Here is a 287,648-nt window from a genome sequence, read left to right on the forward strand (position 1 = left end):
CCATTTGGTAACATGACTAAGAGCACGCGGAGGTGTGGCCTCCACGGTTATTTCCGGGATGAAACTGGCCGGGGGCGGGGCGGGGGGTGGGGAGTGGAGGAAGCCCAGCTAGAATGGGGGGGAGGGGCCAGGGTCCCGAGGGCAGGAAAGCGGAGAAAGTAAGCAACTTTGAGAATTATTCTTGAAATATCCTCTGGGTGTGACTAGTGGCATATGGAAGTGACCAGAAGCACGTAGGTCAGAAACCTACTAAGTTTTTAACAGCCTTACTGAGATATACTTCCCGGACGACAAGAGGCACCCATGCAGTGTATACAATTCAGTGGCTTTCAGTGCAGTACCAGAGTGGCGCAGTCCTCACCACAGTTGATTTTGGCACTTTACTCACCGCAGAAAGAAACCCCGTGCCCGCTGGGGGTTACGCCCACTTCCTCCCCTGCCCCCAGCCCTCTCCCAGGCCACCCCTGATCTATTTAACGTCTCTGTAGATCTGCCCGTTCTGGAAGCTTCACACGTGAGGAATCATATACAATATGGGGTCTTCTGCGTTTGGCTGCAATCACGTGGCACAACGTTCCCAAGTCTCATCCATGTTGCAACCTTCCTTTCTACGTAGTCTTCCTCTTTAAGGCTGAATAACTTTTCGTTGTACTGCTACACCACATCTTGTTAATCCGTTTATCAGGTCATAGTCATTTGGGTTTTTCCCACTTGTCTTTTGTGTATAATGCTGCTATGAAGATCCATGTACACAAGTTTTTGTGTACACATGGGTTTTCAGTTTGGGGGGTATATACCCAGGAGTGGAATTGCGGGGTCACGTGGTAACTCAGCTTAGCTTTGAGCAGCTGCCAGACTGTTTTCTAAAGTGGCCGCACTGCCTTGCCCTCCCACCAGCACTGTATCAGGTTCCAACATCTCCCGCCCTCTGCAACACCAGCTATTGTTCACCTTTTCATCGTGGCCGTCCAAGTGGCTGTGAAGTGATACCTCATTGTGCTTTTGACTTGCATTTGATGAGTATGTTATCTTTTCCTGTAAACCACCTTTGCATCCCTTCTTTGAAAAAATGTCTATTCAAATCCTTTGCCCATTTTTAAAGTGGGTTGCCTTTTTATTGTTGAATTGTAAGAGTTCTTTATATATTATGGACATTAAACCCTTATCATATTGTGATTTACAAATATTTCTTCCATTCTGTGGTTTGTCTCTACACTCTCATGATAATGTCCTTTGAAACACAAAAGTTTTTAACTTTGGTCAAGTCCAATCTATCTGTTTACTTCTTTTGTTGCTAGTGCTTTTGGTGTCATATCTGAGAAAACAATGCCAGCCTATGAGAATATCCCACTCTAAACACCTCTAGCAACTTTTAATAGCCATGAAGGGCTAGGTCTAGCCACATAAGAATTGTTGAGTTGTGTTTTAAAAAATCAGAGATACAACACAAAAATCATTCTGAAATGAGTGAAGTACTGAATCTGCAGATGAAAACAGCATATCTTTGTTCAGAAAAAAAAAAAAATAGAGGTCAGTCACTGAGACACATCCTGGTGAGGTTACTGAATTTCTATCAAATTGCAAGGATCATGAACATTTTTTCCCAACATACAAGCAGAAAAAGGAAGTCATCTACCAGGGGGAAAATTCCTTTTAGGCTCAGTTTTCCAACAAGCAATGCCAAAGACCAAGGGAAAAAAGGCCACAAAACTCAGTAGGAAAGGAAGTGTGACTGTGGACTAATGCATGCAGTCAGCTTGTGATTGGAGTTTAAAAACTAGCCTCTGAATGTCACCCACGTCACCAGAAAACCATCCAAGTCTGCGATTATTTCCATGTTAGTCTGTCCTGTTACTGATGTCCAATTGCTCTGCATGTTTCCCAGTCGGACTGCAAATCCCTGGAGGGCAAGCATGTTTCTCTTTTGCTCTTCGTAGACCTGGCTCATAGGAGGCACTCCACCCTGTGTGTAAGTATATGTGCCCCGTGACAGCTCTGCACCAGCCTCTCCCCGTCTGACTCTTGGAGTTGACGTTAGTGCAGGTCAGAACCCCCAGACGGCTCGGTGACACCGATTCCACAGGTCTGGGTGGGACGGCACCTCTGCAGTCCCAGGGGCTACTGCTGCTGGACCAAGGCCACACTTGGAGGGACACTGCTCTACGCGGCAGTCCCAGCTCTGGCTGCACCTGGACATCACCTGGGGAGACTACTGCTGGTGCCTGGGGCTCCCCGAGACGTAATGATTCAATCCACTGGGGAGAGGGTTGAGCACGCACGTGACTCCCTCGGGCACCCCGTGCCTGAGCTGGCCCTCCTGCCACACATCCTATGTATGGGCACGGGGTACAGGTATCTGTATGGGAATAATGACAGGTGAAGGCAGAGATCTTGGAAGGTTTGTGGGCTACTTTCCTCCCCAGCATCTCTCTCTCATAGTGACAACAATGAGTGACCAAAAGGTTGTTTGAATAAAGGAAGGAGTGAAAGGAAGAGTTGGGACAAGTCACAAAGAGGAATTAAAGTGCAGTCCTTGGTGGGAGCCCCCCTCCCTCGCATCCTCCCATAAAGCCCAGCTTTGCGTGGGCGACAGCATCTCCGTCCCCGAGAAGGACCCACCTGCCCCATATTACTTTCATCTGTGTCACCTCATCTCCTAGACATCTTAGAGTTTGGACCCGGGGTTTGGGATGCTCTGTAATGGCCACGGCCCCCCTGGGCCGGAGGGCGGGAATTCGGACCAGAGATCCTGTCCTGGGGGTGGGGGGGGCTTGGAGGTCACATCGGATTTTTTTCCTAAATTTGTCATCATTGCAAGCAACGCACATGCCTATTTCTTGAATAACTGAATGGAATTGACAGAAGTCACTCCTGTCCAGCTCCGCAAGGGCCTCCTTCTTGCAGCCTGCTGGCTTCGCCTGAGCCCGCTTCTCAGCAGCCTGGGCCCAGCGCCTCTAGCATGCTCTGTCTCCAGGTGGGGCCCACCTCCGCGCCGCCTTCCGCCTTCCGGTTGCTGCCTTAGGCACCTGTGCCGGTTCAGCTCCACCTCCGAGGGCCGGAAGGTCCCGGGTTCTTTCCTTAAGCTGCTCCTCGCCTGTGATCTTACCCAGAGCTCTCGGGCGGACCTGGGGGAGGGCAGGGGAGGGAGAGAGGATGGGCAGTTCTCCCCATTACATGGTGTGTGTAACACACAGCAGAGAATTCACAGCTAACAATCCTCGCTGTTGTAAGGACAACTTCTGAATCACCAACAACTTTATTTATTCAAAATACATGGAAACAAGGAAGACTTCTCTTTCAGAGTCTCCCAGAATTTCCTGACAGATTCGGCTGGAAACGGGACAAGTGCGTCACTCCTCGGAACTTCCACTTCGCTCGGGGGAGCCTGCTCTGGGGGTGCTCTCTTTTTGGTCTCAACATCTACAGCTAATCAAAAGCCCGACTGGGTTAGGATGAAAGAACCCTGTCCCACTGCATTCCCACATTCTTCCTTCTTCTTTCAGTGTCTTCCAAGATCTACTTTGAACTGGAGTGTTGTATACTGTTCAGGGGCCCTTTGACCTCTTCCCATTAAATCAAAAGGAAACTGGGTCTCAGCCTTCACCCAACAGCCAGCCCACTAATGTCCGTGTCCAGCACCCCTGCCAAGGAGGTGGTCATTTCTAGGAGCTTCCCTGCCAGTCTGTCTACACAGCTGACTGCTAATCCAGTCCAGATTAGTGGGTAATTCTGGAATTAGCCTCTTTGAGGGAAAGTGTTTAAAGGATGGAAGTTTACAGGGAATTTTACCGACCTTGGAAGGCAACACAGAAGTTCCCAGCGGGCGGCAGAGGAAAGGAGAGGAACTAGCACGGCCCCCGGCCCCTGCACGCCCCACCCTGTGTGTGGGCAGCCCACGTGGCACCTTTTGACTTCTCCAAATATTGGGAGAAAAAGCAGCCACGGTTTTATGTGAGAACAAAAGCCCTGAAGCTCCAATTTCCGGTGGTTAAACAAAAGAGGACACACACCAAGAAAAGCCAGTCCAAATGCGTGTGAAAAGCTGGACAAAAGAGAATCTGCATTTAAACAGAGAAAAAAAAGGAAAAAGAGAAATGATCCATTTTTGGATGTAGCATAACTGCCTGGTAGGTGTTTTCATAAATTCCTTGGGCGTCCAGGGACGGGATAGTGTTATAAGGTCCACATCCCTCGGAAAGAGAACCGATCTGGCCCTGCATCTTCTCCGAGGGATATTCATCACGGGGCACAGTTAGCACACAGATAAAGCTGCTCTCACCACAAGCACGGGTGTTGTGGGCCTGAGTTCAGCATTGCTGGGCCTGGAGCCCAGAGACACCCAGATTTCTCGGCGGGCGCACAGCCCCCCGGGAGCAGGGCCTGCGGCAGAGCAGGGCAAGTATTCCGTAAAACTGCCCATCAAAGAAGTCAGTCAGAGTGGAGTCAGGGAAAAGCTGCAAATTGATTCCAGACCCTGCTTCTCTCAGGCCGTCCTGGAGAGAGTGGCTGAATTTATTGGAACCTTCCCGCCAGGGTGACTCCTCCAATCACTGCACCCTGGTCTCCTGGGAACGGGGTGGGGGGCCCGGGACCTCACCTGAGCCCCAGGGGCACCGGCGGGGCAGGTGAGATGCAGGGTGCAACCCGAGGGCCGCAATGGCCAGCCACCTCCTTCGTGTCCTGGAAATCCCTCCCCGGGCACGTTTTATCGCGCATCTGGATATAATCCTCTTCCGGAAATCTTAAGTTGACCACGTTTAGTCACATCTGAGGAATCACGCTGAACAAAGAGAGGTGCGTGAATACTGGAGAACGACAAAAGCGCCAACTCTGTGTAAGAGAGAACTGGACGCCTCTCAGGTTCCCAGCTGGTACATGGGACTCGGATACGGGAGAGCTCTAATGGAATAGTCGGCTTATGGATAGCTTGACTGCACTTGGAGAGGGATAAACAATGCGCCCGACCACGTGAAGCGACTGAAGATTGGTTATCACACGTGTCTGTAATTGAGGGGCTCCCGTGACCCACGGGTGTGGACCCTCAGGTGACAGTGGCCTGGAGGAGAGCCTTGTAAGGCCGGCTTGTGCAGATGGCTGGCTTGCCAGGTGACGGAATCTACACCAGAACGATCTCCAGGCCTTGAGCGAGGAGTGAAAAACAAACAGATCAATTTATTAGAGATAAAAGTTGAAAAAATATAGAATTCTGATTTCAGAGGCTCACAAATAATTACACAGTTCCAGTGCAGATAGCAGCCAGCTTGGGAGGAAGGCTTGAGGATGAGGTACAACTGCTTCAAAGAGATAAACAGAGGCAGCCGTGGCTAGAAGCACAGAGTCCCCGTCACGGTCCCTAGAAGCCCTGGCACGTGTCAGACAGGCCGTCCCGGGCCCCGCCTGCCGCTTCCCCTCGTCCTTCCCCGCTGCCCAGACGCTGGCCACACCGACAAGCGCTGCTTCCCCGTAACAAGGTCTCGCCTGCATTCCAGCTTTAAGAACATGACAACCTACTCATTTCAAGGCCAAGTTCAAATCCCGCCTTCCCTGCCTGGCTCTCCTCTTCTCGCAAGGAGATGATCCTGCTGCCTCAGGCCATGGATCCCGCGGCTCGGGGTCCTGGGGACTCTCAGCTGCGTCGTCAGAGAGGGTCTTGTCTGAGACACTTCATTACACTTTATGGCTTCTGAACAGCTCTGTAGGCAGCTGAGGCTGTAACTGTATTTTTACGTAGAGTTTGCATTTGTCATATAAGCCTATTCCTATTATGGGGAAGGAGGGAGGGAAGGAGGACCCAGTGGCCAGAATGGGGCCCCCAACTCCGCAACTCCCAGGAGGAGGGGTTTCAGACAGTCGGTCACATGTCACACAGTCCATGATGCTGGCATCAGTTATGAGATTATAACGCTCTGCACCAACGTGACAGTTAATCCCACCCGCCTTGAGAGAGTCAGGCTTGGGCTTGTCGACTGACAGGTCTCAGTCTACACGGATGTGCCCCTTAAAATACCAAGCACCACTGTGGTCGTGGCCCCTCCACCCAGGTGTGAGGTGGGTGTCGGACACGCTGGCAAAGAAAATCTCTGCACCTACTTTTCCTGGAAACTTTTCACAGGAAAATCTCAATCCACAGGGCAGGAAAACGAGGTGCAGAGAAAAACGTGTCTCTAAGCCCAGCAGTAATTTATTAAAAGGTCGGGGGGATATATAAGCATTTTCCCCCTGAGGCATATGTAGACAAAACTAGAGGAGAATGCAAGTATAAAATATATTACATTTCAAGCCAGTAAGCGCTGGTTCAAAAAGATTTAAAGAGGTGCGGCCGCACAAGTGAGCTTGGGAGCGAGTCTGCCCAGCGCTGCCCCCGAAGCCGGGGAGGACTCGGGAAGGGTCAAGTCCGCGAGCAGGGTTTAGATTAACAAACCCAGTTTGTTTTGGAAGCAAATTTCTTCCAGAATGTCTTAATGGGTTATTACTATTCTACTGATTTTCTCTAACCCCTACTTTTTGCTGGGACTTCAAATTTGCCAACCGTGGCAGTTTTCGGGTCTGTGGTTGATGACCATGAACCCAGCGGGGGGAGCCCCGCTCGGTCTGGCTCCCTGGGACGGGTTTACACACAAAGACAAACTTTTATCCGAAGGGGCTCCTGGACACAGGTCTAGCCCGAGCCACCGTCGCTGTGCAGAGAGCGCGGCAGAGCTTCTCCCAGAATCCTTGAACTTGGACATAAATACATCAAAGGTTGGATGAGATCCTGATAAGCTGTGGGAACAAAACTGGGATTTGTTTACGACACCACCCAACCCAGGGATCTGAGGGGTCTCCTGACCCACGCTGACGGTGCAATGTGCCCCAATCTGCAAACAAGATGGTTTCACTCAGTGAAGGGCATTGGCCTGTGAACACTGCATCAGTTTAAAACAATCTCATCTCAGCCCCCTGCAGGCCCCAGGCATGAAGTCCTCGTAAAGGTTTACAGAGCATGTGGAGCTCTATCGCAAAGACAGGTCGTTGATGGAGACTGTCAGGCGCTTCTCCCTATTTCCTACTTCGAATTTATTATTTTCTCCTTTTAAAATATTTTTTGCAGAGTGTAAAGTTTGGGTCAAGCCAAAACCTCAATCTTTATATTTTATTTCTGAACTTATTATGAGTAGACAGTTGAAAATAAATGTCGGAGCACTTGGTCTCTTTTAACCAAACCAATAACAAAGAATTTAAAATAAACTTTCCGAGACGCTTATCAATTACACGATGTACAAGAATTCCATAAACACATGAAAATCTTACTTTTAAACATGTTATTTACATTATAAAAAAAAATCTTCAATATGTTTTTTCTCAACCTCCAGACAGCTTTTCAGATGAAGTACCTCTAAATTTAAAATTAAAAATGATCCTATTGTTAATCTGAAACAAAATCGCAATAAGTACACTCCAAATATTCTGGAAACATGGGGAAAATAGTATATTTATTGTATTTTTTCAGGCTAACGATCAGACTTCTTGTTTTAAATTGAGTTACTTTACCTAAAAAGGTGTCTGGAGGTTGAGGGGAAACGTATTAAGTATATCCTTTGAAAATGTAACTAATAAACTATTGAAATAAGTTTATCCTCTGTTGCCAGACTTTTCAGACAGGCTGCATATTATTTCGGCTCAAATAGCAGAGCATTTTACATACTAATGAAGTACATATGGGTCGCAAAATTACCGCCCAATAAAAGTTAAAGACATGAATGTACGTATTGATCTATAGAAAGAGGCTGATTAGGCAAGGGACAGGTCACAGAGTCTCTCTGAGCCCTCAACAGAGAAAAGAAGCTTGAACAAAAGCTGGGATGCACACCCCCCGCCCACCCAAGGAACAGAGGTTCTAGCAAGCACACATTTCCTGAAGGCCTGGGTTGCTCAGCCACCCCTCACACAGGCCCCGGCGGCCCACCCAGCCTGTGGCCCACCCATGGGCTGACTTGCCCCACACACCTCCTGGGCCTCTACCCTGTACCAGCGACGCGACCCCTGGGAAGCTCTTTGTGGGGTTTAGGCACAAAGTTCCCAAAGGCACAAGACTCGACACAAGGCAGCTCAACTCACAGCACTGAGGCCCCTGCTCTGAATGCTCCAGGGACGTGTGCCCACGTGGGGCACCCGAAGGAGGAGACTCGGCTCCCAGGTCTTCAGAGGGTGCCTTCCGGGCACTGCTCACTGCCTGGGACCGTCCCTAGGATGCAGGCAGAGGATGCTGTTTTGATGCCTCTGGCCAAGAGGTGGGACCTAAGCACAGCCGCCCGCTCTTCAATTCTAATCCCACATTAGCGTCAGCATCACAAAGCCACTGAGAGTAAAGGCACGTGCGATCTTCATCTCTGATGTGCTGTGTTACACAAATCTGGGCTATTTTATTCGATTAGATTATAAATGGGCAATATTACAATTTGTTAATTGCCAAATGTCAGCTTAATTCGTTTAAGATGATTGCTACTGCAGAGCCTCCCAAGGCACCCCGACCCCATCCATTTTCTCAGCCAGATGCCCCTCCTTCACAGACGTTCTCACGCACGCACAGACATACGTGGGCCCAGCGGGCTGAGGGTCCCGCCCCACTGGCTCTTCGCCTTCAGCATTTCCCAGGACGTGGTCTTCAGCGTCTTCTCTCCCTCAGGCCATCTCCCGAGACCCTCCGTGAACCTCCTGGACTCTCCTCTACATCAGTCTCTCAGTCCTGACCCCCCTTCCAATATTTTAGGGACTCTTGTCACCATAATGTCAGTTTGCAAATATGCAAATTGAGGTCTAAAAGGAGTAACAATCCAAGATTTAAGCATCAGAACCATATGCAAAAGCTCAGCGTAACAGATACACCAGCCGCAGAATCAGGACTGCTGAGAAGCACGCGTGGCCCTCCTGCCTCCCTCCCTCCCAGGCTTGCTCTGAGTATTCCTGCTGGGCTCACCACCCTAACTTTTGAACACAGGTGTAGCCTGGCTGACGGGTGCTTGTGCTCCATAAGGTTTCCAGGCGCTCAGGGTCCCCCTGCCCTGATTCTCTGCTCTACCCAAAGTGCCACCTTCATCCGCCTGATGCTCCCCCACCAAGCGCACACTCCAGCCACGAGGGAGGAGGGGAGAGGAAGGGGGGAGCTGTCCAGCAGGGGCACGGGGCTTCCACGCCTTCCATTCACCCCCCCCCCCGACACACCTCCCCCAGAACTTAGGCATCTGGCCACACCTGGCTGCCAGAGAGGCTGGGATGACGTCTGCACGCGTCTGGCCAGCTATGGACCCAGCTGAAAACCCTACTGCTCTGGGCGGTGAGAAGGTGGATACTGGGAGACAAGCAGGAGGGTCTCCACACCCAAGCTCTTCTTCACGTGCCTCTGCTCAAATTCCACGCTGAATATCTGCGGTCCTGCAACACGGTCCATGATCGGCCAGCCGGGTGCCCCGCAGGGCACCCCTGAGCAGATGCACCTCAGTCAAACTTCCGCCATCAGCTCAGGCTTTCGGGAGCCCCTGAGAACCCCCCACCTCCCTGACTCTCTGTGCCCTCCGTCCCCACCCTGTCCGTAAAGGTCCCCCTTGCCACATCCCATGACGCGCACCCTCCTCTGAACTCCTGCACCTGTCGGGCACCCTTCACCCCATGCTCGGCCCTCAGCACCTGCCGAGCAGCCCCCGGCTCCCGCCCCGCCTGCTCGGGAAAGCTGGACCTCCAGGCCGGTGGTGCTCCCGAAGCAGCCATGGCGGGTGCGCTGCCCCGTCTCCCTCGCTCTGGGTGGACCAGCCTCAGGCTGCATCCCGTTGGAATCCCGGTGGAACTAGCAGGCGCCCACCATGCAGCTGGTCTCATGTGTTCCACGTTTCTGCCCGTGCTTCCTGAGATCACGCTAAATACACCCGTGGTCCTCGAATCCTCATGTCAGCATCTGCTTCTGCGGCCCAAACTGAGACAAGCAGGCCCCGCCTTCCCGCTCTCCCTGGGGTCCCGGTGGCTCACCTGCTTCCTGCACACAGTAGGCACTTAACAGAGGCTGGGCTTTGTCAGAACTGACTGTATCTACCTTTTCCTTCTCTGTCCTAAAGCCAGTGTAGTAACTTGTTAGTTCAAGACCCAGGTTGCTAAGGAGCAGCTGCTGCACACTCAGAAGCCTGTGGTCCCGCCAGGTACCCACCTGTCACTGCCCACGGGGATTCAGCCCAGAAGTACGTTCCCCAGGCTTACAGGGCACAAAGCTATTTGTTTGGGCTTCATCAGCACCACTTCACTGAGCAGCACAAAGGGAGGCTCTACAATGAACCAGCTCTGCACTAAGCCTTGCTTACTTTCTGCCGAATGAACATGCTAATTCGCTGTCGCAAAATCCACGGCTGACACGAAGATCTGTTGTCCACTATCTTCCAAACGTGAGCAAATAAAATGTGTAGCAGATGGCCCCGCAGGACTGAGATCAGCCAGGTCGGCGGTGCACGGGGCTGCTTCTCCCCCTCCGCCCCGGCTCTCTTGGTGCCCCTCACCCTCCGAGGAGGGGGTCCCAGGAGAGATAACCATTTCCATCCGGCACGGCCACCCACAAGCTGCTTGGATTTGCACCCATCACTTTTGCTACCTCCCCAGGTCGTTGATAAAGTCTTTGCGGTTGTGTTTGGGCGTATGTGTAGAAATTTTTCAAGCATTTTGAATTCTGTAAAATCCAGAAGAAGCTGCCCAATCTATTCCCTTCTTGTGTTTTAAACCCATGTACATTTAAAGGGATATTCAATACTTTTGTTTTTGAACTGGTTACCCATATCCCATTAAAGCGTTGTCTTTTAAAAGCTATTTGCTATTCAAGAAGCCTTGGGAGCCCATTAAAAATCCTTTTTAAATCCTTTTTCTCTGAAACAGGAAGTTGCATTTTGCCGAGTAAACACTCTGGCCTGAGTGTGGGGTGCCGGCCCCGCAAGCGGCTGCCCACACTTCACGTGTGTGAATCCCCAGAGGAAATCTCGGTCAAGGCAATTAGCATTAGAAAGCAACAAAATGAAAATCAGAAGCTAAAATACCAGCAAAGAACTCGTTCTTCTTCTGGGGCCAAAACCAGTGATGACCGAAGAAGACGTGTTTCTCGGAACCTCGGGAGCTCCTGGGAGGAGGGTGCCGCGTTTCCTCCCCGGGCTGCTTTGGCTGCACAAATCAGCGCGTGAGTCGGGCGGCGTGTGGCCACGATGGCCATCTGGACGGTCGCACCCTCAACACTCCACTTCACCTTTAACTGGCCCTGCTGGGGAACACGCGCCCCGGGCTAGAGAAAGCAAGGTGAGCCCCCCTTCCTCCTACTGCTTCCTGTTGTGGACGTAAGGAAATGCATGACCACTCTGGGTCAGCTCCCTACAGCTGCCAGAACAAACCGTCACGCACTGGGTAACTTCAAACAGCAGCGGTGTGTTCACTCTCTCCCCCGTGACTCTGGAAGCTGGACTCTCCACCTCTGCGGTCACCCGGGGTCCTCTCTGACACCAGACGTTTAGGACTTAGGGTCCACCCTACTCAAGTGTGACCACACCTTACCTTAACCACTGACACCTGCAAAGACCCTACTTCCAAATAGGATCACGTTCTGAGATCCCAGGTGGACATGACTTTTGGAGGGATGCCTTCGACCCTGAAGAGGCCCCCTGCTGGCCCCGAAATGTACGTTCATCCCACGTGTAAATTACATTCACCCCATCCCAACTTCCCCAAAAGTCTTATCTCAGCATCACCTCTAAGTCCAAAATTTCAAATAAATACCATCTGCTCAAAAAGTCCCAGTCTCACTGTCTAAACCAGATATGGATGAGGCCCCGGGTATGAGCCTTCCTGGGACAAAATACCTCTCCCTCTGGGGACCCGTGAAACTAGAAAACAAGTTAACTGCTTCCAACATGCGAAGGTGGGACAGGCAGGGGATAGGCTTCCTAGTCCTAGATGGGGGACAAAGGGGCCACTTGTCTCAAGCAAGTTCAGAACACAGCAGGGCAAATTCTGCCAGGTTTCAAGGCCCGGGGATAATCCCATGGGTCTCCACGCTTTGACCTCCAGGCCCACGGAGGCCCCAGGAAAAGTCCGATCCGCCCTGCTCTCTGGGCAATGCGTTCCCACCCGTGGAGCCCAGAAGCCTGACACGCTTCCCTCATCTCATCCTGTGTCTGTCCACTCCAGTCCAAGCTGGCAGTGTTCCTGCTGGAATGACGTTCTCATAAATCCAGTTGGTCTTCCATGGATATCACAGGTTCCAATGTCGCCAGATGCAAGGGTCCTCCGTGGGTTTTTCCTGGACCAGCCGATCCCTGTCCCTTACTCCTGCTGCAATGGTTCAGGGACCCACAAGGGTTAAACCTAATCTCTCCACCAAAGCTTATCCAGCCTCACCCTCAGCCCTTTCTCCAGAGCACACCTTGGCATCTTCGGCCATATGGATAGGTTGAGAATTTTCCAAATCATCAAATGCTTGTTCTTTTTGTTTTCCAGTCCCCTCTGCAGTTTATCTCCTTCCTCACGCATTTTACTGTAAACAGCAAGGAGTAACCGGGCCACTCCCTCCGTCACACCTTGCTTGGAAATCTCCCCAGCTAAATAGCCAGGTTCATCACTTTCCACCCAACATAGAACTTAATTCAGCCAAATTCCCTACCATCACATAACAAGGCTCACCTCCAGTGTCCAATAACATTTTTCTCACTTCCTTCTCAAGTCTCACCGGAGGTACCTTTAAGGTTCACATCTCTAGCAACGTTCTGATCATGACAATCTATATTCCCTAAGACAGCAGGAACTTCCACAGTTTTAGATGTTTGTTACAGTAGAACCCCTCTTCCCAGTACCAAAATCTGTATCAGTGAGGGTTCTCTAGAGAAATGGAATCATTCAATAGGAGAGATAGATGGATGACAGATAGATGGGTAGATAGATACATAGATGATAGATAAGATACATAGATTAGATAGATAGGTAGATAGATGATAGATACATAGATTAGTTATAGATAGGTAGGTAGATAGGTAGATAGTAGGTAGATGATAGATAGACAGATAGAACAGTAGGAGAGAAAGAGATTGACTGCGTTGAAGGAACTCGGCTGGTCCAACATGTGTGCGGCTGGCAGGCAGGAGTCAGCGCCATAGTCTTGTGCATAAATTCTCCGGGACACCTCAGTTTTGCTCTTAACAGCCTTTGCCGGATAGGGTGACGCCTACCTACGTTTTCCATTTTACTTTTTAAAGTAAACTGATGGTAGATGTTAACCACATCTACAAAATCTCTTCATGGCATTTAATTAGGTAACTGGGTATGAGCCAAACTGACACATGAAATTAAACATTGCACATTCCCAATGTAATGAGACCCCAAGATTTAAAATCGTTTGTCCATAGTTGAGTGGTCGCTATTTCACTTACTTTAAGGTTCAGTTGGCCTAAGATGAAATTATTATGTGACTTTTAGGGGCAACAGCATCATTTTTTCCAATCAAAGTTCAGAGATAAGGGAAAACTGGCTGACTTGTCTCAGTTCTTACAGCTTAAAGATGTAAATGGATTGAAAATGTGGGAGACAAAGGTATTCCTACCCAACGTGCAAATGTATAACGTTTGTACCGCATCAGAAAAAAGCATGTACATATATCATATGAAAGCACACTTGAATTTTTTTTTTTACTTTTAAAAAGAATCTTTATTTCTCCTGGTTACAAAAATAATACATGTTCACTCTAGATAATTTGTAAAATGCAAAGAAGTAAAGAAAAATCATATAAAATTCCACTTCAGAGGTATCCTCTCAACATTTTAGCGTATTTCCTCAAACATGCTTTGCCATATACACCTACATACATTAACATACACATGTATAATCCAGAAATGTGTGTATACACACACACATGCACACGCACACGGAGATACATATACACACATATATATACATATAAAATTCAAAACATCATGACACTTTATATTTTCACATTTCTGGTTTATAAGTCCCCTTTTCCTCCCCAGTAATTATCTCTATTAATTTGTGGTCAAATTAGATCCTTCAAAAACGTCCAGTGTGTATCAAAACTTACAGCCTAGAACAGATGTTTAGAGACTATGCAATGATAACCTACTTTCCACCCAAAGTGGCAGGATGTCACCGTCTGACCAGCAGATCTAGACACAACTGCAGCAGGTAGTAACCTGAGTATAATGTGGGCACACTTCCTGCACTTCTGACAGCACAAGTTTGATACCAGGATTAAAACACATGCAGGGGGGCTTCCCTAGTAGCGCAGTGGTTGAGAGTCCGCCTGCCGATGCAGGGGACGCGGGTTCGTGCCCCGGTCCGGGAGGATCCCACATGCCGCGGAGCGGCTGGGCCCGTGCATGGCCGCTGAGCCTGCGCGTCCGGAGCAACGGGAGAGGCCACAACAGTGAGAAGCCCGCGTACCGCAAAAACAAAAACAAAAACAAAAACAACAAAAAAAGAAAGCATCTCTTGAGCATCCAAACCAAACGAAGGAGAGACACACATTAGGTGGATCATCTCTAAGAAGAAACTGTCAGGCCGGCCTCAGCTTCTCTCACAGCCACGTGTGACATCAGGAGACAGGTGCCAGTGCCTGTGGTGGCCTCAGTGGCGTGAGAGGAGGTCTGAGAATGTAACTGAAGGAGGCCAACTGAGCTCTCACTCACACAAAAAGGCAACAGCAGAAGTTCACAATAGGCAAGAACTCAGCTCCCATGACCCTTTACTAAAGAAATCAGTAAAGGACGGACTCTGGCCAAAAACTAGCAGTGAACACTGAATCCATCAAACTGCAGGATTAGGATTAAAGGAAATACGGGCTGAATACAGTAAATTTTATAAATCTTCTCAATGTAGAAATAATACCACAAAAGGTGTGAGAAGAAAAAAAGATGAAGGTGCAAAAAAGAATAAATATGCTGATTTCATCCTTGTCTTTTACGCTGGATAGACAGTTATGCCACCTGAAGCTGATGAGTCAAGTAATAAAGGTATATTTAAAGATATAAAATAACACTAAGAAGAATAAAATAAATAAGACTGCATGATGGAGGGGAACGAAAAAAGATGAGAAAGGAAAGTATATTAATTATAATAATGTTCACAGAAGCAAGTCAAAGGATATTGTCTAAAGAAATGTAAAGTAAATTTATAAAGTTAACCATCAGAACAAAATTCAAACCATCCAAGTTATCAGAAGAAATAGTGAAAAAGGAATAAAGAAAATACAAACCATATTATGAAAAAAATTAAAATTTAAATCGAAGGTATAATGTTAAATATTGTGGCACATAGGAATTGGTATAAGGGTCAGGTCAGAAAATGCAAATGGGCAAAACATTCTTAATAACAGAAGCAGATTTAAAGGTTGTACCACATTATGCCATTTGTAATCTAAACATTAAAATAAATGATGGTAAAAGTATATTAGGCAAATACAAACCCCCCCAAAAGTTGTTGATTTAATATGATTTAAGACTGATTTAAGAGCAAAAGTTTTTTTGGTTTTATTTTTTGGCTGTGTTGGGTCTTTGTTTCTGTGTGCGGGCTTTCTCTAGTTGCCGCGAGCGGGGGCTACTCTTCGTTGCGGTGCGTGGGCTTCTCATTGCGGTGGCTTCTCTTGTTGTGGAGCACAGGCTCTAGGTGCGCAGGTTTCAGTAGTTGCAGCACGCAGGCTCAGTAGTTGTGGCACGTGGGCCCTAGAGCACGCGGGCTTCAGTACTTGCAGTGCGCGGGCCCTAGGGCGCACGCGCTTCAGTAGTTGTGGCTCACAGGCTCTAGAGCGCAGTCTCAGTAGTTGTGGCGCACAGGCTTAGTTGCTCCACGGCATGTGGGATCTCCCTGGACCAGGGATCAAACCGTGTCCCCTGCATTGGCAAGCAGATTCTTAACCACTGTGCCACTACGGAAGTCCCAGAGCAAAAGTATTAAGTCAAGTAAAGAAGGTAAATTTATTAAATTCTATAAACCAAATAATACAGTACCTACATTCATAAATCAAATTATATAATTAATATAAGAAGAAATATACAGAGGTACATTACTTTCAGGAAACTTTATTTCACATTGCGTCAACCCAGGACAGATCAAGTGATCAAAAAAGATCTAATTAATATAATGAGATACATATATATGGATGTACATTGAACTCTGTGCCCTAAAGAAAAAAATATATCTTATTTTCACATAAACATGGAACATTCATAAAATTGACCATATAGTAGGTCATAAAAATCGCTCAATAAATTTTAAAAAGTATAACACAGGCTCCATTCTCAGAACAAAAGGAAATAAAACTATACATTAATAATAATACAGGAAACAAAAAATCCGTCACTTGAAAATTTTAGAACTCTCATTTAAACAAAGAATAGCTATAAACTTTTCATGAAACTATAGAAATTACTGTAAGTTTTCATGGAAACACTAAATATCAGACCTTATAAGATACAAGAAAGTACTGCTCAGAGGAAAATATATAGCCCTAAATATATATACCAGAATAAGAAGGATGAAAATCTATAAATTAAGCATCCAATTCAAATATTTAGAAAAAGAACATTATAAGAAACTTAAGGAAAGCAAAGAAAAATTAAAATAAAGGCATTAATGAATAAATTATAAAATTTTCAAACGTTTTTATTTCTTGAAAAATAGATAAGTAAACTGACAGTGGTAAACACTTGTCATGGCTCGTTTAACCCTCTTTGACCCCCTTTCTGTTTGGACAGGATACAAAATAAAGAACAACATTTCCCGTACTCCCCTGAACATGGGAATCTGGTGTATGTAGCAGAGTCCACCAATGAGACACATTTGCATGCGATTTAGAAAGTCTCAGAGGGAACCATAGGTGGAGCCTGTAGGGGGAAAATATCAGGAGTTCAATTTTAGACTGGTTGAGTTTCAATTGTCTTTTAAATGTCAACTGGATGCACTGAATAGGCAACTGGATTTACAAATGTGAATTTGGAAGGGTGCTCAGAGACAGAGGTATACGTTTGGGAGCTGTCAGCACGTAGCTGGTCTTCAAAGTCGAGAGACTAGATGAGATCCCAAGGGAATACATGTGGCTAAACAGAGGAAAGAACGGAAGTCTGAGCCCTGTGGTCTCCAACATTCATTCACTCAGTGATAATAGGTGGAACCAGCAAGGGAGATAGAAAAAGAGTGACCAGTGTGATAGAAGAAAAACTGAGTAAGCGCGACTTCTTGGAAGCCAAGTGTAAATGCACATCGTAGAGGAAGGAGGGATCACCAGCTGATGGATCAAAAAGACGAGGACTGGATTTAGCAAGTGCGGAGGCCATAGCTGACCTTGGAAGGAGTAGTTTCAGTTGAACAGAGACTAGTTAACTTTGCTGTCTGCTCATTACCCATAAAATAAGAATAATAATAGCATCTACTTCAAAGGCAATGTTGTGAAGATTGCATGAATGAGTATGTGTGGAATGGTGCCTAGTACATAATGGCCAGACAACAGATGTTCTTGCCACATAGCATGATTCCATACATGAGAAGGAAAACCAAGCAATAACTCCAAACTGCCGAGCAGATACAAATGTGTGTGCACAGAAGATTATGTGGAGTAATATACATAAACCTACTAACATCACCTCTGAGAATACAAGTATGACTGGGAATGGAGACCAGGGATGACGAAAGAGTAAAATAAATGTTTTATCATATATGGTTCTTTACTAAGTTCTTTGCACTGAGAATGCGTTCATGTATATTATTTGTATGATATTTTCTAATTAAAAATTTATAGAGGGGAGTAGGCTCAACTTGATAAAGATCATCTATAAAAAAATCCACAGCTAGCATCATACATAATGATGAGAAACTAGATGCTTTGCTCCTAAGATTAGGAACAAGCAAGGATTTGCCCTTTTACCACTCTTGTTGAACATTGTATTAGAAGTCCTAGCTAATGCAATAAAATAAGAAAAGGAAATAAAAAGTTTACAAGTTTAGAAGGAAGAAATAAACTATCTTTTTTTGCAGATAATATCATTGTCTATGTAGACAATCCCAAACTAATAAGCATGTATATTAAGGTTGCAGGATACAAGGTTAATACACAAAATTCAATTGCTTTCTCAGATATCAGCAGTAAATAACTGAAATTTGATATTAAAAACACATCATTTAACACCAAAGAATTAAAACTTAGGTATAAACCTAACAAAATATGTACAAAATCTATATAAGGAAAACAACAAAACTGATTAAAGAAATCCAAGATCTAAATAAATGGAGAGATAGTATCTTCATGGACAGGAAGACATACAATTAAGATGTCAGTTCTTCCTAACTTGACCCATAGGTTCAACGCAATCCCAATGTAAATCTCGGCAAGTTATTTTATGGATATTGACAATCTGATTCTAAAGTTTATATGGAGAGACAAAAGGCCCAGAACAGTCAACAAAAGACTGAAGAAGAACAAAGTTGGAGAAGTGGCATTACCCGACTTCAAGACTTTCTACAAAGCTACAGTGATCAGGACAGTGTGGCACTAGTGGAAAAGTAAGACGCATAGATCCGTGGAGCAGCATGGCGAGCCCAGAGACAGACCAGCACAGACGCAGTGAACTGACCTTTGGCGAAGGGGTGAAGGCGACTCAATAAAGGAAGGGCAGTCTTTCTAAAACGTGGTGCTGGAGAAACTGGGACCCACAGGCAAAACACTGAATCCAGACACAGACCTCACACCCTTCATAATAATTAACTCAAAATGGGTCACAGACCTGATGAAAATGCAAAACTATAAAGCTCCCAGTAGATAACATAGGCGAAAATCTAGGAGACTTTGAGTTTGGGTTTGGTGATAACTTTTTAGGTACAACACCAAAAGCAGGATCATGAAAGAAAAAGTTGGTAAGTGGAACTTCATTAAAACTAATAACTTCTGCTTAAGACACTCAGGAGATTGAGAAGACAAAGCATAGACTGGGAGAAAATATTTGTAAAACTCATATCTGATAAAGGACTGGTATACAAAATATACAAATTTCTCTTAAAACTCAATAATAAGAAAACAGGGACTTCCTTGGTGGTCCAGTGGTAGAGAATCCACCTTCCAATACAGGGGACACAGGTTCAATCCCTGGCTGGGGAACTAAGATCCCACTAGCCGCAGGGCAGCTAAGCCCGTGCACCATAACTCCTGAGCCCGTGCGCCTCAACTAGAGAGCCCAAGCACCACAAACTACAGAGCCCACGCATCCTGGAGCCTGTGCACCGCAACAAAAGATCCCGCATGCCTCTATGAAGATCCCGCGTGCCACAACTAAAACCTGACACAGCCAAACAAACAAACAAACAAACAAATAAATAAATAAAAGGCTGTGGATGGCAAGAAAAGAGCTCACATTTTGTCTTGTCGGGGTGAGGTTTCAAAAGGTTGCTTTCTAAATAAACCTCAAAGTAGAAATAGAGATAGAAAATAAAAGATGCACTATTTAAAAAAAAAAATAAGAAGAAAACAAACATCAAACTCATAGAAGCAGAGAGTAGAAGGTGGTTACCATGGGCTGGCTCGCAGGGTGGGCAGGGGGCAGACACTGGTCAAAGGGCACGAAGTTACGGTATGTAGAACAAGTCTAGAGACCAAGTGAACGGCATGACGGCTAAATAATACTGCAGAGAATGCTGGAAATATGCTAAGAGAGTAGATGTTAGGTACGCTCATCACACCAAAGCCATGGGCCATGTGAGGAGGTAATATGTTAGTAGCTGGGCTATAAGAATCATTTCACTCTGTGTACATGTATCAGTCGTGTTGTGCACCTTAGATATATACAATTTTGTCAAAAACTATGTAAATAAATGACAAAAGTAATAGGAAAAAAGGAAACAAACACCCCAATTACAAAATGGGGTCTGAACAGACACCTCACCAAACAAGATGTACAGATGGCAAATAAGCACATGAAAAGATACTCAGCATCACAGGGATTAGGGAATCACACGTTAAAATAACAGTGAGATTCCTCCACACAACTATGAGAGTGTCACACAATTAGAATAGTAACACAGAGATTTCTATCATTTACCTGTGGAATAAACACAGATTTGCACTTTGATTACGTTGTTGCCAGCCAGGGGAGTGAATCTTTTGTCTCCTATGATAGAATCTGAACCAAACTAGAAAACAGACAAACCAACCAGACCACTGACAAGAAGCCAAAGACCCGCGTGAGTACTGATCAGAGGAATAAAATACTTAACACCCCAAACTAACTTTAACTGTCATATTTCCCGTAAATATTATCAATGCCCCATCCCTCAACCAGCACTATCATAGTGAAAACATTGTACAAGTAGAGCTGTTTCCATCTCTTAGAGATTTTTTCTCTCTTCCCCTCTCTCACTGAAAGAATTCAGCTATGGGTCTATTGAAGGCAAGGTTCTCAACTTTGCGCATTCTCTCACCTGGGAGCTCTAAAAATGTCCAGGCCAATGAAATCAGAATCCTTGGACAATTCTGAGTTTAGTTTAAGAGGTAATTCTCTCTAACTGGAAGATGTGTTTCTCCTATTTCATATTTTTGACAAGTAGTCTTTGGCACAATAATAATAAAGGCTAACAACTGCACTGCTCTTACTGTGTAACAGAAGTTACAGTAAAACGTCAACCCCTTCGTCTGTAACTGTGTCCTCAGCTCCTTCGTGCAGAGCCACTTTCTCTTCTGTTTAAGAAAAGTCCACGCACTCGGTTAGACTTAAACTGGAGACAAAATCAAAGCATCACATTTGTCCGCGCTCTACAAGAGGACGAATCTGCATGACTGTTTCTTTTGGTCCCTGTTCACGAAGCCTAAATTATGAAGAACTTAAATGCATGATGCAAATATTTTAAAAATCACCTTTCCTTCTGCCGCAGTGATGGGACACATTTTGCAGCTAATCTGCAGGTTTCTGGTCAGATGTTCCTTCCTCCCTGACAAATTTGCCTCCTGGGTGTAAGCAAGCCCCCGGGGGCAACCTCCCCGGAAACCCCGCGAGCCAGCCCCTCTCCTCAGCTTCATGGCAGTCCGGCCAGACCCATGTGGCTGACACCGGGTTGTCCACTCAGGACCCGGGCACGTGGATGAAGCCTCAAGCTGCACACACCCCAAAGGAGGTAAATAAAGTTCCCGTGCAGCAGCTTTGCTCTTTCCCTCAGCTCCCTTCCCTGAGGACGACCTCAGTTCCCGCCGCCTCTTTCCCTAGAAGACCTGTGACAATTGCTTCCCCCAAATCCACACATGGTGCGCCTACCCTCACTTTGCAGAACCCGCTCAGAGCCTCGTGGTGACAACCCACCCTTCCCCGAGGGGTCTCGCCTCCCAGGACAGGCAGCTGCCGCAGTGCACCTCCGGAAAGACAAGACCCGGGTTTGCTCTCTTAGAAGACATTTTCCCATACAGTGTCTAACTTGTACTTTTTTCAAAAGGGTTTTTATAGAAATCATGTAGCTAGCTACCCATTGCCACTCTGAATCTATAGTTCTGAAGATACAAAAATGAACTGAACTTACCTCCGCTCAGAGATGGAGAAGGCAGGGCAGTGGAAGAACAGGTGGCCTGTCCAATTTCTCAAAGCTTATGGCAAACTGTGGAAGGTCACACTAACCCCTTTGACTTATAGCCCAACTTTCTTACCGCTAAAGAGCGCCTCCCAGTAAGGACAAACTTTCTGCTTGAAGTGGGTCCTTCATCTTTATTTTCTCATCCATAAACTGAAGCTACGCCTTATCCTTGAAAATTCAAGTGGCTTCTGTGAGGACGCATATTATGAACGTGAACATACTGTGTGTTTCTTAGAAGAAAGAGACCTAATCAATACAAGGTGTTGCTCTAACCAAGATCAAGTTTTGGCCTCGGTTACATGTCAGTGGCTGATGTCATGCATTTCGAAGCAAAATGTAGCCCGATACTGTCTGGGTAAACCAGGCATGTAAATTAACTCAGCCGTAAAACTTCCTAAAAATTTTAAAAGAGACGGGCTTTGTCAAGTCATTAAACTTCAGAACAATATAAGTATTTCAGGATGTTGGTGCTACCCACTGCCATCCTGTCCGTTACTGTTGCGGCATTGACAGCGTGGCACAGACCACTGGCTCTTGTGAGAGGTAGATTTGTCCTAATCTGTTCATGAGATCGTTCACACTAACCCCTCTCACAGGGAAAAGAGGGCATGGGAGGTACCAGCTGAGGTGAGGCAGGTGATCCGGCGCCACTTCTGCCCACCCCGCTCCTGGGCGTGGCCTGTCTGGAGGATGCAGCAAACTGAAGCGATCGCCATTCACCCTTTTTCTCTACGACACGCCTGATTTTACTACCAAAGCCATGAAGGCATCGTAACCCATGGAGGGCACTTAGTAAACTGAATGGCATTGAATCATACCCAGAAATCTGCAATTGCTTTCTGTTTTGTTTTGGTTTTTAATACAGAAACACATTTGAAATGTATTTGTCTGGTAGGGATGAGATTGGCATAAAGGTAAACAGCTGGCAGGCTGTTCATAGCAATTAATTTGTGCCGTGGCTTTTCATTCCCAAACTTCAGAAATTAGAGACTGACTGTTCACCAGATGTTGTTAAAAAAAAGATTTTTTTTTTTTTACTAATTAACTACTAAATTACTAAAAGGTACACTCTTGTAAGTCCCCTTTTAGCTGAAAATGTCTGTGTCTTGTTAACTGTTTATTGAATTGAGTAATTATATTGCTTTTGCTGTTAAATGATATTGACATTTTTGAATGAAGGTTTTCGGTCAGGAGAAATGAACATGCCTTCTGGCAGTAACCTAACGTGTGCAGTTGAAACAAACAAACAAAAAGCTTGACTATTTGTGTTATCTCTCCCTTTTCCTTTTCCCCATGTTCTCTGGGTGTGACTCATATCAGAATATACTTAAAGATGAGGACTTTGTCACTTACCATTGAAACGTTCAAAGTAAATCCCTAGGGAGCTGCTGGAGTTGGGGTTGATTTAGCCCTGAAACAGCTGCTTCTCAAACCGTGGGGCAGCTGCTTGATTCATTTCCAATTATTGTGATAGAAAAAGGAAAAAAGGATTTTTAAAATAGACATAATATAATCATCGTTCATTATAACATTGCCAGAAGCTTAATGTTTTGTAAAACATGTTTATTAGGACTCAAGACACCACAGCAAATGACAAAACTAATTTCCAGATGGAATTGTCAGTTTGCTGCAGACTTTTTTCTCTACGCAGAATGTTCTAGTGTAAAAATCTCTCAATTTTGTCTGTTATATGATTGGCCCTCCACAAAGCAGCTGTAATTAGGCCACAGGAAGAGGATCAGTGGCAAGGTCGGGCCCGCTGTGTTCCGACACATTCCTTTCTTCTCTGTCCCGCTTCCCACTGTGTAACAGAGGGTGACCTTAGAACTCCTTATTCATTTAAAGGCACCATTCTGATTTGTGTGGAAGAAAGAAGTTGAATATAGCCCTGAATGTTTCACAAAGAATCTCCAAGGCAGATTTTTTTTCTTTTAGGTCTCCCTGTCAAAAAATAGATTTAGACATCAGAGTAAGTCAAACATAATCAAATGCGAATGTCTAGCACCAGCTGTGTCCACACAGTAAGGCAGCAGTCGACAAACCGACTCCCTTAATCCAAGCCCAAGTCTGAAGGCATTTATTCATCTTAAATATCCAGAATGACTATCAGGAAAGTCTCCAGTTGGCCAGTTTCTCAGCATCCTGTTTGCTTTACTTTACTTTAAAGCACATTCCTGCAGAGCCAAGGCATAACAATGTGACCAAAGATCTGGTCCCCACTCTTCTGCTCATCGGCAGGGCTGCTTATATCAGGTGCTAGGATGGCCCGAACCAAACGGGCGATCCCGATCCTTCAGTCCCAGAACAGGTTCTTGAGCGTCTTGAATATGGTAGGCCTGGAAATGTGAGGAGAACTGCTAAAGGCATTTGAGTCCATCACAAGCAGAGGTGCTGAAAACCATAGGGCCTATCTGGTGAAAAGTGAGTGGGCTGAACTATTCAGAGTAGGAGGTTACTTTCAGTCTTGAAAGATGTGTAGGTGGATGGTGGTGGGTGGATGGTGAGAACATTAAAGAGAACAGGCAGGACAGTTAAATTAGCCCAGCAGGTGAAGTAATTTCCAGAGGTCTGGCCAGCCGGAGCGTAAGTTCTGGGTGTGGGTGGGGACCGGTTCACACCAGCAGGAGTCAGGTAATCGAGTCCCCAGCCATGCTGAGGGCTTTGAATTTAATCCAAGAGGCATCGGTATTTTTGGTGAGTTTGTGTTTCAGAATGATCACCCCCATGACTTAGAGGGTGGGCTGGAGGGACAGTAATATAGGAAAGAAGACATGAAGTGGGAGGAGAAATTCTAAAAAGGTGGAGCAGGCAGGCCTCCTTGTTAGGTGGCACGAGAAAGGTGAGGAAGATGGTTTGGGTCACTGTCTCCATGAAGGTGCTCCTCTTAGATACAAGGGAGAAGTAGGAGTTTGGTTTGAGACAGGGTAGTCTAGAGAGGTGCTTGTTAAACATTGAAGCTGAGGGAATTCCCTGGCAGTCCTGTGGTTAGGACTCTGCACTTTCACTGTGGAGGACCCGGGTTCAATCCCTGGTTGGGAACTAAGATCCTGGAAGCGGCTCACCGCTGCCAAAAACAAAAAACAAACACATTGTATAGGGCTTCCCTGGAGGCACAGTGGTTAAGAATCCACCTGCCAGTGCAGGGGACACGGGTTCGAGCCCTGGTCCGGGAAGATCCCACATGCCGCGGAGCAACTAAGCCTGTGTGCCACAACTACTGAGCCTGTGCTCTAGAGCCCGTGAGCCACAGCTACTGAAGCCCGCACGCCTAGAGTCCGTGCTCCGCAACAAGAGAAGCCACCGCAATGAGAAGCCCACGCACCGCAACTAGAGAAAGCCGGAGTGCAGCAATGAAGACCCAATGCAGACAAAAATAAATAAATAAATTTATAAAACAAACAAAAAAACATTGTGGCTGAAGCCCCAGTAGATGGGTATGGAATTCGGGAAGGATCACTGGAGCAAATATGTATATATGTGTGTATATGTGTGTGTGTATATATATATATATATATATATATATATATATATATATATACACACACACACATATACACACAATAACTAAAATATATAAATATGTATTATGTATAGAATTATTCTTCTGAGTTAAAAGTAACAGAAGCTTATTTCAGAAAATTTAGGAAAATCAGCAAAGTGTAAAACATAAGATCTGAAATGGGGCTGGATGTATAGACTCAATAGTCAAACGTCCTGAATGACAATTGCCGTCTAGTTCACACGTGAAGCATACATTTTCAAAGGTTTATCATATAATAAAATGCACTTAAAAGTAAAACTAAACTCTTTACAGGATGTAGTTTGACTGTCATGAACAGAAAATGACCTTTAGAAACTGAGCTACCACGAGAAGGAAAAGCTCAGTGTTCACGGCACTAGAATCGAAATAACATTCATATCAACCAAATCCAGTCTTCAGGTCCACGGGAATATCTCTGCAGCTCGCCTGTCTCAGCAGGCCCATTAGAAAACAGTACCCGGAGCCTCATAGCCTTGGGCTCATCCACTGTTAACACAACTACCTGTAAACACCTGCCCCTTTAATTTTCTGTTGCCTATGTATGGAATTCTACGATCTCAAGTAATAATCGCCCCATACATGAGCAAATCCAAACTTCCTTTGAGAAGAAGTTGGCTCTGTCTTTGGTCAACTCTACAGCTAACTTCCGCAACAAGGTGGAACCTCTCTGAGGCAAGAATGAAAGTCAGCGTCTACCATTTCCACAGGCACCTCTCACCTACGTAGAACGTACGCACTCCAGGCTCTTTCCAAACCAGCCCGAATTTTTCTTTTGTGTAGAGGTGTGCCTCACATGAAGTGCACAACTAGATGACTTCTCACATGTACCGTAATAGACCTATGTAATCACCACCAAGATCTTGATAGAGAACCTGTGCACTCAAATGCCCTTCGTTCCCTATTACTGAGGGCTGGGGAGGTAGGATAGGCCAGGAGGTGCTGGAGGGGGGCCAGGGGAACATGGTCTAAGAGACTGTGAGGCCGTGTCTGTGGGGCGACGTGCAGGTGACGTCTGGGGCTTAGAAGGATGAGAAATGGGGCTGAGTCTCAGCAGCAGGGAGTGAACCGGAGCAGGACCCTCAGGACCCTCTGGGGTGTAAGAGCCCCACCCTCATGTCTCTGTCTCATGAACTCAAAGGACTTGCATCAGGTCTCCCCTGAGTCTCAAAATTCTGGCTCAGAAGTTAATGATGAGGAAAATGTGAATGTGTAGAAACAAAGAAGAGCTGCTGGGCTGGAAACTGGTGACAATTTTAATGACAGATCAGCAGAGTCCTATGACCCTTAGCTCCTCCCTGAAGCGCACAGGTAACAATGTCTGATGCTCACCCCTAACTTGTTGTACAGAAACCAGACTCCCACCAGATGGGAACTGCTGACCATAAGCCCGTAGACCCCAGATGGGTTGGGACGAGAAGGTTGACGATGCTGACTTCTGAAATACCACCCTGTCATCTCAGCACCAGCCAAGCAGAATAAGGTCCATGAGCTGGTCCCACTCCCCGAAACCCGCTCCCTCACCCTGTCTTTAAAATCCTTTCTCTGAGAGCCCTCAGGAAGTTCTGGTCTTTTGAGCACGAGCTGCCCATTCTCCTTGCTGGCAACCCTGCAATTAATGCTGGGCTTGCCTTCTCCACAACCCCGTGTCTGTAGAGAAGCTTTGCCAGGTGAGAAGACCCAAGTTCAGTTCAGTAACAAGAGGTCAGGGAGGAAGACAAGTTGCCTAGCTGTCGGGAGGGTGCCCAGGGCGTCAGTTCTGACAGCGTGAAAGTTGGAGAAGTGAACAACGCACCTATGGAAGGAGAGATGCCAGGACAGTCCCCTGCAATGAAAACAGGAGAGATGTAGATAAAGAAAGAGCCTGGGAAAAGAGAAGGGCCAGCCCCCTTTTGGGAGGGTTTGCGGGGGAAGCACGGAGGGAAAGCCAGGCTTCAGATGAAGAAGTAGGAAAAACGTTGAAAAAATGTTCAGGATATAGAGGAGTTCACTAAAAATTAAATGAGGAATTCACAAGAATAGTCCAACTTATATTTAGATAAGGAATTAATTAGTGAAAGCAAAAGCCCCATGAGCCGTGTTCCAGAAACCAAGCATTTCCCTGCTTCCCCATACTCATGGCGGTTCCTACGCTTTTCTCCTCACCTGGTTTGTACATGCTGATATGGGGTAAATACTTTGTTAGGTCATTTCTTTGCAAATTACAATTTTAAATCAAGAACTTAGCTTGACTGCCCTACATCTTGTCAAACGAATTCTAATTGAAGGCAGCATTAAATGCCCTTCTGCCAGAACTTGGAACACAGTGATAGAATTATGTGAATTGACTCACTTTCCCAGGTTTAAGTCTCCTCCCGTGTAAGAAGCATGTTCTCCAACAGCGAAGCTTTGTAAGCTGGTGACACATTTGAAAACTGCTAGAGTTCTAACATGAAGTGAGTACAGGACTTTCCACTAGAGACTTTCCTAGACTCTCTAATTCGATGCATCAGGAAAACCAAATGATTAGGTATCTTGCTTTGATGCTGTCACTACATCAGTCCTAGAAAGAAACGTATTACTTTTGAAATTATTTGACCTTAGTGGCACTGAAATTCTATTTGCTCTTATTCCCCTTGCCACATTCTAGGATTTTTCTTTACAAACCACTGTTTTCCCTTGCTACAGAATGTTCAGCTGATGTCAGTGCCCTGAAGCTTGCTTTTCCTCCATCGTGAAATTATTGGAGTCACGTAATCCAAAAAGTGTACATCGAATAAAAAGAAGCCAAAGTTATTGCAAGATCATCTTTTAGAACTAGTTATTATTCTTAAAGTGTAAGTCTAATATAAGACCCGGTCGACTGGATGTCTGCAGAAACCAGTCCTAAGGGAGCAGGCGGTATCATGGAAGTGGGAGGGTCTCGGGGGGTGCACGCCTGCCTGCTTGGCAGAGGGCAGGGCCCCTTATCCGCGGACAGAAGCAGGTTCTGAAGCCCGGGGGGCCTTTGGGTCTGCACTCAGTCCTGGTGCCTCGATTCTGGGTCTCAGTGGACTGTACCCTGGGGGAGAGAGAGAAAGCCAGGACCTGCACAGCTGGAAGTTTCGCTGAGAGACTAGAAGAGCGCTGGAGGAGGGGGGTTGCTCTGGTCAGGAGGTTGGGGAGGGGAGAAACACAGGAACAGAGGAGACCCCACTGCATGTGGACACTTGACTCTTACCTTAGTGGTGGGTACCCAGGGACTCACTTTCTTTTTATTCCCCAAATTATACATGCATTCTTTCCATCAGGTTGTTTTAGTTTGATGTGAAAAAACTTTGCTAAAGTCAAATCCATGTCAAAATATCAAGGGCAATTTCAATTTAGAAAATGACCTTTGTTGCCCACAAAAAGCACAGCTAATATGTTAAAATACCTGGGAATATACAGTCACCCCAGAGGACATGCTTTTATAACAGTTTTGCAATAACCCACCTCCTCTGCTTTATCCTGCATTTGGCGAATCAGAGGAATACCAAACCTTGGTTTGTCCAATTAGCTGAAGCTCAACTCTGTCACCAAATCCACTATACTCCTCATTTTGCTGTCAGATTGTAACAGATGACCCTCTGTAATCACCAGCGTTGCTGAGAATGACTTGCAAGTTTTCAAAAATCAAATTCATACACCTCAAACAAAGAATGACCAAAAATAAGGTTTTATTTTAATTTTCCAGTATTTGAAAACAGTCCTAAATAGGAAATGCAAAGCATTTTGAGGACTGGCCACTCACCAGAATATGTGTCCAGCTTCCCAAACGACAACCCTGAAGAGGCCAACATTCACTCAAAAGTCAAAAACTTTGTGTTATGTTTTTAAAGAATCAATTTCCTTAATTCATATTATACCCAAATAATGCTTTATTAATGGAGAGATGTTTCTGACAGCCCACAAACCACTTATAGAAAATACCAGCTGTTGAAATATTAAAGTTAATATTTTCTCCGTTAAGTACTTGAAGAAATCAAGAGATGTTGCGATTTGCAATTTTAATTAGATTGACTTGAAATGTGGCCCTAGGCTTCAGACCTGGCATCCTGAGGACAGCTGTAGGCCAAGAGTAAATGCCCCTCTCTCCCAGCACTGCCTTTAGAGGCAGGACTCCAGGCCGGTCACGTCAGCTGCCTGGTTACACCCCACACGCACAGGGCATTCCTGCCTCAGCACCTCTGCACCTGCTGTTCCTTCCGCAGAAGCATCTCCAGCCAGAAGCCCACGTGGCTTCTGTTCAGGTCTCTGGGTCTTTCCTCAAATGTCATCTTTTTCTGTGAGCCCCCTCCCCCAGCATTCCCTGCCCCTATTCCTTCTTTCTCTTCCTTTTCTTCTTCTTAATTTCAGCTTTATGGACTCAGCTGACAAATAAAATTGTAAGACCTTTAAAGCACTCATCATAGTGATTTAATATATATACGTTGTGAACGGATTTGCCCCGTTGAGTTAATTAACATGTCCGTCACCTCACATACTTACACTCATCTTTTTTTCTTTTCTTCTCCTTCTCCTTCTTCTCCTCCTCCTTCTCCTTCTCCTTCTTCTTTTTCTTGGTGAGACTATTTAGGTGCTACTCTCTCAGCAAATTTCAACTATACATTACGGTTTTGTCACCACGTTTTAACATGAGATCCTCAGACCTTCTCATCTTATGGCTGAAGGGCTGTGCCCTTGTACCCACCCCTCCCTAGCAGTCTCTCCTCAGGGCTGTTAACACTTGCTTTACCTATCTAGGTGCTGCTATGTTGGGTGCATGAATATTTACAAATGTTACATCCTCTTGTTGGATTGACCCTTTATTGTCATATAATAACTTTTTTGTCTCTTCTTACAGTCTTTGGCTTAAAGTCCTCACCCCTTTATTCCTCCACAGTCTTTGTCACATCTATCGTCTTACACACTTTTTAAGTGTTTTTATTGTCTGCGTTCCCCGCTAGAGTGTAAGCCCTGTGGGTGCAGGGATTTTTGTCCTTTTGTTCCTGCTGTGTCCCCAGCACCAGGGGGAGGGCTGAGTACTTAGCAGACGGGCAGGAAATATTCCTGAGTGAATGAATGGAAGGCAGCCACCCACATTCACTTGTTTCAAATAACGACGAGAGGAAGACTCCCACCTACAGACCTTCGGGAGAGGCCGGGTCTTCAGTCACCGAGGTCGGCAGAGTCTCCCGGGGCAGAAATCCTCTGGACTCTGAGCCTCACGGCCAAATCAGGATTGCAGAGCAGGGCACACGCACCAGAGATTTTTCTCTCTTTGCCCACTTTTCGAACCCAATGAACATTATAGAAACATCCTTTATTTCCAGTAGGTTTTGCCATAACTCTCCAAACAATGTTCCAACGCCAGCTCCCCCGGCAGGAGCGCCGTGTGGGGAATGAGCCTGCGGTCAGTCAGCCGCTGCCTTTCTCGGGGACTTTCCACGCCGTGTTTTTCTCCTCATTCTTAAACCTTCCGGATCTGCTCATTTCTCCTGGTGAGAGATTTAATTACTGGTATTTTCAGTGGTGCATGTTCACTACAGGAACGATGAAAGCGGCTAGGATCGGGGCTGAGAGGGCTGAGTCCTGTCACGGTGACCACGAGCCCTGAGTGACGGCGACAGACCCACCAGGGCCGGAGTCCCCACCCCGGGCAGCTCATGCTTGCAAAGCAGCTCAAAGCCCGACAGAGTCAGTCCTTTCCTCACACGCTCAATTGTAAAATCCTAGAGCAATGTCAGCGTGAGAACTAAATGGTAATTTGCATGCGTCTCCTCCATGTACTCCTTCTGGAGAAATAGAGCCGTGTGGGGTGTTTCAGGCTGAAAAGCCTTTCCCTGCGCTCTGGCTTCAGTCCACTTTCCATGGCTGGCTCAACAGGAAAATGAGTAGGAATAGGATAATCAGCACACTGGTTTCTAACTGGTTCCATCTATCTATTAATTCAGCACAATTGACCTAATTTGTAGAGTGAAGTCAGGTGGCATTTGTCCACAGTGGAAACAGAAATATGTCACCAAGTAGCCACTGCTCCATCTTTAAGGCAGACGGAAATTTATTTATTCATCTGCCAGTCTTTTATCGTCACCTGTCCTGGGGAATTCTGAAAGGAGTATAACACGATTTCTCCACCGATTTAATAACGCTGGTCAGTCACTCGAAGTCCAGATGCAAACCTGGCCTTCTACAGAAATCTAGTCATCTACATAGGCAGGTGCAGGTCTTTAACTGGTGGGGATAATTTTATATATGAATCTTATTCATTACTTAGAGTTTACAGAAAATGGAAGAACCTCGTTTTTAGCTAATAATGTGGAATACAGCATACCCAGTGTTGTCCAAACTTTAGGCATTCTCATTCTGCTTTCAGAACTTTTGTCATCTCCAATGTACTTCATTTCTATGACACTCTTTAAATTTCCTGAATAATTTTCTTTACAAACCCACCTTTACCTTCATTCCAAGTAACAGTAGCTACTAGATCATTGGTTTGGTTCATGCTTTCATCTAACAAATATTTATTGAGTGTGTACCTTGTGACACATTTTTGGGAGCTGGAAATATAGCTGTGATGACGGGGGACCAAGACCCCCTCTCGGGGAGGTTACATTCTGAAGGAGGAGAGAGTCAGTAAACAAGTACTTACAGGGTGTTCCAGAAACACCATGTCAGCTGCGTGAGAAAAAGAAAACTAAAGGAAGGTGAGGGGAAAAGAGAAGTGGGGTGAGTGAGCCTCTGACGGGGGGACATCTCAGCGGAGACCTGAGTGCGAGCCCAGGCGGCCTCCGAGTGGGAGACGAGGGAAGATGCTCCCAGGGGACAGCGGAGGTGGGGTCTGGGACAGAGTCGGGGGCAGAGCCTGGGGACCGCGATCAGGGGCCAGGCGGGGGCCTCACAGGCCCCGGGGAGGAGCTCGGGTTTCCTTTGTGGGTAACTGGGGGGGTTCTGTCATCGTCATCACTGGGGCTCCTGCGGGAAGAACAGACCTTGGGGAGCAGTTCTGGGCACCACTCAGGGTTCCCACGGTGATGGGGGCGGGGAAGCGGGTGGATGAGCCAGCTAGCTTTATTCTTCTCTCTGAGACACACCAAAATGAACACACGACTACTAGGGGAGGTTTGCGGTCCCTCCACGTTCTGTGTGGATGCATGTCGCAGGGTTCCTGGGTCCGGCCGTCGGGAGGCCGCACCACAGGCTGGGAAGGCGGGCTGCCTGGGGTCCGGCCCGCTGCCCGAGTTCCTGCCTGACACATCTTTTGCAGGTTTCTCCTTCTTTGTCTGGATACCAAGGATGCCGAGAGCTGTCTTACGGGGTCCCCGGCGGTATCAGCGAGATGGGTATGGCCCTGCTCAGCGCATTCCTGCCGGATAATAAGCAAGGGCTGCCCCAGTGTCCATGAGCAACACGGGACCCAGCCCTGCCCTTCCCACAGCAACGATAACCAGCCCCACGCGGACTGCACGCTCAGTTTTACTTGCTGCTCTTATTACCCTTAAGAAGAGCCACGTTTTGTTTTTAATTGGACATTTAATAAACAGCAGTAATACTTTCCAAATATAGGGGGTGTTTTCCAAATAATTTCAGGGCTTCAAAGTCCCAGGAGGCTTTTGCTCCTGTGCTCCCGCAGGTGAAATCACAGCTGGGAGGACCAGAATTCTCTCCGCCTCCAAGAGTCTGAGTGCGGTGGGTAAAGCTGACCCAAGTGCCCCAGCCGCCCCCGAAGAATGAACAGAAGCACGTGTTCTGAAAGGGACGTAACCCTCGGTTCTCAGAACACACATCGGCTGACACCTGCCGGGCCACCTGGCTTCCCTTATCGCGTTTATTATTATTAACTATTTCAAAAGCACCTTGGAGATTTTCAAGAAAGGGATAGATCGTGATCTCTGCTTTGAGTGTGGTCCTGCCAAGAGACCCAATGACTCTTTAAAGGTCCCTTTACTGACACGGTATGTCTTAACTGATACTTTCCTTTTAAAAACAACAGTCCTTTTGGGGAGTGTGCAGAAAGGATATTGGGGATTATGTTTGAATAAAAACACTGGAACTTGCTTTCCTGTGCCCCCTTTTTTTCAGGGAAGAAATCCTCTTGGAATGTGGAAAAGAAATGAGTTTGAGCAACTAAATCCAAACATCCCCACGCTGATCTGCTCCTCCCAGGTCAGCACCAGAGCAGAAGCCCCACGATGTTCCCCTCCCTCCTGGAAGATGGGACCACAACGTGCTTGCCTGCTTGAGACGGGCGGGTGGTCTCCAAGATGATTCTCCTGTGAGAACAAAGGCCTGCACACACACCCACACACACATGCTTAAAAGACCCCTTGAGGAGGCCTTCTGTGAATCTCTGTGCTGTCCCCAATTCTTCCAACTCAAATTGAAGAGCCCTCTGACTTTTCAAACTTTCCCTAAGTAACACCAAGTGCTGGGCTTCGCTGTGCTTTCCTAACTGGATATTTACTTGACCGGCCTAATCAACCCCCATCTGAGAATAACCTCCCAGCTTCATACTTGATTTTCTTCTAACCGTAAACTGTGGCGGCCTCTCCTCACCAGCCTCCAAAATGAGCGTGATTGGGTGAATCTCAGGACAGCCAAGCCCAGACTCACTGAAACACGGGAACGTGTGACCAAGGTGACCAACAACACTTTTCGGTTCAGCCCAAACTTACCTGAGTGCTCTTGCAAAGTGCTCACGTAGTTTGACAACCTGTCGATCTGCGGAGCCGGGCCACAGGCAACCTCAACTGTGGTAGAAAGATACAGTAGGGAGTTACGAGGGGCAGCACCTTCCAACACTGCCTTCCCCCGAGTCTGTTAGCAATTCTCTTGGGAGTTGGTGGAAAGCCCATTTCTCTACCTGGGGTAAGTGTTTCTTCTTCTGGATTCCGTACTAACTGAATCATCCCACATATTAAAAAATGTAATTCGTGCCCCCACTTATGGAGAATTTTACAGCTAAAATGTAGAAATACAGTAGTCAGAATATTTTATGAAAGACCCAAAACACGTGGTTGTTGATTTGCATGAAATTTCACAGATACCCAGATGATAATATAAAAAGGAAACAAACTCTGTTTGAACCGTGTAGCTGTTCTATTAGATTATCCCCTGTCGGTCCCAATTCCTGCTTCTGATCTAACACCTATAAATGGCCATGGAAATTGTGTATAAAACATGCATTTCATATTGCAAAGGTAGAGAGTTCAAGTTGTACGAGAGTCAGAATTTTATTAGAATTTCTTTGACTCATGCCTTTTCCTAGCCTTGAAAATGTGGGCAATTCATTTCGATCACTCTTTGTAACTCGGAGAGTTTGGTGGCAGCCGACAAACTGGTCAGCGAGCTGGGAGACATTGCTGGGCTGTGAAACATGGCGAAGAGGTGAACCAGATGAGTTTGAACTTAATAGTCTTCTAATCCACTTTTACATTAATTTCTTGAACAAACGGGCAAACTGGAGGAGCCCCCGGTGGCTCCACTGACCCTGACCCTGGACGAGGGCAGGAAGGCGGTCTGGCTCCTAAGCCCCCAGCTTGCATCACTCCATCACTTGCTTTCCTCTTTCCACAGGTGGGACCAGATCCACTGCTGCAAGCCTCCCAAAGCGAAGGCATCAAGCAGAGAAACTCCTTCCGAGGCGCACTTCTGTGCTAGTCCTTCCAGAACGTGGCCTCTGCTGGAGATTTCTAGCCAGAAAGCTGCGTTGCGCTTGTCCTTGCCAATGCTCCTATGTCTCTTCTAGCTTCTTGCCTGGCACCCCTCTCTCTCCATCTCTCTCTGTCTCTCTGTCTTCGTGTCTCTCTGTCTCTGACTCTCCATCTCTCTTGATAGCTGAGGGCCAAAAGATTGGCGTCCAGTTCCCACGATGTACAGACTGTGTCCGGGAGGAATGTAAGGCAGCGCAAAGACCTCGCCGGGAGCCGCAGGCGGGAAGGGGTTTCTGTCTGCCTGCTCCTTGGTCCTCATGCCTCGGGCTCAATCACGCACGGAGCACCGCCTGAGAACCTCCCCGGCTAGACTCCTGGACACGCTGCTCTTGTTTTTATAAATGCAAGAAATTCCCCGTGATTTTAAATCAGGACCACAGTGAGAGAGCTTCTCCCAAACACGTGTGCCCAGTAGACAGCAGACCCAGGACTCCCACCTCAGCTCCAAACCCTGGCTCCCGCCCCGGTCAGTGTCCCTGGGCTGCATTAGCTCACAGCCGGTTACTTCACAGTAATGTCAAGGGCCATTGGAACTATTATTAGCAAAGTCCCTGTAGCAAAATTTTCAGTATCTGTTTTCCAGATAGACTGTGAATCTACCGCTGAACTAGAGCTAGACTCTAGACTTCCTGAAAAACTCCATTTGCCCACTTGCAGCGTCTTCATAAGCTCCCTTTGGTGTGAGAGCACTTAAACCTTCTGTTCTCCTGGGGCCCCTGGGCAGTGGGCAGGTGCACCCTAACCGCGACAGGCAGGTGGGAGTCAAAGACTAGGGACAGGGTGACACCAGATGGTTAAAGCTGTATAACTCTTCCTCCCCCATAAATGTGAACTTCCCATTCTTTCTTTCTTAATTAAAAAAATTATTCTTTATCTAAACAGCAAAACTTAAAGTTTAACCATTATTTATAGATGACGTTTTAAAATCCCTCAAAGAAATGAAAGAGGAAATTCTAACCAATTGCTACCTTTCCCCCATTTTCTACCATATGAATCTACACCTTCAGTTTCAAAGCTCTTTCATCCTGGCAGTCTTTGGCAACTGTTTGGGCTGCCCAGTTCCACCGCTCAGGGCACTGGGCAAACGTTACTGTGGCTTCAGCTCTTGGCTGGGACTTTCTCAGGTGCCTGGGCAGTGACTTACATCCTCAGGAGATCCTGATGAAGGACCCTCCATCCCCAGGTAGAAAGTGGCCATTTTCACTCCCTTTGTTTTGAGTTTCCACCACCCGTTAGTTACTTAGCTTCACTAATAGCCCTTATTTGCATATTATACTGTTTATTGTGCTTTATTTTTGGCAACAACCGGACTCACAAACTGCTTAACTAAGAAAAGTCTGAACAAAATGTGAACGACTCTTAGGACAGGTCCTCACACGAACTGGATCATTTCACATCCACTCACTGGAGCTGCCCCTGCGACCGTCACCGGAACCTGCAGGCTGGGCTCCGGTTAGTAGCACAGCAGAGCCGAGCGTAACTGCAGGACGAAAAATCCCAGTAGATCACAGAGATCCACTTATAAATTATAATTTTCCTCTGTGTGGAAGAAACTATTCCAGACCTGTATCATTCACATACTTAGAAATGAAAACAACTTATTTTTGCCCTACTTTCTCGAATTGCTTGGGGGTGAAAAATGTTAAACGGATAATATCTTTCAACGCTGAATTGATTTCTCAGCTTAATTTAAGCATGGAAATTATGTGCCAGATGGCATAATCAACATGTTCTGTTGAAAGACTGCAATTTTATTCCTACCAGAAAAAATAAAAGAAGCGTTTTTCCACGTGGTCTACTCAGCGGGAAGGAAAGTTTATACATGCTCCCTCCAACAATGCCACCTTTGATGAGGAAAATGACAACAGCTTTGACTGTATTGACTGAGCCCTTTGGAAAGCAGGGATAGTGCTTTGTTTCATTCTGCCATGCGGTTCACATGGGAAGAGAAAGAGTGAAAGGAATAATCATGAATACAGTAAAACTCATCTCAGCGCCACTGGACGTTTAAAGTCTTTCTGAAATGCATTTCATTTTCAATCATGTCATAACTATTTCATTAGATATCCTGAGCCTCATGCTATAAAATCGGAATATGCCCTTGGTTCTCTCCTCCCGGGAGGTTGTTCAGAGATTTGCGTGTCTTGGGAGAGATGGGAACTGCCTGTTTTCACAACCCAATCTGTTTTATGTGACATTCCCACTTCCTGCCTGACGCCCATAAAGCTCTTGGCGGAGGAACTCAGTTATGAGCTAAAGAGAAAAGCGTGATGTTTATGAAGAGGGACGAGCACAGTTCACCGGCGCAAACATCTGAGCGTGAAGAAGAGGTGGGGGCGGAGGAGAGGAGAGCAGACGCAGGCAGGGTGACTGATGCGTGACCTTGTTTCTGTGCGATGAAGATGCCCTTCCTACGACAGATGAGTTATTGCTGGAGAAGACAGGGTGTTTCTACTAACTTTGAACAAAAATTTTAAATGATTATTAAAACAGATCCTTGGAATAAGATATGTTCCAATGAAGCAATACCCCTCAGTCTGCACTTTTTGGGTCTCGTCAGCACTTTTATGGTCATGGGCGCAAGTTCTTTTTTTCATCTCTGGGTTGAGACTCTTCCCTCTTATCTTTAAAACACCCATATTTTGATGCCTCGTCAACTCTAGGCATCCCTGGCCCGAAAATGACAGCCTGCTTGGCAGTATTATGCTAAAACACATTTTTCAATCTTCTCACATAAAAATAACTCTATTGAAGATGCATTCGCTTATCATAGCAGATACATTTCAGAAGAACCACATTATGTTTATTCAGACATCTAAATCTTATTTCTTGAGTGTCAATTTTTTTCCATCATTATTCTCATGATTAAATACACGTCACCACAGTCTCTTACACAGGATGACATGATACAATCAGCTTCTATGAAGTTTACTATGTGTCTAACAGATCACTATTTACACACAGTTCAAAGATGACAAATCACACCAGTTGACACGTTAATCACTCTGCACCTGGGCTGTTGCAAGTTCCGCATGTCTGGGGTCAAGTATGAATTTTCACGTTGTTCCAATCCTATTTCTATCCCGATACCAATGAAAACAATATGAATCAAGGAAAGTTGTTTTTAAATGGTTTGCTTTTTAGTTTACATTCTAGAATAAACAGCCCAAATAAGTGGAACATGGGGTGGGGGGAGAGCAGCTTTTATTTACCAGACAAAGTGACAGAAAAGCCATACTTGAGAAACGTGAGCAACACAAGGAAGAACGAGGTGCAGAGGCCACAGAGTCTGTGTCCAGAACAGGGGGAGCGAGTTTCCAGAAGGAGACGGCGGCATCGCTGTCAAAGGCAGCGGCTCATCAGAAGTCACTGATTAGGAGCTTCGGCCACGAGGTGGGTCTGAGGCAAAGTGCAGGGTTTGAGGTGTGAATGTGCAGCAGGAAAAGGGACAGCAGAGAATCTTATGCAGAATTTAGAGCAACCGTTCTCCATTTTTTTTCCCTGTGAAAGGAAAAGTGAATGCCTGCTACATCGTTACGGCGCCTCCCTCAATCTTTAAGTGCTATTGTGGACCCCAAGTTGTTGCGTCAATTTTGCACTCTACTTATTTTGCAGTTGAGTGATGCTGAGTAGTCTGTGTTCTAGTTTTGAATCTTCCGCAGTGCAGAGACCGAGAAAAGATTTGGGTGCAGCGAGAGAGCAGAGGGAGAGACAGGGAAGGAGGGAAGGTGGGCAGGGGTAGCTGAGCGGGCTGCCCCTCTGGGGACGGAGCCAGTTCCAGTGGGATCTGCCGAGGAACCACCGCAGACCCTCCTCTCCAAGACCTGGGGCCGGGGGAGTGTGCACTAGTGCCCCCAGCACACACACCGGGCGTTGCCCCCCGGGGCCTTACCCCTCCTGCACTTCCTGGGGTCCGACTGTGTTGGAGGGACCCGGGCAGAGGAGCCAGAGGAGAAGGGGCTCGGTGGGGAGGGAGTTTGGGGCGCCTGCCCCCCCCAGGGGAGTCAGACAGCCTCCTGGCTCCGCCAAGGGTCCTGCTCGGTCGGGGCGGCGCCATGCTTTCTCATCGCCCGGCCTGGGAGGGACCACTTACACCTGCTGGAGGAGCGTGGCCTTGGATGCTGTGAATCTAGGTGCCTTGAAACGAACAGATAAGCAGGTTGAAAGGACCCCAGGCCGTTAGTGGAGTCTGATATGGGGATGAGGGCCGAGCGGCCTCCACGCAGAGCCCAGGAGCCCGGGCTGCGGCCCAGGCAGATGCGGGTGATGCGGCCATCCTCCTGTCTCCTGTGCCGGCGGCTCCAATGCCAAACCCGCCCCTCACAGAGACGGATTGGGAGGTCGAGCAAACACTTCTGTGTCAAACAGCACAAGTAGCTAATAGCGCATGCAGTGTTAATAGCACAAGGGACCACCCAACTCCAGACTGACCGTCTGACGGCTCCGTGCCCCCTCCCCACGCCTGACACGGGCCCTGACACACAGGTGGCTCTTGTCCTATCAGTGCGGGGCTCCACCCCAAGGTGTCACAGCGATGCCAGCGCTTTCAGGGGGAATGGAGGAACCCACAACGTGTGCATTTCTGCCTCCCCAAGGAGCTCACAATGTCTCAGACCCGCGAGGCTCCTACTGGGTTCCCGAGCCCAGAGCATCCGCATCACCTAGAACAAGTTCTCCCCCGTGACCGTGACGGAGACCGAGACTCTCTCCTGGACCAGCTTTGGCCTCCAAGCCCTCTTCTCAGCTGGGCCCTCATTTCGGCTCCTGTGTTCTCCGCGCTGTCCAGTTCTAGCAAGAAGCCTGTCAGGTGGGCTTAGCCAAAGCCCTACCACCCACATCTGCTCACAGCCGCCATCTGATTGGTCTCCTCACCCCTGGAGCCCCCAGGCTGTCCGACTGCCCTCAGTGGCGATCCCGTGGGGTCAGTTCAGCCAGTGCGCCCCGCCGCCCCGCCGCCCCGCCGCGAGGTTTCCTCCGAGTAACCCTCCTTTCCCAGCCCCCTGCTCCTTGGCTGTGAACCCGCACTCTCCTTGTGGCGCTCTGAGTGAGGCCCACCTCTCCTCCCAGCTACAGGGCCTATGGAAGTGCCCCTTTGAGTGACGTCTTCCTTACCGTCCTTAAGAAGCAGCAGAATCGCTATTTTCTCTAACAACCTCCCTAGACCTAGTGAAGCGGAAACTCTGAGAGTGGGGTGCGGCACCCGGGTTTTATCCAGCCCTCGGTGGGTTCTGGGGTGATGACACACGTTTGAGACCCACTGCTCAGATGGAGACGCTACACAGGGCACTTTCCTGCTGCAAAGACGAGGCCCTGGGTGACCAGGTAGGTGCCGGAGTGCTCGGAGGAGGTGGAATCTTCATTCCCGTGGGTCTCCTGTCTGAGAGAGCTCCAGCTGGAGAGGGGCACCCACCAATGTGCAACAAAGTTGAGAAAGGCTGACCCAGGCCCCCTGGAGGAATCGTGATTATTTCAGGCATCAGATGGTAGTCATTTAAGATCTGGATTTAAGTATGGAGACAGTTGTGGCTCTAAAAACCCCACAGCACAGTGGCTAAAATTCTAATTGCCAGGATCAGTTCTGTGGTTCTGGACTGACCTGTGGTTTCACATGGGAAAGACCCACAGCTGTAGAGGAAACCACAAAGGTCTGGAAACGGCGGGCAGAGGTAAACAGAACCACAGTACATTCTGCAAAGGATAATAAGGAACCACAGAAAAGCAGCAAAAGGGGGAAAAGTGCATTCCTTGGCTGAGACCCTATTGAATGTTTAAAGTCAGGGAACAGACGGCTAAGAAGGGAAGGGGACCTCCTAGGCTTGAATTCCACAAAGAAACAGCAGTTCAAGCCTATATTTTTACTTCTTATTAAGGCTGGTTAAGAACACAATACAACAGAGGAGTTATTTCAGAATATGTCATTGTTTCACTTCGTATTTTGGTTGCATTTTAAAATCTCTACAGACGTTAGGAATGTATATGTCTCTGCAAATGTTGAAAAATACAGAAACTTCTATAACAGACATGCTTTTACAAGAGGAATATTTAAATAAGGAGAAAACTTCACTTCTCCAACTTCAGCATTTGACCATTACTATCAAATCAGCCACCTAGGAGACAGGTGAGCGAGTGGTAACTGTTAGGGGGCAGATTTCTTCAGATTTCGCTCCACGTTTGTCCTGGAGGAGCCCTTAGACTCCCTCTGGTGGCAGCTCCTTTGGAGCTGGAGAGAACAGGCATCTCAGAACTCTGCACAGTAGAATTTCATGTGAAATTTCAAATCCAAAGCTGCCCCATTGCTAATGCCCACCTGCCTCCCAAACAAAAGTACCTTTTCCTTAATTCACTAGAAATACCGGGAGAGGGTTTTACTTTGTGGCAAACTCTAGTGCAATATTTGAATAGTCATTAAATTCTTTAAATTATTCCTTAAAATTATAACGTTGATGTTAATACTTATAAGTCATTTATATACGTCCCTATCAGAGACAGTGTTTAACATTCACGATGCAGAAAGACAAAAGCTATTTCTTTAATTATGAATTGTCTCTTCCACAAAAATTAATAAGACAGAAACTTTATATCTCTGCAAAGGTTTAAAACATTTAATATTGGGAGAAAACTTCAATTCTCCGACGTCAGCTTCTTGGGCGCAAGTACTTATGCTCCAAGTCCCTCGAGGTCCAACCCACTTGGGGCGAGCAGGCCCATCCTGCTCATCGCAAACGTCCTCTCCTGCGCCCCGTCCCCGCCGCTGCCCTGCCCGCGTTCCCCTCTTCCTCCATCCTCACCCTCCCCTGCTGTCTTTAACGCATGCTAGTTTAGGGCAGCTTCCATCCCATGATCGGCCGGACCGGCACTGGTCAAACGCACCCACCGTTTTCCTCTGCCCACATCCAGTGGTCCCTCGGGTTTCCTTCCTACTTCCTGAGGGGAACTGGACTCCTCTGGCCTCCCAGCTCATGACCCTCCAGCGGCTGCCCGCTCCAATCAGAAGGAAATACAGCTCCCCCCCATGGCCAACAAGGTACTGCACCATCCAGTCTCACCAGACCTCCACACCTGTGTCCCCACGCCCACCCTTGTGCCCCTGCACCGTCTGCTCCCCCTGCATGCACGTGGTCCGCTGCATGCCTCTCCTCCTCTGACCACCCCGTCAAAGCAGCCCCCACCTCATCCATCACCTTTCTCAGCGTGCACGGCACCTTCCCCGTCTTGAATCGTCTCGTCGGTTCCTGTGTGTGGTGTCTCCACCACGAGAACGTAAGCACGGCCGAGTCAGGGATCTCCTCTTGTTCAGCCACCACTGGGTTTGCGCGCCAAGTACTCAGGACGCGGCCTACTTAGTGAACAAATCAACGAACGCGTCAGTGGTGCTGTGAGTTGCCCCTTCCTGGGCATGTTCCGGGCTGTGCTGGTTTCCTCCCCGCTAGACCACTTGTGTTCAGGACCTGGGCCTGGTGAGCATCCCACTCCCACGTCCTCCATGCCCCAACACCAGGAGAGCCTCGAAGGGAGACTCCTCAAAGGGAGACCTCAAAGGGAGACCATTCCTGGCTCTGGTCCCCGAGACAGATGAAGGATGAGTGGATCACGGCAGACACGAGACCAACACGGAGGCGATTTCAATGGTCCAGGAAAGAGATTAAGTGCCTGAACCGAGGCCCCCGCAGGGGCAGGCGAAGAGTGAATAAGCTCCAGAGATGCTGTAGCAGTAGAATCGAGTCTCTAGGTAAGTGGGTTGGGCGTGTTCTCGTCTGCTGGGGCTGCAACAAAATTCCACAGATGGGGCACAGCTTAAACAACCGACGTTTATTTCTCCCAGTTCTGCAGGCTGGAAGCCTGAGACCAGGGTGTCAGCAGGGCTGCTTCCTTCTGAGGCCTCCCTCTCTCCTTGACTTGCTGGTGGCTATGTCCTTACAGTGCGTGTGTCTCTCTTCCTACAAGGACACCAGTCCTAGGGGATTAGGGCCCCACCCTATGACCTCATTTAACCTTAATTACCTCCTTAAAGGCCCGTCTCCAAATACAGTCACATTGGGAATTAAGCTCCAACATGTTAATTTGTGGGGAACAAGATTCAGTCCATAAGGAGGCCTGTGGAGGTTAGGGAGCATCTAGAATGACTTCCAGAATTATGTGAATTGCTTGGCTGTTCTTCGTTGCTATTACTTATGTCTTATTTATTTTCTATATTAAGCATATTATGATCATTTTAAAGGGCAGGAAAACCTTCTGTTGCTTGCAGAGCACAATCTATAGATTGGTTTTAGGACACAGGATCCCTCAACTTCCAAATTCCACCCCAAAATCCCTGAGTCAATTTCTGCATCATTTTGATGAGTGTGTCAGGGGGCTTCATTCGTTTTCAGCACCTGAACCATCACTGCTGCTTCTCAATTCTCCTTGAAAAGATTGGGAAGGAGCTGAGGACACTGTGGTCCCTACAGAAGTGCCCACTGAAGGCTGAGGGTTTGAAGAGTGAAGCTTGCATACCCCAGGTGGGAGGGCATGCAGGACGGAGCCGGGGTGCTGTCCCAGCTGGGCCACCTGCAACTCGTCACCTCCTGCTCTGCACACACGCCACATGGGCTTCCGACCTTGCAGGAGCCTCTCTTGTCCCAGTGCCAGGACTGCCACGCACCACACTCCACGGTCAAGCCTCGAGCCCACTTCACCGACTGCTGAAGGAGAAGCAACACAGCTGAACATGCCTCTGGCTCAAAGCACCATTTCCCTCAGAAAATGTGCGATCTCCTCCAGCACACGGGGCCCTCCTTCTGGCTCCTTCTCCCTTCCCCAGCCTCTCGATGCCCATGATCTCCTTTAGGACCCCTCCTTTAAAGATCACATCCATGTCTCTAGCTCTGCCCTTGCCCAACTCGACCGTCTTCCACGCAACACCTCCGAAGCGGAATTCCCGATGTTTCCCTCCACCTTCTCATCGCAGCCATGGGCACCGAAGCCACCGAGCTGCTGAACTCACTAATAATAATGAGAATAATACTTGCTAACACATGTGTGTCTACTGGAGGCCAAATTCTGTTCTCAGCAGGAAACCTGCTCATTTTTAAGGCTTCCCATTTTCTACACTGAGCATCCTTGGAAAGTTTCTTGGAAGGTTTCTTCTGTACACGGTAGGAGCACAGCCACAGGGCAAGATCAGAGCTCCCCTCCCGCCGCAGCCCTCACCCACCCATGCTGGACCACGGATGCTGCAAGTCTGCACCTGAGCAACCCCGCCCCGCCCCCGGAATGTCGTGCTCCCCTTCCTAGGGAGGGTTAGCTGATGGTAACAACTACCACGCTCTTTTACACCCAGGGGACAGAGAGTGCACAGAAGACACTGCCTCTCGAAACTGCAGCAGGAAACACTATTAGAAACACAACCGCAAGGAAGAGCTTTAGCTGCAGGTCGAGGCCCGCAGGCAAGTCCAGGGCAGCCGGGCTTTGCGGCCAGGCCACCCTCCCGGCTGTTCCTCCCCCTCGAGCCATGGAAAGGGACCACATCCGTGAGCCAGTGGGTACCAGGTGGTGGCTGGGGACACATGTGTCCCTGTGTCCCGGCCGCAGTGGCGTCTCCATTGAAGGGCTCGGGCGAGCGGCTCAGCTTCACAGCCGTCAGGACTCCGGGTAAACACGCTTGACTGATTAATGATAACAGCTCTAAAACCCCACAGACGTTTCCAGCACCCAGAAATGTTTATTTTTTATACTAAATTAAATTCATTTTCCCCCTCATTCCCTCTAAGGGAAACGGTGACAAATTTAAATTCAGAGTGGCCTTCTCTCTTGGAGGTGGCCCTGTGCCATGACCTCTAGACAGGCTCTGGTTTGGGTTTGTCTTTCAGTGGGGGCGGGGAGGGGGAGATTGAAGGGCAGGAAAAGAAAAAGCACTGGCTACAGTGCCCTGCGCCAAGCGCCTCGCGCAAGAAGGAACTTGCTAAGGATTTCGTATTTACCAGGCTCACGGTGGGTGCTTACGTATGATGGAAAAAGAGGAGACAAATCCTTAGGAGCATCTGCTTTGTGCCAGACACCACGATGCTGGGAAACAGAAGACGTGGTCTCTGTGCGGCTCCTCAGAAAACTGAAGCTTGGAGGGGTTCCGTTGCCCAGAGCAACACCGGGCAGAACCAGGGCTTCAGCTCAAGTCTCTTGCATTCCAAAGCCCATTTTCCATCTCTGTGTTTATCCACACAGCCGTCAATGAGGAGAGCAGCAATGGACCCTGATTTCTGCAGTGCCTATTTGGTTTACGTAAATCATTCTGGCCATTTTTATGCTAGTAAATTTGTGACCTCTTGAAAATCTGTATTAGACTACATAGTCTTTGTGCTTCTTTCCATGTTACCCTGGCAATTCCCACCAGCTGCGCACTGGCCAGCAGACAGATGTTCTCAGATGAGCAATCCCTCCAAGGACTAGCTTTCCCTGGATGCTAAGGCTCTACCTCTGGACTCAGGGACGTACACAGATCCTCTAGGAGCTGAGACAGGATGAGAAATTCAGATTGTTGAGAATATCGTTTTAAAACACTGAGCTGAAATAAAGCCATGGTTTGTCAGTCAGTTCCAAAGGACAATCAGACATTGCTTTTTCCAGTTTTGTTTTCTTTTTTAAATTTTAGTCACCAATGAATTTGTAAAGGCGCATGCAGTTACGTGTAAAATAAGAAGATGTGTGGCTTAGCTGTGACCTTCAAGGAAAGAAGACACTTGACTTGCTGTTCAGGAAAAGTCATCATAAGTGTTGGGAGAACGCTTGACGATGATTCTGATGTTTCTTCTACATGCTAAAGATGGGCCTGGATTTCCCTCACTTCATAAAGTGTACTGTAGAAGTGAGGGAGGCCAACAGCGTGGATTGGGTTGCGCTTCACTAAGGGCCTGTATCAAGAGCTGTACTCAGTTTCAGGGTCGCAGCTCGGCCAGACGCTGCCCTGTACTGATGCCCAGTGGTGGGTGGGACGCAGGAGTGAGAGCAAACAGCCAAGTGCAGGACTTGAGCCAAACTATCAGCGAAAAAAACGCTGGGAGAGATCACGTTTCAGAACCTCCTCTCCCATCAAAACAAAAACGAAACAAGCAAACGCTTGCCCCAATGTAGTAACTACTAACTCCTCTCTGAGTCAAAGATTCGTTCCGGAAGGTGCAACACACTTTATGAAGCTCTCCAGGCCTTCCTCCGTGGCTCCGCATCACAGAGGACTCATGGGGCCAGTGGCCATTTCCTGCTCTCTGAATGCTGAGCTCCTGCGCATTCCTCAAAGCCCAGCAGAAAAGCCGCCTCCTCCAAAAGGACCTTCTGGATATCCTGAGTACACTCTGTGGCTGGCTCTACTGCTGTCTTAGAAACAGATAATTCTCTAGCCTGCCATGGCGACTGTTTCTGCCTTTTGCCTGTGGGAACACGTGGCCCAGGCAGAGGCCACCTGAAGTTATCAAAGAGAGAAAGCTCTCCTGCGAGACCGTCCTGTCATGGCAGCCCAGCTGATGCTTCGACATTTGGTCAAAGGAGAGCACCCCATGGTGCAGGGGACCCCTGCTGCTGCTGGGCCCCTGTGGGCCCATCCACGGAGCCCTGGAGCCGAGCACATGGGTGTCTGCCTTCCACGAGCCCACTTTTTGAGCTTAGTGCAAACAATCAGGATGGTGATGTACAGAAGGGCCCCCGACCACGGTGAAGCTGTGCTGAAGGCGGGGAACCACGCTGCCTTCGTAGCAGCACCACGTCGGCTGAGCTGTGCTTTGCTGTCAAAACAAACAACCCTGAACCCTCAGGAGTGACGACAACAGCACTTCTCTCTCACTCCCGTGACCCCGTCCTGGCTGCGGCTCTGCCCCACCCAGTCTTTCTCCCAGGACCTTGGCTGAAGAAGCAGACATGATGCAGACATTCTCCAGGAGGGAAAGAAGGTGACAGGTCCCATGACTGCTTTTCAGGCTTCCTCTGTTGCTGCTCCACCATGGAAAGAAGCCCGGGGCCGAGATGGACCCCAGGGGGACGGGAAGCCTGTAGGAGGGGCAGGGACTGTCCTAAACAGTAATGTCACCCGCCACAACCTGTGAGAAAGATGTGCTATTGACGCAATCCAGAAAGAACGCTAGACGAGCAGGTTCCTACTGAGTTTTACTGGAAATACAGTCCCTCCAATTGTCTGGTTCTAGGCTTTAACATTTTCACCTATAAAATCAGAGGTTTGGGCCACGTGGTGTCAAGGTCTCTTCCAACTCTGCGTTGAGCCCGAAGCCTTGCCTCACGGTTCTCTGTTTTGCTCTCTTATCCAAAGGACAAGCGCCAGTGTCATTTCTCTCTCTCACCAAGTGTGGTGCGTGAGAACACGGGCTGAATAAATAAGTTAAACCTAATGAATAGCTCACGCGTTAGTGGGAATTCAATAGATGATTTCCTGGAAGCAGGTTCATGGCCCCCGCCTCGGTGGAGAAGCAGGAAAAGAAGGAGAAGAAACAAAAACGCAGCACAAGAGGGCCTGGGGGTGGGGGGCAGGCCCGACAACGCAGCCTGGGGATTCCCGGCTCCTGGGACGTCCCCTTGAGGGCAGCTCCGTCACCGCGGGACTCAGCCCTGGATCTCCCCATGGCTGAAAACTGCTTAACTTACTAAATCTAAAGGCACATGTATTTTGAAACTATTGCAAATGGAAAGAGGTTTCTTTCTTTTTTTCCCTGTTCCGTGTTTTGTGTAGGGAAAGTAGGTAAAGAGCACACTCCCAAATCATTAGAATTCAATTATAGGAAACGCTGCAGTATTATGCAAAAATGAAATTCCTGATTTTACTGTGAAAAGGAAATGATAGCCTTTCGAACCTAACAAAATAGCTGATTTGCCAAGAAAATGCTCTCAGCTAGAAGGAATCCGCCAGGAAGAAAAATAGTCAGTGCTTGGGTCCCATTTACTCTGTTTTTGTAAGGTGATGAATAATCATTTTTTAAAGCTCTCCTAAATTTATGACAAATACACAGCATTCTTATTTCAATAATTACAAGGCATGATTTGGGTTTCACATTTTATCTTCAGCTGGAGTGAGTGATGGGCACTGTCTTCCGCTCAGCCCTGCCGGTCCCGCCCCGAGGTGCAGCTTGGCAAGGTCACCTGCGAGTCTAACTCCTTGTTCTAAGGATTGTAGCCCACAGTAACTCCTCAGTCATTGCACTCCTTGGTTGTAAGCGTAAATCGGATGTGTAGATTCACTTTGCGTCAAGCCTTTGCGTGGTTTGAAATTAAATACAAGTAGACCCACAACACAGATAAAATCCATCCGAATGATAGGGGCTGTTTTGTAAGCTCAACCAACATCATGCAGCTGGAAAACCAACCCTTTTTCCTTTTTCCTTTTTCCTTAACTAACTCCAACATGATGAGCTGTAAAACTCCACATGCTGTAGTGAAATCTGAGAAGTGAAACAGAAAGCAAGTGAAGGAACAACGCAGGAGTCGGGGTACGAACGCACAAACCTTGAAGGGTCCTTTGTTTTCCAGCTTTCCTTTTGTGGCTTTCAAGTATTACCTTCAAATCAGTGATTTGAGCTTTCAGAGAAACACATTTAAGGAAAGGCACTTCTACAGCATAACTTTTTTCCTCCCTCAGAAATCTGTACTCAGGAGACACTGGCCCTTGCTTTGGGGAGGGAAGGCGCCCCATCTCCGTACCTCATGACACACCCACTGGCTACAAGCCGTACCACCAAGTGGGAGACAACCCACCCTTAAGCCTGACACTTCTAACTCATGAGCATTTTATACTTTTCACCAACTGTCTGGAGTATTTCTGCTTCCAGCGGCTAAAACTCTGTATGTGGGCGATACTGAGAACGTTCGGGAAGCTTAGGCTTTAAATATATAACGTTCGAAGAACTTTCAAGTGCTACTTTACCACTAAACCCCCGAATCACAGAGCCTGGCAGCTCCGCGGGCGGGCCGTGATGCCCGCCGCCTGCCTCTGGCGTCACATCCCCCGTTGGTCTGCAGTTTTCCTTGGAGACGGGCCATCTTCACACTGTGTCTGCATCCCCTTCCAGCCCTCCTGCCACTGCTCTGTGTGCACGACCCTGCCTGGGGCGCCTGGGACGGATCTCCTGCCATTTCCTGCACTCTGCACAAGCACTAATTGAAAATTTGGGTGGCCTTGCTTATTTATTTTCCTGGAATGCAGTGGGTTATATTTTCATGGCATTTTCTCAGCAGTGCAGCATTTCAATTTCAAACTAGGACAATGAGAAGAAAAGCCAGTTCCCATCAGCAAAAGACGACTGCACCCAGTTTGGATTTGCAGGATGGCGTGTATAAATTGTGACTAAATGTAAACCATCAGAAATGCCTGTTTTTTTCAGGAAACTAAAGGGACAAGTTGACTTTCTCCCTAAAAAGAAAAAAAACAACAACATGGTGATGGGCTCAGTTACCACAAAAAATGAAAGATAAATAGAAGGTAACATTCAAAACTATTTGGTAAAATTCAGCAATTCACTGTCCATGTCTAAATCTTCATAAGATGCACTGGCTCGAATTTTCTGTTGGATTCATGCATGTCAGAAAGCTTCACAGCAGCACTGGAGTCTTGTACAAATCACATCCTGGTTTGCATGGGCATTTCTCTTTAGCAATATGAAGGCTAACAGTGGAACTTTTAATTTTATCAAGATGTTATCCCATGTTATTCTAATAATCTACCACTGCTGTAAGTTTTGTATTGCTTAATATTTAAAGAGGAATCTATTTCAATGAAGTTGTGTAAAAACACAATTTTGGCAAAAATTGAATTTATACACATGGCTTAGAGAGTTTACACCTTAAAACTGCCTTTCGATTTCATCCTGAATGTGTGCATCTTTCATTTCTGAAATAACAGTATGTATAGAGTGAATTTTTAATATCTGATACATTTTGCATGAAATATTTTAAAAGAAAACTGTAGAATGGTTGAAAATATATGCACATGTTAAATAAACTTATTTACCAAAGACAATTACTTTAATAAAACTCCCTGAAAAAGTGCCAGTTGAGGGGCAAATACATTTCCAATTTCGTGTCTTAAATAGGGCTGAGTCTAGGTCATTTTCTTAATCTCGAGAGCTACTTTCCCTTGGTCTGTATGCATTTCTGCCATTGGTGTAATTGACGGGCACACTAACTGTACATCAGTTCACCTCAGAATGGGACATTGATGAGAACTTTTCATGGAGCAAAGTTGCCACGCTATGATCTGAAAGTAAAATGTTCAAAAACGTCTGAACTAGTTTGGGCAGATGATTTGGGAAATAAAGAAATTTCATCTGTTCATTTTAATCAAACAATTAATAATATTAAGTTGCTATTCTGAGTTACTTTTTAAAAATTGGAAATAGTGCTAAATTGCCAAAGAATAAATGACAATGGCACATATCTTCCCATAAAAATAAGTACTAAAGGTATCTGGCTTCTCAGGTGAACAAACTTATTAAAGCTTCACTGTAACTCATGAATAGGATTTCTCTTCCACACACGTTTTGTCTTAAAATTAAGGGTGTTAAAGAGGAGAACAAAATCTGTTGGACTATGTAAATATTGCTGAAGTACTGATTTTGAATATACAGATGTGAGCTGAATAACATAATTATAGTTTTTCATGTGCTACTGATTATGTATTTGAAACTCACTCTATAAGAAATGCTGTGCATGTAATAATGGTAACACTTCATGTTTACATAGGTCTTCATAAACTTCAAAAGTATTTTTCAACATATGTAATTGAGGTTCATAATAATTCTTTGAGGCTCACTTGCTTAAAAAGCACATTAAATTTTGTGTTTTAAGAAAAGGTATTAAAGGAAAGTAAGTGTATGTTTATTAAAAACAGAGACATAGTAATAGAACCAAGCATGAAAAACACAAAAATTTTACAGTTTAAATAAAGAAGATACTTGGCCTTGGATGGCCGTGTCAAATGTTTGCTCCAGTGCAGCTCTTCTGACCTTCTGAACAGCTTAGAAAACAAGCTAGCAGAACTTCACTAGCTTGGTAAATTCAAATATATATTATGTAGTATTTTTCCTTTCATTTCACTGACTTTAATAAAACGATAAAAGGAAATATTGCATTATTCACACTCACATCATTTTTTCCAGCAGTGGGCCTCTTCTTATGTCTGTCTTGTTATGTTAAATTACACCTTAGGAAAATATATGCCACCTGAGATGCAGTCCATTAGGAGACTCGCCGTTTGTAGTTGAGTCAGAACAGATATGGGGAAAGATATACTTGCACAAAGTGTCAAAAATAAAAATTACATATTTCTAATATTTCCCAGTATCATTTCCACTTTGCTGGAATTAACAGTACATTTTAGTATGGCTGATGATTTCTTCCCTAGATGTGAAATAGCAAAATATTTTTTAAAAGAAACGTACGTCACAAAACAAACAAGAACCAAACCACTTCTGGTGACCAGCCCTTCCCTGCGTCTGGCGGAGCTTCCGCTTGCTTAGGTAGGGATGTAGGATGACTCCAGAGTATATTTTACAACTTGTGCGTAGACATAATTCACAGCCGAATTTAGGAACTGCCCAACAGAAATTAATTCCTAAAATGTCGAAACTACTCCTAATAAAACCGCCAAGTCTGGGCTGGAGGATTATTTCCATGACAGGGGTGGGCCGTTACCTGCAGGGGAACAGGCTGCTGCGGGGACTGCACAGAACAGAAAACCGAAAGCCTGAGTACGAACATCTTCTCATCTGTGCTTTCTCTGGAAACTTAACGACTTGGACAGCAAATGAGGTACATGGACAGTGTTGGAGAACAGACTCGTTGGATCTATGTATCGGTTTTCTGCATCTGACATCCAACTGTATACAACTGACAACTTACCTGATTTGGATTAGTTTATCCAAAGCACAGGCAAAATAAACCAGGTCCTGATTTCTTTTTCTTGAGAAAATAAGCTGGTTCTTCTGCACACTTTCTTGTAATAGAGGCAAAAAGCGGTGCATAACTAAGAGAACAAGGCACCTAACAGACTTCCAGGCCAAGGATCTGCCAGTGTAGACCGTCCACTCCCTTCAAGTCGGGGAGTGGAGCCCAGACCCTCCCAAACACGATTCTCCAGTTACACGGCCTCAGACAATCTCAAGAGCCATTGAAAGCAAAGCACAGTTTACAACCTTCCTGTGATGAGGAGGCCAGCCGCAAAAGAGAAGTGTGTCAATCGGAGAATGTTTTAAACATTAGAATGCTGCTGTCAGCATTCCTTTCACAGAGAATTCTGCCGAAGGCCTCAATTTACAGAAAAGATGAAAGAGCTGCGAGGAAAACAAGTATTTGAACTGTGACTGAGGGACAGGATGAGGCAGGTGGGCTGAAGCGGGTTAGGACAAGCGGAGTCTGAACATCAGAAGCCTGCAGCCCCCGTGGTGGCCCCCCGGTCCTCACACCCGCCGTCCGTGGGACTGCGACCCCCAGGGGCCACCCTCACCCCTGCAGCCCTTCCCGGCGGCTGATACCTCCAAGCTCGGTTTAAGTTTTCATTCGTTTCTTAGAGGGTGTGGGTGCGTGTGCATGTGTGCGTGCACGTATGCGTGGGTGTGTGCGGCGGGCAGTGACCCACGGTGCACACCGCCGGCCTAAGCTCAGCAAGCCCCTGGCCTACCTGCCAGGTGAGTCTTTGCCCGCAGACGAGGTGGGGCCCCTGCGCAGGGCACAGCCCTGCCCTTTGGGTTGGCTGCCTCCACCCGCCACCTCCCGTGGCTTTTATAAGGTGAAAGCCGAAGCATCAGTAAGTCCGTGCAGTCACTTGCTATACTCTTCCTTCCACTTCTCTCAGAGGCATTTGTTCTGTTGGGAAGTGGAAATGGAAGGAGGGAAGGGAGGGGGATGGCAGGAGAGAAGGGGCCCTGGTCTGTGCGCTCGCGTCCCTGTCCCCTCCTACTCAGTTCTCCCCCAGGCACCATGACTTGTCAGCTGAGGGGCCTCGCCTGCCTGCGGCTGCCTCTTCTGGTTTTCTAACCATTTTTCTCTTCACTATGAAAGTGTGATTTTCAGTAATAAAAAGCCACAGGATATAATCAACCCCTGTGAATCTAAGACAAATTATTTATGCAAAAGGGATAAGAAGTTGACACCTGCTGCTACCGTCTCTGGCAGGTCCAAGTGCTTGCTTCAGTCTTCTGGACCAGTGGCCACCACCTCCTGCCCCCCAGGGTGCGGTGCCCCCTGGACTGGCCGTGAGGCTCTCCATATGATTATGTTCACGATGGCCTGAAAAGAACTCCAAAACTGGATGGAGATGTTTACACCTCAGACTCCCACAGATTTTGTACATGAAAGGTTTTTGTCTCTAAGTGTTTCTCAGCGACTGCAGACTACTATTAATTGTAAATATTGTTAGCAATATTAATTTTATTATAACTATTACAGATATGCTGAAAAGATAAGTCAGCCTAAATTCATATACCAGTTGCTAACATTTTTAACTTTTTCACCTTTAAATAAGCTGCTTGCTTAGTCTTCTTAGAAGTGCAGTTCATTAAGTGCTTCTACAATGAGAACTATTCTGATTCCCTCTTTAAAAAATGTAAGGTCTCTCAAGTTTGTAAAAGTTAATTTGTGGTTCCTGTTGATATGCTAAGACAACATGAAATCTCATTGGATGAAGGAGAAAGCTTTGATTCCATAGAAGAGCTACCTGCATCCTCTAATTATATTTTATAAGCAAGGTCAGTATTCTAAATTAGTTATTTAGGTTCATTAAACGTCATGAAATATATAACATTTATGGTAATTTAAAAATGTCTAACATGCAGTTATTAGATTCCTAATAAGGATGGGCATATACTTTCAAAGTACATTTGATTTGTTATTGTCCTTTTACAAAGAAAAAGGTGGTGATAATGTGTATTTAATTGTATTCTCGTATGAAGCTTACAAATGGCCTATATTTCTGTATCTCCGAGATCACAATAATGTGAATGTGTGTGCATATAATGTGAATTATAACATATAGACTTCTTCCTACACGAATAAGTTCACATTAAAAAATTCAAAGATTAATAGTGTACAGGTCGCTCACTTTTAAAGCAGTGGTTATCTGGGCTACCATTTTAACAAGATTAGTTGTGTCAATAGCCTTGTACCTGGGATTATTTCCACCCCTAACTCTGCTTACATAATTGTGTTAACTCAAACCTAACCAATACCCCAGTCCTTTACATGGTTCTGCTCAAAACTTGCTGGTTTAAATATGTTAGAGTGGGGCTTCCCTGGTGGTGCAGTGGTTGAGAGTCCGCCTGCCGATGCAGGGGACACGGGTTCGTGCCCCGGTCCGGGAAGATCTCACATGCCGCGGAGCGGCTGGGCCCGTGAGCCACGGCCGCTGAGCCTGTGCGTCCGGAGCCTGTGCTCCGCAACGGGAGAAGCCACGACAATGAGAGGCCCGCGTACCGCAAAAATAAATAAATAAATAAATATGTTAGAGTATGCTTGAAAAACAAGCAGGAAAGACAGATTCTTCAGAATTCTAGCTCTTATTTTCTTATTTGTTAAAATCTTCCCCCCAAAGATTCTCTCAGACAATGAATTTGCTTCAGCCCTAATTGTAAATATTTATGAAACAAGACCTGCATGCAAAAAATAAAAAGACAAAACAGGATGTTTTATTTATCATCATCACCTTCCACAGTCCAAAATATGTTGTTCTTATTTTACTTTTGGAAAATAAATATTGCGAACAAATAATTAGAATGTCTTTAATGGCAGATAAGCTTAATTTATAGAAACAAAGAGAGGACATGTAGGGAAAGAGCAATGCCCAGACTATGAGGCACTGTGTCTATACTTGTTGATCTGCAAAGCAAGCTCGGATTGCTGCAAAATGCATGTACAGAGGACCTCTCTGAATTAGTGGCTAGATGATTAGTTTTGTGCAGAAAACAAACCTTTTTTTGAAAGTGCCTGTTAGAATTCAACTGCCTCTAGCACCAGTTAAACAGATATCTTAGATTAAAAAATTACTACCAGCTCTATTGAGGTAGACTTGAATACAAAAATTGCACACATTTAATGTATACAATTTGGTGAGTCTGGAAGTTACACATCTTGAAAGGAAAGAATTACGGTGTGTAAACCAAGAAAGGAAAGCAATGTGAAAATTCTGTAAGTGTAGGAAATCAACTAAAAATGCAAAAAGCTTGCCTCTCTGTTTGATGTGGGAAGCTGCCTGGTCTTGTTCAGGAAGAACATTCTCAATTCTCTGAGAATTAATTTAACTCTTATTTCTCTTAAAGCATGCCAAAACCCATGGGTCGGAGGCGGCCAGGGCTGTACAGCAATGCATTGCTTCTCCTTTATTTGGACGATGCTCTACTTTACACTACAGTTTCTGGTCTGAAATTATATTTACTAGAAAAATTGCTGCCACATTTAGAGTCAGTGGTTAGCAGCATGTTTATGCAAAAACTATTAAACTGGATGGTGTTTAATTTTTTTCCTGGCTATTAACCCATGTTGTGTCTTGTCACACCATGGCTGGTCGCTCTTCCATTAGACAGTGGAAGAGAACTGGCGCTTCAGAGCAAGCCAGCACTGTAACCAAGGAAAATATGGTCTGTAAATTCTGGTTCAAAACTGATTTTCATAAAGAATGAAAACCTCCTTCTAAATGTGTTCTGACAAATACAAGCTTACAAAGAGAAGGCCAGTTCACAGCAGTGACAATGACATTTAAACACATCCGAAACACAAATGGCACAAAAGGGCTAACAGCAGTCACTGAAGTTTTCTTCCACAATTTGAAATCAGCAAGCAGAGCATATAAATTTCTGGGATAAAATTATAATTACAGCATTAGAGAGATAGTCTCCACTAGTTCTCAAACAAAGCTTTGTTAGGGAGCCTCAAAAGTCTACAGTTCGAAAAGCTGTTGTTTATTGGAAAGAAAGCATGCGCACAGGCGAAAATCCGTCATTCATATCTGTGCATTCGAGTGTCTCTGTTAGCGGGATGGATATGCCGCGTGATAAATGTATGTAAAGCATAATGATGCAAATCAACACAGCCTCACACATCTGGGCTCTGAAAAAACGTGGCCAAGCTTGGAAGGAATTACTTTATGGAAAAGTAGGAATTCAATAAAAACACAACGTTGAAAATCAACCCACATGTTTACATTGTATTGTTTTCCTCTCATTGCTTTACTTCACAGCTAACCTCCTACAGTTTGACTTTCCACTCCAGCTCCACTCCAGTGCCACCGCCAGGGACAAAGAGGCAAAGATACTAGTTCACGGGGGCTGGGGGCTGTGGAGGTGTGGACGCGATTCAGGACAGGGGGCAAAAGTTACAGAAACAGAAAAGGATCAACAATCTGCTTCAAGTTCAGAGAAGGCAACCAAGAAGTTCTGTTTTAAAATGGATTGCATTATAGGTGACAAATTCAAAGAACAAAAAGATCCCTTTAATTGAATACCAAGAAAAATTAGTGTGACCTGCTACAACTGGCATATAGTTATTCCGAAAATCCCCACTAACAGCCCCACCTGTCTTGCCCTATGCATAGAGGAAGGCCCAAATTCACTGCAGAACAGTCGCTTGCTGGAAAACAGAGCCATGAGTTCAGGGCTTACAGGGGCTTTACGGTGGCTCCTACCCACCACCTTATTTCAAAAATGAGATCACCGGACCTCTCAAGGGGTCAAAGAATGCACCTGATCAGGGTCCATATAAGGTTGGCCAAGAATGTGGGTTTCTGGACTCTCAGTGTAATCTCTCTCTATATCTATCTATCTATCTACCTACCTACCTATCCATCCATCCATCCATCTATCCATCTATCAATCTATTTACCTATCACCTATCTATCTATCTATGTGTATTTAAACCAACAGCAGTATAGTCAACTCTTGATTTTTCAGGGACCATTGATATTTGTTTATTTTTAGTATGTCACTGCTCAAACTCCACCAGGAGCACAAAAATAAGTTCTTACTCAAATCAATTGGCTATACTTCGTTATCACTTCTTTTTTTTTCAAATTCAGGTACTTATTTAATTCAGGTACTTATTCAGGACCTGCATAGGTTTAAAAAAAAAACCACATACAGTAAACAAATCATAAATGAAAAACTGGATGAACTGTCACAAAGTGAACACACCTGTATTATCACACAGGTTAAAAAGTAAATTCAATTATTGCCAGCACCCCAAAGTCTCCTTTTTGTCCAGTCCCAGTCTCATCTCCACCCCTACATTACTGTTTGCCCATATAATTGAAATCATACAGTATTTATTCTTTTGTGTCTGTCTTCTTTTGTGCAGTATTATCTGTGAGTAGATTTTCATTGCTCTGCTGTACTTCATGACATAAATATGCCACTATTTATGTGTTTATTTTCACTGTGGACAGGCATTTCACACACACCGATGTGAATGTCCTCTTACACATCTTTTGTGCCAATATAGACACAGTTCTCTTTGGTAGATGGCTGGGGACAGAACTGTATGTTATCACTTTTGTTATAAGGGTCCAGTCAGAAAGGAAAAAGGTTCAGACTGTTGTCTAAAGTGTGGGCTGGATATTTTCTTTGGCTTTTAATTTTCTGTGTACTCCTCGTCCCTCTGTACCACGGAAAGTGTATAGGGAGCTCTGCCTTCCTGGGGGATGGCCCAGGATACTGGGCGGTGGGAGAGTACCAGCAGCTGCTGGCAGCGGAGCTCACAGGGGGCGGGGGGCAGGACCAACCTCCGGGATGCACAGGCCTGAGAGCCGGGACACGGGTGTGGTGAGCAGGTCCTGCACACTGATGCTTGCTATTGCTGTCGGGAACACATTCACTACCCCAAGCTGGGTATAGCTTAGTTCACAATGTAGGCGAAATCTACTGAAAACAGAGGGTGAGAAAACTGCCTTCAGGGAGTTTAAAATCTTTTATCAGCTTGGTGGGAAACCAAGGAGTTAGCCGAGCAATGAAAGGACTCATAAATATCGTGTCACATTAGAATAAAAAAGAATGAGATTTGAGGCCAGGCAGATTACAGGTATTCAAGGCATTCCTAAAACTCCTGGGAAGCGGGAAGCCTTCATAAAGAAGTGTCCAGAGGACTGAAATCCTACGCAACAGCCGAGAGGCCAACAACATGTCTCCCTGCCTAAGTAGAGCCGGAGCTGGCGACATCTGCCTTTACAGCAGGGCACAAAGAGCAGCAGGCCAAGGCAGCCGGCTGCGCCGAGCCCCCGTTCGTTAGGACAAGCATCGCGTCAGTGGAGTAAACTGGGAACATGGTACCATTTTCTACGGCTACTGATAAATGCAAAGCACATAGGACCTTAAAGTGGAAAGTCGGAAAAGACAAAACACACACACTCAAAAACCCAAGACAAACAAAAAAGCTCCCAACCCCCTAATGCTGCCTAGCAATTTAAAACAAATTAATGCTACCTTTCATTCAGTGATAAGTCCTTCATTTAGAACATAAAGAGGTCTAAATTCCTAGTCACAGAACCTCAGCAGCAGCAGCAGGGCCTAGCAGGGCAGGGAGGCCTCACTCCAACCCTGTTCCCTCTCTCCAGGTGCCACACCTCTCATGTCTCTGGCAGCCAGTGACTGTCCTCAATCTGTCCTCTTCCAGACCACCTACAGACAGCCGGGAGAGACCCCGGAATAAACACAGCTGCGTCTTTGTGCTGGTGGCAGCAACGGGGTAACGCTGTGGAAACACGGCATCCTTGCGCAGACCCAGCTTTATTTACAGGGTGCTTAACAAAATATGCAAAGAGAAGGTAAGCAGAAAAACACAAGGGCTCTGCTTTGCTGTAGAATTGGAGACATCTATTCTGAGGCCTTTGCAGATACAGCGCTTTGAAGCTGACAAGAAACACAGACGCTGAAGTCCACACAAAGGCATCTGCTAGGAGTACAGGGCAGCCAGATTCCTTAACCAACAGGCCCAATCTGAGAATTGCTAAAACAACGTCATAACTGTTACAGCCTTGGAGGATTTCAAATTGTCCTTGTGATCTTGAATCATAAAAGACTCCAGCAAAGAATGACAAAGCTGGGTGGTATTCGATGAAACCTCTCAGCAATTCATACATTGTCAAGATGGACACAGTAAACTGGGCTCACGTTCGCCTCTAAGTGACCATAAAGCACGTTCTGAAATTGACTGCTAGAAACAGCCATCTCCCCCAACTCTGCCACTATCATGATGTATCGTTATGATTGTTAACTTTTCGTTTTCCACTCAACACTGACTTAGGTTGTGGTTAGTGCTATTACTGAGTGGCTGGCCTGATGTATTGAATACCTGCTGTGTAAGGCCCTGTGGTAACTACAATGGAGACAGGAATTTGCCATCAAGGGGCTTTTGTTAAGCTGTGCGTTAACACATCAAACCATCGTCAGTCTTTGGTAAAAAGGATCACTAGATATGGCAAAATATAGTTGTTTCGAGGATTAGAATCTGTACTAACTATGGTCCATTACAGACTGATATACCATGTAGCATGAAACACTTCAGGTGTTCACTTAATGTAAAAAACATCTACAGAATGGGGAGCTGTGCCATCACAGTGTTTGCTAAGACTGAAACCAAAGGAATTCCATGTTTCAAAGTGATTTTTTCCTCTCTAGGACAAACGAAATCTGATGCAGAATTGCAAACACAAGCTCTACAGTGATATTTCATTGCCTCAGCAGCAATTTTGGGTTTAATGATTTAATTTCCGGCCAGCTTCTGCACGTATTGCACTAACATTTGCCAGCTGGCTTCAGAATGTGGACCGGAAGTTTAAGAAAAAAGAAACACTACCAGTAATTTTTATATTAGCAAAAGACTCTCTTTCTTCTTCTAGTGTTTCTGTCTCAGGGATACAGTATTATTTATCATTTTTTTGATCCAGGAAAGACCTGTGAGTCCTCAAGAGTCATTCATACCAGCTTAATGGCAGGATCGCCTGACTTGGGAAACGATGCATCGCCGAGAGCAAAGGAGAGACGAGAAACAGGTTCAGTTTCACTGTGAGGCAGGGTACCACTGCCGACCTGTGCTTCAGGCCGCTGACTCGTGCTTCCTGTGTTTAAAGTGAATGATCCTGGGAAAGCTGAGTTACTGCACACGGAAGCACTCCTTCCGAGGTAAAGGGGAGAAAAACGAAGTCACGTCAAGTCCCACAACTGCGAACGTTTGTCCAAAATGTTACCTTCTTTTTCTCAGGATGTATTTCTCTAATATAGGTGTGCAATTCAACACGTAAAGGTATTCAAATTATAATAAAAATAGGCTGCTTATTTTTCTGTGATAACGCCTGTCTTGGCTGGACTCCCCCGGAAGCTGACCCTGCGATATGGTTTCCAGGCTCGAATTTAACTTGGGAGGTGATACCAGGAAACATCAGGAGGGGATGGGGAAGCCAGGTGGGAAAGGGGAGGAAGCAAGTGGAGGTGTGGGTGAAGGTGGTCCTGAGGGCACTGGGGCCCAGCCTCGAGGGCAGCTCTGGGCACGCTGCATACCGTGCCTCCCAGCCGCCCCGGGAGCTCCACACCAACTCCTCGCCCGTCTTTGGCTGAAGCCTGCTTCCGGGCCAGGAAACGCTCCAGTGCTTCCAGCCTACCACGTGTCCAGGAAGAAAGACCCAAGGCACAGCGGCAGGTGCCAGAGAGCAGAGGGGCAGCAGAGGGGGTACGGGTGGGCTCTGGTGGGCACTGCTACACCCTGTTGTGTTCACCTGGTCCTGTCACTGGTGCCTCACGGAGTTACACCCGCACCAGGAGTGCTGATAGGCTGAGCTGTGGGCTCCTGCTGCAGTTAGTCCTGGGGCCACAGAGGTTCTCAGCATCTTCCTCCTTTATCACTCGTTCCGGATGTCCCTCACTCTCCAGCAGCACTTCTGCTGGCCTAGGTTGCCTGCTTGATGATGTTGCTTGTTTCGTCCCTGTGGGGTCTGAGCCCCTGGTTGCCATACCCGTCAGGCCAGGGGTGCTGCGTTATCCATTTGCTGCTATCACCAGGCACGGAAAAGACGCTCAGCGAGTGCCCTGAGTCCAGAAGTAATCCTCCCTGCCCCTATTTCCTACTGATCATAAAGGTCATTTTTTTTTTGTCGCCTGTATGAGGAGCCCAGGGGAGGAGAGGTCTTTAGATTGAGTGGAACCTTGTGTCCCTGCCGCAGGAGCCAGGGCTCTACTGGGGACGCAGCACCGTACGCTGGTATGAGGTTCACAATACACCTTGCATCCCATAGCACAGCATCCCACCCCCGCAAAACGTTATCCCCGGCCAGAGCTACAGTTGTGCCCCTGAGGCCGTTCTAATGTTCTACGAGGGTGGCACCTTCTGGGTGTGTGAAGTAGGGCAGACCCAGTGCATCTTGCGGTACTGGCCCCTCTGTCATACCTCTTTCACTCTCAAACGGGTCCCTGTCCCAGGTGATATCACGGGAAGCCCCCTGATGATAAATCAGACACAGTGAGCAACTGCACAGTGATGACTGCCAGAGCCCTGCAGGCAGGGAAGACTAACCCGAACCCGGATCTGCATCTAGGTCTGAGAAAATCCGCTTGCCACCCAGTGGCTGCCTGGCCTCTGGGAGGGAAGGTCCCGTTCCCCGGCTGGACCTCGGCCTCCGCGTCCGGAAGGGCGGACGCAGCGCGCAGTTCCATAGCCGCCACCACGGATACACACTCCCAGGCCCCGGAGCAAACAGGCCGGCCCTTCGGCTGGAGTAACCCGCACAGGCGAGCGGAGAGGAGGGGCGGGGAAGCAGAAGCGCAGCCAGCCCTCACCCCTGGTACACACAACGCGCGACTCCTTCCGCACTAAACCGAGTGGCCGGAAGAGCGCGTTCTCTTCCGTCCCGCAGCGCTCGGGGCTGCGCGTCACTTCCGGCCGGCCCGCGGCGGCCGCTCCCTGTCAGGCAGCCGGTTCCTCCTGGCCGGGCCCGGGTGGGCCGCCTTTCTACGTCGGAGGCCGGCTCCCGGCAGCGCCCGCCCACCGAACCCGAGCACTGTCCACGCTCAGGGGTCCCGGCCGCGAGCACCATGGCATTCCGGCCTGCGCGTCGCCTGCCGCCCAGACGCGGAGGTTCAGCCTGAGGCTCCTGAGGAACCGGGCTCGCGGACGGGTACTCCGCTCCCATCCGTCTCCCAACTCCCGCCCCCACCCCGCCCCTGGGGCTCGGCCGTCGGGCGCTCGACGCTCGACTGCGCGGCGGATCGACGCCCTCGGCGCTCCGGTGGCGGAAGTGAGGACGTTGGCGGCGGGGCGGCAGCGGCCAGGGAGCCCTTGGTCGAGCGCGGGGCCCTGTCCGTGCGGGCCTGCAGGTAGGTGTGTGTGGGGGGGGGTGAGGCCTTGGCTGAGGCCGGCCGGGGCCGCCGTCAGCCCCGCGCCGCCCTGCAGCCGCGACCGTGCGGAGGGGCCCTGCGCGGGTCCCGGAGCCCCGCCCCCTCCCCGCCGTCCGGGGCCCCTGCTGGGGACTCGGAGCCCCGCCCCGGCTCCCGGCGTGCGCCTTCGGAGCGCCGAGCCGCGGGGCGGGTGGCCGCTGGCCTCAACTGCTCCCTGGAGCGCCTGCTTACCTGTCCCAGCGTAGGGTTGCGGGGTTCACTGGCGGGAAGCGAAGTCAAGAGGCCGGTGTTGCTTGTTCTCCTCGGTCGCGTCACTGGAGAGCTGCGCCGAGCGTTTACTAGCGCCCGTCGCCTTGCCTCCGGATCGATTGCGTTATCCCCACTTGACGGCCGGCTAGACGGAGCTCATCGTGGCGGCGCGCCTAGCCGTCGGTCTCAGCGCGGGCTGCCTGGCGGCCGCGCCCGGACGCCGGCGCTCCCCCAGTGAAGCCGGGGCGTGCTCAGGCGGGCGGGAAACCGCGCGCAGGCGCTTCCCCTCCGAGAGCGAGTCTGAGAAACGTGTGCCTTTCTTTTCATTTTTTTCTTTCTTTTAATGAATCTGAGTAAACTTGCAAGGAAAGCTTTAACAAAGTGTTTTAGAACGCTTAAGTAAGTCACCTGGATGCGCTGTATTGAAAAGCTCCTTCTCGCTGAGGGTGTGTGCACCGCTCCTCGAGTGCCTGACGATGCTCTGCTTACGTTCTGGGCAGGCTTGGTGTAACGACAGGAACTGACAGCCGGAAGCTTCCCGGGGAGCCTGTGTGTCCAACGTGGTGGATCCACAGGGGTGATGGAAAGAGGGCGATGCGTGCTTGGTACTTAGATGCTCTCTTCTGTCTGGTTCAGTAGAAGTCTAGTAGTTTTAAACAGAGGGCCCCCAGCGCAACTTGGAACAATTCTTGGAAGTTTCAGAAAATGATTTTTTCTTCTTGTCAGGCATTTAATTTCCCGAGCTGAATATCGTGTTGAAAGTTACCTCTCTAAAAGACGGTTTACCAGCATGCTAAGTCGAATTTTCATTCATCCCACAAATACTGGAGAGCCCGTGCTGTGTGACTGTAATGGGAAGGGGGACTAGTACTTAAAATTTTTGCACAAGCAGCCTTTTAATAAAGCACTTCGGCCAGTTTCCAGTGCTGGGCCCGGCAACCTGAGGCCATGTAGGAAATGCTGGTTGTTCACCCGTTCTCCACCTTACTCCTGTCGTCTCGCCAGGGTTCCTAGTTCAGCGCCTGCCACAGAGGAGAGCTTACATGTTTTCCGAGTGCGTTGGTTTTAGGCCCGTGTTGGGTAGAGAGGATTATAAATTGACTGGGGTGGGAAGTAACGTCCGTCACTCTGCTGAGCAGAATGCTAGGGCCTTGATTGTTCTCAGACGCTGGGGAAGGTGTTCCTGAATCCCCGGGAGTGCCTGGTGAGACCGCAAGGTGGAAGTGTTAGTTACACTCTCATGATTCTGTGCGTGTTTATGCCGATTGGAAAGAATTGTTGATACAGACACAAGCTTACAGTAATTGTAGAGAAATGATGCATCTCTGTGGACACACCTGTAGGTATCCTTAGACCTCAGTTTGAAAATTATGGAGTCGAAGCACCATTTACTGGTCCGTGTGCTACCACCACCTGCTCTGTAGCATGGGCTGAGCTACTTAGCAGCCTTTTTGGGCTTCCGTTTCCTTGTACCTGAGGATATATAAAACTAGATTATCTCAGAGTTCTTCCTGCTTTGAAATTTTCCAACTCAGTGAATCCTATAACCACTTAGCGCTTGTCCTGTCCTGTGATATCTTAGGGGTTGTAGCTATTGTTGGTATTTACACGTCTGTCAACAGACTAAGCTCTTGCCAGACAGGGATTAGCCTTAGTCATTTTTGTATCCCAATTTTAGCATATGCCTGACACATGTTAGAAATAAAATTAGTCTGTATTCAGAAAGGGGATATTTTTGCCCTCTCCATTAAATAGCCAAGAACTAAGCTGCAGTATTCAGTGTAAGTACAGCAGGAATTCAGAGGGGGGAAGGATCTTTTGGGGTTGGAGCAATTGGGAAGGCTTCATGGAGATCAGAACTTGATGGGGGAGGATTTGGCCCTTCGGAGAGAAGGCATGTGAACGTCTGGGTGGCTTATGAGAGACAGGCCCATAGGCTGGGAAGTGAGTGCATTTTGGATTATGGAGTTCCTTGAACTTCAGGCAGAGGAGTTTGGAACTGGCTTACGAGGCTTTTTTTTCCTGGAAAATTGTATTAGGTTTGCTCAAAAGCTTCATTAACATCCTTTAATACTGTTGGTAGCAGTTAAGACTGGGGTGGACTATACAGTTTGCTTAATTTTCGGTTTGGGTTTGAGTAATTCCTTCTACTTACTAGTTGCCACTTACAGTCAGTCTTGGTGCCAGGATGGAAAGAGCAGTGGACACTGGGACTTAGGAAACCTGGATCTTAGTTAGGATGTGAGCTGCGCAAGGCGGGTCCTCGCCACGACCTGTGGTGCTGTCTGGCACCAGTTCGCTTTCAGAAGTCCTTGTGCAGCGCTGACTGAGCTCTGCCTCTCCTACTTGCTAGCTGTGCCACTTTCGACAGGCTCGACCTTTAGTTTCATCTGTAAGCTTTGGTGCATTTTTTACGGCCATATCCGCTTGTAAAGTGCGGGGTGTATGATTTTAACTTTTGTTGTATTATAATTTTACTGAAAGACAAAACAAGGTAAAAAGTAAGGAATATTTGGTTTTAGTTTAATTTTAATGAAAGCCCCATGCGATTGACATATCTGGGTGTCAGGAATCAGAATTCATGCCAGATGGTTCAAATAATGAGATTTAAATAAAGAAACTACTTGCAGAGGTGTGGGCAGAGTGAGGGAACAAACGGGATAGTGAGGCCCAAAGGGCTACTAAACAGCTGGAGGGGGCAAAGGAGAAAGCAGAGCTGCCCCAGCTGGAGCCTCGGCGGAGGGGTGGCTGCTGCCAGAGGTGTGGTGCTGGGGGCTGGGGGAGCAGGACAGAGGTGCCCCAACCTGAGACTGGTTCACCTCTGAAATCCGGAGCTCAGACCACCCACGCTTTGCTGGCAGTCTCTTGTCTTTTTGACCCTCACTCAGTTACCTCCCTCTGCTCCTTTACCCGATATTCCGTCACCCTTCTACCAGGATGCTCAGTTGTGTCCTCCCTCATCTTTCTGTGGCATCTGGCCGACAGATTATCAGTCCTGGACCATCTCAACTCTTTGCCTTTTTTAAATGCTTGAACTGAGGTTCTGAGACCAGAAGGGGAAAATCATAGCGTCTAGATTTGTACCCCTATAAATCTGTGGTCACCACTTGCAAGTGGCCATCAAAGAGTTTTTTAGAGTTTTGTTTGTTAGCCACTTGCTGCTTCTCTGCAGAATCTATTTTAAGCATTTTCTACTCTTGTCAAACCTCTCATCCTTACACATAATCAGTCTCTACTAAGCAGATAATCTTGCCACCTGAGAACTATGAGAGCTCTCAGAGGAGAACCCTGGGCTCTCTTCCAGAACTTTTCCTCCTCCCAGTTACATTGAAAGTGGTTGCCTTTACCCCAGGACGGATCCCTGTACCCCTGCATTCCTGCCTTTGGGAGCACTTCACTCAGTGTTCGTCTCTTGCTAAAGGCTCCTTCCAGTCAGCCTTTAAACGTGCTTAGACAGACAGCAGCAAAGCAAAATAGAAAAACAACAATAAAAAGGTAGCATCCTCCTTTGATTTCACATTCATCTGTTAAAGTTTCTCTCTCTCCTTCCCTTCCAGCCAGATTTCTTAAATAGTTGTTCATACGCCGCATCAGTCACCCCACTGCTGTCTGGTTAGGTGCCCACCACTCTGCTGAAGGCCAGGGTCACCTGGGACCCCCTTGTGACTAGGTCTTGTTCCTGTCATTTCCCTAGTGTAGTGCCAGAGACCCAACCAATGCTTAATAGATACTTGTTTTGACTGAACAATCTGAGGGTACTCCCTCGTTTCAGATCCCAGTTTATCTGCATCTTTTTTGTTTTTCTCTTTCTTTTTTATTAAAGATTTTTTTGATGTGGACCATTTTTAAAGTCTTTATCGAATTTGTTACAGATATTGCTCCTGTTTTTGTATTTTGTTTTGGCACGAGGCATGTGGGATCTTAGCTCCCCCACCAGGGATAGAACCCGCACCCCCTGCATTGGAAGGCGAAGTCTTAACCACTGGATTGCCAGGGAAGTCCCCTCTTTGTTTTTCTTAGGGATGGGAATCTGACACTGTCATCTTTTGAGGTGCTGGGTAACTAGTCTCTCTATATATCTCAAATCTTCTGGGTCCACTAAACAAATAGAAATCTGTTTTATTTGATAATGACCTTTTCAGTATTGTCCAGGTGACCTGTCTTTCCAGGGGGACCTGGACATTTTTTTCCCTAAAAAATTACATTTCCTAAAATATCAAGAAGTTATGTTGTGTCCACCCCATGTGGATCTAGTAAAGAGGAAGTGGTAGGGACATGGGGACAGTTGGCAATAGACTTGATGAACGAATAATGCCGTGCTTTGACTTGAAGCACTCTCCTTCTTCCTTCCAATAAGTAGTGTATCTTCTTGGACGTTTTTGCTCTTACGTTTCTTTTTTGAAGGGTGGTGGTAGAGGGGATGGATTTGCACTGTTCTGTTTCATTTTTGATATGTCATCAGTGTCCAGTGGCATGAGTTAGAGGACCAGTCACCTTTGGACCCACAGCTTTTCGCTTTGAAATGTAGTGAAGGTAATTGTCCCCTAGGAGGAGACTTAGCCTGCTGAGGCAGAGAGTTTATAGTTTCTGGGAAATAAAGGAGTGTTTTAATAAACTCTTCTCATTAAGATGGAATCCAGTGCTTGTTTTAAGGGAATAGCTGGGTAATCAAGTATTTATGTGACAGATGAGGTGTGTGGGAGCTCTGGAGGGTGGAATTGTCAGGCTTTCCCTGTGGACTGTCTGGCTTCCAGCATTCCCTGCTAGTCGCCTTGTGTACCTTCTCTCCCTTTAATACCGTACCTCCAAACATTATTATTATTATTATTTTTGGCACGCGGGCCTCCCACTGCTGTGGCCTCTCCCGTTGTGGAGCACAGGCTCTGGACGCACAGGCTCAGCGGCCATGGCTCACGGGCCCAGCCATTCCGCGGCATGTGGGATCTCCCCGGACCGGGGCACGAACCTGTGTCCCCTGCATCGGCAGGTGGACTCTCAACCACTGCGCCAGCAGGGAAGCCCTATCAGTTATATTTTTTAAATCATTGGATTTTTTCTCCCCAAATGAGTTGAAACTTATACATTCATTAAAAAACCCAGTATACCTCAGTTATACTTTCTTTATGGGAGTAATAAGGGAAAGAGGTATAAGGAGAGAGCTGGGAAAGCAAGGATGCTTTATCTCTTGTCTGTCCAGCTCTTCTGCTGACATCCCTTCTGAGACCTCAGGAGCCTTCTTAGTACACTTGGTACCCCACGGATTCTTTCAGATTTGTGCATGACTCTGTTTTTGTTAACCATGGTTTTGAGACGGAGCAGGAGGGAGATGATTAACTTAGGACACTGGACAGGAGTTCAGGACCTTGTGTCTGAGACTTGTCCCACCCTGAGCTTGAGATGGTGGAGGGTGTGGCAGTGTGATAGAACTTGACCTTGCTCAGGAACAGTAGAGTTTACAGAGGACAGAAGGAGGTAAATCACCATTCTCAGAGACTTTTCCCCAGGTCTCTGGGAGATCCCTCTGGGGCCAGCTGCCCCTGCTGTGCCTTGCCGTGGGGGGCAGGTCTATCCTAGGATAGGTTGAAGTGGCTCCAGGAAGATGTGAATTCTGCAGTTTGGGTCTGTTGGTGGGTGGCCCAAGAGTCTAGTTGGGTATGATTTTATTTTTCAGACTCATTAGGCAGCTCTGCAACCAGATTTTTCTGGGGGTCCTTTGGATCCAGGGCGTCTCTGGGCAGGATAGGTCTACCGAGTGCTTCTCAGACACTCCTGTGCACAGAATGGCTTAGATGTGTATTAGTGGGTCGGGCTGGGCTGCTGAGAGTCCCCCTTCCTGATTTGCTCCCTGGTGATGCTCATTTGAGTAGCATGGGGGTGGAGGCGGGGGGGGGGGTGGCGGCGGAGGGAGTTTGGGAGTTTATTATTACTATGATTTGGTGGTTTGCGGGGGAAACTCACTTTTCTACGGCCTGACCTCAGAAAATAGTGCTTCAGCATCAGGAGGCTTTCCTTGGCCTATTTGCTGAAGGTTCTCCAAGTCTTCAGTGAGTCAGAACTTCTGTTTTTCCAACTCCTGGCCTAATCCCTTCAGCTGAGCTGGGCCTCTGGGTACCTGACAGTGAAAGAACACCTGATCACTCGTTTTGTTCAGATTTCTTGTCTGCTATTCCAATCAAAATTCTTCCTCACTAAATAGTAAAAAAATTTGGTTTAATCCTTTTAAAGCTACTTTGGTGGTTACGTTTTCTGTTTTTTCCCCCCAAATGCTGCTACTTGTTATTTTTTTCTATGTACATTTAGCCTGAAATTATGTAAAAAATAATTTACTGTGTTTTTTTGTATCAATAAGTCTTTTGGAAAATTAAAGATTGTGCCACAGTGAAATATGGGAAAATTATAAAATTAAAATTTTCTGACCTCTGTTGCAGAAACACTTGATATTCATGCTATGGGCTTCATTAGAGGAAAAGAGGCAGGCGGGTTAAAACCAACGTAATATAAATCTAAAAGAAAATGCATTATTTAAGTATATATTATAGATTATAAGAAAATACGTTTGTCTTTATTTTAATGAAATGCTTTTATAATGGTAATTTTCTCTTTTGACCTGTGATGGATAGGAGGTTAATTGATGTTAAATGGATGCTTTGTTAATCCTTCATCAGCTACTAAATTGGTTGGGGGAGTACAGGTCAAGGCCACACAAGGCCGGGACTGGCTTGTTTTCTCAGGGAAACCACTCTTCGCTGTCCTGACTCTCTCCCTTTCTGGCTCTCCATCCCCTCCTCCCTCCCCCCCGCTCCCCCCCCTCGTATCTCTCTCCTCTCCCCTCCCCTCTCCTTCCCTCCCCGCTTCCCCCTCCGCTCCGGGCCCCGAGTGACAGCTGTTGGACGTTGCGTGCGAGTTGAGCCGGCGCTGTGTGGTCCGAGTGTGTGGTCTCCCTCAGCCGAGAGGCTGCTAACAGGGTGGATGGGAGAGAGCACGACTGTTTACTTTACTTTCTTTCGGATGCCGGGATTGTGCCCAGAGTTTCTCCTAAGCACGAGCAGCTTCGATCCCTCCCAGCTGGGCTGCAGCCTCCGCCTGCGCTGTCTCCCTGTTTGATCCGTGAGGCTCATGGCACTGCTGAGTGCTGGGGTGATTTTGCTTTCGCTGTGCCAAGATATGTGGCCTTGGAGAAGTTTCTTTTGAGATAGACCTAGGGAAGTAAAGCAGAAATTTCAAGATAAGTGACAAAGTTGATGCATTTTTAGAAATTGGGAAAGCTATTATACAAAATTTGGGTCAAATTAATCCAGCTCTGCTTATGTAAAGGAATCTGGGAGTTAAGTGACATCCTGTCATGTATAACAATTTTAATAAAAGTAACCAATTTAAGCTGACAGTTGATTCCTTGACCTTTTGTGAAAATCTACATTGATTTTGGCATGCCTGTTTACTGCAGTTATTATATTGTCAGCAGTCATATTGGCTTATTTCATGGTAAAGATTTGACAAGTCGAGACTATTAAAAAAAGAGACAACAGGCCCCAAATGGAAGCACTTGTGCTAAACCCATGTCACCAAACTGAGACTTTAATACCTAATTTAATTGCAGTTTCAGGCTTTCCCAGGAAGACAGTCTTAACCAGTCAGTCTGAAATTGCCTGGTCAGGACAGTGAGGTAATCCCTGCTGTTCCCTAGAGGAAGGTGACCTTGCCTGAAACAGCTCTATGCTGGTAACTTCTTTATCCAGCCCCTTCTGCCTGCAGAAGTCTTACACTGGGTACAGCTCTGAGGAGGACCGCCTTTCTATTTGCTAGATGGGGTATTGCCCAATTCATGAATTGCTGAATAAAGCCAATTGGATCTTTAAATTTACTCAGTTAATTTTTTTAAAATGAGACAAATGAAACTTTGTTTTCATGCAATAATATATATTTAGGATAATATCTTTTTTTCCTAATTCTTTTTTTTTTTTTTTTTTTGCTGTACTCGGGCCTCTCACTGTCGTGGCCTCTCCCGTTGCGGAGCACAGGCTCCGGACGCGCAGGCTCAGCAGCCATGGCTCACGGGCCCAGCCACTCCGCGGCATGTGGGATCTCCCCGGACCAGGGCACGAACCTGTGTCCCCTGCATCGGCAGGTGGACTCTCAACCATTGCACCATCAGGGAAGCCCCTTTTTTTCCTAATTCTTTCATTATAGTTAGCTTAGTTTCTTGATTTTATTCCTCTCTCATTCCTGAACATTCTCATAGAGATGGTTAAATATCTTGTGACTTAAAGTGAGCACATGTGGACTGTTGATGTCATTGGGATTTTCCATTGTTTACTTCTTCCTCTCCCTGTCTTCCCAACAGTCTTGCTGAAATGGAGTTGGTGTTGCTGATGCCTGTTCAGGACTGGAAAGGCTAGGCCGCTGACGCTTTCCAGAGGGGCTAATATAGGTGGCTTATTGTTGTTTGACTGCTTTTCCCGCTGATTTTAACCCTGGGTTTCAGTAAATGAGCTGGGAGGGTAAAGCCTTCCTCCTCTCCCTTGCTCCCTTTCAGTCCTGGCCTTGGCCTTCCTTAATCTCATTTGATCTGGTATCAGAAGATTTTAGAACTTAGTAGTGTTAAATGCTTTAAAAAAAAAATACTGCCATCCTGTATTTCCTCTTGTGTCCATTTTTGGGAGGTTCTGTGTTTGTGGTGATAATGATAATCTAATGCTCCTAGGAATTCTGAAGCAAAATTAGTATAGTCACAAAATCGTGTACACATCACCACAATCGAATTCTTTAACATTTTCATCACTCCACTATCAATCCTTTCCCGTTCCCCTCCTCTAGCCACCACTAATCTACTTACTGTCTCTCCGGGTTTACTTGTTCTGAATTTTCATATAAATGGAATCATAAAATATGTAACCTTGTGTGTTGATTATGGCAAAATGTGTGTAGTGTTAGTAATTTCATTATGTCTTTTACGTAGCAAATGAAAATTATGTAGAGAGAGAAAACACTGATAAATAGATGCTACAGTCAAGTAATCATTAAAAATAAAATTGAACTTATGTTTTGGAAACAAATATTTAACAGGAGCTGTGAAATGTTCTAGGCTTATCTTTGATAGAAGTGCTACTTGTGTACTGCCTGTCACCCAGCCCTTTGCCGCAGCAGCCCTGCAGGGTCCTGAGTTGCACAGTGTCATTGCTAACCGGTTGTTTGAACTCTCAGTGGATAAATCCTGATTGGACTGAGTCCCGCCATTTCTTGCTTCGAATTTACTGGGCTGAGTCCTCCAGGAATGAGCCCTGAGCAGGGAAGCAGGAAAAGGGGCCACTGGAGTGGAAACTGCCCTCAAGAGCAGCAAGTCCTTTGCAGGGCAGAGGAAAGCATCTGTAGAGCCACAATACCGTGGCAGCATTTTTAAAAATAGCATCTCCAAATGCTTCTCTGTTGGAGACAAATTCGTCTTTAAGTCTAAGGGAAAAATTACTGTCTTTGTTTGGACTTTACATTATTTAGACCTGAAGAGTTGGAATCTCTTGTGGGGTTTTTTTGGAATTCTTTTTATATTCTCAGTACTGCTCCTTTTTTTATGTGTGGAGTTTTTAAACTGAAAAATCAAACTTAAATCAGTTTTGGCTTGGTTTTTGTAGAAATAAAAGATGGTGAAAAATAAATATTTTTCTAATCAGAGATTTATGAGGGGTAAAACTCATTTTGGTTTAAACATTTTAAGTACTTTTGGGGAAAAGGGGACTCAGTATTAAAGATCTGACCGTACACATTAGATTTCTGATCTTCAGGTAATTCTTTGTGGAAGTGGTAATAGAATAGGAAACTTTTCACCTCTTGGGCATTACAGTTGGAGACCACCCCTCCCAGAGGCAGCCCAAGAAGAGGAGTTGTTCTGAGCGGGTCTTGGTAGTTAATTTGGATTCACCTCTGATTCCTTCCTGTGATGTGAACTATAACCTGCCTGTAAAGTGAGCGCCACTGGGCTGGGTGGCCAGAGGAGCTGTCATAGGGTGATCGAGTAAACTTTTAGGATACAGTTAGAGGACTCAGTTTTTATAGTAGTTTTTGGTGATTGCTATTGTGGCACAGATTTATTGGTTTAAAAAAACAATGGGAGGGCTTCCCTGGTGGCACAGTGGTTGAGAGTCCACCTGCCGATGCAGGGGACGTGGGTTCGTGCCCTGGTCCTGGAAGATCCCACGTGCCGCGGAGCGGCTGGGCCCATGAGCCGTGGCTGCTGAGCCTGCGCGTCCGGAGCCTGTGCTCCGCAACGGGAGAGGCCACAACAGTGAGAGGCCTGCGTACCACAAAAAAAAAAACAAAACAAAAAACAATGGGATACAGCACAGAATCAAGGAATGGCATCTGTCCTGCAGTGGGACAAATCAGGTCGACATCCCTCTCAAAGGCCACCTCTTGGTGGTGTCTTATAGCTGGAATCCCACATGGCCTGAGGTTTGCTGCTGTCCTTGAAGAGCCAGAAGAAGAGAGCGCCAGTGAGCCCATGTGTTCCCTGGTCTCTTTTCCCAGCCACTATCTGCCAAGTGTCCACGTTGTTCTGGCCCTGGGCTGGGTGCTGGGAGTACAGAAAAGAATACGATGCAGTCCTAACCAAACCCATTGAGGACTGTTCTTTATCAGGGACCTTGGTACAATAATTCTTTTTTTCTCCTTTTTTTTTTTTTTTAAATGTAGGGGATGCTATTGTTATCCCTTTCCTATGCAAATGGATTTGCAGGAGTAGTGAGCAGGTCCAGAACTACCAAGAGGAAACTGTGGTCACTGTTCCTAAGGAAGTGGTAGACTGCCTGGGTCCCCATCCATGAGGGCTGCTCTGTACTGTGCTCCAGAATTGGCCTTTCTGCACAGCCCAAGGCTGACTGCACCTCAGAAGTTTACATATGTGCTCATTGCCACAGGGAAAGCCATATAAAAATATATTAAAAGCATGATTTCTCTGACCCTCTACCCTCTCCCAAGAATGTTAACCTCTGGAATCTGTCCTCAGCCTTTGTCCATATTCATCAAATAGATGTACAAAGGTAGCATTGGTTTTGGTTTTTTTCCCTCCCTCCTTCCCTTTCTTAGGAACATTGGTTGGATCCCCATTCTACCACATCCACTGTAACAAATACTTTTTTTTTAATATTTATTTATTTTTATATGGTTGCACCGGGTCTTAGTTGTGGCAGGCGGGCTCCTTAGTTGCAGCATGTGGGCTCCTTAGTTGCGGCAGGTGGGCTCCTTAATTGCGACTCGTGGGCTCCTTAGTTGTGGCATGTGGGCTCCTTAGCTGTGGCATGTGCACTCTTAGTTGTGGCATGCATGTGGGATCTAGTTTCCTGACCAGGGATTGAACCCGGGCCCCCTGCATTGGGAGTACAGAGTCTCATCCACTGCACCACCACGGAAGGCCCTGTCACAAATAATTTTTGAGACAATATAGAACAGTTGGACTTGGGCTGAGTACAAAGTCCTTTATAGAGACACAAACTGAAATATTTATGGATGACATGGTATGATATCTGGGATTTGCTTTAAAATACTCCCTCAAAAACAACATAAAAGTGTGTTGAGGAGGAGATGTAGTTGAAAAAGAGACAAAATGGGAACATGGAGGTTCATTATGCTGGTCTCTCTTCTTTTATGTGTGTTTAAAATTTCCATAATAAAAAGTAAAAAAAAAAAAAGAAAAGAAAAACCACATGGAGAATCAGAATAACATGGCTCTGAGGACTGGTTTTGAATCCCAACTCTGCCACTCACTAGCTGTGACTTTGGACAAGCTGTTTAATCTCTGATAATCTTACCATTATTAATAAAACTACTTAGTATTTTAGAAAACTAAACTTTTTCTATACATTCTAAAATCATAATATATATAAAAATTATATAGTAACACAGTTGTAAATATATAGATTATATAATTAGTATTTTTTTTTTTTTTTGTTTTTGCAGTACATGGGCCTCTTACTGTTGTGGCCTCTCCCGTTGCGGAGCACAGGCTCCGGACGCGCAGGCTCAGCGGCCATGGCTCACGGGCCCAGCCACTCCGCGGCATGTGGGATCTTCCCGGACCGGGGCATGAACTCGTGTCCCCTTCGTCGGCAGGCGGACTTTCAACCACTGCGCCACCAGGGAAGCCCATAATTATTAATTTTTAAAGAAAGAAATTAGATTTTTTTATTGGCAAAAATTGAAAATGCTCATATAAATTACTAGCCCAGAGCTTGAATTTCCATTGGATCCATCGCAGGAAACAAGAGTCTGTCATTTCTTGCCAGGTTTGGGGGCCCTTTCTAGGCCTTGAGGGTGTTTTTGAGGAAGCTGATACTCTTCAAGCACAGCTGGCTGAGGTGGTCGACCTGTTTCCCTGCATCTGGACCTGCAGGCTGTCCTTGGCTCTGGGGGCAGGAGGGACAGTGGTGTTGGCCTGGTGTTGCTGCTGGAGGATGGCAGCCCCCCAGTGTGGCCCAGATTGTAGGCCTCCAAGGTCAGAACCAGGCTTACCTGTTTACTAGGAGCTTTCTGTGCTAGGCTTGTGTCAGTTGGGTAGGTTTTTCTCTCTCTTCACAATAGGGTCTTGTCCAGGAAATGTCACTTGATATGCAGGCTGTAGCTCTTCTAAACATCTGGTCAGGAAACTGTCCCATGGAAGCTTTATATATTGTGTTACATATGTATTTGTGTGTGTATGTGTGTGTTATATGTACATATTTATACATAAATTATATAAATATGCATAATATGTATACATATACAAATGTATGTATAAAAAATGATTTAAATTTATAGAAAAAGTTCCTGGCAGTAAGTATTCTAAAATGGCAAATAGTTAGCTAAATATATATATGTGTGTATATATATGCCCCCACATGTCATTATTTTTAACCAATTTGTTTAAGTGTTCTCTTGGTGTTGCATACTTTTCAGAACATTTTTTTAGAGGATCATCCTGCCAGTTAAGCCGTGGCATCACTTTGAGACCAATCATTTAGAGCTTGAAGAAAAAGGAGTTGAATGGTTTTACGTGTAGACATTATGAGCTTCTTAAAGGCAAAAATTACTGCAGCTTTTCACACTAGAAATAAAAAAGCCACTGAAGCATCCTGTAGGTTTTAATTTCTAATAAAGTAACTATTAATTGCTGTCACTTATATAAACAAAAAGCCCTTTGGGGTCCCCCCCTCTCCTTTTTCTTTTTTCTTTTTTTTTTTTTTTTTGCGTAATGCGCGCCTCTCACTGTTGTGGCGTCTCCCGTTGCAGAGCACAGGCTCCGGACGCACAGGCTCAGTGGCCATGGCTCACGGGCCCAGCTGCTCCGCGGCATGTGGGATCTTCCCGGACCGGGGCACAAACCTGTGTCCCCTGCATCGGCAGGTGGACTCTCAACCACTGCGCCACCAGGGAAGCTGCCCCCTCTCTTTTTTTTTAAAAAAAGTAAAGGGTTCTTGTGACCAAAAAGTGAGAAAATCACTGCGGATTATCTCCAGCCACTATTGGCTCATTTCTTGCTTAAGGAACCACCGTTAGGAAGCTCCAGGCTCCTGTGTGAGAGTCTTGGCTCTTTTACCTAGGGAGCTGATGCTTGGTGAGAGGGACTTGGACCACAGGTGGCTTCTTTCCTTTGTGTGATTTTTTTTTCTTTATTTTCTCTATAAAATTTCTTTTTTCTTATTCAGTGTACAGTTTAGGGGGCAAGGTGGAGGACAGGGTGGGGGCATGATCATGGGGTGTCAGGGAGGACTCTGGGGGACAGGGTGGGTGAGTCTCCATTTGCCCCCTCTCTGTGCAAATGATGTGAAGCAGTAATGACTGAGAATTTTCCAATGTTAGTACTAGACAACAAACGGCAGATCCAGGAAGCTCAGAGAATATCAAGTAGGATCAGTACTAGAAAATCTGCCTCTAATCGTATTATATTCAAACTGCAGAAAATCAAAAAGAGGAAATCTTGAAGTAAGCTAGAGGAAAAAAGCCTTACCCTTGGGGGGGACCAAGAGTAAGAATTATATTGGATTAGAACAAATGAACTAAGTGTTCAGTCCAGACAGATAGAAAAAGAAAAGCAAAATAAAATGCAAGGAAGAGGAATTAATACATGTTGAAGCTGTCAGTAATGAATTAGTAACAGTGCTCCTGAAAAAGAAGGTAGAATTTATAGCTTACATCAAGGACTGTTATTATAAAAGGTCATTAAAACAAAATATTGACCAGTCTAACCATGAAAAAGATATTTACAGATACTCAAGACAATGAAAAAAGTAATAAAATGATAGCTGTGGAAGAAAATAGTATGATATTAAACTTGAAAATCAGAGCAAAATACCTGACTTTCTGAAAAATATAATAAAATTGTCTGAAGATTTATAAAATACATACCCATAATCATTGAGCAAATTCCCAAATAATCATACCCAGCGTGGTACTAGAATGAGATGGTTTTATAGGCCAGTAATAGGAAACCTACAAGGAAAAATATTCCTGTACTATTTATAAGATGACAAGTATCGAAAACTTCAGATTCTTTCTATAAGGTAGCAATAGCACTCTGGATACAGTAAATGCTTAATAATATTTGTAAACTGCTGAGTGCTTCCTGCTACTACAGCAAACAGGCAATGGAGTAAAAGAGAAGATAATTTCTGACTAATTGTAAATAAGATTAAAGACGTAGAACTCCTAAATAAAGTATTAGCAAATCAAATCCAGGAATACCTAAAGGACTAGTAAAATGGAACCAAGTAATGTTTATTCCTAGAATGCCCACTAATTCATTAATAGGAAAATTATTTCAATTCACTGTATTAATAAGTAAAAAAAATTATCTTGAAAGATGCTGAAAAATATTTGATAAAATTAAAACTTCATTTCTGATTTAAAAAATAGACTTTCAGTAAATAAGGATAAAGACATTTTCTGTAAGATAACTACATAATATCAATAGCAGACATCTTAGTGGTGAAATGCTAGAGCATGTATTCTCAACAGGAGCAATAACTGAAAATTAGCTCTTGAGGGGACAGGAACATCTTAACCTTTATGTATAAAGTGCAGATAGACATACAGTACCTAATACAGGTTTTACATTATGATATTGAAACTTCTTGGGAGTGACTGAGAAAAAGACCTAAATAGAAATGCTTCTCCTGGGGTAGGAAGGCAAACAGGTGGAGAAGCGTTGCTCTAGAGGCTTGCCTGCTACGGTCACACCTGTGCTTGCGAATACCACAGTTCGCACTGGTTGGGATGTTACAGCAAATGCAATAAGGCAACTGAAATAAGTGACACAAATATTGAAGAGTAAGAGCCAAGGCTGTTACAGTATTTGAAGGTGATGAAATTTTCTGCAGAGAAAACATAGAAGGTCTTTTGGGAAATTATTTCAGTTGAGAGAGGCATAATAAGTTGGTTTCAGATAAATTACATGAACGCTCCCTGTGAACAGAGCTGAATACTTTATTGACAATCATAAAAAATGAGTAAGTGGGAAGATTCAATGTTGTAGCTATTTTAAATGCCCTGAAATTATCCAGAAATTCTGTGTAATTTATACATTTGTTCATTTAACGAATATGTGTTAAGCATCAGTTGTATGACATACTGTTCTAAAGTATGTACAGCAGTGTGTGGACAGACAAAAACCCCTTCCCTACTGGAACTTATACTCTAGTCAGTAGAGATAGACAAAAAAGTATAAATAGAGTATGTCAGGGTGGTGATAATTCCCATCAGAATTCTAGTAGGATTAGTTTTAGAATTAAATAAAGTATTTTAGAGTTCATCTGGACCAATATCTCTGAGAGATGGCTAAGATAACTTGTTAAAGATTAATTGTCCTGGGCTTCCCTGGTGGCGCAGTGGTTGAGAGTCCGCCTGCTGATGCAGGGGACACGGGTTCGTGCCCCGGTCCGGGAAGATCCCACATGCCGCGGAGCAGCTGGGCCCGTGAGCCATGGCAGCTGAGCCTGCGCGTCCGGAGCCTGTGCTCCGCAACGGGAGAGGCCGCGGCGGTGAGAGGCCCGTGTACCGCAGGAAAAAAAAAAAAAAAAAAAAAGATTAATTGTCCTATCAGATAATTGATTATAATATAAAATTGAGTTATGCCATAGGTGCAAAATAAATCAGTGGGGTGAAATATAGAGGGTCCAGAAACAGACTCAAAATGAGAATTTTTGTCAGAGATAAAAGTGGCATTTCAGATCAGTGGAGAGAACAGTGGGTCATTCAGTGAGATGGTATTGTGGTCGACCAGCTATTCTCAGTACTCCAAAATAGATTCCAAAGGAGTTAAATTCCAAAATAGATTCCAGAGGAGGTAAATAATCATAAAGATTAAACCAGCATTAAAGTACCAGGAACATGACTTTGAATGCGTGACTCTAGAGTGGCGAAGAAAAGGTCAATGGGTTTGATGTTAAAAGACTCAAGATTTCCCGAGGCCCAAGAGCACCGTAACCAATGTGAAAAGACAGTTATAACTGGGAAGATTTGGACAGTGGACACAGGGTGAACATTCCCATTAGAGATCTTACAGTTAAGGAAAGTAAGCCTAATAAAAAGATGCAAAGGTGGTGAAAATGGAATTTACACACAGTACAAGTTGAAACCATTTATTTTGTTTTGCCGGTCAGATCACTGCAGATTAAAGAGGTTCTGACACCCACTGTTGCTTGTGGGAGATGTGCTGATAGCACTGCAGGCCAGTTTGGTTTTTACGTTAGGCTCTTAAATGTACATCCTTTGGCCAGTGATCCCTCTTTGAATGTAATGAAAGGAAATAATTGGGTAAATGTGCAAAAATCTTTTGCAGTCAAGTGTCCATTGTCATGGTCCAATAGGAAAAAATTGGAAGCCATCTCAATGCCACTTTAATTATACATCCATACAGTGGAATACTAAGGAGCCTGAAACTGGTGTAGATTTGTATTTACAAACACAGTAAGGTATCCCTTGTGTCATTTACGTGTTAGATGACACTGCAGAGCACATGGCACCTGTGACACCTGTAGACGAGGCTGCAGAGCACACAGCTAGGTGCCCTGGTACACGGAGGACCTGTGACCTCAGCGCCACGGGCATCCTGACTGAGACAGCTGTGTGTGGACGCCTGCTCTTAAAGGTGAAGGTGGCTCCTTGCCCTGAGGGATGGTTTTTAATCCCTTTGTGTAGTTGGACTGTTCACGGGTTTCTGCGATGGACGTGCCTGTCCTTTTCTCAATCCAGGCGGGAACCCTGAAGCCCCTCTCAAGGGAGGAGGAGGAGCAGGGAAGGTGAGGATTGAGGCCGAGGGGTCCAAGTTGTCTCAGAGCTGGTGGTGCCCTGCTGCTGGGCACGAACAAGGCCCAGGAGGTGCTGGGGCTAGTGCCAGCTCACTGGTGGGCAGAGCCAGGTTCCTGAGTGTCTTCTGCAGGGTCCTGGGGGGTCCTTGAGCTGATGTCCCCTCAGCAGTGGGTGGGACCAGTTACTGACATGGCTAGCTGCAGGGTCCAGGGTATTCCAAAGTTGGTGTTGGCCTGCAGTGGGCAGGGCTGGCGCCCAGGGGGTTCTGGGGCTGGTGCTGGCCTGCTAGTGGGAGGGCTGGGTCCTGACATGGCAGGCTGGTGGTCCTGGAGCTTGTGTTCCCTCCCTAGCGGCTGGAGTTGGGGCCCATGGGGTCCCAGGGCTGGTGCCCGTCCACGGGTAGGTCAGGCTGGGTCCTGGACTCTGGTGAACAGGGCTGGGTCCTGGGATGGCTGGGGGGTCAGGGGGTATTAAGGCAGCAGGCCTGCTGGTGGGCGGGATTGTGTCCCTGCTCAGCTAGTTGCTTGGCCTGAGGCCACTCCATACTGGTGCCCATAGGCTGGTGGGCGGTGCCAGGTCCACACTAATGAGCTAGAGGACGGGTTCCAAAATGGCCCTTGTCAGCACCAGTGTCCTCCTGACAGAACGAGCTCCCCAAAGTGGCTGCCGCCCGTGTCTGTGGTCCCAGGGTCTATGGCCCCAGGGTCTGTGGTCCCAGGGTGAGCTCCAGCTGCCTCCTCTCTCTCTGGGAGTTTCTCCAAGATCGGTAGGCAGGTCTGATCCAGGGTTCTTGCGAGATGCTGTGTGCGCCCTTTGAGAGTGGAGTCTATTTCCCACAGCCCTCTGGCACTCCCAAAAGTAACCCCCATGATCATAAAGCCAAACGACCTGGGGGCTATGGCGTCTTCCTGGTGTAGCGCCGCCAGTCTGGGAGCCCGACCTGGGGCTTGAACCACACTCTCCTTGGGGAGAACCTCTGAAGTTGTGATTACCCTCCTGTTTGTGGGTAGCCCACCTGGGGACCCCATTCTGTGGGTCTTAACTGCACCACATCTGCACTCCTCCTACCTGTCTTGTGTGGTTCCTTCTTTATGTTTTTGGTTACAGAAGATCTTTTCTGTAGGCTTCCGGTTTTCTCATCAATAGTTTCTCTGTATGTAGTTGCAGTTTCTTGCGACCTTTGGAGGTGAGGTCAGGGTCTTCCTACTCTGCCATCTTGGCCTGGTTTTGTTTTTCATAAAGCTTACGGGCTTTTCAAAACGGACACAGACCCTGAGCTAATTGGGTTGAAAGTCTGGACCCTTACTGTCTTATACAGGTGTACCTTTTGTTGAGCCTCTTCCTTTGTAAAGCTTTCATGAAAAATCATTGGTGAAGAGAGTTGGATAGTTGATTCTTAAGTTCACTGTCAGTTTTTTCTTGCTTTTTAAGGTGCCAACAAGAAAAAGCTTTTCTAACTCAACTTTGTTTTTTTTTGCGGGGGGGAAGATTGTAACAAAATAAAAATAATTTTGAATCCTGAAACAGTTTGGTCAGTATTTTATTATAAAATGCTCCTGTGTAAAATGGGAACTTCTCTTTTTAAAAAAAGAAATATAAACATTTTCTGAGGGATTTTTCTTAATTTAGAGAGCTCAATATGATACCTGAAACATAGAAGATGTTTAGCATTTCGTGTGTTACATAGTCCTTGTCAAGCTGTGTGTGTTTCGTCAAAGTATGTTAGTGTATACTCATGGGTTTAGATTTATCATCTACAAAGTTTGAATTGGTTATTCGTGAGGCTTGATAATAATGCTTCTTATTCACACAAGGATTCGAAGAAATAGTCAAGTTGATGTGGACCAAGAAAACTTTTATATAAACCAAGTTTCCTTTTTTTTTTGCGGTATGCAGGCCTCTCTCCCTGTTGTGTCCTCTCCCGTTTCGGAGCACAGGCTCCGGATGCGCAGGCTCAGCAGCCATGGCTCACGGGCCTAGCCGCTCCGCGGCATGTGAGATCTTCCCGGACCGGGGCATGAACCGTGTCCCCTGCATCGGCAGGCAGACTCTCAACCACTGCGCCACCAGGGAAGCCCCAAGTTTCCATTTTTTTCCCGTAGTATTCAAGTATTCCATTTAGAAAATAATTCTTACTGCTTCATTATTTTGAGAAGAGGAAGAAGGGGTTTTTAAAGGGCTACTACAGTGAGTTAAAGTCTCATGAAGAAGGGACGTTCATATTCTTTCACGTTGAATTTTCGTTCTTTAATGGTTCATGCAATAAGATAAACCACTAACTTGGCAGCCTTTATTTTTGCCGACTCAGTAAATTCCCATGACTGTATTTCCATCAGTAATGAATAATTTCCTACTAGATTTGGTGATAAAAATACTTTGTTAATTTGTTTTGTTTTGCTGATTTCTGAATTCCATTCATGGTGTTGTGGAAAGAACACAGAAACAAAAGACCTAGGCAAGTCACAGGAACTCGTCTGCAGTCTCTTTCGGTTTTGAATAGATTGTGATTCAGTAGTACTCTAAGGGTTATAATACGGACAGTTAAACAGTTGTTTTCAGAAGTATTTCAAAAATAGTGTCTTAAAATTAATAATACATAACCATTTCAGAGTTATAGTTTAAGCTTTGTGAAGCTGTTTACTTTCTGACTTCTGAGTTATACAAAAGTGCTTGGTGAATATTTTCAAAGCTGTTTGTGAAGATTTTTACAAAAATCTGCTTTTAACATTTTAAAATCCTTGACCTCATGGGCACTTTTGTAGACTTTAAATGCAAGATAAAAATGCAAAACAATTTATTATGATTGTATTTTTCTCCATATACAAACCCTACTTATGACATAATGCCTTGTGATGTAAGGTTAGTAGATAGTCAATAAATTTTTATTGTTTAAAAAAAAGAAAATAAATGCAAAACAAATCTTTAACACAGAAACTTGTAAGATATGCAGATTTTTTTTTTAGTTGTGCCGTCACACAGAAATGACTTACCAGGCTTGTTTCTAGTATCTTTTCCATATTCTTTGGTTTATTTAATGAGAATTTCTAAGCCATAGTAAAAGTCTCTCTTTTTACCTAAATGTTGCATTCCCTCTCCCCTCCTTCCTTCCCTCAGTCTGTCTGTTCATCTCTCTCTTTCTCTGTTTCTCCTTTAATAAAATGGGGGAAATGAAAAAAAACCTGTGGTTTGTTTTTTAAAATAAATAATTGTGTATTTTAATCTGGTAACTATAATGGTTTACTTTTAATAATTTATTTTTAAAAAGTATCTGTAAAAGCTTTGTAGCCTAGTCTTTGCAATATAACTTTCGAAAATGAAAGGGATAATTAGGCTATCTAATACCCTAATATTCAAATATAAGATTTTAAAAATTCAGATTCTTCTAATGATATATCAAAAATATTTTATAATAAATACAAGAATTTTTAAATGAATAACAACATGCTTTTATCATAGTTTAGTTTAATTGTGAAAAGCTAGGGAGGCCAGTTTCTATAGTCTTAACATTGGTAACTGAATTTAAAAGCTTTGTCCTATAAGACTCTCATAGAATCGAGAACTAAAAAGCGGTCTTAGGAATAATCTCATCCAGCCACCTTATATACAGATGAGAAAACTGTTTCAGAGCACATAAGAGTAACCAAAGGGCTTTTAGTTGTTAATGCCAGAGCCCAGCTTAGAACCTAGATCTCCAGACTATTCACAAATATTAAGTTTTTGAGGTTGTTCTATCAAGGCTTCATTCAGTGACTTACAGCTTGGATATACTTCTGTTTATTAAAATATATCTAGATTACCATGTGAAACTGTTACTTATCTAAAAAGATAAAATGAAATTGTGAAACCTTTTTGAAGGGAATTGTTGTCCTTGAGTGAAGATGTCCTTTGTTCGTATAGATAGGAAGGAATGTATTTGCCACAAAATGATAATTCCATGGTAAAGCAAAACCTCACATTAAAAAAATCAACGCATCAAGTTGAGAAATTATTTCAGCTTCTTCCAGTTCTTTCTTTTAGAGAAACACTGCTGAGAAGCAAGAAAACACTTCCGCTTTTTTTTCATTGTGTCTACAGAATATAAATCATTGACAAAGTGTCGTATTAAAACGCTTCCTTACTGAGGTGCTAAGCAAGCGAAGCTCCAGCCAGACATTCGCCTTGCTTATTAGTACCTCAGTGAGACGAAACAAAATACCTCACCCGGTCCTATTTCCACGAGCACAGACGCTCTAGGAGGTAGCACAAAATCAGGTCAAGAGTGGGCACGTTGGAGTCAGGCAGTGCATCCAGCTCCGCCCCTCACGTGCTGTCTGAGCTCCAACAAGTCTGTTTACTTCTCTGAGCCTCGGCTTCCTCTTGGAGGCAGGAGAGCTGGTAAGACTTACCTTGTCTGGCTGCTTAAAGGAAGATGCGAAATGTGGTACCTGGACGTCAGGCAATGGGATATGACTGAGTCATTCAACTGGTATTATTGTGTCCTTTAAAATTTAACATTAACTATTGCGGTGGTAGATATGTGTCATTATACCTTTGTGAAAACCTACAGAATGTACAACACCAAGAATGAACCCCAATGTAAACCATGGACTTTGGGTGACACTGATGTGTAATGTAGGTTCATGAATTGTGGTAGATATACCAGTGTGTATACCAGTGGTAGATACACCACTGGAGTAGGGTGTCCATCATAAGGGAGGTTGTGTGTGTGTGGTGTGGGGGAGGGTTGTGCAGTGGGAATCTGGGGACTCTGTACTCTTGGCTTAATTTTGCTGTGAACCTAAGGCTGCTTTAAAAATAAAGCTTATTAATTTAAAAAATAACATGAATAAATGTTAGTTGGGTCACCTGTCCATCACACATTGGGTAGAGAGCCCAGCATCCCTCCAGATATCTGGCAAGTTTTGGAGAATTCTCTTAGACTTGGGCTCTTCTAGCTTTAACTTCAGGTTCTGCTGCGTTGCCCACCTCAGCTCTGCCTTCTCCAGCTACCTGCTCTGTTCCTTATTAAAAGGCACTGGCCTGTATACGTGCAGTGTGAGCAGGAGAATGTATTAAAAGTTTGGGAGTATGAGTGGGAGAGGGAAAAAAAGCACAGCCAATCAAAAGTGTTAGTGCTCCCATTCTAAAAGTCTCTGGGTTGTACCTGCCATTGGGACAGTTCATTGGTCCCTTCACATAAAGCTTTATTCTCTTGTCATGATTTACTGACCCTTGCACCTACCACTCTCTTCTCCCTCTCTCTCTCTCTTTTTTTCAGTCTACCTAGAGAAACTGAAAAAACTTACTTTCTTAATGCAGATCCATTTTCTTTCCTTGGTTCTGTTAAGAATTATTATTTTTTTAAGGGTAAAATCACGACTGTATAAATAAATTTTAAAAGTAACACATTGAAAAGAAAAAGTGCTTCCTTAAATCCAGAAATGTTTCAGTGTCGTTTTTATTGTCCCACTAAATATAATTTGCTATAAACTAGACCTGCAATTCATGTGATAACGGTGATATATTTTTATTCCGTTAACTAAAAAAGGAAAAAAAAATCACTCTTACGTGTATGTTTATTCACTGTAACTATATCAACACCATACCAACATCAAAAGAAATCAGACAAGTGTCTATTACCTGGTTAATTCCTAAAAGGGTCCTCTTAGTCCCGTTTATTCCCACTCAGGTCCAGGTAGTTGAAATGTTCTTGACACATTAACATGAGTCTGGAGACATGTCAGAATTATGATTGCTTTTTAAATTTTTTTTTATTTTTCAGGTTAAAGTATAATTGTCTTACAGTATTATTTTTAGGTGTATAACATATTGATTCGATATTTATAGATTGTACTCCATGTAAAGTTATTATAAAATACTCCTATATTTTCTGTTCTGTACATTACATCCTTGTGACTTATTTCTCTTATACCTAGTAGTTTGTACCTCTTAATCCCCATCCCCTGTTTGACCCATCCCCTCCCCCGCTCCCTGCTGGTAACCACTGGTTTGTTCTCTGTATCTGTGAATCTGTTTCTGTTTTATTTGTTCATTTGCTTTGTTTGATCCCACATATAAGTGAAAACATACAGTATTTGTCTTTCTTTGTTTGACTGTTTTCACTAAGCATAATACCCTTCGGGTCTATCCATATTGTTGCAAATGGCAAAATTTTATTCTTTTTAATGGCTGAGTGGTATTCCATTGTATATATGTACCACATCTTGTTTATCTGTTCATCTGTTGATGTACACTTGGGTTGCTTCCATATCTTGGCTATTGTAAATACAGTTCCATGAACATTGGGGTGCATGTATCTTTTTGAATTACCGTTTTTGTTTCCTTCAGATATATACCTGGGGGTGGAATTGCTAGATCATATGGTAGTTCTATTTTTAAATTTTTTGAGGAACCTCTATACTGTTTTCCATAGTGTCTGGACCAATTTACATTCCCACCAACCGTGCATGAGGGTTGTTCCCTTTTCTCCACATCCTTGCCAACACTTACTTCTTGTCTTTCTGAGGATCGACATTTTGACAGGTGTGAGGTGATGTCCATTGTGGTTTTGATTTGCATTTCTCCAGTGATTAGTGATGTTGAGCATCTTTTCATGTGCCTGTTGGCCATCTGCATGTTTTCTTTGGGAAGATGCCTATTCAGGTCTTCTGCCCAGTTTTTATTCAGGTTGTTTGTTTGATATTGAGTTGTACGAATATATTTTGGATATTAATCCCTTAGTAGACATATTATTTGCAAATGTCTTTTCCTATTCAGTAGATTATCTTTTCGTTTTGATGATGGTTTCCTTTGCTGTGCAAGAGCTTCTCAGTTTGATGTAGTCCATTTGTTTATTTTTGCTTTTGTTTCCCTTGCCTGAGAAGACAGATCCAAAAAAATATTGCTAAGACCAATGTGAAAGAGTGCACTTCCTATGTTTTCATACATTTATTTAGGTCTTTAATCCATTTTGAGTTTTTGTTTATGGTGTGAGAAAATGTTGTAATTTCATTCATTTGCACGTAGCTGTCCAGTTTTCCCAATACCATTTATTGAAGAGGCTGTCTTTCCCCCATCTTATAGTCTTGCCTCCTTTATCATAAATAACTGTGGGTATATTTCTGCCTCTCTATTCTGTTCCATTGATATGTGTGTCTGTTTTTATGCCAGTACCATGCTATTTTGATTACTGTAGCTTTGTAGTATAGTTTCAAGTCAGCATGATTCCTCCATCTCTGGTCTTCTTTCTCAAGATTGTTTTGGCTGTTCGGGGTCTTTTGTGGTTCCATACAAATTTTAGGATTGTTCTAGTTCTGTGAAAAATGTCATGGATAATTTGATAGGAATGGCATTAAAGCTGTAGATTGCTGTGGGTAGTATAGACATTTTAACAATATGAATTCTTTCTGAACATATCCATGAACACGGGATATCTTTCCATTTCTTTGTATCATGTTCAGTTTCCTTCATGAATGCTTTATAGTTTTCAGAGTATTGGTCTTTCACCTCCTTGGTTAAGTTTCTTCCTAGGTATTTTATTCTTTCGGATGTGGTTTTTTTTTTTTTTTTTTTTTTTTTTTTGGCGGTACGCGGGCCTCCCACTGCTGTGGCCTCTCCCGCTGCGGAGCACAGGTTCCGGACGTGCAGGCTCAGCAGCCATGGCTCACGGGCCCAGCCGCTCCACGGCATGTGGGATCCTCCCAGACCAGGGCACGAACCCGTGTCCCCTGCATCAGCAGGCAGACTCTCAAACACTGCGCCACCAGGGAAGCCCTCTCGGATGTGGTTTTTAAATGGGACTATTTTCTTTCTTTCTCTTATAGTTCATTATTAGTGTTTAGCAACACAACAGGTTTCTGTACGATTCCTTTTTAGCAAATCTATAACCCTGTTTGGTACCTAACAGGTTTTAAGCATGGAGTATGTTCTTAGGCTAAGAGCCAGTGTGTAACAATTTGCAGCTCATCTAAGTGTACCTGTGTATATATGTAAAATTCCCAATACAGTACTCTGCTGCTGTCAGCCTTTATTATTTGTCCATTTGTATAATTTAATCCTTTATTATTAGTGTGCTTGGGTGAGGATATTGCCTTTAAAAATGGCTTATTCTGTGTCTGCAACAATTTTCCTTACATGAGTAAGTAATAGCTACTTTACCTCCTGTCTCTGTCATTCCACTTTCAAAAGATAAAATTAGCTTGTGGTGTGTAATTTTAGGGTAGGTTCTTTCACTTTTTATTCCTTACCTCTTTCATTATCTTATATGGCTGTATAATGTAAACGCTGGATATTGTTTTAATTAAAAAATGAGGCTTATGACAGGAAAGTCAGACTTTTGTTAACCTCTGTTCAGTGTATTTATATAAGAAAGATCTTATGACAGAATTTCAAAGACTGTTGCGTTATTGCATTTGGAAAATGCTTGTGAGGAAAATGTATAGGCACTTAATGACAACTCTAGATGAAAGTTTTCCTTTAAAAATATCCTTGTTGATTCGGCATGAGTTGTGAAACTGAACATGTTCAGAAACTAAATTCTCTTTTCTTAAGGCTTAGACTTTTTCCTGAGAGTGATGATAATGTATTTCATTTATTTGTGATTTTAAATGTAAGAACGTTACCTATAAAGCAGAATGTTTCTAAGTGGAGGTAGGTTGAAAAGAGACATCTCTTTCCAGAATTCATTCCACAGATAATTATTGAGTGCATATTTTGTGGGTAGGTACTGTTGTGTGTGTTGTGGACATTGTAGTGTAAAAAGTACATATTCTTATATTTGTAAGTTACATGGCTCACTGATCTTCCTGAGATAAGGGTTTGTCCATGCTTGGGGATGTGTAGGTGATGCTTCATGGTAAGGAAATGCCATTTAATTTTTGTATATGAACCAACATAATGAACACTGGATTTTCAGCTGCCTTTGATGTGTATATCTGGAACAGAGCTGTACTTTTCAATCATAAATAAGAAAATAGATCATAGTTTTTGATTCATGACTCTCCATAGTGGCCCAGACATTACCTGTTATTACGAGACCTACTTTGTTTTACGTGGACAAACTTTGAGGATAACATAGGTAAGATTTATGATCCTCTGTAAACACCTTCCAAATGGATTTGGGAAATTGGGAGTAGGTTGAAAGTGTCTTGTCCTAATTGTGTGTGTGTGTGTGTGTGTGCGTGTGTGCGTGCATGCCCTTTTATTTTTTTTGAGACCAGAGGTATTCTAATTTCAACTCTATTTCGCAGCAGGATGAGCCAGTGCCCCCAGTCATGTAAGAAACAACTAAGGTTCTTAGAATGTGACTATCATACACAGATGACCTAGTAAGATGCAGGATGCTCTAAAGGAAAGAGTGGTATCAGACTCCTGTGAGTCAGGAAACCAAGGGTCTGGTCTGTTTTACAACGAATTGGGTGTGTGACCTTGAAAATGGTCTAACCCTAACTCTGGGTGGTATTGCCATCTTAACAATATTAAGTCTTCCTGTCCACATCTTTCAATTTATTTAGGTCTTTAATTTCTTTCAACATTTTAAAATAATTTTCAAAGTACAAGTTTTGCACTTTTGTAAAATTCATTCCTGAGTATTTTATTCTTTTTGATGCTATTGTATACAAGTATCTTTTAAACTTTTTTTTGTTTTTTCATGTGTATACCTAATACCTCTCCCCATCCCTATTCTCTACCCCTTGTACCTCTTCATCCTATTTTAATTCCAGTATTCCACTGATACCATGAACATTCAGAAAACATTTATTCAACTTCTGTCAGCAGTCATCTGGCATGTTTATTTTGTGTCAGGTACTGTATGACAGGTATTAGAAAAGTAGAGTTGATTGAATATTATGTGTTTTCAATGAGGAGATACAGACTTGGTATCTCAGATGTAACACTTATGTAACAGAAGTGTTATAGAAGGAGGAGGGATCAGGGAGACTTTTTAGAGAAGGTAACATTTAAGCTTGACTTTGAAATATTGGTAAGGATTTAACAAACTTGGAAAGTCTTTCTATTTAGTCGAAATAAGGTAAATGAAATCAGGAAGGCATAAAAAGTACCTGGTGGTTCTTAAGAGGTGAGTGGGCTTGTGTGGTTAGTGTCAGATGGGTGAGGGAAATGACTGAGGATGACCTAGGAGTGTAGAAGAGTCTGATGGTGACAGGTTTTAATAAGATGCTAAGGATGTCATGGGGACTGGAGACCACTGAGCAGTGGGGGAGATGTTGTTTTTGAATCAGGAACGATGATTAGATCTGTAGTTTGGAGAACTGACTCCAGTGTTTGCTGAGGGGGGGATTGCAGCGAAGGGATAACAGGGGCAGAGTGACCAGTTAGGAGCTGGCTGGCTTCAGTATCCAGGGAGAGAAGCAGTGGACCTTGGACTCTGCCAGGGGATTCTGTTTGATTCAGGGGGTGTGAGGGGGAGGGAGGGGAGTTCAAGATAATTTTGGGTTGCCTCATTTGGCTTATTAGGTGAATGGTAACCTCCTGTGGTTCTTCGCTTTTTGCTGCTGTTGTTTTGCTGTTTTAATTGTTAAAGGAGTTTACATAGGCATGATTGAACTCAGTCTCCAGCCCCCTCCCCTTTCTCAGAGGAAGCCAAGCTGATGGCACCTGGCTCAGAACCCCAGCCCTCTAATCACAGGGTTGCTGTCTCTGGTTTGGCAGTCCTGGTACTGGGCTGCCATGAGCACTACGTACGAGCGGTACTGAGGGTTCATGAAGAGCCAAGACACTCCTTGGATTTTGAGTCTCTCTCTCCCAGAAACCAGGGACAAAGGTCTGTCACCTCTGTATTATCCAGCACAGCCCAGACTTGTTTAGCTCACTCTGCCAGCACCCACTTCCATGTTTCCAGATTCTGTGGCTAATCTGCCAGTATCTGGATAGTCACTTCTGGATAAAATTTAAAACTCCCTCCCCCTCTTCCCAGATACACATCTGCCTATTTGCAGCCTTATTACCACTTCTGTTAAACCAACGGTCAGTTCTTACATTAACAGGACAATATAAATCTCTTTTCTTTTGCCTCTTTTGAAAGTTTCAAGAGCTGTTATTCTTGGATTGATTCCTTTTCATGGCATCCTGTTCTTTTAGGCATAAAAGTTTTCTCCTTCTGCAGATATTTATTTGGGGGTCAAAGTTTACAGTACTTTTGAAGTGTGTGTGTGTGTGTGTGTGTGTGTGTGTGTGTGTGTGTGTGTGTGTGTTTCCTGTTACCCACTGTGTTAATTTGCTGGGGCTGCCATAACAAAGTACCATAGGCTGAAACAACAGACGTGTTTTCTCATGATCTGGGGGCTAGAAGTCCAAGATCAAGGTGTTGGCAGGGCTGGTTTCTCCCGAGGCCTCCCTACTTGGCTTGGAGATGCCACCTTCTCCCTGTGTCCTCACGTGGTTGTCCCTCTGTGTGTGTCTGTGTCCTCATCTCCTCTTCCTATAAGGACACTGGTCCTGTGGGATCAGCGCCCATCCTAGTGACCTCATTTTACCTTAACCACCTCTTTAAAGTCGCGATCTCTAAATACAGTCACATTCTGAGGTCCTGGATTAGTACTGCAATGTAATTTGCAGGGAAGCACTGTAGCCTGTAGCCTTATCTCTGTTTCCTCTGGATCTTTTTTGAATTTTTTTAAAATTTATTTGTTTTTTTATTTTTGGCTGTGTTGGGTCTTCGTTGCTGTGTGCAGGGCTTTCTCTAGTTGTGAGCGGGGGCTACTCTTCGTTGTGGTGCGTGGGCTTCTCATTGTCGTGGCTTCTCTTGTTGCAGAGCACAGGCTCTAGGCGCGTGGGCTTCAGTAGTTGTGGCGCGTGGGCTCAGTAGCTGTGGCTCGCGGGCTCTAGAGCTCAGGCTCAGTAGTTGTGGCGCGCGGGCTTAGTTGCTCCACGGCATGTGGGATCTTCCCGGGCCAGGGCTTGAACCCGTGTCCCTTGCATTGGCAGGCAGATTCTTAACCACTGCGCCACCAGGGAAGCCCTGGATCTTTTTTTTTAATCTGACTATCATCTCTCGCTCACGTATTTTCCTTGACCACCTTACAGTCTTTGTCCTTGTGCCTTTTAGGATGAGGCTGTGACAGCTGCTTGTTTAGTCTATGCATGGGCAGAGTTGGTCTGTATATGCTTTTCCTTGGGTGATGTGGCTGCAAGTAGTCCTTTCTGGGAGGACCCTTCCATGTTAGAGTCTTCGGTTCTGTCTTTCCAGGGCTCCTTAGTTTCTCCAGAGTGATTCTTGTTACTCGGACAGAGCGGAGTTGGGTGAGAGGGTTGGCGCCCTCCTCTCTGTGCCTGGTGTCTGTCCCTCAGTCCTGGTCCCTTCTGTTTGGTTTCGTGAGAGATTGAACTGATCTGGCTAACGGTGGGGTGAAGGCAGGGGCCACTGTCTAACTTCGCTCTGTGAAAAGACAGACAACCAGCAGCTGTTTTTCTCTGAACCCACCCTTCCCTTGTCTTCTGGAGCATCTGAAGCCTCGAGCACTTGAGGAGTTCTGTGGGTTTATTAGTGAGGTTTTCTCATTTCCTGGTTGCCTGCTGTGCACTAGGTGCTCTGCCCTGCTGGGATTATGTACCTGATCTTTGTTGTAGCCTTATGGAAGGTTCTGTTACTGGCCGCAGTGTCCGTATATGAAAACAGAGGTTTGGAGCGGAATTAGAGCGCCAGGACTAGAGCTCAGGGCATCTGAACTCAGAAGCTGCACTTCTGCCGGCTCCGCACTGGGACAGTTAGCAAGTCTCTGCTTCTGTCTCAGTGTCGAAGATGTCAGTGTATTGATTTGAGCACATTTAAAAGAGTTGCTACACTAAGTCTAACACAAAAATAAAATGAAATTCAGTATACCTATGAGAATGGAGATGTTCTTTAATTTTATGAATCTGATTAGTTCAGAATGTGCTCCTTCAGGAGCTTCCAGCATATACTTTGGGTGCAGCAGGTGGTGGCATGGAGCTCAGGGGGACCTTAGGTTCTGTCTGTCCTTGCATCAGAAGTTTATGTTCTTGATGTCTCCCTCCCAGTACTAGCTAGTGTCCTTAGTCACCTTCATGTGCAGGAATTGTTGGCAGACAGGCTAACTGACAGCTAAAAAACCTGGCGCTGTATGTTTGCAGAATACTGCTGTGTTTTGGTACTGAATGTCTAGTTCTGGTGTTTCTAGTTGCTGCTCATCTCAGTTGGCACTAACCCTTTTTTCCTTTCTCTTCTACAGATTACTTCTGTAGCTTGACCTCTACTTTCCTCAACAAGCAGAATGTCTCGAACACGACAACCCCCGCTTGTGACAGGCATCTCTCCAAATGAAGGAATCCCATGGACAAAAGTCACGATTAGGGGAGAAAACCTGGGGACTGGGCCAGCTGACCTCATAGGTAAGGGCAGGGACGATGCTGTGTGTTCATGGTGAATGCATTTTTATGTTGGGCAACTGAGGCAAGATATACTATTTTGAAATAGTGAAGGTGATAGAAAAACACCCCTGAGGTCTGTACAGGATGATCTGAATAGAAATGAAAGAATTATTTGGTTTTCTGATTTTTCTGTTAAAATCATTATTTTGTCAGATCTTGCCTGTATTGTCTTTCGCCTGGTCATTGAGAAAGCCCCCCACAGCCGAGGTTTGCCTCCTTTCCTCGGGGTCGGCCTCTCCTGCCAAGACTGCCAAAACAGCCGCCCAGCTCTTCTGGCCTCCCCTCATACAGCTGTCTGTTCTTCTCAGGTGCCGGGTGAGCTAGGCCTCTTCTGTTCCTTATTGCTCTCGGAACCAAATCTAAACTCCCTCCACCCAGAGGAGCCTGTGCGCTCTGCCGGGCCGCACCGTGGGACCTGTGGGCATTTGTCTACACCCGATGCCCATTGGGGCGGGAGCACTGAGCCTCCAAACTTAACAGCCACAGGCTCTCTGCAAACTCATGCCCGCCCCCGGTTTGCATTAGGCTCCCCTAATGTTTACATATTTAGAGCAAGCTACGTTTTAGTTTTTAGGATCAGTTTATGCTGTTTATAAGCCCAAGGACGCGAGCAATAGAACACTGCATCCACTTGGCACTGCACGAGTTTTTTTGATTTTGGTTTGCAGTGTGCCCCCTTCTTCTGGGGGAGACCCTTTCCTGCTGGTTATTTCATTATTCTGGTCTGTCAGTGGTTCTCACCTGGCTTGTCTTCATCTTCTCTAGAACTTAAAAAAATGCTCTTGCCTTAGCTGCTAAGTCTCAGTCTCTAAAGATGGAGCCTTATCATTGCTTTTTTTAAAACACAGATGAGTGTAAAGCACTGCCAGGATAGAGAGCAAACCATAAATATCAGTGTGTGGTCAGTTTGGGTTATTTTCATGTGAACTCTGCATGAGGGTGTGCAGATACATTCAGAATAAGAGAGCGGGGAGGCAACTCAATATGTGCTGCTGAATGAGTATTCTGATTTCCCACGTGTTAATTTATTTGGATTCAGACATTCATTTGACTCATTTCTTAATTCATGAAGGACCCCTTGGTAAATACTAGAGATTATGAGTTAGAGCTTGTTTTTCTTGCATTATAGCTGCTGGTTGACACATTGTTTTTTGGCCATCCAGAAATCCCTTGGAAAAGAGAAGGTTGATTAGAGCTGGGCACCATGTTTAATTACTGAGTCTTGCCCTCCCCAGCTCGTTCTTTTCACTAGTGTTACTTAACTGTGTCTCATTTTATACTGTTTTCTCTAGCCACAGTTTTTGATTCTTCAGTAAATAAAACTTAAGTTTATTATCCTTATGAAGGTAGTCTGTCTTATCCTATGTCTTGGTTCTTGACAAAGCTCATTCCAGGTTGTTCTTTATCCAAAGTGGAAAAATCCCTAGAATTCATGGAAATAGACCATCTAGATGGAGGTTCAGTTTAACTGGCAGTCACTGAGCCCTCACACGTGACTGCTGCCCGTCTGTGTGGATGCTGATCTCTCTTTAGCTTCAGGCAGCGCGATTCCTGTTTGACTGAGTGCGCACGACTTTTATAAACCTGCTAGTTCAGCTTTCAGCCTGCCCATGTATTGCCAAGAAACCACTTTTTAAAAAAGCAAACTTAACCTACTAAATAATTTAAGCATTTTTATAACTCCGGTGACATCTACACTAGCCAAGTAAAATACTACAAAAACACTTTATTTGGAATTCTACAAGTTACTTAAAAAAAAAAAGATGTTATATTTCATGAAGCAGATTTCTTGGCAAAACATGTTTAAGATAGTATGATAGTAAGATCGTATGATCTTATTTAATTTCCATGCATTTAAAATGATCTGTTTAAATCTGTGTTTTAAATTATATGGTGATTATTAACTTTTTTAGTTAAAATGCAGAACAGATATTAAATCTGAGGAACCTCGATAGCAGCTACAACGAGATGAATAAACTGTTATTCCGGGTGCTTTTTCCCAAAGTTCCATCATCATGGATATCATACATGTTTGCTCATCTGAACATGTTTTTAAGACTTTATGTCTGTATATCTGAAATCTCCCATTTCTCAGTTTTAATCGTAAGATAGCTCCCCAGCAGGGGACTTATATTAGGAACTTTAATACATTAAGTCCTGACATTGGGTTGCGTTATTTCCTTTCTAAAGTTAGTATTTAAATCACAAAAATGTTTTTGATATTGTAAAATTTAAAAATATCAAGTTATGTATTGACCTGGAGTGATATTGAAATATATACCATCTATAACTAAACAGTTCATAAATTAAAACATTTCCCATTTATATAAAAAATACATAGACTGATTTATGTGTACATAAAAATTATTAGAGCACTGTATGTATTGAAGTGTTTCACAGGCTTACCTTGGAGATGGAGAGGAGTTTCAGGGGGTGCTTTCAACCTCTTAAAAGGCTTAAATTTTTCATAATAAAAGTTGAGTATCAAGAAAACTAACAAACACTCCCATTTTGAAAAATAATTTTGAATTATGAATGCATTTAAAAATGTGTAAATGTCATTACACATTTAAAAAGCCAATGGAAAACTTAGTCCTAAAGGAACTTTGAAGTGCTGTCATTAGAAAAACTGAATTCCTTACATGAATAAATAGTAATGTCTTAGGGAAATCTCTGAAATTAATTATTTCAATAAACATCTTTAAAATGGAGTTGTTTTTATTCCTTTATGGTTAGTATAACATTCTTACTAAATAGTGCTTTAAGTTGTAACAAAAGATGACTTGAATCCCTCCCTACATTTTTTCAACCGAATTTGGCATAAGTTGAGGTGTTCCTGGTATCTGATTGAAAAAACAAAACAAAAAGCTTGCATTTGCTAAACTTGACTACCGAGCAGTATCAAAAGTTAAATGGTGAGAAAAGAAAGTGCGAGTGTCTGGGTGTTTGCTGAATACACTTCGGTCTATTTTCTCCATGAATGTTTATTACATTGGTCTCTGTTTAGCAGAAATGCACGTGGTGGGATGGTGGTCCTCTGCCTGGGGCCACGTCTTCCCTGTCTGCATCGCAGTTTACGTGGGTCTGGGCAGAGATGCCAGGTGTGGGCTGAGATTTTGGGAGCAGAGTGTAGTACAGCGACAGGACCATGAGGGAAACATTTAGGCAGCGTGGACTGCCGTTGCAGGAGTGATGTACAGACATGAAAAATGCACTAGTAATCCAGTAATGCCTGAGAACATTTACTGATTTAACAGACTTCAGGCTGTGCTTAACATAAACTACAAACTTTAGTTCATTCTGTAGTATCATGTATAATTGAACACTAGGAAAAGTATGTGTGGATTATTTTCAGGAAGATGATAAATATTTTTTTTAGGGAATGATGTACACATTTATTAATACGCTTTAGAGCTTTATAGCACGAACTTGGACTTCTAAAAATAACAATAATTTCCTTTCTAATACCTATGAAAGCAATCTAAGATTCTCATAGTTAAGTAATCTGGAGTGCCTAGACATTATTATGGTTATTATTTTCTAATTCCAATGATGTTTGAAGACACTTAAATATAATCTAAAAGAAGTATTAAATATTAGAGAAAAAATAGGCAAATTCAGTAGAGACAGTCGTTTATTTGCAAATGATATTGGGTATATTCAAGAATAGAAATAACTAACTGATGAACCAGGAAATGCTATTTCTAGTTCTGTTTTCCAGTTCAGGAAAAAGGCCTGGCGATACTGACAGAAGAATTGTCTTTTCATGAAATAGCTGTTCTTTGGACTTTGTTATGTGCATGCATGTTTTTACTTTCAGGTCTGACAATTTGTGGGCATAATTGCCTTCTGACAGCAGAGTGGATGTCTGCGAGTAAAATTGTATGTCGCGTGGGACAGGCCAAGAACGACAAAGGAGACATTATTGTCACAACCAAGTCAGGTGGCAAAGGAACCTCCACAGTCTCCTTCAAGCTGCTCAGACCTGAGAAAATAGGTATCATCTCCCATGACTTTACTCTAAAGAAGAAAATAAAAGTGGGTTTTGTTTTTAAAACTGACAACTGGTAAATTAGTATAAAATTTACTTACTCTCATATGTCATTAACTTAGATTCAGTTTATTTTTTCAGGAATGGGATATTGGTTAAAGTCTGCATTACTTTTGAAAAGGCAGTTAGCTGAGCTGACGGTAAACCCTAAGGATGCTAACTAATCATTAGAACTGCTGTTCTGTCCTGTATAAAAGCTGTTCATGTAACACGTCCGAAATGCCGATTTTAGTTTCTTGATCTTGAATACAATAATTGCATTTCCTGCTGTGATACAGATAAGATTTGAGGTGAAATACATACCTGGTTTGGCCAAATTAGCCAGTAATGCCTAAATAATGTTCCGTGTTCCTTCACTTTCTGCGTCCTTTGAGGCCCCGACAAGATGTTGCCCACCTAGGTGTGCCTCTGGCCTCCAAACTAGAAATCACACTCTTCTTGTGCCCTAGAGCCCCTCCTGTGTTCCCTTTGTGCCCTTAACCCGTGCTTCTTCACCTTGGGGTACAGAGCTTGGTCTGAGAAGCTGGGACTCTGATCACACGAGCAGCCAGCTGTGGGTGGAGTGGAGTCACAGAATCACCTACCTCAGAAGATTGAATGAGTTAGAACATTGGAGAAAGTGCTTAGCATAGGTCCTCACACAAACTAAGGGCTCCATAAATTAGTGTTTTTAATTCTTCGTCTCCTAGCTCTTTATGTATATGGCATCTCCTCTGCTAAAGTAAGAATACTGTTAGATTCATCTTTGTGGTCCTGTAATGACTTGCACATGGTCAGTACTTAATAAATATTTGTGTAATGTAGGACTATCACAGGCATAATTAAACCCAGGCCTTCTCTCATATAGAAAAGCAAAGAGTTTTGCAAATTTTGTTTTCTGTCTTAGAGCATAAAGCCTTTCTTCAGCATTATATCCTTAAATTCCTTGATTCTTTTTAATAAAAATTTGAGGAACTTAAGGGAAAACCAAAAATGGAATTTACATTTATGTACGTGTGTGTATGTAAACGTATGTACATATATATACATACAATATTTTTGTTTTTGTTTACTCACTTTTATTTAATGTCTTTGAAAACCGAACTGTGAAATTAAAGCAGGAACTTGTTTCCAGTTTTCTGGAGGAACTTAAAAACATTTTGACAGAATCTAGCATCATCTTGTATCATGTTTGTACAGCAGGTGAAGAAAACTTATTTGAAAGTACTGATTTTATGCTAAAACGCTCTGCCCAGGACTTAGCACAGCACAAGCTCAGGAAAGGCCTATAGACCTGAACCTGGGAGTGTCTGGGCCTGAGCTTACCCTCTGACAGAGCTTCCTTGTGTCATCCTGGTAGACCTGTGGGTGCCCATAGAGTTAGAAGGCTCACGAGGAGCCCTCTGGTCCCCCGGCCCTGCGCTCTACTCTGCTCCCTCGCACACTGCCCAGCCTCTGTTTCAGCCCAGTCCGAGCCACAGGAAAGAGGGTACTGTTTTCAGAGATTATATTTTGTTTTGCCTGAATATCCTAGTCATTTCCATTCACACAAGCCGTGCATTCCGTGGAAGGTGTTTGATTTCTTTATATTGATATAAGGATTGTTGGGTGTTCTGTTGATATACCAAATTAATTGTACTGCTTATTATTTGTAAAATACATTTGTTTTAGAGAACTTTTTCTCAGAGGCTTAACTTGTCTTCTGTATTGAATAATGTACAGTGCAATCAAGAGGTGTTATTTTTGCCTTTCTATAGATTTTTAGTGGTTTTAATTAAGCTACCAGCCATTACAAAAAAAAAAAAATCTGGAGCTTTTGTGCCTTCAAATCTTTAAAAAATTACTGTAGCATGCATTCTGTATTAGGTGTTTCAACAGTAAAGCAGTATGGTAAGACTTAGTGCCTGGGGAGTGTGTATCTTATTAAGGCTGTGCTCCTCATTTGGTAGGTATTTTGGATCAGTCTGCTGTGTGGGTTGATGAGATGAATTACTATGACATGCGCACTGACAGGAATAAAGGGATTCCTCCCTTGTCCCTGCGTCCTGCTAATCCACTCGGCATCGAGATTGAAAAGTGAGTACCGCCTTGCCTCCGTTGTCTTTATTTCTAGCTGCTGAAAAGTTCTGTGCACTCAGTGAAGAGAGTCGGGCTCCAGGAACATCCAGGGAAGCACAGTTGAAGACACTCTGTTGTTGGGAGTCGGGCATCATCTCTAGGAGCTTGGTCAGCTTTGCTAGCGCGAACCTTCCAACTGGTTAGAACTGTTAGCGAAAGCTACTTACCTCTTCAGTTTTTGAGTTTACATTTTGTGAAGAGGAAAAGTATCTTGAAATTTTGAATAACTAATACTTTTAATGATATGAGAATTAACGGGTTGTCTGGAGTTGGTAAGTTTAAATATTTAGATGGTACTTGAGATTAAAACAGAATTTTCCATGTGCTTGATTTTTCAGGATATATTTGGCAGTAAGTAGAACCAAGGTAGTCTTGTCATTTTGTTTACAACCCCTACCTGTAATTCATACTTAATTCAGACTTACTTTACCAGAATTGTGGCAGGTAAATCTTACAAGATGTCTTGGACCAAATCTAGAATTCCCTGTTCTCATTCCCTAGTACAGTGTTTTCGTAGATTTTATAATCAGTGCCTTTATCCTTGCAGCTTCCTTAGTCAGTTCACCTAACACGTTAGTTGTTTCTGACTTGTCTCTCGGCCTTAGTGACTCTGCTGGTGAAGTTACTACTGAGCGTTTCTCCATAAGCATTTCTGCAGGCGACAGATTAGTTCTGCTAATGCTTTAGCCATAGTTTATTTTAGGTTTTTCTAGGAATGGAAAAAGTTGTCCACTGATCTTTATATATTTAACCTTCAAGCCTACACTTGAAGACCATTAGTAAATCAAAAGTAAGCTTCTTTTTCACCTGCTGGGGTTTGCCCTGGCTGAGAGGGAGGGAGCACGTGTTTGTCTTGGGAAGTTGTCTTGTGTTGAAAAAGGCCTGGGGTTTGGCAGCTTTTAGTGAGCGAGGACTGTCCTGGGTCACAGCTGGGAAGCTCTTTGGCCAGCGTGGGTCATTCTGGAGCTGTTTTAAGGGTTTCAGTACCCGATAAATTAAGAGTTTAAGGATCAAGAAGGTCCAGGAAAGAAAAGTAATTGCTGGGTCTTTATTTGAGCATAGTTTCCTGCATGAATGGACTTTGTGGTTGAGAGTAAACCTCTCAGTGGCCTGCTTCAGTGGCCTGGATTCAGCTTCTTTCCAAGGCCCACCACAAAGGAAGTGTGGAGCAGAAGCGTTCTTTGGATTGTTCTTTTGTAAGGAAGATACAGTTTTGCACCCTTGTACCAGGATTATAGGAATATGGTGTGACTTTTGTCTGAGCCTTAGATGGAACTATCAAAGTTAGGATTAACTTGGTTATTTACTATCATAAAATGGATTTCCTTAATTTTTAGTTTAGCATGTAACTCACCCCTCGTTTGATCTCTTTACCTTTTCATGTCCTCTTACTTTTTGATTGTCTTGATTGTTCCTGTTACTGCTGCTGCTCACACAGGGGTTCAGCTTGAACTCTCTCTTACAGCTCTTTTTCTTAATACATTTCGGGATAATCCCGAGGTAACGTTGGTAACCAGCCAGAAGCACTAAAAGTGCCTGGCTCTTTAGAAGTTGTTTTTCTTCTTCTCTGAGGCAGTCTAGTTGGGTCTGAGCCCCTCTCTCAGTTTAACTCTTGGCCCTCCCGTTACTTGCAGGGTGACTTGGAGTCTGCTCAGCTTCCTCAAGGTGCAGACTGGGCGGCCTGGGTCACGCGGCGTGTGCGTTTCAGCGGTGGGGACGCTTACTCGCAGTGGGCGCTGGTTGGATGTTCGTCGTCGTCACCGTGATCCCCTGCTCTTCTTACATGTGCGCTACTCAGTGCTGTGCCCCCAGGGAAAGAATCTTCTTATGACTTAAGATTTCAGGGTGATGAATTGTATTCAGATCTTAAAATAGTATTATGTACCTTCAAGAAGTGCTTAAATGGTGATAAAATTTACAGTAATATTTCTTTGAAGTTGTTACTTGAAAGTTTCAGAAATAATCTGCTTAGCCATGGAATAACTAAAGGATAGTTTTTGAAAAGGTAAAAGCTTGACTCGCATACAAATACAAAATGCGCACGTGTCCAAGCTTTTATTTAATTCATTAATTAATGGGAAAACCAGTGAAATGTTAAAACCAGTTCAGGGGGAATTCCAGAGGACAGACATAATGGGCAGTGAGGAATGCTGAAAGGTGCAACACCGGCCACTTCTCCTCAGTAACCAGTTGCATCTTCACCTGACACGTATTTCTGTGCCAGGCATCCCTGGTCACCATCAACCCTCCACTTCTGCTTCTGTAACAGAGCTGCAGAGCAGAGACAAGGCATGGATGGGGGAAGATCAGGTGACCCTGGGCAGGCCCTCCAGACAGTGAAAGGATGGCCAGGAATCTTTTTGCCCATTTAAAGTCTTTTGCAAGTTTTCTGGTCAAAAGGAAGAGTGGATAGACGGCTTCCTTGGTGGCGCAATGGTTAAGAATCCGCCTGCCAATGCAGGAGACACGGGTTCGAGCCCTGGTCCGGGAAGATCCCCCATGCCACAGAGCAACTAAGCCCGTGCGCCACGACTACTGAGCCTGCGTGCTAGAGCCCGTGAGCCACAACAAGAGAAGCCACCGCGATGAGAAGCACGCGCACCGCAATGAACAGTAGCCCCCACTCGCCACAACTAGAGAAAAGCCTGTGCGCAGCAATGAAGACCCAGTGCAGCCAAAAATAAAATAAATAAATTTAAAAAACAACAACAGCGTTCATTTAAAAAAAAAAAAAGAGTGCATAGAGATACTAGGAAGCAAGAAAATGGAAGGTGAAGGTAGGAAAAGGTATAGAAACCAAGAAGAAGAGTATATAGTTTGGCCAGAAAAATGCTTTTCCAGGTTCCTTTTCACCTTTTAAAGATACTGTCAGGAAAACTGCATTTGTTTTATTGAAGTCTGACTTCAGATAGAGAAGCCTTATTTTAGAAAAAGAGAGTAGGAAAGGAAAAGCAGATGTTAAAATATTGGTGTGGGTTTTATTTCCCTGACTGTCTTAATATCTTTTAGATAAAAGCTTTGGTCCCTGTAGAGAATGTTGTTAACATTGAGGTTAGAATCCCTGAGAGCATTTCCTTTTACTATGTCTTTTATTTCTGTTTCTTAATGTCATTTGGGGTTTCTTTTATAATTAAAAGATGGGAGAGGACCTATTTTAAATTTTTAAAAAAATGTCATCAGAGAAGGAATAACAGGATTTAATTACTTGCTTGTTGAAATATACTAATTGAGAAGGTTTGAAGAATTATGACTGCTTGTTATAAAGTACCATGGTCCTGATGAATTATCAGACTAAAGTAGTGAGGTCGCCTTTGGAAGAGGAATCAGCTCCTGGTAATTACAATGCTGAGTGTTCATGGCAATTCTCAGCTCACAGTCAAATGCACAAGGTGGAGCCAGGAGGAGCCTTGCAGTGTTGTGGCCACTTCATGTGACCATGAGTAGCAAGCACGAGTAGCCGAATACAGTGTTGTTCTTTGGTGTGAGGCAGAGTTTAATAAATGTTTTATTGGTGTGCTCGGTGTGCGCGCTGCCGTCTTTCAGCGCACAGGCTTAACACCTGGCGTTTATGGGCCTCCTTCGGCTGCTGAAGTTCTGCATATCCCTAGAGTTTTACCTGATGTTCTGCACACATGGTGCCTTGATACTTATAAAAATGTTACTAATTGCTCAGAAAAAAATAACTTCACTTTGAACTGAGACTAGGATATGCTTGTAAAAAGTCTGTATTTCTGATTTACTATACTGTCACAAATACGCATTCTTTGCACTGCTTAAAATTATGATGGAGACAAACTTAACTGAAAAAGAAGGTAAAAACAGGTTCATATTAATAAGTAAAAGCCTTCACTCTGTTTTATTTCTTAAAAGTACTCTTTGCCTACTAGGAGAATATCTATAAGTAATGTTTTTGGAGACAGTACATACATGGGAGTTAGGGCCTTAAAATGGAGCTTTGCCCCTCCTGTTTTTATGGGATCTGCAACCTTTTTGTGAAATTACTACCTGGGAAGAGCTGTCTAGAGTAGTCAGTTGATGCACCACTAGTATCTTTATTTCCACAGAGGCTTCATGAACAATGCAGGTCTGACTTGCTCCTCATCAGTTTACTTTCCAGTACAAAGAAAAGGTGGCCAGTTTTCCTGCTCCATTTAGAAGACAAGGAAAGGTGACAAAATAATTCTTAGTATGAGTGTGGAAGGGAAAAAAGCCTTGGGTAAATTTTCAGAAATGTTATGAAAACAGATTTGTGGGCTGTGATGTAGTGCCTAGGTCCATAAACTGGACCAAAAAAGGAAAAAAAACACACAACGTAAAACAAGCTCATAATATTTAAGGTGCAGAGTAACACTGGTGCTGGAGTGAAAGCTATGAGAATTGAGTGTGACACACACTTGGAAGAGCCCCCTTTCCTCCTATCTTTCTACCTGCATGTCAGGAGAGCGTGTTCCCCTTGGTGTGAGCACAGTGATGCAGCCGTACCCAGGCTCCTCTGCGCGGGTAGTTAGACTTTCTCTCAGAAGGGTTTTTGTTGTTTTGCTGGCTCGCGGGTCATCACTGCCAGTCGTTCTCGTACTTGAAAGTGAATGCTGCTGTGTTGAGAGCATTCCTGTTTTGCATCTGACCACTGGGTCAGTCAGGTCCGTGTACCTGGGGCTTCATGGCTAATCCTTTTTGGAAGGTGTAATCTGAGCTCACACTGCCATCTAATGGGGAGCTTGCGCTGTAGGGGCATGAAGCTTGTCAGCTACTGAAACTGTTGGTTCCTTAATGAAAACACTTCCCATGTTTACATGGTAGACTCTGTGTTGCTTTCATCCTCCAGTTAGTGGGTTTAGTTTGAATCACTCAGAATATACCTTGCTGTTACTGACTTGCTAAGCCATCACTTCACTTGGAGGGTCAGAGCCTAAGATCCAGTTATTGTGGACAGAGGTTTAAGTTTTAACTCTCCAGACTTCGTGCTCCATTGACACAGTGTTTCTGCCCTTCCTCATGCTGTTACCAAGACCATTAGCAATTTTCTGCATTCTGAATCACTGTCTCCCTCAGTTTCTATCTTTCTGGATTTGTAGTTGTGGGGTTTTTTTCATGCCTGAGATTCTCTGGTTCTTTAATTGGCAATAAAAGTGTGGGGTCCTGCTCTTGACTGTTTACATGCAACCTCTCCGGGGCTGTTTCCTGACTGTAAAATGGGAATACATAACTCATGTTGTTACGAGAATCAAACAAAATGGTTCTTACGAAGAGTCTGTTAAATATAGAGAACCAAGTGGAGAGAATAAAAGTAACAGCAAGTAACATTTTTGAGCATTTATCACATGTCAGAAACTGCTAAGCCTTCCACACTGCATTACCTACTTTAATCCTCAAAATATTCCTAAGAGGAAGATACTATGATCCCATTATCCTCATGAATAAATGGAACCTTAGAGAGGTTAAATATCTTCCTCAAGGTTATTCCAACAACGCTAGCCAACTTGTAACTACTGCCGTGGGCCGTCTCTGCTTTTGTGGGTACACTCCCCACAGAGCATCATTGCTTCCCGTGTTGTCGTTCGTTGTCTCTTTTTTCTGGATCTTCTGTTTCACATTCATTTTGAGGTGTTTGCAAAGAAGATCTTATTTTGGGATAGACTCTTGGCTCAGGATGCCTTCAGCTGTGAGTAGCAGAAACAAAAATTCATTCTGGTTTAAGCAAAAAAGATATTTATTTTCTCATAATATACAAAGTCCAGAGATGGTGGACTCCACGATTGGCTGAGTCTGTGGCTCAGAAGTGTCACTGAGATGTAAGGAGCCTGGGTTTGCTGTTCTGCTGCTCTTTGAGTGGCACTGATCTCCTTCATAACTGTAGAGTGGCGTTAGAGGTTTCTAGTGTCGCGACGACAGTAATACACAGGAAATAACAGTGTTAAAATAAAGATCCAGTATTGCAGAAACTGTAATAATACACAGGAGATAACGAAGCTCGGTAAAGTCTGAGGGCAGAAAGACACCGTCTTTTCTTAGTTCTCCTTAGAAGTGTGGAGGCCTTTCCCAGAAATGCTCCAGCAGCTCTTTCCTCAGACATTGTGGTCAAAATCCAATCACTCGCTCAATAGCAAGGGGAGCACGATAAGCACAACTGCTGAGGATTATTGGTGTTCGTACTCAGTGAGGCGTGGACACCCCACTCTCTCTGCAGGTGGTTCTGTCCGCGAAAGGGGAGGGGACGTCGGGTCTTGGGCTGACGGCGGGCCACTTGTGTGGTTTGGATCGAACTGTCTGACTCCGTGACAGAGTGTTGTCATCTTTAGTGTAACTTGTCTTATTCTTGTATGGCTGATTCCTAATCACTCTTTTTCTAATTTAAATGTATAGTAAGATTGGTAAGAGTTGAATGTCTTCAGGAAGAAATCACTCTAAAATAAACTCATTCTTAGGGGTGATTATGAGGGTTTGAGAACTAGGACTTAGTGTTCTGACCAAGAGAGATCCAGTACCTTTCAAAGTCTTGACCCGTTCAGGTGCGTGAAGGAGCTGTGTGTACAAGAAGTGCAGTGGGTGGGGTGGATTAATGCTTCAGATCTCAGTGGACAGCTCTCACGTGGCCCCTTCCAAATGTCGCCACTCACATTAATGCCAGCACTCAGGGTCAGCCCCTGCCCCCCGGCTGCGCTTGAAGGGACGCACAGGGGTGCAGAGCCCATGGAGTTCTGCGGAGGACGGTGTGGGGAGGGGCTCCCGGGGCAGCAGAGTCCTCTCGTAGAGCCCACACTAGACTTCAGGCCTTTATCCTGTGATGAAGCAGACCCTGTACATGTGTAAAAACAACAACATAGGGCATTACAGGTGAGGTGTTACTAAGGTTTAGGGATCAGATCAGTTTTAAGTGTGGGAAGTTCTAGATGGTTGGGATTTGTTATCTTTCAATACCACCAGTTTAAGCATCCTAACAGTATAGGATATAACCTTTTGTTTTTTAACTTTTTTTTATAGCTTTATTGAGAAATAATTGACAAATTTGTAAGATGTTTAAAGTGTACGTCTTAGTGATTTGATTTACGTGTACATTGTAAAAGGAGTCCCACCATCTAGGTAACTAACACATTCATCACCTCACATATTTACTTTCTTGGTGGGAACATATAAGTTCTATTCTCTCTATGGTGTTATCACCTATAGTCACATATTACACATTAGATCCTCAGACCATATTCATCTCGTGAGTGAAAGTTTCTACCTCTCCCTATTCCCCCATCTCCAGGCAACCGCTCTCCTACTCTATTTCTATAGTTTGACTTTTTAAAAAATATTTCACATATTTTGCACATCTGATAAGGGGCTTATATTTGCACATCTGACAAGTGGTTAATATCCAAAATATATAAAGAAGCCTACAACTCAATAGCAAAAAGAAAAAAAAAAAAGCCAATCTGATTAAAAAATGGGCAGAGGATCCGGACGTTTTTCCGAAGAAGACACACGAATGCCAACACGCACATGAAGAGGTGCTGAGCATCACTAACCATCAGGGAAATGCAAAGCAAAGCCACAGTGAGATCCCCTCGCACCTGGTAGAATGGCTCACAACAAATAACAAGTGTTGGAAGAGGTGTGGAGGAAAGGGAACCCTCCTGCGCTATTGGTGGGAACGTAAATTGGTGCAGCCACTGTGCAGAACAGCAGGGAGGGCCTCAAAAAGTTAAATATAGAGCTACCATATGACCCAGCAGTCCCACTTCTGGGTATTTATCCAAAGAAAATGAAAACAGGATCTCAAAGTTATCTGCACCCCGTGTTCACTTGCAGCATTAATTACAGTTGCCAAGATATGGGAACAACCTTTATTCACAATAGCCAAGATATGGAAACAACCTAAGTGTGCATCCACGGACAGGGGGTTAAAGGAGTTGTACGTGTGGGTGCCCAGGCTCGCATTGTTACTCAGGAACACAGGAACGTTGCTCAGCCGTGAGAAGGAGGACAGTCCTGTCATCTGCAACAACGTGGGTGGACCTTGATCTCAGTATGCCAGACAGGAAGACAAAGTTTTTTTCTTTTTTTAAAACTAGACCCATTGAGTAGTACTTGCTGTCAGACCTGTGGAACTGCGTGGCCTCAGCCATCTCACTGTGGCACACAGTTTCTGTATTTTTAGTTTCGCGTCTGCGTTTGGTGCCTCTTTGCTTTATTTGCTGTCACTGTCTCAGAGCCTTTTTTGTCCTGTCATACTTAACTCCAGCTACTCTTCTCACGTTGTGCTTTGATGATGGGTAGGAACCACCCAACGAGAGTAAAGCTGCAGGGCCCGAGCGAGGGAGAGAAGCTCAGTTTGGCTCCCAGAGGCCCTTTCTGCTGCTCTTTTGTCAGTTGTATCTTCAGTGTCTTGAGTGTGGACCTGACCCTTGTTAGGTGAGAATTTCATGGAGTTGAATAATTTATAAAGACTGTTAATAGCAGGGATTTAGTTGGTATCAGGTGATTCTGTGGTACTTTTGATTCTGTTAAGACTATTTAACTTCAGGACTACATGGAGCGCCACGTTGACGAAAAAGCAGTAGGTGGACCGCCATGCCCTTCTTCGCACTGATGAGGCCCCACTGGTGCACCAGGCTGTCCTTTCCAGCTTAGACAGCTCCTGGGCAGATACCTCCCGGTGGTGAAGGTAGAACTGTGGCTCGTGACCCTTGCCTTTCGGAGCGAGCGGAAGGCTCCTGGGTGCCTCCCTGGGGCTCAGCTAAGTCTCCACTCAGCCATATATTCCCCCAGAGTTCCAACGTGGAGGCATGAAGTATAAATAAATAAAATGATAAAAACTTCCAAAGGTGACAGGATTTTATTACTAAGTAAAGTATCAAACCAGCATGAAGAATCTAAACCAAAATAAACTTCAAAAAATGCAGTTCTCCAACTCCCTCTCAAAGACTCTGGTGACAGTGACCAGCGTGCCTATGGAGCACACACTCAGAGGCACACCTGCTCACACACATCCCCCAAGAAGATTGAGGCTACAGTTATTCTTCACTCTTGAAGCCAGTGAGGAAAGATTAAGGTTGACTTGGTCTCCAAGTTACTAAGACTCAGGTGATGCCAGCTTGGTATCCACGGCTCCCTTAGTCTCATCTCACCTTGTCTGTTACTCCCATGTTAAACCCTTTCTTCCCCTAATTAAGGAAAACTCCGTGGTGAGAGAGGTTAAGTGTAACAGGAGGGAACATGGGACCTCCTGGCCGAGGTGCCAGCCTCCGTGTCCAGATGCAGGGTTTCCAGGGGAGATCGTGGAGAGCTGTGTTTTGGACTTGTGTCCCTTGCCCTCTGGGGGAGAATGGGGACAAAGGAGCCAGTAGAGAAGAGGAGGGTGGGCGAGAGCTGCTGGAGGGTGTGACGGGCTTCCCGGCCACCCGGTCAGGGCCCCCGAGCCCAGGTGAGCACCTCCCTCTCCCTGGAGAGAGTGGGCTCCAGGCCTTTGCCAGTTGTGCCCAAGGGGACTGGTCACCTGCAAGGTGAAGGGCTCCAGCGGGCAGTGCTCGTGGGTGGAGGTGGGATGTTGCCCTTGGACAAGGCTGCCTAACTTCTTAAATGAGGCTGTGTCTGTGATAATGTGGCATTGGGACTCTCAGAGAAGTCATCAGACCTGCACACCTTTTCTTCCAGGCTGGGGATAATTTCTCCCACTGAATAAATTTTAGAGACAAAATAATTGTGTGTCCTGTATGGGGGTGGGGAACAATTTCAGTCAGAGGGGAACGAGGTAAAAACGACCAGGATGTTTGCAGGAAACTGTGATCCCTTTGAAGTTGCTGGAGCTTCAGCTTCGAGGATTAGGGTAGCAGAAATGAGTCCTGAGAGAGAAGCAGGTTTGGGAAGTGGAGGGACTTGACCGCAGAGCTTGGACTTCATTCTGCAGGCGGAGCGTGGGCACTGTAAGGGCTGCTCGCTCACAAGCCCTCAGTGGGCTGGGTCCTGCCCAGTTCTGTTTGCTCTCAGACACAACTTGCTCACCTCCAGTGTGGAGCCTGACACCTGTGGTAGGTACTTAATTCGTGTTTGAATGAATAGATAAATGAACTGATCGAGAAGTTGACCTTAAAAATGTGGGCAAGAAAGTGAGCTACAGATAAGGGAGTGTCAGGTAGTGTAAGCTTTTCTTGAAATTGATCTAGACGTGGGCATAGAAACATGGATACTATATAGATCTGATTTTATCAGTAGGGGTCATCAGGCATCAGTGTGTCTTAAAACAACTTTCATATAGGTCTTGAACAAAAACCATTGTAACAAGTTGATTTACTGTTTTTAATTTCAGTGTACCCAAATTTTGATTTTTATCTACTGAGTAGGAAATGATTTCATGTTTGGATAGATTTCATGAAGTATCAACTCAGCCTCTTTAAATCTTATATTCGGGCTTCTCTGGTGGCGCAGTGGTTGAGAGTCCGCCTGCCGATGCAGGGGACACGGGTTCGTGCCCCGGTCCGGGAAGATCCCACATGCCGCAGAGCGGCTGGGCCCGTGAGCCATGGCAGCTGAGCCTGCGCTCCACAACGGGAGAGGCCACAACAGTGAGAGGCCCGCGTACCGCAAAAAAAAAAAAAAAGAAAAAAAAAATCTTATATTCTTTTTTTGATGTAATTTCTGTATTTTAACTAATTTCCTATCTTACATATACAGTCAAAGTTTATATGTTAAGTTAGCTGAGGTGTAGGAAGTATATTTTTTTACACATGCAAACGTAGGCTCCATGATGTATCATGTATCATTGTAATGGTTTGTATTCACGTTTATTACTGTTGGTTACATCTTTGTAGTAATAGCACTCAAAATATATCTTAAACCTTTTCCTCCCTCAGAGGTAAATTTCCCCAGAAGGACTTAGAAATGCTGTTCCCTGGAATGAGTGCTGATTTTACAAGTGAGAACTTTTCGGCTGCCTGGTACCTCATAGAGAACCACTCCAACACCAGGTTAGTGGGTGCTGGGCTGTGTTGTGTGGTTTCACGGGGTGCAGCTCATCAGACTTCAGGTAACGCGGGTTTCCCTCTGGCTTTGCTGCTTAGCAGCCCTTTGACCTCGGGTGAGCTTGTGAACATCTCAGAGTATCTGTTTCCTTATTTATAAAATGGGATCATTAATCAAGAGGACCCCTATTTCCTACTATCATGTTCTTTCTATATGTTTCGTTATTTATGCCACCCATTAAAACTTTGGAGTCTCAGCTGTGTCCTGTGTCTGAATGTGATCCCCCTCCCTACTCAAGTAACAGAATTCTCGAGTGCTGCTTTAAAACGAGGAACACACCTCCTTCCCTGACCAGAGAGCAAAGGAAGATGAGTTATTTATCATTTTGCAAAGACTTGGCTTAAAATTAGCCAAAAAATAAACAAGGGTCATATATCCAATTAAAGTCCTCCTTTGTATCTGCTACGTATAGTTTACCCACCCTCTGTACAAGAGCAGATCTGTAACTTTTTCGCAAGACTGGCTTAAAACAGTTATATTTAGTAAAAATGTTTTAATAAATCAGTGGCTTAGTGTTTAAAATTTGTATTCTTGAAAAGCCAACTTGTTAAAATATACCTTAGGCGAAATCCTTCCCTCACCTATTGGGATGAAAACCATTATAGAAAACAGGAAAAGTTGGTATATACCTAGAGTAAATTTGGCCTGATAAATTTTTAGAGCAAATGCCTGTCACTTTCTTTGTGGAAGATGGTTCTGAGTTCACATTATAGATGTGCTTTTCTGTCACCATGTCAGGATTGATCTCTGTTCTCTGTGTAGGGCCATCTTGGCATTCAAGAATATAGTTAACATTTTATATAGCCAGATTTTCTTAGCTCAGGTGGAAATAAAACTTCTAAAATACAGAGATCTGACTGTTTTTTCTCTGCCTGAGATATAAAGATGAAATAGTGTGATCTGTTTAGTTATTTAAATTTTGAGTTGACCCCCAGGTTTTCTGTAATTTCACTGTTAATGGCGGGGCCTGGTCATGATGGGCTGAAGAGGACAGCGTGCGCAGCTTGTGTCCAGAGCATAGCAGTGGACGTCCAGGGGGTCCTTCTTAGTCCTGTCACCCAGCACTGCATGGTCCAGGTCTCCACATCTGGGAGACGCTCTTCAAAACTCCTTACCTGGCAAATCCTGTGTGTGATTTGGGTCGATTATAAGAATGTCTCCATGTGTATTTACTTCCCAGGGTTCTGACATATGAGGGCTACAGATCTCCTTGTATAGCTGCTGTAACTTTGGTGTTCATAACATGTAAAGGTTTAGATCTAGGTAAGCATTTGAAAGCTTGGTTTCATCTGATTACATACTGTATCAGTCTGTATCCTTCCAGGGTAGGCTTCAGTATTTCACACTTGATGCATCATCTTCTTGTGGCTTCTTCATTTCACTTCAGTTTTGAACAGCTCAAAATGGCCGTCACCCACCTGAAGAGACAGGCTAACAAGAAGAGCGAGGGCAGCCTGGCGTGCGTGAAAGGGGGACTCAGTACTTTCTTTGAGGCACAGGACGCCCTCTCAGGTAAGGTGACCCCCAGCCATCTGCTGGGGCTTCCCCGCGGACACCAGGCCCTGCACGTACGGAGTGTTTGCAGGCTGTGATGCTGAGGCTGTGTCCCTGGGAGCGGAGCTCTGCAGTGGCCACCAGTCAGTCTTTGCAGCCGGGCTGGAATCTCTTTGAAGGCTTGGTACCTTAAGTATTTGTCCCTGAGGCTTTGCTCACCCATCAGACACGTGTGAAGTAGGAGACCACTTTGCCTCCCCGCAGTGTCTGGTGTCCAGGGACGATAAGGAGTTAAATCCCAAGGGTAGAATTCTAGAATTTTAAAAATCCTTGTACAGCCATCAGTATCTTGCACATGGGACTAATTCTGTAGATGTGACCCATTGTGTGTTTGGTCTGGGAAGAACTGGTGATAACGTGTCCTTTCTTTGTAGCCATCGCCCCACCAGCCCCGCACGGTAGCTAACTCCCTCACCCACGTACTCATCCTTACATGTGAAGGAAATGGTATTTAATAGAAATGGTATGGCTTTAGACATTTCAAGGGAAGATGTTGGATAGGTTATTTTATTTTTTTCTTTTTAACTACCTTTAATTAATAAAAATCAAATTATTGTTTATCTAGTAAAAAGTAAGATATATTTAAAAAAAAAGCTAGCCCAATTCTTTTTAAAAACAGACACCTATAACTAAGTACCTGTATAACTAAATACCTATAACCCAAACTGTAGACTAAGAGGCCACACCTTCCTCAATTCAGAAAGACTTAGTTTTTTAAATTAATTTGTATTGTTAAAGTTCGGACGTCCTATTAGCTTTTTTAAAACGCTTCTCCTCCTGGGCCAGACACGCTTGGTTGCCTTTTGACAAGTTAAATGTGCATCTGGTACAGCTCTCTGCACGTAGAAGTTAGGTCTTTGAAGGAGTGAGTTGTGAATGCCTGGGAGGGAGCTGAGAAGTCAGGTAAACTTTGATAAAGTCTCTGTGCCCTGCGTTTTTTGATGGTGTGCTGTGCTGCTTTCTTTGTGCTTATTGATATTCTAAGTTGTCAGTGGTGCTATGTCAGCAGCAGAAACTTGAGCATAAATGAACTGAGTTTAGTGTTCTCGAGTTGAACGAAGTTATCGATATGCCTGGTAGCTGTGCACATGATAATTTGCCATATGTGATTAGCAATTCTCATAACTATTGTAATTACAGTATTTCCTTAGCAAAAACATGCTTGACTTTTCTCTCCATCCTTTTTTTTCTTTTTTTTTTTGCGGTACGTGGGCCTCTCACTGTTGTGGCCTCTCCCATTGCGGAGCACAGGTTCCGGACGCGCAGGCTCAGTGGCCATGGCTCACGGGCCCAGCCGCTCCGCGGCATGTGGAATCTTCCCGGACTGGGGCACGAACCCGAGTCCCCTGCATCGGCAGGCAGACTCTCAACCACTAGTGCCACCAGGGAAGCCCTCCACCCTTTTTTTTTAACATATGTATTTGTAAACACATGTATACTTGTATTCATTTATTTATGGTTTTACTTATGTAAATGGCTTCACTCCTGGCAGATTTCAAGAGATTTTATTTGGTGCATTAAATTTAGTCTCACTTATTAGACATTTGTCCTAGAAGTATACTGGTAATTTAAAGTTTAGCAAAGATGATAATGCTGACCAACTACCAATAAGCGAGTGACTCTGTGGCATATAGAAAATGATTTTAATGGTAAATTAGAAAATTTTAAACATACATATATCTAGCTTTTCTATTTTTTGATGTAAATGTACATTACAAAAAATATTAAACAGACAAATAATCAAGAATGACTTACAACTCTACTGTAGGGATAATCACAGTAACATTTTGATGTATTTCCTTTTGGTCTTTTTTCCCCTCAGCTTATATGAGTGCCTATTAAAAAATTGGAATTATATTGTGTATATAGTTGTGTGTGCTAGAAATCTTTTATACGTTAGGTGGCTCCTCTGAGTAATTATTTTACTATACTTTAGCATTTGATTTGTTTTATTAGTAGCTCTTTAAAATTTTTTTCAACTGTAGTCTTAATTGAAATTGAACTGTAGTTTTAAAAAATGCTTTTTTGGTCAGGTTTTGGTGCTACTGTTATACAGAATCATGTGGATCTGTATGAGTATATGTTCGTACTGTGAAGTGGGTTATGTAGATTAGGAATTATTTGAAATTTGAGAGCATTGATACATTGAAAGAGCTAATAAACTGTCTGCTCAGGTAATTAGCTTTACTTTCCTATTATGAAAAATTTCAAGCATGCTAAGAGTAGAGAGAATAGTACCATCACTTCCGTATATACCTATCACCTAGATTTAACAGGTCATATTTTTCCATACTTGCCTCATCGCAGGTTTTGAGGTTGGCTGGTTTGTGTTTTGCTGATCTCAGGCAGCACGACCTTTCTCTCCTGTGCACTTCAGTGTGAGTCCCCTGATAAGGATGTTACGTACTTGACCACAGCCGCGTGACCACAGCTCAGAAAGTTCCAGTAATCCTTCAGTATCATTCAAGGCCCCAAATTCATATTTCCCCAGTTACACTTACTTGGTTTGTCCAAACCAAGATCCACATAAGACCCAGACAGTTCATTTGTTTGTTTGTTTGTTTGTTTCAGTCTCTTAAGGCTCTTTTAAACTAGAACAGTCCTTTCACCTTCGCTACCCGTCTTCGTTTTTCTCATGCTATTGATTTGTTGAAGACATGAGGCTGTTTGTCCTGTAGGATATCCCATATTCTGGATTTGACTCATTACTTCCTCATGGTGCCATTAGCTTATTTTACTCTCCATTGTATTGCTGGGACTTACCTGATTGGATACCAGTTAGGATTCAGTTTTGACCCTTGTGGCTACATGTGGTAGTGTGTGCTTCCGATCTTATCCCATCAGGAGACGTTAGTGTCTATTCTTCCTGGAGAGAGACCCTGGGGTGTATATATAGACACTGGCAGTGTGTATACAGATACACTTTTGAAATCTCTGCTTTTTGTGTTTTGTGGATTTTGGTTTGGCTTTCTCCTGAAGTTCTCTATTTCATTAAGATTTTCATGCCTTTTAGAATTACATTATAATTGAAAAGTCATTAAAAATTCATTGTAATAGGCCCTTGTCGCCAGTTTCATTCACGCGTGTGTCCTACTTCTTTGTTTACGTTGATTCTTCAGTTATGCCTTTTCTGTGTTTTTAAAATTTGAAATTTTCCTCTTTGATCTAGTAGTTTGTAGTGGATTTTTGTTTTTTAAAGTTAGTTTCTAGTCTAACTATATTATGAAAAGAAAATGTGTTTCTTGATAGATACCAGTTTTCTGCAACTGCCTGTTCTCTTCAGGGCACACTGATTGGTGTATTATTATCAGTGCCTGATTAATTACTTATGTTATTTAAGTCTAGGTTATTTATAATACACATGCCAGACAAATCTCCCTCTTTAATTTTGATTCTGTCAGTTTTTCTTTGTATGTAAAACATGTTTCCTTTGTAACTTTTGATGCTTGGATTCTCTTGATACTATATTACACTGTAAGGTAATAATAATAGCTGCAAAATTGGGGCACTTCCCAGGACTACTGCAGGTTTGGTGATCAGCGGGAAGAACTCAACAGTTGTGTACTCACAGTTGTGGTTTATTATAGCGAAGGGAGACAACTTAGCTCAGCCTGGGGAAGGGCACCTGGGGTGGGGCCAGGCAGTCCCACCCACAGGGAGCCCTGGTTGTCCTCTCGGGTGGAGTCATGTGGCACCGACCCTCCTGATAGTGATGTGAGATGGTGGCGTGGAGTGTTGCACCCAAGCCTGGGTCTGGAGTTTTTATCGGGACTCTGTCACATAGACACGAGCTGACTCCCAACAGCTGACCTCCATCTCCAGTCCCTCTGCAGATCGAGCCAATGCCAAGTGACCAAAGCCCTTACCATAAACCACATTGTCAGACTGTGCGGTGCAGCCCCATCACAGAAGATGCTTGAAGAGCTTAGAGGTGACCTTCCAGCAGCCGAGGGCAAAGGCCAATCCCCTCTTTGGGCAAGATTAAATTCTTTACTGTACAGGATTAACATTCCATACCCTTCTTTTTGTATGCATTTGCTTGATGATATTATGCATTAAGTTCCTTTTAACCTTGAGAAATTTTGATTTTGTTTCTCTCTTATAAGCAAGAAATGGTAGGATTTATATTCTTTTATGCTGTTCTGAGAGGTTCTACCTTTTCATAGAAGAATTTAAGCCATGTACATTTATCATAAGTGAAACTTCTGTCCTTTTGTTCTATAATTTTTTTTTTTCATTTTTACCTCTGCTATATGGACCATATTGTTTGCAGATTTGGAAGAAATGGTCTTACATTTTGTTACAGGTTGTCTCTGACTCCTGATGTGCATGACAACAGTTTGTCACATCTGCATTCCTCATGTGCTTTCCTTTTTTCTGGTCTTAATTTAATCTGAAGTCATAGACCTAGCTGCTTTTTTTTTTACCTTTTCTATTTTATGATTCTGTTTCTAGATTTATTCTTGTCTTTTGCATTTAATTTCATATTTACCACAGTTACTTAAAATTTACCATTTATACACATACATTTCATTGGCTTTACTGTTTGTTGCCAGTTGTGTATGTGTCATCTTTCCTCTTCGGATTTTTTGTTTTGTAACTCTTGTGCGTTATCTGTTGAATTCCTGCATGCAGAAGTGTCTCTTGCTTTCATACATGAACAACCTCTTGGCCATAAGAGAATGACTTTTAAAACATTGATTCAGGGTCTTTTAGTGTCACAGAGAGGAAATCCTGAGCCAGAGTAATTCTTTATTACTTGTAGGTGACTTGTTTATTTTTCTCTCTGCCTAAATGCTTAAGATATATTTGTTTAGCCTTAAATTATTTAAAAAAAAAACCCAAAACACCTTTTCAGGGTATATTGGAATGTAGGTCTTGTTTTTATTCATTTTACCCAACACTTGATGAGCTTTTAGAGCCTATAGACTCACACCTGCAGGCTCTGACACTTTTCTTTCGCTAGGTTAGCTGTCACTCCCTGGGGTGTCTCTGAGAGGCTTCTTCCCCTGCTGCTTCCCTGCACGGTGCCCAGGGGAGGAGCCCTCTGCTAATTTCCCTCCCTCTCCTGCGTGCTGGGTGCTGGGAAATGGTGTTCTTAAACAGTCCTTTCCTTAAAGGGGTGTTGGAGGTGAGAACAGTAGGGGAGACTCTGTAGTCTTGAGGACTTGGGAAAAAGTCTGCAGGTGTGTCATGTCTGGGCCACCCTGTGTTACAGAGTTAGCTGGATAAATACCTTTCTCTGCCCTTTTGATATCAGCCGTGTTCTTCTCTTGACTGTAGTGGACTTTTTTCATACACAGTCCAAGGATTCTTTTCAGTGCATCCCAGTCAGTGTACAGTTGGCAGCAATTACCTTCTCGTATGGCTTTTATTTACCTTTAAGGTTTTATGCTGTTTTCTTTATTCCTTTGTGTACCATGAGTATTTTAATTAGAATTTGGCAAGAAGTGTGTCTGGCATAACTAATCTGCCAATGTTAACCTCGGTGTGTTCGTTATTATAGTTTTTTCTTTACCATATCCTGCAAAAATATTCCCAGTAGCGTACTTCCCTTTCCCGTGGCTGTCACCCTGCTGTTCCCTTCCAGGCCTCAAAGCCTTGAAGCCCAGGTTCTCCCCCGTTGCGGTGGTGCCTGTGGGGCCTCCTTACAGGAAAGGCCGGCTGTTCCTCAGTCCCTCTGACCCTCACCTGGCCAATCATTTGTTTTAGTGGCAGGTCCAGCCCCATCAGCTGCTCCTTGTGAGAACAGCTGTGGGCCTGGCCTTCTTTACCATATACGCTAGGTGAGGGGTCGCCGAGGGAGGAGGCCCAGGCAGAGTGGCAGCGCGTACTGCTCAGAACACGCGTGGCCCTCCCTCCGTCCGTGCGTTGCTGCTGCTCCAGGAGCGGGTGCCACTCTGTTGAGGGGTGCAGATAACCTTGGCATGCACTTATCCAGGACCCACTTTTCTAAGTGGGCTCCTTTGTACCTGCTAGTCTTCGAAGGAGTAGTGGGAATTATGTTGTTATTGTTTTCAGTATAACTGAGGAAGGAAAGAATTCATAGAGTACCCAACCAATTTAGATGTAATTTATGTATGATTTAGCCACTCTGATAAAAATTTGGTAGAGTAAGAAGTAGAGAACTAAATGTTTGAAAAGTTCTATATAAATCTGAGTTATTAATACATCTCAACCTAACCCTGCCTACTGTCCTATCTTAGTATTATCCTCAGAGGTCGGCGGCTCGACCAAGTTGGGCCACACCTGTCTTTGTACACGTCAGGAGCTGAACATGCCTGTTTTTCAAGAGTTGTTTAAGAAAACAAGGGAGAAGAATGTGTGCTAGAGGCCCCCTGTGGCCCCCAAAGCCCTCAATATTTACAGTGTGTTTCTTACAAAAGTAGTTTGCCAGTCTCTGGTGTAGCCTGAAATGCCTGCCGCACCCAGGCCGGTCACAGCATTCAGTGGTTAGAGCCTGCAGCTAGCTTGTGGATGGCCGTGTGCCTGACACTCCTGAGGGACTCCACCTGCACTCATGCGTTTCCTTAGTGCTCACCTAATAATGGCGTTATATAAATGCTTACATAAATATTATGAATTCTTAAATTGAAATTAGAAAATTCGATGTCTACATTCTTCTGTCAGAGTTCAATAAAACAAATCATTTCTTTGAATCAGTAGGCAATCTTTCAGTAACTGATTTTTCTTTGAGTAGAACTTGCACATACACTTTTTTGTTTCCCAAATATAGATTTATGGTGTTCAGCTGCTTCACATATTTAAGTTTTAATACATGAGAAACTGTAACAAGCCTGTGACTGTGGACTGAGTTTTTTTTTTTTTCTTGAGGTTTTCCTGCTTATCAAGGTCACAATTTTTTTAAATTAATTACTTTATTTTTGGCTGCGTTGGGTCTTTCTTGCGGAGTGCGGGCTTTCTCATTGTGGTGAGCGGGAGCTACTCTTCTTTGCGGTGCAGGGGCATTTCATCGCGGTGGCTTCTCTTGTTGCGGAGCACAGGCTCTAGGCACACGGACTTCAGTAGTTGTGGCGTGAGGGCTCAGTAGTTGTGGCTCGCGGGCTCTAGAGCGCAGGCTCAGTAGTTGTGGCGCAAGGGCTTAGTTGCTCCGTGGCATGTGGGATCTTCCCGGACCAGGGCTTGAACCCGTGTCCCCTGCATTGGCAGGTGGATTCTTAACCACTGCGCCACCAGGGAAGCCCCCAAGTTGCTTATTGAGTTATACTATTTAAAAATGTTTTCAGAGAAAATAAAAGGTCAAGTGACCCAGACCTTGGGTTATTTGCATTAGTTTTCTGGAAAATAGGATTGCCTTTATCAGATCCTAGTGTCTCTGGGTCCTCATGCTGGCTGACAGCCTGACGGGTCTGCTGTGTGGAGATGGGCCCAGGAAGCCGCTTTGTGGCAGAACAGGGCTGTGAGCCATGCAGCAGCCTGGACCTGTGGAGTGGCGAGGGGCCTGTCAGTAGCAGAGAATGTGGCTGGGGACTCATTTAGCGCAGACTCTGACTTAGAAGCAGCATTCGAGCAGAAGCTCTCAGGTGTAACCTCTTAACTGCCACCGATAGACCGGGAGCGGTGACCACCTAATAACATGCCACGTGGCCACTGGCTCCCTTCCAGCCAGGACTGTCAGAAACACAGCAGCCTTTGCTCAGGAGCAGTGCGAACAGATGTGCTTGTTTGAAACATAGGCGTCCTTCTAGTTTCGCTTTTTAATATTTGGGCTTTTTTATCTCCATTCCTTAAAGATAGGAAAGTTCTTTTCCATTTAACTTAATCAGTTCAAGGTATGTGGAAATGTTTTATGTCATCACATAATCCAAATTTAAAATATTAGATGAATAACTCTTTTCATTCCTGAATCAACCAAGACAATTAAAAATGCAGTAGTTGGTTTTTCCCCCCAAATATATATATTTTTCTTCCTATGAATGTGTTTTTTTCAACAGAGAAGTAATATATTTTTAGAGTTTCATGCAAAATTTGAGGTGGTTTTACAAAAAAGTATAAAAAAGGACAAGATTAAGAGTAGAAACTAATTAAAAGAAGTCGTCGATGTTCAAAGCTCATTTGACCCAGAATTCCCTAACCAGTGAGTCAAGGGAAACCAACTAAATTGTAATTGATTAAAGAAACACACATCAGGTTTTTTTTTTTTTTTTTCCCATCAATTTTGCTTAGACTTTTTTTCCCTGTAAATCTGCCACTCCTGACTGGTGGATTGAGGCAGAACCTGTCAGTTCCTTCTAAGGAGGAGTTTGAATGTTAGAGAAGAGCTCATGTCCTGGAGTGCTGCTGCCCTGGAGTCCTGCCGGGATGCTGGGGAGTGAGCTGTCCTGCAGCGGAGTGTGTGCTGGAGCATGTCCGGGAAAGGCATAGAATCCTGGCTGTCTCAGCAGCTGTTATTTTGGAAAGAAGTCTTGTATTTGCAACTGAATGCAGTTCCCCACTGACATAGTAGTTCTGTTGTTCCCAGTTTACAGATGTGGAAACAAAGGCTGAGGGGGTTTGGGTCACCTGTCCATGCAGTGTGGGCAGGATGTGGTGAAGCTTCTTGTCCTGGGATCATACCGCTTGAGCTCAAATTTGGGGTTTGGCTTTGTGACCTTGGTCAACTTATTTAATTTTACTGAGCTGTGGTTTTCCCATCTATGAAATAGAAATAACATTAGAAGCTCATCATTGGCTTCTTACCAGATGTGCGTCGTGCGTTAGAAACTTATCATGCTGCTCTGCTTATGGTCATGTCTCGATAATACTTGCCTTGCTATTTTTATTACTTTTACTGTGTCACAGTTTTGCATTTGCAATTGTATTTGGAGATTTGTTTTGAAATTTTTCTTAATGAGTCACCTGAGCAAGCCTGATCTGCTGTTTAAAGCCTCCTCTTCAGTAGGTAAAAGTTTTTAAATATAAATTAACGCTTTCCTAATACTCTTTATCAGAGTCATTCAGATGTGCGTCAGTGTTAGCAAACAACTCCAGTGTAATTCGTACATCCACAAATTGACGTATTGGTAGATGTTACTAGATATTTCTTGAGAACCTCCAGGGAAATAATTACAGACTAAATAGAATATGTATAATATGTATTTTGCCATGTTAAATCCCAAGGCTGAAATTAAATATTTTGAGGTTGATAGATATCAAATAGTAGTATTTCTATTTTGTAGTTGGTGAAACTGAGAAATAGAATGACTTTCTTATGGCCAGATATCAAAGATATTCGTTATTTAAGCCTCACTTTTCGTTTTTAATTCAACCGTCTTTACCACTCAGCCTTGGTGATCAGATGATTAAGTATGTGTATTATGTACTATTTTAATAGCATTAAACTACCATGACTTAATACTGGTGTCTGCTGGTTACTTTGCAGAGTTTGTGCAGAGTTTTTGTGTTTGTGCTTCTTTCTAGCACTGAAAATATGACCATTTTTTATGCTGTTTAAAAATGTCATTTTGACGTAATGTTTTCCCACCCATTAAAATAGCCTATATTTTAACTAGATCCTTTTTTCTAGCCATCCATCAGAAACTAGAAGCGGATGGAACGGAAAAAGTTGAAGGATCCATGACGCAGAAACTGGAGAATGTTCTGAACAGTAAGTTTTGTCCTACTACCCAAAACTATTTATGGACTTCATAACACGCTTTGATACAGTTCTTGGACCTGGTTTCACAGAACAAGGCAGTAAGTTGTATTTTAGTATTTATTTCTAAATAGTAGTGATTTAATGAACATAAAGGGAAATAAAAACATTGAAAATGAATGTTCTCTTTCTGTTTGCATTTTATTTATGAGAACTCATCATTTGAAAGCAAGCCAGTGTACTTCTTAAAAAGTAAAATTTGTTACTATAAAGGAGGCCAGAATATAAATAGCATCATCAAAGATAGAAAAATGCTGCAGCAGTAACCAAGATTGTCATTGACCAAAACCTGAAAAAGCATCTTCAAGTACGTGGCATCGTCAATGCAGATAACATCAGCTACTAGAGTGACAGATACCGAGCTGCTGTCTATTTATTTGTGCCTTACCTTTTTCCAAAACAACTTTAAGGCAGCTGCATACTTGAGTGTTTCCAACTCTGAGACATTTTGTAGGAATTGTAGGCCAAGAGAAACTGATACATGCAATTTGAGGCCCTGTCCACCTCCCCTTCTTTTTTCTGACATCTGTACTTGCAGCTACTTATCCTACTGATTTAGAAGAAACTCATCAGATAAATCAATCCCTATGATAATATTAGTGGCTTAAAAGTAAATTATTCTCTTCCACGTATGTAGTAAAAACATTTGACAAGGAGCGGTAACGCCCAGGGGACTGTCCTAGTCTTCAAGTATAAGCATATATAGCATATGATTTCTCCAGGAAGTAGAGTAGGCTCGAGAATAACGGAAACATTTAAGAACCCCGGCATCGGCTCTTTAGTGATTCTATAAATGCAGGACTGTGATAGCAAGTCAGTTTTGCACGTCTAGCTTAATTTAGTCCCATCAGCAAAAGTTTCTGAGCTTTTTTGTAAATATCTATTTGTCATTGACCAAAACCTGAAAAAGGTTTTGGTCAATGACAAATATCTAAACCTGGGGATAGCTCTAATAATAAAAGTGTTTCCTAGAAAGAAGCTTTAATTTGATACAGGCTTTCCTTGGTAGTAGAATTTGAGTACTTGGATTTCATCCCAAAATTTATGAGTTTAACAGCACTTTAAATTTTTTGGTCTCTGGTTGTTGGTATTATTATCATCATCATCACCATTTTGCCTTGGGATTTTACCTCGTTCCTCGTTCTCATCTGAGAACCAAGTCACCAGCTTTGTTCAAATGGCTATATTCTGAATTCAGCCCAAGTAAGCATTTACTAAAGTTATTTCTATATTAACATAGACATTTTAAGGTCTTGGATGGATATTTTCTGTTTAGGGATGTTATTTTCCCTGGAGAAGTTGCCATCAAACCATGATATCTGTTTAAAAAAAAGATTATGTCAGTAACTTTTAAAAGGTGGCTTGTGAGAACAATCTGGCTTAGTAAGTATCTCATTGTATCAGTAGAAGAAAATGGATATTTGCTCAGGTTTGGAAAAAATCACGATCTGTTTCATGGGTGAGCCCTGGCATAGTACGTTAATGTAATTTTTTTCTTTTCAGTAGTTTAGGTAATTCTCCTTTGGGACTTGTGGTATAAAATTTGTAAGGGAAATGGTTTTACTTCTGTTCCTTTATAAGCACAAACTTTTTCTAGAAATGTGTCCTTTTACCTTTCTACTGAAATTTGCTCTTTTTTGGGTAAAGTTGGCTTAACGTGAGTGTCACTTCTTTGAGACTCAGGACTTTTCTGGGATAAAAATTTCCTGTAGATTATATTCCTTTGTAACAATCCGTTTTTCCTAGAAACATTTTTATGTCAACTGGATGTTGATGTTTGCTATCTTAGGGTAAGTCGTGTTAGTTTAGGTCAGCTTGGCGAACATTTGTAAGACTGGTTGTGTCAAGTGCCGTGCTGGGTCCAGCGTCGAGCTTGGAGCTGGGAGGGATGTGGCTGCCGCCCAACAAGCAGGTCCCCTGCCCCGACGGCGTGCCCAGGTCACCGATTCACCGATCTTCAGGAGCTGTACCGCTGGGGAACTGAAACAGAAATTTTGCAGGAGTGCAAATGTAGTCTGGTTTGCTTAAATTATATATTTTTTCTTTTTTTTGAATTTCTATTTCTCCATTTATTTATTTATTAGCATCTTTATTGGAGTATAATTGCTTTACAGTGGTGTGTTAGTTTCTGCTGTGTAACAAAGTGAATCAGCTATACGTACATATATATCCCCATGTCTCCTCCCTCTAGCATCTCCCTCCCACCCTCCCTATCCCACCCCTCTAGGTGGTCACAGAGCACCGAGCTGATCTCCCTGTGCTATGCGGCTGCTTCCCACTAGCATTTGGTCGTGTATATATGTCCATGCCACTCTCTCACTTCGTCCCAGCTTCCCCTTCCCCCTCCCCGTGTCCTCAAGTCCATTCTCTACATCTGCTTAGATTATATTAATGCTTTAATCTTGTGTATAATTACATACTAACTTATGTGCATTTTCCCTGAGTTATTTTAAATGAAAGTTTTTTAAATTTGGGCAACCTTTTCCACTTTGTTTCTAAAGGGTGATGTTGACTAAGAAATTCAGTCCCTTTTGTTCAGAATTTATCAATGTTGAAGCCTTTCATTGAAATTCTTTTTTGTTTTCACTGATACATGTTTCTCATATTTGCCTTGGTATTTAATAATTCCTTCTTGATTTCAAGCCAGTGATGAAGTGATGACTGTTAATTTCTATCAGATCCACATATCTCACTCTGTGTTGTTACCTGTTCCAAGAGCATAGAACAGCGCCGTCCAACAGAACTTCTGCCATGATGGAAATGTAGCTCTTGAGCACTTAAAATGGAACTAGTATTGCTGAGGAATTTAATTTTTATTCAATCTTAATAATTTGGCTTTTAAGTCGAAGTAGCCCCGTGTGGCTGGTGCGGCTGGGCTAGGCAGGCAGGTGCGGGGAGGGACCCTGTGGTCTAGGTGTGTGTCGCCAGAGCTGGGACAGCTAGACCTCTGTGCCCCTCACTGGTGTCAGGGCTTGCTCCCACAGTCCACAGATGCTCAGCCCCTGCGGTAACCCCGGGAGGCTTGTGCAGTAACCCGCATTTTATTGACGAAAAACTGAGGCTCAGAAGGATTGAACGCGTTACCTAAAGTCACATCAGCAGTAAGTGGCAGAGCTGGGATCTGTGTCTGTGCATCTGGCTCTGAGCCTGCGCTTTAAACTACAGACTGCCTTGCTGGTTTGGGATGCGTGGGTTTCAGTGACCAGTATTCTTGCCACGTTGCATCAAGCACACACCTGGTTGCTAGCTCTGCGGTCCACTGAACGTTCGGCAGTAACATGCCCAGCTGCTCTTCCTGCAGAGTCGGGGGGACCCACTGCAGACGCTTGCCAGGTCCTGCTCAGACAGCAGAGTGTGCCTGTGGGCAGCCTCCTCGTCTCCCAGAGAGAAGCTTGCAGACATTTCGCAGACATGGAGACTCAGAAGGGGAAGTTGGCCCACAGAGATGAAAGTGCATCAGAAAAGGGAAAGTGATGACAGTGTGAGTGGAATTCAAATCCAGCACGACTTGGGTTGTAGAAGTGGCTGTGGTGGGGTGTGGACACTGGGAGGCCCGAGGAGCTCAGTGAGGGTGGACTTCCCCACCGAAGCCAGGAAGGTGTGACGAGGAGGTAAGGCTGTCCCAGAGGGAGTGAGGCCGACGGAGCGCTCAGAGCTGACCAGTGAAGCTGGAAGTACAGCAGACAGACGTGGAAACGAGCGTCATTGTTTGTCAGAGCGCAGAAAAGATGCTTGATACGTGCTGTAAACTTTATGACAAGAAGAGGCGGGCTATCTTGATGATAAATTTTACAAAGAAATTAAACATTGAATTTTCAGTTTCTAATGTTTTTTATTATAGTGTGCTAAATAAAAATTAGTTTTACTGTTTTTTCATTTTCTTATTGATCTATAACCAACAGTAAGCAAGTTTTTAATGTTTCAGCAAAAATTTTCTAAGTCACAGAACAAGCGTCGTTTTCGCGTTGATTATTAGGATTGCTTGCTCTGCTCGGTTCAGCTGCCCGATCACTGACGTGGTCCTGCACATGGGCCCTGTGCTGTCCCTCCCTCAGGGGACAGAGTCCTGGGCACTGGTTCTGAGGCTGGTTTCTGGCACTTGCCCTGTAAGCGTTTATTGAGCGCTCTTATTCCTCTTCAGGGACAGGAGGATGAAACTTTGTGCTTTGCTTCCGAGAGTTTATAATCCAGTGAAAAAGTAGGACCAGATAGGTAGGGGATTAAATTGTGGTGTGACAGTGCTCTGCTGGTAGGGGTCCCGGAGCCCCGATGGAGAGAGGACGGGGGAGGACTGCGAGCCTCAGGAGAGGAGGGGGACAGGCCAGGCAGGCTGACATTGGCCGGTGGGCACTAAGTGGGCCCAGGTGCATCCCGGGCGGGGCAGGCCGCGTGAGGAGGAAGGCGCTGACCTCAGGGGAGATGGCTGTGGGCCATGAAGCAGGACCGAGTACCCTGGGGTGCAGACGTGAGGGCTGAGGCTGCCGGGTAGAGGGGTCTGCTCATGACAAGCTCTCTGTGCGGCGTTGTGGAGTTTGTCTTTATCTTGAGAATACTGGTGAGCCGTGGGAGGATTTTACATAAGGAATTCACATGGTGAACTTTTAAAAAAACATTCTGTCATCTGTCCAGAGAATGCACTGGAGGGAGCTGGATAGAGACCAGAAGAGAAACCAGTAGAAGTGTGCACTGGTGACGTGACAGCGGTTTGTAGGACCCCAGCGTCAGGCCTGGCTGGGAACAAGCACTAGGTGACTCAGGTAGTGACCTTGTTCATGTAATGTCGCCCTGTAATGTCAGATAGCTGCCTGTCTGGCCGTTTTCTGGAGTCTGTTAAGAGAAACGAGACATACAGTAGGTTGTTCAGTCTCTTTGTGTCCTGGTTTTGCTATGAATTTAAGTATACGTTGAAAAGTTACCTTAAATTGCATTCAGCTTCATTGTTCCTGGGGTAAATTGTGTCGTGAGTGTGTAGGGGGAAGCCTCCTCCCATCCCCCTCCCCCCCTCCCCCCAGCTCCCATCAAGCAGAGACGCAGCTTATACATCACCCGTACTGTCCTCTGTGCTGGGCGCCAGTGCCATGAAAAGGGGCCAGAGAGCGCTTCGTGTTTACTTCCGTAAACATGCTTGAAATGACCAGGCGCCACCAGAAGTACATGACTAGCTTTTGTGGATGACGGGTTCCTGGCACAGTTACAGTGTTTTTCCATCTTTGAGGGCAGGTATGAGTTTGATTGGTCAGTGGGCAGTACTGCAGTGACTTGTCTTCCCATCTTATTCTCCAGCTCTGCTGAGACATAGTTGACACAGGACATTGTGCAAGTTTAAGGTGCGGAGTGTGATGGTTAGATACCTGTCTGTGATGCCGCGTGTTCACCCCACCCCCACCCCCGCCAGCGCTGTCACCACATGTAATTCCATTTGTTTGTGATGAGAATGTTTGAGATTTCCTCTTGAAGCCACTTTCAGGCTACAGTACAGCATTGTTAGCTCTGTTTCCGATGCTGTGCATCACATCCTCAGAGCGCATCCATCTCCCCGAGGCCCCAGCCCGGCCTGCTTACAAGAGCTCGGCTTTTCAGGCTCCACGTGTAAGTGGAGCCACTCAGGGTCTGTCTTCCTGTGACTGCACGTGGCGTGGAGCCCTCCGGGTCCATCCGCATCTCCCTGTCTCATGCTGAGGAAAATATCACTGCCCTGCCAGCCCAGCTGAGGCCAGTGTCATTGCTGTCAGTGCAGGGGGCATCCATCCCCCAGACCATGGTGCAGTGTCCCTGCGGGGGGAAGGGGGAGCCTTCAGCCTGCACGTGCCCAGGGCTGCTCGTGGGCTGGCACAGGTGGCCTTCGGGGCGGCCCTGCCGCCGCTCGTGGGGCCAGCGCGCCCTTCTCCTCTCAGCTGCCCTCAGGTGTGGCTGGTGAGCTGCTGCTGCTTTTTTATCCGCTTGCACAAATCTCGGTTTCCCTGCTTTCGTTTCGTTTCTTACTGTCTATAATCATCCAGTTATCAGAGCTATGAACTCCCAGAATTTTATTGTGAATGCAGTAAAGTTTGCAACAGAATAATTTATGGACAGAAATTATCTATAAATTAAAATCATAATTTCATGACTTAAAATTTGTACGTAAATTAGAATTCTCTATATGTATACATTTTTGTGTAACTAAATTAAATTTTAATTTTATAGTTTATAATTTCTGCCTATAAGTTTTTCTGTATTAAATATTTATATTTTATTTAATTTTAAGCAAATTTTCTACCTGTGCTTGTTATAACTTTTAGGGGAGTTTGAAATTATTAGTTTGTATTTTTTTATTGTCTTTAAAATAAGATGAAAAAAAATCTAGTTTTGATATCTTGTACTCCTTCATTGTAGAGAAAGTGCTTGGGGATTTAACATCCGCAGCGCACACATAAGTAATCAACCTTTAAAAATATTCAGTCCCCATTCACGTATCTAATTCATTCATGAAGCCTCAATTCGTGAAGTTTATTTCTAAATGATAAACAAATGCTTAATATTAATTTTCTTCCAAGAAAAATACTTTTAACCTTAATCACATTTCCAGTATTCATTTAGTCATCATTATATGGTTTGGTGGCAAGAAAGGAATATATTTTTTTTCTCAGAGTAGAAATTTAGTATTCTACATTAAATAGCAGGTGGTGAAAATAGCTGTCCTGACAAAACAAAGTTCTTATACCAGGCCTTTAAAATTTCAACAGAATTTAAACATTATTTAGATAAAACAATTATGTTACAAAGATGACTTTTAACACACTCAGGCCACCCACAGTGTGGACCAGAGAATGCGGCATGCCAGCCACCCAGCGAGACTGAGGTCGTTTTTTTCATCTTTGCTTAAAGTATAGTCACTAGACCAGATAATGTAGAAACTTTTTATGAGCAGTGGTCAAACAGCCAAAAAAAGTTTATCCTTTTTCTTCCCTTTCCTTGTGACTAATTAAAAATAATTCACAAGTTGAAAAAGCTTAACTATTTTTGTACACGGTAAATTTTGTTTTAGATAAAGAAACTCTTTCATACAGTGATTCATAGAGTTTGAGGTCTTTAAGGTAAAAAAAATACATATATATAGAATGTCCAGTCTGTGTATCATTTTAAGAAATATTAAGCTGATTTAAGAAATATTCATTAATAGTGGTGTGTTAAAGTTTGACACTTTAAATTGCTTATATCATTTTTTGTGCCTGCTACATAATTAGATAATTTTATGTAGAAGTAGGATTAGGTCTAAAATATTTCTTTTGAACAACTTTTCTGAAAAATTTTTTCCGTTTTTTTTATTACTATGGATCTGTAAATATTGAATCCAGAGAATTTAACTAGTGTACTTGTGTGTGCACGCGTGTATGTGTGTGGGTTTTAACCTGTTGTCTGAATTAATGAAATAACCTAAGGTTCCATAATGCTGTAAAACTTAAAAGAAGCTAAAATAAACGTAGATTGACATTAGACAATTTATTGGGGCCCGGTAAGTGTGGTTATTCTTAATTGGATACCATTAACTGGTATGCACATATGAAAAGACTTCAGAGGCAAAAAGGAAATTGTATTTTAGCAAATCGTAAAAAAAAAACTCCAATATAGCTGACTTTTAGAAAAGTTTACTGAGTTTTAATATTAAGTGCAATAGCAGTCTAACATTTTATTTCTTTTGTCCAGTGACACATTTTCTGATTAAAATTAGTTTTTATCTAAGTTTCTTTTTGTCCTTTTAAAATAGGAGCAAGTAACACTGCAGACACATTATTTCAAGAAGTCTTGGGTCGTAAGGACAAGGCGGATTCCACTAGAAATGCGCTCAATGTGCTGCAGCGATTTAAGTTTCTCTTCAACCTTCCTCTAAGTATTGAAAGGAATATCCAGAAGGTAGAGTGCATATTTGTGTACCTATGGTCGTAGATGTCATAAATTTTAAAGAGTTGTTAAGATGTTTTTTATCTTAACCAAATGTCTTCATTAAACTTTACTGACAGTCTCCAAAATGTTTCTTTATTTTAAAGGGTGATTATGATGTGGTTATTAATGATTATGAAAAGGCCAAGTCACTTTTTGGGAAAACGGAGGTGCAAGTTTTCAAGAAATGTAAGATTTGTTTATTACTTTTAGATTTTCTACTTTGCTTTTACAGGAAGAATGTGGAATGTAGTCTGCAAAGAATGTTACATTCGTTTTAGTTTTTGTTTATATGGTGCCCTTTCTCAGGTGTAAGACAGTTACTTCAGAAGTAACAGGATGGCTTTTCTTACTAAGATGGAGTGAAAACTGTAGGATAGGTTAGTCTTGGACATTCTTTGCTGCTTGTTAATCATGTTGCTATTTAAAGTCTTTTCTACTGGAAAGAATCAATTATAGATATTTCACAGAAACATAAATCTACATTTTAATCTTCCCTCTTCAGAAAGACCAATATATTTATGAATTCTAACCCTACTTTAAAGTAAACTAAACAACTTTTGAAATTATCTCTAAGGCTAGGTTACAGAAAATAAGAAAAGCCTAAAATGCCTTATGGTCATGCCTTATTAACTAGGAGAAATATCACAGGGCTTGATTAAATTTGTAAATAATTTTATTTTTATTGTGATAAATTTACATGCAGTGATATGCACAGGCTTACATGTTGCAGCTCAGTGAGTTTGACAAATACCCACGCCCATGGAACCCACACCCTGGAGAGAGCGTTTTCATCACTCCGGAAATTTCCCTCTTGCCTCTTCTCAGTCGCCCCTCTACCCCAAGGCAGCCACTGTTCTGCTTTCCGTAATTGGATTTTAAATTTTCATTCTGTAAGTCGTGTAATTCTTTCCTTTTTAAACAGATTATGCTGAAGTAGAAACACGGATTGAAGCTTTGAGAGAATTACTTCTGGATAAGTTGCTTGAGACACCATCGACCTTACATGACCAAAAACGTTATATAAGGTAAACCTTCTGCAAGAATTTTGACAAATCACATGTGTCTGGATAGTGCTGCATACATCATGTAACTCTTAAAGCTGATTTGGGGGAAATTGGGAGACTGATGAAACGGTAAAAAGGAAGACAAGTAGCAGAAATTTAGGGATACCTAGTGTAGGACACCAAAATTCTTCTGTGTACTCAAAAATTTGGGAGCACTCACTCTTTAAAGGCAAGGAAATCCTGCCGGTTTGGAGAAAGGAAAAGTAGCCTCATTGCACCTCTCCTCCCATCCACAGCACCTTCCCCAGCCTGGGGTTGCGGGGCCCTCCCCGTGGGCCCCCGCAGGTGGGGACTCCCTGACTGGCTTCGAGGGTGGCACTGTCCCACAGGCGGGAGGGTGTCTGGTGCCCCGAGAGTGGCCAGGGCTCAGCAGCAGAGAAAATTCTGAAAGCTTTCAGTCTTGAAAAGGAAGTGGGAGGGCTTACGTGAAAAAGACAGCAGTAACAGCAAAAGCCATGGACACCACAGCATAGAGGGAACCATGTTGCCCGAGAGGGAGGGGCTTCAGCAGGCGCAGGGGCGCTGGAACTGCTGACTGCCCCCCCCAAACAAGCCTGCGCAGCTGTGTCTGAGCCTCACAGCCGCCATGCGGTGTCTGCATCACACCTGGCGCGCAGGTGAGGACCTGGGACTCAGAGCGGTCGCTGCTCAGCACGCACCGCCACAGGCCTCCCTGTCTGTCTGGCTTCACAGCCTGTCTTTGCTTTTCTCTAAGTGCCCCCAGAGGAAAGAATGCATTTGGGAGATTTTTCTGGCCTGTAGAATCATAGAACTCTAATGCTGCGAATAAACTGCACGTTAGTTATCCAACGGCCTTTTTTTTTTTTTTTTTTAACATGTAAAGTAACAGAGTTCCAGGAAGGTTAATCTCTCATGTAGGAAACATAGCTGGTTAGCATCTTGTCTGTGTTCTGCTGTGTTGCTTCACTAATCGGGCTTTGTGTCTATTTACCTGTTTACACTTACTCTTTTTCATTTGCTGATAGTCATACGTTAAACCTTACTGAGTGCAGGATTTCTTTGTGTAGCGAATTACCATTTATGTAGATTACTCAGGTACAGTTCCTGTGACTGGTTAACCTACTGGATACCGTTTAAAAGATGGTGGGTGTTAAAAAAGATTCTTTAAAATGGCCTATTTAATGTTTTATTCCCTGTCATTTTAAAGGGAAAAGAACAAGAATGTCACTGAGAATGTCAAGTCATTTACTTATTTTTTAATCATTATTTTATTTTTGATACTTTGAGAAGATACTGAGCAATTTTATCATCCTTCTTAAATTACGGGTTTCATTATTAATGAATAGGAAAAACAACATCACAACCAGGCCAAATATCTGTTGGACTTTGGAATCTATGGTGCGCAGTCCTTTGAGCACCAAGTGGGGGTGAGACTCTCAACTTTATCATCAGCAAAACTCCATCTCTTAGCTCTCAGGTAACCAGGTTGCGCAGGGAATGAGCGAGTCAGATTACCCCGTGTTGTTGTGCTGTTGTTCACTGCTGTATCTACCTAAAGACATCCTGATTCTTTTCACTCTCCTTACTCTGGTGAGGCTAGTAGCTCAAGTAAGAAGCAAAGTACCACATACTTCTTCCATGCCAGTGTGATTCTGTCCTTGGTAATTGTTAAAAATCATGTTCGAGTATGGCTAACTACTTTAATTCTTAAATTTAAAAATTTTGAGCCTATGCTCATCATAATTAACATTCCTTACCTTCTGCCCTTTAAAAATGTTTTTTAAAAAGTGTTCTCGGATAACACGTATTTAAAAGAAATAGCAATAACCTGTATCATGTGCTAAGCCAAGATCTTTGAAATGATACTACAAACTAAAAGAAAAGAAGACGCTCATTGCATTAAGTCATTTAACCAAGGAAGAGCATAGCACAAGTTGTGCTTTTGAACTGAGACACTGCAGAGTTTCTGAGACAAGATAGTTATCTTTCGTTATAAAACTCCTTTATGTAATACCCATTAGCAAGATGATAGAAAGAGGATTATTATTAAATTTTGGGAGGACCTAGTCAGCATACTAAAAAGACATAATCTGAGAAGATGCTGAGCAGAAAGGCATGTTGATCTTGCTGTACTGCTCGAGAGCGAGCCCTGTGACGGCCCCTCTGTGTGCTGCTGGTGGTATGTGCACACAGAGGGGGGGAAGCCGCCCTCCGACAGGGCCGGTGCCGTATTTACTGCTGCTGCCGATCTGAGGCTGCTGTTGAGTGCCAGCGTCAGGAGGTGCAGCAGGACCTGTCTGAGGGCACCTCCGGCAGACAGTCCCGCCCGGCAGGAAGGGTGGAAGCTCACGTTTGGGGAAAGAGATGACACAATGTACTATTTGTCATATTTACATTCCAGAGGATAGAAGAGGAAAGCCTGTGTGAGGGGAAGACTCAGATTAGGTTTTGAAGGCTTTGCTGAACGTCAGCTGTTAGATCCTCCTGGGGATGCTGGTAATTGATTTGCCAGACTCTCAGCACAGCCAGCCTCCTGGCCCCTATAAATAAAGGGTCATGGCTCGGGTAGGAGAGGAGCCCGCACGGGACACCCCGCTGTCCTCGGAAACCATTCTTCCCCGTTAGCCCGTGGAGGTCAGGGGAGGTGGGTCGTTCCCGAATGTGATGTCAGGTTTCTTCTCAGTGTTTTATTTGCCACTAACTTGTTTCTCCTCTAATTAGCTGCTAAGTAAGGAAATACTCAGTATTGCAGAAGCTGGGGAGAGAAGCCCAGGTGTGTCCCTGCGTGTTTAGAGGTCACAGCTTGTCACCATTAATTAAAATTTATTCTTGAACAAAACTTTTAACCCCAAGACAACAGACAGCTTAGGGTTTAAGAGTTATTTTAAGACAATAAGTCCAGCTTTTGAGGTTGATTTAATTGGATTTAACTTGTTACATTTATATATTTCATGAGGGCCAAGTTTTTAATGATATTTGGCAGAAATTTTTCAAGTTGTCTATCTGGGTTTGGAATTTTTACAGAGAAAGAAGACTTTAAATATTTTAAGAACTATTTAAAAACTAAGAAAAATGCCCATCTATACTGTATTTTCTAGAGAAATATCTTCTCATGAATTAGAGTTTAGACTTAGAAGTCAGTGCTTGCTGTCACCAAATCTCTTTGTGTAATAAAGTGTTGCCCTGTTTGGATCCTGCAGAAAAAAGGGTCACACTGCCACCTCGTGGCCGTATTTCAGACCAGAAAGGAATGAAGAAATATTCACGCTGAGGCCTCTGCTGGCTCTCACCTGTTTTCTGTGTGACTGAGAACTAAGTAGAAACAGTCTGTGAACAAAATGTAACCATAAAGATACGCTCTCACTGGGCGTTATAGGGGCATTGCAAGTTGTCTTTGTCTCCTTGGTTGTATTTTTATAAAGTCCTAACTTCTTAAAGTGTAGGTTTATTGTTTGTTAATTGCCTGAAAAGAAATCTGAATATATTTCATTTAGAACTGAATATTAAAGACTAGGATTGACGAATGCTTTACTAATTGACAAAGTTTTAGGTTTTCTTAAAAGTGATGACTTTAAGATATGCTAGCTTTCCTCTTGTCCTCATTATGGCTGTGCAGCAGAAGCTGACTGGGTCAGCCTTGGCCTTGCTGTTTCAGGTACCTGTCTGACCTCCACGCGCCAGGCGACCCTGCGTGGCAGTGCATCGGAGCCCAGCACCGATGGATCCTCCAGCTCATGCACAGCTGCCAGGAGGGCTGCGTGCGGGACCTCAAAGGCAAGACCCTTTCTCCCTGCCTGAGTCCTCCCCCTCGTCACTCGACACACTCTGGGGACGCTCTAGATTGAGGGATGAGTCATTCCCTTTGTAACTATACCTGCCCCCCACCCCGGTTAGCGTCCTCCCTGGGCGAGTAAGAGAGCAGGGGAGGGAGAAAGCCCTCTCAGCATGCCTGTCTCATGGCTGACTGGCAGTGTTGACAGAGGTTCGGCTTACAGAACAGTTACCTCTTGTGGAAGTGACATGATGTTGTAGAAATGATACTAGTCTTGATCAACAGGAACAGTACACTCACTATTCCATCAAGTGCATGTTGAGCCCTGCTGCGCACCAGGCACCATGCCAAGTCCAGGTGCACGGACGCAGTCCCAGCCCTCATGGAGCTCAACTAACCAAGTACCAGGTTGTGACTGGCAGATGGCAGGTTTGGGGACGTGTCTTAGACAGGACTCTGTGTTAGCAGAGAACCTAGAGGATGAGGAATGCCTGCCGGGCCGCCTCCAGCACAGGCCCTGAGGAGAGTGGAGGAAGAGTCACAGCTGGTTCACAGCCAGCACAGTGGCAGGACTTGAGGCCGGGTGAGGAGGCCCCTGGCCTCCTTCGTCCAGGGGTTTGAAGCCTGGGAAAGACGCGATGAGACGGGGACAGTGGAGCCGGTTAGGAGGCTGCTGTGGTGATTCAGGCATCTCGCCGGCACGGGGGCCGTGGGTGTGGAGGAGGAGGGGATTCAAGAGCTGTGCGGAACCTGCGATCGCCAGGACCTGGTGAGGGAAGGAGGGGTAGGAGGGGCTCGGTGATGCCCAGAGGTCTGGCCTTGGCAGCTGGTTGGGATGGGGCGCCGTGGGGCTGGGGCGAGGAGGAGAAGATGGTCTTCCCTTCTCTTTGGACCGGTTGGTGTGCGGCTGTCTGACGAACAAGTGGACGTGTCCAATAGGTAACTGAATTTAAAGAGCGAGAGGTTTGGGTGTGGTCTGCACGTAGATGGTCCCTGGGAGTTGACATATTCACCCAAGAAGGAGAAAAAGGAAGAAAATGTAGGAATGTAGGACAGAGTCCTAGGGAGTGCTCTTTACAGCACTGGTGGAGGAGAAACCTGCAGGGTGGCCAGGGAGCCGGGAGGGAAAGGAGGGTCAGCAAGGGTTTTAAGGTGAAGAGTCCGATAAAGGGGTGTCCTTTAGATTTTGTGCTGAGGCTGTTGATGACCTTGGCAAATGCAGTTTCAGTGGCCTGAGACACCAAATAGATTGTATAAATAAGGCGCAGCGATTCTTACAAGGTTTCCGGACGAGAAAGTGAAGTAACATGAGAGCAGTCCTGGCACAGAAGGAGGTGCCACAGAGAGGCCATGATTATTTATTTATAGTTTAGTTTTGTCGTGAATTAGGTGGCTTGGAGTTGAGTATTTTCCAGCTATGAGTCTGTTCTTTTCTATTGTTGATGTTTAGGAAAACCCAAATATCTCTTCACTGATGCCATATCTAAATTTCTAGTATGTCATTAATTATTTTATAGTTTTAGCAAGTGAAAATGACATCAAACAACATATGCACAGTCTGAGGTCATTGGGGGATATTTAGAGGTCCTCAGGTTCTTGTGTACTGAGTCTGCTCTGTTGGGCAGGACTCTCAACGTGGCTGCCCGTCACAACCCCCTGGGTTTTTTTAAAGATTGTCACTTCCCAGTGTCCTCCCCATTCCTGACCTGATTAGACTCTCTAGCAGTGGAGTCCACGCAGCAGTATTTTTTAAAGCTCCCAGGAGACTGTGGTGCAGCCGGGGCTGGTAATCAGTGTGGTGGATGTGCTCTCGGGACTGAAGAGCCGTGATGAGCAAGACCCAGAGGTCTCTGGCCTCTTGGAGCTTGTAGTCTAGTGAGAGAGACCTATGTCTTTAAACAATTCACATGTTGTTTATTACGTAAGTGTACTTGTGAAAGGTATTGCAAAGTGGGGAGTGCAGAACTCTGCCTCAGTCTCGTTAGCGGGAGGCCCAAGGAAGTTTCCTAGAGGAGGTGTTGCCACTGAACCTAAATGAGGGATGTGAGTTTTCCAGGGAAGGAGCCACGGGGAAGTAGTCCAGAGACCCAGTAGGTGCTCAGTAAGTACCACCCTTCCCCTCTCCAGTGAAGAGGCTGTAAATACAGTGATACAAACAGGATCACGGTCTGACAAACGTTTTCCCTACTCAGGCTTATAAGAAACAATCCAACTGTATGATTTAGTTCTGAAAATACTTGAATTTCTGGAAAGCATGTGTCATTTATGAAGACAGCATATAGACCATTTGAAATTGGAGAAGTGCCAGGAAAATTCATATGCCTTATTGTCGCACCCATACCTGAAGGATCTGATAACCGATATTCCATCACTAAAGGTCTGAATCTTTCTTGAAGATCAATAGAGACACACCCTTACCTAATGGATTCCTGCCCTGCCATCTTGGTGTTATGTATTGCTATATGTATTTATCCAAAACTGCTGAAAATCAGCATTTCTGGAAGAAAAAAAAAAGACACGAGCTTCCGTGTAACTGGAGACCTGCCTTTTTATTCACTCTGACCAAGCCTGTTGTAGACGTTGCCGCTCGCATACGAAGTGCTTGGAGGAATGTGCATTACGTGGATCCTTTTGTTAGTGATGAGGTTTACCTAAAGTTATTTTCATAAGTTGGTCTTTAAAATTAGGAAGTGAAACATAACAGTTTACGACTCTTTGAACTTACTCCACAGATTTCGTGACAATACAATGTAAATTTCCTAAATTCATTAGCCAGATGTTTATAGGTTAGGATTTAATCGTCCTTGACATTCAGAGGAACATCCTGAGCCGTGCCCACCTGTTGTCAGCAAACACGACTAATATGAACAGTATAGACAGTCCCAACAGATAACTGTCTTTCAGTTGGAAAGCTGGTGTGTTCTTTTGAGCTCACCATCAGGAGTTCTTATTATTTTATTTTGGAGAATTCCAAACATACTTAAGAGCACCAAAGGTGATACCACAACCTCCCGTGTACCTGCCCAGTTTCGACAGTTATCCCCTCACAGCCAGTCTCGTTTTATCTACACCGCCTCCCTCACCCTGAATTATTTTGGAAGCAGGTCACATCATTTCATCCATAATTATTTCAGTATGTAATTTTCAAAGGTAAAGATGCTTTGTGAAAACTGTAACTAAAATACTATTATCATTACCTGAAATGTGGTTTCTTAATATCAAGTATTCAGTTAATTGTCAAATTCAAAAGCAGTTTAATACCTCCAGTATCTTTTTAAGTACACGGATACTATGTACTTAATGTGGCTTTTTAATCGATAGCCAGTGCAAAGGCAGATGATACGAGAAGTGATACAGATGGAGACAGAACTTGTGTTTCCTAGAAGAATTAGCCGTGGTGACATAGTGTCCACTTTGGCCACTTGGCACCTAGATGCCTTCCTGGTTGTTGTCATCAGAGTGTGCATATGTCACTGGACACGTCAGCTCTTTACTGTGCACCTGCCTACCCGTGTACAGGTAATGTCGTTATATAGCATAGGCATGTGCATGTGTGGGTGTGTTTATGTAAGATATTGGCTTTAATTATACGTTTGCTGGGAATAAGTACAATTTTTCTTTCATGTAATCTACACCGGATTGTTCCCGATAGACTCCTAATTGATATTTATGAGTGTCCTAGTTAGGTGTAATAGAAGTGCAGTCAGTATGAGGGCAAGTCTCCTAAATATCATTTGGACTTTCTGTTGGCCATCCTCTCGTAATCACAACATTTGGGGTCTGGAAGAAACCTGGGAAGTTGTCTGGTTTGGTACATGACTTGGATCTGTTTTGCACGTGAGGAAGCTGCCTCAGAGAAGCCAGGTGACAGACAGCCCAGCTTCTCCGTGTCCTGCACGGTGGTTCCACAGACCTCTCTGTGTTCTGTGGTTGAAGATAGTATTTCATGAAGTGTGTTTCTGAACATGGTGAACGGATGGCACGATGGCAGTGCCTTTTTGTGAAGCTGCATTGCTTTCATTCAGGTCTTCTCCAGAACCTATTTTCAGAATGAAAGCTTGTTGCATTCTAAATCTAAAGAATGAATTGTAAGTTCTTCTATTTGTAACACCTGTACTTGGACTTCTAACACCAGAGAAATGCTTGTAACTGATGGATAACCCAGTCTTGTGAGGTGAAATACAATTTTAAAAAGACAGACTGTAAATATTTTAGACAGGAAAAGACTTCTTTGTGTCTTTGTAAGTAAAGCTGGTTTTTATGCATGAATTTAAGAAACCTAATTAACATACAAGTTTTTTTTTTTTTAAGTCTTTACATGATGCTTTGGGTTAAAATGTTAATTGTATTTAGTCTTGTGGTCTTCAAGAAAAGTTCATGAGCCAAGATGGTGATAGATTTTCAGAGACAGCAGTCCTACATAAAAAAGCCACATTTGTCCAGGTTACATTCTTCTGTATGTGAAGCATTCATTGCTCAGCAGAGGTAGGTCATAGGGTTGATATTTTTATAAACACTGCATTAGAGCCTTCTCTGGATTCCAATTTTTATAATAATAACGCATATGAACCTGGTAGATGGTGCCCCTAGATGTCGCACACCAGGACACAGACAGGAGATGAGCATTACGCCTCAACACACCCTGCCAGGTATCCAGGAATTCCTCACTCGGCTTCTGCAGCCGCCTCTGTAGCCCAAATGTGATCTTTCCGTTTTTCTAAGGGGAGACAAATAGGAGGAAAAAAACAAGAATAAAGATCAACATTAAAAAAAAAATTCATCTTGAAAGCATAAACACCTATGGAAGGGCCTGTTTTCTTCCAGCTTGAGCTAGTCAACTCTACAGCTTCTCTTCCAAAACTTTTACTGCCTTATAGGAAGTGTCATTTGTCTCTTAAAATTTCTGTGAAATAGGGCCAAAATTAGACTAAATCTTCAGGTTTCCTGTCAGGAAAAGCCTTTGGTTTAACCCCCTACGGACATTCTCAAACAGGATTTTGAAAGGTAGCCTTCAAAGGTGTGTTTTTTCCTTTGTTCTGAAAATGATTTTAACTCTAAACTCATTTAAAATACGTGCTGACTACATGTGGTGACTCCAGGGAGAAGCATCTAGAGCAGTTATCTCTGCTTTCTGCTGTCTGCACCGCTAGGGCTTCCCAGAGGACATATTAGAGCAGAGGCAAGTGACGCGTTTAGAATGGAAGCCATAGATTCTTTCAGACAGTCACACAGCAGATGGGAACACATTTCCATGTGGCTCAGGTTCTCTTTGAAAACTTAGAGATACGTCACACCTGAAAGGTTTATTCTGAACCATCACAGTACGGATCTATTATAGAGGAAAAATGTTAAGAATAGAGGCTAATGATCTACTCTTTTAATTATTTCAAACAGAGCAGATTATTAATGACTTGCTGAAATAAAAAGACTATATTTTCAATTCAAGCTCATCAAATACATGCATAAAGTACATTTTAAATTTTTGTACAGTTTCATGAATTTAGTATAACTAAGCTATATTTTTTCTTGATATTTAAAAAATAAAGATGTGACCTTTATGTAGATAATCACTGGGGTTAAAAAAATATAATTCTAGTATTTCCACAATTTGGCATCAGGTAGCTCCTGGGCACCAGATTAGGTTGCAAGCCTCCATTAAGAAATTGGCAGCAGATTTGTCAGATCTTCTACGTAACTACAAAAATGTTTCTATGTTTAAAAAGACAGTAAACGTTTATACATAGATTTCTAATAAAATTTCTAATTTTTTATTTTAAAGTTGTTATCATGAGGTTGTACATTAGGAAGTTTCTTTTATGAAGTTTCATTTTTGGAGATTTAAAAAGTAGTTTCTCTCCTGAATGTTTATTATACCAACGTGAACCCAGAATGATAGACGTTGATTTAAAAAGAAGAAAAGGCACAGCTCCTGCAAGTACAGGTAGGCGACACTGGTTTGGTCTCCACCTTCCCGTCCCTGTGACTGAGTCCTCCCGATGTGAATTGTGCTTTACCTGCTCACTGTTGCTTCAGTTGGCTTTAGAAGAGGCAGTGCTTCTAAATACTTGTAGTGGGATTTTATTCACTTACTTTGAGATTCGTAAGCCATAAAGGATTACAGAAGAAGGTAGATTCAGGAGAGAGGAATAGAAGAAAAGTACCAGTTTATGACTGGAATAGCAAAAATCTTCTCTCCAGCAAAGTGGTGGTCTGGTTTTCCTTTCCCTTTTGTCCTTTTTCTCAGAAAGAGAAGAAACCTAGGTGATACTCAGTGTGCCATGAATTAGATTCACAGTGCATCCTGTTAGAAATTGTCGCTGTTGTTTGTAAACAGTCTAAGTTTATATAAGCAGTTTTAATTACCTGACAGCTTAGCAGGATTTTACGTGATTGTAAATTTGTTTTTTAATCTAATTTGAAAAGACAAATTTAGCTTCCAAATGAAAATGAGGACTAGCAATTAATACTAGTAACTTAAACAGTTTTTTAGAAGTCAGTAAACTAGCACTTGAGCATTTGATTTACTGTTCAAATAGTACAGCGTTCATTCGCAGGTCCTGTCAGTGCTTCCCCAGCTGTTGGGTATGGTCGGAGGAGTGAGACTTGCCTCGTTTTGTGCTCGGTTCTGGTCACCTGGTGGCAGCGTCTGTCTGTGTCAGGTCAGACAGGGCAGCAGGGCTTCCGTCAGGAGGCCCTCTCCGCGTGACGTCCCAGCGCTGGGTCTTTTCTACTTGGCTCACTGTCTGTCTGGGGGGAGACACACCTCCAGCCTTCAGAGAAAACGGTTTTGACAGTAAATGCCCCGCACACCTTGAATTGCTAGCATTGCCTGGTAATTTTAGAATATTCAGGGGTACAGATATTTTATGTCTCCTGTTGTCATTTTTGTAATAATTCTATTGCTTATACAGTCTAAGTAGGTGCTCTCTACTTAAATCTGTATATAACTGCAGAAAAGGGTCGTACTTAAATAAAAGCATAAATAATTTGGTTTTGGTTATTCACCTAACCAGCTTGTTACAATGTATGGTTCTTGCTTATATAGCCAATGTTAGCTGAGAAGTGCTTCTTCAAGGTTCACACCTGTAGTCTTGCTTTTAAAATACGTCTCTTCCTTTCAGCTTTTTTCCGAATGATGGTGGAATACAGTTCAGAATTTGGCCCGCAGCCCTAAGAAGTGGAGTGAGGTTATGCGGCCTGTTAAATACGCCTTCCTTGGTTTAATTTGGATTAAACGATCCCCTTTAAATTGAAGAAGTACCCCGTAGGAACTTCAAATGTATGTATAGAAGCATCAGATCAAAAAGAACATTCTTATCTGTGGACACAGTCTCATTCCTGGAGGTTGGTAGCTGCCTTGCTGCACCCACCCCATCCCAGTCACCGACCTTTGTGTGTGCTGTGCTTGACAGGAGTCCAGCAGGCCTGGGTCTGCAGAGGCTCCTGGCCCCGAGCACGGTCAACAAGCGGCAGGGGGTGGTCCGGCTGCTGCTCAGGACAGGGGCCTGCTGTGCGCAGGAAAGTGTGTTTGGAGGTGTTTCGGGCTGAGGAAGTGGGCCACCTGGAGAGTTGGCTATAGACCAGGGCTCCCCGTACCACGTGGGCTGGGAGAAAGCTGGGCGGGAGGCCGGGGGCCGAGTACACATGGCTGATGTATCACCTGGCCCACATCTGCAGGCCTCCCCCTCCACAGAAAAGCCTCTCCTGCCCTTTGTGTCTCAGGGAGTCTGGTAAACACATACTGACCACTGCATTTAAAGAAGGGAGAGCGCACCCAGATAGCTGGAGTTGAAAGGATTTGGCTGATGTGTGATATGGAATCCTTGGTATAACAAGCATTTCTTACAAATCTTCCTAAAGCCATTATCAGTTTTTTGTCGTACTCAGAGTTTTAAGGTAAACTCTTAAGTTTTTGAGCTTTGCAGAAAATCTTGCCATATCTCTGAAGTTCGCATAAAGCTGAAGACTTTTTATCTGGTAAAAATCTCATAGTTGGAAAAAAATAGCAAATCTTTCAACTCGTTCATAGCAAATTGTGAAAGATAAATAGTTTTTCTTTTAGAAAAGTAATACACTTTAAACTTGATTTCTGTACTGCCACTTTTACTCTTGGTGAAGCAGCTAGGATTGTTAGTGTTCTGAAGAAAGTTACTTCTGCAACTTCTGAAGACAGATTTTCTGTTTTTCTCTTATTAAAAGTAAATTTCTGTTTTGTTTATATAGTATTCCAAAGGTGATTTTTCTAATTTTATATTTATTTGTAATCTGTTAAATTTCTCCTGCATACTCACAATTAGAAAAATAGTTCCCTTTGAGAATGCTGGTAGCATGTTTTAGAAGCTTTATTTAAACCGGAGAAACAGAATGTTGACTCAAGTGTGTCAACGAAAATAAATGATCTGTAATGGGAAAAGAATTTTATTTGATAGAAAAGAGTTTTATTTGAGCCAAACTGAGGACTGTAGCCCAGAAGACAGCCTCTCAGATAACTCTGAGGAACTGTTCCAGAGAAGCATGGTTTTCAGCACAGTTTTATATCTTGTCAGAACAAAGAACATCAAACATGTCAGGGATACAGACCAGCATGTACACAGCGAGTCAGTGTGGCCTTGGCACCTGGGAAGAGAATCTCACCATTCAAGAAGGACCAGCATTGGTGGCCCAGGGAGACAGGCATTTCATCTTTACTTTTAGCGTGGACATTCTTTACTTCTGGCCACTGTGCCCTCTTCTGTAATAATTAAAGCAGACGTACAATGTGTGTTTGATTGAACAGCCACAAACAGGCTGTTCCAGTTAGTATAAAATTCAAGTTGACGCGTGTATAAGCCAGAATGTCTTCCCCAGACCGCAACACGTGAACGTTTCTTCTATCAAGGGTCAGTAATTAAGAAGCTTAGTCATTTTTTTTTTAATTTTAAGTGTTTAAAAGAGTTTTTCTTCCAAGATGCTTCTTCCAAGCATATGTAGATAAGATATATATGTTTTCTTTGATGTATTGGTAAAAACCCAAATATTAGTTCATGGAATTTAGAAGATACAGCTATACCCTAGGATTATTTAGTTCTAGAATTTTTTTAGTATCCTTTTTTTTTTTTCCCCCTACAAACACCATATAGAATTTTAGGACTGGAAATACTGTACTGATGGAAGTGTTGCTGTGTGAAGTTTTGTCAGGAGAGCAATCTTTCCCCATAGTTATTCCTCAGATAACTTGGACAGATTGCGGCCAAGTAACCTTGATCTTATCAGCACACTGTCATTTGAGGGTATTTATTGGTTACTCTGCTTGGTGCCTCTAAAATAGCCAAGCTGTAAGGTCCACAATAACAAGTATGAAATCCTAGTGACGTTTTCCCTGTTACTGTTTTTGTCGCCTTTAATATTTTCTTGATGAAATTTCCTTTTACGACTTAACGCTCACGTGTGCTCTCTGTGTAGAGGCAGAGACTGTTTATACATTTAAACAGCACGCTACTCATCACCCTCAGTTGTCTCAAACTATTCCAGGGAGCAGAATAAGCGGTGGTTCAAAGTTTCAAATTCAGATTTTGTATCATAGAATCAGAATTTTAGAGCTGAAAAAGACACTAAGGCTTGTGTAGTTCAAGCCCTGATTTTTACAGGTGAAGAAGCATATGCCGCCTGTGACTCCTTCTGCCACAGAGCGGGGGCCCCTGGGATAGGGAGCAGTTGTCAGCGTGAGCACAGATGAGGGAAAGCTGGGCTGTGATCCTATTTGAGAAAAACTTTCGTCAGGGATAAAATCGTAGGAACAGTTCATTTCTAGAGAAAATCTACTCTCAAGAAAACAAATGACCTCCCATAACTCATTAATGCAGTTTTAGGTTTGAAAAAGACAAAGTCAAACACAGTTTTACAAAAACTTTAGGCTCTGTCACCTGCAGAACAGCTTAGTGCAAACTGAGCTGCTAATGAAAAACCCAAGTCCTGTGTATATATGTATTGAACACCATCCTTAGGTGGATATCAGGGCAGATAATTTAGTGTTTTCAGGGAAAATATACGAAGTAACATAATTTTCATTTGTGTGTGGTCTGTACATAAATAAGAGCATGATATTATGAAACTTCCTAGTTACTCTCATTTATAACAGTATATTTTATATAACATTTCTCTTAAACATATCAAGAGGTACTGCTATCGTATTGTGAGGTAAAACAGTCAAGAGCAAATGAACGGATTTCTTATATTTTAAAACCTTTTGCTGATTTTATGTTACAGAAACTTTTTTTCATCTTTTTCTTTCTTTTATAATAATGTTTGTTTATCATCAGAAGCACTTCATATTTGTAATAATTTTGTGGGGTATAAATATCGTCATGTAATTTAAGTTTAAAAGGAGTGTCAGAATCCTCAAGTTTTTTTTTTTTGACACTTGATAGTAAATAATTTCTGACAACTGAGATTTTAAATGTTTTCATTAATTTTCTCCTCAAAGGACAATCCTCCTAATTCCCCATAAGATTACTCATTGCAAGACTTTTTCTGACCAGAGAAAGGAGCAGTCTGTTAGAGGAGAGCGAGTTCTGGGCTCAGGCCCGGGCTCCCACTGCACGGCTGGTCCCCGGGCTGTGCAGGGCACCACCTGCCGGACCCTTGGCCCAGCACGCCCACGGACGCATCTGTCCCCAGGGTCTGGGGGCCGTCCTCTCCCTGCTACTGTGCTGTCCTTGCTGCTATTCGACAGACACTTCCAAATAAGAAATTAGTTCTTGGTAAGCTTTCTTTTCCTGATATCGTAGAAAATGATGATACGGTTTCTAATAGAAGGAACGCATGTTCTTAATAGTTTCTGCCATTAAAGGGAAAAATAAATCAGTCTTTTAACAGTTTCAAAATTCAAGTTTATTTAAATTAAACTATACAGGACTTAATATCATGCATTTAAATTAATGTTACGGGGAAAAACTTTTTCTGAGGATCTACTTAATGATCATTGTATATTTTTGTAGGAATGGTATATACAGTGTGTATTTAGGAAACTAGGAGGTTTTCCTTCTAATCAAAAATTTGTAGTCCTGAAACCTTCAAGGGTAGTAACTTATAACGTTTTGAATTAAAGCATTCTCTTCTTGCACCTTTCAATATACATGTTTACATAAATTACACATTTTATACAAACATTTAATGTGGTGCCAAGTTTGGGCTTTTTTACATTTCCTTTTTTATATAAATTTATTTATTTGTGTTTGGCTGCGTTGGGTCTTTGTCGCTGCGCGCGGGCTTTCTCTGGTTGTGGCGAGTGGGGGCTCCTCTTCATTGCGGTGCGCGGGCTTCTCTTGTGGAGCACTGGGTCTAGGTGCATGGGCTTCAGTAGTTGTGGCATGCGGGCTCAGTAGCTGTGGCCACAGGCTTAGTTGCTCCGTGGCATGTGGGATCCTCCCAGACCAGGGCTGGAACTCGTGTCCCCTGCATTGGCAGGCAGATTCCCAACCACTGTGCTACCAGGGAAGTCCCTACATTTCCTTTTAAAATATGTCAGAAAATTGATATTTTGATATTAATTTCTTGAATTCTACAATTAATAGCAGTGGTGACTCTGTAAACTTCAGAGGAAAATGTCATAAATCTTCAAAGCTTCCACACAAATCCCTCTTTGAGATGGGGAAAAAATCAATTATAAAAAATATTATTTCTTCATCTATGTGTTTTCTGAACTCTCATTTTTCTTGCTATTTTAAAATATTGAATTCTACAAGTCTTATCCTAGATTTAATGTGTTCCGAAGTAGAAGTCCATGTAAATAAAGCATTTAGCATAGTAGGTGAAACATCGTGGGTATTTAATAAAATGCCGTTCCACTGAAACTATCTGTTCAAATGACTTGGTTTCTATTTCTGTAAAACCTGCCTGGTAGAATCTGTGAGGAGGCGGGGAGATAGCTCATACTGTATCATGCTGAGTGGCTCATGATGGGAGGAGCCATGAAAGCAGACTCTTTGCTTATATTGTATTCACTTATGTCTTGATTTTCTGCCTCCACTGCCAGGATGTAAACACCTTGAGGACAGGCCTTTACCTGTTAACCCACTGCCATATCCCAGGGGCCTGCAATTCCTGGCACGTGGGAGGGCTCAGTAAAGACTTGTTTGATGCTACTGAATAACTGACACTATCACTGGCATACAATCATTATTTTATAAATGGGTTTCATCTTTTGCCCTTGGAAACAAATCTATAAGCTTTTCATATTCTGTTAAGTTATAAAACAAAGGAAGAGCATTCTTATTGAATAATTTAGTATCAGTCACTCAGTGTATATTGAAGGAATTATATGCAGAAGATCCAGCTGTGGACAGAGACTTAATATTGATCCTTATCCCTGAGAAGTTCTGACTGGAACTGTTAATGAACAGCAGAAGGCAGAATGTTGAGTCAATGAGACGGTGTTCATTCGGAGGGCAGGGAAAGTAGACAGCACTTTGAGCTGGAACAGCAGGAGGCGACTTGTGTTTATTAACAGGATGGGGAGGATGATGAAAAGGGTAGGAAGTGAGGCAGGAAAATGAAAGATGCATTTTCATAGTGTCCTCTGCACCGTAAGCACCCTGTAAATGTTTATTGAATTCAGCTTGTTTTGGAGGTCTTTGAATGCTCGGCCGCAGAGCTCAGAGTGCTGGTTATAGCACCTCTGCAGGCTGACAAGGCGAATTCTACCCATAATGCCAGCCTCTCACTAACAGGATTAGCAACACGGGATTCCATTCCTGGTGACTCTGGAGAACCATCTTAGAAAAAGTGTTTCCTGGTTCTTAGATAATTTGGGTTGGAATTCTGAGGGTTTTCTGGAAGACTTCTGAGAAGAGAATCAAGATAGCAGTATTTTGGTGGTATTAATCCAGGACAATAAAGAGAATGTCTTGACATTCTCTAGTGAAGTGTTAGGCTTCTAGAATATTAACAGTGTGGGGTGAAAAGGGTCCCAACTAGGTGGCTGGCAGTGGGAATAGAAATAAGAAATCACATCCCACATTGCAAAGAAAGAAGTTGTGGTATTTGGAGATTTAAATTTTAAGGGGGAAGTCAAAGATTTATGCTGTTAAGTCTGCTCCACTAAACCCTGTACCTTCCTTTCCAAGTGCCAAGTTGCTTTTCAAAAAAGAATTTTTCATCCTGATTTTTATGTTTATGGAACCCCCTCCCCTCCGTTTTGCTGAACATTCATTCTGAAATGATATGTAAGTTACATGTCTGTATTAAGCCAGAGTAATAGATTTAATCCTCCAAATCTGTATGGTGGGAGTGACTTTTAAAAGCTATTTAGAGAAAATATTTCTGGTTTTACTTTAGTAGATGTCTTCTTTAAAAAAAAGAATGGAACGGTTGAGCAAGAAATCTCTCAGAGAAGAGATCCATTAAATCACTTAGTAAGCTCTGTGAGTCCATGGAAACGCTGCCTCTCTCTTCCAGGGCCACCGGGCCTTCACAGCGCCACGCTGGACCTGGACGGCGATGTGCGTGCCTCCATGCCGGGTCATCTAGGCCAGACGGCGTCTCTGAAGAGGGGTAGCAGCTTTCAGCCTGGTCGAGATGACGGTGAGTGTCTCCCTCCCACCTGTATCTTTTAAATTTGTACTCGTGTAATAGCCAGCATTTTTCTCTTGGAAAATTCCATAATTACCTGTGTTACTGCTGCTGAGTATTACCAGCCATCATCCCTTCTACTTAAGCAACTACACAGTAATTAAATTTAGATAATTAAAATGAATTTTACATTGTACATTAAAGAAATGCCATTTGATTTTTTAGTAAGTCATTTCATTGGGCACAGGTCAGTGTTATTCAACACATTTCTGTGGTTGAATTTTTAAAAATATGCCACAGAAAAAATTATCTGAGAACGTCTTTAGGATGAAGGTTGCAACAAAAGTGAATCTCTGTAGTCAGTACAGAAAAATAGTAGACACCTTTTTAATGAATTTTAAAATTTGGTTTGAAAAGAGTTGTTTGTTTATTACCCGTAAATTAGTTGCTAATCATTTTTTCTACGCTAAGGCATCTCAAGTTGTAACTGTGTTACATTTCTTCCTGAGGTTGACATTTATCTTTTGATTGTTTACCTATATGAGATACAAAACATGTTGGTTATAATGCCTTTGTGTACCAATTAGATGCTGTTAGTCACTGGTTACTTACAACCTCAATAATAGATATAAGAAATGCAAATAAGGTAATAGAAATACCTTACTTCTTATTAAGTTCAAATACCTCTAAAGATTATTTCAAAGTATTTCATATTATTCTTCTGAGTACTGGAGTAGAGATTTTTTTTCTAAAGTTCTATTAATAATATGAATGAATGTCCATCATAAGCACTAAAATCAAATGATACATTTGCACTAAATGAAGGGATTCCATAACTGTCAGTGTGGCTTCTTCTTGTCCTGTTCCATTCTCCACCCAGCCCACCAAACTCTAGAATAAACACTGGAGAGAGCAGAACTGTTTGATTCTGTACATTGTGGTACCGTGTAGCCCTCTAAGCAGATATAGCCAGGGCCTGACCCTGAAGTGCAGCCCACCTGAGTTTCAAAAAAATACTTCCTTTCTTTAATGAGTAGGATGACACATGATCTGTGAAAACCCTTTCCACACCCCTTCCTTGCCCTTATGTGATTCACTACCACCCGTGGACATGCTGACAGGCTTAAAACAGTTAGAAATTATACTTGAGGCTGACTGTAATGAATTACATCATCTTGAACAGTTCAAATTTATCCTGCCTGGGGTTTGTCAAGCATCAATTTTATCTAATTCTGGAAATTTCCATCAAATTTGCAAAATTTTTGGCTATCATTTTGTCAGATATCTTTCTGCTCTGCTTCCTTTTCTGGAATCCCAACTGCATGTATGTTAAGCCAATGGATTATCCCGTAGATCACTGAGGATCTGTTCCCCACCCCAGTTTCTCCACTCTGTGCTCCACTGTAGAGTTAATTGTTATGCCTTCTCTGATCTTTTATCTTCAGCATCTAAGCTGAAGTTTCATGTAAAAGTTTCATGTACTTTTTCATCTCTAGAAGTTCCATTTGGTTCTTTTAAATATCTTCCCTTTCTTTCCTCATTATTTCACGTTTTCCTTTACTTGAACATTGTCCTTACAGGTTAATTCTCTCTGTCATTTGTGGCTCTGTTACTCTTGACTAGTTTTCTCCCTGGTTTCTGGTTCTGATTCTCCTTCCCCTTTTAGCCTGGTTAATCATGTTTCATTGTTTCTCAGACACTGGGAATGTTCAGTGTTGAGTGTCGGGGTTTTGTTCTCTTCCTTTAAAGAGTGTGAGACTTTGTTTTACCGGTTACTTGCAAATAAGTTTGATTCATCCAAGGCCTGTGGTTAGTTGCTGGAGCAGTAGCCTACCTTCCAGGGAGACTTGAGGCCACTCCTGAATGGCCTGGGGTCACTCAGGAGGACTGCTCCCCTCCCGTATGATTCCTGGGAACCCTTGGCCTTACTACTCCCTGGCTGCTCTTTGCCTGGTTGTGAAGTTCACTGGACATGAGCATGACTTAGGAAGACTCTTATGTGGATTCTGGGAGCTTTTTTCCCACGTAGTTCCTCCCTCCTTTCCAGAACTCTTCCATGTATCATCCACTCACCCCCGCTGCCCTGAGCTCCATCTTTCCAACTCCGAAAGCCCACTGAGCTTTGCTTCAGTTCCTCCTCCCTTGACCTCTCTTGTCTAGAAATGGCAGGCAGAAATCCAGAGCAGCTGTGGGCTCCCCACCTGTTCACTTCCCCTTCCCTTAGGGATCACAGTCTTGTGCTGCCTATGAAATGCTTGTTTAGATATTCCCCCACCCCCACCCCCGCCCCACAGTTTTCTAGTTGTTCACCACCAGAGGTTAAATCCAGCCCTTGTTACTCCAGCATGGCTAGAAGTGAAAGCAAAGTAAGTCAGCTTTAATTTCTCCAGAGTTATTACTTGAAATTGGAACATTATGAGGGATTGCTTGCAGTAAACAATAGCTGTGAATAAAGTTGAGGAAGCTCATTCTTGATCTTGTGATCAAAAAAAGCCTACGTTATGACTTCTATTGAGACAAATTAGATACTCCTGCCATATTCCCTTAGTTCTTTTCATCAGTCTTAGGAGATAACTCTTAAAGTTATTCTTTCAGTGATAGAGCATGTGGGAATTTATCAATAAGAAAAGAAAATCCAAAATCATTTTTTAGTTATAATGATCAGAATTTGGATGTAGTAGGCTTAGAAGGAACAAGGGGAAAGGGCTCTCAGTACACACATACACACGTGGGTGTAAAGAATCTGCTGGTGATAAAAAGATCAAAAACACATGACCCTCAGAATTGTTCCCTGTCACCGGGCAGGAGGCTGCAGGAGCCCGTGTGTTTTCCGAGAGCCCTGGTGCCTGAGTGCCAGCCCCTCGGTAACACGGCCCTGCAGCCAGTGTGCACCTCTGGCGGGGACGCTCCATCCCAAGGGGAATTCAGACAAAATCATTTTATCAGTTTATCTGCTATAGAAAGATTCAGCCAATAGAATCCAGAATCTTTTTGGAAGCCTTTTGGAATTGGTTTGTTTTTATTTATACTTGTCCAGATACTTTTCCCATCATAAAATCGTTTCACATAGAATACTTGTTAATTTTTTTTCTTTTTTTATATACATTTATTTATTTGTTTTTGTCCGCCTTGGGTCTTCATTGCTGCACGCCGGCTTTCTCTAGTTGTGGCGAGCGGGGGCTACTCTTCGTTGCGGTGCACGGGCTTCTCATTGCAGTGGCTTCTCTTGTTGCAGAGCATGGGTTCTAGGCTCATGGGCTTCAGTAGCTGTGGCTCGCGGGCTCAGCAGTTGTGGCTTACAGGCTCTAGAGCACAGGGTCAGTAGCTGTGGTGCATGGGCTTAGTTGCTCCGCGGCATGTGGGATCTTCCCAGACCAGGGCTCAAACCTGTGTCCCCTGCACTGGCAGGCAGATTCTTAACCACTGCGCCACCAGGGAAGCCCAGAATACTTACTAATTAGTGGATTCAACAAGAGAGAAGCTGAGTTTACTTCCTATTTGTTTATTTTGTGGTTTTTAAAAAGATTTCTTTTTAAGTGGTGAGAAGGCAGTGTTCCCTCTTTCCCTTGGGGTGGAGGCATCCTCTGTGCCGACTGCTCTTGGGAGCAGACGGTGTGTGTGCAGGACGTGTGCGCACACAGAGCCACCTGGGTGTCGCAACTTCAGACCAAGGGGGACTCGTCAGCTTGGGTCACTTTCACGTGTTCCCCGCAGACCTGGCCGAGGATCTGTGAGCTCGGGAGCCCGATGAGCTCTCCCAGCAGGGGATGCAAACCGGAGATCAGTTCGGCTGCAGGAGCATGGATATTTTGAAACTAATTTTCAAAAAATTAGTCTTTCGAAATTAATTTTGGGGACTATCTTGTGTAAGAGTCTGCTTGCACCCTTATGAGGTGGGTCTTCTAAAGCTTCAGGTTTTAGATCTTGTCCTGTCTCCTGCCTTGTCCTTGGCCTGTGATACTGGAGCTGTGGCCACGCCAGGTCTGCTACTGCCACCGTTGGAAAGCAGCTCGTGTCAGTCCATGTTGAGTTGGTCTGTAGGTGATAAAGGGTGGGGGGATTGGGAAATAGTTGGTGCTCGCAGACCTAATACTTTCACCTTTATTCCCTCGAACTTACTCTTCCCACAAGAAATCTGTCAGACCTTGTTTCCCACTTTCTACAATAACTGCGTTAAATGATGTGTTATCCAAGAGGCTTCAGTGTTTTTACTTTCTGTTAAATGTATTTGTTATGGGAGGAGTTTTTAATTACATGACTGTGCTTGAATATGTCCCTTTATGATAATTTGATTCCTTACTGAGTTTCCACCACTGAGTTACAACCTGAAGACAGCAGGATTGGAAAGCCGAAGCCCCTCCTCTGTGAAGGTCTCCTGTCCTGCCTCCGCTCCCCACTTGCCCCGCCAGACCCGCTGAACAAGCAGGCCCCTCTGCTCACTGTGCTGCCACAGGCGTTGGTAGTTGGTGGGAAAAGGAAATACTGGTCTATCAGCAGATAAAAGCTCTGCAGCCCAAGTGGGACAGCACGGGGCACGTTTTTAGGTGGGGGAGCAGCAGTATGTTCAAACGCATTTTTAGTCTTGATTCAAAAGGATATTAATAGTATTTTATTCTTTTCCTCTTTAGCGTGGAGATACCAAACTCCCCACCGGGTGGCATTTGTTGAAAAATTGACCAAGCTTGTTTTAAGTCAGCTGCCCAACTTCTGGAAACTCTGGATTTCATATGTTAACGGAAGCCTTTTCAGTGAGGTATGTGTACAGATTTGACTATAGTTGTAGCTAAGTCGTGGATTTCTAGTCTTAAAAATTTTAGATTTTGAAGTGACTTTTTTAAAGCCTCAGAAGCCCAAAGCCTCTAAGTATTGTCAGATGTTTTAAGATTAGTAGAAAATGCTGTAAAGCCCTAACACTTAATAGCTGTATGGCCTTGAACAAGTTACTCAGCTCTTCCGGGAGTCACTGTCCTTGATTGTAAAGGAGAACAGTGAGGGTCTCTCTCAGAAGGCAGGGGTGAGTGCTCAGGGAAACAGTGGCTTAAAGAATAGAAGAATCTGAATTGAGTATAATGCCAGTCAGGCCATGTGGTGGATGAAACTGTCGTGCAATTGATGATGAACAGGTGATACAACAGGGATCAAATGTTTGCATCTTGCACATGGGTCTCAAGTGAGAGGGAACTTCCTAGTTGGAAAGAACTTAAAGATCCTGTTTTCTGGCCCCTATGTGATCAGCCTGGAGAAGTTGTTTAAGGCTTTACACTCTCACAAGTTGCACGTGTACTTAGTGTCCTAATCATGTATAATTGGAGCACAGAAATTACGAGCGTAAAGTAATGACTCTTGACTTTTGTGCGTAGCACACAGATTCGGACTCGTCACTCAGTTGTCTCACGTCAAGTGCCCATGACAGGCCTCCAGGTCCCAGAATATAGACTCTGAGGCCCTTTGCCTGGAGCTGTGGTGGCTCAGGAGAAGACAGCTCTGGTTTCGTATCTCCGAGGAGACTCTTCACAGCCCTGGGGAAGCTGGGAGAGGCGGGGTCTTCCTGGGGCTAGTGCACTTGCCAGCACAAAACCGCTTTTGCTCTTTTACACCAAGGACACCTCTGCAGTTTGACAGAAGGTGGTGGGTGTCTTGGTTCTCCAGGATCCATCCAGTCTCCTTTGACCATGGATACATGCTCATGCTGCTATTAAAGAAGTTTGCCACTATCTCTTTTCCTTTTAACGTGGTAGATCCCTAGATGTTTGTTTAAATGAAAGGTTAGTTATCTAAGCCATAAAATTTACTTAGTACATGAAAAACAGAAAAACAATAGTGCATGCAAAACAACAGACTCCTTCATGCAGAAAAACCTACCTCTTAAGCATGAGTTATCCCTCTTTTTTTCTTACATTAATTTCAGCAGTGTATCAGTTACTGACACATTCAAATATTATAGCAATAAATAACATACCTCACAACTCTTTCATGTCCATTTTGTATTACCTGGTTATTTTACAAAAGCTCTGTTAAAAAGTTCACTGTGCAGAGAAAGTCAGTCTTCCATAAAATATGTGTAGAGTTTGGCTGGCCTTCATTGCTGCCTGAAGAAGAGAGTGCCTTTAGGTGTCCTGAAAAGAGTTTTCTCAGCGTTGTGCTTTCAGACGTGCCTGATCAGCCCGCATTTTTGTTCATGGCAGCTGGATGAGAGTGGCGGCCTCTGTGGTGGGGAAGGTTTGGGTTTCTTGCCTTTTGCTGCAGTGGGGGACAGCCACCCGCTCCTGCCGTGTTGTACCCTCCTCCTCTTACCTGCTCCCTCTAAAGCAGAGCTCTTGTGAGACTGGAAAGGGGAGGTGCTTCCATGCCAGTGCCTGGACAGCTGTGTTCACAGTGTCTCTTGCAGAGCGCCAGGGTTAGAGTAGAACACCCAGTGTGTGTCGCTTACTAGCTGTGACCTTGGGCAGATACCGTTACTTCTCAGCCTACTTCCAGGGGGATGGTTTGGGAATTAGATGAGTTAATATTAAGTGAAGTGCTTATAACCGTGTCGGGGAGATAAAAAAGAATTTGCTCTTATTATTTGGAGTAAATATTTATTCCAGTATTTGAAGTGTCATTGGCCTGGCACACAGTAGGTGTTTCACGAACAAAGCTTAGTAGTGGTGAGAAGTGTGGGGCTGATGTAGAACAGAGACGTGCTGAACGTTGCCAAGGCGGGTTCTCACGTGTGAAGGAGCAGAACCCAGGAAACGTCTGGAAACCTAGTTCTGTTTCCAGCCGAGTGTTTTCCTTCCAACTGGAGCGGTGTCTGGAGGTGGCCCCCACGCATGGACAGTAGTTGCCTCATCTTGCATCTTTCTAGGGTTTTTTGATCTGAGATGATTTAGTGAAAACGGACGGTATTCTCCTTCTCACAGGTTATATACCTAGTTGTCTAAACGTCTAGATGAAGTGTTCGGTTGCAGATGAGGAATAAATGAGCTCAGGAGTCACAGCACTGGAAAATCACTGTGATCAGTTGTGCTGAGTTGGGTGTGCCTGTGGAATTTCCAACAGTTTATACTCATAAACTTTTCTTAAAAGTTTATGGTAATAATTATTAAGTGTAATTCACTGTACAGATTTGGGCATGTTTTTAAACTAAGTGACTCTCTATTGAAAAACCAGAAAGACACCAGAGGACAGTGGAAGGAATGGAGGAGTTAGGAAAGGGTGCCAATCATGTCATGAGTGAGATCCAGAGACTTAATTAAATTAATATTGGGAAGAGTTCCAGGGTTTCAATCTCATACAAGAAAGCTCTCTTAATATTTAAACACGATTTACTTGGAATTTCTTATTTTTTCTTGTTGTAAAACTGTTTTGTTTTATTTCGAGTTCATCTGTTAAAAGATTTAGATGGAGTTTCCAACAGTTTAACAAATAGTTCTTCAGACCAGTCAAGGCCATGTGAGGTAACATATGTGAATCAAAACAGTGCGATCTAGCCGTTGGTCTTACCACAAAGTAGTTTTGGTCTGTGTGTGCAGGAAAGAGTTAAGGTTTTTAGCTAGCAAAATGGTTAATAGTAGGTTAAGATTTTACCTTTAGATATATTTTAAATGTAGTGTATTTTGAGGTGAAAACTTTTAAAGTATCCAAATAATTTTTAAACTTTAGGAATCAGCATTTTAAAAAATTGCATAACTCATAGTATGTAAATTACAGTGTCCTTTCTGTTCCAAAATTAAATTTTCTTTTAAAAGTAGGGCAAAGTGTACATAATTCAGCATGTTGGAGATGTTCAACTCTTCATCAGATTAAAACAATAAGTAACGACTTTTTTAACAATTGCAAGAGGTATGCCTTACAGGTAGTTCCCCTACCCTCTCCACTTCTTTTGTGTTTGGAGACAGGCCCTCGATGTTTAAATAGTTATTCTGTCCAGTAGGTGTCATCATGCGTGCATTAGCACCTGTTTGGTGGGCAGAATTGTTCTGGCAAAGTTTAACCTAAATTTTGGTATGATGTTTTTCAAACAATTGATTTTCACTCTTTTGATTCAAAAATATTTCACAGAACAAAGAAAGGACTGTGAAATAATCTTCCCCTTGAACAAGCCCATTGTATAAAAAATTCAGCGTTAGGTGCTACGGCAGATAAAACCAGAAAATACCCCATCTGACGGGACACTTGCAGGTTTGTGTGGGCTTGACCCTTCCCGGGGACAGATGACACCTTCTTCCAGAGGCCCTTCCCATCCGTCCTCCACAGCACAGTGAGCCAGGGCTCAGAAGAACAACCAATAGGGTGTTGGCTCTGTTTCCAACCGTGTATATAAAGAGAATGAGCTTTACTCTAAGGAGTTGGCTCGTGTGACTGTGGAGGGTAGCAAGCCCCAAAGTCCACAATCAGCACGCTGGAGACCCTGCAGTTCCCAGCTGGAGGCCAGCAAACTCCAGACCCAGAAGCACCACCGTTTCACCTTGTTCTGCCCAGGCCTTCTGCGGACACCAAGTAGGCAACCTGAAATTCAAATTTGGACCTCAGAGGAAAGATTTGGGCTGGAGATGTAAATTTGGAACGGTGATCTTGAGATTTATAATAAGAAATATATATTTGATCTTGCTCACCCTTGATATTGTGACTTCCTAAGTGAGGAGTGGTAAAAGATGCCTTTTGTTGTAATAATGAGTGTCTCCCACCTGAGGATGGGGGCTAGTTGTCTGGAGGACCAACCCTGTGTTTAGAGGGTAGGAGCTTTCAGTCCCACCCCCAGACCTCTGGGAGAAGGGCTGGAGGCTGAGTTCGGTGACCAGTGGCCAGTGATCTAATCAATTGTGTCTACTTAATGAAGCCTTCATAAAACCCCCAAAGGACACGTGGAGGTTGGGGAGAGTGTCCCACCTGCAGAGGGCAGGGGACTCCACCCCTTTCCCCACACCTTGCCCTGTGTCTCTTGTCTTTGTAGCTGGTCAAACTCCGACATGAGCCCCTCTGGTCATGCCTCACTGCAGCTCTAAAACGCTTCAGTTACTTCTCATTTGTCCTAAAAAGAATCAATTTCTGTAAATCCTGATATACAAAGAATTTTGATGGTTGTTGGCCAATGAACTTAGAAATTTGCTTATTGAATTATTATTGTGAATTTGGGGTTTAGTTTTTTTTAAAAACTAAACTTAAATTCTTTTAAAAGCGCATCTCTACAAAGAAAAAAATGATAAAAGCTGCACGATAAGTGTAAATTAGCTCCGGAAGAGGTGTGTGTGTCTGTGTGTGCTGGCCTCTTCTGTCAGGGTGTCTGATACTTTGTTGAAGATGTCAGCAATCCTTATCCTTGTCTTACTCCTTCCCGTCAATGGTGTTGATCCTGTAGACCAACTCTCCACACTGTTTCTCTAGCTTATACCTTAAATAGAAATAGCATACCTTGAAGTATTTTAAAATTACCTTGGCATCAATGTCATAATTATTTATAATGCAGTTGTTCCTAAGTAAAAAGTTCTCTAACCAAATACACCAGTATTTTACCTTTAAAGGGTAACTTTTACATTATGTTGGTGAAGTATCTGAATTTTCTTTTACATTGTACCATTTTGTGATTACTTCTTCCTTTGGAAAGTTCCCTAAGTTTGCTCTGCTAGGACATTCTGTATAATAATATTTAGTTGGTAGAAAATTTGGTAATAAAAAGTTAACTGAAATCCAGTGGAACAGATTTCTCATTTAATCAGTGTAAAGTGGTCTTCTACACATTAAGGAGAAAGAAATCAGAGGAAAACATGGCTATCAGTAAACAGATAACAACCAATTCTAGAATACATTCCCTCCTAAATTAGACTGTGAGGCCCCTGGAAGAAGAGCAGTGATGTGGAATTTTTTAAAGTAAAATGCCAGCGCTAATGCTCATGTTCACGAGAACTGTCGGGAGGAGTGGAGCGGGGTGTCCAAAGGCGTCCAGACACTTGTCCAGAGCTTCTGCTCCTCTCGTTTCTGCACCCACTGCCCGGGAAGTGGTGCTGGAGCGGCATTGTGGACTGAATGCCCGTAGGCTTAACTGTAGAAAACTGTGGATGAAAACAGCATGTGAAATTCACCTACAGAAAGTTTCAGTTTAATACTTAGGTTTATTTATGAGAATTGTACTTAAAGGTTTTAGGAAGATGAATAGCTTCTTCTTGGAATAAGAAGGGTTTTCTAATTGGTCATCCTTTAATCAGAAACTTAGATTACTTCTTATACATTCCTTTTAATCAAGTTATAACTATATTTCATGCTTTCTTTATATACAACTGCTAAAGCATTTCTTTTTTTTTATAAATTATTTCTAAAGACAACTAATTTTTTTTTTTTAATTTTTAAGACTGCTGAGAAGTCAGGCCACATTGAAAGATCAAAGAATGTAAGGCAAAGACAAAATGATTTTAAGGTGAGTTAAGGATAGGTATGTAGACTTTTTCTTGGGGTAGGGTTTTCTCAAGCAAAGTGACTAGAGACCTTGATGTACATTGAAGACATTTGTCTTGTGCAGGCCGACTCTTCCAGTTGATTTAATCAAGTTGATACCTTTTAATGTAGTTTTGTTTGTTCATCATTGTCTAGAAAATGATCCAGGAAGTAATGCACTGTCTGGTGAAGCTGCTCCGGGGGGCCCTGCTCCCGCTCAGCGTCACGGAGGGCGGAGGGCGGCAGTGCAGAGGCTGGGAAGTGAAGGCCGAGCTCTCTGGGCAGGGGCTCGCTCACGCCATCCAGACTCTGAGGTAAATGTGGGCGCGTTCTCCGGAAAAGGAGGAAACACCACACACTCAGTGTGGGATATGATTTTTAATACACTCAACACAGAATTTTACTGTCTCCTTTTGTGTCCGCTGTTTCCCGTGTGTCACCTGATAACTAAGCTCTTAAACCTTGCTGGTGCTTTTGTCTGATGAGAATGTCACCTTTTTCATTGTTTAGTTCAGTGTCACTGTGATATCCCTGTGAATGGGCTTACTTTCCCCATGTTTTCAACATAACGCTGTAGCTTATAAGCACCATTGTGAATCGTTGTGGGATGGCCAAAATGATGTCTGGAATTGCTTCCAGATCCTGCTCTGCTGACATTTGTTTTGCTGTGTTTGTTCTACAGGCTTACTTATGAATCCTTGACTGCCCTTGAGATTCCTAATGACCTGTTACAGACGATCCAGGACCTCGTCTTGGACCTTCGAGTGCGTTGTGTGGTGGTCACACTGCAGCACACAGCGGAAGGTATGTTGAGAAAAACTGATGACATTGGCTAGACAACAGTTATTTGCACATGCCACCTCTTTCCAGCTTCCAAATCCTTAAAAACATTAAAGATGCTCTGATAGAAATCTGAGTATTTCAGACTGTCTTTAGCTGCTCAATATAACTTTTTTCCTTTTTTGAAACTTTTCAAATCTATTTACTTTGAGATGCCAGACCATATATAAATTAAGATGGGTATACTTGAAAAATATTTAAGGATATAAGAACATCCTTATGGAAAATGCTAAGTGGAAAAAGTCGAATATAAAATGTGTATAAAAGTATGATCCCAATTTTGAAAATATATATATGTATATTTAAAATTTTTAATTTAGAAATGTCAACATAAAATCAGAAGAAAGACCGTTAACAGTTTCTCTTTGCCGCAGAAGTTATAGGTGTTCATTTTCTTTATACTTTTATAGAGTTTTCAGGATTTCTGCATATAGTCATAAACAATGAAGGTTATCTTTACAAAGCAGCCTTTTGGGTTATTAAACATTTTCAAAAACAATCAAGAATATTGTTGTGAAAGGCACAGCCGTTGGTATCTGTCCCAAGGACTTTGCTGTAGGAAGGCTGTGTCTGCACAGCACCGGCCCCTGGCCCGGGTCGGGGCTGAGCCCTCAGGTGTGCACTGGTCGTGTTCTTCCCTCCGTGGGAATCACGTTGTCATCATCGGGAGCATACAGGACTGAGAGAGAGTCCACTTTGGTCATCAGAAATCTTAGGGGGAAATGCCGTGTGTCTTGTATTGTACCTGTTTAATATTATCAGGAGTGCTGAGTAACTACTAAGTTGTTGTCTGAAGCTGTCACTGAACCTAGCCCAGCATTCTCCAGATTGGGCTACACAGTAGACAATTTTATTTACATTAATGTTGTATTAGAAAAATCCAGTGAGTGATACACATTTAAATCCTTGAGTCTACCAGAATTATATTCTCTCCCTACTTTCACTGATTTTTTACAAACTTATATAAAACAATTAAAAACCATAACCTTTATGCATTTTTATCTCTCTGAAGTTCAGTGAGATAATTATAATAAGACGCACTCGTGTACTTGTGTTCCCTCTAGAAGTAAAGAGATTGGCTGAAAAGGAAGACTGGGTTGTCGACAGTGAAGGCCTGACGTCCCTAGTAAGTTTAAATTCTTTTTGGTGATTAATCATTAGTGTCTGTTATATTCAAAATAATTGATTTATTTTGATAATGAGCATATGCTCTCTATTGCAACTCTAAAACGTTTCTGGAAATGCAGAAGCAAACTTCTTAAAGTTTTCCTTCTCAGAGTCATTTTTGCTTAACACTAACCACAGGTATTTAAAACTGAGTAAAAACAGTGGATCCCCCTTTAGAGTGATCTTTCTTCATCCTGTGACTCTTAACTATTTTTTGTTGTGTTACATTTTTTAATGTAATTCTAAGTTACCCAGCAATTTGAATTTTTCGGAAAAGCACGATAGGAAACCAGTGCTGTTGCTGGGCCCTAAGGCAAAACAGGCAACAGCGAACTTCTCCAGACGCATGCAGGGGTCAGGTGGGCAGTTAAAACCATGGTCTGTTCGCTCTGGAATAATCATCTTTTCAGATGGGGCTTTGAGATTTTCAGAATCCCCTTGAAAATAGTGTTAGAGTTTGTGAGTTCTCGTGATTTTGAGTCTGTCCCATGGATCCCACAGCAACCTGTATGTGGGTGTCAGGCAAGGTTAAAACATTCAGTGGCTTAAAGAAGAGGGCATTTCCTTTTTCTCCCCCACTAAAGAGGTTGGGACTGGTGTGGCAGCTTTGTCATGTAGTACGGGCAGTGTCCAGGGCTCCTCCGACTCCTGCTTTGTGACCCTTAGTGTGGCTCCTCTCTCAGGATGGCCTCATGACACGGGATGGCCACTGCAGTTCCAGCCACCACAGCCTTATTCCTGTCAGCAGGGAAGTCCAGCATTTTCCCAGGAGCCACAACTGACAACTCTGCTTACATCTAATTGGCCATAATTTATCCACGTGCCTACTACCCCTGTCTGCAACGGAGGCTGGAAAAAATGTAGTTTTTCAGCAGAGCACAATCCTGGCCCCAACAGTTTCTGCCTTACCTTAGTAGACAGGTACAGTGGAATAAAACGGTCTGACTTGCTCACATTTACAAAGTAGTGGGGCTCAGGTTGTTGAGGAGCAACCACCCCCTGTAACATTTCTTCATGTCCTTGAATTTGTGTGCTTGTCCACAGCCTTCCTCTGACAATTGGGGATTTTTTTTGAATTTTATTTATTTTTTTATACAGCAGGTTCTTATTAGTTATCCATTTTATACGTATTAGTGTATATATGTCAGTCCCAATCTCAGTTGGGGAATTTTTGACAAGTTGAAATTCTTCTTTTCCTCCAAAGTTCAAAGTTCTTTCTTAAGTTAATACAAAGCTGTACAAGTGTGTGTTTGGAACAGCAGTGCTTACTTCCAAATTTTTGTAAATTAAATCATGCTTGAAATTAGGGGAATTTATTTTTAATAAGTCTTATAATTATATATGTATATTTTTAAATCTTCTTATTATTTTTGGCTGCATTGGGTCTTCAGTGCTGCACATGGGCTTTCTCTAGTTGTGGCGAGCAGGGGCTGCTCTTCATTGCGGTGGGAATACTTCTCATTGTGGTGGCTTCTCTTGCTGCAGAGCACGGGCTCTAGGGGCGCGGGCTTCAGTAGTTGCAGCACACGGGCTCAGTAGTTGTGGCTCGCAGGCTCTAGAGCGCAGGCTCAGTAGTTGTGGCACACGGGCTTAGTTGCTCTGCGGCATGTGGGATCTTCCTGGACCAGGGCTCGAACCCATGTCCTCTGCATTGGCAGTCGGATTCTTAACCACTGCACCACCAGGGAGGTCCCTGTAATTATATTTTAAAGGATTTAATTTTAATAAAAATTTGTTTTATTTGGTTTATTTTTCAGAAGTATTTATGTTTAAATACAAACTATCCTATAACTAAATATTGGGTTGGCCATAAGGTTCGTTCGGTTTTTTCCGTAAGATGCTCTAGTAGCACTTAGTTGTGTTTAACTTCATTTGAAACAATTTTGTTAGATTGTATGTGACACCTGTCATATCAGCATGCATTTAAAAAAAAGACTTATCTAAATTGGTGAATTTTTGTGTAACTATTTTAATATTGAAGATGGAAGAAGAAGAGCAACATTTTCAGCGTATTATGCTTTATTATTTCAAGAAAGATAAAAACACAACCAAAATGCAGAAAAAGATTTGTGCAGCATATGGAGAAGGTGCTGTGACTGATAGAACATGTCTAAAGTGGTTTGCGAAGTTACGTGCTGGAGATTTCTCACTGGACAGTGCTCCACAGTTGGGTAGACCAGTTGAAGTTGACAGTGATCAAATGGAGACATTAATTGAGAACAATCAGTGTTATACCACGCAGGAGATAGCCGACATATCTCAAAATATCCAAATCAAAATATCCAGATCAAGTGTTGGAAAATCATTTGCACCAGCTTGGGTATGTGGATTGCTTTGATGTCTGGGTTCCACATAAGTTAAGCGAGAAAAACCTTCTTGACCGTATTTCCGCATGCGAGTCTCTACTTAAACGTAATGAAAACGTTCAGTTTTTAAAACAAATTGTGATGGACGATGAAAAGTGGATACTGTACAATAATGTGGAGCGGAAGAAATCATGGGGCAAGTGAAATGAAGCACCACCTACCACACCAAAGGCCAGTCTTCATCCAAAGAAGGTAATGTGTGTGTGGTGGGATTGGAAGGGAGTCCTCTATTATGAGCTCCTTCCAGAAAACCAAATGATTAATTCCAACAAGTACTGCTCCCGGTTAGACCAACTGGAAGCAGCACTCCATGAAAAGCATCCAGAATTAGTCAGCAGAAAACGCATAATCTTCTATCAGGATGATGCAAGACCACGTGTTTCTTTGATGACCAGGCAAAACCCGTTACAGCTCGGCTGGGAAGTTCTGATTCATCTGCCATATTCACCAGACATTGCACCTTCAGATTTTCATTTGTCGGTCTTTACATAATTCTCTTAATGGAAAAGAATTCAATTCCCTGGAAGACTGTGAAAGGCACCTGGAACAGTTCTTTGCTCAAAAAGATAAAAAGTTTTGGGAAGATGGAATTATGAAGTTGCCTGAAAATGGCAGAAGGTAGTGGAACAAAAGGGCGAATACATTGTTAAGTAAAGTTCTTGGTGAAAATGAAAAATGTGTCTTTTATTTTTACTTAAAAATCAAAGGCACTTTTTGGCCCACCCAGTATTTAGAGGAAGGAGGTGTAGAGCAGACGGTACCACCCAGCACAGCAGCCACTTGGCACAGCTTCAGACTCCAAAGAAAGACGATCTCAACTGTCTGTATTGACTACATGTTGAAATAATTTTTGATATATTACACGTTATAAACTAAAATTTAGGTTTTTCTTCTACTTTTCTTATTGTGGTTCCTGGAAAATCTAAGATTACGTACATGACGTGTGTTTGTGGCTCACACTGCACTTGTGTTGGGCGGCACTGGTGTGGAGGGAAGGCCCTGTGCTGCTTCAGTGTCTGGTCTGGTTACGTCCTCAGTTCTGTCTCAGTAGCCGTGCCATCTTCAGAAGCCACTTAACCTCTCTGCCTCTAGTTAAAGAAGCAGAATGCTTGTTCACAGTGGTGTTGGTTACGATTAAATGAGATGCTGTAGAAAAAAGCTGTAATACAAAGCTTTATACACATACAGAGAATTTTAATTTATTAAACTAATACTTGTAATACTGGGACCACTATGATAAAAATACCTTAAATGTACGTAAAGCCTTACTATTATCAAAGCTCTATCCTATGCCCCTGTCATCCCTAATTATCACAGCAGGCCTGGATGGCAGGCCAGAGACATCGCTGGACCAGCACTGCTGAATTACTGCCCCAAATGAAACAAGCCAGGCAGAGCAGACAGCACAGCCCTGACCCTGGGTTCTTAGTACCAGCTTCAGGTCATCTTGTGCAAAGAAAAAGATGTGTGTTCAATTTGAGAAAACGGAGCATCTGTTTTCAAGGATTTATGTTCATTTAAAAAAAAAAAAAGGACAAAATATGAACAACTTAGTCATAAAATAGGTATTGGCTTCAGGTTAGTGTTTTTTGTACACGCAGTCTAGTGTGCGTGTGTGATGGCTGCAAATCTGGGTCCCCAGTGTGTGCGTGTGAGATAACAGCCACATCTAAGGTTGGTTGTTTGTTTGTAGTAGATAAGCCCCCATGAAAGTCCTTCGAAGTGGTTACTGTAGAGGCTTGTTTCTAATAAATTTAAAGTTTGTAACATGGTAAGATACTGTATCCATAGCGTAGCTGGTCTCGTGTTTGGTGACACACAAGCCAGAGATCTAAAGCCACTTATTGGTGATTTGGTGCCAGCCAGTGTGTCTTATTGGACGTTGTTGAAGAAATGTGCTAATAATCCCATAGGCCTCTGGGAGCTGAGCCTGCTGTCAGCTGTGGGCATAGACTTCCCGTGAGAGGGAAGGTACATCCAGGCCTAGAGCAATGTCCAGGGTCCAGCTTTGAGTGTTTACCTAACATCTGAAATTCTCAGGTTTTGAACAGAGAGTCAGTTGTCTCAAAGGCTATTACATACACTACTTTACATTTTCTTAGCATTTACATAGTACTGATCCCATTTGTTTGAAATAAGGATGTTTTTCTTTCCCTGTGAGTCCTTATCAAGTTAAAGAAATGCACATGAGCTTTGCCCCCATGACTGTGCTTTCAGCTGAGTGTCTGAAACAGCTCGTTGGAGAGCATCCTGTTTTCTACTCTTGTTGAAAATGTTTTCTGCCTTTTTTCAGTTTGGATGATTCTGAGAATTTTCTCCTTTCAGAATAACTGGAATGATATGTGATGTTATAATCAGCAGCTTGGGTGATTCACTAACAAAATGCAGAGATAGTGCCTGTTCTTTCTTTTCAGAAAAAAGAAATCGCAGCTGTGTAGACTCATGTGCTCCCTTTCCCACTGGCAGTGCTCTCCGGGCTCTCTGTTCACATTCTAAGGCAAGACAGTTAGGAAACAGCACAGGAACACTGAACTGCCTGCCATTGGATTTGGGGTTGAATTCCCAGTGTTATTATTGTAACATCTTAGATTTTCCTACCTTCTGGGGCAGGTAGGTGGGTTCGTAAGGCCGGTGTCTACCAGGACTTTACTTTCTGTAGGCGGTATTTTCTGTCACATCCATCCCTGCCCCTGCCCCCGCCCCCGACCTTCTTTCTCTGCACTTAAAGACTTTTGCATGTTCTTTATGGTGCCCTCTGGTGGCTCCAAAGTGCAGTATTAAAATGACATTAAGTTGAGGTGCTATTAGTTTTCCTTAAGCCTGGATTCCTTTTTGTGAGAGAGTAAACTTCTCTTTCTTTGGTTTGTATACAGGTGTGTCTTTTTTTCTGTTCGATTTTTCCCTGAGTTCTTTTAGTAATTGAAGCAGATTTTGCCCAGAGCTGGTTCAGCTGAACTGAGCCTTGCCCTGCCCCGTGCAGGCTCTACCAGGCCCTGGCCCGTGGTGGTGACTCGGCACGTCCAGGCCCCTCCTGTCTCTGTCCGGGGGCGGCCCCTCTTGCCCTTGGTCTCAGCTTGGATGTTGTCACTGGCTCAGGGGCTTCTCCTGCTTAGGGCAGAACCCCTCCATCAGTTTTCCTCTGAGTGCCCGCTTGTTCTCTTCATGGCCCTTACTCTACTTTGCAGTCCACTTATTTTATTTCTGTACTTTTTTTTTGTAGAAGTGACAGTTTTGTCGACTCCATCCCAGAATGTACACATAACGAGAACACGTGTCACCGTCCTCTGGAGTGGGCCTGGCACGAGGAGGTGTAGTTAGGGCTCATTCAGACTCATCCTGAAGCCCATTTGTTGGACATATTTTCAGGTTTCATTTCTGACTTGATGGGCATAGAAGGTGACCGTAGAGATGGTTGGAATGAAAGGTCGGCCTTCCTCTGGGTCATCATACTAACGTCCCCTGGGAGATGAGGAAGGCCCGGGAGATGGAGCTCGTCCCAGAGTATGTTACGTCTGCGCTTCATCCCGGCATCTGCCTCTCAGGAGAGTAGAATTTTGAAGAAAAATTCTCATTCTACCCAACTTCTATTCTAATTGAATTAGATGTGCTTCCAACTGTCAGGGTTCATGGTCTTTAAATATCAAGTGCAGAACATGCCAGGTCTAGGTCCGGGTGGCGGGGAGGCTGTGTGTGTCTCCATCCCTTTCCTCACGTCTGGAAATCTGGGCATCAGGGCCGAGTTTGCTTCTGCTCGGGGTCTGCATGCCCAGGTCCTGTTGCTTTTGTCTTCTGCAGCCATGCCACTTTGAGCGCTGCGTGGTGCACTCCCTGCAGTCGCTGCGAGAAGTCCTGGAGTGCAAGCCCGGAGAAGCCAGCGTGAGTGTCTGAGAGCAGCCGTCTGCGGTGGGGGCCGGGCAGCCGGGGACTCCCCTTGCAGGTTTGGGTCATTGCGATGCCAGAGCTGCTGCCCTGTCACTCAGGCCACAGTCACTCGGCCCGAGGCCAGCTCTCCATTCCTGTCCCCTTTCAGAGTCAGGTGACCCACGCTGGACACACTTTCCCACGTGTTAACTTCTTATATCAAACTTCATAAACAAAAAGTTTTCTTAGCCAAGTACAACAATTCTCATTCTTCCTTACAGGTCTTTCAGCAACCGAAAACCCAGGAAGAGGTTTGCCAACTAAGCATCAACATCATGCAGGTACTTTGTAAAAGCACTGATGCCCTGAAGCCTGAAATAATGCGAATTATTAGTCTTCCCTCCTACTCATAATCAGTGTATAGCAGATATTAAATATGTATTCTTTTTTCCTTCTTGTCTGAGAACATAATAGTTTATGGTAAATAAGTTCAAGGTAAGATTAGTTCCACCTTGCTTAGCAGTACCCCAATAACTCATTTTTATTATGCTCCCCTTTTTTGTGTTCTCACAGTACTTTGTGTGTATATATCTATTAGAGCACAGATTAAATGACATGACAGTTGTTTACATTGTACCTAGAGCACCAAGTTCTTTGGGACCAGTGCCTTGTGGGCACATAAACCCAGTTGAACGCATGAGTGAATGAGTGAGAGGAAGGAAATAAAATACATTCAAGAACTTAACAATGGGATCAGAACATAGGTGCTTTAAATTTTTTTATCACTTAGCATTATACGTTGGGATGTGTGTTCCCAGTGCTTACATACTTTTATGTGTGTGTGAATATATACTCTATATATGGGACATATAGTCTATCCACTTACAGAAGGTATATATGCATACATACCACTTAATAGAGATACACTGTATTTCTGGTTATTTATGTAAAATTATCTTTAATGTCCAAATAGATTAATATCTAAGCGTTCATACCACTGAAACGTCTTATTTTTGACTTAGGTTTTTATATGCTGTCTGGAACAGTTGAGCACCAAGCCTGATGCCGATGTAGATACTGCACAGTAAGTAGAGCTGAGAGTAGCCTCACTGATGCATTTACCAGGATTGAAAATACAGGCTTTTGTTCTGTATTTGGTCTTATACCCTGGGACTTCCAATAAGAGAGAGCAAGTAGTCATATGAATTATATTTTTATATATTTGGCCTGTATTCTTTCCACAATTTCTTCATCTTCTGAACTTGTCTCACCTTTACTAGGGGCACATTGAACAAACTGAGCACACAATTAGCTTACTGATTATCCAGAGGAACAGGCTTTATAAATAATAAAATAGGGAGTTAAAATGCGTGACTCCTCGTTGATAGCTGTTGTGGTTCTGGTGCAGGGGGGTACCCTGGCACTCCTGTTAAAGGGACACTGTCTGGGCCATTCTAGGTTAGTTGAACTCCAGAGGACACATCTCTATTCCTGATATTTCCAAATCCATGTGATAATTCTTTTATAATGCTGCTCTCTGGGATTTTTTTTAAACCTACTTTTTCTGACTGTTTGGCATGTGTAACTTCTGTGTACCTAAGGTTTATGCTCTCTGACACAGATGATACTGAAATAAATGCCTCTTAAATCTATAACTGACAACTGGAATTTTTTCCATGTTTGTCTATTTCCATGTTTACATGGTTTTTGCCTCTCAGTATATAAGACACTTATCTCTCTGAGACCTAATAAATATTTAGTTATTCTAGTTTTTCTTTGATTTTTATATGTTTATTAGCACATTAATTTACCAGGAATTTGTATTGTTAATCAGTTTACTGATGTTTTGAATTAAATAAGTCTTGTCTTCTTGTTTTGTTACAATTTCTGTGCCTTACCTCATTGAATTCTAATATATAGTGAAGGTATTTCTGAACTTTATCTTCGGTTCTATTCGTTCACAAATGTTTCCTATCAGTGTTTGTTGTTTTAATTATCAGTAGTTTTGTTTTTTTGTTTTTGTTTTTTTTGAGAGGGCTTCTCACTGCTGTGGCCTCTCCTGTTGCGGAGCAGGGCTCTGGACAGCGGCCATGGCTCACGGGCCTAGCAGCTCCGCGACATGTGGGATCTTCCCGGACCGGGGCACGGACCCGCGTCCCCTGCATTGGCAGGTGGACTCTCAACCACTGCACCACCAGGGAAGCCCAGTAGTTTTTTTTTTAAATGTTTTTCAGATTGTTATCCTTTTATTGCTTCTTTATTTTAAACTTATTTTATATTTTTATCTATTTAGTCTTCCATATGAATTCTAAAATCAGTTGGTTAGATTTAAAGAAAAGGAATCCTGCTAAGGTGTTACTTGTGATTCTGCTGTATCTGTAATTAATCAGTAGATCTTTGGTGTTTCCTCCCCTGCAGCTTTCTGTGTCTGGTCACTTGTTAGGAAATTAACTAATTTCCTAACTCAGCTCACCTCAAGTCATTTACTATGAACGTGAGCTTGAAAAAATCCCCTCTAGATTCTGATGGGCAAAAACATTTCAGTTATGAGAGTCTATACCTAGAAATTAAATTATTGGGAAGACCCCAAAAGCACATTTTATGTGGCCCATGTTAATAGATAGTCCACAGTGTCTACTTTGAGCTGTTAGGTGTTAAATATTAAAAAACAGAAAGTTATATGATTTTTGACGAAGAGGTTTTAAAGTCAAGTTTACATAGGTTTCATTGCATTTTTTATTGAGGTATAATTGACATATAACATTATGTTACCATTTTTAATTTTAGTGCTTTAACTTGTTCTCTTACTTTTCTATTCAGTCTCTCCGTTGATGTTTCTTCTCCTGATTTGTTTGGAAGTATCCATGAAGACTTTAGTTTGACTTCTGTAAGTAAGATCATAGATAATGAAGATGATAAATAGAAAGTAAAATGTCATTTGTTATAAAACATGTCATTATGACTGTTTCACAACTCAGTCTAAATTATTAATACTTTGTTACCACATTACTGCTGTAGCATGCTACTCTTACTTTGGAGCTGTGTTTTATTTTGTGAAAGTTTTAGTAAAAATATAATTTTGTAAATATTCCACACTTAAAAATCTTTTAGCTGAAGTTGCAGCTTAAGTAGCTCCGTCTCCTCTCTGCATTGTGTGGAGATCCTGCGTGTGGTACCCTGGTGCTTGAAAGCTGGAGAGCAGGCAAAGGACAGGCACCGTTTCTCCCCATTTTCCCTCTTTAAACAGAGAAGCTCTGCTTTTCTCTATTTTTTTTTTTTTGTTGTTGTTGTTAAGTTCCCTAATAGCATTTTATTTGAACACAAAATTCCATGGCAAAACCAAAACCAAATCACCTTTTCTATAAACACACATATATTTTAAACATATGCATGTGTTTAGCAATGATTCACACATATACTTTATCCTGTATGTGAATTTAGCTGTTGAAATTCAAACTCCAGCTATCCTAAAAAACAAACAGACAAAAAAAACAACCCTTTCTGGTTTGTCATTCGCTTGAATGATGTGTGTGTATGTGTATGTACCTGTCAAGAAAGAAAACATGTGAACTAAATTTCCTGCCATATATAATTTCTACAGTTATTATAAGTTTGAATTCCTAAATAAGGATTTGTTATATTAGGAAAAATAGGGTTTAATCAAAGTAATTTTTTTTTAAAAGCTATTGTAGGTTTAATTACTTGGGTGACTAGGTAGATAACAGTACTGTTCATGAAGAGAATTCAGGAAGGAAATGGTTTCTAAAGAAAGATTAAAAATTCAGTTTGGGACCAGATGTGTTGAATGAGAGATGTTCAGGTGGGATGTCTAGTGGGTGATTGGACCCCAGGAGAGAGATCTAGTACAGATTTGTGAGTCAGCAGTGTAAGGCCTGGGAGTGGATGAGAATACTAGGGAAAACAGTAGGAGGAGAGGAGGGCCAAATATATAAAAATATATAAGTATTTAAGGGAAGGCCTGAGGCAGAGAGCCTGGAAGTTCCCTGAGAAGGAAGAATCAGAGAAGGAAATCCAGGGACAGGTGGGAGGGCGCGTTTAAGCAAAGGAATATTTAACGGTATCACAGACTGACAGAGCATCAGGCCAGGTCAGACAGAAGCCAGGCCTCGTGGGAGGGCGTGTGGATGGCCGAGGGGCAGCTGCCTGCGCTGGGTCAGGGATGAGTGGCAGCTGAGGAGGGCGATGTGGTGAGTTCAAACTGTTCTCCCGCTGTGAATGGGAGAGGACATGCGAGGAAGGATCCTTCTCAGTGGAGAAAGGCCTTGCTGCCTGTCTGGCCAACCACGTTTCTTCTGGGTCTTTTGGGACAAGCCTAATTTCTACGTGACTATCTTTCCAGTGTTTGGAGCAGCTGCCGTGTGCTCACATGTTCCCTTCTTGAGCAAACACGGCTTGCTCTGAGCCCAGGACTCCCCCAGAGCCATGCCTTCGCCTCCTCTCCTCTGTCACCCAGAGCCCTGCATGCTTCGCACTTGCTTCTGCTGGTCACTGGACCTTCTCTGTCCCATTTCACTCTCCTGAAATTGTTCCAGATTTGGAACCAAATTCAGTTCCTGTGTTTTTCCCCATTGGATGATACCGTGTTAGATTTGGTCCAGGTAATTGAGATCTTCTTAGGGTCTTGTCCTGTTATCCAGCAGAGAGGCACCTTGTGGGAAGAAAGAGGGCTAGGTTTCTGGTTCGCTTGCTGGTCTGCTGCTTACTGACAGAAGAACCTCGGGCATGCCACGGAGGGTGGCCTGATGGCCGCATCACAGAGATGCTGTGGGGTAGCCAGAACAGTACACAAGGCCGTGCAGTCCTCAGGCTGCAGGTGCTGCCATGGATAGGTTGAGTTGTTATTTTCAAACATGTGTATTCATCTGAGTTGTTTGTCAGCTTTTGATGAGTCATTCAATTTTAAGAATTTGATTATTTGTCAGGTTTTCTTCCCACTTTTGTTTCCTGTGATTGGTTATATTTGAGGAAAAAATACACTTACTAAGAGTAAGAATTCAAATCACTCAAATAGTTTTTCCATTCTGGGGGAAGAACCATTCAGATTACAAGGGTAAAAATCAACCAGAGTTAATTAATGAAGAGGGCAGAGAAGGTGTGGCAGGCTGGGGTGGGCAGCTGGGAGGCGGTGCCTGGAGGGTAGTTAAGGATTGATCCTGGGGCTGAGAGACCAGTTGAGATATTTGGGATGCCACTGCTCAGAGTGGCTGATGAAGCGTCACGGTGACTTTATGTCACACGCTTTACAAGGGCCACATAACAGTGATAGTTAGCTGTGGGCAGGGGTCTGGGCCTCCCCCAGCCTCACGTGTCACCTCCTGGTGCCCACCTCACGCGGTTTGAACACAGAACGTGGACGAGGGGTAGACGCACAGCACATTTGTTTTAGGCTTTTTTTTGCCGCCACTTCCTGTCCATAGAGTCATTCAGGCCACTGACAAACTTTCATTGCTTTGAAAGCACTGTAATAATTCCTGGGCCTTTTAATTATATATGTTGATGACCACAAAAGGCAGCAAATCGGCCACACTCTGCCAGAACTAAACAGTAAAATTTTAAATAAAGACATGGAAAGTTTTACACATTTTGGGGGAGCTGAATGGAATTCTTGGGTGATCCAGGCTCAGTGAGCCTAGCCCTGTGGTCTGTGCACCTGCCAGGGCCTGGTTATTCCCATCTGCCTTCCTGACATTAACCTAAGCTACCCTGATTAGTACACAGCAGTGATCAAAGTATGGGTGAGAGCTTCTCCTAGGAAGGAGTTCTGCCTTAGTTTTTAGTCAAGGATCTAAACCAAGGCCCTAAGTTAGTCACAGTGGTTCCAGAGAAGCCCTCACGCCTGAGGGAGCAGGGACAGTGCTCAGACAGCCCCAAGAACAGTGACGGTGCCATTCCTAGAACTGTATTTAGAAAGCCAGTTCTTCTGAACTCTGAGAGGATGATTGATTCATCAGCCTGGGGGGTCTGGTAATTTTGATAAGAAGTCACCTTAAATAGCGGGAAGCCTGGGGAGTGTAGACTGGCGCCCTGCATGGCTGACTGGGGGAGAGTCCCCGTAAGAGGGAGACTCTTCTACATAAGAAATTCTGTGAAGGCCTGGTGTTTGAAGGAGCCCATCTATGGATGGCATTACAATTCTCTTCCAAGTTATAAGAAATTTAGAAATTATTTTCTGAGAGTTTCTCCATTTTTTGGTAGTTATTTTTAAATATCCATTTTTATAGCTTTTTTGGGGTGCAAAACGTATGAAGTGGAATAACCAATAGAGTAGAATCCCTTTCCTAAGAAAGCAGCTATCCTGTTTTACTAGTTTACTGTGTTGCATCAATCTGTTTTTCCATACAGCTGATAAATTTCAAAAGGAATTTGAGTCAAACATTGTTTGGCTCTATAGTGTGTTATGTCATAGTGAGCAATTAGTAGAATTATAGAATTGTATTGTGTTTCTCCCTGTTACTGGAAAGAAGGAACCAAGAAAACAAAGCACTGAATATTGATATTAAACACCAAGAGATTATAATTAAATTTAACAAGTGATAAATGTTATCTGTTAGACTTTCAATTTGTTACTATAAATATTTTTCTAAAAATTTGTATTGGTTTTAGGAACAGAGACTGTTAATAGTCCTGAGTAATTGCTGCTACCTAGAACGTCACACCTTCCGAAATATCGCAGAACATTTTGAAAAGCACAACTTCCAGGGAATAGAAAAAATAACACAGGTAAATGGATCGCGTTAAATGGACAAGTGGTGGTGTCATCCACTTCGTTCCCAGCTGTTTCCTCAGCCCCCCACCCCCGCTCCTCCCCGCGCCCGGGCCCTCCTCCTCACAGCTCACTGGAGTCACTGAGGTAATGCTCTCCTCTTTCTCTAGAGCAAAGCCCTCTCAAGGTTAGAGCTTTTCAAAACTGAGGGAGGAGAAGGAAAGAAAGGCTTCAAAGCCAGATCTTTAGGAGTCATCTCTGATTTGGCTTCTTTTAGGTTAAAGCTTTTACTTCCAGCCGACAGCAAACCCTGAGCTTGGAGAGCCACCTCTTCTTCCTCCCTCCCGCTCCAGGGGGCCACAGCATTGCTTCTGCTTGCCTGCCGGAGCACACGCACACACGCGTGCGTGCACACACACTCCTGCACGCGGGCACAGCTCTAGGTTGCTTTGTCTTACCTGAAAAGTACATACCCTCCACTCTTCAGTCCTGCCTGTAGAAAGGTGGACAAAAATGAGCCCTGTATAAATCAATGGAGTAGTTTTTTTTAGTGTTACACTTTGTTGATTCTACTTTTCAAGTAAGCAGAAAAGGAAAAAATGAAGTAATCATGTTATTATTAAAGGCTGCTTGGTTCCTGGACAAAAGTTTATCAGATTTCTAAGTAAAACTAAGCTAGAACCACTTTTCTAATGTCAGTACAGTTTTCTCAGTGCAAAGAATAAGAAAGATAGTGATCTTGTTAATCTTATAATCAAAAAGTGCTCTTGATGGATTGCATACTTTTTACAAATGATGGTTCCAGTTCATGAATTAGATTGGGATTTTTTTTTCAAAGATTGAAAATGTCAGAGTGGGTGGCTGTGTCTTGTTTTCTTGCCTTTTCGTAAAGATTAATCATCCTGATGAGAAATGTTGTGACTTAAGACTTCAGGGCCAAATGTCGAGTTTATTTCCAGAAATTTTTGTGTTGAGAACTGCAAGGTGCTCTCTTGCAGTAGAAAGTTAGTATTTGTAGAAAGTGGGCATTTTATTTTTATGCAGTAACAATAATGACACTAACATTATTATTGAAGAAATCTTTTATCATTTTAGAAATATATGAAGTGATTAGGAACTGCATATAACAAGCAGGGAGATTTTTAGGTTTTTACAAAGTTATGAGTGGGAATTAGCTGTTAGGTTCAGTTTGTATCATTAGGAAGAAGAATGAAATTGACATGCAGATGGGCTTTGATGTCCTTCCCAGCCTTTGTCCAGATTGTTCTGAGACAAGGTGATATGCAGGATCGGGGGTGGTATATTTTGGGCACTCAGAATTTGGAATTGAATATTTTGAAATCATTCAGTTGAGTATTAAAGGAATAGACAGTAAACTAGATTTATAGTGTTTGTGCCGATTCAGTTTTTTATGAGTGAATTCATTAATTTCATGATGACAATCAAGTAAAATATATTTCTTGAATTAAGGTATAAAAGTTGCCAACTGCCACTTTTTTTCACGGTTCCTTTCTCAAATGACAGATAGCTCGGGAGGCCCAGATCCTAGAACAATCCCAGGGCACGTGGGTCCCATGAACATTGGTTATCTGTTCTCTGGCTCTGCTCTGCTCTCAGAGGGAAGTGCTCACCGAGGGCTTCTGCCTGGTGTGCTTCTACCAGATGGGCCCCACCTCTCTCAGGTCTCCTTCAGGCTGCAGGTGGGGACTTTGCCAAGGGTCCTCCAGGCATAGTTCCTTCTGCTTTCTTGCTCCGCCAGGAGCTCTACCAGGAGCGGCACAGAAATGGCCAGCCTCTTCAGTCCCCTTTGTCTCAGTCTCCATCTTCAAGAGTAGAATTAATTTTTACATAGGAACAGTACGTGCATAATCACGCTTGTTAGGCGTTTATTAAAATTTAATCATCACTCATCCTTTAAAGCTAGAATGATTTTTATACACAGTTTTATTTGATGAAAATAGCTCTGTGAAGTAATCAAGGAAAGTATTATTAACTCCATTTTTTTCATGCAGAAAAATGCTCAGAGAGGTTAATGCCTTGACCTGTAAACAGCAGAGCAAAGCAGGACTCAAAATTAAGTTTTCTCGTGCTAAATCCAGAATGCTTTCTGGCCAAGCACCATACATATATTAAGATAAAGAACAAAGTTGTTTCCATGGAAGCACACCAAAGGAATAGGACATGAAGCCGGTTGACTAATGTATATCATTTCGGACTTGATGAAACAACATTAAATAATAAACATTAAATTTATCAGATCAGAGTATCAACTCCTCTTTCCCTACAAGTTACGTCCTTTAAAATAGGCCCCATTGTAGGCCTTCAGTGGATGTGCTGTTTGGAGCCCGTACAGCAGGTGCCAGCCCTTGAGTACTCTGTGTGTTTCCACGTGCAGGGCCAGCGCCTTTGAGTTTTCCTCAAGTCTTGGAAGTGTTTTTCCAGTCACGCATTTTTTTTCTTTATTATAAAAGTAAGACCTAATTATCATTTTTTAAAAAGAGAAATACTGAAAATCTAAAAAGATTTTTAAATCATCTATAATGCGCCAAAGATGAACACTGTCTTATTTTAGTATATATAATAATTTAGTGTCTTATATATACCGTATACCTATGTGTATATATGTTATAAAAAAAATATGAAACATTTTTCCCAATTCTGTTTACCTTGAATGTATCTTTTTCTATCGGCTCTTCTGTTGTGAGCACTTTTCCATTTTTATTAACTATTTTTGTAAAGATGAGTTTTATGGCTTTATATTTGTTAGTGCAGATGTACCATTTTCTAATTTTTATTATTTTAACTTTTTTCCTGCTGGTTATTTTCACTGTTGTTACTGAGAGGGGAAGATAGTCTTTGGTCACATTTCTTACTTCCTCACAGTGGATTCTTACAACTGGGAGTACAACTCCAAAGACTCCTGGTGGGGTTTGCCAGATTGCTTTCCAGAAGCCAGTCTCACCACATTTGGCCATCATCGCTGATTATAGTTTCTAATTTGATAGGTAAACATACTCTTTCATGGTATTTTCATCTGCATGCCTTTCTCTGCTTGGTAGGTTAACACTTTTTCATATGCTCATTGACTGTTTACAGAGTTTTGCGTTCTAAGTGTGCACCCCAGGTTAACCACAAATCCTTAACTCTTTGAGACCTTTGAGAAAGGAAAACCAGAGCTATATGCTTAATAAACCTTAGCTTGTAATTTTATTGCGGTAGCTGTAATTACATAATTCCAAGGAATTTTTTTACATATATTTTAACCTGTGCCAGTCTTTTAAAAGGAATTATCTAATTTCGAGTTTGGATAATTGCAGATTTTTGACCGACTCAGGAATGTAGTCATAATGGCCATTAAAGTCTGGCCTGAAATGCTTGATTGAGGTTTTATTTGAAGCCCCTAAATCTCTTTCAGGTATTCCAACATGGAGGTGGAGAAAGGACAGGTGTTTTGTTTTTGTTTTTTTTAAATATGTCCAGGGAAGGTCCTTTACAGCAATCAGTTTTAAAGGTTTTTGAGTCACTTGAACCATGGGTACCATATTTTACATATTTGATTATTTTTAGCTTAATTGTATATAATTATCTTTTTTTGCTGCTGTTTTTATTTATTCTAGTTAAAACTTTGTTTTTTAATACAACTTTTAAAAGTCAAACTCCATTTACAGTTATTACAAAATATTGGCTCTATTCCCCATGTTGTACAGTATATACTTGAGGCTATCTTACACCCAGTAGTTTGTACCTCCCCTCTACCACTGGTAACCACTAGTTTGTTCTCTATATCTGTGAGTCTGTTTCTTTTTTGCTTCAGTCACTAGTTTGTTGACTTTTTTTAGATTCCACATATAAGTGATATCATCCGGTATTTGTCTGACTTATTTCACTAAGCATAATGCCCTCCAGGTCCATCTGTGTTGCTGCAAATGGCAGAATTTCATTCTTTTTATGGCTAAGTAGTATTCCATTGTATACAGAGACCACATCTTTCTCCATTCATCTTTCAGTGGGCACTTGGATGCTTTCAAGTCTTGGCCGTTATACGTAGTGCTGCTGTTTTTTCACATAGATGTTGTTTCAGAGATGAGAGAGAAGCTCAAAGTCTGTTTGGAAAGTTGGGGATGTGCAGGGCATAAGTGAGTAAAACCATTGATTCACCACTTGGGCGCAGGATGTGGGTTCCGAAGTCAAAACCTTGAACCCTGGCAGATAAAATTCAACCACTGGAGTTGTCTTTTACCCCACCCCTCTTCCCATTTCCGTCCTCATGCGGGCACTCCGGGCCCTCCTCAGTCTCTTCTCGTCTACTCCCTCCGTCCCTTTGTCAGTGGTGCCCGTGATCTTTAACCTGCAGGCCGTTTCTAGGCTTCGGATCTGTTTCCTACGAGACGTCTTCCCTGGAAGTTCCCCTGGTATATCAGGTCATTGTGTCCAAACCAAAATGGCCCTCCGCCTTCATGCCAGCCCCTTTCTGTGCGTCCTTGTCTCAGGCGGCCAGCTGGGCCCTGGGGGTGTTCTGGCCTCCATCTCTCGGGACGGCTGATGAGCGTCCTCTGAACCTGTCTCCACCTGGTTGGCTCTTCCTGCTCAGGCACGGCCCTTCATCAGCCGACCACTGTGCTTTCGCAGGAGCCTCGCTCCCTGACGCTCTGTGCCCTAAGTCCCTTCGCTCTGCACCATCCTGCAACTCCCGTCTCAGATGCAGGTGTCTTGTCCCACAGAGAGCCGCCTGTGGCATGGCCCTGTCCTGTTGCCCCAAAGCGCGCACGGGCGAGGTCCTCTGCTCTTCTTGTGGTGCTTCCTTCAGATGCTGGAGTCGCATTTGACACCTCACATTGTGACTACTTTAATGTTGGTTTGCTTCTTTTCTCGACTAAGTTCTTTTCAAATATTTCTATATGAAATGTTTTATCCCTACAGAGGAATAGCTCTTGTGTAGATGTGAATTAGAAGAAATTGCAGCTGAAGAAATGCAGTGTCGTGATCAGGACCCTCGGTGCACATTTGCATCACCTCCCTCCCCTTGTAGAGTCACTTGTGCATTTTGTGGTTCCTGATTAACATGTTGTTTACTGTTACCTGTTTCTGAGTTTTAAATAGCATCAGTGGGATCACAGGCGTGCATTTTTCTGTGACTCCTCTTTCTACTCAGTACTGTTTTTGAGGTTTATCCATGTTGCTGCATGTAGGTTATGCTAATTTGTAAAATAAGTTAGAGTGTCTCCTTTTTTCTTCTTCTGAGAGTTTATATAGAGTTGGAATTACAGTATTCGTTATCTGAATACTTAGAAGAATTCTGGTAAAACTTTCTGGGGCTGTATTTTCTTTGTGAGACAGTTTTTAATGACTGGTTCATTTTCTTTAATGGTTAAAGAACCATTCAGGCTTTCCGTTTCCTCTTGTTAATTTGGGTCATCTGTGTTTTTCTTGGACTTTGTCCATTTTGCCTAAATTTTCAAATGTATTGGCATAAAATCGTTTTATAATAGTTCCATATTCTTGCAATCTCAACTGCATCTACAGTTATGACCCCCTTTTATACTTAATGTTGCATGCTTAATATTTTAGTCTTTTTTTCGATCAGCTTTGCCAGAATCTTTTCAAGAGCCAACCTCTGTCTTCACTGATCTCTCTTCGCATCCTTGTTTTCTGAGGCAGTAACTTGGGTGCTGAGCTTACTTGTTTTGTCTACACAGCTCACTGATTCCAAACCTTTCTCCTTTTTCATATGAACATTTAAGGCTATGAATTTCCCTCTCTCTAGTGGCGTGCCGCATGCTAACACATGGTGTTCTGATTGTTCAGTTTATATGTTCCAGTTTTAATTGTGTGTTTTCCTTTGACACATCAGTATGTAGAGGTGTGATTTTAAATTTCCAAATTGAGGGAGCAGCTAGTTTCCATATTGGGAGTTAGTTTTTTCTTTGTTAGAGATTTCTGACTTAAGTGTTCTGATGTCAGAATATCATATTTTTAACTTTGTTGAAACTTGCTTTGCAGATGATACATGGTGAGTTTTCTTAAATATTCTACCTTGCTTGAAAAGACTGTCCTTCAGTTTTGAATACCAGGTTCCGTTTGCGTCTGTTAGACCCAAGGTGTGAATTGTTCATATCTGTTCCTTTTGTTTGTTTGTGTGGTCTTTAATCTGTCCATTACTGAGAAAGATGTAGTACAGTCTCTCTTTGGCTACTTTTTAGATATTTTCTTCACCTCTAGCATTCTGTAGTTCAACTATGATGTGTCTCTTGGTATGACTTTTTTTTTTTTTTTGCCTTTTTGCCTTTTTACCTTGACTCTGATTGATACTTTCAAGCAGTCCTAGAAAATTCTCAGCCATCACCTCATCAAAAATTCTCCCCTTGGGCTTCCCTGGTGGCGCAGTGGTTGAGAGTCTGCCTGCCGATGCAGGGGACATGGGTTCGTGCCCCGGTCTGGGAACATCCCACATGGCGTGGAGTGGCTGGGCTGAGCCTGCGCGTCTGGAGCCTGTGCTCCGCAATGGGAGAGGCCACAACAATCAGAGGCCCGCGTACCGCAAAAAAAAAAAAAAAATTCTCCCCTGTTCACTCTTTTCTCCCTTCAAGAATTCCTGTTGGATCATATCAGACCTTATATTCTCCATGTCTCTTACCTTCTTCTTTCATGTTTTTTCCCTCATCTTTAAATACTCTGTAATGGTTAGGAATATTTCTTCAGATCTCTCTCCTCATCCACTGCTGCTTCTGTTATGTCTAATCTTGCTGAAATTTGCTGTCTGTTGACATTTTATTAAAGTTGTTTTTCATTCCCAGAAACTCTTTTTGGTTTTTGTTAGTAAGTCAGGGAAAACAATTAACTTACTCTGGAATAGTACACTTTGAAACATTATACCAGTGTAGGAGATGGTGGCTGTAAAGTGCTTTCCAGTGGCCCTCAGATGGTTCTGCGTAGGTGGCCAAGTCAGCTGCAGGCTATAGTCAAGTAAATGGAGAGGGATTTTTGCAGTCAGGTGAAGCCTGATTAATGGGATGTGAGCTGGTTAACTTGATTATAAAAAATTCACAGAAAACCAACAGTTGGGGAATGTATAGATCATAATCAGTCACAGGTTAGAACCACAGCAGAAGGAAGATGAGGAGAAGTGGCTCCCGGCAGCAAGTCCTAGGTGGTCCTTCTGTGTCAGAGTGACAGGATGTCCTGCTTTATCACAGTTTGCTCTTTTGATTTAATAGTGCCACCTCTACTAGGGATTAAAGGTTTATTTTTTAAAATTAACTATTTACTTGGCATTTATTTTGTCCACATTTGACAAGTTATGGTTCAGTAACATGAAGGAATGTCAGTTCACTGTCCAGCCATCTGTTTGTAAAGAATTAAAAATATATTAATTTGACTGAAAGTAGTAATCCAGATTCACTTGCATAGAGATTCTGATTATAGTTTGACGAGTTTATTTCTGTAGAGCTGGCTCAGTTAAATGCACTCTTTCTGTCATCTTTGAAATGAAAATAACAGGGCTTTTTTCCTACTGTGTTTTTCTTTCTCAGAAACTTATTTGTTTTAGAAGTATTCCTTCCAAAAAGTTTTTAAAATAGTAAACCAGAAAATTTAAGTTGGAAACATTAAATCACAACAATGAGATGATTTTACGTTTCGTTAACTATTTGAGTGAGCTACAGACCCTTGTGTAGACACCGGGGAAGCAGGGCATCTGCCATCTGCGTTTTGTTCCTGGACGTGCCCCCCGTGACCACGTGTGACATCAGAGCACCTTGACCTGCACGTTGCTGCCGAAGAGAGAGCTGGTAGATCATCACAAGCCTCTAAAATGCTGCCTCCTAACACGCTCTGTATTTCTCCATGTTATTACTGGTTGTTGAACTACAGTTGGCCTTGAACTACGTATGCACTGGGGTTAGGGTGCTGACCCTCCACCCAGTCGTGTAACTTAGAGTCAGCCCTCCGTATCCACCCTCCCCGTCTGTGGGTTCGTACAGTACGGTAGTATTTACTACCGAAAAAAATTCACATTATCTGTGGACCTGCACAGCTCAAACCTGTGTGAGAAAACCTATTTCTAATTACATAACTGTTGAATTAGCACCCTTTTTTCCCCTTTTCCATTAGAGACGGCTGGCCTGGAAGCCGTCAGGCCCCACCTTCCCTGAGAAGCTTTTCAGCCCCTTAGCAGTGCCCTGGTCACTCTTGCTCTCTCTGCTTCCTTATCAGCCACATTCCGTGAACATTGTCTTTCGTATGTTTTCTTGTCTGTCTGCCCTACTGGACTGTGGTTTCCTTCCTAACAGAGTTTTTTTCACGTAACTTTCATCCATCACTCTCAGGTGGTGGGTTCGTGATAGACCCCATCCTTGCATAATAGGGTCAGGTGAACTCAGCTGACATCTGTGCTTCTCAGATGGTATGAACAGGGCATTTGGAAAATGATAATCATAGCTGCTAGCATTTATTATGTATTTTAGATGTGCTACACAAGGCTCATAAATAATCATTTCTAATCTTCACAAAAAAATTTATGAGGTGAGTATCGTTGATTCTCATTGTTTCATTTGTCTGGTACCTATCTGTGCATACATTTATTTTCAACCTTTTTTCTTAAATTGAGATATACCTTATATACAGTAAAACATATAAATCTTTAGTGTATTAGATTGGTGACTTTTTGCACAGTACCCACCACCCAGATCAAAATATAAAATGTTCTCCTTGTGCCAAGTCCCATGCAGTGGGACAGCTGCATGGGCACCCCTCTCACCGCTGTCTGACTTCTGTCTGCACAGGTTAGTTTCTCCTTTTCTTGAACTTCATGTGAAGTGGAGCCGTACAGTTTGTAGCCTCCCGTGTCTGGCTGCTTTTGCTCAGACCTAATCATTTCTGAGATTCAGCCAAATTGTGTGTCTGTTACTAATCTGTTTCTTTTATTGCAGAGTTTAGGTAACATATTTTGCTTACTCATTCTTGGTAATGGGCTTTGGGTTGTTTCCAGTTTCAGGTCTTTATGAATAAAGTTGCTGTGGGCACTGCTGTAAAAGCCTTTCTGTGGACATTTGTACTCTCTTATTTTACATATATACCTAGAAGTGGAATTGCTGGTCATGGAATAAGTTGATAGAACCTCTGACTATTCCCAAGTGGGGATATCCTTTACACTCAGCCAGCAACGTGTGAGTGTCCAGGTGCCCCACTTGCTCACTACCACTTCACATTCTGTTTTATTTTAGCCCGTCTCCTGGCTTTTGTTGGCATTCCCTGATAAACAGTGATGTTAAGCATCTTTCTTATGCATTTAGCTGTTCATATTCAGGTACCGTCTTTAGAAGTGCCTGTTCATTTCACTTGTTCATTTGTTAATTGGGTTGTTTACCTTTCTATTAGTGATGTTAGAAATCTGTGTATATCTTTGTCAGATATATATTCTTTGAGTAGAAATTTTAAATTTTGATGAGGTTTATCTACTTTTAAAAATGTTTAGTGTCTTTCATATCCTGTCAGAATCTTTACCTGCTCCAATGTCCTGAATTTCTTTTTCCCAGAGGCTTTGTAGTTTTAACTGTTATCTTCAGGGAGATGATCTGTCTCTTACTGAGTATTACATTGTGTTCATTATTACTATAATTATACGTATACTATGATAGCTTTATAGTATGCATTGAAAGGACAGTTGTGCTCTTTTTTCCTGGTATCTTTTCATGCTGTATTGTATGGTCTACAACCTCTAGTACAGTCTAGTGCCAGCCCCGACCCTGCACTCCCCAGATTCTCACTCCTCCCATGTTGAGGGCTCAGCCCACCCCCTCTGCAAGTCCTTGGCCCCTGGGTGGTGGTGAGACCAGGCATGGACGCACGGGGCTGACACTGACCTGCTCTTCCAGCAAGAACTAGTTCATGTGGGCTGACCTTCTTGTGAAGACGGCCCCTGGTCTATACAGAGGACTAATTCTTATCTTGTTACACAGCTGCACTAGAGTGGTCTTTATTACTGAAAGTAAAATAAAAATCTTGCCTTTTTGTAAGAAGTTGGTAAAAACTGTTAAAATCTACTGAAGTATTTATTTACATTGTTTTACTTTTTTCTTCACCCTCAAGCAGACAGCTCATAATTACTCTTCTTTGTGTTTATAGGTTAGCATGGCCTCACTGAAAGAGTTGGACCAAAGACTCTTTGAAAACTACATTGAATTGAAGGCAGACCCCATCGTTGGCTCCTTAGAACCTGGAATTTACGCAGGCTACTTCGACTGGAAGGACTGCCTGCCCCCGACAGGTGGGTGGTTTGAAGTTACTGAAGTCTCCAGATGCATCCAGAGGGGTAAATATGGATTTCCTTTTCTCAATACAGGCTGAAGATGCTTTTCTGTTTATTCTCTTTTTTTTTTCATGTTTACTGAGGGGTTGATTTAAATTTTTATTAGCTTACCCACTTTTTGGTAGCCTGGGGTTATTAGTACTTAAAATGGTTAAAGATATTCTTAAATTCCAGAGAATAATTAATTACACCTCATAATGTGTGATCATCTCAATAACGTACACTTGCTTCCTATGATATTTCTTTACTTCATAGAAATAATAGACTGTGAGTGACAGTTTTATGCAATGACCTTGCAGCCTTCATCAAAAAATTTACTTAAGACGTTTGGTCACTTCTATGGAAGACCCAGTTACTGATGCCAAAAAGGTGAAAGATACAAGGAAAACGTATGGGAGTAAGATTATTATAATAATTTAACAAAGAACATTAAACTGGAGAAAGATGACTGACAGTTCCAGTATTATCGTTTCGACATCAAATGAAAGTCACTTAAATCACTTCATAATATATATTTTAGAACTAACTATTGCTTGTTGAATGAAATAAACTTTTTGATTGATCAAATAGTTGTTTCTTTGTATGAAGTACTGTAGAATACATAAAGCCAAGCAACCTACTAACATCGTTATGTCGATGTAGCATGATGTGGAAATGGTTCTGTTCATATTAGACATCGGTTCTTCGAGGTGAGTGTGGCTGTACCAGTGACCTGCTTGCAGGTTGTTACCTTCGTTCTTTCAACTAACTGTTGTGATCACCTGTCATTTTTGTTGTGTGATGCTTTTACTAGATGGTGATAACATTGTTTACTCTTTAATACCTTTGGTTTTTATTGTTATTTTTCATATTAGGGGTAACGATACAGTGATGCCAAAATTCTAAGCTAAGAGCCAGAATCATTAAATCAGTAATATTTTATGTGACTGCAGGTATTTAATTCCTGAAATCACCATCATTATAGACATACGAGCCTTCTGCTTACAGCTGACCATAATTGATCTTTTTCCTGTAATGCCAGGACTCTTGTGTACCCATGTTTTTCTGTGTCCAAACTGGATTACAGTTCACATCCCAAATATATCCTTTTACAGTTTAAGTCAGAGCCTGTCAGTAACTTGCTTAAAATTTTTGCGGCATCTTCCTGCTCACTCGCGGTAAAATCCACAGAGCGGGCAGCACTGAGTCCGGCACCCGCCCCCTGCGGCCCCTCCAGCTGCTTCCAGCACACTGGGCCTCTTGTGGCCCAGACTTCCCACATCCTCCCCCAGGTCCTTCCCTTTGCTTAGACGGTAATCCTCCCTCATGTGTACTTTTGTCCTCAGGCCTCTACTTAAATATCAGGACACCAGCCATCCACCCTGCAGAGGTGACACGGCCAGTGGAGAGTAGGCATGGCGTTTTAGATTAAACCTGTGGGAATTACGTATATTTTATGTGTAAGATAATTATCTACAAGGGAGAAGGCTGTACATGTGGTTCCAGCACCTGCCTTTATGTTGGTTGAGCTTCTTAAAGCCAAATCCGTGAGGTTGTGGGTAGTGGTCAGTTATCCAAGGTGGGTGATGAAATGCACCTTCTGTGTAAGCCGGGTTCCTGACTCCACGTGAACAGACCTCTGGAACTTTTGAACTCAACAGCCTCTGGAACTTTTGATCTACCATCCTTTTCAAAACTCTTGGGCTAGATGACTGGGAGTTTCAGTATCTTTGGACTTTAGGAAGGTAACAGTGCACATACCACATATTATGTTATATCCCCGGTAGAGATCCCTGCAGAGAAATAGGTGAATATTAGATTAGGAGTGATAACAAGATCCTTATCGGTTCAGGTGAGACATGCCACCACAAAAGTTCATCACGAATTTGCAAGTTCACAAACAGAGGCTCTTGCCTCCCGGGTTCTATGTCTCCCTTGTCTAGACTCCAGCATGGCATGTGGTGCCTGCTCGTGAAGATTTGTTCAGTGACTGGGGTCCCCTTGCAGCTCCCATGGAGCCATGCCCGTGTCCTCGCTGCCCCCCCCCCCACCGCCTCACTCCCGCCGGGTCCGCGCCTGCTCCGCTCGGGGGTTGTTTTCGGGTCCTTTTAATCTCTCTTGTAACTCTTCAGTACACGAACGTAATAGATGTATTTCTGTATCTGTTTTTTATTTCCCTGTTTTGGAGAAATTTTTAAACAAAGATGTGAGGAGATTCCTTTCACATTCCCAGACTTCTCATCATTTAAGTTTTTTATAGAGCAGTGACTGAAAGGTTCAGAATTCCAAGGGTCAGATCGCAGAATGTTTTTCAATAAAATCTCTCCATTTTCTCCTCAAGGGAACAATACCCAGTAATCAGCTGTGCTCTGTGCTTGGCCCCTAGCCTCTGCAGACCAGCCTGTCTATTGCTTCCCCTTGGGGGCCTCTCTCCTTCCCCTGAGACATGTATGAATTACCTCACATGGGCCCTGCTGCACCAAGCTCTTGTGCAGTTAACCAATCCCCAGTTCACAAATGAAGGATACAGCAGGCCCTGCACACGTGCACACACGTGTGCACACACTTGCACATACGTGTGTACATATGCACACACATGCACATCCTAAATGTGTTAACTCCTTGCAAACAGTTTCAGTCATTTGCGTGCCTATAACACCTGTGCCTCGCCTATGATTGTCACTTAATACTACCATCTTCTAAATTTCAACTATCCTAAGACACAAATTACTTATGACCTCCTGAGGGTCGGGGAGGGGTGGCTAGGACATCAGGCACTGAACCCTAAGCTCTGGTCCCCCTAACTGTACTCACAGCCCCGTCACACTCCTCTTTACAGCCCAGCTTCAGAAAGTCGGCTGGGTGGTTCCTCAGAGATTCCATTTGAGGCCCCGTGTCCTCTCGTGTCCTCCCGACATCTCCGGCACCCCTGCGACTCCACCTCTGTGCCATGGCTGGGTCCGTGGACACGCTCGCTCTTGTGCTCCGTGACCGGAGTGCTCCCGGGCTGCTCCCTCTCCCTGGGAGAGATGGCCCTCCTGCGGGCCCTGCGGTCCCACTGCTGGTGGCCGGCCCTCAGTCTCCTTCCCCTGCCTAGCCTTGCACCCTGGCGTCCCCGGGACGCTGGCTTCCTCTGGGCTTGCTAGTCTTTCCTCGGACTCTGCCCTTCCCACGCCTCCTCCGGGAGCTTCCCTGCCCCCCCCCGCTCCCCAGCCTGCCCTTGAGTCCTGCACGTGGGCGGTCACTGTGCCCCCGGCTCCTGTGCTGCGAGCTGAGGGTGGGAGTTCACAGGTTACAGCCTCAGTGACGTGTGGGTCATGCCTCAGTTTATCTTCTGAGTACTTGCTCTGTGGTTCACAGTGATTTTTCTCAGTTGTTTTTCCGATAGGAAAGTAAATCGTGATGTTCTCGTTTCCATTAATCTTCTTGTTCACTTTTTAATAAATACAACACGGTGGGTGTTCATATTTGTTTAACCGAAGTGAGCATGTTAGCACTTGCTTCCTGTGGAAGCTTTGTGCATCCCTAAATCTTGAGCAATTGCATTTGAATTAAAACGTGCATGTCAGGGATACCTGACATGTGAGCAGTTCTGTGCAGCATCGCTGTGCTCTTCAGGGACAGTTGAGGTGTGTCTGGCTCAATCCCTGTGAGGACGAGGGTGTGGGAAGGGCAGTGCCAGGCTCTTAGGGTCTTGGGTCCCACTGCCTCCAGATGGGTGACTGACTCAGACTGTCCAGATCCTGCCTTGAAGGGACCTGGGGTCCTTTCTCTGCCACTTCCCATCTTCCCAGCCCTCAGTGTGAGTGATGATGGATAGAAAATGATGTCATCATTATCGGGGCCACTTTTTATACAAAATTAAGCTTCTGCTGGCCTTGTGGCATTGAGGCCTGTGGCTCTGTCTTTCAGATAAACTTCCAGAGCAGACGCACACACCACTGCTTTGTCAGCCATTCATTTACCATTTCTCTGGTTCCAAAGCCTCTTAGAAATTGTTGGTTTTAGTTTCACTTTTATAAACTGTATTTAGTTCTGTTCTTGGTGTAGCTTTGACTTCGTGATCCCCAACTGAACTTCAGTCTCGCATAGTCATATAGTGATTTTTAGTTTCTTTAAAGATGACTGAAGTTTTGAGACCTCGTGTAAGGTGAACAGCCAAAATAGTTTGACTTCAGTCTTCCAAAATAATTTCAATTAACAACTTTAGTATTATCTTTAGAATTTTCATCTCCAAAATTTCATCCAAAACTGAATTTTACAAATCACGTAGGTAACCGATTGTTTATTGCAGTAGTTAGCAATAAATTTAGTTTCTGATACTGTTTGTGGTGATTTTTAAAAAAAATTCAGGTGATTAATTTCACGATTCAAGAAGAGATATTCGTTAAAGCTTTTTTTTTATTATTTTTTTTTTTAGCGGTACGCGGGCCTCTCACCGCTGTGGCCTCTCCCGTTGCGGAGCACAGGCTCTGGACGCGCAGGCTCAGCGGCCATGGCTCACGGGCCCAGCTGCTCCGTGGCATGTGGGATCTTCCCGGACCGCGGCACGAACCCGTGTCCCCTGCATCGGCAGGCGGACTCTCAACCACTGCGCCACCAGGGAAGCCCCATAGCTGTGCTTTTTTAACCTGACAGTTGGATATTTAAATTCTCACCTCTTTATTTGTATATGTGTCAGGAAAGATTATTCTGGTTACTTCTGAGTCACTTAACTGACTGTGTCGTTATTCTTATCTGCAGTTATTAAGAGCTCTGAGTATTTGCATTTGATAGGTTTTAGCTAAATTGAGAATGGTCTTAGTCTTCATTTATGAATACACATGGAAGTTCATATCTTTAAAACATATTGAATAAGAAAAATAATCTTTCTTAAAATTTTCTCTTAAATATTGGTGTTCTTTATAAAAGGCATTCAAGTTTACATATATTCCTAAAGATACTTAATAAATGAATTTAAAATTAACCATTTTTATAAAGGTAAAGTACTTAACCGATTTTTAACTCAAAAGGCCTTTTTATTAATTGTAGTCATTGACATTATCAGGAGGAGGGAAGACATTTATGTCATCGGTGATGTGAGTGAGTGGAGTGCCGGGTGTTAGCGTGGTCAGCCGACTACTTGTGTGGGATGCATGGAACCCGGAGCAGAACGATTTCAACATCAATCATATGTCAGATCCAGTATTTGGAATACTGAGACTACTCAAAATCTGTAAGAAAATATTCCTCTCATGGACAGATAGAGAATTTCCTTTCATTCACAAATTCAGCCAGTATTATCAAGTCAGTTAACATCCGAGGCACTCTACACATTTCCCAAGTTGTTCCTGCTTCCAAGGTTAGAAGGTGGTAGAGAAGCTGAGGGTGGTGCTGCGTGTGAGGTGAGATGGTGGCTCTGACCCGGGGGAGTTGGGATGCACCCGTGTCCCCCCTCAAGTCATGTGGCCTGCTCCCAGTGGCACCAAGGAGAGCAGGGTGGGACTCAGGAGGGACCAGCGCTGCTCCCCGCCCTGTGGGGGAGCCCTGGCACCAGCACCCCCAGGGCAGCTCCCGAGACCACGTCGTAACCTTGGCATCTGTACCTGTGGTGCGTGGTTCTGTGTTTGTTATGGGGTGGTTGGCGGTATGTGTGAGGGCAGCTGTTTTGGTGAAAAAGATCACACAGCATGAGGTGGCAAAAAAACTAAAATAGATCCGTTGTTCTCTTGTGATTTTTATATCCATTTATTTTTTTAAATTATATCATCTTGGAGCCCTTGAGGTATTTTTTTTATCCTTTAAAGTTAAAATCCAGTGCATTATTGGGGGAGGAGGGAATGTGAAAAATAGCTTCTGTGCTGTTCATTGACTGTCTAATCATCTCATTTTTTTTAAGTTATCATCGTTTCTGCAGTTACCTAAAGAAAATATATTTCCACTGCCATGCGAAGAGTATCTTGATTGGTTATTGTATGTTTTCTTCCCCCAACACTTTTCTCCTAATACTCTTGTGATTTTAATTGGATCCTTGTATTTCAGCGAGCTAGTTGCACTTACCTCTAACTAATCGCACTTAGTTAGCATGAAGAACTCTGAGGTAGTGGCCAGGCTGCCTGCCGTTTATCTCATCAAATCAGCACCTCCATTTAAACATTCATCTCAATAGTTGTTAAACTGTAACCACACGTAGGGAAAATCTTTTTCTGAAAGTTCTCGGGGAGTTTACTAAATGCTGGAACAGTGCTGTTGCGATCCTGCTTTCTGGATCCTCCTGATAGATGAGTCGTCGTGTCCAGTATCAGGGAGGAGGGGAAAGAAGGGACTCTGGCCCCATCGCTACCTCCGCCTGCACAGAGGGAAAGAAAGAAAAACACCTCTGAATCTTGGGGCCTGGGGAATCCCGATGAATAACAGTCTTCTTCTCTGTCCACATTTCGAACCGACTGAAGAATAAGATGCAAGAGTCAGTAGGTGAGAAGGCCGGTGCCGGTGGGTCAGAGTGAGAGCCCAGACCCCTCGCCCAGCCCCTCCGAGAAGCAGCCCCTCTGCCTGCTCCCCACCTCCCGCAGGCAGGGGTAGCGAAGAAGCAGGGGACAAACCCCCATGTGCTGCTGACCCTGCTAGAGGTGGACAAAGGCTGTCCCTCCCTCTGGGAAGCCCCACTCAAACCAGAAGGGCGGGGAGACGCCGTTCTCCTTTAAAGCACCAGACGTGAACTTCCAGCAAGAGGTGGCTGGCTCTGGTTGTGCGGACAAGAGATAGGAGCTGATTTCAGCAAACAAAAAACTTGTTTTGTCCCATTAATAAACAAGGAAGCAGAATTACTTCAGAATCTAATTATTAATTCCTATTGCAAATAAAATACCGCAGCCAGCAGTGCAAGGGTCAGTTACAGAGACGGTCTGTAGAAAAGGAGGGGACTCAAAGACGTCTTTCCCTCCGCAGCCCACAGCCTGCCTCTGGTTTCGGGGGTGGGGGGCAGCCCTCAGGCCCTCGCTCCCTCCCACGCTCCCCTTCAGCCCCACCCCACTGTCTCCAGGCCCCCAGGCCACCCCCCCTCCATGCCTGCAGCCCTTGGTGGTACCCAGCACAGGGAGATCCTTCCCTGACAGACTTGGTCCATCAGTTGGTTGGTGAATGAGAAACACCTCGGCAGAAATTACTCAAGCAAGTAAAATACTAATTTACAGTTTAGTTTTTACCCTGGTAGGTATTTTCAACAGAATGTCACATTGAATTGTCTCTTAATTCAGCTAATGTTAAAGAAGAGAACTTAGGTTGATTACATAAGAAAACGGTTACCAAAAATAACATGTGGACTACCCATTCAGAAATAATTAGAATATTATAAAATTTTATATCTGTGTAAAATGAAAAAATCCTAACACCAAAGGTCTCCGAATGTCATTTCACCTTTCCAGAATTACTCTGAAGACTGCGGCTTGCAGAATTCTGAGGGCGCCTTTACGAGCGTCACATTCTTGGTGCTGTTTGTTGGACACTCTAGAAATCTCTTCTCTTCTCGAATGTGGAACACAGGTGGTAACACCCAGTGACACGGCTGTCCTCTCGTGCCTGTCTTCCACAGGTTTCCTGCGCCCTGGTCATGAGGTACTTTGGCACACTATCGCATCTGCTTCTGGTCGAAACAGATGCCAGTCGCGTGAACTCCACCTTTGAAGAGAGACATCCAAGTCAGTAGTCTTTCCCGGTACTGAACTTCTCAGAAGGAGTAGTTTTATCAATTCCTTGGACTGTTTTTCTTAATTTCATTTAAAACATACTGTCAGGTAGATATTAATAAACTTACATTTCATCTATTTATGAGAGAAAGGCAATGTTACATTTTTCAAAGGAGGATGGTCCTAGTCAGTCATCTTTTTTTAAACACACTTTCATCATTTAACTTCACTTTTTTTCCCAGCCATTTTCTCCTTTTTTATAAGCAGTTTCATGCATCAGTGTCAGTGCTGTGAAACCGTTTATACAATGCTTCGGACATTTGGTTACAGTTTGTCTGCCAAGCATTTTTCAGTAAAGCTAAATGTTGGCTCTGATGGTGTTCAGTGTGAAACGTATTAACCTTGAGAGGACCTGTGGCCCTACATACTTTCTTCATTGCATGTTTTATCTGTTGAAGTATTTATTTTATTGTGTCTGAAACTGATAGCTGTTTGGCACCAGGGTAAACTAACGTGCTGTTTTGCAAAGGCCATTGTTTAAACTTATTTTGGACATTCCTAGACATTTATCACAATAGAGCAGGGAAGTGCAGCTCCTGACCTCGTGGCAGCTTCAGCAGGGCCAGTCTTCTGCCCCCTCCTCCAGATGAAGGATCATTTCATCTACACACAGATCAGATAAGGACTGATTTCTTTAAAAACATAACCTCAGTACCATTATCAGATCTGGAAACAATAATTCATTAATTTTAGCAAATATCCAGTCAATGTCCAGAATTCTCAGAAGAGCTTTATTTTAGATCGTTTGCTCAGATCAGGATTCTGTCAAGGTCTATGTGTTGCTTTTACTTGCTGTGTCTCTGAAGTTTTTTTCTTTTTTCTTTCTCTAGGGCCCCCTCTTCAGCTTATTTGTTGACTAAATCAGGTGGTTCTTATATTCTCACTTTCTGAATTTTTCTTATTGTTTCCTCATGGTGTCATTTCACATGTTCCTCTGTCCCTTGTGTTTCCTATGAACTTGTGGTTAATAAAGAAGCCTTATCAGTTTCAGGTTCAATTTTGTTTTAATTTGTTTTCTGCCACCAGCAGATCCATCACGTTTGATTGTCTCCATGTTTGTGATATTAAGATTGAAAACTGGATTCAAGTGTTACCAGCTTGCTCCACCCTTTAAAATTTTGTCATAAACTTGTCATCTAATGGTTTTAGCACCATGGGTAATTGTTGCCATGATCTGTTGTTTCCTTAGAGATTGCAAACTAATGATTGGTAGCTGGAGCACGAAATTAAAAAGTAAAAAATTTCATCAACTATTTAGTTACTCTGAAGTACAGTTCATGTAGGAAAGGCAGGATAAATGTTTGATTTTTCTCTTTATTTAGAGTTTTCAGAGTAAGTTGGTTCCCTTTTGTTTCTTTTATTAAAGGTGATGAACAAGGTGTTTTTTAATTATCTTCGTTAATTCATACCTTGAGCATATTACATGAGTTTCAGTTCATTGTCATAGTCAGTGTTTTTTAGTAATCAAGCTGTCCCCTCTCTGGCTGGGAATGCCCCCCCCATGGGCCCCCGGGTCTTCCCTGCTTTCTGTGGTCCAGTTGTCCCACCCAGTGTGTGCCTTCTCCTCCCAGATGTGGGACCAGCCATTGGATGGGAATGAAATGATATGAAATACGGAAAAACTTCCTCTCTCTTAACTTTCTTCTGCTCTTTCCCCACTATGTCTCTGTCCTTCCTAGGGGCCCCCTGGCTTTTTTGTCATCCCTCTCACTCTTGTTAAGTCACACCCAAAAGTCCGTTGCTTGTCCATGATTAGACAAGCACCACATTACCTGGTGGTCCTGTGTCCTGGTGGCCCTGTGTCCCAGTGGTGCCGCCGCTTCCCTTCAGGTCGCACCAGCTGGCCTGTTGCTTAACATCACATTCCTGCCCGTCGGCTCGTGGCGGGCTGTGTCCCCTCTGGCTAGTGAGGCCTTAGGAAGGCTGCGTGGATGTTCTGTAATTACGAGTTATGTCCTACGGACAGTGTTAGGGATTTTTTTTCCTCACTTCACCTGATTTTGTCTAATTATGACCTAGGAGTCTTCTTCTAAAACTCGTTTACACACTTCACAGCTGTGTGTGCTGCGGGAAACAGCACAGTAATGGATACTCATGTGTATCCTGCCATTTTGGCGTTGCCTTCTTCATCCCGGCTATTTTATTCCCTGTGACCTTGGCTACCTTTGAGGTTAATGCTCACTCTGAACTTACAAGTATTTGTCTTCAGACAGTTCTGCGTGAGGAGTTTGAAAGGGCGCTGGAGCGTCTGCCTTTGTTCCGGCCTGCGACTCTGGGCGCGGCCTGAGAGCCCGTGGGGGCCCGGCGCCCGGGCACAGTGAGCGGACAGCTATGCCGGCCCTCCATTTGGCCACAGCCCAGCCAGCAAGCACACCGGCCCCCCACTGGGGACACTGACAGCTCCACCGGCAGGGCATTGGGCCGTCATTTTCGTGAGTTTAGCCTAGAGGTTGTAGCTACGTTAGTCTCCACCCTGATTCCTCCTCAGAACCAAAGCCATGGTTCATATTCCCCTAGTTCTGTAAAGAAGATGGCTGCAGAGCACTGATTAACTTGAATGCCTCTGCTCTCGGCGTTAGCTGCGGGTTTTAGTGGTGTACTGTAGTGGTCTCAGTGTGTGGATAGATGGGGTGCATTGGTAGCACAGTGAGCAGACAACTCCAAATTGTTGCTTTAACCTGAAAATGGTGGCAAGTGTTCACTTTCCCAGTTACTTAAAACATTATTTATCACAATAGAAAGCTGAGGTTCATATGATTCCAAATGTTGTATTTCGACTTCTTAACAAAAAAGTGCTTTGGTATATTAGTCAGTGGTTAATAGAATCTAAGGGATTCCTCCGCCAGACAGACCCTCACGGCCTGGCCCAGGCCCTGTGTGCCGGGGAGCATCACGGCCTGACCGTACCGCGCACCCAGAACCTGCCAGGCTTGCTCTCGTCCAAGAGAGGAGGATGCACACCTTTTGGGCTCCGTGAGAAAACTAAACCATAGAGCAGCCTCAGGACGCTTCACTTCCTCTAGCCTGTCCAGCCGGGGCTAGAAATGCCGTCCCTGTCTGTGTCTCTCCCAACACCAGGCAAAAACGTCCGTAACCATCTTCCCTTAATAACAAGCAGCAAAGGCCAACCACCCCTAACCACTTGGAGTACAGCTTAACAACAGCCACTTTGGTGGCTGTTTATTCTGCACATTCCGGTGGGAAACTTGTGAGTGTGTGTTTTTAAAACGATAATGTCTCAAATGTTTCCTGGGAGTCCACAGTAGAAAGGAGACCCACAGGCCTGGAGGGGCTCAGAGACCTGCTTCCCTCCCCTAAAGCCGAGGACGCTTGGTTGACAAAACTGGGACCTGTCTCTCTGTCTCGTTTATCAGTGAGGGGATTAATTGGGCAAACCCCCCATCTCTCCACCGTGTAAACAGGCCAGTGGTGGGACGGTTTGAGGCTAGGTGTTAGGTGGCGGGAGGAAGACGTCAGAAGAGCAGTTCCGGTCCCTAGGAGCAAATGAAAGGTGATGCGAATAAAATCTTCACGTTGTGCAGGAAGTTTACTTGGGATGTGAGTTTTCTTTTGGATCAGTTTACTTCAATTTTCTGTTAATATCTCATACTAATAATCAAACTGTTTCAGTGACAACCAAGGTAGATTCATGAACATGATGTATTTGAAAACGCGTTTTTCATTTTTGCAGTTGCTGTCATTTCTGATTGCAGATGGTGTGACAGCCTCTGATTGCGGTAGTAAGGACTTCAGGATGACACGTGGAACGCGTGTCGGTCTGAGCAGGTCTGTGTACTGAAGGAGTGTGATGATAGGCCTTATGAAATCACAAAGACACCTTGAGAGGCTTTAGACGTGATGGGAGGCAAAGGAGTGAGCACTCCTGTGCTGCACGGTCGGGTTGTATTAATGAAAGGAAAAATTGATGTATATTCTTGGACTTTTCTCTCTTTTTTTCCTTTGTGCTGTGGCTTTTTCATCTTATGCTAAGGAAAATAGGCGTGGAAACCCTTTCTTTAAACTAGAGCACGTGCTGCTTTGGGATACGTGGGCCACCGTCCAGCAAGACGGCACGTAAACTGCTGTGGACGACGGGGTGTGTGGTGGCGCTCAGGGCCCTGCTCTGCTCTCCGCGGGAGAAGACTGGCGGGAAGACTGGTGGAGCCGCAGGGGCAACCAAGCCCCTTGGCAGGGACCCAGCCCCACCCCAGGGCGCCGTGGTGGGTGTTTCTGCAGACAGCAGCCTCCACTGCAGCTCTGCCTGAGGTAGCCGAAGGCTGGAAGCGGCTCCAGAGCCCGCCCGCCCGCCAGCCAGTGGGGTGGGTGCGTGAGCGTGATATCCTCGTCCAGTCAAGGTCTGTGTGGCAGGGAGACCCTCCCACACAAAACCAGGCCGTAACCTTGAGGGGAGCCGCAAACTGTGCTCCTCCTGTGGGAGTTCATCCCTCTGCCTGTGTGAAAGCCAGCACCTTGCCCAGGGGAGGTGGAGGTCAGGTAGTGGCGAGCTGCTGGGTATGGGCGCGACAGGGGCGGGGCGCAGGAGGGCCTGCTGCATCTCCCTCGGGATGCTGGTTACCTGTGTGTGCGGGGCACGCGCAGCATCACGTCGTACACAGGAGTTACATGCTTCCCTACGTGTGAGTTCTACTTACTTTGAAAAGAGGAGAAAACTCCTGTTTGCAGACTTAAAAACCTCGACAGCAAAACGTCATGATTAGCAAGTATGGCCACTTGACACCTCTTCCAAACTCACATCTTTGTGCGGCGCTTTGTACTTTCTCAGCTCTGAAAGCCAGCTCAGACTCAGACCTTTAACTCGTTGATTTCAATTCAGAAATGCTTTTTATGTGGTTAAATGTAAAGCTTAAAAAAATTGACTGTGATGCACTGTTCATCAGAGTCCCCTTTTCCTCACCAGGAGGGGTGGTCCTGCACTGCCCGCGGAGGACAGGCATGCCCTGTGGAGACCGGGGCCCGAGGGCCGCATGGTTTCTGCTGTCTCTGCCCTGTGCTGAGGGGGGCCTCTGAGAGCTGAGACGCCTGAGTGACCCACCTCCCCACAACCCCATTGGCCTAAGACAATATTTTCCCTATTGGGCAGATTTTTTAAACTTGGAGAGTAAGAAAAGTCTGTGGCTTGTTCAGAGCAGTACAACTGTGTCTTCAGCCCAGTTCTGTCTCCAGAGTCTTTGTCTTCTGAGTGGAGAGGTGCGGGGGGTGAGGAAATGGGTCAGACCAGAGGGGCAACAGTACCGTGTAACTTTGTATGTCCTACCGTTTGTAAATAGTTAGATTAGAAAGCGCTTTCCGCCTTCCTCTGTCTGAGGTGCGTCTTCCTCTCTCCCGCGCACAGCCCACCCACCCCAGCCTCCCAGGCTCCCCGGCTGCAGAGACGGGCAGAGGCTGGCAAGAGGCCGGGGCATGTCAGGCCTGCCTTTCCCTGGACCAGCAGTGGCTGATTCGGGATCATCTCAAAGCATGGCAGACTTGTGAGATTTATAGTCATGAATGATAAAGACACTGGGAAGAATAAAGGGTTGCATTCATTTTAGGATAAGGAATCTGCACAAACCTGTTACGGGGCCCTGAGCAACCAATTCAGTAGAGTGGTAACAGCAGCTTTGGCAGTGAAGATGGAAGAGCAGCTAAGTAATTGTCAGTAAAATTTTCAAGAGAAAAAATTATGTGGATCTGAGATGTTGGAGTGAAGATTTTGCTCTGGGATCAGAGAAGCAACATCCTGTCAATGAAGGGAGCGCCCTGTGGCTTTGCAGGTATCCCTGCGGGAGTCTGGGAGCCGGGCTCGCCCAGGGGTGGAAGCTGACGTCTCCTGATGTCTCTGGGGCAGGTGCAGGCCAGGCCTGTGGGTCCCTCCCTCACAATTAGGCTTCTTCAAATGCTGACTTAAAACACCCATTATTGTGTAAATGAAGACTAAAATCCAAGTTAACTCTTGGCTTTCATGTTTTTTTCTGCCTTCCACTTTATTCCAACTCCACTGTTTTTGACTCCAAGGTCTTTTCTTTGGTTCAATGGCAGAAACTTACCCTAATTGGATTTCACTTCTCACACTGTGGGTGGAGCCCTGTACTGAGACCAGGACTCGGTGCTCTGCTCCACCTTGATGGCTCCACCGTCAGAGGCAGGGCCGCTCGGGCCGAGCCACCTGCGGTGGCCACGCGTGTGTCCATCCACGGCCACGGGCTAAGTAGTGGGTCTGCAGTCCTGAACCAAGCCGTCGGGCTCCAGAGCCACGTTCTTCAGCCTGCCTTCTCTCATAAGCATTTATTAAGTTTGATTCCACTGAAGTCATTCTTGGGGGAAAAAAAGTACTCCTAGAGATTTTGAAATTTGAAGCTATCAGTACCACAGACCTTTATGAAGTATTATATACAACTGTAACACCTCACAGTGTGAAACACATTTGCATACGTAGAATGAGTTCGTTCTTGTCACTTTCACTTTTCTAACTGAAGTTGCCTTCTAATGAAAACAATTTTTCTCTGCCAAAAGAAATTGAAACAAAGGAATTTGATTTATGTTAAATCAAATTTTTATACCTTTAAGTCTAAAATTCAGTGTATCAGTGTTGAAACTGATATTTCATGCTAAATGTATGAAGTGTTCTGTAATATTTTAGGTTAGTATAATTCATAGACTACATAATTCATGTAGTTTTACACATCAGACTTTAACTTTGAAGTGGGAGAGGTTGTGATTCCCTTACCCGTATTGGACTCTTCAAAGCTCCTTGTCTCTGAAATTTATGAAGGCTAAACTCTTACGAATATAAATCCTTTCTTACAAATGGAAAAAATAAGCTATGAAATAATTTTACTGTTATTTTCACTGCTGGTGATATTTTGTTTTATCTTCATAGGGAAAAGTTTTCTTATTCATATTTAAAAGCTAGGAGATATATTAATTAAAGCAAAAAAAAAGGATTCTGAGAAAGAAAACAGAAAACTGTACAGGCCATGTCATTCATTCATATACTACATGTGAAAGGTGTCCTTTCCACCCCAGGTATTCATTTAAAAATCCTCTACATTTCAGAAGACATTTATCAGTTTAGAAAAGGTCATTAATTTAAGAAAGCACGAACTAAAACATAAAGACTTGGACCTAAAAGCCCGTTCTCTGTTCCAACAAAAGCTGATTTTGTTGCAGAATGTTCAGGCCTTTTTAATCTGTCCAACAGTATTGATACCGTTCTGGTTGCCTTTTTTTTTAATAGGCAGTAATTTCAATAATGTATTTTCACACTGTAATTGAATAGATAATTTACTTGAAAAAAACAATACCCCAAAGTTCTTTCATGTAGTGTTTCAGTTTGACCAAAAAAAAAGTACACTGTGGGATATTTATAGTATTTTTCAATCTATTTTTATCTGTAGACTAGGACTGGTAGCTGATTTAGGGCATAAGGGTTAAAAACAGGAAGTGTGGTTTATAAAGTAGGTAGCATCTCCAGAGTTTCCAGAGTTAGATTGCTTTTATTACTGACTATCGTGTTTCAAAACAACATGAGGCAGGGCACCTAGAGACCAGTCTGTGTTTGGAGGATGTGACAGGAAATGCTTCAGAGGAAAGCTTGAGTTCCTGGTACAGGTCAGGGGGGTACCGGTGTTTTCTGTACATGCGCCGTCTTTCTGTCCAGCTCTTTCTCAGATACTCTTTATACAGTCAGATTGAGTATAAGTCTTGTGCAACACAGTAAATTTCCTTTGACCTTTGCATTTCGCTTGAATTTTTCTTCTAGTGTTTTAATGGAAAGTTTTGTCATCATCATAGTTGAGGAGCATGTATTATGGTTATTGTTAATTACAGTAATTAGAGAATCCAAGTTAAAGTAAAAAGGCATGAAGAAACAGGAGTTTAATCTTGAATAGCCTTTTCAATGACAGGTTGACAGAACCAGTCAAAACCCAAAACCTTTGACTCAGCAGTTCCACTTCTACAACGTGTCTTAAGTCAGTTATTCTACGAGAATACAAGGTCTGATATGGTTGTGTCGTTATTTATGACGGTCAATACTGAAAGGCAACAGGACTGTCGAGTAGTAGGAGAGTAAGTTATGAATAAATAAAGTGAAAAATAAAACAAATAAGTCAGATAAATAAGAAGATAAATACCTTATGGCAGATCTGTGCTGTAGAATACCAGGCAGCCACTGAAAACTGTAAGGTCAGTGTGTGCACACTGGCATGGAAGAGTATGTGTGGTACATCATGGAAGGAAGCAAGTAAGTTTCAAGAAAAGAGTGTGTACTGTAATGTCATTTTTTAGGGAAAAAATTTATATTCGTTGGAAAACATCTGGAAGAATACACACCAAACTAGGGAGAAGGATAAAGGGAAAGCTCATTGGACTTGTATTTGTTATTAGGAAACTTACACTTCTGTATCTTAATTCCTTATGAGCAATTAATTTTTTCAAATTAAATTAAGAATGTAGGCTTGATCAATTCAAAATTGTTCACTGTTCTGTTCTTTAATGTGGCCGTTCTCTAGAGAGGTCTGCCTAGTGGTTTGCCAAACTTATAAGAAGACTCAAATCTGCCTGTGTAACACTTTTTAATTGAATGAGCATTTTCCCATACTTCAAGGAAAACCTGAAGTTTCAGTGAATTAACTGGTTTTCCAGCCAGGGTTTAAATCCACGTCATTCCGTGCCCCCGTGTGCATCACCTGTTACAGGCTGTAGCTGGGACTGGCCATAGGAGCGCTGCTTCCTTTCCACCTGTCGGGGAGCATTTCTCCACAAACAGTGCTGAGGGTTCTCATCAGACAGAAGCCCTCTGTTCTATTGCTGCCAGACAGTTTTGTTTCAGCCACTTGCCTTCTTGGGGGCTATTTCAGAGATGAGGTGAGGCTGTCTCCTGTGGAAGGTGGCCATGTTTTCCAATCTGGGTGTGTCCCCGGTGGTGTGTAAGCCCTGTGAGGAGGGGGCCTTTGTGTTTTGTGGGTTTGTTCTTGAGGTCACTCCGTGTCCCCAGCACATGGAATAGAGTCTGGCATGTAATATTAATAGGCACTCAATAAGAATTTTACTAGTTATTCCAAAATTAAGTGTCCTCCCTATTTGATTAAAACAAGTAACTGACAAATAGAGTTTTATGAAAAACAAGACCATTGCTGGCAAAGATGTTCTGAGGTCCAGGCCCCCTTACGAGAAGCCCACCCTGCGAGGGGCCCAGAGGCTCTTGCCCAGAAGGTCTGGGCTCTGCCTTCTCCGTGGAGAATTCCCACCTGGGCCACTGGGTGAACTGCTCAGTGACGGCCTGGACTGAGGCTGCGTGGTTAGGGGCACTTTTTGGTCATTCTAATTTCACGTTCAGAGCGTCAAGGAGATAATATTGTAAATACTTAGAAGCTGCTCTCATTCTGTGTCTAAATAACATGGGAAGCTGTGCGGGAGGAACCTTTCTACAAACACTTAACTACTGCATCACAGTAAAGTAGCTCTTGTCCGTTTGCTTTGTTCTTCCTGTGCACACGCTCGCGTTGCCAGCTAGTCCCGTCAAGTCAGCATTTATGACCCGCTGCTGTTGAAGCCGAAGCTGCAGCCAGCATACTTGCCGAGCGTCCATGCGCTCCAATAAGCCGAGCGCCTTCCTAGGCGTCTGGCACAGTGAGCGTTGAGTGAGTGTTGAGTGCTGTATTATTTGGAGCAAGCTTTTGCTTTAGGGTGCAGCTAGAAAAATCGTATTTTAAAAACAAATGTATTTAGCCTCAGCAATATTCTGTCCTGCTATACCTTCTTTATTTAAGTTGTATTTTTCAAATGGATCCTGAAAAATTGTTTCAGAAAGAAACAAGTTTTTGTTTTCTTCAAGGCGAGACCAGATGCGTTGTCCAGATTCTGCACGGTGTGTTTCAGAAAGAGAAATCAGTGTGTATTTTCTAGTGGTCATGGCTTCTAGCTGACTTTTTGTTTATGTCTTAAGAAATGGTACCTGAAATAGGCAGGCTTCTCTGGAGTCCTGACCCCAGGGTGCGTGCGTGCTCTTCAGTGGGGAGGGAGGGTCTCGCCTGTTCGGCTCATGGGGGTGCACCCCACTGGCCGTGCCCAGCAGATGTTTGAAGGAGAAGGGAATAAACACACATCACATTTTCATCACAGCCTTGTTAGCAAAGCAGATGTTGTCATCTCTGCCTTGTGCAAAGTAGGCAGTTGTCTAGAGGGTGAACTGACTTTTATTTACGGCCGCACCATTTGTATGCAGGTGAGCCAGAACTTAGACCCCGAGTCTTCTGACTTCACACTGAGTGTCCCTTCTGTCACCCTGAGGAACTTGAAAGTCGTCATTAGCCATTAATGTTCGTAATAGTAAAATCATACAGACAAAGGCAGTGGAGAGAGAGCATGTATCACTGAAGTTCACTAAGGATGGTCCCTTCGTCAGTGTCGTGGAGCCTTTGAAAACTGTAACCAAAATCCTCTCCTGATGCCACTCCGGGCGTCTGACCACAGCCCCTGCGGACGCATCCCCAGCTTCCCCGGCTGCCCCCTGAGGCCTCAGCCACGCGGATGACAAAATGTGCCTGCAGCCCCTCTTGGAGCTTCCCCCAGGCCGGGGGTGCCCTCTGGCGCCTCCGCCGCGCCAGGCCTCTCGCGCTGCAGGTTTGAAAGAGCCTGCATCCTCCTACAGTTGGGTTAGGAGCAACATTTCAAAGCAGGAAACTCAACGGGCAGTTAGACCCAAGGAGCAAATCTGCATTCAGGCTTTAGAAACACACCTGAAAGCGTCAGTGTGGTCCCTGCGAGGTTCAGAGCAGGGCCTGGGGAGCAGGGCCACGAGCAGGGTGACCTGGCCTTGTGTCTCTCCTTAGAGGGAGGAATTGCGATTCCAACCTCAGAAGACCTCAGTGGTCTCATCTGTTGCACGCTTGTGGCCTTCAGCCCTCAGTCCCTGGACACGAGGCGTCTAGGCCCCAGCCCAGTGCCCCTGATGGCCTCCACCTCCCCACCCCCGCACACCACCCCTCACCTTTCAGGAACGTCACAGAACAGGGACAGCAAGGAAATGGTTCACAGGTTAGCGTCCGTCGGAGCACAGCGATCGTTTCTACAGCACACAACCCTTCCATGTGGGCACCTGGCATTACTTCTCCCTGCCCCTTGGACACAAATATGAGCACCCAGCACCTTGGGGTGAAACTCGGGAACTAGCACTTTGGGGATTTACGCACATTCTGCCTGGAGGACCCAGTGCCCAAGCACCTCCGACGTGTGCCTGGCATGTAGTCGAACCAGCAGATTCACGCTGGGTGAATGAATCCATTCCCTTAGCGCTAACCAGTTTCAGCACAACGATTAGCTGTTTGGAGGGAGGCTGTCAATGATTGATTTTTGTGTTTTTAAGTTTTTCTTGTTACCACGCCAGCACGTGTGTTGCTCCAGAGTTTGTGATCATGTCTCGCGAGCTCCCTGGGGCCGCCTGCTCTTTCAGACCTGCCGCTGCCCCCTGCCCACCCCTCATGGGACTGTGGGCCCCCTGCCCCCCCTCCTGATGTGACGTGTGATGGTCCAGGAGCAGCTGTATGTCCTCTCATCCCAGGACCACAGCTTTTCCCTTCTCTGTTTCCGTTACCCCCCTTTTTTTTTCCTAATTTCCTAATTATTTATTTGCACCGGGTCTTAGTTGCGGCAGGCGGGCTCCTTAGTTGTGGCTTGCAGGTTCCTTAGTTGTGGCATGCATGTGGGATCTAGTTCCCTGACCAGGGATCGAACGCGGGACCCCTACATTGGGAGCACAGAGTCTTAACCACTGCACCACCAGGGAAGTCCCTCCAGTGTTACTCCTTGAAAGAGTTATTTGGGAGGAGGGTAATTATTTCATTCTTTCTATTCATCAAAGGAAAGTCTCCAGGAAAGATAAAGTGTTCTTACTTGTGCAAGGCTGAGGCGCTGTGCTCCTCCCAGCGTGTTACCCTGTAGCCACATAAAACGGGAAGCTTGATTGCTTTTTCAAATTTTCTTTCAACGCAAACATGGTCCTGACTCTTAGAAGCGCCTGCACTCTTATTCTTACCTCCACAGCTGTGTGTTTGGAGTTGGATTAGTGAGTTAGATTTACCTCTTCCTTGGGGGGCTTAATGGCTGCGCCTAGACCCGTGCTCTTGCCAGGAGCCGCCTTCTCTGGGGCAGCGTGGGCATCGGGCCCAGGGCGAGCGGTCGCCCACACATGACCTCAGCTTGCTTCGTCCTAAGTCCGATTTTCTGCTTCTCAGGCAGCTCTCTGGCCCCACTCGTCTCTGTTCCCTTGAAGAACCTGAGGAGCTCACAGCTGCCCTCATGTTCCAGGCACGTGGCTGGGCCCAACTCCTGGTGCTGGTCCCAGCAGCACTGACAGGACCCCGGTTTCATGGAGACAGAGGCCGTGGGAGCCCCTCCTCTGGCTTAGACCCTCACTGGCCCAGTGTCGGGCCGAACTTCTAGTAACCGCGTTTTCTCTCTGTACATGCGTGAGCCAGCCCTCCACACTGTTGCAGTTTAAAGACTCGAGACCTGAGTCCAGTGGTCACGGAGTTGACCCGAGCACAGCGGCTGAGGCCTGTGGGCCCCGTGCTCGTGGCCTGCCTCACGCCCAGCCTGGGGCCCTGGGGGACAGCCCTCCTCTTGCGGGCAGAAAGCTTTCCTGGTCGTCAGCACAAGTCACGTGTTCCGCCTTCGCTGATATGAAGACTTGTTACTCTGCAGCTGTCCTTTTCTCTCAGGAAGAAGCGACCTGTTTCTGGATTGTATTTAATTATTCTTCAACCAGTTTTCTCAGTTACTCTGTCAGCAAAATAGAATTAAAAACGCCTGCACCTCCATATCCCCAAGAAATATTTATGAGGTTGGCTCCTCAGAAGAAAAGCCGTGTGCCTCCTTACACACCAGGATACATGGCAGAACCAGAAGCTGGCTGTGTATTGAGAATCTGCAAATGCCACGTCAACAAGGTGATTGCAGTTCAACTTCCATGAATAATCAGTAGCTTGGACGACATTATGGGAGAAGATCCTCCTCAACATCATCATGATTTTGCAATACAGTAGAATTTTCTGTTTTGTAGAGAAGGAATTGTCAGTTTGTGCAATTAATTCTAGAAGGAATCCTGAGATATTAATTCCACTCCAAGTGAAAGCCATTGTTTTAGAGTTACAGTAAAGCAGCATTTTGTTTTTATATTTTTTTTCTTGCAAAATAGCGAAGGAGCTCTTAAGGAGCCATGTGAATGCCAGGACCCCCTCACTGCAGCCCCACACGGGTGCGTTCTCACACTCTTGTCGATAGAAGGCGAAGCTGGGTCCCTGTCTTCCTGCCACAGGTCACTGCTTGTAGAGAGGAGGCTGGACTGAACCCATGCCTGCTGCCTGCAGACTGCGCTCTGCCCTCTCGTGTGTGCCTGCCCTGGAGGGCAGCCATGCCATCCTGAAGTCATGGGTTTGTCCAGTCTCTAACTTGCTTTACAGAATCAGGTTGGAGTGTGTCTTTTTCAGAAGTTTCACCCAGAACTAATTCTTTTAAGATCAAAATAGTCATTCTGCATAATAATTCGACTTTCATTTGGAAGTAAGATGCTATAGTAGATGTTTAGCATATGTTTCATAAACTTTGGTAAATATCCTCCTTCTGTCCTCTGGGTTTTGTCTGGCGGGGGTGGTTGTGTGTGTGTGTGTGTGTGTGTGTGTGTGTGTGTGTGTGTGTGTGTGTGTGTGTACATATGAAGAATATGTGTATGAAGAAACTGAAGGGCAGTTTTAAATTTCACTTTTGACAGGCGGATCAGCAATTACAGAGAACAGAACAATGACAGAAATGGAAAAACAATGAAAGAAAACTCCTAATTAATTTAACCTTTTTTTAAAATAACTTGACCGAACGTAGCCCTCGGGCCATTTGGCTCTCAGGCGCCCTGGGCCAGTGCTGCCCCTGTGTCTCTCCTGGAAGGTGCGGGGCAGGGGCAGCCACAGCAGCACCCACACTGGTGTCTCCACTAAATGCCTTTCCCTCCCCCATCTGATTTCAGGGGTCAGAAACTACTTAAAAGAAGCATTGGTGAATATAATTGCTGTGCATGCAGAGGTAAGCCGTCCTTAGCTATTCCTAAGGGACGTGGGTAACTGGAGGAAAGAGGAGGCCAGTTCAATGGGTTTTATGGAGGTCTTTTTCCCTTCAGAATGTATTTTTGGTGTAAATAAAATACAACTCTGGTTTCAGCGCACGCACATGTGTGTTTTAACTGTGAGAGAGTCTTTTTCTGAAATTGGGTATGTTCTTTTCTCATAATTAAAACTAAACTCATGAATATTTGAAAGGTAAAGAGAAGAGAAATTGAAAGGATGTCTTTCCCTAACTTGGAAAATTCCTTGCCCCGTTTTTAACCAGTGTACAAATGAGCGCTGACATCTTACTCTCGCAGCTGTGGGGCGTGTTGGGAAGAAGTTAGGTGGTGGCCTCCCCTCAGCATCTCACAGAGGTGCCCCTGGACATTGGTGCTGCTGGTCACACCCAGCCTGCCCTCCCGTGGCACTTTGTGCTTAGTGTCCCGCCGTTGTCCCTGCTGTGACTGCCTTCGTAATTCCGCAGTCGTGGACTTCCAGGTTGGCTGTGGCCAGTGAACTGTTGTCCACCAGATGAAATGGGCCCAGCAAAGAAGTTCTCAGTAGAAGATTTCAGGCGCAGTTGACCGCTTCTCGAGAACCTTCTGAGTATCTGCGTCTGGTGCAGGTGCATCGGGGGGTGTCAGGTTTACGTCACCCTCCACATGCACACGTGCTGCCTGGGTTACCAAGGTGAACTGGAGAAATGTGGATCATTAAGGCTGAAACAGAAGAGCGAGCAAAGGACACAGATTGCAGCCTCCACCTGGCTCTGAGTCTGAAGCAGCCAGAGCAGAAAGCGGAGTGGGGTGTCTTGTAATTTTCATTTCCTAGTGAGGCAGAGCATACATGTTTCTCCATAAAGTTTTTATGTGATCTGACTCAGGCAGGAATTTGCCATGTACATCTTTTTATGAAGAGTGATATACTTTCAACCCTGATTTTATCAAAGACATATAAAAGCGCTTTTTTGTTAGGTTAGCTTCCGATAAAGTTAGAGTGTAACATTAAATCATCAGGCAGTGGAGACATTTCAGTCGTAGGTGGGCAGGTGGTAATCAGAGGAGCTGCAGAATATGTGGGCATTTTAGTGATGATGGTGATTCCCACTGAGGCAACTTTGATTAACGTCCACTGTCGGTCAATAACCATGACGTTGTTTGTATTAGGCTTTTCAAGGCCCTTTTTAATATATCCCAGTGGCTGAAAACAGGATTTTGTACTTAACATTTACTATTCCCACATGATCTTAACTTGCCCCAAATTTTCTTCAGTACTCAGGTTATGTTTGGGTTGACCCAAAGGTTTAATACTAGTGATTGAATCTGAAAAAAGGAAAAGCTAAAAAGAAAATACGATTTAGTCTAACTTAGAAATCAGGATAGTAATATGTTTCTCCAAATGTCCAAACTGTTAGTTTGCAAATATCAAAATTCAAAGCTTGAAAACAATGTTTTTGTCAAATGAAAGGAAATATATATTTAATTCAGCAAAGAGTAAAATCGGGAACTCTGTTGGCCAATACAGAATAACGTATCCAGTATGAAGTAGCATTTGTTTTGACCCAAGGAGAGTCTGACCCAGTATGTTTTTATTTCTATAATTTCCTCTTTAGAAATCGTATTTCTTCTTGTGAAAAGGGTAGAGGAGGAAGAAATCTTCAAAACTATTTCAGTTTGTCCCCATCAACAATACCTTTCAAAACTACATTTGCCAATATTTTTTAAGAGGAATGTTTTTTGTAACGAATCAGTGAATACAGCTTGTGTGCAAGCCCGTGTCTGCCTTTCCTTCGTCAATTCTGATTCTGCAGAAATACAGCTTAGGAGACCTGGGGGGTGTTTTGCTACGTGCATCCCTTTGTTTTTAACAAGTTCTGGTCAAGGCAAGTCCTCATAATGCATCATTTCTTCTTATTTTCAACGTTCTATCAGGTGTTCACTATTTCCAAAGACCTGGTGCCTCGGGTGCTGTCTAGGGTGGTGGAAGCAGTTTCTGAAGAGCTGAGTAGGCTGATGCAGTGCGTCTCATCCTTCAGCAAAAACGGAGCATTGCAGGTACAACAGCCGCTCAGTTCTGTGTTTAACTTAGTTGTTTGAAAACACAGAGATGTGTTTTCAGTCATCAGCCTCAGGAGGTCCAGACAGGCTTCGTATTTTTCTGTGGATCTGCTGGTTGGAGAGCTACATGGTCTCCTGTGTGAGCCATATCCATGACGTCGAAAGGTCCAGAGTTCCTGTCCCTTTAGAGTACAGTGACTCTTGTGAAACTATCTGAATGCAGATTCCTTCTGAAGTTCTGTGAGTTTTTCTGTTTTACAGTTGTCTTCACCACGTTCAATTTAACAGGAAATTTTTAGAAACTTCTTGTAAATAGTCTTTCCAGAGCATTCAAATGCAGTTTGCATAGAAACAACAAATAACTGTTTTTCTACTCATATTCCATTGGTTTATGTTGTATTTACTTAAACTACGTAATTACAATAGCAAACGTAACTTCTGTAAGTCAGATGACCCTTGGTTTGCCTGTAGCCAGATCAGTAGGAACCAGGGTGTGCAGGCCTGTGGGGGTGTGAGCCCCCCTGTACGCCCTCATGCCCAAGGGCATTGTGAGGGTATCTTCTTAAAGTACCAGAAGTTTTGCTTCTAGTAATGCCTGAGGACCTCCTATCAGGCCAAGCCCCTGCAGATAACAACTCTAATCCTGAATAATATATAAAAATAAAAAATGTAAAAACAAAAACCTGAAGACTCTAGAGAGTGAACATGAGTGGCTGACTCTGGAAGGAATGGCACTTGGGTGAATTCCTCACTTTTTATGGATTTTGGCCTGAATGCAGGCCCAGGGGAAACTAAAACTACATAAAACCTGTTGTCTTTTCAGTTTAGAAGAATAGGCTTCAGGGCAGCCACAACTACAGGAAAGCAAGGGAGGTATCCCAGGGAGCAGAAAGCAGGAGCCGTAAGTTCTGTGTATACACTGCCTGGGTCTCTGGTTGGCCCCTAAACCACACGCCTGGTCAAACTCCACTGCAGCCCACATAAGGCAAGAACCGAAGTAAGAACTGAAAAGCTGCCCCAGAGCCGAGGGTTTTCAGTCTGAGTCCAGATACATTTATTGCTTGTTAAAATAAACAAAAATCAGCTCTTCAGAAGCATATTCTAGAACCCAGAGTCTTCTCAAGATAACATTCACAATGTCCAGGATACAATCCAAATTTAGTTGAAATGCACAAGCAGAACAAAACAGGAAAACATGACCCATTCTCAATAGAAAAGACAATCAGCTGAGACCAGCCCTGAGATGACCCAGTTGTTAGAAATCAGACAAGGATTTTAAAGCAGCTGTGTTCAGTGATGTAAAGGAGACTATGCTCCTAATGAATGAACAGACAGGGAATCTCAGCAGAAAAATGGGAGCCCTAAAATAGGAACTAAGTAGAAATTCTGGAGTAGAAAAGTATAATACATTAATATTTTAAAATATACTTGATGGTAATAACAGCAGGATGGAGAGGACAAAAGAAAAACAATCAGTGAATGTATAGACCAAACATCAGTTATCCAATATGAAGAAGAGAGAGAAGAATAATTGAGAAAAAGTAAACAGAGCTCTAGGGACCCTGGGACATGTGATTCCATGTCCAATCAGCAGGTGAAGGATGGTCCACATCGTTAGTTATTTGAGACGTGAAAACTGACACAACAGTGAGTTCCCATCCAGCAGGAAGAAGAAAATTAAAGACTGAAAGCACCCAGTTTTGGCAAGACTGTAGAGAAGCGAGTTCTCACGCGTTGTCAGGAGTGTGAAATAGTACCGCTGCTTCGGGAAAAGTTCTTGCAGTTTCTTTGAAAACTAAGTATACACTTACCCATCCAAACACTGGAAACAGCCCAGGTGTCCATCAGTAGGGTAAACAAACAAATGGTGGATCCATAAAACAATTACCGTTCAGCGTCAGGGAAGCCACGTGAAGGGGGCCTTGTACTGGATGGATATCATTTTCGTGGAGAAAACCCCAGGACGATGCTGTCCCCTGGGTGGTTGACACCAGTTGGGGAGCTGAGGGGGCTCTGCAGGCGGTGGTCCTACACCTCGGGATGGTTCCCGCACACAGTGTGTGCAGCAGCCCGAACTCACCAGATGTGCACTCGAAGATTTGTCCATTGTGCAGTGTGTAAGTTTTAACTCAAAGAATCAAAAAAGTTGCAACAGCCTACTCCAGGCAGTGACGCCTGTGGCAGATGCGTGTGCTGTGGAGAACATTGGCGGCGGAGTCTGTGCTGCACAGGTGCTCGCCGTAAAGTTCTCCCAGAGTCTCTGCACTTGAAAAAGTTCACACAGAAACGCAGGGTGAAAGGGATTGAGCATGTGTATTGACCTGGCAAGCTGGCGAGGGGAAAATCCATCACAGAAACTTCATAATATTTCCATGATCATGGCTGTTCTAATAGTTGTGCAGGAGGAGATCAGTAACAGGACTTGTGTATGTGAAGATGAATTGAAAGGAAGTTGCAGTAGCTGCTTTGGGCCTAGGCGGTCCTGGAATTACAACAAAAAGCTCCCCTCCCTGCAGATTTTTTCTGCAGCCCATTTAGCTGATGACTGAGTTCCTCTCGCAGGAGGGTCAGCAGGCAGGGGCAGAAAGAGACATCGGAACCGGCTGGCAGCCCGGCCTCCTGAGCTCTGTGCCTCCTGGAGACTGGCGTCAGTTGTGTTGTGAAACGTTGGCCACTGCCGTTCGGGATGCCTGTGTGTGACCTCCTCCTGATCAGATGGCTCTGCGAGGCCCGCGTGAAGGGTTGGCCTGGCCATCAGCCTCAGACCTTCCCGAGAGCCGCCGGCAGGGGCGTTTTCTGGCAAACGGTCCATGTATTTTGTATAAATAATCACAGCTTTTACAATTGGCATAATTCATAGGTTAATTCCTTATCACTTTGTTTGAATAAAATTTCTAGCAGATACTAGTTTTACAGTGATTTAATCCTTCTAAAATATTCAGCCGAAAGTTCTACCTTGTTTTTTCTCTTTGATGTTTTCCTTGTAGGTTCGTTTTTATATACACTAGAATGTAAACAAGAGAGACAAATTGTCATATCTATGCTTTGTCATTACAAACTGTTGCAGGCTTCTAAACCCCTGAAAAATGAAACCAAACAATTGCTTTCCAAACTGAACATTTCACTGAATGTACTGTGTCTTATGTAAGTCAGCTTTTATCTTGATTGGTTAATTTAAAAACTAGCCATGTCTTTCATTGTTGTTTGTGTTTTTTGCACGCCTAGAGGTGAGGGCTGTGTCTTTAAAACAGTCTCCTGGGCAGCACGCACACTGCGGTACCTGAGGTGAAGGAGGGTGTCCTCGCTGGGGGCCCTAGGGCTCCGAGGGCAGCAAGCTGTGTGCAGAGCACACCCTCTCCACCCTTGCCAAGAGGTAGAAGCGTTAGGTTAGCTTGTTTTTTCTTAAAAGTCTTACGCAGATGAAATTCATATGCCGTACAGTGCGTCTGCAAGATAAAAAGAATACAGTTCAGTGGATTTTCTTCTGCTGTGTTCACAGAGTTGTGCAGTCCGTCACCACAATCCACTGTGGAACGCTGCATCACCCCAGAGAGAAACCCCAGCCCCGTTAGCGGTCACCGTCCACGTCCCTCCCAGCCCCCACCCCAGCCACTGACAAGCACCTGTCTGCTTTCTTTCTCTGGTTTGCCTCTTCTGAAAATTTCATAAAAGTGGGATCATAGAATATGGCTTTTTGTGACGGGCTTCTTTCACTGAGCGTAATGCTTGCAAGGTTCGTCCCTATTGCAGCCTGTGTCATGCCTTGTTGTGGCTGAATAACGTCCCATTGTATAGATATGCCACATTTTATTTGTTCACTCATCATTTGATGGACATTTGGGTTTGCACTTTTTGGCTGATACAAAGAAAGGTTCTGTGAACGATTGTGTACAAGTTTTCTGTGGACACATGTTCTCATTTCTCTTGGGGATACCCCCGGGACTGGAATCGCTAGGTTATGTGGCTACTCTGTGTTTAGTCTTTTGATGAGCTGCCAGACTGTTTTCCAAGTAGCTATACCATGTGCTTTCCTACCAGCAGTGTATGAGGTTTCCAAATTCTCCACATCCTCGTCGGCACATGTGACTGTCTGGTTGGTCGTAGCCGTCCCCGTGTGTGTGAAACAGTCTCTCATTCTGTGGGGTCGTCACTTTTGTGATGGTGTCCTTTGTAGCACAGAATGTTTTGATTTTGATGAAGCCCAAATTATCTAATTTTTCTTTTGTCACTTGTACTTCTATTGTCATTCCTAAGAAGGCAGGCCTGGCCTAATGTCACAGAGGTTTACTCCTGTTTTCTTCTAAGGGTTTTATAGTTTTTTCACTTACATTTAGGTCTGTGATCCATTCTGAGTCAGTTTTTAAGGAAGGGACCCACCTTCTGTCCTTTTGAGTGTGGACGTCCAGTTATCCAGCTGTCCCTAGCACCATGTGTTGGAGAGACCACCTCTCCCACCAAATGGTCTCGGCACCTTGTTGAAAGTCAGCTGATCGTAAATGTAAGGGTTTGTTTCTGGGCACGCAGCCATGTTCCTGTTGATCTACATGTCTGTCCGTGTGCCGGTGCCACACTGTTTGGATTATGGTAGCTTTGCAGTAAGTTTTGAAATGAGAAGGTCTGAGTTTCTCCAACTGTGCTATTCCATTTCCATATTGTTGTGTCTAGGACCAACTTGTCAAGTTTTGTTTTTAAAAAGAAAAAAGAAAAGAAAGAGAAAAGCCAGCTGTGACTTTCATAGCGCTGCACTGAGTCTGCAGAGCTTAGCTCTGAGGTTAGCATCGTGGAGCCTGGAAGGGCAGGGCAGGAGGCAGTGTGGCAGCCCGCGTCCTTCCACCTCCTGTCAGTCTCAGGACAGGACAGTCCTGGTCTCCCCAGGGAGACCAGGGGAGGCACTGGTTGGAGGGTGACATCTGGTGGCTGGACGGCCCTGGCACAGTCCCTACCTTTCAGAGCAGGACACCTGCCTCCACACAGTCAGACTTGACTCTCAGACAGTTTTCAGTGAAAGGGAACTTGGTTGTGGCCGGTTTCTTTGGGCTGATTTAGAAGGTCTGCTCACTCGTAACGAGCTGCCACTGTGGCCATGGGGGTCTGCCCTGCATGGAGCAGGCTGGGGGCTGACCCTCGCGTTGTTTCTGTTTGACAGACAACATAGTTCCCATGGTCACCTGTCCCTTTCTCACCTCCAGGCAAGGCTTGAAATCTGCACCCTGAGGGACACCGTGGCTGCTCACCTGACGCCAGAGAGCAGGTGAGATGCTCCGTGGCCGTGCTGTGAGTGCTCCGAAAGCCCCTGTAGTAAAGCTCGTCGTACAGGCGTGAGGTCCCAGGTGAAGGTGACTGATCACAGCGAGCGCTTGTGACTGTGGTCTCATAGTTGATGTGCGATCAGTTGTTTTGTTAAAAGCACAAACCTACAGTGAGCCAAGGATTCCAGAGACTGCTCCTTTGTAGCACAGAAGGAAAAAAGGTTTAATGTAATTTCATGTTTCTCATTCACTGAGGTAAGTCTTAGTCTCATAAGCGGTGTAGCAGAGCATTGCATACTTCTTTTGAAAAGGAGAAAATAAGAATTGAGTCAGTCTATTCATCACAGACTCTGAAGGGGACAGTTCAAGCATCATGAGTATCAGCATAAGAGGAAGACCTTGTGGTTTCTCTGCAGAATTTTGTAGTGGAAATTTGGTGATAATTCTTAGCTGTTTTGAATGAAAGTCAGGATTTCCTATCATTGAAACATCAGTAGGTGAACTGAAACAGCACTACCTACAGAAGATTGTTTACCCCATTGGCAGTATTGCCTGGGAAGTGTTGGGTCCACAGGGGAACTGCTTAAACACGATGTGCGATGTACTTACCGTTCGTTTCCAGCTTTAGACGGTGTGCTCGTGCCGTCATCCTGACTGTCATTGCTACAGCTGAAAACTTTTCCATTTTTTCCTAACACATGAGGTTATTAGCCTCTCACTTCTGTTCTGGCGGCTGACCGGGAGCCTTTCTGGTTCGTTCCCACCACTGCTGCTCTGCACAAGTGCTGAGTGATAGACACCAGAAAGCACCCGCCCAGGACCCATGGGTGAGGTGCTCTGCATGAGGACAGACCTGTGTGTTCTTTCCCACTGACTTGACCTTTCGTAGCCCAGCTTCCTCATCTGTGACAGGAAGATAATAATACTTTCTAGGCAAAGTTTTGGGGGAATTAAATGAGAAACTATGTCAAACCACCCAGTAAAACTCTTGGTGGGGTCACCTTCATCCTCTTCTTCTTGGTCGTGATGTAAAAATAGAGAGCAGTGGCCTCACATTGCTCTTCATCGAATGAGAAGAGGTTTACAGGAAATCAGGTGACAGTGGAGGCGGCGGTAGAGACTTCTCTCCACGTCAGGGAAGAGGACTGAGTGCCCACAAGTTGTGACCTGTCCCCACCCCCCCATACCTGACCCACCAGGAACAGCTGGGCACCCTGCCAATTTCTGGGGCCCTGTTGGTACTTTGCTGTCTCTCTGTGTGTTGCTCTGATACCTGCCCCTAGTTTGAGAAACATTGCTCAGAAGTTTATTTCCTGGTCCACTGATGCAGACGTTTTTACAAAAAGAAAAAAATCAAAGGCCACTTTGAAGTCAAAATAATTACATTTATTTCTTTACTTTAGTCAATAGTCATAAAACAAAAAGAGATGAGAACTGTTCCTTAGTGAACAATACAAGTTATTACCAAATAATCTCCCCTAAAATGCTTTTCATTTGATTTAGTAACTTTTCTGGTACTTTCTACTTTAAAAAGTTAAACATACCAAATTGGTGGTTTTTAAATCCACTCCCTTTTCCGTATTTCATGAAATGAAATGATGTTGAATTACACACACACACACACACACACACACACACACACACCCCTCTCCATTATCGTACAAATTTTAAATATGATAACAGCTAAATCCTCTTAAGACATGTTGTTATTATAAGAGGTTGGCTGGAAATCAGGCCCTGCACAGGTCAATTCTAGAAGTACCCCCTTTGTATACTGTTGCACAAGATCATCCCTGTTTCTACTTAGCCCTCTTCCTCCCTTACCAGCTGTTTCATCTGTGTACTTCAGCTTTGTTTTGAAAGTAAAGACCTCCTTAAATTTAATGACTCCACACGAAGCTCTCACCTACCACGGTGAGTAGCACCCTTGTGTAAAAATCAGCTTCTCCTTTGCTTTTCAAGTTGTGTTTTATTTGCTGGTTGAATTCTTCTGGCCCAGCTCCTACAAACCCTCACTTTCACTTTCACTTTTCCCCCTGCTTCTACTGGCCTGTATGTTTCTCTGTATGTAAGATGTGCTTTTTCTGACGTTCCTCTTCCTGGTGGGGCCGGCGTGTCCCTGCCTGGGATGCTGTCTGTGTTCCAGATCCAGTTTCAAGCAGGCTCTGGAAGCCCTACCGCAGCTCTCGAGCGGAGCGGACAGAAAGTAAGTCTGGGTGCTGGTCTCAGGGACCTAAACTCTTCCTCTTCAGGTGGAGACTTGGCCTTGAGGAAGGCGGTACTCGGTGGCCCTCAGGTATGTGTTGTTAGCTTGTCTCCCACGCGGCAGAAGGAGGTAAAACCTGGGTTTCATGACGATTCAGAAATTGGTTCTTTTACTGTTTTAAGTGACCGTACCAGTCCCTTAAACGTCCATAAGAAAGTTTATTTTGACTCACTCAGTAAACTATATTCTTATCTGAAATTTTTAAGAAAATACTTCGAGAACCGTAAAAGAGAGGACAGCATAGTAAAATGCAGGACTCAATGATTTTTCCTTCCAGTAGGTCAGCAGTGTACATTTTGTGCTCTATAATATGAAGTGTTAAGACTAAATTTGTAGACGTGACATAATAAAGTTATATACGTTTCGCTAATATTGTATTAATGGTCTCAGCCTGACCTCAAACTTTGCTACTCACGTAACAGGAAATTCTGACCCGAGACAAAGTCTAGGCCAGGCAAAGGTCACGAGTGCCCGGGCTCCCCTCACCTGAGACAGCGGAAACACCGCCGGCCTGGGCCCCTTCCCCAGCCCGGCCGAGGTCCGCCCACCCTTGCAGCTGACTGACAAGGCAGACAGTTACGGAGCCCTGACTGCGTGACACCCTCGGTGTGGCCTGGGGCAGCACAGAGGATGTTGTGGACACTCAGAGGGCAGAGGGAGCCTGTAGGGTGTGGACGGGGCTGGGAGGACGGGCGGCAGAGACCTTCCTAGTCTCCTGCTCCTCTCGCTGACTGCGTGGTTCAAATGCTGTCCATTCCTCTAGCATGAACATCATGAAAGATTGAAGCAGCCACGTATCGTTAACATGTGCAGCTAGTGCTCGCTAGGCTCAAAAGACCAGTGCTTCTGAGGCAGTCAGGAGCAGCAGACACCACAGTGAAGGCCAGGACGGGGGCTGTTTCAGGTCTGCGGGGAGCGCCGTGAAACCAGGAGGTAGTCTCTTGACCCCAGTAAGCGCGTTTCTTGGCTGCCTCCTCTGAGCCAGACGAGCTGTGAGGCCCCTGTGGCCCCAGAATGGTGCGGCCCTGTGTGGCCAGCACAGGGCACAGGCCCAGGCGGGTTATTGCTGGGGTGGGCGGCCCGGGCGTTCCTGCGCTGCACTCACCCTTCAGGCCCCTTCTCCAGTGTTTGCAAAAGGCAGAAATGCAAACTAAGAGTGGCAGAAAAGAGACCAGTCGTTGCCACGGGGTGGGGTGAGGGCAAAGGTGACGACAGACGGGCAGCACAGGAGGATTTGGAGGTGACGGGACTGCTCTGTCCCGACGGCGGGGGTCTTGAGGCTGCTGCGGTGCGTTTAGCAACGGGCACAGAGCTGATGCCAAAAAGAGTACATTTCAGTGTATGTGAAGTGTTTAAAATTAGAGGCTCAAATACCCAAACATCGGTCTGTTTGGGGGAGCATCTAGCTAATCTAGGGGAAGGGGACAGAGGGCGATTTTACGTGTAAGGCGAAGACGTCTGCACGTGCATGTCCTTGCAGCTAGCTTCTTTGGTCGGCTTGTTTCTGTCACTGAGTCCAGAATCCACAGATGAGTGACTTTCCTGGCCCAGGGAGGCACCGTGGGGCAAGGCGTGTGGGGGACCGGACCGGACCGGGCGAGCGTGTCTGGGTCCCGCCCGCCGCCCGCCCGTGGCTGTCAGCGCCTCTCCCCACAGGCTGCTGGAGTTGCTGCTGAGCCGGGTCAGGAGCGGCGTGCACCTGCAGCTCGCCTGCTTCCAGGCCGCCCCTCCGCCTGCCGTGAAGACGCAGGTGCCTTCCAGATGACGCGCTCCCCCGAACACCCACAGGTATATCTGGGCGGAAAGCTCCGCTTAGGCTTGCGATCTCTCTCTCTTTCCATTCCCTTGAATTGGTAGCTTAGGAAGATGTTGGTATGTGTTCTGTTTCAACCAAAATGACCTGATATAAAACGTCCAAGCAGCATTTGCTTTGTCGCTTTTATTACGTTAGGCCCCGTATGACTTTCAAATGCCTTTTTAAAACACAGCGTTTTCTCTCGTAGCTGCATGCTGCATGGTGAAGGCTGCGGAAGACGGGGCGGCTCAGGCCTACACCGAAGCATCTTCCGGGGCCTCCTGCAGCTTCCAGGGCACCTGGGGCGGCGACGAGAGATTCATCGGGAAGTTACATGCGAGCATCTGGAGCTTCAGCTGTCCTAAATTGTGCAGCTGTGCTTAAAACCTTTATTTCATACAGCTGGCTCCCGATTCAAGTAGACTTTTAGAAAAACGTGTGGTCTGAATAAAAAGGTGTGACATTTGGGCTGTGCTTTCTGTGGTCCTCCATCCGTGAGTTAACTGCTGCCGGTTTCTATGTTCACAGCGCTCGTGACATTGAGCCTCTTTTGTGTGACTCGCCCTGAACCTGACGTGAGCCTTGCGGCATCGTGCCTCCTGCCCCGGGACCCCCTTGCACGCGTGGGGAACGGCGGGCCCAGGCGCCTCGTCCGCACTGTCCCTCTGGCACCTTCCGCGCCACTTCTGGCCCCTCGAGTGGCCTGCTTGGTGGCCGCGGGGGGTCTGCTCTGGTGGCATCTGTGTCACCAGGCGTGGGAGCTGCCGCTTACACCGTTACCAGAGCAGGTCAGGCTGCCGCGACCTCCTTCAGAGTCAGCTTCCCTGACCTGACTTTGTCACACCGTTTGCTTCAGAAAACTGAGTCAGGGTTTTAGATTTTTCCAGGGATGTCACAGAATCCCCTTTTCAACACTGGCATTAAGGTCTGTATTAATACGGGGAGCTCTGCGGTCCATCATGGCCATGTGCAGTGTCCATCGTTTGAAGTGAGTCCCTGTTGTGTTTGTGCATTTGTTGCTGTTGGGGGATGGGGCGTGGCAACTAGAAGGGAACGTTTCACCTTGTACAGATGTGCTGGATAAGCTTATTAAGGAATATACGGACTGTCGTCTGTCCTAAGCATGTTAACCATTGTATCTGCCACGGCTGAGAACTAAATTACAAAACTGCAATCCTGAGTGTTTGTGTTATTTTAAATATCTGATGCAGAGCCTTCAGCCAATAAAGAGTGTGTCTTTAATACGAGATGTAAGTTAGTTGACGTTTTTTCCCTAAGCATCTTCATTTCAGCATTTTCATTAGCTGTGTAACTTTTTATATGTCTAGTTATAACCCTCACAATAAATATTGGGTTGGCCAAAAAGTTTGTTCGGAACTTTTGGGCCAACCCAGTGCTTAAATCCCGGTTTACCTTGTGTTTGTCTGATCGTTGTTGGAAAGCATTACCAGGGGTCCCGCTGATTCGCCTCTTGTTGGGGGCCCCGCCCTGTCAGGCCCATAGGAGCCAAGACGAGGACTTCATGGCTCAGGGAAGCACAATAACACTTAAGCAGAAGAGGACCAGGGAAGCACTTCTGTGGCTCGGAATGGAGCGTCGGAGCATGAGAACCTCAAACCCAAAGGAGGGGGTTCACGGAGGACTTGCTGGAAGAACAGCTGCTTGGGCTACAGAAGACGGTTTAGTGGTTAAGAGGAGATTGCTGGCTGTAGTGAAGTTAGAAGAAAGCCGAGAGGCGAAAACAGGCGCCGAGAAGACACGAGGCGCCCAGAGGCCCTTGGGTCCAGCACAGCCACGTCGGCCTGGCCTTCAGCACCAGGAAGGTACTGGCAGTGGTCTGGGCTTGCCGAGACTCCCCGTATCTGTGTCCCATGAAAGTGCATGTTCCAGAAATGATTCCCTCGTCACAGACAAGCATCCTGCGGTGGGCGCGGCACCCAAGTCACTGTCCTGTCCCCTTCCTTCATCCAGTTTTCTTGAAGGAGGAGAACTAAAGAGCTTGTACTTGCAACTCTGATTTGGTTCAAGACGGTGCTGGGTCTCTGTCCTGATCATGTGCTGTCAGGCGTGCAGCTGGTGGTTGTATGAGAGCCACAGTGTGTTTGAACCAGCTTTTACATCAAGATGAGGGTTCTAAAGTAAGAGTCAACTAGGTTTTATTTAATACATGGTTAAAGTAATTGTCATAAAACTACCTACCAGTACTGTCGTGAAGGTGAATACGCTCTGCAATCTAAAACATGGATTGAATGTCCGATATGCATAACACAGAACATCAATTTCAATGACTAGCTTTGCTTTAAATGCAGGTTGCATATTTGTTGTATATGAGATTCATCGTGCTCTTTGTGCACTGATGTCACCTCAGTTTCTGTTCACCCACACTTTTCATTCAGTTTCGGTGTATGTATCACTGGAAAGGCTTTTTGTGCCTGGCCAGGTGATAAATACATAACAAAAATGTTTTCCAAACAGGAGCTGGGTCTGCGGGTGTGCCTGTTGGTGAAAGCCAGGAGCGCCCCTCGACCGGCTGGCCCTGGAGCTGGCCGCACTGTCCTCCTCATTGTGGAACCATGACTGTCCCGGCTTGTGACTGTGGCCACTGTTGACCATTGTGCTGGTTTTCGTTGTTTCTGTCACGTTTTTCTCGAATTTCCCTTCCCGCCCTCCCTGCCTACAGACCTCCAGCTGGGCACCAGCAGCCCCTGAGAGCAGAGACCACTGCTGACTCTGATTGCCCGGGAGGCCCAGGGACTTGAGTGGGGCTGAGCCACAGCGGTCACGGAGCGACGGGATCATGGGAAGAACAGAGGCCGTCGGCAGGCGGGGCGGGGGTCCAGGGGATGAGTGCGGAGAGGTGGTGGCTGCGCTTGGCAGCTTCCTGGTTTCCTGAGTGACCAGAGAGCAACAGGGAAGGAGTCGGAGGAACTGGAGACTTGGCACCGACTGCCCACCGGCCACTGGGTCAGCCTGCAGGCCCCTCCTGGGCTCCGGGTGTCCGGTCAGTTCCGTCGGGTCGCCGCCTTTGCTGCTGCCCTTGCTGCGTTTTCTACGTAGTCTTCCCTCACCCCAGAGCCCCTCCACCCCAGCTCCACGGAGGGCCTTGCAGACGGGCTCAGGTTCGCCTGGAGTAAGTAAGGTCGCCCAGCCTGTGCCCAGCCTGTGCCCTCAGGTCCCTGCCTCGGCCGCTGCTGGAGCAGCCACCGCTCCATCCCTCCTTGGTCTGGCAGCTCCCTGAGAAGGGTGGGCGGAGGAGAGTGTGTGAGACCGTGATAGCCGCGTGAGGATTCTGGCTTGGAGGCCTCCTTCCCAGCTCTCGAGCCTTTGCACCGTCAACCTCAGTGCCCGGCTCCGTCGCTCTCTGCTTGAAGGATTGTCTCCTTTTCCCAGTTCTCAGTTCCTGACGTTACTCTGGGTTGTGATGCCTTTTGGTTCCTAGTGCTGAATCGAATGTCTTTAGATTCTGGGAAGTTGTCTTGAATCGTTTCTTTGAATCTCCTCTGCCCCTGGTGTGTGTGGTTTTGTTGTTTTTTTCTCTTTGTTTTTAGTATTAGGATCTCCTATCCTGGACCTTTTTAAAATTTTAAAAATCTTTTCCCTCTTGTTTTCTCTTTGCCTTTATCCTACTTCCTGGGAAACTTTGACATTTACTGTCCAGCCTTCCTGTTGGGTTTTCCATTTCTGCTATGTTGTTTTTAATGTATGAGTTTTTTGTCCCCTGAATATTCTTTTTTGTAGAGTCCTGTTTATTTCTTATTTCTCTGGGAATAATAATACACTTCTAGAAGTTTTTTTCTTTTTTCTTTTTTCATAGTCTCCAGTTTGCTGTATTCTTCTGTCTTATGCATTAGAATAAACATCATAAGCTTTCTTCAGCTCTATAGCAAGCTTGGATATCTACTTATATTTAGCAGTAGAGCACTATAAAGCTGGATTGGATCGTGAGCTTCCTGCGGTGGAAGGGGCTTATCAACTGTGGGCTTCAACCAGGGTGGTCTGGATGGGCCTTTTCATTGGGGAATCCCCTAAATTGATACATTTAGGTCACTTCTCTGGGGCTGATCAGATTTCCCAGAGGGGGTTCTTCTGATCTCATGCCAAGTGGGTATGAGGTGCCTTCAGCGTCTGGAAGCAAGAGCAGGAAGAAGGCTGGGAGGTCACATTTTCAGGGCAGCACCCCTGCTCTCACCTGGACCTGGTATCGCACAAGCTCCTGCATTTACCATCGCGGAGAAGGAAGCCCTGGCTCTGCTGAGGGGGACAGGTGAGGAGCCCTGGGAACATCTGCCTCTTTTTTATCAGCCTTTGAGCCGACCATTCAGTTTTAGCCCAACTTTATCCCCACTTTCAGGAGCTGCCACACCACAAGTTCTTGAGCCTTTGGGGCTCAGTTTTGCCATGTAGACTAGGCTGCATCCTTGCTTTTTATGCTGCCAGTTTAGGGTCTGACTTTTAGGTCAGCTACATCAGTTTCCACTCACTCATATCCTCGGCAGCTTTTAAACTCCTGTGGCTGTTTCGTCTCCTGTTCTCCTTTTTCTTTGCAGATATACATATATATTTATTTAATTGTATTACTAACTATCTCTGTATAACTACATCTGTACTGTTGTGTGCAGTAGATGGACTGTGTGCATGTACTGGGCATGCATGCTGTATGTACACACGTACACACACACACACACACACACACACACACAAATGCACTGTCATTTTCGTAGGGTTTTGGTTAGAGCTAAGGTTAATGTGCGGTTTTAGTCTGCCATCTGTAACTGAAAGTTCAGGTTAACTTTTTGTTTCTTTGTTTTGTTTGATCATAACACCAAACTCCTTACATGTGCATGGTCTTCAGGTTTGTTGCTCACAAGACATGATCATTTACTGCAACTTTCAAAAATTGAAAGGCATATTAGGGGAGAGGAGCCATGGCCTCCTGTTCTGATGACACCACTCCCCACCCCCAGGGGTGACAGTACCAAATCAGCCTTAGTGTGCAGAAAACATCTTTTATCCCATAATTAGAAATAAGTCTCACAATACAACAACGACAAAGTCTTACCAGAAAGTCAAACTTGAACACCTAGATCTATCTACTTAATCCACAGGAAGCACAGGGGCTAGAAGAGCATATCCATGGACAGCCAGCAGAGTCACTGCAGGCAGGCCGCGGGGACGTTACGGGCTCAGTTTCAGACACTGCAGTAAAAGGGAGAGTCATACAGATTGTTTGGTTTCCCAGTGCATATAACAGTTGTGTTTATACCATACTGTAAGTGTGCAATAGCATTATACCTAAAAAAAAAGTACATGCCTTAATTAAAAAATACTTTATTGCTAAAAATCACTAGCCATCATCTGAGCCTTCAGCGAGTCATAATCTTTTTGCTGGTGGAGGGTCTTGCCTTGCTTGGTGGTGGCTGCAGGCTGATCAGGGTGGTGGTCTCTGAAGGCTGGGGTGGCCGCGGCCATTTCCTAAAATAAGACAATGAAGTTTGCCACATGGACTGACTCTTCCTTTCACGGACGATTTCTCTGTAGCCTGCAATGTTGTTTGATAGCATTTTACCCACAGTAGAACTTCTTTCGAAATTGGAGTCCTCTCAAAATCTGCCACTGTTTTAGCAGCTAACTTTAGGCAGTATTCTAAATCCTTTCTTAGAGTTTCAACAATCTTCACAGCATCTTTACCAGGAGTAAATTCTATCTCAAGAAACCACTTTCTTTGCTCATCCATAAGAAGCAACTCCTCATCTGTTCGAATTTTATCCTGAAATTACAGCAGTTCAGTCACATCTTAGACCCCACTTCTAATTCTGGTTCTCTTGCTGTTTCCACCACATCTGCAGTTCCTTCCTCCACTGAAGTCTTGAGCCCCTCAAGGTCATCCATGAGGGTTGGAATCCACTTCTTCCAAACTCCTGTTCATGTTGACATTTTGACCTCTTCCCATGAATCACAGATCCTTAATGGCATCTAGATTGCTGAATCCGTCCCAGAAGCTTTTCAGTTTCCTTTGCCCTGATCTATGAGAGGAATCACTATCTACTGCAGCTGTAGCCTTGCGAAATGTATTTCTTAAATGGTAAGACTTGAAAGTCAGGATGGCTCCTTGATCCACGGGCTACAGGATGGATGTGTTCGCAGACATGAAAACAGCATGAACCTCATTGTACATCATAGCTCTTGGGTGATCAGGTACCTTGTCAGTGAGCAGTAATATTTGGAAAGGAATCTTACTTTCTGAGCGGTAGGTCTCAACGGTGGGCTTAAAATAGTCAGTAAACTATGCGGTAAACAGATGTGCTGTCATCCAGGCTTTGTTGTTCCATTTATAGAGCACAGGCAGAGTAGATTTAACATAGTTCTTAAGGGCCCTAGGATTTTCAGATGGTAAATGAGCATTGGTTTCACTTAAAAGTCACCAGCTGCAAGAGCCCCTAACGAGAGTCAGCCCGTCCTTTGAAGCTTTGAAGCCAGGCATTGACTTCTCTTAAGGTTTGAAAGTCCTGGATGGCATCTTCTTCCAGTAGAAGGCTGTTTCTTCTGCGTTGAAGACTGTTGTTCAGTGGAGCTTCATGAATGATATCAGCTCGGTCTTCTGGACAACTTGCTGCAGCTTCTCCATCAGCACTTCCTGCTTCACCTGGCACTTTTCTGTTATGGAGACGGCTTCGCTCCTTCAACCTCGGAACCAGCCTCTGCGGGCTTCACGCTCTTCTCCTGCAGCTTCCTCACCTTTCTCGGCCTTCATAGAATTGAGGAGAGTTGGGGCCTTGCTCTGGATTAGACTTGGCTTAAGGGAATGTTGTGGCCGGTTTGATCCTCTATCCGGACACTAAAACTGTCTCCATATCGGTAGTAAGGCTGTCTCACTTCCTTAGCGTTCAGGTGTTGGCTGGAGGAGCTCTGTCCATTTCCTTTAGGAGCTTTGCCTTCACAACTTGGCTAACTGGTACAGGGGCCTTATCTCACCTTTCGACATGCCTTCCTCACTCAGCTCAATAATTTAAAGTGAGAGACTTACATCATTCTCTTCACTTTGGATATATTTGAAATTTTCCGTAGTAAAAATTGTTAAGGAGGACGGACATAGAAAGATAGCCACTGAATAACCCAGCTCATTTATACTAAAGTGTCATCAACTGAACAAGTACAGGTAATTGATATCGAACGCTTTCATGACCGGAAAGAGATGACTGGAGAGTGAGTGGGCGTCAGACACCTGCAGGGGCCGAGGGGCACCGTGAGGACCACCGTGTGCCTGCACTTCGGAACAGGAAGGTGCGGGCTGAGCTCTGCCAAGGCAGGTCTCCGTGGGTCGCGCCATGAGGAGTCAGAGCTGCAGTCTTGTCTTAGCATAAGTAGGGCGGTGGTGGCTGCTGCTTCGGGCGACAGGCATAGGTTCCGGCATATCGTTGTGGGTGTACTTTCAAAGTAAGTCTCAGAAAAAGGATGGTCTCTATAAAAGGAGGTGATTTTACGTAGAAAAATGAAAGTATTTCCCTTTCATTATGCACACTAGGAGTATTAGTGTTTTAGGGGATAATGATTATAGTCAGAGTAAAGCTTAATGTTTCAAAAGGTACTGAGTTCTAATTCCTCTCCTTGCTGGATAAAATCCTATCAGATGACACTCTTGCAGATAACAACCATAAACTACAGCCATAATTCATAAAGCAACAACCTGAAGGCACTAAGGAGTGAACAGAGCAGGCAGAATCCACACTCATATTATCAGAGGTACATGGAGTGATTTCCCATTTTTGTGGCTTTTAGCTGGGAACCAGGTGTAGTTGGCACACCCGGTGTGAAGAGGGTGACAAGGGGCGCCGGTGGGAAAACTGACGTGTTTCTGCTCTTAGAAGATTGTATCCAGAAAAGTGCAGCTACTGGAGAGAGAGGGAGAATTTTAGAAAAGAAGGAACCAGAGAAGAGACCCCCAAATTCTGTTTGTCTAACTCTCTGGCCGACACCCCTGAACAGCAGCTGAATGAAGCAGAACAGTTCAGCTAAAGATGAAGACGCAGCCTGAGATGAAAGCTACCGGTCAAGAAACATGCAAAGGCTGAGTTTGCAATTCAAGTCAAATCAACTGCATTTGGTTGCCGATCCAGATTATTAGCAGCTTATCTCCTAATGTCTAGAATTAACACCCAAAATCACCTGACACATGAAGAACACGGAAAATGGAGGACATTTTCAAGAGAACAGGAAAATCAACTGAGACCAACCTCAGTAGACCAATGGGTATCATCTAAAATGTAGAATAGAGAGGAGAATGTTTAGGATAAAGTGTTAGATGTAACCAGATAGTGTGACGTATGTTTAATCAGAGTTCTAGAAGGAGAACAAGTAAGAGGCAAAAAAGATGAAGAGCAACTCCAGTAGCGGCAGTAGAAAAACAAGCTGTCACAGGTGGGGCAGGTTTTGAATTCATTCTGACCTCACATCAGAAACTACAGACCCAGGAGAGAGTGAAATAGCCACGTCTGAAGTGACAGAAGGAAGAAACTGTCAACCAGACTTCTATATCGAGTGAAAATATTCTTCCAGGATGAAAGCAAAATAAAGACATTTTCAGATAAAACTAAGAACGTGTTGCCAGCAGACCTGCACCATAAGAAATGATGAAGCTCTTCAAACTGAGAGGAGGTGACATCTGATGGAGCCTCACGTCTTCAGAAATTGACAGAGAGCATCTGAGATGGTACATACACCTCAGTATTTGTACAGACACCTATGTGCATGATATAAATACATCTCAGAGCTGAGGAAATACAAAACTTTCTTTGCTTCTTTCTTATCTAAAGATTTTTATGATATATGTGACATACTCGTAATATGTCTGATGTGGGTTTATAGCACCTACAGGTGTAACGTGAGAGAAGGGGGTATGGACATGTGATTGTAAGATTTCTACATGTTACATGAAATAATAATTGACTGCAAATGGACTGTGCAAAGGGGATAAATTATTATCCCACAACAATCAATAAGACAGTTACATAGAGAAGTATAGCTTAAAAAGCAATAGGAAAATTGTAACGGAAAAATTCAGTTACAATTTGAAGTATTTCATATTCAAATAATATTTAAAAGGCATGAAAGGAAGAACAGAAAACAGAACAGTAGAAAACAAACAACAGGATGGTTTACCCAAACAAAACCATAGCAACAGTTTCATCAAACATTAATGCACTAAACATTTCAATTAAAAGGCAGAGGATGTCAGAATGGATTGTAAACAGCATAAACCAACTATGCTATATACAAGAGATGCACTTTATATTTAAAGGCACAGTTAGGTTGAAAGTAACTGGATGGAAAAAATACACCATGCACACAGTTAAGCATAAAGAAGGCTGGCGTGGCTATATTAATATGAGATAAAGTAGGTGTTTCAAGACGAAAAGTGTCAGATGAAGAATTTTTCATAATTATAAAATGGTCAGAAAGATATAATTCTACATGTGTCTGGCCTAATAATAGAGCATTAAAATACATGAAGCAGAGATTGACAGAATTAAAGGGAGAAATGTGCGATTCCGTTATTCTCCTATTTGGAGAGTTTTAAACTCCTAGGCAATTGACACAACTAGACAAAAAAATCAGGAAAGACATAGGTTCTGAGTAATACTACTAGCTACCTTGATCTGAGCGACATTTATGAAACACTACACGGCAGCTGTAGGATACACACTATTTCTTAAGTTCCATGGAACATTTGCCGGGATAGACTGACCATGGGGCTGTAAGACAAATCTAAAAATAATAGCATATAATCATACAGAGAATTAAATTGGAAGTCAACAAAATATTTAGAAAAGCTAAATATTTGGAAGTTAAACTAACACACTTCTAAATAACCTGAGTCGAGGAGGAAATCACCAGAGAATTTAGAAAATATTTTGAACTGAATGGAAAGTAAATAAATGGAATGAAACATTAAACATGAAAATTTGGGGGATGCAGCTAAAGGAACGCTTAGGGGAGAGTTACGGACTTCACATGCTTGTGTTAGATAAGAAAACAGATGTCAACTGCCGACCTAAGATCCCGTGGTAAGAAGGGAAAAGGAAGCCCCACGTGGTGGGATGAAGGACAGTAAGGGAGGGTTCTGAGCTGGCCGCTCCATGCAGCCTCCGGCTTCAGCTCTGCAGATGCTGGGAAAGCTCTTCACCCTTCGATGCATCTGTTTACTCATCTGTGTAGCAAGTGTTCGGGCTCAGATGACACACACACTGCTCTAGATTTCTAGGTGCTTCCGAGGCTGAAAAGGAACAGAAGTGGGATGTTAACCATAGGTATGTACTGGCAGTTGCTCAGTAAAGATGCTGAATAAATGAAGCCTCAAAACGCGATTACGTCTCCAAGCGTGAGATTGACTGGTTTGTGTTCTCTCAGCGCTCAGGAATGTATTCCAGGGACGTAGATGGGACACAAACATTGGCTCTGCCTCGTGCACAAGACCGTTGACTTATCTGCTGGTAACTTTGTGCTCGCAGTCACTGCAAACCAGGGGTAGGAGGTCCAAGTTGATTTCTGTTTGACTTGCTCCTGAGGCCCTTGGAAAATCATTGTCTTTGTTCTTTGGGTCTATTTCCCCTTATGAGTTGTCTGCATTATTTTTAAGATTTAATCAGACACTCGGCAAAGTGAAATGTTTTCTGCCTCAAAATAAATTCTGGTAAGACAGGCACAAGGAGCATCTCTAATATGCCCCCAGCTCTCTTTAAATAAGGTTCTTTCTTAAAGTTACTGGATTCCTAAAATAACAATTTAGAATGTGGCTCTGATGTCCAGGAGGAAGCACATCACTGAAATCTCAGACTTTAATAGATCGCCATCCTTCTGAGTAGTACTGGACCGTCTCAAGTTAAGTTCTCCAGACCGGCTCCCAAGAGGCCGCCCCGTCAGACACCCCAGGCAGCTACGCGGGGCAGTTCTGGACATGTGGGGTTCAGCGGGCTGCCTGGGCCTGCGCTCCTCCAGATGCCAGTTCGGGGGTGTGGCCAGAACAGGACGTGATGAGCAGAGTATCTGGAGGAGAACGCACACTGGAGTGAAACACCTCCAGTTTGCCAACTGGCAGCATTAACATATTTTTTGGCAAAAATGCCAGAGAAGCAATGCTCATAACTTGAATTTAATCACAAGGAAACACGAAACAAGCACAACTAAGGGACATTACACAAAATCCCAAACTAATCGTCCCCAGAGGGTCGAGTCACAGAAGACGACCAGGCACTGTCCCAGGTTAGAGACCCGACAGTTACCTGTGATGCATGGTCCTGGATGGGATCCTGAACCGGGAAAAGGACATCAGCGGACACTTGGTGACGTTTGAATAAGATCTGCAGATGCGTTAATAATTAATCCTATCAGTGTGAATTTCCTGGTTTGGGTCATTGTGCAGTGATTAATATTTGGAGAAGTTGGGTGAAGAGAAGGAATACGCAAATTCTTTATACTATTTTTGAAACTTTTTTGTAAGTCTTAAATTATTTAAAAATGAAAAATTGTGTTTTAATTTTTTAAAAAGAAAAATACAGAAAACTTTCAAATCAGTGTATATTGGTGAGGAATTAAAAAAACAGTAGAAACAATTAATTTGGGGGGAGGTGAAGCACAAAAAAGAGAAAATGGAAAATGTGAACACGAAGGTAAGTATATTTTTAAATGAATTGACACAATGTCACAAACTAATGTTTTCAGGTAAAATAGAACCTCAGATTAGAACAACAATAATTGCGTCTGTATGGTATTTCTGGGTCCTAAAGGATAAAGATTCATAAAGGTTGAAAGCAAAAGAATGCCAGGCCAAAAAAAAATGCCATGAAAATATTGATGAAAAAGAAAGCTAGTAGTGCTAATTTGTTATCAAATGACACTCTAAGGCAAAATGTGCTCAGGAATAAAAATAACTACTACCTAGTGATAAAAGTCATAGTTTGCGAGGAAGATAAAATAGTTCTAAATTTAGGTCCACTTAATAATATAACCTCAAGGTATATAATTTTTAAATTGCTGAAATCCAAAATCAGATTGGTAGATTTTAACACATTTTTTCCAGTATTAATGGATTAAGTAGGCAAAATAATTATCAAATTTAAAGAAAATTTGAAAAGCACAATTAGAAGACAATCTGGCAGAAATGTATAGAAGCTTACATTCATTAATTAGAGAACTGACCACATAGTAGCCACACAGCAAGTCTCAAGAAATAAAGAGTCAGTGTCAAGTTCCCTAACCACAATAAAATTTTATTATAGAAATCGGTAATGAGAAGATAACTTTTTTTTTTCTTTTTTTTTTTTTTTGAGAAGATAACTTTTAAAACCCCATACATGTGTGAGAATTCTAGAACAGATTTCTGAAGAACATATTGCTCAAAGAAGAAGCCATCACAAAATTAGAAAAAAATCGAGAGCTGAATACTAATGAAAAATTTTACACCGAAGTGTGAGATGCAGCTGAAGAAAAACTTTAGGAGGAAGACATACCGAACATGAGCTAAGCGTCAAACTCAGAAGGTAAAAGGAAGAAGTTAATGATCCCAAAGAAAACAGAAACAGATACAACGGGGACGGCCAGGTCCAAAGGCAGGACAGAGACAGGCCAGGTGGACGGCGTGAGAAGCAGAGACAGAGCCCGGAAAGAAGGAGGAAACAGGAAACATAAACCGCTTTTTAAAACGAGGCGATTCTGTGATCAAACTGAGCCCCTGGCCCTGGATTTGATGGTCAATGGGGAGGGCGGACATCCAAGCCAGCAAGATCCTAACGGCCCCTCCGACTGGTCCTGTCACTTCACACAGAACCTCCATCCTCGTCAGAAGAGAGACCGTTGTGAGGAGAAGGCGGCTGGGGGGTCTTTGAGGCCCATCACCTCAGCGTCACAGCGCCAGGGCACAGCAGGAAACCCTCCACGGTGGGGAGGGGGGGAGTGCATGGTGTGTTACCTGCACTGACCGTGTGAATGACACTTGCAGGCTCCTCATCAGAACCTCTGAAAACTGCCTGTGTGTCTCCGGACATATGGAGACAGGTGAGGTGTGCTTCCCACACTGTCCCCGTCACCGGCTTCTCCAGCTCCCTCCCGCTGATTAAAAGGATGTGGGCACCAACGCCCAGCCACTCGCCTACCTTCTGACGTCAGTATGCGCAGCGTCCACGGGCGGGGGGCCCAGGCACTGGGTGACCCTGGTCACACGGTCTGAGCATCTGCCCTCCCAGACTCGGCGCCCTGACCTCGGGCACCTTGATCGCCTGGAGCACTTACCCTTTGTCAGTCTTGTTCTGAGTTCACACGTAAGCATTTATTCTCTTCTTCCCCAACTCCCTGACATTTCTGTTTGGGTTTGAAGAAATCATATGTACTACTCAGGACCCCCAGGGCTGTGAGCAAGAAAGCCACGGAGGGATGGGATCATGTCAGACAGGAAGACGGGCAGGTCCAGGACAGGACTCCTGGGTCATGGGTTGGGGCAAGTGCAGGACACAGGGGACCCAGCAGGCGCAGGGGCTTCGGGGCCAAGGCGACAGGAAGGGATTGCACCGAAGTCTACTTTTTAGAAAACGTGTTCAAACTTAGTCATTTAGCTGCTCCGTGTCCTAGAATTTCTGGGGTCCCTGACCCGACCCGAGCGTTGCTCTGAGCACCTGTGCTGTTTCCACACACTTATCCCCAGAACGGACTCCCCTCTACTTTGCCTTCCTCCTTGCAGGGATCTTGTTTCATTAAATCCACGTCCATGGACCCAAACGGCTCCAGCCAGGCTTCCGGTGTAAATTCCCGGATTCTGAGCCTCTCCTCCAACCTCAACCTGGTCGGGTGGGGCCCGGCCGGCCTTTGAGACGGCTTCTCACCTGGATACACGATTCTGCCTGCGAGGCTGGGGCGTCCCCAGGAGCAGGGGGCCAAAGCCCCGGAATCAGCCTCACCAGCCGGGCCCCTCCCCCCGTGTCCACCTCCGCGTTTTACAACAGGGGCTGGGGGAGGGGCTTGGCCAAGAGAAGACCCCGGTTTTCCCTTCCCCGCTTTCAAGGAGACCCTAGAGAAGAGCGGCGTCTGCGGAAGAGGGGGTGCGGGGGGCAGCCGGCTGAGCGGGGGTGAAGATCGCCCTTCAGCCCAGACCGTCTAACGGCCTCTGGTGTGTGGTTCCCTCCAGCTGAGCCCGAGGCGAGGGCTGAGGCCCCGCTCATCCACCCTGGCGGACCTCATTCCTTCATTTCGGGGAGCCTCTGTGTCACTTCACTTGTGAGAAGATCCCAACGCAACTTCATACAGAAAATGAAAAGTTTCTTTACAAAAATAGATGATACGTTTGCTCCTTCACGTACAGGTGAGACTCAAGTGCTTCGGGATATCTTTAAAACATCAAGATGCAGCACGGTCGTTAGCGGGAAGGTTCCCCTGGAAGTCAGGGGCTTCGGGAACCAGGAATCAAGGGTCCGCATCTGGGCCCAGAGCCCGGAGCATCCCTGCCCTGGGCCTGGGTGGCAGCGGGTCCCGCACCCGCTCGGTCCCGCACCTCAGATGCCAAGACGCCCAGAAGACCCGGTCACATCAGCTCTGTTCTCGTCGATGTGAGTTTTCCCACCTGAGCCGGGAAATACGGAGAAGAACAGAAATGGGCTTGGAAACTTGGAGCAGCTGCTTCCCTGGGCTGTGACCCCGCAGGAGCCCCGGCCTCCAGCTGCCCTTCCTGCCACCAGAGGTGAGCCTGCCCCTTCAGTCATTTTTGCACCTTTGGGCAGCCCGTCTCTCCCCAGCCACTGGTGGGGAGGCGCCGTCCAGGGTGGAAGCTACCGGCTTCTTCCCCGAGGGCCACATCAAGGGGGCTTGTTCTCGCTCCATCCCTGGGGCTTGTTCTCTTGGGATGGGTGTGCGCAAGCTCCTCCGGCTGCCAGACCTGCATAGAAAGCCGCGTTTCTACAGGCCTGGGGCCTCGTTCTGGTCACTGATGACACGTGTGTAAGATCCTGACATCAGGGGAACCGGGCGCCGGCTGTGGACTCCCCAAACCGTCTTTGCCATCTTCCTGAAGCCTAAAATTATTTCAGAAGAAGTAGTTCGGGGGCAATTTGAGGACCATGTTCTCAACATGCCAGAAGTTCGAGTCCCCCACCCCCGCCCCCCACCACCACCTAAAGGGGCTCAGAGGGTGCCCGGAGAGCGAAGGACGGGGGTGGGGAAGGTGGTGGAGTGCTGAGAGCTTCAGGAACAGGACGGCACCTGCCCGGTTCACCGCCCCGCTACCCAGCCCCACTGTGGCTCCGGAGGTGGAGGGCACCGGGAGGCCTGGCGGGAGCTGCGGTGAGGGCGACCTTGCCCTTGACCTGAGCCACGTTCCTCCAGCCTCGCTGCTGAGTCTGTTCTGCACCCTCCTCCTTCCAGGCTCCCACGAGGTGGGCTTGCTGCGGCCCGCACCCCCAGGAGCCCACAGCCCTGTCTCCCCGAGGCCTCCATGGTAGCAGTTACCCTGGTGTGTGCGGCGTGTGGGCCCCGCCGGACGCCCAGCTGGTGCCCAGGCCGACCACCAGTCCTGTCCTGCCCCCTCCTGTCCACGTCCCGGATGCTGCCTCAGCCGTCACCTCTGCCCCAGGCCACGCGCTCAGCCTTCTCTGTGCCAGGCATCCCTGCCTTCTCTGTATTGGTCCTCAGGCACGGCTTCCCCTCACCCTCTAAGCTTTAACTAAAAATGACCGTCTTCCTCCCTCCCAGCCTCAGGTCTACCCGTAGCTGTGCCCCAAGCCCGGCCTCGCCTGCTCCCGGGGGCTTCCCAAGACGGCTGCCCGCACCTGGGTCTCTGTCCAATGGCGCTTGTCTCTGCATCCCAGGCCCCGGCCCAGCCCACCGAATGCCGTCTCCGGGCGTCCCCCACGCTGTTCTGCCTGTGAAACCCTGTTCGGACTCATGCGTGTAGAGATTCTCTTTCTAAGGAGCGGACTTAGCCCTGAGAGCACAGCCGGGAACAGCGCCCTTCTGCTTCTGCACGCGGAAACACCGTCACAGGTGTGTCTGTCCCAGTGTCTAGGCTGCCCCACTGCCCAGACGTGTGAGCGGCTCTCGCCGCACGAGGGAGACGGCAGCGCCCCGCGATGTGGTCCAGGCCCGCTCCCCTGCCCTCACCCCACACGTGAGCTGTGTCGCAGCGTCCGCGCCCAGGGGCCCCCACCCCCTGCCCCAGGCCCAGCGAGCTCCTGCTTCCCTCCCAGGCGCCTGTTCCTCACACTCTTGGTCCCTCCAGCCGGGTATCCTTTCTCTGCGCTCCCCAATTCTCTGTGGAAGTTCACCTACCATGTTGCAATAGTTTTCTGTCTTTGCTAGACCTCGAGGTCCCAGAAACGAGAATTCTACTGTTTCGTCTCTGACTCTAGTCTCTGTCACTCCCGTATCTGGCATGTTGGCACTAAGTCTTTAAATTAATACTTTAAATTAATACTGATGGGTGATGTTTGTCTTCAAGTGTGTGAAGGGCTATCACGTACAAGATGTATTGAACTTATTTTTAGCCTAAACGGGTAGGTTTAATGAGCGGAAACTAGAGGAGGACTAATCCTGCCAAAGACAGTGGGTAAACATCTTTAGTACTGAAGCCAATTGCCTATCCAGCATTTCTTACCAAATCAAAGTCTCCCTCCAGAATGAGGGGCAAAATTAAAATATAGGCGTTTCCAGATAAACGGCAGCTGAGGCGATTCTTCCAGCAAACAGAAGCCGAGAGAACGCACAGCAGACCTACAGTACAAGAAATGCTAGAGGAAATTCTTCAATCAAAAGGAAGATGCCAGGTGGAAATTATCTACACACACACACACACACACACACACACACACACACACACACTCAAGAACCCTGCACATTTTCAAAATGAGAATATACATCAAAGACATTTTTCTTATTTTTGATTGCTTTAAAAGACTGTCTAAACCAAAAGTAGGAAAAGGTAATACGGGGTTTTGTAACGTGTAGGAGAAGATTTATGACGGGAGCACCAGATGGGAAGGAGGAAACGGTAGCGTACCTTCTTACACTGAGGGATGGCCGTGCGTCGCGACCCAGAATCCACGTCTGGGAGGGAGGGGCGCAGCAGGTACTCAGCCCCTGGGTCTCGGCCTCTGCTGCGTCCTGGCCACGGCCTGGCCCTGTGGCTCCCCTCAGCTTCGCCCGAGCCCCTGGCGCATCTGGGACCTTGGTGACCTTGTCCGAGCCAAGGACCTCAGGTCTCTGCGCTCCAGCCAAACCCTTGGCATCATTCTTGGCTGTTCTTTTCTCTCTTGCACCCACATCTGCTCTACTGGTAAATACCGTTAAGTCTACCTTTAAAATATGTCCACAGCCTGCCCCCACTGGCATCCTCCCTTCCACCCTGTCCACCCTCGCCTGGACCCTGCGGGGGCCTCCTGGCCACTCTGTACAGTAGGGAGCCTGTCGGTTTGCTCAGTGGTTGTGGGTTCAGTCACCGAGATTTGGGGCCTCCCTCTTTTCCTCATCTGTAAAGTGAGGGGGCTCGCTGACCTCCAAGCTTCCTTTTTTAATAAAAACAGTCTCTAGGAAGATGGCACGGGTCTGCTAGGGCCGCCGCCAATAACTAAGTTCCACAGTCGGGGAGGCTTAAACACACAGGAAGGTTGTTTCCACTCAGTCCTGGAGGCTGGACGGCCGGGACCAAGGTGTCGGCCGGGTGATCCCTCCCGAGGCCTCTCTCCTGGGCCTGTGGATGCCACCTCCTCCCCATGACTGCGGGTGGTGTCATCCTGTGTGTGTCCTGTTGTCTGTGTCCTCATCGCCTCTTTGAGGACACCAGTCCTGTGGGATTAGGGCCTCACCCTAGTGACCCCATCTTACCTAAACACCTCCTTACAGGCCCCGTCTCCAAACACAGCACCTCCTGAGGTAGTGCAGCGTACGAATTTTGGGGGGACAAGTTCATCCCCTGACGGGTGATATCGGTGCAGCCTGGGGTGCAGCCATGTGACCGCCGGACCACCAGAGGTGGCCGAGGAGAGGGGCGATTTTGAAAACAACATTTCAACGATGAGAAGGTGGTTTCGAGATTGCTGTGCTGCGCTTCTGACTCTGTTTGTTAGAAGATTTTCCACTAAACCTCCCTGTGAAAATGTGGGGATTTTTTTCCTCCCATTGTTTTGCTGCCAGATCACAACCCGAACAGGTGAGTGGAACGTGGGCGTCGCCCAGACGGCGTGGCTGGCAGGTGTCGCTGCTCCCCGAGGTGGCTGTTTTTAGTGAACTCTTTCATCTGGTTTATTTTCTTTCACTCCAGTTTAAATATAGACACGAACCCGAGATGTCACTTCAAAGGCAGCTTAGTCTTTGGGGCTGCTTGGACTGGGAGATTCCAGTGGAGTCTGCCTTCCAGGGAGAGGAGGCCAGCCTCCAGCCCCCGGTCCCCAGCCCTGCCGCCCCCAGCCCCCTGGCTCCCAGACACCCCTCCCCCAGCCCCCGGCCCCCAGCCCGGGCCTGTGTCTGGGCCTCCGCTGGCGCTGCATTCTGGGAATGTGGCCCCGCCTCCCCAAGGATGCAGAAACCGTCCACCCATCTCTGGGGCAGTTCACTCGTGTCAACCCTCATCAATGCAGTCCTGTCCCCGCAGAGTGGGAACTGGGACCTCTGGACCGTGGATCTGGTTCCTGGGGAAACGGCCGACCTCAGCAAGAGTCCCCAGGACACAGGGGTCACTGCGCCCCGCACGCCTGCTGCGTGCTGACCCGTCTTCCAAGGCACCGCTGGCTGCACGCCATCCCCGGACGCCTGCTGCTTGCACGGCCCAGCCCGAGAAGGCGGCCCAGGTTTCCACCCTGAAATGGGGCCCCTCCCCGCGGGCGCCCTCGGGTTTCCCCAGCGTCTCCCGGGCCGCACAGCCCCCCGCCAGTGTTCCACTAGGGGCTTCTTATTTCTTGTAAAAGACGAGATTAGAGTAACCACGAGGCCTATTCCCACCTCGTCTCATAAACACAACAGGGAAATGCCAGTGACACACAAGCCGTCCTCAAACCACTTGTTTTGAGCTGAGTGGAAACACTACTTCCTTCCCCTGAGTCAGGCCGGGTGCTCGCGCTCGCTGCCGAGCCGGCCAAACGCGGCTCCATCACTGTTTCCACTGAGACGCTCGCCTTCCCAGGGCCATCAGGGGGCGGGGTTGTTTTGCGTGTGTCTGTCCTGTGCGTTTGTGAAGACCGCGTCAGTCACAAAGTAGAGGCTGGAAGAGGTGAGCTCCACCTCTTCAGCCACCGTCCCCGTCCCCGGCGCCGCCGCTCAGGACAGGCTGGGGGTGATGCCGTGTCCACGCCCGCACAAGCCACGGAAGGCCAGGGACCCGGGCAGGCAGCCGCCAGGGGACAAAAGTGGAGCCTTCCTCTTGTCACTCAAATCTGCGTGCCCTCACGCCCCACGGCTAACTTGTATCTGCTCTAGAATTTTCTAGGTGCCGCAACTAAAACAATCCCTCCCCTGCCTGGGCCCCTGCCCCAGCCCCACGGAGGGCATCCAGCTCTCCGTCCTGCTGAGTGGCATGGGGGCTGGGCTGGGGGGAGGAGCTGCAGCTCTGGAGGGCAGGCAGGCGCCAGGTCCTGGGAATCAGGTGGAGAGGGATTGGAAGCCCAGGCCCAGAGCCGGAACGGGCCGGCCCACACAAGATCGGAACCTGGGGCAGGAGTTAAGGGACAGGTTCCAAATATTTCCATTAAAAATGTGCCTTGGTGCTGAGCCCGTGGAGACCTCTGGACGCCCACGTGACCCCAGTGTCCATGGCCCCCGCCTGCTGTCCCGTCCATGAAGGGCTAGACCTGCTGTAGACCACCGCCCCAGCTTCCTGATGCGCGGGACCCCGGTGGGGGCCCGTCCGCTCCCAGAGGATCAGGGCGTCTCTATTCCTGGCTCCCTGAGGGGCCCATGGCCCTTGTGGCTTCCCAACTGGAATCTCTAATTTTAATACAAGATGGACTTTATTGAGGAAAGATGCGTTTGTCTTTGCCAATCCACTTTTTGCCATTTTCTTTGATCAGTTCCCATGACGGCTTCTGGAAAGGCCCAGACCTGGGCTCCTGGGTGTAGCTCTCCACCCCTACCCGTGTTTGTTCCAGACTCTGTGTCATAACAATGGCGCAGAGACCGCGGAAACCAGTGGCCACCAGCAGGTCGTGAAGATGTGCCCAGGCTGTTTATTTACCATGATTCTTATGAACCCCCTAATGGATCACTTCAAAGTCTGAAAAAGCAGAAAACAATCACCGCCGTCATCTGAAAAGTAAAAACCAAAGCCTCACACAGTCTGGGCCTCTGAGCCGCCCCCCACCCCCGCCCCGCCCTGCCCTACACCCCACCCTCCGGCCCGGCTTTTCCATCCTTTCTGAGCTGTGTATGCAGCCTCACTCTCTCTAGAACCATCCTCATTTCCTCTCACGGGCTGTGGTTTCGTCTTTGATTTCAAGTTCATTCAACACTCATTCAGCACATTGTCACATGGACTCCCCACGTACCCACTTCTGTGCCTCAGCAGGCTGCCGCCTTCCCACACTGTCCCCCAGGCCGCCCCTCCAGGCTGCCCCCTCCCCACGCCGTTCTACCCCCAGGCTGTCCCTCCCCAGGCTCTCCCCTGCCAACTGTCCCCCTCAGGATCCTCCCACCAGGCAGGGCCGAGAGGGCAGGCTGGCGCTGGGCCCAGCTGTGTCCCAGCGAGCGTCTAGTGGTGGGAGAGGCTGGGGTCCACTGTCAGGCAGATTAATGGACAGCAGAGCCCCAGCAGGGTCGCCCCAGTGGGTCAGCAGCAGAGCTCGGATGACACAAAGGCACACAGGCCTGACCACGAAGCTGGGGCCACCTCGAAAAGCCAAATAAGTCCCCTGGTGGGATTCCGGTGCAGGAGCAGAGCTGGGCCTTGCTTTCTAAGGGAGCATCAGATCAGATCAGATGAGGTTAGATTAGGGGCTGAGTAACTAGGGAGCCTTTCACGGCGGAGGGAGGATCAACTCCAGTCCGATGGATTGACAGTGGAGGAAAAAGACAGCTTCAGCTGAAGGGAAGGAAACCACCTGAGAGTCAGGACTGTGCGTGGTGGGGTCCCCAGCGGAGAGCGTTCTGAGTTCCAGAAGAGGGTCCAGGCCCACCCGCCTCTTTCCCCGCAGCTCCTGCCCCACAAGGGTCCCTGAGCCCGGGACCTCCCACCCACCGGCGCCCGCCGCCCCTTAGCTCACGCATCCGCGCTACGGCTTGCGGGCTGGGTTCCTCGTCTGACCCCATCCTGTCTGTGTGGTCGTTCTTCAACATTTTATTTTGAAACCATTTAGACTTTCACGTGAGTTGCTACCATAGTATAAAGAATTCCCATGTTCCCTCCACCCAGTTTCTGAGTTGGTGTTTTATACTTGCTTCCCATTACCTCTCCCCACCCACCTCTTTCTCTGCACGTTTTTTTTCCTGAACCATTTGGGAGCTCAGACATCATACTCCTTCACCACTAACTTCTTGTGTGTTCCCTAAAATTAAAGACAAAGGCATCCCGCACAGCCCGGCACCGTTTGTTACCCACGTCGAGAATCATCACCTCGGTCCTGCAGTCTGCTCTCCAGGCAATATTCTGACTTCACCAATCATCTCACTAACATTCTCGATAGAAAAGAAGACCATGGTTGTTTCTGGTCCAGGGTGGGATCAAGGGCCTCACAGGGCGTTGAGGGGTCACCCCTTCAGCCTCCAGGAAGCCCTGTCATTTCACGTGCAAACGTTTCTTTCAGTGAATCGTCCTTTTTTCCGTGACCCCCATCTGCGTGCCTTTCCTGGCCATAGCTGTGTCCTCCGGGCTCGCTCGCCTCCAGGGCTGGAGACCCCAGGGGTGCCCTCGTGCCCTCTGGCTCCGAGGAGGCCCTCGCTGGTCTCTGCTGAGCCTGGGGATGAAACGAAGACCAGCGTTTCCTGGTCCTGTTTCCCACCGTGTCCCACCTTGGGCCCAAGTAGTCCATCAGGTACCCTGCGAGAGCCCATGGCCCAGGGGAGCAGGGCTGCTGTGTCAGCCCCCCAGGGACAGGGCTGGCGGAGCATTACATCTGCGTCCTCAGGGCCAGTTTGCTGATGGAGGGAATGTGTGGGCACTGGGGCCACCATGCAGCTCACAGAGGAGGCCAGGGTCTCCAGGCTCCGCCAGATGGGGGCATGGTTCTGAGTCTCAGAGACAGGCAGCCAAAGCTCCAGCAGCTGTGGCCCCCAGGCAGGAGCGCAGGAACTCGCTTAAAATCCATGCCCTGGGGAAGGGCGGTGGGAAATGACGGGGTTCAGGGGCGTCCGCCAGGAGCTGGTCAGAGAACACGGGGCCGGCGGGGACAAGGTGTGGCCCGTGTGGCTTCCACCGCAACCACGCGGCATCCTTCGGTCTCTACCACGTGTGCCCGTCACCTTGATGATTATTTTTAAAGACCGACCGGAGAACTAAGAATCAGAGGAACCGGACTCTCGGTTCGCCAGTTAGCAGCAGGCGGTATCACCCGGGCGATGGCTTCCTGGGTGACCAGTCCTGCCTCGCCTCCCTCCCGGGGTCCTTTAGAGAGTCAGAGAGCAGCGCGTGCTTTGGTGTTTTATGAGCTGCGTGTTTCCAGCACCAAGAGGAGGAGGAGGACAAACGTAAACAACAGTCCAAAACTAAAGATACACGAAGGAAGACATCGGAGAGCCATTCAAACGGCGGGAGAAGGTTGATGAGGTGAGGAGACGCCTGCCCTGCAGAGCCCCGGGCCTCCCGGGAATCGTTCGCGCCACGTGACCATCTGGGAATAATCGCGGACATACAGGAATGTGGGTGATGGAGGAAACTGCATGCTAACAGCAGAGAACTAACGCCACACAGTTCGAGTTCTCTGCAGCAACACGGAAAATGCTGATTGTATTACGAGTCACTTGTACCGCGATTTATTCTACAGTGACCGCCACGCAGACAGGCATGACTATGGGCAAACACTGGAGAGGAATGAGGAAAAGCAAAAGGGTGCGCGTGCCCCCTTCAACAGTGCCTGGGCCCGACGTTCCAGGTGGGACCAAAGCACCAGCCCGCCTCGGCCATCGGGAGGCATGACTGGAAGAAGGAGGAAGCGTGTGATGACAGAGGGACGCTTGTAAGAGGGACACCTCTGCCATGGGACGAACGTGTCCCCCCAGAATCATATGCTGAAGGCTGAACCCAAGGTGTGCAGCTAGGAGGGGCCTTTGTGGGTGATCAGGCCGCGTGGTGGGTCCCCCGAGATAGGATTAGTGTCCTTATGCGAAGCCATTCCGAGGGGACCTGTGAGGGCACAGCGAGAGGATGGCAGCTACAAGCAGGACGAGCGACGGGACACCAGCCCGGGTGGCACCCTGACCTGGGCTCAGCCTTCAGAAACGTGGGAAAGAAATGTCTGCCGTTCAAGCCGCCCCCGTCCGTGGTGCTTTGCTACAGCGGCCGGATGGACCGAGCCGGTCTGTGGCCAGAAAATGTGAAGACGGAGAAGGGCCAGCCCCTCAAGGAGGGAGCCCGGGGCAGGGCGGGGCGGTGGTGAAGGGTCGGGGGACCGGCTGAGGAAGGAGTGCTTCACAGGCCGAGCAGGGCCGCCCGGAGCCTCATGGGCCTGGGAGTTCGGCGACACGAGTACACAGACGGGTTCCCAGGGCTCTAAGTGCTCTGACCAGTGACGGGCCCCCATGATGACTGAGGGAAGGTCTGTGGGGTACGGAATGGTGAGTGGGCACCGCGGGGCACAAGGGACGGCACGGAGCCAGGAGCGGGGGAGGGCAAAGAGCCTGGGGTCCCTGCAGGTGGGTGCAGCTGGGGGCGGGGGCGGAAGAGCTGCCTCCCTGTGCGTCTCTGAGCGGGGACGGGGTCGGGGACGTGGACGGCGCAGGCGGTGCTTCTCAGCCCCGGGAGCAGCCCGACCTTGGCCGTGAGGCGTCGAGTGGGAGCTGTGCGCCGCAGGCAGAACCCCTGCTCACAGGTGGTGTCCAGCTGCTGGCCGGGCAGGGAACAGAGCTTCCCGGGAGGCTCTGCTACCTGCTTCCGTGCCTTGACCTTCTCGTGAGATGGGCACCCACCCCCCGTGAGGTGCCAGGCGAGCTCCCGCCGCCCTGCCTCTCCATCTGTCCTGAACCCATCTGCGCCCCACATGTCCACAGACAGGATCGACGATGGGCCGGTCTTGCCACGGGGCCAGCGATGCAAGCCGTGAAGAGCCGGTGTCCCTGCACCTGGACGCGCAGAAAGCCTCCGTGCGGGGCCAGCCTGCGTCCCGGGAGCCCCGCGGGCTCGGGCCGGGGGCTGGTTGGTCACCCTGCACGTTCGTGGTGTGTCCAGCACGGACACGGTACAGACAGATGGCGAGAGGGCCCACGCCGCCCCGGCGCGAAGGTGGAACTGGGAGTTTTGAGAAACGTCCCCCCACACCAAAGGCAGCACTCCCCCGACCGTTCACCTGCGAGAAAGCTCTAGAACAGGGTCATCCGGCCCGGAGCTTCCCTGGTCCCGTGCTGCAGGAGGGCACTTAGCCACCTTCTTTCCGTTTTCTGGGGACACAGTCTGGGAGCAGACGGAACGGGGGGAGACTTGCAGCCTGCACTGCCCCTCCGCTTATCCTCAGGGCCACTGTGGCCGGTGGACTCCAGGGACCAGGGGCGTCACGCGCATCCTTGGGCTCCGGGACACACCGAGGGGTCTGGATCTTCGTGAGCTGACGGGGTCCCAGCCCCGCGCTTTCTGAGGCACAGGCACTGCTCCTCGCCGTGCACGTGGCTCTTCATTCTGAGGAAGAAAACAAAGGGAACGGCGTACTGTAGGAGGAGGAAAAGAATATGCCTGGGTTGAAGTGTTACCCCTCCCCCTCTGAGAGGGTTAACTATGCCCGGGGGGAGCAGGCAGTGCAGGGAACGGTCCCCAGACATGTGGCGGTGACCAACTTGTCCAGACGGGCCCAGGACCGTCCTATTCTTAAGACAGATTTCCTGGGTCCGGGAACGCCCCTCAGTATGTACGGGGCAGCGGGATGGCTGTCGCCGCACGTCTACAAGGTGTCCCGGTGGCCGCGTGCCCCGTTGTGGAGCATGCAGACCAGCGCCCCTCGCGCGGGTCCCGCAGGGCAGGACGCACCGAGCCCGCAGCCCCACAGCGCCCCACTGCTAAACCACCCTTTCCAGCTCGACCTTCGTCCGCAGGTGGAAAAGTGCGTCTGGAGCTGAAGCGGGCGTTCCCCGCGGAGCCCGAGGCTGCGGAGCTCGGCCACTGCAGCCTCCGACGGAGGAGGCCCCACACTGAGCCGGGACGCGGGGCAGAGCGAAGCCCGTCTCTTTGCGCGGCCACTGCGGGTGGCTCGTGGCAGTCCCTCTCACATCTCATCCGTTGCAAGGAAGAAGGTGAGGAGCCCTGAAGAGTCCGCGACGGTGACTGGGTTTTGCCTGTGACGCTGGGACAGGCTCGCAGGTGCAGCCTCAACCATAGGCAACGGGGTGTCCGAGGCCCTGACTGGCCACTGTGGAGGGACCGGAACCTGCCCCCCATCCTCCGGGCGGGCAGGGACACTGCTGCCCGGGGACACTGCCGGCTGGTCCTCTCCAGGACACGTGGCCGCCCTGCCCCAGCCCCGTCCCCCGAGGTCGGAGGCCTCTTTCTGGCCAGGCTGTTGAGGACAAATGTAGTTCAGCAGAAAGATGTGACCAGAAGGGGCCTTCCCAGCGGAGGGAGAGGCTGTGTCCAGATGCGGCGGTTTACAGGGACAGGCTGTGATCCAAGCTCTCCTGATTCTGAACAAGGTTCCTAGAGGCACAAGTGAAATGACGTGGGAGAGAAAGTGCCCTGCTGGCTGAAGAGTGCTGGATGAACGTTGGAGACTCCATCGTGACCCAGGCCACAGGTTACAGGTCACAGAGTGCTGGTTCTTAGGGACGATTTTGGTCCGAGCTGCATGTGTGTCAGCCCATCTTTCTCAGAGGAGCGGCTGCAAACATCCCGTCCTTGGGCCTCCTCTGGATTACACACCAGCTCCGGCAGGAGTGGCTTCGTTATACCCCCGCCCGCAGGTCAGCAGGGCTCTCCGAGGAAATTAAACCTTCCTGTGTTTTCTAATATTGCGTGATGTTCTCTTTGGCCTTGGCTTTTTTTTTTTTTTTTTAAATGAATGTGCCCTGGAATCTGATTTCAGTTCAACTAGATTAGTGAGATGTCTTTGGTGCATTTATATCAGGAAATATTGAGGATTTTTCTGGTAAACTCAGATGAATCTAAAGCAATACAAATTCATGGACATTTACTATAACCCTTAATTGATTTGCTTGATATATTTGTGTTAAATAAAAAGTTTTCTAAGGCATATGTGTTTTTAAAACCAATTTATTTCTTGGTGTGATGCCTGGGATTTATTTTGCAATAATCCTGGCGGAGGGGGTAGCAGGAGGGTCACAGATGGAGCAAGAGTCCCCCCCAACCTCAGGAACTGTTGGAGCTGCCCTGAGCACATGCCCCAGGCTGTGTGCTTGGCACGTGGTATAGTTGGTTTAAAAGTCACTTTATTTACACTTTGGGTCGACAAGGTCATTTAAGGCAACCAGAGCAACTCCTGGTGCTGCTGTAGATAATGGAAATTGTTCAGTGAGGTCAAATACGGTGGAACTAAGAAGTGGGACTGGACCCATGGACTGTGGTTTGCAGACCCTCCTATAGTATCAGGTAGAGACGCATCTAAGACAAAAATGAAGGTGCGAGTCCCCTCGCCCCCGTTCTGGGGGCCCAAGCCCATCAGGCATGCAATGTCAGTTTCCATAAACGGACTTGAATTGGAGCCACGGTCACGGGACTCTCGGCTGTGTCGTCTGATGCCATCTCGACCCAGTGGGGCCACCGAGTAGCTGCCACGGAGACGGACTGAACACCCTCGGCTTTTCCTTTTGGCCTGTAGAGCCAAAAATATTTACGTTTGAGCCCCCGTGCTATGTATCTTGTTTGATTGTTCGTTCGTTCGTTTCTGTCTCCCCGCCTGCATCGCCCTCACCTCGAGGGCAGGCGTCTGGGTTTTCAAGGCGCTTTTTTCTGCAGAGAAGACAGAGCAGTGCGCAGAGGCCTGGGCTCTGAAGCCAGACAGCCTGGAGTTGAATCCGGGTTCCTCCCCGTAAGCCACGTGACCTTGGGTGACTCACTTCACCTTTGTAAAGTGGCGGCGTATAGTTCCTCCTGCGTGGAGCTGTGTTAGGGAATCAGTAAGTTAACACCTGCGAATCGTGGCTATTTGCATGTGTACTGTGGTCATTATCCTCAAAGCGTCTGAATTCACATCAGCGGGTCCCTGCAGTTGATTCTCCTAGATCTACCCTCCTTGCCAAAAAAACCCCCAAAATCCGAAAACCCAATCTGTCCCCAGGTGCACTGAGCCCCCCAGCTCTTGCCAGGTTCAGGCTGCTGCACTTTACTCGCTGAGCTTTCCCCGCAGTCCACGTTGAGGACGTGGAGGGCCCTACTCCGCTGGGGACTCTGAATGGGCACTGCACAGCACCTCTGCGTCCCTCCCTGCCTCCTGACAAAGTGCCTTCCTTCAAAACTCCACCAAGGACACATCTTTTGAAGAGGCCTCTGAAAATGCCGGATGGCTGGTGGTGGGTTGATCCTGGGTTCCTGCTCCCCAGCCCCCAGTTACCCACCAACTCCATTCGCTTAAAACTGCACCTGTATGTCTCTAACTTAAAGAAAATTCAGTCCTGGGGTGCTGTGGTCTGAATGCCTGTGTTCCCCTGAGTGTATATGCTGAAATCCTAACCCCAAAGTAATGGGGTCAGGGTGAGGGTCAGGGTCAGGGCTAGGGCTAGGGTTAGGGTCAGGGTCAGGGTTAGGCTTAGGGAATGAGTACGTGGGGGCTTCGGGAGGTGACCGGGTCCTGAGGCTTCACCTCCTGGGATTAGTGGCCTTGTAAAAGAGACCCCAGGAAGCTCCCATGCCCTTTCCATCCATCATGTGAGGACACAGCCAGAAGATGACTGTCTGTGAACCCGGAAGGGTCCTCCCCAGGCACCAAGCCTGCCTGCATCACCCTTTGGCCTTCAACCTCCAGAACCGTGAGAAGTAAATCCTTCTTGTTTATAAAAACCCAGTAGTTGGTTGCAGCAGCCCACACTGACCAAGGCAGGATGAGAGTGAGACACGGGGCAGCCACTGTGGAAAACCAGTATGAGCCTCCTCAAAAAATCAAACATGGAACTACCACGTGGTCCAGCAATTCCACATCTGGCTGTGTACCCAGAAGACACGAAAGCAGGGTCTCAAAGAGATATTCGTACCCCCGTATTCACGGCAGCATTGTTCACAATAGCTAGGAGGTGGAAGCAACCCCGTGTTCATCCGTAGAAGGATGATGGATAAACACAATGTGGTCCATCCAAACAATGGAATATTCTGCAGCCTCAGAAAGGAAGGAAATCCTGACACCTGGTGCAACATGGATGAAATTTGAGAACGAGATGCCTAGTGGAATAAACCAGTCACAAAAAGACAAGTACTGTGTGATTCTACTCACACGAGGTCCCTGGAGGAATCAGATGCACAGAGACAGACAGCAGGAGGGTAGGTGCCAGGGGCTGGAGGAGGGGGTGGGGAGTCAGAGTTTAACGGGGACAGAGGTTCAGTCTCAGAGAGTCCGGCGGTGATGGTTGCACTAGTGTGAATGTACTTAAGGCCACTGAGCTCTCAGTTGAAAGTGGTCAAGATGGTCAATTTCACGTTCTGTGTATAAAAACCTCAGAGCCACAGCCAGTGTCCTCCTTCTGGAACTCTTTCCAGAGCAGAACATAATGCATTACTTTGAGTATTCACAATAGTTGCCGGAGAGATTAATTTGGGGAAACCACCAAACATTACTCAGGTTCCCGTCAACGACAGTGTTTAGCTCTGAGGCCCACACGTGGGGCCACCACAGAGTGTCTCAAGACCTGGAGCCTGGGCCAGGCCACAGGGCCCAGAGGCTGGGAGGCCAAGCCGGGCTGGCAGGTGCCCGTCCCTCGGGGCAACGGCTCCAAGGTTTCTCCTGCAGCCTGTGGAGCAGGAGAGCCTCTGGGCCAGAACTCCTGCCTCTGCAGGTCCCAAGCTCACACTCCGGCCCGAAGACCTCAGAAAGACTTGTTTCTTTTCCCTTTCTAACACAAAGTTCATCTTAATCAGAAACAAATGAGGCCAGCTTCCAGGCAGACCTCCTCTTGCACTTCAGCTCATGCCAGTGACTAAGGCCAAGGATTTGGGGAACCACATGGCAATTCTAATAACTGAAGAACCGAGTTTAACCTGGGCGTTTTCCCTGTGAAAGCGAACGTTGATCAGTCCTGCAGCGAGTGAGATGAGTCACTGCTCTGACCACTTGTCTTGGCCGCGGCTCTTCCTTGTTGTGTCTCTGCTGCCCCGCACGACCAGTGGTCTCATCGGCAAGGCCCCCGGCATAGAGGAGAGACAGCACATCACACAGGAGCCCCTGTGTGTTCTAGCTGGGCCAAAGGGAACTGAACGCACTCTCTTTAGAAATCACTTGGCTGGTTCTGCAATTAAGGTAATTCTCATTTCAGTTATGAAATATTCATTCTGAGTGTGTGTGGTCTGAGGTGCTGTGCAAATAACCCATCGAAGATCAGTTAGCTTTCCCCCAGAAGATCTGCTCTTTTGTCTCAGGAGTTTCCCCCTTCCTGGGAGAGGCAAAGCCAGAGGCAGGAGCCCGAGCCCAGGTGCCCTGCTCTTTCTTTCTTTCTGCACATCTTCACAAATCAATGATACCCGGAACGATCTGTCGGTCTCTGGGGATGTGGGATGAATGAGACACAGCCCATAGCACTAGCAGCCCCAGGACTATAGTGAAGGGAGATTGCCGACCGCCCAGGGACCCCACCGCATCTTCAAACCGCGGGCTCCCACAGAGTCTTGGGGGAGCCAGCAGGTGGGCAGGCCAAGAAAGGAGTGACCATGGGATTCTGACTTTTCTATGCTCGGGGGACCTGGCTGGGGCTGCTGAAGATTTCTTGGATCCTGGCATTTTGAAACTTTGTCCAGCAAGAGAGAAATGCCAAGGGAAGGGAAGGGGCCATGGGAGTTTGGTGACAGACAGAGGAGGAGCACCAGGTTCACGCCTCGGGGCACCTGCCCTGCTGTCCACTCTCCCCGCTCCGTCCTCAGCCCACACTGTGCGCACGGGGCCTCAGCTTCCACACTGACGGAGAAACAAACTGCGATCTCAGAAATGCTTCCGACTTAACCTCCTGTGGCTTTCAGGGGCTCGCCGTGGCCCTCTGGAGGCTGGCCTCTCTTTTCCAACCGTTTCTTGACCCTCCATGTTGGGACCCACAGAAGGTGTCAGTGACGTCAGCTTCTTTCCTGCTTTTCTTTCTGAAATTTAAGTCGGCACTTCGAGGAATGTTACCTATTAGAAAAACAGAATTCTATGACATTCAGAAGGGAAAATGATTTTCCTGAGATCTGAAGCCACTAGGTAAACCTACTTTAGATGTAGATTTTTTTCCCCTTCATGTACATGCAGTAAAATTCTCTTTTTGATGTGCAGTTCTCGTTTTGACAAATGCACAGAGTTGGGTGACCACCGCCAGTCAGCCTTCCCCAAACTCCCACACCTGCACCCCTGGTGTCCACCGATCTTTTCTCTGTCCTGATCGTTTCCTGACGTTTCCAGAGTGTCATGTAAGTGGAATCACACAGTAGGTAGCTTCTGAGTCTGGCTCCTTTCACTTAAAAAATGCATTTAAGAAATAATTTATGTGAACATAAGTTTTCATTTTTCTTGGTTAAATACCTGGTAGTGGGATACTTTGGTCATATGGTAAGTGTATGTTTATAAGAAACCACCAAACTGTTTTTCAAACTGGTTTTCACATTTGCCTTTTTACCAACAATCTATGAGAGTTTTGTTTGCCCTGCATCCTTGTCAACCCTTGCTCGTCAGGTTTTTTCTTTCTTATTTTAGCCATTCCACTAGGCATATGAACTTGTTATAGTTTAAATTTGAATTTCTTTAATGACTAATGAATGATACTGAACATCTATCCATGTGCTTACTTGCCATCCGTATAGCTTCTTTGGTGGAGGTTTATTTGTTAATGAAATATTTCAAACACGCAGATACTAATACAACAAAAGCCCATCTGCCTACCCCCCACTAACGTCTAGAAGATTTAGTTTCTGGCCTGAAGTTGATGAGTGTAATTTCTATGACTGTTTCTGTTCATTCACTCCTTACATGTAAATATACACAAACAACATAGCTAGAGAGTCAGAGTGAAATCGGAATATTTCTGGAAAAACACAATGGACGTGGAGAGTGCCACTAATTTTAAAGATCTACCTCTTCGAGCCCACGTCTCCCCAGCCTCCGTGGTGAGGACAGCTCATGTGTTCTGTGCTCCGGCAGCTCTGGCCTTTCTCCTGCAGCCTCTCCCTCGACAGGGCGGCTGGGATGCCAGGCGAGTGCAGGTTGATGGGACACCCCCACCCTGTTTCTGCCCAGGGCTCTGCCCGGCCGTGGCTGCCCCGCTCCCACGTGGGCTGGATCCCACCCTGGCTGGCTGCCCTGCAGGACACCATGCGGGGGCTCCAGGGGTGCCTCTGCCCCCACTGGGCGTGAGCTTTGGTAGCTCATTCGGACACGGACCCGGGGCAGCTCTCCGTGGAGCCAGGCTGGTTTAGCGTGTTTGTCTCGTGAACGAGGGCAGGGAGGCTAAAGCCATGACCCGGAAACCAGTGGGCGCCAACCGGGGCTCAGCCGTCTCCAAGTATGTTTCCGTGGGCATCTGGGCAAAGGCGAGCGCAGGAGCCGAGGCTCCACCACGAGACAGTTCCGCGCACGCCCTGTGCTGCGGTCACGGCCTCAGCCCTGCGGGGCAGAGTGAGTTTCAAGGCTGCTTTGGGGGCTGTGACAGCCAGAGTGAAGAGGACAGCCCCTTCCTGGTGTGTCGCCCAGGAGAGTTGTGAGGCCACTCAGTGTCTCATGTTTGCGTGGCCTCGAGGTTTGCACAGACCCTCGCCCTTAGAGCCAGGCCAGGAGCCCGTCAGCAGACCCTCTGCTTGCCCGAACAGTGACCGCAGACGGCGAGGGTTCAGTCCATTCAGCGGCCCCACTTCTTTTCTTGCCTCTGACATTTGTCTTCCCGGCCGTGCAGTTCCCTTCATCCTCTGCCTTCCCGTGGTTTTGTTTTCCGCTCGTTACTGGACTTGGCTCATCCTGCCTTTCTGTCAAGTAACTAATTTGTGTGTCTGCTTCCCCCGTGGACTGATGGAGAAGCAGGGCCTCCGTGCACTGTCGTGCAGGTCTTACACTGCGCGGCCCTCAGTCTTGTGTCCATATTTATAAACACAGACGTATACAACATTTATATATTTACCAGCACAACTCCCTGGTTGCTGGCAATAAAATGCCTTAAGAAAGAAATGTGTGTCTAATTTGCACAAAGGTCCCAGGAGGCTAAGCATGGCGCTGACTGTAATCACCTAGACGACAGTGATACCATCTTCTTGTTAATCCACAGGCTTTATCTTTTAGAACAGGTTTAGGTTTGACAGGAAACGTAGGCACAGGGAGTCCAGCATTCCCACCCCATCCCCTCACAGGAGCCGCGTCTTTGTAAACATCAAGTCCCGCACCCAAGCCGGTCTGGAACGAAACAGAAAGACAACCCGCAGAATGGGAGCATATGTTCGTAAACGAAGCGACCAGCAAGGGATTAATCTCCACAATGTGCAAACAGCTCATGCAGCGCTATGTCAAAACAACAAACAAGCCAATCAAAAAATGGGCCAAAGATCTAGAGACATTTCTCCCAAGAAGACACACAGAGGACCAAAAAGCACATGAAAAGATGCTCCACATCACTAATTATCAGAGAAATGGAACATGGGAACTTTCTGATACACACTTTTAACAACTCGAAGTACCTGACTGGTCCTCTGAGGAAGGGGCGTCCTTCCCAGAACCCTGGAGGGAGGTCACCCTGGGAGGACCCCGCCCCAGGGAGAGTGTGGCTACGGCAGCGGAGGGGACCAGGCCGTCCTTGCTCTGCACCTGGGGAGATCTGAGCCCAAGGACGTCAGAAGACTGTCAAGGTTACCCCTGCAGAAGTGGCGCTGGGGCTCGAGACCCCGCGTCCAGGGGTCTCTGTCTTCACAGCCTCCCCGCCCTGCACCTCCGTCTCTGGGTCCAGAAGAGTGGAAGGACCTCCGCCGCGAGTTTGCACGTAGAAGCCAAAGGGACATATTGCTTCTCGTCCCCCTAAACACAGTCACCTGCCCTGGTGGGTTGTGGTCGAGGACTTTCTTGGGACGTAGAGGATCGTCACAGTCGCTGTTCCTTGAACCACGAAGGGCGCACGGCCATGTGACTTGGACAACACTTGTGGGCAAAGGGACCTTCAGATGCAAGAAAGCCAACGAGCTTCGGTTCTCAGCGACTCATACACATTATTTCTTTCTCGTGGTTTATTTATTTCATCAACAGAGGACCTTGATGTAATCATTGCCCTGTAATTTGGAGATAACATCTCTTTCACTAAAAACAGAGCACTGCCTCTGTCAATGCGTTTTACAGGCAAGCCCTATCTTGCATGCAAATTAAACAAGAAGTTGGGATTACTAATAATGACATAACGGCGGTATGGGTACGCAGCTGAATTTAAGGTGTCCAAATTAGGAGAATAACATTGGAATAAAGATGTGGAAAACAGACCCCAGATGCACACCCTCTGAAAGGGGCCCCTCTGTCTACACGACAGTTCGAACATTATTTCAGCCACTTGGCAGAAACCTGGCCTGTAGAAACAGCAACGCGATAGTCTCCCCTTGTTCCATGCGGCCCTGTTTGCATCTGGAGAATCAGCCTTGACCTTCAGTGTTTCAGGAACAGGCTATGGCAGACAGAACAGAACGCAGGTCACCCGTGCGGTGCACACGACCCACTCGAAGGTGTGAAGCCTGTCTCGGGGTCAAGGGCTGGGGTCTGAGGCAGTCCTCACCCCAGAAAGCCACGCCGCTCACCTGGGCGCCTCATCGCCACGTGCCTTCCTGGCCTGGGTGACAAGCATGGGACAGAACCAATGGTGCCATGGAAACAGCTGGGAGATGGGCTGAGCCTGCCATCTGGGCCACTCTCCCTTGTATATTTTTGCCCTCTTGTATAGCCCTCTTCCCACCCCTAGTTAAACCGTTAGGTCTGGGAAGAGCAGGGTGTGACCTGCTCTGTTGGGCCCAAGGGACTCCCCTCTAACCAGGCCATCGTGGTGCATCTCTCCTGCTGGCTGACCCCACCTGGGGCCCTGGACCTTTCCGAGAGAGTCCACAGGTGGAGGATAGCCTCTCGGGGCTGCTGGGCCTGTGTCCTGGAGAGCCCGCCCTGGTGACTCCTCCCACCACAAGGGGCTGCGAAGGCGACAGCCCTCTCACCAGGCCTCCCTGCAGGGGCACCTCCTCTTAGGGGGCAGGTTTGCTGTGCTGCAGGCAGTGATGAGCCTGGAGGAGTGGGTGGTCCCTGCTGAACCCTCCCCCCCAAAACACGCACACAAACACCAAGGGACAGAGCTCCTCAGCATGTGTGCCCACTGAGGCACTGCACAAACGTGGCCGTGGCCCCGCCCTTGGAGGTCCCTTTTCTGATGGCAAATACGGCTACGATGAAGGACACTCACCACGTGCGGGCCACGGGCAGAGGCTTCGTGCTTGCTCTCCAGGGTGAGCCCGCGCAAGCCTGTGCCGGGCGCTCTGCAGCTGCCCCACCCCACGGAGGAGGGATGCTTAGGGTCCATCCAAGCCCATCCTCCCCGGAAGCACACGCGTTACACCCCGTCTCTCCCGAGCTCTTCTCTTATTTGTGGGGCACCGGGCTGGTGAAGCAGCCAGTGACCAGAGACGAGCAGAAGCCCGCTTAGGAAAGAAATGGGGAAGTGATCTGGGGGTTACCCTGCCCAGGTCCCTACCGCCTCTCCTGCCTCATAGAGGGTTAGGGTGACAGACTGCACGTTAGGCAACGCCTGTGTGTCCCTTGCCCCCGGGCGGGGGGTGTGGGCTGCCTCTCCTGTGCCCTGGCCCAGGGAGGGGCTCCAGGAAACACACTGCTGGGAGGACTGGAGAGTCCGCACCGGGGAGAGGTCCGTGGCGCATTTCCATGGCCAAGAGAAGGAACGGGGACCACAGAGAGGGCCAGCGAGCCACAGTGTGGGGCGGCCGCCGTCGGATGTGGAAGAGCAGGCCCCGCAGAAGGAGGTGGCCGGCGGCGTTGAGGGGGGGCAGCCTCAAGTCTGGGAGCAGCACGCATTCTCCCGTTCTCCCCTCGCCCCTATAAACCTCCCCTGGGCCCGCTCGGGAGGCTCCGGGTCCTTCCCACCTGCACCTGCCTCTCCGCGGGCCCGGCTGGAGGAGGTGCCACGGCCCCCGAGTGCCGTGGGGCGAACGCTCCCACCGTGGTCACAGGGGCGCAGTCGGGAGACCCGGGCGGCGGCTCAGGGCCGTGTAGTGCTTCCGCAGCACGGACACGGTTATGCACATAGCCCCCAGGGCAGAGACGACAGTAAACGGCAGCCAAATAATTTGGAGATGCTGAGTGTTTGGAGGACCTGCTGTCTTTCCTTTAATATGGTGTATTACACGCTTATATAATTTAATTTTCCGCATTGGCTCTGTGGAGCGGCCACTGGACCCAGCAGACCCGGCGCCGGGGGCAGGAGGCAGAGGCTGGACCAGCGATGCCGGCGCGTCCTCCCCCGAGGGTGTCGCCGCGGCCTTCCCCGTCCTGTGCTCTCGCGCCCACCACCCAGAGCAGCGCGCACACCAGCTTCTGACTCACAGGAAACCCCGCGCGGCACTCATTTTCCCCTCCCGGCGAGGAGGCGGCACTGACCCCAGGAGACATGCAAAGAGGCACCGGAGAAGGCAGCGGCGGAGTTTCCTGCCTTCTGTGCAGCGCACGCGCCGCCCGGGCTGTACGGGCGGCTCCCGCGGGCTCGGCCGCCGGCCCGTCTTTCCGGCCTCAGGCTCCGCCCCTCCGCGGCCCTCCCGCGCCGACGCAGCCCCGCTGACGCCGCAGCGCCGCAGCGCGAGGGCGGTCGCTCCCTGCCGAGCCCGACGGGGCCCTCGCAGCTTGAGGAAGCCTGCGGGCGCCCTGGTCCGAGGGCTCCAGACCCTGGAGGAGGCCCAGGCGGGAGGCCGCAGGGGAAAGGCAGAACCCTCGCACGGGGGGGCGTGGCTCCGCCCCAGGCCCCCAGCGACGCAGAGCCCCGAGGGGGCCCACCGGGGGGGCCCGAGGCCTGGGCTGTCGGGTGAGCAGAGGGCCGTTTCCCCCCGACCTGAGGTTTTGCTTTCGTTGCTGCTGCTGCTTGCTAATTGCGAGGCAGTCATTCAACGCCCCGGGCTGCAGGGGGGTTCCGCTGGGCTTCCAGGAACAGGCTGGCCGGGGGTTCTCGCTCGCGCCCCGGCCTCGGCAGGCGGGGGTGAGGGAACCTCCAGGAGCCCGGGAGGAGTGAACGACCGGCGGGCGCCTTGACGCCGACTGCGCCCCAGCCTGTGCTCCCGCGGGTCCCCGGTGGGCGCCTGCTGGGGCGGGGGGAGGAGCCTGCCAGGGCCTTAACCCCACCCTCCGACTCCCTGTCAGCGGAAGAGGCCGAAAGTTCCTTGGAGCTCACTGGGCAACGTCCTGGGAAGGGCCGGGTTTGCTCCCCCAACCTTGCCCCCGACGCCCCCCTCCGAACCCCTCTCTCCTCCCCTTTGGTCCGTCCTTCAAGGGGCCGTATTCCTCTCCAGCGTCCCCAGAGGGAAGCTTTGGCCAGGATGCTTAGGGCCCACCCTATTCTCACTCAAATATTCTGGTCCTACAAATCTCGCTGCTGTCCAAATAGCTGTGCTAAGTGGCTGGATGTTTTGCCGGCATCTCCAGTGGGACTTCTGAGGGCCCTTCTGCCTTCAGAGTCGTCGGGGCAGAAGAAGGCATGTGGGATGAGTGGAAGTGTGCCGACCCCCGCCTCTCCCCCCTCCCCCACCCCCCCAGACCCTCAAGTCGGAGAGCGCCCTCCGCAGAACCTCCTCTTCTGTAACCCACCCTGGTCATCATGGTGATGGGAGCCCTGGCTCCAGCTGGACCCCAGGGCCGCCCGCGGGTCACAGATGAGGGAGGAGGAAAGTGGCCCGAGGGGCGGGCACCGCTCACGGACAGAGAATTAATTGCCCGTCGCCAGCCCTCACACTTGCTTCAAAAGTAGAAGAGGAAGAGACACTTTTATCCAAACTTAAGCGGTTCTCTTTTTCCTTCAGAGTTTAATGTCCCACACGGTGACTGGGACCCTAAGTGTCAGAAGCCATCCAGGCCCCGGGCAGCAGGGATGCGAGACCAGAATCACAGAGAGAGTCCGCGGGGTGAGGTCGCTCCTGGAGCGGGGTGGGGGTGGGGGGTCAGAGGGGCCTGCCTGTCCCAGCCTGTCCCGCCTGAGTGCCAGAGAGCCCCACGGGCCCTGGAGAGGCCAGTGGGCAGAGGCGCGTGGTCCCCGGGGGAGGCGTGTCTTTAGGACCTGCCATGTCCCATTTCTGCAAACTGAACCCTTGAACCTTCTTTAAAAAAAGAAACAAGTGTATTACAGCATTTTCATTAATAGGAGATGTCACTGCTTGTGAAAGTGACCAGGTTAGGGATAGAATGTATTTCCCATGAGGTCAATAGTCAATCAAGAAATTAATTCTTTCTAATTGATTAAATACTCCATTCATTTGATAAACACTGACACAAAGACCATGCTGGGTGCTGTGGGAAGACGGGGGCCTGAGGAACTTGGTGTCTCCCCGGGAGGGGTGTTTCAGATGGTTCAGGGGTGGACCTTTTTATTTCAGTCGTTATTATTTATTTTAAATGGATATTGGAAAATAGATATATAACAAGCACATCCACTTTGTGTATTTACAAGTTTTCATTGCTTACAATGATGCTAAAACAGACATTTAAACTTGAAAAGTGAGTCAACCTAAAGATTGTTTTAAAAATAATAGGACTGGCTTCCCTGGTGGCGCAGTGGTTGGAGTCCGCCTGCCGATACAGGGGACGCGGGTTCGTGCCCCGGTCCGGGAAGATCCCACATGCCGCGGAGCGGCTGGGCCCGTGAGCCATGGCCGCTGAGCCTGCGTGTCCGGAGCCTGTGCTCCGCAAGGGGAGAGGCCACAGCAGTGAGAGGCCCGCGTACCGCAAAAAAAAAAAAAAATAACAGGACTTTTAAATGTATTTTGAGAAGTCACATTTTACATAGATAATAGCATATTGAATAAATAATATTTGTCATCATAAATGTTAATTCGATAATATTTACATAATTATAAACAAAATTTTGAAGGCAGAATATATGTGACTAAAATTTAGGAAACACTGAAATAAGATACCTTCCCTCCCCTCAAAGGAGCTCATGATAAGTACCAAGCTTAACCTAACAACCACCAACATCTCCACGTCACTAACTCTCAGCATCTAGCGCAATGATGCTCAAGAAACTCAAAAACAGGATTTCCCTGGTGGCGCAGTGGTTGAGAATCCACCTGCCAATGCAGGGGACACGGGTTCAAGCCCTGGTCCGGGAAGATCCCACATGCCGCGGAGCAACTAAGCCTGTGCACCACAACTACTGAGCCCACGTGCTGCAACTACTGAAGCCCGCGTGCCTAGAGCCCGAGCTCCGCAACAAGAGAAGCCAATGAGAAGCCCGCGCAGCACAATGAAGAGTAGCCCCCGCTCGCGGCAACTAGAGAAAGCCCGCGCGCAGCAACGAAGACCCAACGCAGCCAAAAAAAAAAAATTAAAATTAAAAAAAAAAAAGAAACTCAAAAACAGAGCATTTCACAGCAGGAAGATGGGGCCACGGTGCAGGACAACCTGGGGTCAGGTTCCTTCCCGGGGACTTGCTGGCCACACAACTGTAACAAGGTACCTACTTTCACGGCTCTCAGTTTCCCCAACAACAGGGGAGAAATACAATATTGTCCGCTAGGACTCCGTCAAGGATCACAGGAACTTAGCACCCGGGAAACAGTAAAGAGAACCCAAGAGAGGGTTGCCGTACCTCAGCACGTGCTCCCGCATCCTTGGTTCTTCTCCCTTTAGGGAAGTCTCTGCTTCTGGTCACTTTCCCATCTAAAGGGATCGGCCCCCACCTGTGGGTGTTGTCTTGGTGAAAAAGGCCAAACGTCTCAGAAAGCCTGGGTTTGATGGCTGCGGATGGGCGCTCTCAGCCTCTCTGCCCCTCGACTACAGCTTGAAGTTAGAGCTACGTTAGAGTCCTGGCTTTGCCTCTTAGTAGTTGTCCAACACTGGGCAGTGACTTCAGGATTTCTGAGCCTCAGTTTCTGCAGCTTAAAAATGAAGGATGAAAATGCATCCTTCTTGGAAGCCACACTGCCGCCCAGCCAGTGGAGACGCCTGCCCACAACGCCTGTTCAGTCCACGCCCCTCCTTCGACAGCCTGGGTGTTGCCCTGTGGAGGCTGTGCAGGCCAGCAGAGGGCCGGGAACACAGTGGATCTTCAGGAGGTGTTTGTTAATGAACAGAGTTTAAAAAAAAATGCTCCTCAGAAAATAACAAGCGTCGGTAAGGATGTGGAAAAATTGGAACGCTCGTGCACTGGTGGTGGGAGTGTGCAGCTGCTGTGGAAAACGGTGTGGAGGAGCCTCAGAAATTAAAAGTGAATTACCAGGCAACTTGGCAATTCCACATACATCCCAAAGAATTAGAAGAAGGGTCCCGAACAGGTATTGTACCCCCATATTGACAGCAGCATTAGCCACAGTAGCTGAAAGGTGAAGGAAACCCACATGTCCATCCGTAGAAGGGTGAATGAATAATCAACATGTGGTCCATCCACACAATGGAACATTATTCAGCCTTAAAAAGGAGGGAAGTCCTGACACAGGCTACAACACGGGCGGGCCTCGAGGACATTATGTTCGTGAAATCAACCGGTTACAAAGAACAAGTACTGAATGACTTTACTTACATGAGGCCCCTGGAGTCTGATTCATAGACAGAAAGTAGATGGTGGTTTCTAGGGGCTGAGGGAGAGGGAGGGGGAGTTAGTGTCATTGGGGACAGAGTTTCAGTTGGAGACATGAAAAGAGTTCTGGGGATGATGGTGGTGAAGGCTGCACAGCGTTAAGTGAACGTACATGATGCCGCTGAGCCATGGGCTTAAAGATCATACATTTTACCACAATTAAAAATATACATCAAGGCTTTTTTCTTTCCTGTTTTCAATCAACCCTACCTTTTGCCATTCACACGAAGTAAGGCAAAGAGTGAGGCTGCAGGAGCAAATAGGGTTGGTGGCGGGGGGAGGGAGGGATGCAGGTCCCCCAGGGAGCGTGGAGGTGATGGAGGCTTAGGGAGGACCTCAGAGGGACCAGAGAGGGCCTCAAGCATAATATGGAGCGTCCATGGTGGAGAACAGATGGTTCTGAGGAGATCGTCTTTCCAGGGGAAATAGCAGGAAGACAGGGACCCAAGGAAGGTGGGAGACTGGCAGCCCCTGGGGCCAGGGGAGGGCTGAGCACCAGGGGTCCCTTGCTTCCCGGCAGGAAGGCCACCCTGTGCTCTGTGTCTCCTGGAAACGGGACCACTGGGGACCCCATATAGCGACTTAAGAAAGAAAACCCACACACACACATTGAAAAGGATATACCAACCTAGGAGGACTACACTTTGTGCTTTTTTGTTTTTCCCTTCTGGTACTAAATATATGATCATAGGAGAAACTTTGGAAAATACAGAGAAGTGGACAAGAAAAATAAAAATCTCCATCACTCCAACACTCAGAGTTACAATTTACACTTTTGACTATTCAAAAAAATTTCACACATGGATTTCATAAAAATTTTCAACATTTATCACATTGTTGTAAAACCTGCTTTCTTTTCACCTAACCACGTTAACAAACATTTCTCCACTGCACATGTTGAAATGGGACATGGTGTCCCATTCTACATGTGGCCTTCATTTAGCTCACAAGCCCTGGACACTGCTGGATGTAGTGGACAGATCCTTCCGAGTCACGTGTGTGGTGCCCTGCAGGTACCAGGTACAGTAAGTCCCCTATATATGAACGAGTTACATTCCAAGAGCGCGTTCGTAAGTCTAATTTGTTTGTAAGTCCAACAAAGTTAGCCTAGGTACCCAACTAACACAACTGGCTATGTAGTACTGTACTGTAATAGGTTTATAATATTTTTCACACAGATAATACATAAAAAACAAACACGAAAATAAAGAAAACATTTTGAATCTTCCAGTACAGGACTCTGGAAAGTACAGTAGTACCAGCTACAGCTTTTACACTTGCTTCTGGACATCCTGGGCTTGAAATAAAGATACTGTACTACTATACTCTGTATAGTAAAGTACACAAAAGTACAACCACTTGTCAAGGATGCAGGCACGTGACAATGTATGCCAGACACGTGAACTAACTTACGTGATTGGGCATGTGAACGCACGTTCACATCTTTGAAAGTTTGCAACTTGCAGGTTCGAAGGTAGGGGATTTACTGTACATGGTGAGGCCCAACGCCCGTCTTCAAGCAGTTTATTTAGGGAAGAAAATTAATGAATAGGCGACTACAACAAAGAATGGCCAGTGTCATACTACAGACGCAGCAGGTACTAATGGAAGCCTTGGCTAATGTTTTCAAGCAATATAATTCATGTTTTCTTTAACAGTGTAATTTTCATTTTAGCTCTTACTCCCCCAGGGAATTTCAATCTCAATTCACTTTGGATCGCTCCCCTTTCCTTGAGTTGGCACTACATTTGGTGCTGCGTCTGTGATGCCAGGTGGTTGGGCAGGGGAGAAAGTGTGGGGCACTGGTCCTCAGCTTGATCTCCACTCAGACACACCCAAGTGTCCACCGCTCAGCCCGCACAGAGTGCGTGGAGCTCTCCTCCCATCCAGCCCCCCACCCTCTGAACCTGCGCGAACTGCTCCTCCAACAAGCTATTTTCAGGTCCACTCCCTAGAGCCTCCTTCCAGGAGACAGAGGACAGCTCTCCTTCACCTGGGAGCCACTGACAACTGCACCCTCACTTCTTCTCATTCTGTCTTCTGTCCTTGGCTCTGGGCATCTGAGTCCAGAAGGGCTGAAAGGGTTGATCTTTCTTAAACTCCAGTCTCCTTGAGTCCACTCCTTTCTCAACAAGAGCCAGTGTCTTTGGAGGACAAGAGCCACAGTGTCCTCTTTCTGCCCTGCGAGTGAGCAAGGTGGGTATACATGGAAGGAGCGTTTCTCCAGTATTTCAACATTACCCTTCATTGAGCCAAACAGCGGGTGCAACCAGGAAAGGCTCCCTGGGGGTGAAGAAATGCCTCCAGAAAGGGACGCCGTCAGAGCTGGGACCTGGTGGAGGAAAGGGGTGGCCATGTGGCAGCAGGAGAGGTCTTCCAGGAGAGAGGAGGGGCCTGGGGCCCTGCGGCCGCTCAGCAGGACCGAGGAGATGGTGAGAAATGAAGACCGAGGTGTTGGATGACCTGCTGATTCTCCTCCAGAGGAAGGTTGCTGTGGAAACCTGACCCAGAAAGAGAGGACAAAAGAGGCAAAGATGTTTTATTTGCTGGGATGATTTTCTACGAAGCCACCATCATGCCCGCCAGATGGGAAAGGGGGGAAACTGAGAATGGTAATTTTTAAAGAAGCAAAGTAACAGCTTTCAAGGATCATAAAGTGGCCGCAGATTCCAAACTTCTGACCATTCGCTCAAGGACTGGGGTAAAATGAACTTTATGATATATTGTGGCAGATGCCTGCTGACGGCATCAAGGCCTCTTGCCCTCCAGGAAGTCTCCAAGGACAGCATGGGACACACACTGTCCCCTGGGGGACAGGGGTCGCTGAAAGAGTTCCCAGTTCTCCAGGTGCCCGTAACAGCCTTGAATTCATAACTCTCCTCTAAGTCAGAAGATGTTGATCCAGCTGCCAGGGTTAATTTAGGTATAGCTTCTCCTAGAAGAAAATGACCTAGTATGACCCCTGGAGTTTCCTTCCAGAGAGATGATGTGAAAGGTGATGATTTTCTCTGGCAGAGGCGTGCTTTGCTCATGCACTCCACACAAAAGGGTTTACTTGTCAAGGGAACTGAATCCAATGCAGCCAAACGTGCCCCGTGTGTGAAGAAATCTTACAAATGTGGTACTTGACAGAGGTGTGGAATTACTTGAGAACAAGTTCAAGGGCACAGAATCCCTTTAAATCCTCTTTCAGATGTAATGAGTTGATAGATCATGTGAAAAAGCTTGCTATGACACTGACTCACATCCTTCCACACTTTCTGAGCAGACAGAGCCCCCGAAAGCAGTGTCGTAGTTTATTTTCCCATTATTTCTGTTTGGTTACCACTTAGCACATCCAAAACTGTTCTTAGCTAACATTCTGGGCTCCTGGCTGCAAAGTGCAGTCACTGCTGACAGCTTCACTCCATCTTCGCTGCAAGGATTTTAACACTGTGACCGCGAACAGGAGCTGGCGGGCTGAAGGGCGGGTCACAGCGGCCAGAGCCGGGGGAGGAGGGCGCACGGCCTCATCTGTGCTCCCCACATACGGCTTTATGTCATTTTCCACGTTCAAGATGCTACAGCCCCTGCCCTTTAGCAACAGCGACAGAATCGAAGGAAATGTTGACACAGTGTCCTCGGCTCTGCGGGAACTTGTGAGACGCAGCCAGGGGGCGAGGGTCGTTCCTGTCCTGCTTAGCGGGCATCGGAGGGTGGGCGCGGGGGCAGGTGTTTATGAACAAGCTGCGCACTCTGAGATCTGATTTTAGCGAGGCTCACGGGAACCAGGAAGGAAACAGGCTGCCGAACGCAGCAGAAGGAGGAAGTATTAAAAAGCTATCCAGATAAGGGATTAATAACACGCACGGGCCCGTAACAGATCACTTTTTTACAAAGTCTTTATTTATCAAGTATCTAAAACGCCACGTTATCACAAATATCAGTCTGCTTTGAAAAGCGATTTACAGCAGAATTCGTGACACGATGATGTACGCTTGTCCAAGGAATGCTCAGCCTGGCGCCCGGGCTGCACAGCGCAGCATCGGGGTGAGGGAGCCACGCGGCCCTCTCCGCCTGCAGAGCGGGACGCAGGGGGCACCCGCGACCTGTCAGGCCCCTCCCGTCTCCAAGGGTCCAAGGCAAGATGCGAGCTGACCCTGGAGGAGGTTGGCCCGTCTCTCCTGCGCTTCAGCCATACTCCACGCACATGTCCTCCTGAAAGCCGGGAAGAGAAATACCAGCAGAGCCGATCTTCACTGCATTCACGTGATGGCTCTCCCACTGCAGTGAGCACACTGACGGGGGTCCAGCTCTGAGACGGGCCGTGGAAAAGGCAAGCTGCACACGGATGCCTGTGGCAGGGCGGCCCGAAAGCGGCATTGAGATCGGCGCCAGCCAGCTACAAGCCGTTCAGGGGGCGCGTGTTAAAATACAGAGCTTGGGGAAGTGCGCCACCGTCAGAGAGGCATTCGCCCGTGGAGAAAGGGGAGAAACGTGACCAAAGAGGAACGGAAGGGGCTTTGAACTGTGTCTGGATTTTTACTGAAAAAATGACTCATGCAAAAAAAAAAAAAAAAACAAAAAAACAACCTTCCCTGGTGCAGCCTTCCCTGTGGATGCAACCCCATCACCAGCCTCGTGGACATCGGCCCACGGCAGACCTGCACCAAGGCTTGCACGCAGTGACACAGGAAGAAGATCTTGTTCACACCTGAGCCTCACGGATGCCGCTCTGCTCACGGCCGGTGTAGGTGATTCCCACACCGTGGTGCGCTCTCTCCCAGGGGAGCAGTCTCAAACAGGGCCGTCTTTCTGGGTGCTCTGTACCGTGACCGAGCGGCTTCCAAAGCCTTGGTTTCAACGAGCTCTCCGTAGTGTTCCGGAAGACGCCGGTTACTGCCCATGGTGTTCCTAAGTCTCAAGAACGAGAAATAAGCCAGGAACGTCCCTGTGGCCTGCACTTTCCCCTCCTGCGAACCTCAAAGCGCCTTCGGATAACAAGGGCCTAAACTCTGCAGCACCTAAACTCTGCGAGCAAACTCAACTCTGGTTTGCTGAGGCCACTGTCAGGGAAGGAAGCCCCTTCTCAAATGTCCTGAGACAGCTGTCAGGATCCTTCATCGGGACCGTTTCATAATTAGTCCATTTACCCCTCACGCTCTGGATCCCTCAGAACGAAAGAACGCCAACACACCTGAGTGTGGAGGTGGGAAGGGGGCCTGGCCCAGGCCAACAGCATTTTCCAGAAAATGTAACTCCAGAGTCAAAGCAGCTTAATGTTTGAAAAGGGAGGAAAAGGAAAGGGCCCATAACAACAACTGAAAGTAAGCGTCTCCTTGAAGAGCCGGGAGGGCGGCTCAGCCGGGACACACCTACCGCTCTGGGCGCTAGTGGCTCATCTGTCTCCCCCTTGGGGTAATATACCCCCAGTACTCGCATCTATAAGATGCATAAGTCACTGCAGACCACAGAATACCATCTACTGTCCCAATGTGTGTATTCCGAGTGGCTGATGCACCTTAAACTGTGCTGATGACCACGAGGCGGCTGCTGAAGCCCCACCTCTGGGCAGAACGAGGTGAACCTGTGTCGTGGGATTGACAGGACACTGCATGCGAGTGAGTGCACGGAAGACCCCGAGGTGTTTTAAGTTTATGTATATTTATAGAAAAGCAAAACGTGCTGGAAGAATCAAACTCTTCTTGTGGACAGCTCTAGGGAGGAGGATTGGGCCTGGAACAAAGGAAGATTCACTTGGTTTTTGCCCTTTTATACAGTTTATATTTTCTGTAGTTGATATGTAATATTTTATCCCTAAAAACTTCTTCAAAAGAAAAAACAGAAAGAAACGACATTCTCAGGCTTCATTGCTTACTAAGCTGGATAAAAGCTCCAATCTGTCTAATGCAAGTTTGTTGAATGAATTAAAAATATAGACTAGAATAAGAGAACTATCGAGTCCTGTGCTGAGCCTAAAGTAACAGCAGTTATTTCCCGGTATGACAGAAATACAGCTGCTACGTCACAGTCTAAATATCTCTACTTTCCCAGAAGGAACAACAAGTAAGCGATCAGGTTTAAGTACGCAAGTGGAGATCTTAGTAATTCTATGAAGAGCTGTATTTGGAAAAAGCCCAGCATTTTTAAGGCCCTGTCAAACCGTCACTGGCATGAGGAAGCATATAATATACCAATAAGCAAAAGCAGCTCACAGAGCCTGCAATTACTCAATCTGTGAAGCCCTGTCCTCCCTTCCCTACAGGACTTGCCACCGGGACAAGTAGGGGCTCCTCCTCTTAGTGTTGCCGTGGTAACTGGTCGCCTAACAAACAAGCAGGACCAGAGGGGAAATGTCGACCACGTTTCAAAAATACACCTTTAGTACTCGGATTGCTGAGCTGTCTTTTTTTGTTGTTGTCTTTAAGAAAAAAAATTTTAGCAATAATTTCTATAGAACGAGAGACAGAAAGACAACTATCTTAACAGTCATTGGTAGAAAAAATGCTCTATTCAGGGCGGCCCTAATGCTTTTGGCTCAAGAAAACACAGCGGAGTCTCGCCTACTAGCTTCTGGGGCCATAGGGAGTGTGGATGGGAGGTGGGCGGGGGCCATCCTGGGGAGGGACCCCCAGGGCTGAGTCTGTGTCCTTCTATCAGCAAGCATTTCCTACAGAGCAGCCGTCCACAGGTGTCGGTACATTTCTCCTGTGGGCAGAGCAGACTCAAACTTAGGCTTTCCTTCCCTGAGAAACAGAACGGCTCTTGGGCGCCTTCATGCCGTCCTTAGTGGTAAGCACTGAAACACAGGTTTCTCAGTCTTCATGCAAGAGAGAGTCCACATCAAACTGGACATGGCATTTCAGTAAATGTAAACACATTTTAGTCAGTTTTCACATTATCGTCAGGGTCTACAGAAGACCCTGAATACCATTCTTCCTCTTGGAAAAAGCTCATCTGTCAATTCAATGTTTTCCTCAGGTGTGGGACTGAAGCCCCAGTTCCCACATTCCTCAAAAGAAAAAGTAGGGGCTCAGTCAGCTGTTCTCTTCATTTACAATGAAGCAACGTCTCTGGTCTTGGCGTCCTCACTCTTGGATGGAGGAGTGGCGGATGGGCCTGTGGAAATCCTCGGGGCTGCTGACGTGCTCGGGTAAGTCGTAGCCTCTCAGGAAATGTCCACTGTTTTGCTGAGCAAAATAATACAGCTGCCTGGCCAGCAGAGGCTCGACCTTTAGTGAAAGATTGAAAAGAGATGTTACTGAGCTCTTCTATCTAACGTCCTGCAATAACCCTCCATACCTAAGGATACAGTCAGGTCTAAAGTGAGGTGCTATGACTCATCGAAACACGTCACACTGGGAGCCTTCTGGAGAACTGACTTTGTGTGAGTCCTCGCATACACCAGCCTATAAACAGAATATACTTAATTCTGGGTTTCCCTTGAAGGGGAAGGGAAAGCTGGTACCTGTAAACCAGCCGCCGCTTGAAACTTACGTTAAACTAGGACTGAATGAAGCTAATCGGATAAAACGACCAAGTTAAAGGTAAATTTAAGGTAATCGGGTAATTTAGGCCAATGGATTTATTTTTCCACATCTGCAGTTTGACAGGGATGAGGGGCTCAGTGATTTACAATTCATGGATGACCTGGTAATCTGTATATTTCTAAACCAAAGATAAAAGAAAGAAAGAAGCAAAACCAAACAACAGCAAAACTGCTACTGTGGAAAAAGAGAAGTTAACTGACCCAAGATTCCTCTAGTTTGGCTATTAGTGTGGACCACATTCACCAGAAAGTATCCAACATTCAGCTTTTCCTGAACTTGCAGCATCTAAGAGATCCGAATGCTTTCAGCCAATCGATTGTGCTAGTCACGTGAGCCTTTATGTTATTTGACATAAAATGACTTAAGCGTAACTCATCTGAGGTAACTGAAGTAAATTAAATCCATAATAAAAGGAGCAGGACTCCTGGGTGCACACGCATCCGTCCTCCATCACCTCGGGCTCATGGTCCCAGCTGGGGCTACGTCCTCACCAAGCCAGGCCGGTGTGTCCAAGCCCTGAGACTCAGACGCAGGGGCTCACCACCGCTTTCAGAGATGTTACTCACCAGGACCAAGACTATTTAGTCCTTTGACAGTTGTTAACAAGAATCAGTTATTATATCAATAAATCTATCGATCGCTGGAGAGAATCCATGAGAAAACTCTAAAGTTTGTGGGGACTATATTTCTGTTTATTGGTTGGTTGTTTTTTGATTTTATAATCAAGAAGCAGGGGATGTGTGTTTAAGATTAGTGTTTTATTTCAGATTTCAATAAGGAACATTATTAGATGTACCACAATGTTCATTGCAGCTCTATTTACAATAGCCAGGACATGGAAGCAACCTAAATGTCCATCACCAGATGAATGGATAAGGAAGATGTGGCACATGTATACAATGGAATATTACTCAGCCATAAAAAGAAACGAAATTGAGCTATTTGTAATGAGGTGGATGGACCTAGAGTCTGTCATACAGAGGGAAGTAAGTCAGAAAGAGAAAAACAAATACCATATGCTAACACATATATATGGAATCTAAAATAAAAATGGTGCTGATGCACCTAGGGGCAGGATGGGAATAAAGATGCAGACCTACTAGAGAATGGACTTGAGGACATGGGGAGGGGGAAGGGTAAGTGGGACGAAGTGAGAGAGTGGCATGGACATACATACACTACCAAATGTAAAATAGATAGCTAGTGGGAAGCAGCCGCATAGCACAGGGAGATCAGCTCGGTGCTTTGTGACCGCCTGGAGGGGTGGGATAGGGAGGGTGGGAGGGAGACGCAAGAGGGAGGGGATATGGAGATATATGTATATGTATAGCTGATTCACTTTGTTATACAGCAGAAACTAACACACCATTGTAAAGCAATTATACTCCAATAAAGGTGTTTAAAAAAAATAAAATAAAATCTGACTTGAATTCTGTTATTATTTGATGTAACTTTTTACCTGTTGCTGCCCATTACCTGGGCCCATTAATAACCCTTGCAGGTATGTAGCAATACAGAGTCTTCAAATTCAAAAATCTTAAGTATTCAAAACTCTGTTTTCTGTGGCAAATTAATGCTACATGTTATCTATCTAACCCTTTTTCTTTCCTTTTCTGTGAAAGATGTTTACTTTGCACAGGTGAATGCATCTTAAGCTCTGCTGGAGAACATGACCGTGGCCTGAGCGACTTGACGTCCTTGAGAGATTTCACGCCTCCAAATAGCACATGGCCCTTGGTTTCCAAAAATTAAATAGTTTCTAAAAATGCAGAGATAAAAGAGGATTCGGGGGGACATTAGGAGGGGGCCTACAAAATACTCAAGTCAGTGGACAGCTTCCCACTTGGGAAAAACTTTCCCTTCAAGTGAAGATCAGCTGGTTGGCATTTTAAAAGCAATATTAAACGTGAAGAATTTTAAAGGGCAACTTTTAGCATCATCCTTTTAAAACCCTGTAAAATGGGAATATGACAATTTCCTTGAAAAATAAAAAAGATGGGATGGGTGCCGCCCAGGGCTGGAGGTCACCCCCAGCGGTGATGAGCACATGTCCAGGGCTGGGAGGCACATGGTCCTTGGGCTGCACCCCTGCACCACTCACTGGACACCTTCCCTCCCTCCATCCCCTCTGCCCAGGTCCCTGGACACTTACTTCTCATCTGAACTCCTCTAAATGGGGCCCTGTCCCTGACGAGGGTCAGGGAAACTCAAACACCCGAAGGTGACTGGACACTCACGTGAGCAGTGATGAGCTTCCGTTGCCTCTGGGGATCTGGAAACTCTTCCCCGAAGCACAGCGTCACCTGGAACCTTGGCAGAGGCCGGCCATGGTGAGCAAAGGCTTGGAGCTCTGCAGAGAGCACAAGAGAAACCACTCAGAAAGCCAGCCGAGCGCTGGACGCAGGCTGGGGAGGGAGCCCACGCTGACCTGGAGGCCAGAGCAGGGGGGACAGTGGGAGCAGACGCAGGAGTGCGCACGCCCGTTCACGCGGGTCTCTCCCACGGCCCCGCCTTCACTTCAAGGGGGCCACGCACCTTGCTCTGCAGCCTTGGACCCAGAGGAGGCGAGGGCAGCAGGAATGGGTGAAGGAGGAAAAGGAAATGGAGCCAAAAGAGTCCCTCACACACGGAGAAAATGTGCTTTAAAATCAGACTTTTCTGACTTGAGCCAGGATGACTTAGAAACCTCATCTCAGAGCTGCCGAGCCCTCAAACCCGCGGTCCACGTGACTCGGGCACCGCAGAATCTGGGAGGCTGAGCCCATCAGGGGCAGCCGTGGGTTTGAGAAGGGAGGGCGGCGCTGGATGAAGCGCCGGGCCCACCTTTGTGGATGCGTGTCCCAAGGCGCCTGCGTTCACCCTGACGGGACGCTGTCCCTGCCCACCCTCAGGCCTCCGGCTGTCCTGCTTGTCCTCTAGGGTCTCCTGCTTGTCCTCAGGTCCCCAGAAGAAGTGCGCTCACGCAGGCGCTAGCCCGTCTGCAGAGCTGCGGCTGCCGCCTTATCAGACGTGAGCCGCTGCACGGCGGGGCTGTCCCCAGCAGCCTGCGGGGCCTGAATGGGTGGTTCTCAAAGATTTCCACTGTTCTCTTCAACCGAAGAAAAGTTTCTAGCTCACTCACTGGACCATTTGACTTCCTGCTTTTTTCTCTTCCAGAATTCAAATCAAACCTAACCGACTTCGGCAGAACGTGTGCAAAGCTTCCACAGTGCGAGGTGGGAGGTGACACCCACGCCTGTCGCGTTGGCACAGTTCTCTGAAAAAGTCGGCCGAGTTGCCTGGTAGCTCGAGAATGTTCGCGGGAATCCGCGACTGTGGGGCTGGTCTGCACAGCTGCAGCTCTTTAGTTCACAGTTTCCTCCTTGAGCCTCAGTAAACACTTCAAGATAAGAGGTTGCCCTGGGCACAGAGGAAGCCGCCAAGCCAGAGCAGCTCCTGGTCGCAAGCATGAGCGAGCACACCGCCCCCGGAGGCCGACTGCCGGCGTCCCGCCTGCCAGAGAAGCGGGCCCCTTCCCTGGATGAAGCCCCCGGCCCAGCATGTCTTCTGCTTCCAAGACCCACGGCCTCGGAGGAGATCCAAAGGCAGGGCTCTTTCAGACCCCAGAGGTGCGGCCCTCGGCCCCTCCTCGGAGCCCCCCTCGGTCCACACGCTGGGCCCCAGGATGGACAGAACAGTCCGCTCGGAGGCAGCTCGCGGCTTGGGTCGGGGGCGGGGGGGGGGGGGCTGCCTGGAGACCAGAGCCTCGGCTCTCCCTCTTCCTCCCGTTTTGCCTCTGGGGGAGGGTGAGTCATCCAGGGACATGTTTGTTTGGGGCAGCAAGAGAATTTGGAGGAGCCTGAGCAAATGTGGGCCACTTGAGCCCCAAAGGCTGAGCGAGTGTCTGGTGGTGGAGCTCACAGGCGCTCTGTGCTTCACGTGAACTGAATCACGAAGCAGCTTCAGGGAAAGGAGGGGCCCGTGACAGCCCAAAGACACAGGGTGTTTCTGAGGACGCGCCTGTATGAGAAGAGTTAAGAATGAGGTTGAGGAAGGACGGGCAGTAGCCAGCAGGGCAAGCGCTTCTCCGTCCAGAAGCAGCACTGTGAATGGGGACAGCTAAGTGGAAACTCCGGACCACCTTCCACCAGAAGGTGGCCGGAGGCCTCACAAAAGCCGGCCCAGGGCTGACTGAATTGTCATGAAATCAAAACTGCGAAAACAAAACCTACTGGTTCTGGAAAATGTGATTTGAAACCTAGAAACAACTCAAAGCCGTCTCATAATTTCCCCTCTGCAAAATCAGTTCAACACGCTCGCCGTGGTCCCAGCTGCTGGAAGGCATCTGCTCGGGGTCGATACGTCTCAGAACCACGGACGCTCACAGTGTACTTACAACCCTATGATTTTTTAGGACCCTTAAAAGAGCTGGAACACCAACAGGTGTGCTTGCTGAGAACACACTGGCCGGTGAGGTATGAAGCTTGTTAGTCGGTGAGTATTGGATGAATCCCGGCGTTTCAAGACCTCAGCCTGAACCACAGCCCCCGACGATCCCCCTCCACAGCCCTTCTGATGGGGTGGCAGGCGGACCAACAGGAGACCTACTCTGGCATCGGGCCCCGCGGGCTCAGGGCCTCACAGAAGGAAGACCTGCTGGGAGTGGCCTGCGGCCTTCGCCCCCTGTGGCAGGCGTGCCGTCTCCAGCTCCGTCCTCCCCAAGCCTCACAGGTAGGGCCCATTCCGGCACACACGCGCCCGCTCACCTGATAAGAACTGCTGCGTGTCAAAGAGCTTGCAGGCCTGGTCCCTCTCCAGCTTGTTGGGCCGGTCGCTGCACAGCGCCAGGGGCCCGTCCCAGTAGACCCTGCTCTGACACAGCCTCCTGGCGTAAAGCCCGTCGGGGGCCATCCAGAGCACCACGCCCCTTTCCAGGTGGCTCAGCAGCTTCTCGATGTTCTTCCTCTGGCCGTTGTCCTCCGGGTAGGGAAAGAGGACCTGGTCCAGGCTGCTGGCGTCATAGGTGTGGGCGTGGGAGAGCCGGCAGCCTTCGGGGCTGGATGTGGTCAGCTCTTTCACCAGGACTTCCCGGTAGTACAGGCAGATGTGGAGCCGGCAGTCTGCAAACACAGGCCCGTCGGGGTCAGTGCTAAGGAGTCAAGGTGCTGGTGCCCCCCAGGATGCCAAATGACTGCCCAGAGCAAAGTGTCCTTGGTGGGACGCTCGTAAGAAGGGGCCTGGGGGACGGACGTTGCAAGGCCTTACGTCCCTCCCGGAGACTCACCCCGTGGTGGAGAAGCTCTGTACGAGTCTGGGTAATGTCCTCTAGCTCAGCATTTTCCAAATGTATGGGACATGGATTTTTTTGGGGGGCAGAGCATAGGGGTGGTGATGGCAACACTTAGGTCTAATACAGTGAGTCGTGTGCCGCCGAACAGAAGTTCATTTTAAGCACAGCGATCAGTTTGGAGTTTGGCAGAAGTAAACCCTAAGTTTAAATAATTTCTACCAGCAAAAAGAGTACAATGGTGTTTCAGGAAAAAAAAGCAAATATGTCCACATATCCAAAACTACCCTAAAATATCAATATGATACCGGTTACATTAAAAAAATTATACACATCCAAGTACGCATTGAAGTTCTGGGAAGCATAAGCCTTGACAGTGGTGATCTCTGGGTGGTGGGACTATGACGTTTCTATTTTCCATTTTTTGCTTTTCTGATTTCTAAATTATTTTTCCACTGTATACGTACCACTTGTATAATAAAATTACCTCGTGAGGGAAACGTCCCAAGCGTAAAGTCCGCTGAGACCCACTTCGCTTTGTGTTTGAGTCTGAGGCTGGCTCTAGAACTGTGCTTCTCAAACACTAAACGAGATGAACTCATTTTTGAAACTTTGCTGATTTTAGAACCTTCTTTAAAATGCGACCCATGGGCTGAAAGGACCAGGCCAGGTTTGCCAAGGGCCACTGACCTGGAGTGCCAAAGGGCTTCCCGAGAGGCAACAGCTCCCACAGTAACTGCGGGGTTCAAACCTGAGCGGGTGGCAGTCCTCTGATCAACGGGCCAGGCTGCTAACTAGTCTGTACTGCGCACACCCAGAGAAACCCACAAAAGCCTCTCATCCCTCAAGGGCAGGTTTTGAGACTCAAACAACCCACATCACTGCCTCAAGCCTCCTCTGTGACTCCTGCCGCTGTGAACCCCGAGGAGTGGGTGTCGGCCACTCGAGGTTTCATTTCACTGAACGTCATCAGAAATCACGAGGTCATGGGGATATAAATAGCTGTTTATTTCCTACTCTTCGGGCACCCACACAAGTCTTATGTGCTCAAGAAAAGGGTTTGAAAGTTCCTAAAAACAAACAGGCCTTTCTGTTCAGAAACCTCTCCTCCCTCCACTGTCCAGGAGCAACTAAGAAGAAAGGCAGCAGGCTTCCCTCAGAGTCTCAGAACCAAAAGGAGCCTAAGGGTGGGCAGCTCCCCTGGGTGCAAGGCTGGTGGGCCAGCTCCCCTGGGTGCAAGGCCGGTGGGCCAGCTCCCCTGGGTGCAAGGCCGGTGGGCAGCTCCCCTGGGTGCAAGGACGGTGGGCCAGCTCCCCTGGGTGCAAGGAAGGGCCCCAGCTCTCCTCTCCTGAAACCTTGAGAATTCAGCTTGTTTTCTGTCGCTCATTTTCAAAGAGGCCAGGGGGCAAGGTGAGAATTCTGAAGCTTAAGCTTTCCATTTTCAATATATGCAAATCTCATTTTAAAACAATCAAAACATTATCTAAAAAGTAAATATACGTACACTACACGTGCTCAGTAAACCTCAGGTATCTTCCTTAAAACAGGAGAGACCGCTGAGGTATGGGGATTCCTTTAGAGAGAGACTCTAGAAGCCAGATCTGATCTGTATTTGTTTGCAAGGCACACGATGCAAGATGCTCCTCACCGAGGCACCAAGCGTGCCGAGGACGGAGAACCCAGAGCTCGCGTCCCGGGAAACCGACAGGGCCGCTGTTTGTTTGTGGCTAAGCCTGCGGGGAGGATGAGCTTTCCAAAAACGAGCAGCCCCTGCGCTGTTGCAAGAAGCTGCACTGCGTCATGGGGGCGCTGGCTGTAGGGGGACCCTCGGTAAACGGAACTGGAGGGTCCGCACATTCCTGGACAGTCAGACGCCAGTGCAGAGCTTAGAATGACTCAGTTCAGACCAGCCTGCAGAAGTGGATCAGGGTCCGAAGCCGGCCTCTCGGTGCTAACTGTGCTAACCTCGTTCTCCCAGCTGGGAGTCAGAGGCGTCCACCCGCTCCAGGCCCCAGCTGAGCTCACCAACCCCACGAATCCACCCAAAGGTGAGGGGACCCTCACAGACGCCGCCTCCAGGGAGCCCCACTCACCTGAGAGGGCCAAGGCTTCGGCAGACCTTATGCTTGGCTCTATGGGGATCCCGGGGGCCTGGGACTCGGGCGGGGCACAAGCATAAAAGGTTCCTGTCACCTGGCAACCTGCATTTGCAAATAAAAATCAGATGCGGCCTAGACAGAGCCCCTCGGAGGCAGAGGGAGTGGAGGCGGCTCGCTGAGGGGGGCCCGCCGGTCCCCGGGGGTGCACCAGCCCGGTGGGGGAGGGCCTGGGCCCTCGAGAGGCAAGGAGGCCGAGGTCCAGTCGGGAAAACCAAGGCTGAAGGAGGGAGGAGCCTTTTCACAGCCGGAGGGAAATTGGAGTCGCCCTCTGTCATTTTCTTCCTCCCTTCTTTCCTTCCTTCCTTTCTTTGTTAGTTAACACCTCCGCGCCTCACCTCATTACCTGTGTGTGTGTGTGTGTGTGTGTGTGTGTGCGCGCGCGCGCGCGCTGAGAACATTTCAGACCTACTTTCCTAGCAACTTTCAATACAGCAGAGCATTGCTAACTGTGCTCGCCAGGCTGAAGCCACAGAACGTATTCATCTCCTAACTGAAGTTTGTGCCGTTTGACCAACATTCCTCCGTCACTGATACGCAGGGTAACTGAGGCGTGATTCACCCGTTCACACAGCAAGTTCCCGGCAGAGCTGTGAGCCCAGGTCTCTCTACATGAGATCTGACGCCCAACAGCCGGATCAAAACCCTGCCCGTGGCTTTGTCCGCAGTCCCTTCGCCGCTGCTTCTGGAACCAGGAGGGGCTGAGCCACGTTCCTGCCGGCACAGCTGCCGTGTTAAATGTCAGCAGAGAAAGAGTATGTGGTAGAACCTCGTTGTGCTGGCGTGTCATCTAATATCACTTATGCTTCAAGATATGTCCACCAGTCTACCCTCTCAGAGCTCTAGGCATTGCCTCTTCACCAGGGTCACTAGTTCAGCAGAGCTCATGCCCCGGACCCGGGTCTGAATTCCAGAAACCCGTCCAATGTCAGCTGATTCCCTCACTACAGTACGGAAAACAAACCTTCACTGCAACTCACTCTTGAGAAGCTAATAAAACCAAATTCTCAGCTTTTTTGTAAACATGCCACTCAATACAAATCCTAAATAATGGCATACATCTTCAATCCCACACGCCAAGAGTGACCCGGACCTGGCTGGAAAAATACTCCTAGAACCATCTGTGTGTTGACTGATCTCAGGATTTCTATTTCAATAACAGCTCAGAAGTCCTGCAAGCTTGTGCTTTGCTGCACGAACGTTCTGTGTGAGATCTTCTCTGCACTTAGCAAATCAGTGCTTTCGCTGAGAGATCTCATCCTCGTGTCTGGGGAAGGCCTCCGGGGGGACCACATCTAATCTAGTCCAGCACCAACACCAACCGGGCACCCTTTTGTGGAGACCTTTTCCGTTTTCTTCATAGTATTTATTCATCCCCTTCTTACTATCACCTCTAATCCCAGTGACAACTGCCGTGGGCACACCACTGCCTGAGAGAAATCCACCAGCGTGATAATCTCCTGGTGTCTCTGTGGAGGGGTGCCTGGGCTCAGCTGCAGGACGCTGACTTCGCAGAAGTGTAGGCAGAGACAGTCAGCGTTAAGGGACAGTCTAGTCTTCTCTGGGAAGACTGACAAAACCGACTACTTTTTGCCCAAGGTTAAAACATAAACTTTAAGATTATTCAGGAAGGAGGAAACATGTTAACTTACTAAGTAGCTAATTTAAAACAAATAGCCAACCAGTCTGAAGCCCGACACCCTGTCCTGCGTGGCCTGGCTCCGGAGCGGGGAGACCTGGCCTTGAACCCAGCCCTCACTCTCACCGAGTAGCTTCCGGCACGTTGCTTGCATTCTGGGAGCGAATCCCTATACAAAACGGCAGTTTCAGGGGCCTGGCGAGATCCCTGCAATGCTTAAAGAAGGGGCCACGAGGCAGCCCGAGCCTGGGTCCTGGCACACAGCAGACCAGGCGTCAGTGAGCCTTGGTGTCCTCCTCCGGGGGCCTTTTTCCTCCTTCACCGCATGCGGGGCCTTTCCTAGCGGCTCGGAGGAGGTGAGAGCCGTGGGACGGCACAGAGGACAGACCAGGCGGGGCCAGGCCCTCTGGCCACAGGAACTGCCCCAGCTCCCTCCTTACCGTTTTCACAGGCTGGGCCTTGCCAGTGGTGGCTGCGAGGCCCGAAGGTCACAGGACACTGGTACGGAGTCTCCGGGTGGGGCTGATCAGGGACGAACTCTCTCCAGCCTCGGTCGTGGGGCGGAATCATGTAGGTGTGAGCCTGCTGGAGGGGCCAGAGGGGAGCTGGGGGGAGAGTGACCAGCCCGGGGATGGCCTCGGGGAGCCCCCAGACTCCTCGGGAGCGCCCTTATCTTCCAAAGAGGCTTGGTGGAAACCCGCCATGAAGAAGCAAAAGGCACAATGGAGACAGTGTTGTAAAGTGATGACCTATGTGAGGCTTCGTCATATGGGTAAACCTGGCACCAAAGTACCGCAGGGAAATGTGCCTTCCTTTACCAGCAAAGTGAATAAAACAGAGCTGTGATTCACATCAGAAGCGTCTGCAGGGATCAGCTGCCCTGCGGTTTCACATGATAAAGCCCTGCTCCCAAAATCTTGGACTCTAAGGTCGGTTCCCAGATTTCAGAGTCTAACCGACAGGCAGACACACCCACCTCCCCTCCCTAACTTCCAACCAGCAACACCAGGTGGAAACTGAGCCGTTCATCCAGTGACCCGGGATTTGGCTTGGCAGATTGACAAACAGCAGAAACGGAGTTCTGCTGCTTTGCTTGTAGGTCTCTGCCGGGGCCTCCCCTCCTGGAAGCCCTGCCCCCCCGTACCTGGGCTGGGAGTGAGCAGTAAGGAGCCGGCATGCTGTACGGGCGGCTCATGGGCACCTGTGGCTCCTCCAGGGTCAGCTGCTTCGCTCCTGAGTGTTTGGGCCAAAGGGAGACGCACAGTGTTGAAAACGGGAACTGGAAGGGCTTAGAAAAATACCTGAGAGTTTAATTCCTAGAATGCAGAACACAGTACTGACAAGTAAGGCGTTTTTCTACAGTTTCCTTGGGCAATTGTTTATCCAGGCCATTAAACTGGTTCCCACAAGGTCCAATGTATGTATGGAGCATAGTAGAGAAACAGATACATAGTAGAGAAACAGTGCGTGGCGGGCCTTGTGGCCTCGAGGGCTCCCCAGCGAGATGCGCGGCTAGTGAGGTCACCTAGCGGTTTGTTTAAATTGCAGATTCCCGGGCTCTACTCTGACACACAGGTCAGGATCTTGGCAAGTGGGAATGTGAATTTGAATAAGCACCCAGTTGACCATGACACACTCTAAAATTACTATGAGTGGTAACAATATTCGGAGCTTGAACGCTTCCCTTCTACAAAATGGCTAATCACGAGAGACTGATGGATGAGTAAAGCTTCAAACAGCTTTTCCATTTTTGGCTTGGAAATCTGGCCCGTATCGTAGTGGAACTACTGCAAAGCACACACACATGCACGCACACAGGTAGAGACCTGGAGTCTGAGAACTTATTCTGCACTAAAACCACGAGAATTTCAATTTATGACCCGAGAACTTGGGCAAGTCGCCTGCTGGGCGTGACTGGGCGGCTGAGGCAGGCAGGCTATAAGAAGCAGCAGGCAGAGAAAGGGACCCTCACAGTGAAAGTGAGGCGTTGAAGTGCCCGGCGGCCCGACCCAGGAAGCCCACCTTTCTTGGCGCCCTCAGGCACGATCCTGTACACCTTGTAGGGCTCAGAGATGTCCAGCTGGCTGCGCTCCACCAGTTCCTCGAAGTCGTTGCTCTTGTTCAGAGCGCATCGCAGACGTGTCTTCCAAGTAGGAGGGTCCGGCTTGTCGATGCCTTCCCGAAACTTTCCTTTAAATAGCGCCCAAGCCTGGTGGGAAGGAAGAGGGGAAAAAGTTAAAATCCAGGTCTTTCCAAAGAGAATCTGGGAATTGCATTTGTAAAGGAAAGAATTGTGTCAGGGGCTTCAGGTTCACACTGTTGCCCAAAACGTGGGACAGAAAGACAGCAGGTGTTTGTAAAAGGCGGGTGAGATTGGAGGACCCCTGGAAGGGCTCCACCCACAGGGTCTGGCGTGAGTTGGCTGGGAAGCAGGGACAGAGCTGTGGGGTGAGGGCCCACCCATACAGCACCTCTGGACGTCAGAGGATCTGAGGTATTCTGCACGCCAGTTCCCTGAGGAAGTCCCCTTCGCCTGCTCTGCCCACTGGTGGTAGGGCTGGGCCCTACTGCGCAGGTCGCTGGGTAAACTGCCCAAGGGGGAAACAGTCAGGACAGCGACGCACACACAGAGGACAAGAGAGAAACCCCCAGACAGACCCTGAGAGGGACAGAGGGGAGAAAGCGGAAGGGAGAGAAACACAAAGGCAATGGGGACGGGAGAGAGACCAGCACAGAACTTTCCAGAGAGACTTGGAAAGAGGGAGTCAGACAGAGACAGTGAGACATTGGGAGACACACAGATGGAAGACCAGAGAGGAGAGAGAGGTAGGAGAGTGAAGGCCGGAGACAGAGAGTGAGAAGACGAAAAAATATTCAGGGAGAGACGGGAGAGAACAGACGCAGAGGGGCACAGCCCAGCACACCCACCGGCGTTCACAGAAGGGGAGCCTGAAACACAGACGCGTGTGGATCAAGGGAGGCGAAGAGGGATCCAGAGGTTCACAAAGAGGCTCCGGCGGAAACAGCGGTGCGGCCTGGGACCGCCCCTCTCCCTGGTGGGCGAGCCTCCGGCGTCTGACCCTCGGGGTCTGCGCGCCCCACACGCTCTGACTTGGGACCCGGTCCTCCCTCTGCGAGTCACTAGAGAAGCTGAACCCTCTCCTTCTCCCAGGGCTTGGGGCGCTGGCCAGCCGGCGCTCCGGGGCGCCCGCGCGTCCCTCCCCGCTGAGAACCGCCGGCCTGCCGGCTGCGCACTGGGCCCGCGGAGCCCGGGTCAGGTCGGGACGCGCGGGCCGCTGCCCCCCCACCCCCCCAAGCCGCGCCCCAGGCACCTTGAAGAGCGCGGCGTCCTCCTCGCGGTTGTAGTCCTGCTTGCCCGCGTGCTTCCAGGGGATGCGGAAGATGCTCTTCTCCTCGTTCTCCCACACTAGCCCCGGGTACTTGCCGCTGTCGATCTGGTCGATCAGCCACTGGCGGAGCTTCCCGTTGCCGCAGCTCACGGAGCTCATGCCGAACTCGCCGCCTCGGCTGCTGCCCTCCAGGTTCATGTCCAGCGCGCCGGCACAGTCCCCTCGCGCGCCCAAGATCCGCTCCTGCGCCCGCTCTGCGCTGCGGGGGAGAGGAGGGCCGCCCTCCGGCAATGACCACGAGGCCCCGGAGTCTCCGAGGCGGCAAGGCGCGCGCTACCGAGTCGGGGGCGGCTAAGGTCCCAAGAGAAGGCACCTTTCAGCCGGCCCGGCTGGTGCTCTGGGCGCGTGCCGTCCTGCCGCCTCCCCGGAGTCCGTCCTCCCACCCCACCTTCCGGACTCTCCATTCTTGTCACGCCCCGCAGCCCGCGCGCTGCCCAGACTTGCGGCTCTGGCCTTCGCGCACCCACCGACCCCCTCCCAATCCCACCGCCACCGCGCGTGACACTCTGCGCACTCGTAGTTGCTGCTCCCCTGCCCGGGCCCGAGCCGAGGCCAGTCCATTTCCCGCGCCACTGTCAGTTTCCACTGGTGCCCTCTCCCAAGTTCCCACTCCCTTGGTGGCCCGGCGTGTCTCGCACGCGGGCTCCCCTTCGGGCCGGCGTTCCAGGCGCGCGGCGCCCGCAGCTCCCCCCGCGGCCTTCGCCGGGACCCGCACTCTCTGCCCCAGCACACTCTTTTGCCCCTGAGCCCCGGCAGCTGGCGACCATCAGGTGGGCCCCGCGAGCCCCAAGAGGCAGAGAGCGAGCCAGCCTTAGCGAGCCGCGCAGCCTCATAGCGGGGGATCCCCGCGCGCCGAGCGTCAGCTGGAGCCGGAGGCCGGCCGGGGAGAGCGGAGGCGGGGAAGGTGCCGGGTAGGGCGAGGGGTCGCGGAGCGCGGGGCCCGGAGCGGCCGAAATTCGGAGCGCCTCTCTTCCACCACCAGCCGGGAAGCCAGAGCCTGAGGCCGAGGTGAGTTTGAGCCCCTCAAGGAGGAGCAGGGGAAGCAGCCCCGGGGCGGGGGGACCGTCCCCCGCGGTTAAGCCTGCCGCCCGCTGTGGGTTCCTTCGACGGCCCCACCTCGGCCACGCCTGGGCCCCCGACGAGCTCGTTATCCGACCCGGTCCACAGCGTGGCCTCCCCGGGCCCGGGCTGGGCCGACCCGTGCGCGCCGGGGCCGCGGGAGCGCCCGGCCAAGAGCGGATGGAACGGGCGTCGGGGCGACCTCGAGGGGCGTGCTCCCTGCTGGCGACGACGCTGGGGGCCCCTGCGCTGCCCTCGAGATGGACCCCGAGACCTCTGGCCTCGCGGCAGGTTCGCTGTGGTGCCCGCCTCGCAGCCGTGCTCCTTCCCGACCCAAGTCTTACCTTGTCCCCGACGCGGAGCTGAGGGCGGCGGTGAGTCCCAAGTTCAAGCAGTGAAACTAAGCCTCCGAAGTGCGAAAGAGGAACTTTATAAAGCTTAAAAGCCCCGCTTGGGGCGGGGCCTGGGGCGGGGCGGGGCGAGCCGGGGGCGCCTCCTGGCGGGACTGGGGGGCTGCGGGCGCAAAGCTGGGCGCGCGGGGCCGCGCTGGGGACGCACCTCGAGTCGGGCGCACGGGAACCTCAGTTGGGCGGTTTCCTGCCAAGGGCAAGGCGCGAATGGGGACTTGGCCTGCGCGCAGGGACTGCGGGAGGCCCGCCGGTAACTAACGAAAGTCGCTACAGCGGCGCTGTAAGAGCGGGTAGCAGGGCCTGTGCAGGAGCGGCAGTCCGGCGCGAAGGGGGCTTGGCGTAACCAAAGACGGAGGACTGTCCACATCGAAGACCTGCGGGTAGCTGGGGGCCACCCTTGGCTCGGCCGCTGACACCGAGAGCCCCGCCCCTCCGCGGTGTTTAGAGAACGTCACACTCATTGAAAAGAAAAAAGGAAATGTCCCAGATCCTCGAGCTATGAACTGCGGCTCACCCACTGCCCGCATGTTTGAAACGCTCACATACGCGTGCGTCTCTTAAACGGGTGAATTGCAGTGACTCAGACTGCACAGCCCCCGACGTTTTGATTACGGCCACAGGAGAGAACGGGAAGGGTCCCCGAGCATCCAAGTGCCTAACTGCTCTGGGCTTCACAGTGACGTAGTTTTAAGCTCAACCTGGTAAGAAACAATTTACAAGTGGAGTTTTAAATGTCCAGAATGGGAACAATATTTAAGCGGAGTGATTTTACTTCATTTTCCAGGATCTCCTTAATATCGAAATAAACTCCCTGAGCACCTGCCCACTAAACTCCCCCAGAGCATCTTGGGTGCTTCAGCATGTTTGTGTAGTTAACAATTTCAGGTAAACCGTCAGATCACTGGTTTCTATATGATTTTAGACCACCACCATCCCAGGTCAACACGCAACTTTTGAGAAGCTTCTGATTTCACTGATTTCTCAGTTTTTCTTTTAATCTTATATATTGGGCCGTTGTCTCCTACCCAAAGAACAAACTAAGTTCAGGTTAGAGCAAAACAGGCATGAGGTGCAGAGTGGGGATGCTCTTCCTCAAACCAATGACTTTCTCAGAAATTAACAGGATGCCATGTTTTTATTCACTTAAGTAAGTTTTCCATTATCAGAATCTATGTAATAAACAACAGGTTTTTTTTTTTTCAAAGAAAATTATGGTCACAGCGGTTTTTCTTCTTCTTTCATGGATTCATTCATTCAACAAATATTTTCCGAGCACCTCTGCTTATTACGAACCGTCCTTGGCACCTGGGATACCTCAGTGAACAAAGGGCACATCTTTACACTTTAACCAGTGCTCACCAGCAGCAGACGGGAGATTGCTAAGAACAAAAATGGCACACTTGAGCTTTTTGCACTTTCGCACACGTGTCCTCTGCCCAGACTTAGCTGTTTCAACATTCTCCTCACTCATCCGCTTTCAGACGTTGAAAACCACGTTTACCTTGTTTTAAAATGTGATTGCAAACCTTCAACGCCATCTTCTGGTTTACTCATTTGTCATATTGATCTACCAGAAGTGGTATTTTCTCTTGTATCATGAGGCGGATACAAAGAATAGTGTATGTTAATCACTGAAACTCTTGGTGTCCTCACTGGCCCTGGGAAGTGGTGGGTGGTGACAGGCAGGGCCCGCCGGCTGCTCACAGAAGACTTTTCCTTCGTAGTCACAGTTGAAAGAGAAATGACAGAAGTTTTGAAGTTGGCCCTCCGCCCCCAACACTTGAGGAAATCAAAGTGCCCCTCAGTGAAAGACTAGACATTATCTTCAAAGGTCACAGCTTGTAAAAAAGTGAAAACAAGTAAGGACGCAGGTCATTGAATGTCTCTCCAAAACAGGGCCGATCATCGTATTCTGTGAGGAGGTGACTTACTTCCGTGAATTGTCCAGACGTGGAAGTGCTGCTGTGGATGCAGCCCAGTCTGAACGCCAAGGCTCAATTTTCCTTTCATATTTGTTGTAAAGAAACCGTAAGAGAAGCTTAATTTACGTAAATGCAATATTTTACAAATCAATCTTTTAAAATTATACATTCGTATGCAAGAAAAGTAGTTTAGAAAAACCCATACTAGACACAAAAAATAAATTATTGAAACCCTTGTTGTGGATAAACCTATTCTCTCACTAATTATTCTTTCAGAAGGAGGGAACTAAATGTATTAAAAACAGTGCAATGATACCATTGAAAACATTTAAAGGGCAGTGATTTTTAGTTACTTGTAAAAAAACAGGAAAATACTAAAAATGGTGCAGTTCGTATAAGATAAAGAGCTCCTCTAATGCTCTCTGGCTGTATGTGTATGCAATGCTAATTATTGCCTTTGACCGTGGCATCCTATATGGCAGTGCTATTATATTATTACTGTATTATTATGTCTTCATATAAATATTAATATATACTATGTAATAGCACAGTAATATACAGTAATATAGTAATTGCTATAGTATATACCATACAATACTGATACTACAGTGATGTGGTGCTCGTGTGTCACAGTACTAGTGTGGTAGAGCAGCATTATATCGTGACATAACGTTGTAGTGTGTAATATGGTATTCTTACTGCATGATCTTATTAATAATTAAATGCTCGGGTGTGGGACAGCTGGTTCAAGCTCCTGAGGTCTTGATGGACTATTTAAGGGAAGTCTCACCTTCCCGCGTGCAGCGGAGGTGACAGCTTTCTCGCCTCCCAGCGTGCTGTGATAACGAGACAGTGCTGAGCCCATGCCTGGCACATCCCGTGTTCAACAAGGCAAGACTATTATCACTTACATTGTGCTTCAGCATTTAGGGAAGTTTCATAGACTTTATCTCGCTTGATCTCCAACCAAAGCTGCCCCAGGGGGCAGGGCAGGCAGTGCTCAGGCCCAGGTACAGATAAGAAAAGAGATTCAAAGGGGGTCTGCTGAGTTCCACATGGCTTACCCTAAGACCCATTCCGTCCTCTGCCGGGGTCTGCAGGCCCTTGGCTGCCTGTCGCGATATCTTCCAAAAGCAGCCTCTGAGCGCAGGCCTGTCAGCCTGGTGGCACTTGCACGGCAGCCTGGCCCCTCCCGTGAGCAGGCGAGGCGCAGTCTCCCCACCTCTTCTCCAGCCTCCGCTGAGGCTGGAAGCAGCAACCACTGAAACTTCTTCCAACCCTAAACAACTGTTTTCTTCTTTCGGCTCTTAGAACCAGTGGCCTTTCTGGTTACGGTAAGTTCAGAGTAAGAAAAACCGCCTTTTTTTGTTTTAAAGCCACTGACCTGTCTGGTCTCCACTTCATTCTTCTCCATGAAGCTATACTCACTCTGAGGAAACAGGTCCTGCTTTCAAATATTTAATCCTCTGGGAAAATCTAACCTTATAAGCTACTTATACAGGACAGCAGTTAGGGTGGAATGCTCTGGAAAAGAAGTTGTATGTTAAATGCTGTCACAGCACACCCAGTTTATAGGAATTGAGTTGAACTTGGTAATGTGATGAACTCCTTGGCAATACCAACAGGGCACCTAAACCTGGATCTTTTTTCATGCAGAACTGTACACACTTTCCTAATTTAATTTGCTAAGTGCCCTGCATCTCTTCAATGAATGAGCTCTGCAGAACAGCCTCGAGCATTGGCTCTGGGACCCTGTAGCCCATTGGCAAGAGGACAGCCCACTGCCAGGCATATAGGAAACTGGACTTGTGATTTTAATCAGTTGTGTAGTAAAAAGTCACAGAGTCAAATACACTGTGTAAGCAGCGGTTCCCTTTTGTCTCCTCTTCTTGCCAGTGTTCTGAGAAGTCTCCTATGACGCGTCCTTTCTGTGACTCTACGTAAGCAGTGACGTGGCTTTAACAAGGGACCTTATGATTCTGCCAACTCCCTTCACCAAGCCAACAAAAGGGCAAATGGTTTGCAAAGACTTTGGGCAATTTTCTGAAAACTGAAGCAATAGGTGAAAAGCCAGTTCCTCCCATTTGCAGCAGTTCACAGGCTGGGTTGTTGTCCAGCTCAACCCTCCTTCCAGCTGGACGCTGTAAGGCACACTGTCACTTGTCGCATAAGAGGTGTCACTTCTGATACCTGAGGGTCCTGTCGGTGGCAGCTTGTGACAGCCGGTTATGCCCCAGTACCCAGTCCCCCAACCTCAGGGGCTTGGAACCACGCAGGGCTGCGTCTTGCTCACGCGAGTCATTTGTCCTGCTCGTCACCGCTCTGAGAACTCAGGCCAACAAAGCCGCGTGCGTCCAGAACCTTCCTGGCCACAGGTCAAAGAGACGGGGTCAGAAAGAGCCAGTGCTGTTCTCTGAGCTTTCCTCTCCCCGTGACTCCTGCACCCCTGGTGGAAGGAAGGAGGGCCTGGTGTGGCCTGGCTGAGGCACGAGCCCAGCGGGAACCCAGGGAGAGCGACGGCCTCTCGGACCAGGGTGCGTGGAGGGTGGTCAGAGGAGGGCGGCAGCGCGCAGGGGGCGCGGGTGCATGTGCGATGAGCTCGAGCTAACGTGACTGGAGTTTCCAGGATCAAAGATAGCGGGTGAGGGTCTTCACTGGTGGCGCAGTGGTTGAGGGTCCGCCTGCCGATGCAGGGGACGCGGGTTCGTGCCCCGGTCCGGGAAGATCCCACGTGCCGCGGAGCGGCTGGGCCCGTGAGCCATGGCCACTGAGCCTGCGCGTCCGGAGCCTGTGCTCCGCAATGGGAGATGCCACAACAGTGAGAGGCCCGCGTACCACACACACACACACACACACAAGATGGGGTGTGAGGAGCAGGTTGGAGGGGGACCAGACGGGACGCGGGGGCACCCCTCCCTGACGGGTCTCTGCGAGTGACGGCACTGCTGCTCCTAACCACCACCCCCCTCCACCTCTCCAGGCTCCCTGAGCCACGTGCGTGGCTGCAGAGACTGTGGAGTATGCAGGTCCCGCCCCTTCTCCCACCACCCTCCCTGCCCGAGGCTTTCCTGCCCTCCTTGGTGCGGCCGTCGCTCTCTCCTCCTTCCTGCGTGTGTCCGGCATCTCCGTGCTGGGTGTTCAGTCCTGTCCGTCTTCCCTGAAGGTCCCCCGCAGCGGCCAGGGGACCATCCCAGGTCCAGGAGCACCACCCCGCGTGCCGCTGGTCCAGCCCCGCACACCCCCGCCAGGCTGTCTGGCAGCCTGACCCCAGCGGCCAGCCAGGAGGAGCAATGGGGCCGAGCCTGAGTGGGCACGTGTTGTCTGGCAGAAGAGGGGCCTCTGCATCGTTTCCAAATAAGGGGAGCAGTAGCCTTCGTAGGAGGGGGCACTCCTGCCAGCTCAGAGAGTCCAGGGCAGTCAGGCGGGTCGGGACTCTGCCGCGGGGCGCAGTGCACGTCTCCTCTGGACCTCCATCCTTATCTGTGCAATCCGCTGACAGGATGCACCAGGCCAGTCCCCCTCGGTCTGGTGGAGGGCGTGGCACCTGTCCCTGAGGTGAAAGCAGAAAAGCCCACACTGATCCCGGCTTCCGGCAGGGGAATCGAGGCCTGGTGTGGGAGCTGAGGGGCGGTTGGCACGAGCAGGGCCACGATCCACCGGGAAGGGGAGAGGCTGGCCAGGGAGGAGCATCGTCCCTCTGCTGCCTGGGGAGATTCACAGATGGTATGTTCGGCTGGAAATCATTGGTTCCTCCTTTGCTCTGTGCTTTGCATGTTAGACAGCCTCTGACACACAGCCGTTAGGTGCTTCATACACATTAACTGATTTTAGCAAGAGCCGCTAACTTTACTTTAACCTGGATGTTAAGCACCTCAGAAGATTCTCTTTCAGCTACTCTCCACACGTGGTTAGCTTAAAACCTCTGAACGCCTTTTCTTTCTAATGTTGTCGGGCCTTCATTCGTGAATGCAGATGACTAGCCCTGTTGGAGACGTGCGAGAGGGCGACCAGGCCAAGTCAGACGCGATCTGATTCAGGGGCTCAGCTACATGCTCCTGCCAAGCCACCCGCAGCTGTGGAAGCGGACACCCTGGGAAATGTGACGTGGAATTCCTGCTTCCGAGCTCTGAATGAAACAAAGCCTGGCGCTGCGAAAGTGGGGTCTCCTCCAGGAGGGTGCATGGCACCTGACACTTTCCCTGGGACACTGAGGGCGAAGCGGGGCCTGCCCCATCTGGTTAGAAAGCCCAGCCCGGCCCCCAGACGTGGTCTGCCCTTTCTGAGCTCAGGGACGTGCCCTGGCGCTCCCCCCCTCCCCACGCCCAGCAACGGCCTGACACGTCAGACAGGCTCTGTGACGTGGTCAAGGGTAGTTTCCCTGGTCAGTGGGGAAGTGAGGCGAGTGCTATCATTCCATGTGAGAGGTGAACACTTGTGATCGAGGGGTAATTAGAGGCACAGATGTCAGCAGAACAAGCTGGTCACTGAGGCCACCCACCTTGCGGATGCCCGCAGCCCCCTGGCCTCGGACCTTTCACCCGGCCTTCCTGCCAGGCCCCCCGGGACCAGCACCTCCACACCTCCACGTGCCCCTCCCTCGCTCAGCTGGCCCTAACTGAGGAGCAAAGCCACCTGCCCTCGGCCACCTCCTTCACATGGAGCCGAGGTGCTTCCTCTATCAGCGGGGTTCCTGCCCCGCTTGCACTTGCCCACAGGCCACAGGAGTGTAAGGAGGGGTGGCTGGAGGTGCCCACGCAGAGTCAGGTCCTGGTGACCCGACTGGCCGATCTGCCTCCAATCTTCAGAGTTCTGAAAGGTCCATGTGGCCAAGGTACTCATGGCCCCTGGGGAGTGACGGGGACAATCTGGACAGTGACAGACGTTTGGCTTTGTTGAAAGGCGTACGTCGTGGTGGGTTGATTTGCATGAGGCTCGGACCGCACCAGTAAGAGCCCTGACGTGAGCGGCTGGGATGGCTCTGCCGGGACATGGCTGAGGTCTCTGGCAGGCGGCGAGCTGTCCTCCCTGCTGAACTTGTGGGACCGTCCTCCCCTTCTGCCCCTCTGGCCCTTTATGTGTGGCCTCGCAGCGCGCTGGAAACTGTCTGACCCCTGCAGCTCCTCCCGGGCCCCCAGCACCCCGGAGGCTCTCAGTGGTTACTGAACGAGCCTGTGTCCTTCGTCTCATTTACACTGAAATTTCTGGTTTGAAACTCTCTTCAGAAATTCCCTTTCTCTTTTAAACGTTGTGCTTTTTCTTTCAACTCTTTGCAGAATCATCATTCAAAGCCAGTAGGCAGTGCATTTTGAATAAACCCATGAACTTGAGTGTTCCTTTCTGCTTACTGAATTCAGTTCTCTGTTTTTATTTGATATCGTCTGTCAAATGTAGAAAAGAACCAACTTGGGAGATAAGGCCTCAGTGGAGCGGCACTGTGAATACCCTGATTCCGTTTCTTTGGTAGATGCACTTTGCTTTTATCTTGAACTAAGCGTCGCTAGCATCCCTGATGGTCACAGGTTGTAAATGGATTCTTACAGGTACTCGGGGGTGCTCATCCTGGGTGACCTACATAGAACTTTTGGGAGCCTTAAAATTTTGCATTTTGGTAATTTGTGACTTATATAAACTTTTTATTTTATAAATTAACATGCCATCTTTTTGGGGGGTGAATTTTTGCTATTTCTTGACGTCTTTTTGTAGCATCTATAACAGAAGTCCTAATCCATTCTTCTCTGCCTCCATCTTTATAAATTAAAAATCAATATTCCTTTTTAAAAGTTCATCGAAACTTCCCAATTCCTTCGAAATTTCTTCCTTTTGAAAATCAAGTTCAGGTTCCATCAGCAAAGTTCCTGTTTATTTTGATTCTCAAGTTAAAGCACCCAGGTGGCGAGCATATATTTAGTGGGTGCTGTTTTTCTGCGTTAGCGTTACTGAATAACGCTCAGGGAAAAAGCTTATTCCTGAAACACTGAAAATCACGCGCAGGCCTCAGTAATGTGGGCGCTTCAGTGCTCTGTGAGGAGACCCCAGCCCGCTGGCGTCTGTCCATCAGTGCGTCCCCAGCTTTCCGTTCTGTCGTCCAGGTGTCTCAACCTGCAGCAGCAGAACCTCAGGGCCCCAGCTGTGCCTCAGGCTGCGACCCCCACTTTGCGGCCAGGTCTCAGTATGAGCAGGTGCCCTGCCCGTGATCTGGCCCCCGTGCCCGCCCTGTGGGTCCCAGATGGGGTCAGGGGCTGGCCTCCCCACGTGGTAATGAACACTCCTGTGACGTCCCGAGACCCCTCTCCAGCCTGGCGCAGACGCTCCCTCAGTAAGATTCTGCTGCAGGCCCCCCGTTCCAGGAAGGTGGGGCTTTGGAAAGCAGAGTCCCGAAAGTGGAAGCAAGGACCCTGATTTCCCTCGCACCCGTTTCGGGCTGGAATTACACCCTGAATCTCAGCAAAGGTTTTCCTCTGAGATTCTGGGAGGCCTGGCACCAGGCACCTAGGAAGCCAGGAGGATGGCCTGCCTGGAGTCCCCCCAGCTGTGCCCTCCCCTGCCCCCTCCCGCTGTGCATATGTCCCGCCCTCCCCCCCAGAAGAAAATCTGATCAGACAGACAGAAAGGGGGCGGCCACGAGGGAACTCAGAGCGTCGTGAAGATGGTGTTTGACCTGAACCTTGAAGGCTTCAATGTCACGGAAGAGGCGAAGGACGTTAGAGGCTGGGAAGCCATGGGGGAAGGTGCTCCGGAGGGAGGAGGACTCAGGGTAAAAGGCCAGGGAGGGGGCTTGGTGCTCCCCAGGAGGACCACGGGAGCCTCACGAACGGCCGAGGGACCTGCACTGCATGGACGGGCCACTGGCCCTTCAGCGTCACTGTGAGTGCAGGGGTTCAGACGCAGCCGCTGGGCCCCGGAGCCTGCCTTTCCATCAGAGGGTGGGAGTTTGGCTCCAGGGTCCCAGCACCACTCACTCTGAACACAGCTGGGAGAAAGGGGGGCCATGGGGGGCACACTGACAGTTTTAGAGCAGAAAGTGACACAGCCCAGCTCGAGCTTCCGGAAGACTGCTTTGCGGCGGGGTGAGGTGGGCCAGGAGGTGCGGCGCTGGTGGGCCTGGGGGCCCAGGAGGTCCCAGCGAGGGCGGCATGGGTGCCAGGTGGGCCAGGGTGCGCCGAGGACCAGCACAGAGGGTGACCACGTGTAGGACGGAGGGTGGCAAGTCTGACCCGGGAGCCGGACGCGGGCCGTCAGAGGGACGTTTGGGCGGGTGGGCCTGTAGAGAGGAGTGGAATCCGCTGCGGAGGGTGGCCCGCGGGGCACAGGCTGGCGGTGGGCAGAGAGGGCCCTGGCGGTAAGGGAGGTCCTGCGGTTGCTGGCCGGTGAGCTGCTCTGCCCGCCCAGGACGCTCAGGCTGGGGGCAGGGGGAGGTCAGGAGGCACTCGGCTTCCCCTGACCTTGGTGCCACTTCCCTCCCAGGACGCTTCACTGGCACGGCTTTGGGGTGTCCCTGGTGGGAGCCGCCCAAGATGACTTCCTTGAAGACTCCCCGGCCCTGGAAGGAGACGCCGCACCGGCCGCTCAGCGCAGACGCGGCAAGGGGAGGAGGGAAAAGGATCGGAGAGAAGAGGGGCAAACACGGCGGGGGGCGCCCTGTGGGCACAGCAACTCTGTGGAGGGTTCCC

At 46.4% G+C, this 287,648-nt stretch overlaps 2 protein-coding genes and 1 long non-coding RNA gene across 11 annotated transcripts; 1 reads left to right on the plus strand and 2 right to left on the minus strand.

Annotated features, from left to right (window-relative positions):
• Positions 1 to 14,409: 14,409 nt before the first annotated feature.
• Positions 14,410 to 62,624, minus strand: LOC132527796 (uncharacterized). Of its 4 annotated transcripts, XR_009543096.1 has the most exons (5): positions 62,388 to 62,624; positions 33,790 to 33,864; positions 22,951 to 23,040; positions 20,082 to 20,172; positions 16,025 to 16,177 (listed from the first exon to the last, which is right to left on the minus strand). It is a non-coding gene; the product is annotated as an uncharacterized LOC132527796 (long non-coding RNA). The 4 variants fall into 4 exon arrangements; XR_009543097.1 differs by lacking the exons at positions 16,025 to 16,177; positions 20,082 to 20,172 and adding an exon at positions 14,410 to 15,922; XR_009543098.1 differs by lacking the exon at positions 20,082 to 20,172.
• Positions 61,712 to 217,775, plus strand: EXOC2 (exocyst complex component 2). 3 transcript variants are annotated; one of them, XM_060163836.1, is made up of 29 exons: positions 61,712 to 62,135; positions 92,864 to 93,023; positions 96,883 to 97,059; positions 99,042 to 99,168; positions 110,046 to 110,159; positions 111,602 to 111,726; positions 121,295 to 121,375; positions 129,168 to 129,313; positions 129,448 to 129,529; positions 130,266 to 130,368; positions 134,024 to 134,142; positions 147,575 to 147,700; positions 152,317 to 152,441; positions 158,016 to 158,081; positions 158,255 to 158,412; positions 158,781 to 158,902; positions 160,003 to 160,064; positions 166,267 to 166,347; positions 166,614 to 166,673; positions 167,355 to 167,416; positions 169,153 to 169,219; positions 172,957 to 173,073; positions 183,179 to 183,320; positions 205,086 to 205,141; positions 207,093 to 207,215; positions 212,408 to 212,469; positions 214,614 to 214,673; positions 216,390 to 216,521; positions 216,737 to 217,775. In XM_060163836.1, exons 2-28 carry the CDS (start codon positions 92,906 to 92,908, stop codon positions 216,496 to 216,498), a joined length of 2,790 nt encoding a protein of 929 aa, XP_060019819.1. In that variant the 5' UTR covers positions 61,712 to 62,135; positions 92,864 to 92,905; the 3' UTR covers positions 216,499 to 216,521; positions 216,737 to 217,775. The 3 variants fall into 3 exon arrangements, with proteins under 3 accessions (XP_060019819.1, XP_060019820.1, XP_060019821.1); XM_060163837.1 differs by lacking the exon at positions 172,957 to 173,073; XM_060163838.1 differs by lacking the exons at positions 205,086 to 205,141; positions 207,093 to 207,215; positions 212,408 to 212,469; ... (1 more) ...; positions 216,390 to 216,521; positions 216,737 to 217,775 and adding an exon at positions 183,618 to 183,890 and having other exon boundaries at positions 183,179 to 183,365.
• Positions 217,776 to 260,450: 42,675 nt separating this feature from the next.
• Positions 260,451 to 278,046, minus strand: IRF4 (interferon regulatory factor 4). Of its 4 annotated transcripts, none has more exons than XM_060163839.1 (9): positions 277,991 to 278,046; positions 276,510 to 276,878; positions 275,200 to 275,386; positions 274,322 to 274,410; positions 273,618 to 273,762; positions 271,476 to 271,583; positions 268,862 to 269,215; positions 266,354 to 266,466; positions 260,451 to 263,798 (listed from the first exon to the last, which is right to left on the minus strand). In XM_060163839.1, the coding sequence occupies exons 2-9, from the start codon at positions 276,723 to 276,725 to the stop codon at positions 263,655 to 263,657; spliced, it is 1,356 nt and encodes a 451-aa protein (XP_060019822.1). In that variant the 5' UTR covers positions 276,726 to 276,878; positions 277,991 to 278,046; the 3' UTR covers positions 260,451 to 263,654. The 4 variants fall into 4 exon arrangements, with proteins under 4 accessions (XP_060019822.1, XP_060019823.1, XP_060019824.1 ...); XM_060163840.1 differs by having other exon boundaries at positions 276,510 to 276,786; positions 277,991 to 278,033; XM_060163841.1 differs by lacking the exon at positions 277,991 to 278,046 and having other exon boundaries at positions 273,618 to 273,759; positions 276,510 to 276,990.
• Between the last annotated feature and the right edge of the window lie 9,602 nt (positions 278,047 to 287,648).

The sequence above is a fragment of the Lagenorhynchus albirostris genome, chromosome 10, assembly GCF_949774975.1.
Source record: "Lagenorhynchus albirostris chromosome 10, mLagAlb1.1, whole genome shotgun sequence".
Taxonomy (NCBI): Eukaryota; Metazoa; Chordata; class Mammalia; order Artiodactyla; family Delphinidae; genus Lagenorhynchus; species Lagenorhynchus albirostris.

Coding starts and splice junctions, on each gene's coding strand:
- EXOC2 (XM_060163836.1), top strand. CDS start 92,906: ATGTCTCGAACACGACAACCCCCGCTTGTGACAGGCATCTCTCCAAAT. Junction 129,314..129,447: donor TTGAAAGGAATATCCAGAAG/GTAGAGTGCATA, acceptor TTTATTTTAAAG/GGTGATTATGATGTGGTTAT. Junction 169,220..172,956: donor AAGACTTTAGTTTGACTTCT/GTAAGTAAGATC, acceptor TATTGGTTTTAG/GAACAGAGACTGTTAATAGT.
- IRF4 (XM_060163839.1), bottom strand. CDS start 276,725: ATGAACCTGGAGGGCAGCAGCCGAGGCGGCGAGTTCGGCATGAGCTCC. Junction 275,387..276,509: donor AGGACGCCGCGCTCTTCAAG/GTGCCTGGGGCG, acceptor CCTTCCCACCAG/GCTTGGGCGCTATTTAAAGG. Junction 271,584..273,617: donor AGGCCCAGCCTGTGAAAACG/GTAAGGAGGGAG, acceptor TTGCAAATGCAG/GTTGCCAGGTGACAGGAACC.